We start from the raw sequence: 237,183 nt of genomic DNA on the forward strand, positions 1-237,183 counted from the left end.
ATGAGGCAATAAATAATGCTGGCTGAAATGCAGAATGTGCATGAAAATGTAATGACTCATAAATGGACCGCCCTAAATTTGAGGAGAATTTTTTGGAAGACCTGCCTCTGAGCTACCACCAGATGCAGGTGAACAACTGGAGCGGTGGATTTCAGAAATACGGGTTGTCCACAGGGTATGGCTTAATACAGGTGGATTAGTCCATGCAGAAAAAAACATTCAAAGTATTATCAACAGATGGTGGAAGGTGGCTGCTTCAGGAAGAGCAGTGGTGGAACGGGCTGTGTAAGCACCGGGATAGCTAAAACTTCAAATGTGCTTGATGACCACTAAAGAAACAAGTGAGTCCAAACTGATGGAAATGGTGCAGATTAAAATTGTATACTTAGGATATTGCCGGTTGCTTTTTTACTGGATATTTAATTATATTAACATTTTCTACTTGCTTGCATGTGACAGCTTGCTACAGGGGATGGTCAGAAGTTTAACTGTTTTCCAAGTGTGTTTTGGGGAACGAGTGTGCTGGGCTTACTGGCATTTGAACAGGATTAACAAATCTATTGCTTGTTTCATTACAGAAGGTATTCAAAGCAAGAGTACTGAGGTTTTTTTTCAAAGGTACCCGAGAAGTAAATTTAAAAAAAAATATCCAAGAGGAGGAAAGAGAGAATTAGAGTCGGGAAGTAATTCCAGGACTCAATGCAGGAGCACTGGCTGTGTTGATCTGTATCAAGGAAGAGGGAAGAAATGGGAACACCTGCTGTTTGCTGTGTAGATTGCTTTGTGTAGTAGTATAGTAGCAGTGGTAGATAAAGTGAGTAGTTATTCTAAAGCAAGTAGTAATCAACAAGAATGAGGCTCTAGGATAAAAATGACCTAAGTAATTGGTGAGCTAGGCCTGTTAGTGCTGATCCAGATCATGCAGTTCAAATCCGTTAAAAAAAAAATAATAAATTAAAAAGAAATAAAAAAATAGTCCCAATACAGGAAGTACGCCAGAGCTGCAGAAGTAGAGCAGCTCAGCGCATCAGCTCGTTAGTGCAGTGGAGCCGGGACGGGAGTTGCCGGGAAGGATCACCGGGAAGGGGAAGGAAGGGTTTGCTTCTTGCAGGAGCCTGCGTATCTGATGCCCGTCCCGGGTAATTCGGGCTCTGATGCCCCGTTCCCGAGCGTGCGGCAGCTGGAAAGGGAGGGCAGCCGCCGGGCTCGCTGGGGGGACCAGCCTGTCCGTCCCCGTTAGGCGGCAGTCTAAACCAGCAAAAAGTAAAAGCTGGCTGAGACTTCTGGAAACTTGGCTACAGCTCTTCAGCATAACCAGTGCTGGTTTTTTCAGTGGAGATTAGTGAAAGGATCTGTTTTAGCATTAACTGTTCTTCCTTCCCCATGTTGGGATAGTGGGATGTGCCACGTCCTCATGTGCATCATCTGCTTACACATGGAACAGCAAACCCACCTGCCTCAATTCTGTTAAAACTTCCATAGCCTCCCTTCTTGTCCAGTTTTAACACATCTGCTGAAGGAATCGCACCCTGACGACACTGAAAGAAAAAGGTATGTGCTTTCCCAGAGCAGAGGGCTCCTCTGTCTGAGCTGGAGTTATAGGGAGCAATTTCCATTCCACTGTATAAGTGATGTGTTAACCTAAATCTAGGTATTGGCTACAACTGACATTTAGGAAGTGGTAGTAATGTGCAAGTTGGGAAGAAGTTAAAAATCATAAAAGCGGTGCTTTGATGAAAAAAAGCACCACATCACTGGCTTAAAAGTAGTTCTGTACTTCTTTTCCATTTCATAATTAAGTATTCTCAAATGTTTGCATACAGAAGTCATCCATCCTGGCCCTATAGTGCTGGTCCTGTGACTTTCTGCTTGTGGTAACAGGCAAGCAGACTCCAATCTTGTCTTGCTGGAGGTTCATTATATCTATTTTTTTAAAAAAATGCATTTTCCTTCTCAAATCTAGTGTAAGTGCGAACGATAATGTTTACGTTACTCTTTTGTAGATGTGACAATTCAGTCCTGTGTTTTCAGTCCTGTCTAGCACTAACAGGCCTCCGCTGATCGCAGTACTGGACAATAAACACTAATGAAATATTTGGGTACCATTCAGCAAGAGGTGATGCTCAGCGTGTTAGGTGTTCGCTCTAAATCCCCATCTTACTGTGTTTCACCCCTGCTGTAAAAGCAGCTATGGGCTCCAGCTTGGTTGGCTGGTTTTATATGGCAGAGTTTTCAGTGCCATCACCAGCACTTTCTGGATTCGGTAGAATTCCGGTTTGATGAGAGCTGTGAGGCATTGACAACAATCCTCTTCCATCAACACGGTATCTCAGGTCTTCAGGGATTACAAACCAGTGGCACTGATAAAGATAAAATCCTTTTCACTGAAGCCTGTAGACCTCCTATCCTTTCATTTGTGGTGTTCTGTGCATTGCCGGTGTAAATCAGTCTGTAGCTGTCAGTAGTAGTTGCCTAGTTGATGTTTCTCAGTGTAGTTTCTGTTCTGGAAAGATCATTTCACGAAGCGGGAGCTGTGGTGAGGCAACCAGACCAGTTAATAGGGGCAAATGTCACCCATCTGCTGGTGCTCTGGCACAAACCTGCTGCTGACTTCTCTTGCTTCTGGGAGATGATATTCCAGGGATGTCTCAATAAGGTTTTAATTCTTGAGATACTTGGTTTTTAATAAGCTTTAATTTTCTACGTAACTTGTTTGTTGTAAAGATGCTTGCAAAAAAGCAAATCCATGTTAATGCAAAATTGTATTAAAGTATCAAAACTCCATAAATCCTTTTGGAAGTGCAAGACCCAAAACTAAAAAAAACCCCCAGATTTTACCTACAGCAGCTTGCAGTAAGGAAAGCAGTAGATTAAAAGCCTTTAGTTAACACAGAACAAAAATACAGAGCTTACAGATTCTTCGCAGGTCAGGTACCATTGTACAGAAAATCAATAACGTGCTAATCAATTTGATGTCCCTTCCAGAGTAACCTGTCACTCAGGTGTAGCTCAACTACTGTTCCTATGAGTACTTTCTACTTATGGGTACCTGCTCAGCAAATGATCACCATCTTCGAGATGCTTCCTTGAGACAAGTCACCTTCAGCATCAGAGATATGGTTGAGACGGCAGATAACAATAGGTACAAATAGCACAAAAGAAACTCCTAGTGACCCAAGTCTTAGATAATCCCATTTTCTTACTGCTTCCCCGAGGGATACAGACGAATCCTGCTTCAGCGAGTTGCTTATCTCCCCAGTTTGCAAGGCCAGCAGCCAAACTGCCTTCAGTTCCTGAAAAGCCCACCATATGTTAGAACTGTGCCGTGGTTTAACCCAGCCGGCAACTAAGCACCGCAGCCACTTGCTCGCTCCCACCCATTGGGATGGGGAGAGTCAGAAAAGTAAAGGTCAGAAAACTTGTGGGTTGAGGTAAAGACAGTTTAACAGGTCAAGTGAAAGCTGCACACGCAAGCAAAGCAAAACAAGGAATTCATTCACCGTTTCCCGTGGGCGATATTATGGCCATCTCCAGGACAGCCGGGTTGCATCACACGTAACCATTACTTGGGAAGCCAAACGCCATCACCCCCAAGTCCCCCCCTTCCCCCAGCTTTACATGCTGAGCATGATGCCATGTGGTACGGAATGTCCCTCCGGTCAGCTGGGGTCAGCTGTCCCGGCTGTGCCCCCTCCCAGCCCCCTGTGCCCCCCCAGCCCGCTCGCTGGTGGGGGGTGAGAGGCAGAAAAGCCCTTGGGGCTGCGCAAGCCCTGCTCGGCAGGAACGAGAACAGCCCCGCGTTATCAGCGCTGCTCTCAGCACGGATCCAAAGCACAGCCCCGTACCAGCTACTGTGGAGAAAATAACTCTATCCCAGCCAAAGCTCTCCAGAAGCTTCCCAGTGTGGCTTGAACAATCCACCTGTTCCCCTCAGGAATAACATGCGTAGTGTGCGTCGATTACTCATGATCAGCTTTGATCAAGCTTTAAGATAAAGCAATAGTTGCTTAGAACCGTAGACGGGAAAAAAAGGGACAGTTACAACCAAAGAAGGCAACGGCACGCATCATTAGAAGTCTCTTTACAGCTCCTTGGGAGTCATGAGCCAGCCCTGTGGAATCTGTCCCCGGTACGGCTTTGGCCTGAAACCTCCCTCAGCTGGCACGCCCTGGCTCTACTGCTAAGCCCGGCCGCTGGCGTCCCTCAGCAGCCACTCTGCACGGGCCAGGACTTCTCCCTTCCCACCTGCCTGCCCTTGCCAGGAGACATCACCAAGGAAAATTGGGGACACTGTGTTTTCCCTCCTGCCTATCGCTTTTCTGATCAATGCGTGTTATTTCTTAAAGAGATCATGGTCTTGACTTCAGCTTAGTTTGTAATTGTAGAGCTTGTAGGCAGCTCTATAGCTTGGCTAGCTGAAATAAATAAGGCAAGAAGAGGCAGAAGATCTTACAGGAAGGCTAAAATAATTCCTCTACAGGTGTGTCAGCGAGAGCTGTGAGCTCACAGTTGGCAACAAACCAACTGTTAGAAAGATTTCACTCTGCGCAGCCCAAGCACGTCACTGGGGGCTCCCGCCAGGCCACGGTAGCAGATACGTGTGTCAGGAGCAGCAGCAGCGGCACGTCTGACAGTGCAAAATGGCCAGCCTGGCCTGCGCTTGCAGTGATGGGACACAACGTGTGTTGTGGTGAAGATCTGCACTCATCTTCTGTGAGCTCATTCATGTGAGTGAAAGCTCTAATGCGCGTCTTTCACAGGTAGCTGGAAGGGCTCTGTGACAGTGGTTGGCACTGGTTCAGCTGTGCAGAGCACGGCAGCCACCATTCACCGGGAGCAGGCAGTGCTGCGCTCTGAAGGATTCAGAGAAGAGCTCCGAGAGTATCCAAGGCTGAAACACATCTGATGATGGCGAGAGCCATAGAACTCGGTCTGTTTCATTCAGCGGGCTATGGGGACCTGAGCACGATCTCCAGGAGCCTACAAGGGGAGCAGAGGCAGGACAATAAAGGCTCTTCAAGCTACCAGAAAAACATAATTTACCAGGTATGATTATTTATGCTTAGAATTACCAAAATTCTGGTGGGCTGTAGTTCCTGGTAGAACAGGATTAGATATTCTTCAAAAGGAACCATGGATTACATTAAGGAAGATGCAAGGGCAGTCCAGCAGCATGCACAGTGCAGCAGATCCTGGAGCCCAGCGACAGGACCAGAGGCAGTGGGCACAAAGTGAAAGACAGGAGGTTCCTTCTGAACATCAGGAAACATTTTCACTGTGAGGGTGACTGAGCATGGGCACCGGCTGCCCAGAGAGGTTGTGGAGTCTCCATCCTTGGGGATCTATGGGGTCCACGGCTCTAGGGGTTGGACCAGATGACCTCCAGAGGTTCCTTCCAACCTCAGCCATTCTGTGATCTTTCCTGGCTTCAGGATCTAGTAACATACTCAGAGCAGGTCATCATTCCCTACTCAGTTTCTTTAATTTCTTATTTTTATGAAATCAGCAGCAGTACTGATTCCCAGCATACTAACATGTGTAACAGAGCAGGATTTCATTCCAAATAGTTCCAGTCCAGCTGCTGGTTATCTTCCAAAAATCACTATTCCAGTCACGTGCTGCTACTGGTTAAGGCTTGAACACATTCTGAATAATTGTTGGTGAATCCAGGGCACTTTTTGGACAAGTTAGTATTATCTAATTACAATTATACCACATAGACCTGGTGCTGAGCGTTAGCAATCAAAACTATGGTTTCATTTTCTGTTAGATGTTCCTTATATAGCTAACATAGTATGAAATTATTTTGTGCCACAAAAAATTTATGTGTAAGCTATACTGGAAAAGCAAAAGGAAAGTATACCAGGATGTTACCTACATCGACATTATACATGGATTTTGCTTGTCACGTATGACCAAATTCTTTGAAAATTAATGTATACACCTGAAAAATAAGCTATGTCTTACACTGAGTAAAGATTAAAGTTAAAAAATAATTACTTTGAAAACAACACTATCAAAACTACCTTCTTTAACACATATTTACCTAGAAATCAGAGGTCTTAAGAGCTTTTAATGGGTTCCTGTTGCGTTTGTAGGGTTGGTCTTGGCTACAAACCCTCTCACAACAAACCTGCTTACAAGTTAAATACGGTTTGAAGATCGCGCAGAACATAAATACATTTGCTGATATCAATCCTAATGTTGTCTCATTTCAGAAAGCTGTTTACAGCTTAAGGATTCCCCATGTTTAAAATGCCATTTTGCTTAACACTGGGGGAGGAAGGTGCTCCTGGTCCAAGGTCAGCAGGAGCAGAGACGTGCAGAGGCAGAGGGACGGGAGCAGCTATTTATCAAAGGAACAAACCCACGTCCTTGGGGAAGGGAATTTACTGCATTTGAATTCACCAAGAACTGAAGCCAGGAGCAGCTTCCAGAAGCAAGAGCCGATCTGCGGAAGGCCCAGAGATTCCTGGCCTTGGCTTGGGAGTTCTTGCTGGTCATAGAGGCAAGATACAATTTCTAAGGAGGGACAAACCTTGCTAGATTACAGCTCCCTGTTAACTCCAGAGCTCACCCTTCAAATCAAATCAAATCAATCACATCAAATAACATGCTGGAATATCTCTTGTCTACAGAGACCGAGGACTCATGGTTACCTTTGAAAAGTGTGCACACAGACTGGCTTCCAGGGGTTCTGCTGAACGCGTCTCTCTTGCAGCCTATGTCCTTCCCTCTGAGCCATGGAGGTTGCTACTTCCAGTTATGTTGTTTCTAAACAAACAAAACATGGAACTGTCACCCTGTCTCCACTCTTTAATACTGTGAAGGATCTATGCAGAACAGACAGCTTGCATAAAACAAAGAACTGGACTGAAGTGAATGAGAGCTATGCATGGGAGCCAGGATCTTCTGAGCTTCAGTTCAAGGCACCACAAGATTTCCCTTTTTTATGGTGCTGGATTATTTCCTCACCTCTGCTGCATTTCCTCATTCAGTGAAATGAATGCAGTGGAACTGTTCACACGAGAAAAATTACTGATGTTAAAACCTGGAAACTAGTGTTGAATATTATAAAGTGCTCCAGGTTCCAAGCACTAAAGGTCTTACTGATTTCACCGTGTGGGTACGCTGTAATGAGTCAGTTTTGATTTGCAAGAGTGAATTACACTGTAAAACTAGTACAGCAGTAGATAGAAAATACTTTACCTGGAGCCAGCCTCGCAAGAGCACTAAACCCTTGGCTGGCCTTGGCAGCTGTCATCCCTCTGTCTCAGTGCATGATCACTACATAAGCAACGGAGAAATCCTGTCATTTTGAACTTCATGATGAAAGAAATCCTTATTTACAGTTACACCCAGTAACCATTGTGTACAGGAAGAGTGTGATTATAAAAATACAGTTAGGACAAGTCTTACAAGTCTTCCCTACCTGACTTGTAGCAGGATACACATTGCCCTCGTTGGATTAGATACACTGCAGCAATGCCCCTGCAGCAGTGCAGAGCAGACCGTACCTTCTCAACGTTTGTGCAGACTAGAGCTGTCACTTCTGGGAGCAGCGTCAGGGTCTTGGGAGCGAGCTCTGATGAGCCTCTCTAGATTATGGCAGGACCTGGACTCTCAGAGTATTCCCCTCTCACTCAGGGCACTTCCCACCAGAACACAAGCAACATCTGCTTTTACCACAGATAGTTTTGACAGACAGTATTTTATAGGATTATAAAAAAAAATGTTATCAGTGAGTAATAGTCATTCTTTGAGCCACAGAGCTTGGTTTTCTCAACTGAACAGCACATCTTGTCCCATGCATTCCCAAAATAATCCACACCAGGCTGACAGATGTGACACACAACCTATAGGAGACCTGCGCTGTCCTGAGTGGCAGCTGGAGGCCAGGCTGGCTGCCCCAAGACATTTCTCCTGACACTGTATTTACACATCTGAATCTCTTCCACAGTGCTTGTCTGAACCACCCTCCCCCCTCACTGAGTCTCCTGCAGGGCTGGCTGAGGCAGCGGATGGCTCAGGCATCACTCCGCCCTGGTACGGCTGTGAGGACAGGGTCTGAGTGTGCCTACAAGTGCAAGGTAAGGTACAAGAGGATGTGGCCTGAGAAGCTGTGGTAGCTGCATCAGAGATGGACGTTCTTTTACAGCCTGAGTATACATATGGGTGATACATCCCCCAGGCGACAGCTGCTGGTAAGTAACATTCCTTTGCTCCCCTGATCAGAGGACTCTCTGCGCTAACAAGCTCTTCCACTGAATTCAAAACCCTCCGTTTTGAAGCCTTGAGGCTACATTGCAGCAGACAGCTCTAAGTTCAGAGCTAAAAGCACTTAAATCTTTTATATAAAAACATAGATAGAGTCAGCAAAAGGACAGTTCTGGGTAAGACGAAAGTAGATCCAACTTGGGAGGCAGGACAGTAATTATCAAAACTAGAGCAGAATACATAATTTCACAGTTTTTCACTCAGTCTGAGCCACACATTAAAGGACATAGCTGCAGTGAAGCCCCCCACTTCTGGCCAACACTTCTGTAATGCATTCGGATTTTTCTAGTCCCTCCTCCAAAGGCATAATATACAGTTTTGCAATATTTTTAAGTAGCGTCAAGGACATAATGTTTCAGTTCCACATCCCTGATGTACCAATTAACTTGAGTGACTTGGAAAGCTTACCTTGAAGCTGTGCACATAATGTTGACATTAAAAAAGAAAATGCTGCCAACATTTGTTAAAAGTGCCAAAATGAAAGTGCTCTGTTCAGGCTCACCCCGACCACCTCATTGTTCCCATCCTATCTCACAGGATAATCAGAAAGCGTCTGAGCAATTCTCCACCCTTTCCTCATTTTCTCTGTAGGGAAGCATGAGATCAGCAGCTTTCTCCTTTTCTCATTTTTGTCCTTTGCATGACTGTTATTTGTTTTGACTTATTAGACTTTATTTTCATATATACAAAAATGTTTGTGGGGTATAATGCAGGGATACCTGCAACCTAGGGAAGCTGTGTCTTGAGACCCCCTATAGCCAGGCCTACTCTACAGAATCATTCAGAGCACTCTAATTTTAGGTTTCTGCTCTGAATTGCACTGTAGAAATTTCCTCCTGACTGTAGAGGCAGCACAGGGAGGTTAACCTGGCTGGGCTAAAGAATGCCATTGTGAACACTACTGTACTGATTAGCAGGTTTCTGCTATTTAGTAACTAACTGCTAATTCGGTATTCCAGTATTTAGTGGTGTCTCTGGAAGTAGGAGGTGCTAGTAGTATAAAAATGTTTACATATAGCTCGCAGCTAGCTAGTAAACATTCAAAGACTCAGGTCTATTAGTGCCAGGAAATAAATTTCCTGCTTATAATACATAAATATAAGAAACACAAATAGCAACCAAAAGTAAGAATTCTGTGGTTTGCAAGGTTTAAGAGATATTTTAACAAAAAAAGGAAGCACAGTCTAAATAAATATATCACTAGTTACTCGCTGTAACTAGTGGGACTGCTACAAAATTTAGAGAGTTTGGTCACTATTTCAAGTCAATTTCTTTTTAATCTGCAAAGATTTTGGTAATGTCGGATAACAAACCACATGTTTACATTTTCTCATGTAAAATCAGGAATTACAACTTTACCTATAAAACCCACAAGTACTAGCCATAAAAAAACCCTTGCTGGTGCAGAATTCCTTTTGGTAAAACTTTCTGTGCTTTACTCATGCTAATTCTGATGTCTCCGTTATCAATCCCTTGCTTTCCCAGCTGTACAGCAAATGGGCTAATGACATAAACTAAATGGGATAAGAGCTTCTGGCCACAATCTAATTCACACTGCTCAAGGCAAGACAGGACGACAAGAGAAGTGCCTGCAAGTGAGGCACAGGTAGCCACTGCTCTGGTAGCACGACGTGTACTTCTAACTACTGGCAGAATAACAAAATGAAAGAACTTGAGCTCAGATCAGTCCCCAGCCATAAATACCAGGCATTGACTTTAACAACACTTCCTTGGTACATCTAACAGCAGAATGACATAGAGGTTGATGCTTCCGTTGCAAATTATTTTTTCAGTGTTGGAGGTACCTGTCATCGCTTCCCTGTATAGCCTTGTTGCATAGATTCCCATCATTTTTTTATCTTATTTCCAACTATTTTCCGGAGAGTCGTTTTTATTATTTTCTCAAACCTGCTAAGGAATACAGCCTGCAGATGCAGAGTAAACTGAAGAGATTAGCAAAAATGACAAATTTTCAACCTTTAAATTATTCTGTGTTCATCTTTTCAACTGTACTTGGTTCTACTGTAAGAGCTGGCTTCCATTCTGCCCATTTTATACTCTGTCCTTCCCTCACTGGTAGACAGCTGCCCTCCACATAGGGGTTTAAGCAGAAAGGGAAGCAAGCCGAGCTTTCCACCCTCCGGTTGTAGCGAGGGTTCCTGTGATGAGCTGGAAGCGGTGCTCTCCACAGCAGTGCCTAAGACTCTCTCTCTGGGGGTTTAGCGGATTTCAGTTGCATGCTATGAGGGATTACCCTAATCTTCAGGTACATGTAGCAGAGGTAATTCACCTTTTAATCCATATTTAGCAAAAGCCTTGCAACGCACCTCTGTAGTGCAACTGGATACCTCTAGCAGTTTAATACCAAATACTGTAGTGGGTAAAGAACATAAGTACACCGGAGTCTAGAGCCCAGGCATTATGCGTGGTGCTAATTTCTGTTTGTATGTTGCTGCCCTGAATTGGGAATGGGCTACAAAAAGGAACTGTGAGCAAAATGGTCAAGCAATAGGGAATAAAATAGTGGCCTCTAAATAAGAGCTAATTTAGTCTACTATGATTGCACCAAAACAATGTCATAGAAAATAAATCTTACTAGACAAAGGAGTAATGGACGTACTTTACCTCTGTGAAAATTCTTCCCACCATACACCTGAAGGAGGCAAGGGAACACGATTAAAAGCATAGGAACAGTTGGTATTAAAAAAATAAATAAAATCAAAGCATCAGCATCTACTGCTATATGACTTCTGCTGAATTCATGGTGTGCTCAGCATGAGTTCCTGATACATCTTCAAGTTCCTTTAGACATTTACACTGTTCTGAAACTAGTAGATTAGAAGCTCTGTAACACTTCTGGTCAAAATTTCTTCCTTTGATTATTTTCCCATATAAATGTTCACTGAATAGAATGTGGCTATGAGATTTAGGGAACATCTCTCAGATGCATAGTACCCAATCAGATTTGATATGTATAAATTAGTAATTACGTCAAATTAGGGCCAGTTTTTCAAATTCTAGATCCAGTTTATATGTAGCTTTCCAGCAAAGTAAATTAGGTCTTTATTAAGTCTAAGCATATAATTTGTATGTGTAATTAAATATATAACTATTCATGGCCTCAAATGCATTTCCTTTCTCATTCTGATGATATATGGGAGACTGGGTTGCTCCTGCTTGAATATTTCACCCTTCATTTCCATCATTTAAACATATCTAGGGCAGTTGTAGCAGATGTGATACTGCAGCTTGACACTAACCTGTTGTATTTTAACCTTACCCAGCACTTCCAAATACATGATCCCCGTTCAGTTGTTGCAACTTCAACCATTCAGTGTGACGTTCCTCGTGGTAACTATCAGTCACCGGGCACAGTTTCTAAACATGCTATTACAGCTCAGCACGTTCACCTCAGTCAGGCCCAAATGAGCAGCTGTTGTGGTCCTCACCCCAGGCGGGAAAGCAAAGAAGACTGCTGTAGTTATTTGTGGCCTAAATCAGAAGATGTGCAGGGCACAAGGCAGCTGAGGGATGAGACGGGATGTTTTTGTGGTCAAGGCAATCAAACACCTCTCTGGAGAACTGGATCCTGTCATCACATGTGCCACATTCTTCCTTTTGCTGCAATTGAAGTAATTTAAAACAAACACTTTGGATGTGCGGACGAAGACTAACTTGAACTTGGGGAGTCCTTTCCAGCAGCCTCTATGGTCCGTAGAGAAGGACAGACTCCTCCAGAATTAGACTCTGCTCTGACCAGTGTTTCTCAGTGTGGACTGTGGAACATCTAAATGTGGTACACCAAATAAATTAAATTCATTTTTTAATTCACAGCTATTCCCAAATGCATGAGCACTTAAACAAATAACAGGGAGGGACACTCAGAGTTTGGCCCCAATTTTATTAGCTGGAAGAGACAGCCAGTGTCAATACTATATCACACGGATATTCCCGAAAAGCTAATGGGGTGGCCTCCAGTGTTTTTAAAAAGGTGAGAAATATTACCTATAGGAGCTCATCTCTTAGGATAAAATTAACTTGTTGGTCCTTGTAATGGTATATTCCTTACGGTTTGAGTGTCTGACTTAGGACTTCAGCATCTCATCTACAGAATTTAAAACAGTCACAACTAAATTAAGAGCAGCAGCCCTTCAAATGAAATCTAAAGATCATAAAAATAAATGCAAACAATATATTACACATAGGAATCAATATCTGATGTCAAGAACTCTGAGCAAATAGATTTTCAGATTGTGCCTTCCAAATAAGCAGATATTTCATTATCTCTTCACCATCTGTCCCCAGGTAATACTCATAGAATAGTACAGAATCATAGTGTGGGTTGGAAGGGACCTTTAAAGCTCATCTAGTCCAGCCCTTCTGCAATGAGCAGGGACAGCTTCAAGTAGATGAGGATGCTCAAAGCCCCGTCCAACCTGACCCTGAATGTTTCCAGGAATGGAGCATCTACCACCTCTCTGGGCAACTGGTTCCAGTGTTTCACCACCCTCACTGTAAAAAATTTCTTCCTTATATCTAGTCTGAATCTGTCCCCTTTTAATTTAAAATCTTTAACCCTTGCCCTATCACTACAGGCCCTGCTAAACCCTTCATCTCCTAGGGTTTGTAGTAGTGCAAATAAAATATTCCCTGTGGCTTCTCAAGCAACAAAGTGCAGCATACAACACTTGAATGTGACTTTTGCTGACTCCGTCTTGCAGAAGGACTGGATGAAGCATTGTGCTCTCTGCTTATTTAGAGCTGCAGATCAGCCCATTCTGGGCACAGACCCAGCTGTAACTGAAAACAGTGTTTCCCAAAAAGAAATGCAAAGAAAAGCAGAATGAGAAGCAACAAACAACAAAAAGTAAAACGGGAGCAGGAGCAAAGTCTGAAAGCAAAATGAACTTCAAGCCTGAGGGAGAGTCAGACAGGCATTCACCTCCACCAGCCTAGCTCCGGCAGCAGGGAAAGGGGGGGCAAAAAAAGGGTTAGCATCCGTATCCCAATCTTGCTGAGCACGGGGGATAAGCATTGATTGCTGGCACCACCATGGGAATATTGGCTCACGCAGGTGTGCAGGGTGGTGCTGAGGAGCTTCTCCCTGCTCTGGAGCAGCTCACAACCAACATGGCCCAAGGGATGGTGCTTCCTGCCACAGCTTTCCTGGCTTCTGCTGCACCTCCACAGCCAAATATGCAATGGCCTTTGCCTCTTCTGGTGCAGACAGGATTGCATTTCTGTACCTGAAAAACAACTGATGCGACAGGGCTCACTATGACTCTCTAGCAAAGGAACCGCATTATACAATAAATTGGGGTAGTTCAAAAAAATAGGCATGACTTAAACATTTCAGACCTACATACATATAAATAATATAAATATAATAATAGTAATATAAACATGTTTAAATTTGGACTATTCTTTGCTCCTGCATTCACAAGTTAATATCTTCCTATGCTCCTGCATTCACAAGTTAATATCTTCCTATAATCCTTAGTAATACGTGCTGCCCACTATGGGAAAAAAAGCTCTCCTAACCTACCTTACCCATTTAGCTGTCATAGTCTTCCAGTCCCCTGAAACTGCAAATGTTCTTAATCCTGAAATTGCTCCATCACTGGTTTTAATTGGGTCTCGTCTCTTACTGTCTTGTGCTTGAATCACAGTTGGATAATTGGTCTCAGTACCAAGCACGAAAAACAGAATCTGAGGGAAAGCAAATTAATGCATCCACTACTGCAGGTACAGTCTGCTAATGAAATTATGGACTGGAAGCTCATGTCCTTGTAGCTAACTTTAGTCAGCAAGATAAAGGTTCATTAAAGAACAGGGCATAAATTCAGCCTTTTGTTCAGCTGGGTATGTATCTGAACAAATTGCTTCCAAAACTAATTCCTTTGACTGCAAGTGAAAGGTAACTGAAAAAGCATTCAGAAAACAAGATACATTTTAATTGTCAAATTAGGAAGACAATATTTAGCATTTTAAGCTTAGTGGGGCAGATATTGCTCTTACAGAAATCTATAAAATTATGAAATTAATATGTGAAGTTGAATCCACTCAGAAACTAGACGTTTTCATACAAGTTCAAATATCCAATTAAAAAAAAAAAAGAAAAACGTTTACAATACTGATGATAATAAAATTTCTCAGCTATTTTAACAAGTATGCTTTGCTTGGATAAAGACTATCTTTGTTATATGCACCTGACAGTGCAACATGCAAAAGAAATACTGACCTGACTGCAGGGGTCACTTTCATTTAAGGGAAAACTGAGCAGGTCTCTTCAGTGGGTGACTATGAGGCACACAAAAAACCTCAGGTTCCCTTCTTTCCTTCTTTCAAGCCCTTACAACATGCACATGCTGCCTTAGGAAACAACACATTCACTGGGTCTCAGCAGATAACTGCCAACTGAGAAGGGAACAACTGTAGTACCACCAGAAAGGGAAGGATTAACTTAGGGGCATGGAAGGACCCACAGTGGGGTGGTTCAGCTGCAGCAGGTGTGGAGAAGTCAAAAACCTCTTGGAGGCAATCAGTCACAGGATCAAAAACCACTCCGGCTGCTGTCACCGAAGCTATCTTCCCGTACTGCTTGCAGCAATGTTATTTTTACTGGAACTTCAAATGTGAGTGCTAGTGCCTATCTATCTGAGAAGGAGCCTTTTGAAAACACTGGTTGTAAATTTTTTTTTTAATATTTTAAAGCAAACTGAATATATTATCTAAAATCTTAACGGTCTGGCCCTGACTGATGTAATAGAAGTGAACAAGCATTCTTAGGTAAAATTAATGCTGTGTAGGACATGAGCACATAGTCCAGGGGTCAGACAAAAACTTGGTGCCCAAGAAAGTGTTCGGTCTCCACAGAAGTCTGAGATTACACTGTATACACAAATTGACCAGGATCATGGTTTTTCACAGCAATAGAGCGAATTGGTGCACCAGGTTATCACTTTCTGCAGACACCAACAACCGCACTGACAAATCCTCAGGATAATCATGGTGCAGTTTCTGGAGAGTGTGTTAGAAATCACACTTCCTAAACTGTCCTTCTGTTTTATTAAGTTTCTGCGGTAAACTAATTTTTATCATCAAAGAAGTCAAATTGAAAAAAGAAACAATTTGTTTAATGTGTTTGTGTAATTAAGGCTACAGATAAAACGGGATCAAATTACCTAAACAAATGCACTACCATGTTCACCAGTATTTTCTAAGCATAAAGATGGCATCATCTTAGGAGTAATACAAGTTTTATAAATATGTATTTCATAGGGCTTGAAAGTTTGTGTTCTGTTTATAATTGCGTGTCTCCGTGTAATAAAGCTATCTCTTAAAGTATGCCTATATACAGATAACGTAAACCGGCCACATCAAAAATTAGGACAGAGATAATATAGCGTAACTAAATCTGAAGTTTGGTATCTCTTGTGAGTTCAAGGCTTGTTTTATTCTTTAGAGTATTTACTTTGTGGTCCATTGATGTCGTCAGTAGAGCAGGCATAACTTTCAGTTTCAAAAACTGCCCAGTTTAAAGCTTAAAACATTTGGATCATGGGAATAGCTATTGTTTTTAGCATAGGAGATTGCCACAGAGTTGGAACAAGTGGCATGGTTTAGTATTTTGTTGGCAATATGGTCAAAATGGAGAATTTCAGAAGAAAAAATTCCCAAGTTTTGTTTGATTTAACATTTTGTTTGTGCCTAGAGATAACCAGTACCATTTGTATCTTGGAAAGCAGAGCATAAACTAAGGCTCAGGAAGGGTATTAAAGTGCATCCATCAAGGAATCATATATTCCATTTTTCATTTCCATAAACAGCCTCCTTATTTGTAGAAGCTGGCAGCAGGGGACTAATGCACCAGCAAATGTTTCTGCAAGTTTGTGCGAGTAAACAGTAGCGTAGCCTTGATGGCCACAATAACCACTGCCCCACTGGGTCAAGCTGGCAAGCAAAAGAGCGCAGAGTCCTTTATGCAGAAGGCTTGTGTCACCATTTGTGGGGTCAGGAAGGAGGGGTAGGAGGAGAAGATTGCCCCAGGATGAGAAGATGGATGTGGGTAAACACTGAACAAAGCTTGAGAAAGAGAACTAACAGCCTCTATTGCAGTTTCCTTGGCACTGATGGTCTTCTTGCTGGAGCGCAGCCTTTGGCAAGCTGCTGGGATAAGCACTTTGTCAGACTGCTCGTCTTGGTGCTTTGGAGCAATGCCTGGCTGTGGCTGGAGACAGCAATTAGGTGCCATCAGGCAAAACCACTTTCGGACATTTTTATATCTAGTATAGCAAACTGTTTGTCCTTGTTTCTCTCCTGGTGTATGGTTCATAGATCTGTCCTCCCAAGCTGCTCACCAGTCATTGGCTCTTTTTTCCTGCTGTTCCTCTAGATTTGCCCACTGGTTCAGGTTGCCTACTGTACTTCTGCTTTACTTTGTTGTTTCTCTTGACATAGGCAAAATTGGTATAGTTAGGGTGTCTGATTTAAAGATTTCTGAAGGCTCAAAATCATTGCAACAGGATACAGAGGCTTGCCTTGAGGACATTTGTCTACTTGCAGCACAGGCCAGAGCTTAACAAAGACATCTTTTAGCTGTTTGGTAGCATAAAAGTGCACAGTTGGTCTCAAGCCAGGTTTTGACAGACATGGAGCATCATTATCATTAAAGCAATCACCACAACTGCAATTAATTTGGACTTCTGTAAGCAGACACATGAAGTTTGGTAAGTGATACAATCTCAGCCCTGAAAAATAACAAAACTGTGCTTCAATGTTCAGCATTGAAGATTAGGTTGTCAACAGAGCCAACACAGGATGTAGCAGCTCCCTTTCAATGGGAATCTGCATTTTCATTTCCCACCTCAGATTTAGTGGTACTAATGTGATCCTGCACCTTTGCATCAAGCAGATATAGGGAAATAAATTGTTTTACGCAAGTAAAGGCAGCAAAAAGATGGGTTAGATGGTACACTGAATCCAGCTATGTAATTATTTCCTTGTGGATAGCCTCAAAAAAACCCTCCCACAGAGTATGTCAAATGATGACAAACATGATTTCTCAGGAACATAACGCCTTCTTTCATTCCTTGTAAATCAGAATGACAAATGAATTACATGGCATTTGCCATGGAGAGAAGTTGTGGTCACAGCAGAGATTCACAGAAAGAGGCAAGCAACATTGCTACGCAGTAAGGAAAATAACGTGCCCCAAAACTCTAATACTGAAGTACCAGAAAACAAAATAATCTAATTGGGATTAGGACCCACTTTGCATATGACACTCTGTGCTGAATTTGTAACAAGAACAGGAGAAATCTTGCTAACACTTGGACACCTTACACTGCTACCAACGGTGATCCAAGTATAGACCATCCTGAAAGAACTTGTATGCCTGCGCCAAATGTTGCACAGTCATGTCTCAGCAGTGAGAATAATTTGGTTGGAGGTGCTGAATGTCTTCAGATCCTGCCTTTCTCAACAAGACTTCCACACTTAACCTGGAAGTTTCAGGGAGACATGCCATAATCCATCTTTCTATAATACATCCAGCTCTGCCAGATCAGCTGAACAACCAACCTTCAATTATGAGATTATTGCTATAAAAATGCCTTTTAAATTGTGTTTGCTACTGTATGGAAACCTGTCAAGGCTTTCTGCCTTATTAAGTACAAACTGTTTCAATATAAAATATGACACAATATACGGCGTCTTTCTCTACTGCTGCAGAGTTTTGTGGATACTGGGAAAACTTACCTTTCAGTTATGTTTGGTCTAATAGACATTATGAAGAAAGTATTTGACTCGGATTAGATGCAGAATATAACCCAGCTGGTAACTTTCCATCTTGTCAGGAACATTAAGCCCACTCCCTGAGATAAATTGCTTGTTCCATTCTATATGTCTGCTGGGGCTAAACACCCTGTTACAGTAAGATGGAAAAAGACAGAGTCATCAGCAACCAGAAACTGGGCCCAAAATAATTCGGCAGAGATTAGGCTTTGACTTGGCACAGTCAGTGCCTGGGAGTGAATTATATCCGTGCTACTAGACTTGGTAGCCTTTCTCATCTGGCCGTTATATGTATTCCTGCAGTGACTTGGTATCTAGCTCCATTTATTTATTTTTTTCCTCAAATATCTTCAAAATACCAATACCATAACTATTAGAAGATTTCTAGTGATGACGTGTTTGGCACCCAGAAGCCTCATCTCTTTAATTTAGCTTGGCTTTTATGCCTCTCCTTGCTAGTCATTTTGGATTAATTTTGCTGTTCTTTGTTCTTCCCACTCCATTCCCTGGTACAAATTTCTATCAATCCGCTGTGAACGTGGCTGTTTTCAGGCTTGAGAAGACTTCAGTTAAAGTACAGGAAAGGGAATTCTACTAAGAAAACTACAAAGATTATGAGAAAAATTATTCAGAAAGGAACTCTTGACTTTCTGCCAAAAGACCAACTTTACACTGGTCAGCAACGGAGCTCCACCATTTGATAGCAGCTCTCGCTGCATGGGAAGAAAAGGACTTGTCATTATTAGGATGTGTAGCAGGCCTTCATGGGTTATCATTCCCTGTGTAGGCACATGGGATATCAGGACACTTCAAACAGAGGAACTATTGCAGCACTGAGCTCTGTAACTTAGTATTTGTTCAGAAAGCATAGCTGTCTTACTAGTAATAGCCAGCCCTAAACTAGTCTGTTTTCAGCACTGATGAAGTATCTTGGGTACCTTTTTTTATTTTCTGCTTGAAGGCTTTTATTCAGGATATGGCAAATGAGATCACTGTGACCTCAGCTCAGCTCCATCCGCCGATAGAGACATTATTTTTGGCCATAATGTCACTATTGCTTTAAATAATTTAGACTGAAAACTTTCAGGATTAATTTCACAAAGAGATGCCTGCAATGGAAATCATAATGCTTCCTGTAGCACCCTGCTCTGGGACAGTGTCTAGAAGGAAGATGAAAACCCGAGCTCAGCATTCCCTCTCTGCTGCATGTAAGGGAAGGCCGTGTGTGGCTTCTTGAGAAACTCAGCTGCTGCCTGCAATGCAGTATGGGCTTCTGAGCTAACGCCAGCTTAGCTGGCTAGCACCCCACCAGAAATCAGGCTCCGGCGCGTGGCTCTCAGTGGGTAGGCTTGTCCGGCCACAGCGGCCGTTCTGCTGCTGTGATGTGAGATACAAAGCAGCTTCAAGTTACTGAGGGTATGTGTTCAGGGGAGCAAAAAGCAGAGAAAGGAGGCAGGACAGCATAGAGATGCAAAGCTTCTGGGAACCAGTCCATGGATCTTTACATCTGGATCTTCACATCTGCCTCTTGATTCAGTTAACTTGCAATTAATAACACCTTGCATTTAAAGAACCATATACTTCTACTGGTTCAGTCCTTAGGCTGAACTCAAACAGTCAAAGACATCATGACAGGCTGGAAACAAACAAAAAATCCCACAGATTGTGCCCTTTGGCTCTGAGTCAGTGAAGTGTACACTTGGCAGTTTTTCAAAGATCTGAGGCATGCTTCTTAGCAAGAAAATACCTGAAAGTGAAAATTCCCAGATAACTGCCTGACTCCAAGAATCATGGGCTGGAGAAAAAAAATCCCGGTGTTGCAAATCTTGCTGTAAACTGGGGACAGCCGGGAAAATTCAAACTGCAGGAGTCCAGGATCCTTGAGCCTGGATTGTTTTGCTTATTCATGCTATGGACAATGAGCGCTACAGCCAATGTCTAGCCCATCTCCATCCATTCAAAATACAACATGACTGCTGTTACAAGTCAGTAATGGTGGGCTTCTCTGTCAGTTCATAGATAGGTCTCTTGCAAGACGGCTGGTTTTGGCTTGTGGACAACAGCCAGAACTCACTGAAAGCACTGTACAAACAGTTTCTCATTGAAGTGTCTTGGGAGGTTGCCCATCCCGTTCTCAGTACACGTTGCCCTTACCACCAAATGCACGACCACATTGACAGCGTAACTAAGTTTCAACAGAAAAAGAGTGGAAGGCTATGGACACCAAACTCACATCCCACCCTTGGAAATTATTTCTGCCTAGTGAAGCTGGAAATAAGTTGTGCATTGATGAAGAGGGCTGCGCAGCTGCTCCCCATATTATAGATTTCAGTGGAAGAAACCTCAGTCTATAAAAGTCACTCATGCTCTAAGCAGCTTTTTCAATGAAGAATGTCACTGAAATTGATGGAGAGGAAAAACCAGCCTTGGTTAAGGCAAGGGATAGATGTTTATTGGAAGTAGTCTCAGATCCACTGAAATTACTTGCAAGTTTTCTTTGATTTCAGTAGGATGGGATCTTGGCCACTTTTGATGGAGAGGAGATGAACTCCATAGGATGGCAAGTCATTTAACTTTTTGTATAGTTTAGTGCAGGCACTTGAAGAAGGGCATCCTTCCTAACATGCATGTAGTCAATTGTAGTCACTGTTCTACTGTTCCCAGCCTCTTTATAGTCTACAGATTAGGCAGAAATCTCAGCTGCTATCTGATCTCATGTGTTGTCTTTGATGCCCAAGTTGTATTACATGACTGAAGAATTCAAACTCGTTAACAAATATAAATGAATACAGATACAACTAAACATAAAACAATTGGGGTAAATGTCAGTCTACAAACTTCTTAATGTTAAATTTCAAAAACCCCAAGTGGCTGTCCACAGTAACATGTCTGGAAAGCTCAGCTTTTGCTCTCACCAGTGACAGCTTACAGAGCTGGATCCTCACTTACAGAGTGACCAGGCCTGGTCACTATTCCTAAGCAGATTTCCTCACCTACCCCGTGCCTTTCTGAAGTCTGCAGGCCTCCATATGTATATCAGCAGCTATCGTCTTAGCCTCCACTGCAAAACCAAGCCCAAAGAAAGAAGAAAGAAGGAAGGAAAGAAAACACTTCATTTCTGATAGATCAAATAATCTAATCAAATACAGTGAGGAAAGTCCCTGCAGAAATATATTTATAACACACAGGATGTTAAAACAAACAAGTCAGTGATAAAGGGAGAATGACTCAAGCAAGTTAAGTGTCCAAACAATGCATCAGGCTTGGCGCTGGCAAGAACACTACAGAACCAGATGTAGACTGTGAATCAGCAGCTCTGGAATGCCAGCACAGAAAGAATGGCAATAATGATCCAAGGGGACACAGAGGCATGCAGAAACTGTTCCAAGCCCATTTTAGCAAAGCACATGTTTCTAGTATATATATATTCCTGTGATGGTAAAGTAATGTCTCAAACAGTTACTAGCTTAGTTTCTCAAAGCATTAATTGAGGTCAAAAAGAGTTCCTGAGATCTTGAACAAATTAAATCTTCTGCTGGCGAGTCACTAAGGCAAAATTTAAATTAAAAAAACATGCTTTAGAAAAACCTGTTTGCTGGAGGGTGAAGGCAAAATGCTGAATTACTGCTGCTTAATTTCCAAAATCCAAATTCCATAGGCTGAATTCTGCTCTGGCTGGCACTAAAATGGGCTGAGGAACAAGCAGAGGGGAGCGATTCCATGCTCCTGGCAATCTGGTGCCAAGCGCAGGATTCCTTTCAGCGGGTGGGGATAAGAGACATGCTGTGGGGAAGAGCAGCATTTGTCCCCAGCTAACTTTGGCCATTTGCTAAACAGTCTTAGGATAGATGCAGGTCCAGTGGGAGGGTTTGGCATGTATCCCTACCCTCACCCTGCTGACTGCACTCTCTCTTTGGCGATGGGGTAACAGGATTATTGCAGTACCCAGACTTCATTACTGAAGATATTTTGGACTCTGTGAAAAGACAGTTATACAGGTCAGTGAGAGTCCTTACATCCTCTTCTTTTTGGCAGTGTCACTCATTTCTTCACTCCTACGAGAGGTGAGGGATACAAAACCACGGTTTGGCTTCCTCAGTCCATCTCAACACATAGACCCTGTGCACTCCTAGAGAAAAATTAGACTGGGTTCACTAGGGAAAGCAAATTAATTTTGTGTTTCTGGGAAGAGAAAAAGCACATGATACTTCTAGAAGAATCATCTCTCTTTTCATGAATTAAGCCACACTTCAGGAAATTTTGTGTGGGTTAGAATATACCTACTTCAAATGTGACTTACTGATTCTATGATTAATTTTCCTTGCCATTTTTTATATTGAACAGGAAAAAAGTCATTTATCTATAAAATTCTAACAATAAACCTTCCTCCAACTTTCAGCCCATAAAAAACTTTAAAGTAATATCTCTTGGTTACGCCTATCAGCTGACTGACTGAAAGTATACCCTGCTCTGCTCAGCATACAAAGAGACCATTGTCAATATTCAGAAAACACCTCAACACTTTGAACAGAAATCACATGAGAGGACCTTCACAGTGGCCAGATTGGTCAGTTGGCAAGAGGAGGACTGATAGCAATGAGAAGCCTACTCTGTATGTGTTTATAATTACCGCACAGGCTGCTCAGGATGTTTTCACTTCTTTTTTCTTGTGTCTCTGCTGTCAGCAAAGTCAAACGTTTACGGCTTCAATAACCTACCCAAAGATGCATTTTTCTTGAAATCCATTTTAGCATTATGAGGGAGGAATAATTCTTTCACCAAGAGAGCAGTAATTGTTGATTTAGATTAGATTTTAGGAAGAAATTCTTCACTGTGAGGCTGGTGAGGCACTGGCACAGGTTGCCCAGGGAAGCTGTGGATGCCCCGTCCCTGGCAGTGTCCAAGGCCAGGCTGGATGGGGCTTTGAGCAACCTGGGCTGGTGGGAGGTGTCCCTGCCCATGGCCGGGGGGTTGGAACTCAATGATTTTTAAGGTCCCTTCCAACCCAAACTGTACTATGATTCTATTATTCTTTCAATAAAAAATCAGTTCCAGCTTTGACTAGTTCCCCAGATTACGCTGGTCTAGTTTAGAATAGCAGTGCTGAGAGCAGTATAGTAACTCTTTTTTGCCTATGATAATGAAATCTCTGGATGTAATTTGAATGAAGACAGGACAAGAAAAAAAATGAAATATGATAATTTCTAGTGTCCCATTCTGCTTCTCAGCCAAAAAATCCCATCCAAGATGGTAATGTACTTTGCCATGGGTTGTGGTCAGGAGGAGAACATTGTTTTCAGAGGACAGTTGCAAAGCACTGTTTCTCAGACTGGCGCTGTACTGTGCTCTGAGGCATATAGTTAAATTACATCCTTTTCAGTCCCACTATGACCAGACTGTGACTTAAGGGAAATTTAATAATAGTCTCTGTGGGCCTTCTGCACTCATTGCAATTATAGCTGCAATTGTGCAACTGCAGGGAGCAGCCGCAGCAGTTTTCTGTCACTGCTAATGTATCTGTGGTGGGTTGACCTTGCCTGGATGCCATGTGCCCGCCAAACTGCTCTATCACTCCCCTCCTCAACATGACAGGGGAGGAGAAAATAAGATGGAAAAAAAACCCCTTGTGGGTCAAGTTAAAGGCAGTTTAATGAAGCAATAGCAGAAGTCATGTGTGTGAAAGTGAAGGAAAACAAAAGCTGTTGTTCTCTACTTCCCATCAGCAGGTGATGTTTGGCCAGTTCCTGGGAAGCAGGGCTTTGGTACATGTAGCGGTTGCTCCGGAAGACAAATGCCATAAATAACAAATGCCCCCCCTTCCTCCTCCTTTCCTTTAGCTTTTCTATCTGAGCTGACATCATATGGTACAGAATATCCCTTTGGTCACTTTGGGTCAGCTGTCCTGGCTATGTCCCCTCCCAAGACCTTGCCCATGCCCAGCCTACTGGGGGGAAGGCTGAAGAGACAGCCTTGATGCTGCATGAGCACTGCTCATCAGTAGTCAAAACCGTGGGGTGTTATCACCACCTTTCTAGCTGCCAATACAATTACAGCGCTGAGGGCTGCTACGGGGCTCAGCCAGACTCAACACAGTATCTCAGTCCTAACTTGGAAAGACCATTGGTATGATAAGAAAGTTATGTCACTCTTCTTCCATCAGTTGCTGCTGTCCAGACTGCTTACATGATCACTTACATCAGAATAAAGAACTGCCATGTGTATTTCACATGCAGCTGACCTGCTATGCCCTCTAAATACAGACAGACAGTGTGTGATCTTTTGATTCATCACTTGTTTAGGTAACAGATATTTTGCTCTCCAAAGTAAAAGGCAGAAAAGGCAAAGTAAAACAAAATGTAAAAAAACCCCAACCAACCCAACCAACTCTATGCCTAACAGCTTGTATTAGCAGATCAAATGAAGCGGAACGGTTTGCAACTGTTTCTGAAAAACTTACGGGTTTGGATATCATCTCACTGAGCAAAAAATCACTGAGAAAGGGAAAAATTAAGAAAGACTTCATTTGTAAAAGTATGAGACTTCAATAAATGGATTAAAATAAGATGATCTGTGTCTGAATTGGGGTATGGCTCTGTGTTTGCTTCTTTGCCAGTTGTGCCATTGGGACTTTGTCTTTGCACTTGTAACCCAGGCAGAGAAATGGCATGCAAGGGAAAAAAGTGCTGGAAAGGCTCATTAATGTCTATGTAAATAGCAATTCTTGCCTTGTAAGAGCACTCGGAATGTTTTTTTTTATAAAGATTCAGTGAATACCCAAGCAGCCTGAACACTGAAGGACTCTATATTGCTTTACAGACTTTTTACAGACATACAAGGTAAGATTAAAATGCATCTGCAAAACAGATCACACTGATCTGCAGCTAGAATTAACTTATGAATTAACATTTCGATATTGAAAGGTTTTTGAGATGCATCCCAAGCCAACTGCTAGCTATAAAATGCCAATACTTGGAGTCTGTTGGTAGAAAATACAGTGGATGCAGAGCAAACATAACAATTAGGAGTCTGGTTGAGTCTACATATTCTTTCTGCAATTTTACCTGGTTACTTTACCAACCTGAATTGCAAGATCATAGGTGACCATGATAATTTCACATTGAGAAGCAAAAATGCATGCCCTAAGAAAAAAAAAAGTTCGTACTTTTCAAAATGAATGAAAAAGTTTTCTGCACAGACTCACAGTAGTTTATGCAGAATTGCTCATGGCAGATTGTCAGACAGGCAATCAGCATATTGTGAAAACAATATGATACAGTCAGTTGTACAGACCTAGTATTTGTGATTTATAATTATATAGCTTGCTAGGGCAAATGTTGCAGATTTTGTTAATTATATATTTGTTCCTCTGACAAAATAATTAAGCATTCTCTTGAAAAGGATATTTTATTTTGGCAACCTCAGAAATATCAAAATATTTATGATAGACATCCATTGCATTCATTTGTACAGTTGAAAGGCAAATCATCCGTCATCTGATTGATATCTCTGTGACAGCCCTGAAGCTCCATTAACAGTATTTGAAAATATAAGCAAGTGTAATGCAGTCAAAGAATTTGAATTTTGGCAGTGTGTCATCATATACAAGTAATGTCAAGAGATGATACTTATTCTTCAGTCATCAATTTGACTCACCAAAAAACACAATAAAATGGAAAGGAAACTCATTCAATCAAAGTAATCCTTTCGTATTTTGATTTCAGTACATAAAACTTCCATAGTCTTATTCACTAACTTTCTCCAGTTCTTTAGGAAATCATAAGCATTGCTGCTGGGTTAAAACTGGACAAAAAGACTCATAAAGATTGTTTGCATAAGGACTATTGCATATAGATGAATCAGTCCTTAAGCACTTGCTTCAGGAATCTGGTATTAGAATACTAAGCCATTTCCTATCTTCACATCCTACGTCTTGAATGATGTGGAATTCATTATTTTCACTTACAACTCAATTGCAAGAGTGAAAACATTCTCTTACATGGAAAACCGAACTTGAAAAGATAGCAGAAAATTTCAAAATATTGATACTGCTATTTAAATTTAATTTTGATTGCACTTGCTGGGAGTTTTATGATTTGATTCTAAATTACTGAAATACATTAAATGATAATAAGGGCCATTTAATAAGCTTTCATAAGCTGGAGTTTATGAAAACAAACTGTGTATTTAGAGACAAAAAGAAAATAGAAAAAAAGAAAAAAGTCCCCTAACATAACATACGGTAGCTTATTTTTCATGTGATTGTCTTTATTGTCACTTCCAAAAAAGATGATCACTCTGATACCCACATAAAACTACATAAGTGAAAAGGAAAATTGTATGCTGTGCTTTGCCAGTGGAATATCTGATTTCGATCACTGCAAAGTGTCAATTAGATACATATAATACACGAGTAGATCAAATGTTTTAACCCTGTGTGCGTAGATAACTTCACTACACAATTCTGTCCTTAGGGTTTGTTTTCATTCAATTTGACATTCACTCATTGATAATGATGTTTTGTTCCCACCCAGTGGGAAAAGCGCATAATAGTCCATTACTGGCAGGCTGTTTAGTCAATCTGTAAAGGACTCTATTTTGAAGCAGATTGTTTCTTACTTATCTTTCAAATATATCACAGGCCTTTGCCAATTTTGTCTTTTTGACATAAAACATTTAGAAAGCCAGTTTGTTTGTTTCTTTTTCTATAAAGAAAGTGCAATAATAGGGTGGAAAGAACAATTGAGAAGTCCTGGCACAGGGGGAGGCGGGAAGGGGACATACGTAAGTACGTGTGTGCCAGAAGTACAGTTATCGCAGAATTACAAAATAGCTGAGCCTGGAAGCAAGGTCTGGAGATCATCTAGTCCTATCCCCCTGCTAATGTCCTACAGCTTTCACTATGTACACAAACACCATTTGGTAGCTTCTACTTGCTCATAACTCATGTCAGAGTCTAATCAGCCCTTTCAGAAGGCTAATGACAGAGCTCTTATGGAGCACAAAGCTCTTTCAGCACAAAGTTTGAATCAATAACTTTTAATGGATTCTATTTGACCCTTGCAAAATACAGAGAACCAATCTGATTCTGCGTCATTTGAACATTTTCCTTCAAATGAGTCCCAAATACATCCTCTGCTTTGGAAAAACTGTTCTAAATATTGTACTAAATAGTGCAGCACATCTGAGACTATCATGTAATTAAAAAGGATGTTCTGAAACTGATGCATTCATGCTACAGGCAGTTTTCTGGAAATCTCCTTAAGGTGGATTCAAATTTACATTTAAGAGCTCCATGAGTAAATTTGAGCATCTGAATAAAATTCTCCTACTTAGGGGTCCACCTCTGTATTTATCCTACCTAAGCTTGAAGCATCTAGGATTTGGCTATCCAAAGCTAAGTTAGTTTACTTGGGCTTTTTCAGAGTCGACAGAAGATACCTGGGCCTCTCCAAAAGATGATTTATCTGACCTATCTTACCATGACGTAAATCACCTTCTAGGGTATTTAAATCTCTCTACAGACTGCAAGAAGAGACCAGGAAATCCACTAAACCGGATGCTAGACTAGGTTCTAGATGTTTATGATAGGTTAGGTGAAATCTGCTCTAGGTTTTCACTGTTCTGGTTGTTTAACATTCTAAGAAACCTCCTGCCTCAGGCAAGATCAAAAAAAGATTGTAACATCTCTCTGGCAGACCAAACTTCAGCTTTCCCCAGTCAAAATGCCAAAGAGACTCTCCTGGACATCTGCCAGACTACAGACCATGAATACCAAGGTTCCTATATATCATGGTATATGAAGTTTCCTTAGACAATCTGTTTTGTCTTGATATTTCTCAAAAAAAAAGTTATTAGCAGAAAAGCAGTGTTCCCACACACAAAAGATGACTATTATGGCTGCTTTTTATTTGTGGGAGGAAAGTAATCCGGAAAAATTAATGATCATTTAACCAGCTGACAGCCACTTTAAAGTCTTGTTATATGACATTGTTTATTTTAATGTTGAACCTTGAGGAGAGATCAAAGCCATAAATACCAGTAATCTCATGGGAAGCCTGTCTGAAGCAAACCAAACCTTTGCCCCTTTTTCAGTGTTCTCATTAAGTTACATAAATACCCTTGCTAGCAATGCAGTAAATTCTGCTGACGACCATATATGGAAAGCAACGGAATTAAGCTTATTACCTAATACCTAATTACCATGTCTAACAGGAATAAAAACCAAACCAAAATTAATTTTGCCACTTGTGTGTGCAGATAAAATCCTACAGACAAATACATGGATTTTCTTAGTAAAAATCTGTCATGTTCATATAATTTTTTCTCAGAACAGAAACGCTATTTAAAGTAAAAAATTTCTATGCATCAGAACACACTGGCCTGAAGACTCTGCTATACTTTCATTAACATGTATGAGATTTTCTGAAAGGGTTTCCTCTACAATCTTGTATATCTCATAAAGCCTTCAGTGACATTAATAAGAATTTATACAAAATTGGATTTTCTAGTTAGCTCTAAACTGATGCAACCAGCATACTAGCACTTGCCTTTTTTTAATCTGTCCATAGTCATGCTGTTGAGCTGTGCAGTACAAGAAAGACAGGGAATGCCTGCCTCCCAGGGAGAGAGCTGTGCCACTTCCCACACCTACATGCAAATAGCAGAAAACAAAAATGTACTTCGTACTCATAGCAAAAGCCAGCTCTTGTTACACATTCAACATCCACAAAATGCTCAGTTGGGATTTCTCAATAAATCTTTTATTTGGCCAAGGAAGAAGGGCCCTAAGCAGTTTCAAGCTTACAAGCACTGCTTCTCATTATCTGGATTCAGATCTTAGCAGTCTAAAACATAGCCACAGAGGATTGAAAAAGACTACTTGGGTTACTGAATGATGTCCCAGGCAATCCAAAAACCACTGCAACAGATATTCAGTCTTAAAAGAGCTATACAGCTACTCCATGAATAACCCCATACCTCAAAGTCACACCATTCCTGATTGCCTGTAGACCTGAGACACAGAGAAAAAGGACAGAAAGCTGTACCTCTGGCATACCCTAAGAAGAAAGCAGGAGCAATCATTTCCTGATAGCCTCACAGTAGTAGGAATTGGAAGTAAATTGACCAAAAGATCCTAAGATGTTTCAAGAACTTCTAACACCAGATGCAACAGCAGCGTATCTTGCCAAGCACTAAAGCCCACCACCCCCCTACCCAACTCGGATAGTTAAGCAACACAAGTCCTGTAATAGGAGGCTAAAACCTTGCAAACATGCAGAATGTCCTCTCTAACACGCATCTGGGTACCAGCCCTACTAATAAATTGGATAAAAAAGAACAGTTATCTCAAGCTTTAATTCTAACTTCAGAGTCACTCTTATCTTGTTTTGTGATCCCCCATCTATAAACTTAGGAACCCACATCTTAAAACACTTTGAGTTTCTTATAACAATGTACCATTGTTGTCTATCTTTTCCTAGGGAAATCTAGCCATGGGGATCACAACAGGAATCTAATGCATTTTTTCTATTAAAACAACATGAACTTGTGTGTTAACCCTTAAGTTTTTCTTCTGAATGTTACACATCTGGTCCTGTAGACCAGGCTGTACCTTCCAGAAATGAAAGTAGGACTGATGTATATGTAATCAGTGTAATCTATACTCCTTAGACAGAAAGGACAGCTGCTCCAGATAGTCAATTCATGCATAAAAGACTGATACAATTAACCTTGCAAATCTTCAATTAAATGCAACACACATATGCACAATTTTTTTCAAAGCATACTAGGTCTGGTACTCAACTATGCCACTGTGAACCATGAGATGCTAATGATGTTAGAGCAGGAATATTTCCAGAAATTGCGAAGGGATCAAAGGCGTATTCTTTCCACTCCATTTTTAAATTAATTTGGGGAATTATATCTGTTCTGGATACTCGATCACCAGTACTTAATTCTATTAACAGTGAGAAATACATGTATGATTTGAATATCACACATAAAATACTGATAGTATATTTACAAAGTAAATAAATGCAAATTATTTACTTTTGAATAATGACAAATGCACATAACTATAGAAATGGAAATTTTCTGCACTAAAATTACTTCAGCATATTGCTAATGCTATTAGCCATATGTCTGAAAACAGGGGGAATTAAGCTGTTGAAAACAAAACCCAGCAATATTATTGACTTGGAAGTAAAAAAAGATTATGTTGATAAGGCTTACAATTAAAAGATGAACAAAGATGGAATTTTATAACAGAAACATAGAAGGGTCTGTTCCAGGGAAAACACTTGGAAAAGGACCCTGATATCCATACAGGGATTTGTTACAAGGCTGTTAACTCTGACCAGCGTTAAGAACAATGTGAACTGGGCCTAAAGCATACAAGGACTGACATTAACTCAATTACTTTCAAATACATCTTCACTTTAGAAAATATTCTGAAGAGCTTTAAAGTCTATCTGTAAGCTATTTTACAAGTTATTTTAAAAGTATTTCACTAATTATGATAAGTGAAAGTATTTCCCATCAAAGTGGTATCTAAGTTTTTTCCAAACATTTTGAATTTGCCTGTATCAAGATACTTCTTCATCCCCTTGGGGGCTAATACCAACACAAGATATCAATACTGGAAGAAACAAACCATGATACACCTTATGCAAATGAAACTCTCACTGTAAGAATTTAATTTCTGAACAGGCTACAAAACCAGCGCTCATCTGTGCTACACTGCATATTTTGAGTATGCATATTATATATATAATATCTCAAGTAAGCAAACAGTAGCTAGCTTGGATACCTCTAGTGATCTCAGTGTGACAGCACGAGGTCCAAGCAGGCTATCCTGCCGAGCCATGACTGGGTAGAGGTCCACTGGATGAGATAAGAGGAACTTATCTCATCCACATCCACGCAAGGCTCCAAATCTACAGTGGCTTTAATAACCTTTTACAGGCTGATCTGCCAAGTTGCAACAGTCAATGAACCATGTGTTTCAGCTCCCAACCCTCTTCTATCCTAACCCTCACCTAGTCTTCAAGGTAAACCCTTAATCCCACATTACTGAACCATATTCAGAGGAATGGAGAGATCTATCACCCGAGAGTGCTGCCTGTTAAATGCTCTGACAGCACAAAGGGCATATAGAAAATTCTAATTTTGCTCATGTTATGGTATTTAAGTTCCAGCTCCCGCAAGGAGCACTGTTTCCCATTTTAAAGGACATAAACCTCATTGAAAACTTTATCAAGTTTCCTTCCCTTTTAGTTGGTGGCAAGTCCAATGCTTTTGGGGGATTCAAAAAATGGAAACTATACTAACTGAGGAATCCATTTCCTTACTTTTCCATCTAAGTACAAACCCTGTCTTCACAGCTGTAACCAAGGAAGGAAGCATTCCTTGTGCCAGGAATGATGATACTATTGTTTCTGGAAGAGGTACATATGGACAAATCAGAACACAATTATTTAAGAGGCGTAGGAATCACACAAAGGCAATTTCAGTTCCACTATTCCATTTTTTCTCTTTTTCTGGCAATGCTTTATAATGTTCTCCAAACAATTAGGAAAACAACAAGGCTGTCAATGTCTAGTGAAGAAGAAGAACTTAGAAGTGCCACAGTCAAAAAGTTTAATAGCTTTGAAGATGAATCCATGTCTTCTTAATATCAGAAATAAAAAGGGTTTCATAAATTGTTCTCACTGTTCTTTTTCCTTTGCCCGTATTATTCATCATTTTGGTAGGCATCATGACAGAAGTGATTCTTCCAGATTATTTGATAGCTGGAGTGATGCAGTAGAAAGCATTGTGGCAATGCTGGGAGAAAGAGAAAAGCTGTATCCTGTCATCACTACCAGACAAAAGAGGACAGGAGAGACATGAGCAGAGGCAAAGACAGACAAACAAACAGTGGCAAAGTCATACAAATCATGGAACACAAAAAGAATGATCTCTTATGCTGTGAAGGTACTTAAGGAAAAGAGAATTAAATATAATTAAAGCAAGGGGCAAGAAAGGTTATATTAGTAGCTACACTTTTTTTTGAAGCACTTGAGATGACTGTTGGACATTGGGAAAACAACAAATACATCAGGAAAATCCATTACAGGGCTGGATAGACGGGTAGGGCTATACAAAAGCTGAAAACTGACCACCTACGTGAATGAAATACGGATGTGATGGAAGTCTACTTGGGATGACAAATACTCTAGATGTTGCCAGAAAGTGATTAGTACCTGTTTCATCCCTTACTTGATTTTCTTTTCTTTACTCAGCCACTCCTTAGGTGCTAAATCAGCACTTTAGCACCAAAGCTTCTGAATAACCATCAAGAACTGCTGCTTTCCCACATAGTAACTCCATGTCGTAAGATCTGGCAAACATCCAGATTAAAAAAAAATTAGAAAACCTTTTATCAAACATCATGAAAAGCTGAAGAAACCTCTCTTACTATATCCTGTGGACAATCAAGCAATCCTGTAAAGGAGCTTGTTGAAAATAGGGCTCTGAGGAGACAGAAAAAACGGCACGAATTGCACTATGACAAATACATGTGCATGCATGCACACACCCCCCACACACACCCCCACACACCACTCCCTTCACTCAGGGCAGCTCTCCAGTAAATGAAGACTTTTAACTTTTCTGCATGCAAGGCACACCTCCGTTTATGGGAAGATTAGAAGTCAGGGTGGTGAGTCTATGTGAAGTCAGCAGGAACTTAATATAAAAGGTTGATTTTGAAGCACAGTTGTCCCGGCCTCTCACCTCCCATGCATGATTTGCTTACCATTGCCAGAGACGTTTCTTCATCATACAACCTGAAAAAATGCAAACTGAACTCTGAAAGCCATCTCTGTTCTGCATATCTCATGTGTTGTCACTGACAATAAATATCAGAATTGAGATAAAATAATTTATAAAAGAACTAGGAAAAGGTTTGGATTCCTCTCCTCTGGCATTACTTCTGCAGAGCTTGTAGAGATTCCTAAAACATACTTTTGCCAATAGATTTCAGACGTAATCTTGAGTATAAGCATGTTTCAAATCTGCTGAGTAAAAAGTTGTGTATGGTCATCTTTCTAAACAGAATGACACTTAAAAAATAAAGAGGGATTTTTTACAATCACTTTGTGTGTGAGTGCGTGTAGCAAGTGTGAAAAACACCATTTCCTTCAACCGTCACAGACCCCAATGTTTTTTGATGCATGAACTGGGCAAAAAGATCTAGCCTGGTATAATTTTTTTGAACAATATCAGTGGGAGGCAAACCCTATACATCTTAAACTGATTATGTCTTTGATTTCCATTGGCTGACAGAAGTGTGACAAGCTTAGCCAGTTAGCCACAAGAATTAATAAACAAGAAGTAAGGCAAGATGCTAGCTCTGCTCAAGCAAGATTTTTAGGTCCTTCCTTAAGAAATCAATGAGACCTTCTCAAATTCTAATATCATTTGAGCTTTAGATTTTGAAGAAACATATGAAAAGGTGGGGTTTGAACTGCTGCTTTCAGGGGTTTTATTATTCCTTTGATACCTGTAAATTCAAATTCAGAAAAACACATGAATTTAGACTTTTGGGTTTTTTGCAAGTGCCTGATGAACTACTCCTAATCACAGTGGAGGCAATAGTGTCAGAGAAGACTCCATAAGATCCATCAAAAGTTTTTTGAATCACTGAAAATAAGACCTTGAGACCTTGCTGAATCACCTGCACAATCTCAAGACAGAAGCTCTTGCTCTCGCTCTCTCAAAAAAAAAAAAAAAAAAAGACCAAGGAATTTGTTCTTCCATACTCAAGATGCGACAGTGCATACAATTTCTGACACCCTTATAATCAGCTGTACGAGACCACCACTGAAGACACTGTGATGTACACAAGCTATATGACAATGATGTATTTTAAAAGATAATACATATCATACAGATATATGATCATAATACATAACTTGATGTTTCCTTATCATTCAACGTACTTTCCACTCTCCCCTTTCTCTGAGTCTGGGGTCTCAAGGAAGACAAATTAGCTATGACCTAACCTCAACTATATTAGAGTGTGGGTTTTGGCACATAAAAGCACTTAGATTAATAAAGTATGGTGATCTATACATCATACCAATGAGGAGCTCTGAGTGACACTTTAAAAGATGCAAAATCTTTGGATCTAATGGTGATTGTAAAGTTCACAGTGTAACTTGTTGTCCCCTAAATTGTTTTTCCATTTACAAGTGAAGAAATAACTAGGGCTATATTTTCAAATGTAAATCTTTTATCCACACTTTTGCTACTTCCAGGCAAGGTTACTGGTATATGCTCTCTCAGAAAAGCAATCCTGCAGTGAAGAAGAGATAATATTGAAACCAAACACACACCCCCACACCCCCACACACAGACACCTAAAATGGGGACAAAGGAAAATGTTGCATTCTGAATACACTGGAGTTATGTAGTTAAGGCTGACTTCCATTTTGCACTTCAGGTAAGGATGTAGTCTCTGCTTCCTACAAAACACTAGTTTTACCACCAGCTATGTGGCAGAATGATTGTCTCAGTGGGATTTCTTGTCATTTCTGGATGCAACCTGAGATGCAAAGTAATTATGTTCATAGCCATCAGTGGTTGGAAGCCAGGCTATTGTGAGACCACCACTCCTATCAATACCCTATCTTTATGTTTGGATCAGCCAAGAACCATTTTGTGTCCTTTTTAAACATCTGGACACTAATTTTTGTGAAGTTGTCGAGTGCATAATTTGTCTTTTAAAAAGCCTGGAAATGTCTCTGTATTACACCATACTGGCACCAATTTTCTTCTGCAGCACCTAAGCCAACCCACTCTTTTCTGGAGTAACTCAGTTACCACACAGACGCTCTTATGACTGCACTGTAGGTCCATTTCCCCTGCCCCGTTCACTAACAAAGCATGTGGTAGGTAAAGGGTGGTGACCCTCTGTGTGTGCGAAGCTTCCCCTGCACTGCTGAAGGGTTCCACACCTGTTTGCTGACAGTAGAAAGTGAGGGATCTTAGATCCCATTCTTGATGCTAAAGGAGCTCCTGCAGCAATCAGGCTTTTCTGCCTGGTTCTTTTATGTCCCCAGACTTGGCTCTTTTGAGTTGTGTTTTATATCGCAACTACTTTTCTTCACTCCGTGAATAAAACATCTTTCTTCTTCTTGAATTCAAGAATGTCAGGCTCCTTGTCTTCAGCTCCAGCTCCGAGATCAGACAGAGTGCAAAAGGAAAGCTTGCTAAACCCCTGTTGCCTAGACATGGAGCAAGGTCATTTGTTCAGTGATCCATATATATACATTAGTCACAGGCAGTAGCTGTAATGGGATGGAGTTTTTACTGCTAGTAAAAGCTTCAGCAGCACTCTAAAGAATATGTTCATATGATGGTTTTTTTCCCCTCAAGGTCAGTCTCGAGTGGTTTTAGATAATCCAAAGTAGAGCCCTGACATGGGTTTCCCCACCAAATTTTGATCCTTAGGTTCTCAACTGTAACTCCTACATGAAACGTTTATCGGAGTTTTCCTTTAGCAACAATAGCAAACAATGCATGCCTAATCTCTCTCTTCAAAATAACTAAACTATTTTTGCCCTAACTATAAAAAAAATGTTTCAGGCAAGCACCCAGCAAGCTAAGATACAATCCAGTGGTGAGTTTAGTCAGAGTTATAGACAATGAAAAGTCACTGAGAATAGGGATTTATGATGGGATGTCTCAGACAACAGATGCCACATGTTTTTAATGGTTAAAAACATAAACAAGGTCCAAACGTGTGTTCCTTTTTCAAAGAGAATTCAGAGTCAATGTTTTAGGTAGTAAGCTGACAAAATGTTTGCAAGAATTTGCACAAACTAGCTGAAAAAACATCTAAAAGGCGGTATTATTCCCAAAGCTTGCTTTTGCTTTTAATTAGTCTCACAGAAATAATTAAATATGACCTTAGTGATTGGGAACAAATTAGAGGTTTTTCTGGGGTTTCTGCATTTCCAGTTAAAAAAGTAAAAATGAAACTGATTTTTAGAATTACTCATGTTTTTGTCAAGAAGTTAATGTATATCAGCAGATGCATCCTCAAGGTGTGTTTCATCCTTTCTTCTGCTTCACATAAAATCCTAAACTTGATTAGGCCAGGAGACACATTCCACATCATATTGTTTGCTGGAGTGAAAAGAAGCTTTAGAATTTTTTAACTGAATGACAGCTTCAGATAACCTAGTTGGACTCCAATAGTATCTTAGACCACTAAACTCCATCCACCAACCTGCTAATCTCAATGTTATTGAGCTTCTCAAGCTGAGTTGACCAGTTGTTGATTGGTCTTGATTGACAAGATTGACAGTCTTGTTGGTAAAGAAACTTTAAAATGTATTTGAATAAGCTGTCTGAACCATAACATTTTGTTGCTTTTAATTGTGCTTTTCCAGTGTCAGGTAACGATGCTAGACTTCATAAATCATTTTAATAGCCTTTATTTACAGAGTGTGTTACAAGCAACAAAGAATTTTGTTTGAGGTACACCATTTCTGGTAGATTAATCACTCTTTTGTCCCACAAATGGACTTGCAAATTAGGAATAAATTTGACGTGGAATACACCTGAAATCCTCAGAAGTTGTGTGCTGTATTTTCCCAGCGCACTGCAAATTAAAATGAGAAGAGCACTTGTGTTTGCATTAGGAATGCTGAATGTCAACAAGTATTATCAATGGGTGAATCTCAGAATTTAATTCTTTAAAGGGCAGAAGGAAGCGGCTTTAATTTGCTTCTCCACAAGCACCTGGTTTAAAGATTTATTCAAATACGTAATGTTCTTTTAAGAACAAATCAAGATCACTTTTACTCTGCTGGACAATTCTGATGGTTAATTACATCATTATCCAGATATAGCTTCACTGTAAGGCTCAGGTTTGCTAATTCCCTTTGCTTAACATGCTTTTATTGCTGGGAAAAACTGGAGATCTAAAGGAGCTGTAAATCATAAAAGATTTTCTAGAGGTTTATTGCACAGACCATAAATTGGAAGAAACATGGTTAGTGAACTAACAAAGACAAATTTGTTAGATAAATTACTTTTAATAAAACACATTGGCCTTTACTGAGAAACTTTACCAAACTGTCAGATAAAGAAAACATATTTGATTTATATGGTCATCCTAGTCTTAAACACCGAACAGGAAGATTAACTTTTTATGACAACTGATATATCATTTTTTCTCATTACAACAGTAATTTTTAAACAGTCTTTTATCCTAAAAATATGCTATGTACATTAAATAATAATATAGATGACAGTAAATATATTTCCAGTTGGAAAAGAAGGAGTATTCCATAACTGTGACAAAATGGGAAACTTACCAGCATGTTTGGTTTCTGCCCTGTTTCCAAGAAAGTGATACCACACCTTTAAACACAAGTCCTCAGGACTGCCATTTTGACATATGCTAGTGCCAACAGAGGTAACATACTGCCCTCTTTGAGCACGCTGCATCGTTGTGCCAGACTTTAAGTAGGTTATGTGAAAGAACAGTTGCTATTTTGAATAGCACATCAGAGAAACTTCGCGACAGAATCCCTGAGACAGATACGAGAGCACGCATGTTCAGTTCAGCAGAACTCATTTAGTAAGGGATCCCACAGCCAGTATGAGATACCATCAGTCAGTTCTCCTACGAGTTTGCACAGAACCAACAGCTTTGAAGCAGGCAGTTTCTTCTACATAGTTCACACATGCTGACATTTTTTTGTTTCAACACAGTTAAAATGAGTAATTACCTGTGCATGTGTCTATATTGCCTTTGTGAAGTGTCTGCTGCTTGAAACACTGAAAAGGTACACAAGCCCCAGCACCTATTTTCTTGAGAATCATGTCATTATGAGGTTTCTTCCTTTACTGAGATGTTCTTACATTAGGTACTACATGTCAGCAAACATAGCTAATAATACATCCCCTTTGCTTATGGCTAATGAGAACTAGAAGTTTCTTAAATAGATTTGAGTAAAGGATGTCTCAGCAGCTGAAACATACTTCTGGGAGTAATAACCATGAAGTTGTTCATTTTGCAGCTAACATTTCTTTTTCCTCATGTATGAAAACAAATTAATTTGAAAAGTAGTAAATATTTTACATACCTTTCATAAAAGTAGTAACTTCCTGTCACAGTGAATCTGTGAGGATCCAAACCCAGCAGCTATGTAAGAATACTCCTAGTCATTAGCTTGTGAATAATCCCAGAAATAGACTTGGATGTGTTAATATATCTTGCTGACTCCAATGCAAATTAATATTTTCTAAAACAGAAATCAAGAAAAATAAGTTTTCTGACACTTAAAGGCTAATAACAATTATGTTTAAAACACTTTATTGAAAACACAGACAAAAAGAACTGGAGACACATGTCTATGTATCTCATACGCTAGATCTTGTAGAGCAGCACTGCACCTTCTGAAGACCGAGTATGTATCTTGGCTTTACCAGACAACTATTTCCACACGTACCGGTAAGTGGGGAGGTGTAATTGTTGCTGCTCTGGATAAGACAGCACAATCCTGCAGAATTTTTAATCACAGCGGAAAAATAAGCTTGTTACAACATGAACACGACTTAGAAGACTTAGCTTACCTCATAAGGTAAACTAGGTGGAAAAATATTTTTTGTATTACTGTACGAAAAGAAGCTGTAAATGAAGCTAGATTATTAGGTAATTCTTCTGCCATGTGGAGTAGTTTTGAAGCAGTGTTCACCTTGCTTCACCTAAGTAAAGACCTAAGTGAAACCACAACACTGAAATCCCTAAACAGAAGGGTCTTGAAAACGGAGGATGCCTGATTTCAGATGGTCCCTGTTAAAATTCAGTCTTTTTCCCTTTGTAAATGATGGGAATTTAAGGGAAGGACATTGCTATTCTGAGCCATTCTGGCCTACTAAAATTTACTAATTTAAGAGAAAGGCTCCCCTTTTTTTTTTTTTTTTTTTTAGGAACTTCAAGGCTATTTGAAAAATTTCCAGTACAAATTGTGATTTCTGTCAGGAAGCAGAATTAATTTAGCCAAGTTGCAAGTCCATACCTCCTTGTTCCAATTTGAAAGTTCGTACCTGAACATTAAGAGGTACAGTTGTAAACTTGTGAGACTCTTGAGGATCTCTGATCAGAACGGTTTACCTCATTTTTTTTGTCTAGATACCGTCGCTAAATTTTGATTTACTAGAATTAGAGCCCCCTGTAATAAATAAACTTGCAATAAACTAAGCTACAAAAAAAAAAAAAATAAAAAAAAAATAGTGGGCACTTTTTAAATTGGGATGAAAAGGTGGTGAAAGACTCCGTCACTGGAGGTGACAGCAAACGCTGCAGCGCACCCTGATCCCCGCTCGCCCCAAGAATACCATCTGCTTCTCAGCTCAGTAAGAGACGGAGGCAACACGGTTCACGGGCACTTCAGAAAATACTGATAGTTCCCTGACATCTGCAAACACCTCACAGAAGTGGGGATTTTCCTCTTTTAGCTCTCTGAGCCAGGAAAAGCAAACCCAAACCCGAAACTAAAATCGGAGGTTTCTATCGCAACGGCCTGCTTTAAGCCAGTACTTCGTGCCCGGCCTCTCAGTTTTGAGACGCGCTCACAACACTCGGCTGTGGACCAGAACTGCCTAGCCCGGGCGCGGCCCCCTCAGCGCCGCCGCGGGGACCGGCGGCGGGACCGCTGCGCCGGCCTCAGGCGGTGGGCCCCCGCCCAGCAGGGGCAAAGCGCTGCTCGCCCGCTCCCCGCCGGGGCGGCTGGGCGAGGTCTCGTCCCTCCTCGCAGCACCGCGGCCGGGGCTCGCTCCGGCCGTGCGGCCGTAAAGCCGCTCCGCCCCATGCCAAGGGGGTGCGGGGGCCCGCACCAGGTGCGGCGGGCAGAAGGCGGGAGGCGGCGCCCCGCAGCTCCCCGCCGCACCTCCCTCCCGCCCCTGAGGGGAGCCCCGCCCCCCCGCGAGCCCCGCCCCGCCCCCTCGGCCCCACGGCTGCCCCAGGGGCCCGAGCCCGCCGGCGGCAGCGGCCCGTCCGCCCCAGCAACTGCCTCGCGCCTGCGCAGTGAGGCCCCGTGGAGCCGGGCACGGCCGCCCGCGCACCGGCGCGCCGGCGCAGCGCGCCCCAGCCGAGGGGGCGGGGCGGGGCTGGGCGCTGCAGATGGTGACGTCACTCTCCCTGCCCTCCCGTCGGCACCGCCTCTGCCCGGCGAGGGAGGCCCGGGACTCGCCGGCTGCAGGCGCCGCCATGGCTGCCATATTGGGGAGGAAGTGAGAGCGGGAGGCGGCGGCGGCGGCCAGGAAGGAGCCCTTCCCTTTTCCCTTCTGCTGGGGCGGACGCGGGCTTCCCGGCAACGGCGCCTTGCGAGACCCCCGGAGCGGGCCGGTGTAGAGGCAGCAGCGGGTGGCGGCGGAGCTGAGCGCCCCGGAGGCGGCGTTGGCCTAAGATGGCGGACCCGGCGGAGTGTAACATCAAAGTGATGTGTCGCTTCAGGCCCCTCAACGAGTCCGAAGTGACCCGTGGCGACAAGTACATCGCCAAGTTTCAGGGCGAAGACACCGTCGTCATCGCGGTGAGGGGCCGCCCCGGACGGGAGAGGCGGGGGATGCGCCGGGGGGGAGGGGGTGTCAGGGGTCGGCGGGGTCGGACGCCGCGGGGATGGGCGCGGTGTGAGGCGAGAGGGCAGGGCTGAGGCGCTTGGGAGCGCCTACCGGCGGGGACGCCTCGGGAAAGGGGGTGGCCTTTTCGGGCGGGGGGGAAGGGGAGGGGGGCAGGCCTGGTCTGGATGCGGGCAGGGTGGAGCGAAGGGAGCTGGCGGGGGCAGAGGTCCCCGAGCGGCGGGCGGAGGGGTTGTGGGGACGCGCCGGGGGGGGCAGGTCGGGAAGCCCTTGACAAAGGCTCTAGCGAAAGGCTGCGACTTGGGGCGTAGCGTGAGGTTTCATTGCCGAGCCCGAGCCACAGGGCACGCTTCCGTATGCCCACAGAAACGCGTGAATTACGAGGTGGAGAGTAGCACCGAGTCCTGCAGTGTGTCCCCCGGCTAGGCTGTCCCTGGCTGTGCGGACCGTGATGAGTTTGACCGCTAAATAAGTGCTCAAAATGCAGCCATTGGAGCTGCCATCGAAGTAATTGTCTACAGAGAGTTTTGGGGGAAGAGAACGCAGAACAGTGCAGGCTCCAGTTCATTGGTGCTTGTGATCTGTAAATCAGTCTTTGGCTAATAACTTTTTTTTTTTTTTTAGTCAGAATAAACATCATTTGGCTTGTTAAATGTTTGTAAATGTATATTAACTGAAGCCACCTTGCAAAGTATGAGACCTGTTAAAAACATTCTGGATGTTACAGGGAAAAAAGATAATCCTTTCCTTTTTGTTCATTATGTCATATTTAGCTACTAAGCGGAACTGGGCTATAAAATTAAAGTACGGTAGTTTATTGCCTGGTTTGGTTGGTATTGTACAAACACAGTTCATTCCCAATGTTTGTCTTTTTTTTGCTAACTTTTAATTTGTGTTTTCATGTAAATACTTCTCTCTAGGGACAGCGCTGGTTCTGTGTTGCTGAAAGTAACTTAGATGTCAGTTATTATCTGTCTTCAAATTTTGATTTTTATGTTCTATTTCTTGAGGCTACCAGTAATAGCTTATTTGCACAGCATCTGAAGTTGAAGGAGGAGAATAATAAAACCTTTTTTAGTATGACTTACTAAATGCTAGTGCTCTAGTCTGTTAATATTCAACTGAATCTGTCAATAAAATATGGAATTCCATGAGTGTGGAAGCTACAAGAATGATAGCATGCTTGTGAAATGAGGTAATTTGGGTTTGTTTCAGCTGGCAAGTTATTATCTTGGAGTACATCTCTTCTTCCTGATGTTGTACAGGTAAACTCCTCAGAGTAAGGAACCAAACCTGGAAAATTGAAAATTTGACTAGAACAAATGATCTCACTTACATCAGTGAATACCCATTCATTGTGACACTACATATTCTGTTTAAAATCCATAATTAAGTTTAGAAACTTTGATGTTTTCTGACTTCTTAGAAATAAATTTTCCATGTGTTCTTTCAGTAGTTCTAGTCTAAAAAAAACCCACTTATGTTGTTTAAATACTCCCTAAGTATGCTTTAAAAATATCTAATATATAAATTGGGCTAAGGTGGTACTGTGTCTGTGTAGAAGCCTGATGGCATGCTCCTGAGGGGGATCATGTGGGGCTTTCTGCTTGGGGTTGTGCCGTAATGTAGTGTTACAGCTGTACTTTAGTGTTTTCTGCATTGGTAAAAATGACAACAAAAAATCCTTTGGTGATTCTAGGTCCAGGACTTGCTGTGTCTGACTTTTGGGGAAAAATGCCCCCCAAAACTATTAGGTTGGGTAGCAGCGACAGTATTTGTGTTCTGTTTTACAAAAACTTAATGAAGGATTGATACTCTGTGATTTTGTTTTTATAATGGTGTATATACGACAAGATCAGTGTCCTCAAAGGTACAACTTAAAGTAATTGTCTCAACCGCTTAGAGATTTAACTTGGGTTTTTAAAATTTTTTTTAACAAGCTGAGTGAGTTTTTGAAAAGTTATGGTCCTTCCAACCTGAGGCTCTAGCCGGCCACCTCTTGTGTGTTGGTGTTGCAGAATTGTCGGAAGGAGGATAGTAACAGAAACAGTCCTTCTTGTGAAACAGTTTCTAAAAACATTCCTCAGTAAGGGTATGTTTGGTTACTTTCAGGCTGTTTGATTTCTGTCCTTATTGCTACATGTCATACTGGCTGGCTGTTGAACAGTAGCTGAGCCACTTTGGTTTTGGGGGTTTTTTTTATAGCAGCTTTCTCAGCTGTCTAAATGGCTTGCACCTTTTGTGTGTGTCTAGCTACACGCTGAAACAGTGAAGGCTTCTTTAATAATACATGGGAGTTTGCTGGTGATGCAGATAAGAGGTGAAAACTAGGAGGTGGTGGAAGCAGAGCTTACACTGGACTGCAGACTTCTCTGTGGAGAAGGGCGGGGAGGGAAACCCTCCTCCTTCCTTGAGGAGAGATGACTTCCCTGTCATCTCTGAGCTATCTATCCTCCCTTCTTTTCCTAGCTCCTATGTAATTACTGACATGGTTGTCTTTCTGGACAAGTGAGTCATTCTAATTTGGTTTAGATAAAATATTTGTAATTGCAGCTAGTGTCTAACAGCGATTTGAGAGGATATATGGTCTTGGACTATTTTAAAGAGCAGATTTTGAAAAACTACTGTCTTTCCACAGGACAAAGCTTTTTTAACTAGCAAAAAGCTTTTAAATTATTAATTAAAGGTGGCTTCTTTCCATTTTAATATGTTATTAAATACTTTTTTCTACTGGCTCTTCCTGTTAATTGAATATGAGGGGTTCCTTGAAACAGATAAGAGAGCGACTTGTTGTGAGTATATGGCTTTTATGTTAAACATCATAAATGTACCTGTGTATAAAAATTGACAGCAGTTTGCTCATGGATTTCAGGCTTCTGAGTAAGATGAAATGGAGGAATAGAAAGCTTATAAGAAAGGAGATTATTTCCTTTGTTTTTAAAAATGTAACTCTACTTGCAACTGAGTAGATAGTTCTGCATTTCTATACTGTCTATGCGTGCACCTCTTAAAACTGTCCAAAAGGTAAGATAAATTACTATATACAGTGACACTCAAGGATTTCGGACTGAAGCCTAAACTGAAAATAGTACTGTCAAATGACTCAAGTGGTGAGGTGTTATGGGCAGTCACACAAATGCGCAGTATCACACTGTTGTCCAAATGTTTCTAGTAACGATCATAGTATATTCCTTATCTCTATGGCTTTTAAGAAAGAATTGTGGCTACCTACTTTTGTATTTGTTTGGACTATTTTTTTTTGTATGTAATATGTAACCCATGTGATCCTGGAAAGAGCTTGAGACATTTAGCTTTCTTTTTTTTTTTTTTTTTTTTAACTTTTCAAACTAGTATTGGATAGTAGATGAGAACAAAGTTAGGTTTAAGTTACGTTAGAATCAAGATCAATTGCTATTACTGCAGCTTTTGGCAGCTGATCATTCAAAAAGAAATGTGCATTGCTAAAAGAAAGTCTGTGCTAGACTGTAAATGCAGGAAGCAAGGTGCATTCTTTAAATATTTTTTTTAATTATTTGCTAATGTGAAGGAAAGCACTGTTTAATTAGAAACACATGAATAAAAATGTTTCATGTCTACAGTGCAACTTTAAACACAAATTAGAAATTGTGATCTGTAGCTGAAACAATAGTATTCTTTCAGTGTTAGTCCCTACTTTTTTTTTTTCTTCATTCCATGAATTGGTGGATAATTGATGTCTTTTTCAGGTGATACTAGTATGATGATTTAACAGAAAGCAAATATTATAACTTACAACGATGTGTAAAGGGACATCTATACTCCCTGGCTGCTGTACCGCTTGCTTAGAAACACCTCACTTATCTCATAGTTTGTTCTGAAATTCAATGACCATTTTTATGCCAGCAGTGCTTGCTTTTCTCTTTAGAAAAAACTTTTTATTAAAGTAAAGCTTGGCTGAAACTCTTGTTCCAAAATTCCTCTCTGTTTTGGTACTGGAAATCAAGTTTCTAGTCACAGTTTTTTAAAAATACCTTAGTCCTCCTGTAACAGTAAATAACTGCTGTAGATGTTGATGCTTGAGTTGCAGTATTTGCACAGAAATAAGAAAGATAGGGCAGAAAGAGATGAGATCTACTAACAGTTCTGATTCAGTTGTAGTTTTGTATGTCTAAAGCTGGGACAAGAAGAAAATCCTTTCCCCTTATCCTAAAAATAAAATGCTGGTTTGGAACAGTGCCTCTTCACGCAATCACGGTGTTGGACTCCGTTAGGTGTGTCAAAGCAAGAATACCTTAGCTTAGTAATAGGATGAACTGAGTCAGGTATTTGACATCATACTTTCCAGAAATTATTCAGTGTGGGATTTTTCTTTTAACAATTTTGTGCTGATGGGAAGAATGTTCTTTAATGAAGATGCAGAACTTAAAGGCAAGGTAAGCCCATTACTTCAGCCTCTCACTGAGAATAAGCTAACCATGGGTGGGTATAACTGTTCATTCTAGCAAAAAACAAGAGTATCTGGGTAAGTTGTGATAGAAAAAAACACTACTGATTTTTCGAGTAAATTTTCTCTACTGACTTTGCTTCAGATAGTAATGCATAAAAATTAGGTTGAACTCTAGTAATCTTGAATTTCCTGTATCAGAAATAGTGTGGCCAGCAGGACAGGGGAAGTGATTGTGCCCCTGTACTGGGCACTGGTGAGGCTGCAGCTCAAATCCTGTGTTCAGTTTGGAGCTCCTCACTGCACAAAAGACATTGAGGTGCTGGATCGTGTCCAGAGAAGGGCAGCAAAGCTGGTGAAGAGTCTGGAGCACAGGTCTTCTGAGCAGCTACAGGAACTGGGGTGGTTTATTCTGGAGAAAAGGAGACTCAAGGGAGACCTTATTGCTCTCTACAGCTACTTGAAAGGAGTTTATAGGCAGGTGGGGATTGGTCTTTTCTTCCAGGTAACAAGTGATAGGGCAAGAGGAACCAGCTTCAAGTTGCACCAGGGGAGGTTTAGATTGGATAATATGACAAATGTCTTCACTGAAAGGGTGGCCAAGCATTGGAACAGGCTGCCCAGGGAGGTGGTGGAGTTGCCATCCCTGGAAATGTTTAAAAAACATGTTGATGTGGTGCTTAGGGATATGGTTTAGTGGTGGACTTGGCAGTCCTGGGTTAATGGTCTGTCTTGATGATCTTAAAGGTCTTTTCCTATGTAAATGGTTCTCGGATTCTGTGAACCCTATGAATAACTAATTGTGTAGTTTACAGAAAGTTACAATGATAAAAAGTTTAAAAAATTATTTCTGTGGAGATACCTGAAAAGTCCAAGAAATACTTAAGGTTAAGATTTTGGTCTGGTTACGACTGCAGGTTTTTGTGTAGTCCTCGTTGAAGGTACTGACAAAAACTAACTTTTCCAAAGAAACTCATGCATGCTCCAAATCTTGTATAATTTGGACTAGTTGAGCATCCTTTTATAAAAGGGTATAATGGGTAACTAGTCTTGAGGTTAACTGCAGAACTATGTACTTTAACATAAACCCTTTATTAAGCTTCAGTTTTAACTACTGCTAAATCATGTTGGCAGGTGTACTTTTCTGAGGGCTGTGAGGGTGCTTGCAAGGTTTTTGCTGTGGGACCACGTCCCTTCAGTACAAGCAACTATGGGAGCTGGAGTTGTCTTGTGGTTAATGACTGGCAGAACAAATGTTGAATTCTCCTTGTTCGGAGAGAGGAAGTCAGAAGCTCTGCTTGTTTGCTTGATATTTTGTGTTGCTTATAGGTTGTATGTGTTAAATTTTTATTAGGATTTGAGCAATGCTTCCTGAAACTTCTGGAGTATGTCAAAGCAGCATCATATCACAGTAGTGATGCTGCTGCTACTGCTATTGTGGACACCATGTGGTAATGTTGCTTGGACTTTTTGTGTTTTCATAATATATCTGAATGTTTACTACTTGGGGAAGAAAAGCATCTGGTATAGAAAAAATATCTGACACTTTAATCTTTCTTGATTAATCTCTTGAAGGTAATGAGGAGGCTTTCTGGGGCAGGGTAATCTGTAATACTGTTTTAGCTTTGTTTACAGCAGAAAGTAGACTTTAAAAAAGAAGTGGTAAGACAGCATTGCAGATGTCAAAGATGTGAAACCGTGCTGAGTGGGAGTAACTTGTATTCTTAAAACATAATTATCCTGGAACCTGCTTGGGTAAACCTACTTGGTTAGATGCCGATTCAGCGATGATGGAACAAGGACCTGCCTCTAATGTAGATTTCCATAGGTGTGCTAAATGTACTGTGACCTGGGAGGAGAGGGAAATTACGTAATTGGATTTTTGAGCACTTTGAAGTTGAATTGTGGCTTCACCTAGGAAGATATAATGCTGAGGGCATGTAAACAAATGCTCCACTTTGCACCTGCAGGGGATGGAGAAGTGACAAGTTGTATAAGCAGGACCCTTGAGAGAATTCTTTTGGCCAGACTTGGGAAATTTTGTGCGTATGTTGGTAGCAGTTGTTAACTTGAGGGAAATTGGAATTTGTCATGTGCCTAGCAGATTTCACTGTATTAATAAACAAGATCAGTTACAGGTATTACTGTCCAAGTGAAGTTCCTGCCGCTTGGTTTTCTATTCTTATTAGTCCATGGCATTTTTAATATGTACTATTCTTTATATTAACATTTTGTAGAGCAAAAGAGACTAATTATGAGATATTGTAATTTGGCTCTGTTCTCTTATGAAGACATTTAAATGGTAATTGGAGAGTAGATAGTCCTAAAGTATTCCATGTCTGTGGATTACTCAAATTAGTAAACATAATTTTCCTTTAACACAGATAAAGAATAGTTCAATTCAGTCAACCTTTGCTTAGCAGAATTAAAGAAACAACCCAAACAAACAAAAAAACCCTCAAACCACTCTAAACTCTGTTTAAAAACTTAGAGAAGGAAAGCTCTCTCAGAAACTGCTGCAGATACCTGTAGATTGTGGAGTGATTGCAGACTAGTGCAGGTTGGGCCTGTGGTTCTTTCTCAGCAAGGTATCTTCCTGTACTGGAAACTAGGCCTAATTTTTTTTTTTTTTTGTTAAAGTTGGATTTCTTTGAAGTAAAATAAAAAAATTACTGTTTGGCATCAGAAGTATTCTATAGTAATATGTAAATACACACTAATATATGTATATACATTCAAACACATACACTATGCAAAATAATGTTTGCATTTTAATGTACTTTTCTGTTTTCATAGCTGTCATGCTCCGTTAGGAACAGCAAAGATCAGATATGTTGGGATCTGTGAGAAATAGTGAGTGTTGTTTAACAGTTGCTGCTTAGACTGTCAGAAGATCATATCCAGGAATTTTCCCTAATTCTTCTAAAATCAATGTAATTAGAATACTTGTAATCTTTTTTTTTTTTTTTTCTAAGCAATAATTTGGAGGAGAGTTTAAACCTTAAAAATACAAACACACAGATTGCTGATGCTGTACAGGTTGTTTGCAGTGATGTTGAACACTCACTTTTCTCGCTATGTTTTTCCATTGTGTAATGTTAAATATGATCCTCCAAAATAGTGTTATTTCAGTGTATATAAATTTGCACTTGAGCATGAAACTTACCTGAAAAATGTTTTGTTATGTACATGGCTTGCAGTGTGTAGTGTAGCCGATTGATATTTTTGAAGTTGGAGGCTTTTTGAAACCACAGCTTCTAGCGAGAAAGAAAACGTATAGCTAGTGTTATCTTTTCTACAGTGACTTTTTAATGTAACATGTTCTCAGTCTCCTTTTTCTTACCTCAGGGTTACCTGAACTTGTTAGTTGTCTTCTGGTGTATGTAATGGCCTCAGTTCTAACCTGCAGAACATAGGAATTTGAGGTATATTTGAAGCTAAAATGAGTAATAGAGAAGGCTTGTGATTTCCCTGCTGTGAAACAAGCATTCTGACAAACTTCAGCACCTTAGGGATAGTTTCTGCCTTGTGGTTTCTTGAGTGTATTTACACAGTGAATGCTGTAATTATTTTTTCCAAGAGGGAGCTTATCCACCTGCATTCAAGCCTTCTCAGCAGATAGATATGTGTTGAATCTGAAAAGCTTTGTTTGGTGTTATGCTAGATGTTATTAAAAGACAAATGGAAGTCTGGGAAGGGGAATGGGGTGGGTGGATGAAAGGTGGAAGCTATACTGGTTTCTTTGCCAGGGAGGCATTTCCAGAATATCCTTGGGGGAGGCTGATAATTAAATTTAGGCAAAATGGAGCACTTAACAGTTGCAGTGAGTTTAGCAATGGTAACTGACCTGGGTCCCTTGTAAATTTTGCGTAGCTGTTTGGCTACATACAAAATCAAGCTCTGAAAATGCTACAAAAGTTTGAACTTCATAAGATGAGCAGAATAGTTAATGTCATAATAGATTGTCAGCTGCTAGAACTGCATTATGAAAGTGTCTTCTTTAAAACAAAGCAAAAGCCAGCATTCCTTTCAAAAAGCTATGTCAGAACTTCCTCTTACAGTGTCTTCCAAAATGAGTCTTTTGTGAAAGGTTCTCTTCCTCCAAACAGACCTTTTTCTTCTGCTTATGGTGCTTGATTTTAAGGCTGTCATGTATGGGGAAATGGTTCTTGTGCTGACTATAGGTGATCTGAATGTTTCTTTTTGGTTTGAGGTTTTCAACAAATACTACCAAGACAGGTATTCTGTGTGGTATGGTATAAGCTGTTTTTAACAATTTGGGTTTACCAGAGTAAACCTGCTACCAGAGTAGACGAGAATAAAGGGTTCTTGGTAAGCCAATGCCTAGTCTGTACATCCTTGTAAATCAAGTAAATTGAGGTCATGTGGCAGAGTAGTTTTGGAGAACTATTTAGATTGTACTTTGAAACCAAATATACTTAATTCAAGGCCTTACTTGTAGGCAAGCATGTGAAGATTTATGCAACACTATATAAGCCGATTTCCTTGCTACAATCTTCAAGTGCTTAAAATAAAACAAAAGATCGGGCTGAGACAGTATAGGCTACTTCTAAACCATAAGAACAAACACCTTCCAGTTCTGCTTCCAACATCTGGTTTATTTAATAGCTCTTCTGTGTCTTTTTTTTTCCCCCCAGTCCAAGCCATATATATTTGACCGTGTATTCCAGTCAAACACATCACAGGAACAAGTATACAATGATTGTGCTAAAAAGATTGTCAAAGGTAAGGTGGAACAGCAATTTTAACCACAAGGAAATGTCTTGTATTTGTGTGGATTTCAATGTTGAAAACTGATACTTCTGTTGCTCCTATTTATCTTCTGAATGTTTAGTAAGAGCCAATGTGGAACACATCTCCTTAAAAATCATCTCATAATTGAGCTGATAACTTAAGTCATTGCTTAATCTACTGTTTTAGTTGATTGCAACATTTGATAATATTTACCTGTAATGCTTGGGGGTTTTTGTAGTTCCCTGTAAAACATTGTTTAAAACAATTTGTCAGAAATTAATCAAAAAAGCTCTTCATATGTAGGTTTATTTGTTTGGGTTTTTTTCCACCCTCAAATTTATTGGTGAAAACATCCTACATAAGTTTGCTTGGAGGAATATAAGAGGAAGGGAAACTTGTGAAGTCATGTGTATGCTACAGATGTGTTCTAAGCTTGTTTATTTAATTACCCAATTTAAGGAGGATATTTTTTATTGTGATTTTTTTTTAGCATCATAATTAAAATTTTAAACATGAGTTATTGCTGTGCATGTCAGGGTGTACAGCTTCTCCAAACTTGAATTGTCAGAATTGACCTAGTAACTTCAGAAAATCAAGTCTTATGACAAAGAAGGTTATGTCACAGTAAGTTGTAGTAAGCACTTGGCTAGTTTGCTGAAAATAAAATTGATAAATTTCTTGAGGATATCAGCAGTAAGGTCTAATTGACCCAACTTTAACAAAGTCTTGTCAGAAACCCCTTAAATATCAACTACGAATGACCAGAGAAGATTGGGTAAATGTAGGGGGTTTTGATGGTTAGAAAAGTGAATTGCTGTGGAAATCAGTGTAGCACCTACAAAATACAAATACCTACCTAACACAAAAAAAAGTATTTAACCCTTTAATGAGTAAAACAGTAATCGGGTTTAGTTAGAAACTGGAGTTAACTAAGAATTGCAATGCTGCCCCTTTCCTCCATCTAAAAATCTGGTTTCTGTTTCCCTGTGTGGTGTTTCTAGGTTGTGCTATGTCAGATGGCAAATGAGCTCTAGTGGTGGTACAAGTGGATTACTAGTATAATGGAGTGCAAAGACTTCCCTATTTGGGGTATCTCATGCTTGGTTTTGGAAAAGTTTGCTTGCAGTGTGTGGTTCTGTAGTGACTGACTTATAAACAAACCAACCCACCAGCCCCTTACCCCTCAACCTAAAACTTTGGGTTGGTTCATTCTTAATTTGAAATATAAGCTTATGGCCAAAGGTGCTTGAAACTTCTAACATAGCCCGTTCTCTTCACAATTGGACAATTAAGCTTTCCTGAAGGTAGAAGGTATTATACAGTTCTAGTGTATGGTTTCTTCTTCTGAGTTATCAAATGTTATCTGGTCAGCTTGGCAGCTGGATCGATTTTGGTTTTGTTCCTGACTCTGAAGTCCTGATTTTTCTGTTTGAAGAAACAGGTGCTTCTAATACAGTAAACTTCTAAAACATAGTCAATGATGACTTAATGCATTAGAAGAGGTAGAGAACACTTTCCCTCCCCCCAGCTCTAGCACAGAGTTCACAAACACTGAATGATGTAATTTGCTGAACATTTTAAGAACTGCCTGCTTGCATTCCATTTCATTTGGCTTAACTTTAGAAGAAGGAAGTGAACCCTAATGAAAATGCTCTTTCCCTTTAGATGTACTTGAGGGATACAATGGTACAATATTTGCTTATGGGCAAACATCGTCTGGGAAGACACACACTATGGAAGTAAGAAATCTTAAAATAATTTTCCTCTTAATGTCACTGTCTTCTCTTTTCATCATAATACCCTTATCTTTCTAGAAATAAGATGTCTGTTTTCATCTTGCAATTTTAATTTTCTTTCCCTTTCCGTTGCAACATTTTGATACCCAGAATGCTTTTTTAGGATGGAAAATGGCAGTCACTGTATTTTTTCAGCCCTCAGTAGTGGGATGGGAAACACAAGAATAATGTTATTAGTACATTTTGAATTTTAGTGGTTTGGGAGATTATTGAGGCTGTTCTTTTCACTCCTGGCAAATGCTGGGGCTAAACGGGTGATCAAGACTTCCCTTTATAGATAAAGTAAGTGCTTTGTACCTGTCAGAATTTTAAAACTAATTTGTCTGTTAACTGTTTATTTTGCCTTTGGATACTGTTTGTGATGTTGGATTCAGTATGAATGTCTCATTTTATTTTTTCTTCTTTTAATAAGGGAAAGCTTCACGACCCAGATGGAATGGGTATTATTCCAAGAATAGTGCAAGATATTTTTAATTATATTTACTCTATGGATGAGAATCTTGAGTTTCATATTAAGGTAAATTTTTCTTAATTGTTATATATTTAATCTATATTAAAACTGCAAGTATTCTATGGTGAAATGGATGTTCTGTATCAGTTTCAAGTGCCTGTAACTTGGAAAAATCTAAACATGAGTTATTTTTGAAGTAACTGACTCTTCTTAAAGAATTACGTTAACACTTTAATCTTGTTTCATTAAACATTGATGGTAGCTATCCTGATAACTTCTGGCACTGCTGGTAGTGTTTGAAGCTTTTGATCAAAATAGTTTCTTCTTAAAGGTGTATTTTAGTTCAGCCTTAAGGACTTGAGCTAGTTGTGGTATTATGTGAGAGGTCATAATAATCATGCTGGATCCTTCTGATCAAAAAGACAATTATTTTTGCTTTCTGATGCTGTATCTTTATTCCTCTTCCCACTTCTAGGTGTCATATTTCGAAATATACTTGGATAAAATAAGGGACCTTTTGGATGGTAAGCCTTTTATTTATATTGAACATAGAAAATAATTTGCTCTGCAGAGTGATATTAAAAAACCCAAAAACCTTACCATGATACTGAGATGGGTATGCAATATGCTAATAACCTATACGTGATAAGAAACTGGAAAAGCATGGAGCTAATCTATATCATATTACTAAAGCTGCAGTAGTGGTTCTTTCGTGTATATTAAATGTCTTATAAAGTGTTGCTGAGAAATAACATCTATGGCTTGGACATGTTGTACACAGCTCATTCATTTTGAAAAAAAATCACACATACCTTAGCTTTAGATCTTTTTCTCTTCTAGTTTCAAAGACCAATCTTTCTGTTCATGAGGACAAAAATAGAGTTCCCTATGTAAAGGTGAGCATCAATCTGATACATTTTCATCTTTTGCTCCTCTAGTGTACATTTTTTACTTCTGGCTTGTTGGTGTGGTGTTTTGCCTTTCTTTTGTGTGTTTATTTTTTTTTTAAAGGGTTGCACAGAGCGTTTTGTATGTAGTCCGGAAGAAGTTATGGATACTATAGATGAAGGAAAATCAAACAGGCATGTAGCAGTTACAAGTAAGTATTATCTTTTTGTCTCCTTTTAGTGCTTTATCAGTTTGCTTGTGGTATGCCTCAAAAAGTAGGGAAGGCAAAAATAGTCAGCTAAATAATTCAGGTTTTAGAAAGGATCTAGCATAAGCTGTTTCAGCATATGTTTCAGAAACAAGTATTTAAATTCATTTCTTGTGAGATGTTGCTTAGACTTGGATTGAAAGGAGGAAGTAAGTGATCAGTGAGGAGCTCTGAATCATTGAGGAAAAAGGTGTAGTTCTGTGTTAGCAGTAGTGCAGAATCCCAGATTTGTGGAATTTGTTTCAATTAGCCTATGAATCTCTTAAGTGAGGCACTGTGGCTTGTCTACAGTTTGGCCATCTCTTGCATATTCTAAGAAAAGCTGTTCAGGATACATATTCAGACATGCTGCAGATTTAAGCAGCATTCCAATGTCCCAAGCTTTTTGCCCTGTGGCATGCAACTGAGTTGCAAGAAGCCATGTTGTAGGTCTCTGAATTCCAACACGAAGCAGGATTAGGAAATGACAGAGGGTTTAAAAAAACCAAAAAGGATGCTTCAGTTCTTAATGACTGAAGTGACTGTCAGAAATCTCCGAAAGCCAGTTTGAGTGTGAGTTTCACAGTCTTCCTGTGTCTAGTTCTTTATTCAGGAGAAGAAAGAATATACCGTCATTAAGAAAATAAAATGTTTTCTTCTCAATCCTTTGGTTAAGGATTGAAAATAAAAACATGGTGTTCCTTTTAAGGAATGACTCAGTCCTGCACTTTCACTTAATTGCTCCTAGGTAGTAAGGTTCTGAACTGGGGAACCAGACCAAGTAACAGAGAAAGAGCAGAAATTTGGGTAGGAGGATATTCTATGTTGAGCTGCTTCTCTGGCATCACTAAGCTGGTCCTTTTAGGCCTGTGAGGGATTTATGGTTAAAAGGAAGAAACGGGCAGGTGTTCACATTCAGATTGCAGTCAGCTTAAATTTTGTTAGTTACTGAATTTAAAGAATGATTTTAATTAAGTCTTGTTTACTCTGCGTATTTCACAGCAGAGCGGGCAGTAGGTATTTCAACGAGCAAGGGCTGAAAGGTTATGGCCACCTAGTTCAAATTTGCACAAAAGGATCAAATGTGTTACGTTGTAAATACAAAAAAGAATATGTTCTGGTATCAGAATGTAAATGTGCTTTCTGTGCTAATAAAGTAAACTAAATGTGTGAAATCCATAGTTGACAGGCTAGCAAATCTTATCAGTGAGCTTATGTGATATTAATAGATGCCTAAGGGAAACTGGGTCTGTGTAACTCAATTAGACAATACTATTGGTTTTACTGCTTGTAGTTTAATAGTCATTGAGAGCTTATACAGTTTCATTAGCTTTAAATCTGTCATGTCAGTGTGTGAAGATACTGGGGTTTTAAGTTGGTTTTGTTGTACAAATGTTTTTGACAGTTTATGTTTTGGATTATAGATATGAATGAACACAGCTCCAGAAGTCATAGTATTTTTCTTATTAACGTAAAACAAGAAAATACTCAAACAGAACAGAAACTAAGTGGAAAACTTTACCTTGTGGACTTGGCAGGTAGTGAAAAGGTAATTCTAAATTTTTCTGCTGTGGAAAACTCTGGTTGTTCTTTACAGTCAAATATTTTAATACTAGTTGTTCACTTGTCATCTCTGAAGCATTTTAAATTTGACTTTGAATGTGGTTTTGGAATCCTAGTCTGGGTTGGCTATTACATATTACCTCTTCAAGCTGACCTGCATTTCTACAGTGAGGGTTTGTAAATATGAAATAGGTGGGGAAATAGGCTAGACTTCAATCTCTGTATCTGTGAGAGCAAAAATGTGTACAGGTGTGTTGGCTGGCCATATACTGGAATAAAGAGGTACCACTACATAAGAAAACTCAGATATTATACGTCCATAAAACAAGTTTCTTAGTTTGAAATTCTGATTAATATTGTTGAAATGACAGCTAGCTTTCCTGTGTCAGTGTCTTAAAGCAGTGAAGGAAACGTATACCATCTTGCTTATTCTGTATCACTTCTTAGGGACTGTAATTAACCTTTTAAGAGCTGGATTTTTGCTGGGTATTATCTTTGCTTCTGGGTTTATACCCATCTTTGTCTCCAGCTTGCTGTTGTCTTTCCTCATGTCATTGTTTGATGGCCTTGTCTCTGATACTGTGTTTATTCAGAAATGTTTCTTAGTGATGGTGGGTTGTTTTGTTGGTTTTTTTTAAATGAGAATGAAACTGAAAGCGTTGCAGTGAGAACAAAGTTAAAGGACTGCGTTGCAAGTCTCCTTTCTCTGTAGTTTGTTCCTTTCACTGTTTTATTTCGAACTTTGCTTTCATGCGTTTCCCAGTCTTTTTTAATTACTTGAGGCTCTCTGATGCCTTGTCTTGGGTTGGTTTAAACACAGACAAATAGAATTGCTTAGTTGTAGTCATGATCACAGCTTGGTGAGAATAGTAAAGGAGGATTACAGAACTGTAAGTCAAATTCTGGCCTTGCGGCGGAAGAGCTAAGGTGAATAGAATGGTGTCAGGGCAGATTTTTTTCACATTTCTGCTGATATCTGCTTAAGTTCCTGGAGCACTCATGTAGGTCAGACTCAGCTTCTGAAATCTGTTCTCACAAATTCTTGCTAATAAAGACTCTCTGCTATGTTTTCCAGAGGGAGTGGTGGTGGTGTATGGTGTTTAAGGAATTAAAACTTTTTGACAAACTTCAAACAACTTTTGAAGTTGTTTATCTGATAGAAGTCATCTTCTATGAAAAGGTGTATTTCACAAGGAAAATACTCACTTGAGGTTTCAAAAATTAGAAACATTTTCCAACACCGGGTTTTTAATGAAAAATTGATGGTGAATCAGGGAAAAGGTCTGAGCAGGAGTCTGCTTATTTTAATCCAGCTTGCTTATGAGTACCTCATAAAGTCAGGGAGATTGACTTCAAAGCAGAAAAATTACCAAAGTCTTGTATTAAATGTGGAAGGTGTTTTTTGAAGATGCGTTTAGTAATTTACTGAAACACTGTATAGGTTAGTAAAACTGGAGCAGAAGGTGCTGTGCTGGATGAGGCCAAGAACATCAACAAGTCTTTGTCTGCTCTTGGAAATGTCATCTCGGCTTTGGCTGAAAGCAGTGTAAGTATTCTCTTTTTGTGTTTTTATACTTCAAGGTTAAAAGCTTGCATCTCTGAACATGATATTATGCAGAAATTCTGTACTGATCTCAGTGATACGATAGAGTCTTTGAAACTAATCCAGTTGCATCAATGCATTGCAAGTGGCCGTTATTCTTGTACTGTGTCAACACTGATTATTAATAAAGTTACATTCAATGTTGGGGGACCTAGACATCATACTGAAAGTTTTCTTGTGCTCTAACACGAAACATAGAAGCACAATTCTATGCCATCCCATGCATGTTTGGTCTTATGATTTATGAATTACAAGTAGAATTTAATGTCTTTCTAATGAAGCTTATACCTAGCAAAAGCATAACTCTTATTTCAACATATTAATGTGTCTGAAAAACCATGACTGATTCAATTAACCGTTTTCTTGGTAGACTTATGTTCCATATCGTGATAGCAAAATGACCAGAATCCTTCAAGATTCACTAGGGGGTAATTGCAGAACCACTATTGTTATTTGCTGTTCTCCTTCTTCATACAATGAATCGGAAACGAAATCTACTCTTCTGTTTGGCCAAAGGTGAGTAAAGGAGTTAATATTTTGCTCTTACTATGCTCAGAAATAAATGCAGACTGAGAAATAAGTACCCTGTTAAGATTCATGAACCAAATTACTTAAAATACTTACTTTTCTATAATTTTTCAGTGCATGTGTGGCTCAGTGTTGTGATCTACCTTACCTCATTATATAAAAATCCATAAACTGGGCATGATTCTAAAGACTGTATTTCCAGGAGGACAGTGTATCATTTGGTTTGAAATGTGGTTTAATGTATAGTCTTGGAGAGTAATTAATACTACTCTTTTTTTATTATTATTATTATTTATTTTATTTCTTCCCTAAAGTGGAAGGAGGGAGGAAAGAGTTCTCCCCTGTTAAGCCGAATTTTTCATTTGCCTGGAGAGCCTGTTCTCTGCCACCCTTTCTTTGATAGCGTGTTGAATTACACATTCTCATCTGTTTCTTGTACCTAGCATTCCAGTAACATTTGAGCTCGTACTTCTAAATTCCTGTGTCATTTGTAATGGAATTTATAAGTACACATTTCAAATTTGTTATTTTGTTATGTATCTCTTCTTTAATGCTATTAATGCTTCATTGTAATACTCTAGTTCCTGACAGCTAGATTTAATCACTTTGTCTACTGGAGCACATTACAAAAGCTGTCAGCATTTTACTTAGTTCATCTGGCCTTCTGTGTTAGCGTACCTCTTCCACAGTAATTCAAAAGGTAGTTTTCTACTGATCTTTTTAGATAAGTTTTTTATTATGAAAAGTAGACCAGATTTCTTAAAAGTCATGCAGAATATGGGTAGTTTGTGGATGTGGAGTAATGACCGCATTCTGCAATTGGTCTCCTTTTAGAGTCTAGGATGTCTTTTCCTTTCCTCTTAGTATGTCTTGAATGACCTATTGTATATTGGGAAGTGTTTTCCAGCTGTAGCTCTGTAGTTTCACTGCCTCATGTTCTTGACTTCTTCAGGAGTTAAGAGTACACTTCTGTCAGCCACCATAATTAGTCTGGTCTACTAATTCAGCCTTCTAGGGATGTTAAATTTATGCTGAAACCCTCAGCTGTAGTAACTGAAGGCTAGATAAATATCGCGTAACTTAGTAGAAAAACATGTGCCTTTTTATAGTAATCAGCTGCAATAAGATTTTGTAGAAAGGTGCTTATAGGACCCATAATGGGGTGGGAGGGGTGGATCTTTCTAATTACTATTATGTTTTTTTCCTGTTCTAATCTTTTGAGTGGGGTATTTGGTAGTAGAAGACTATACAGAAAAAATTACTGAGGTAAGTGAGGTATGGTACTAAAGTAAAACCTATATGCTAACTTCATTAGCATATATTATTCATGCCTGTAGTTTCTTCTCCAAAGCTAATGTCTTTGAGTTGGGTGAAGCTCACCCAGTGTAGACAATCACATCTGAACTTGTAACATCTTTTTGGTTAATGGAGATCTAGTAGCTGGATTTTTAGGTTGAAACAAGCTATTTCTTAAATAAGGTGGATGGTGTACAACCTAAAAATATTATGCTTTCCATTGGAGAAATGTTTGCTAGGTGTGGTGAATACTGTCCTTCATTCAAAGCTGTGCACTACTGTCCTGACTTGAATTTTTTCAGGTGAAAGTATGCGGCTGAATTTTTCCAAGTCACCCAGCTTGAGATTTTTTTTTAGCCTTGACAGAGTTTATTGTATTGCTCTGTCCATTAACAGTTGTATTAATCCAATTGAAAAAATAGTATAGTTGTCAGGGAGTAGAAATAAGCTTTTGGTAGAGGTTGGAATGTTTACCCTTTCACCAGTGAGATGCAGAAATTTTATTTAATAGCCTTTAATTCCTGTGTTTAAAAACTAAGTTTCAGAGCTCTTTGCTCTTTTCTATGCAGAGCAAAGACCATTAAGAATACAGTCTGTGTCAACGTGGAGCTTACTGCAGAACAGTGGAAGAAAAAGTATGAGAAGGAAAAAGAGAAAAACAAGACTCTGCGTAACACCATACAGTGGCTAGAAAATGAACTCAACAGATGGCGGAATGGTGAGAAGCAATTTTTTTTTTGTTCTGCAAACTTTAGGCAAGACAACAGAATTAGTCTTCAGGATACCAAAAATAAATAAGAGCACTGTGTAAGACAGTAATTAAGTCGACATTGGAACTTCTTGTTTTTCACTGTATTGCAGCTGGGATAGATTCTAATAATCACAATAATGGCAAAAACATCTGAAAGTGTGTTGGTGTTAGATTCTTTAACACTTGTTTTACTAGCAGAGCTAGAGTTACATACATTCTATTTTGGAGGAGAAAAGATGGTATTAATTGTAAATGCAGAAACTGAGTATTTCCTCTGGTTTGGTTCTCTAATTCTAATCAGTATCGCAAGATCTTGTCCTTGTTTAAAACTCAAACATGTTAATAGGCAAAAAAACCCACCCAAAGCCTGAAATTGCTGACAGTACAGAGTATGTGCCCATTCTTTATTCCTGAATAATTAACTTCTTATCCGTTGAAGTGTCTGGCAAAATGCAAGTTAAATATGGAGAATAAATTCGGGAAAGAAGGAATGTAGGACTGACTTACAGATGTATTCTGGAGTTTGGCAGCTATAGAAGGTGATTTTGAAATACTGTAGACATATGTACCACATCCTGATGTAGACCTGAGAAAAATAGCTGACTTAAATAAGTTTAGTAGGGTGGAGGTGGGGGGTGGGGTAATCTTTCGTAGAGATGATATGAGGCCGCACCTGAGATGTTAAGTATAGTTCTTCCAGAATATTGACACAAGATACTGGAGTGTTGAAAAGAGCCCATACCTTCCAAGGACTGCATAAAACGTTTTGTAATAAGACGTGAAGGAATTCAGTTTAGTTTACCAGAGAAGTGGCTTGATTAGTGTGTGGTATTTTTTGTATGTGAAGTTAGTAAAGTGTTCTCATCAGAAAAGGATTAATGAACATAAAAGGATAAAAGTGTAACTGAAAAAATATTTTAAATTGAAGCAAAGCAATTTAAAAGTGAACATGGCTACCTAGCAAAACAGACTGCCAAGGGAAAATAAAGGATTTCCTACCTTCAGGGTAAGTTAGGTGCCTTTCTAGAAGATATGGTTTGATGTGAGGTATGGAGCTCATAGCAGAGTAACTAGGTGAAATGCAATGTTCTGCAGTAAGCAAGAGATAGCTTGAATGATCTAGCAGTCGTTTTTTTGCCATGTAATCATGTGAACTCAATTGCTGATTAACCGTGGAGCAGTACTATTAGTGAGGAATATGTGATACTTCTCAGGGCTAACTGTGGAAAATACTTCATGGCTCACTGTACTAAAACTAAGTATTATCCTTTTCTTTAAGGGGAGACTGTACCAGTTGATGAACAGTTTGACAAGGAGAAGGCCAACTTAGAAGCTTTTGCAGTGGACAAGGATATTACTGTTGTTAATGATAAACCAGCTACCACAATTGGAGTAACTGGCAATTTCACTGATGCTGAGAGAAGAAAATGTGAGGAAGAAATTGCCAAACTGTACAAACAACTGGATGACAAGGTATGCTGTTCTTACTTAATGTAAGACCTCTTGGAAATTATATTGAACTATATTATGTAATACTTAATGTGCCAGTCTTCATTTGTTAGTACAGCTTGCTGAAGTATTTGCTAGGAGTGCCTATTCTAATACTGAAACTCTGATTAACATAAACCAAAACTGCTTTATCTGGTGCTAAGTGAGTATCCTTTCATAGTTGCTCTCCCTCCTTTGCTGAAACTACTAAAAAATGTCCTGAAAGCTAATGTATCTGTACATAGGGAAAAAAGATAAAAATGAAAGTTAGGAAGGAAAAGTTAATGAGAATCTTGAATGTTATTTCTGCTTTCTGGGAGTAGAACATTGCTAACCGATTGTTTGGAATAATGCTGTACCAGGAAAAAGTAAAATAAAAAGAAAGCAGGAAAATGAGTGAAGACAGCAGTTTTTTCCTTCTGTGTTATGCATATTTTATTTTAGCATTACTTTGAATTTAAGCAGTCGTACTAAGTTTGGAAAGGGGAAAAAATATTTTAATTAAATCCCTAGTTGTTTTTAGGAAGATAGAACAACTTGGAGAAGACTTGCAAAAGCACAGCTAGAAGAGTTTTGTCTTTGAAGCATGGTGTTTTACATATATGTGCCAGGTTAAGAGCCTAATGGATCAGCCAGTGAAATCAAAATGATTATTTAACTTTATTGCTTTCAGTTATGTAATCGTCTTAAGAATATGGAAAAGTTAGATGCCTAATATCTACTGTCTCTTAGATTATTTTTTCTTAGTGGTATTTGTCAGTTTATTGAACACAGTCTGTCTTCAACTGCAGGATGAAGAAATTAATCAGCAGAGCCAACTAGTAGAAAAACTGAAAACACAAATGTTGGATCAGGAAGAGGTGAGTTTTGCTCTTGCATCTTTATTGTATTTTTGTTTGTCTTTCCTTTAAAGAAATTGGAAATGGAATAGGTTACAGTTTGGGACCAAGGAGTAGAATGGTGGCTTAATACGGTACAATAGTTCTCTTTAATTCCTTATCTAAATGCTCTGCCTGTTCATTCCTCCCATTTTACACTGTACTAATGGCTAAACCTAAAGCATTGTTACTTGAACCTTAAGTATCCATGAAGATCAAAGGAGTCAAAGTATTTTATGCAAAGGTATCAGCAGTTGTTTTCCACATGCCAAGTTAGCAGTTTGTCAAAACTAAAGATACCTCAATTTACTGTAAGGAATCTCTTTTGAGGTTTACTTCTGGTCAGTTGCTCTACAGAGAGAGAAGGGGGAGGAGGAAAATATAAAGGCCCATAATGAAAAAGGCAGTATCTGTGTGTTAATTCATATGCTTGCTATAATATTGAAACAATTTGTATGCACATGTTGCCACTGATGTAATTCAATTAAAGGGGGAAGATACCTATTAATAATGACAGTATTAATTTAATTTAGCCAAGATAGTAGAAAAAATGATTCTATATAGCACAATGATTAAAAAAATAATAATCTTTGTGTACATGGGAAGAAGGAAATGGGTAGCTCAGGAAGTTGGAGCTACTGTTTAATCTTTCTTACTTAAATAAATCTGCCTCTTTAGCAACTGTGCACTTTGTCTAGTTATTCTTAAGCAGCCAACAGGGTTAAGATGCTGGAAGTCTAGTTCCTAGCCTGTTGACAATTTCAGACTTGTGAGTAGTGTCCAGTGGCTTTTTTGAGAACTTGCAGTATTCCATGTGTATTTCCAGTTGCTGTCCTTGTGTCTTGATTTGTAATCACTTCCATCTTGCAAATACTTTAAAAGCTAAAGAACTATACATATAGCTGATAAATTTATTGTGCATTATACTCTCACTGTATCTGTACTTGCCATCCTTGCTGTGTGATGTTAGACACTAAAAAAGTAGACATAAGCTAGTGTAGTAGCTAGAAGTATTAATAAGATTCAACTTCTACATGGATTTTCTTGATGATTATATGTTGCTGTGATTTTGAATAAATCTCTTATCAATGTTGCAGCTTCTAGCATCGACCAGGCGGGACCAAGACAACCTGCAGGCAGAGTTGAATCGCCTTCAGGCTGAAAATGACGCCTCTAAGGAGGAAGTGAAAGAGGTGTTACAAGCTCTTGAAGAATTAGCTGTCAATTATGATCAGAAGTCTCAGGAAGTAGAAGATAAGGCAAAGGAATATGAATTGCTTAGTGATGAACTCAATCAAAAATCGGTATGAAATTGGGATAAGAAATTACTGACGGTCTTCAATGTAACTTTTATTGCCTTACCTCCTCTTGCTTGAAGTCATTTAAAGGTTTTTCACAAGGGAAAATGGGAGTCTTAAGTCTGAAACTTCTCGAGTTTTAGCAAAGGATGATTTTCTAAAACCAGAGAGTTTCAGAAAAATGCACAGTGAATATTGACCTTTATAGCTCTCCTCTTTTTAGTACCTGTGGCATTTTACTACCTGAAGAGTATTCAGCAAAATCTTGGATGTCAGAAATTAACATTTTTATTGCCTGTTTGTGAGTTTTGTCTGTCATTCTGGTGCAGTTGGGGTAATCCTCACTTAATCAGCTCCTTCTAGTCTTGAAATTGCAGTGAGCATGCTACAGCTTTTCTTCACAGGAATGTGTATTTGCATGCTATATTTATGGCACATAAAATAACTTATCTTGATGCCTTCAAAAATAGGCAGTTTATTTTACTTTCTGAAAGCAGTAGTCCTGAAGACTGAGGACATACTCCAAAAAATTACCCTGGTTGAAATACAGATGCAACATCAGTCCCGAAGAATGAATGCCAGACACCCCCTTAACAGTTTCTGACTTGACTGACCATTTTGGTAGCCAATTATTTGGCAGACTTCAATCAGTTTTAAACAATTAATAGTCTACTCACTATCCTAAAATTCTAAGTACTGGAAAGGATCAGCATGCCTGCTGGCATTGCACACAGAATATGTGATGGGCACAAGTCACATTATTCTCTGTTCTTGAAGATGAAAATTCAGTGGGTCTGGGTCTTCTAGTGAACGTGGGTTTCAATTTTCAGTTAGTAAGATTTGGCTAGATAGAACACTGGCATTGAAGCTGATGTTCACAAGATCACGAAACTTCTCTTTAAACTTAAAAGTATTCTAAGCTGAGTAATCTTTACTGATAACTTACATCACTTGAAGGTCAGCTGGAAGTCAGATGATCTCTGGTCTTCCTATCATGGGCAGCGTTTAAAATTTTGTGAAACAGGCTAGCTCAATGTGTGTGATTGTGAAGGTTTGGGGTTTTTCTGTTTTGTTTGCATTGGTTTTCATTTTATAGATAGTTATAATATCTAGAATCACTTGACTAACATGCATTGAGTGTCATGAATAACTTGATCCATAAGAAGGCAACAACTGTTCTGAGGTGATGTAAAATGTAAGGTGTTTGGTCTGTCACAGCTAACCCGTGCAGCAACCATTCTGTGGCATCACTGGCTGAGACTTTTCTGCTGTAAAACTTCAGGCATTTTTTTAAAACTGGAGAACAAAAAGCAGACAACTTTGGAGTATGCAGGCTGCTGAGCTGCAGCCATTACCAACCACAGCAGCTCAGACTAGCTGAAAAACTGCTCTAGAATAAGTTTAGTGCTTATGAACTCTTGGAAATGGGTGCCATTTTTTTATTTGCAAGTAGGAAAGAGTTAAAAGCTCTGCAGGCAAAGCTGAAATTCCTTTCCTTTACCAAAATATGGTGACGGGTGTTGGACTTGCTGTCCGTGTACCCCTTTCCTATAAATGCAGTTCTCTGCAATATTTAACTGTATATAACTCTGAAGCTGTTTAACAATGTTGACCTGAATTTTGTGGCAGAGTTGTAAGATTATATTTTGTGAGCTGAAGGCCTCTATCCCCAGCATTTTACATATCTTTCAGAAGAAATGCTGTCACTCTAGGACTTCTAAATTTTTACTGATCTGGTTTTAGACATAAAAATGGGACATTTCAGTAGGTAACCAACCACATGTTGCTATATGTAAATAAATAGTATGAAATTAGTTCTAAAAATAAGTGTGTTGGTTTTGTGTGTGTTTTTTTTTTTAATTTAACTTCTTTTACTATAGGTCACTCTAGCCAGTATAGATGCAGAGCTTCAGAAACTTAAAGAAATGACCAACCATCAGAAGAAACGAGCAACAGAAATGATGGCCTCCTTACTAAAAGATCTTGCAGAGATAGGAATTGCAGTAGGAAATAATGATGTCAAGGTAAGGATTTTTAATGCCATGTATTGCATACATACATTGTGGCTAGGTGGAGTCAGTTTTCTTAGTATGGTAAAAATAACCACTAGAGGAAGCCTTATGTGTATTAAGCAATGGATAAGCTTATGCCCAAGTTGTTAAACTGTGACTCAATCAGGTCCCAAATAGAATTTGATTCCTCAAAGACAAGGAAAAGCAGGTATGATTTATTTTTTTTTTTTTTTTTTTCTCTCAGAAGCAGTGTTTTCATTCATACTGTTAAACTGCTATATGAAGTGGTCGTAATCAACAACATAGTCTTCAAAATTTAATGCTGACCTGTAGTGCCAATCAGGAAGATACTAACATTAAAAATGGAATGAGGAACTGAAAAGATAAATCTGGAAGATCACTGTAGGACAAGAATGTGAGCAGTATTAGAAATCTATACTGAACTGTATTTCCTTCTTCAAAGGACTCATTACCTTTGTGCAGACTTCTAAATAACCAATAGGAAAACTTAAAGTTGTTCCAGCTCGCCTTTAATTCTATTTCATTGTCTGAGCTTTCTAAATGTTCATTCCACGCTTTTCAGCAGCCTGAGGGAACTGGCATGATAGATGAAGAATTCACGGTTGCGAGACTGTACATTAGTAAAATGAAATCAGAAGTAAAAACAATGGTAAAACGTTGCAAACAGTTAGAAGGCACACAAGCTGAAAGCAATAAGAAAATGGAAGAAAATGAAAAGGAGTTGGCTGCCTGCCAGCTCCGTATCTCACAGGTAAATGTTTCTTTTGTATTCCTAAATGTTCTTTTGAATTCATTAACCTGCTGGGTGAAAGAAAAGTTGCAGTTTTTGACACCTAACAAAATACATTTGTGAGCGAACAGCCACAAGACTCAGCTGTATGCTCTGTATGCTCTCTTCAGTTTTGATGCTTCTGTGTAATTTTGTGACAGGGTGTTAGAATTTCTGCAATATATCTGTAGCCTGATAATGCTTTTTTAGCACTTGTATTAAATAGTGGGGTCCATATGTTCTCCATCACAGGAACATTTACAAGTACAAGTCTTACAGAAGCAGTGGCTAGTGAGCACTCTGCCTACTAATGCAGCAAGATGGAAGTTGGGAAAGGTAGCAATAGCACAATAAAATTACGGTAGGCTTGCATAGCACATTAAACTTACTTGTAATGCAAGAAAGGCCATTTTAATGAGATTGTTAGAAAAGGTCAGTAACATGACTTCTAACACTTCTGAAAATTGTGATCTACATATGCAATTTAATTTTTCTATATTTTGTTTTACGTACAGATGGTCACTTGTTTTTTTGAGATGCATAGTTCAGTGCAGCCTTCTAAATACAGTAGGCCTCTCTTGCCTCTGATAGTATTTAACATTCAAAACATCTCCCAGCCAAAAATGTATTTCGTTCCGATCCAGAATAAAGATGTTGTCTTACAGGCTACGTTACAGGTCTACCTGAGTAGTCATATTCTTCTTAGTTTAGTTGGCACCATTTTTGTTTTGACATCAGGTTACTTGTTTTAAAAATAAGTATAAACTGTTTATGCAGATGTAATTCTGTGATACCTAGTTCTCAAGTAAATGAATCTTTTCATTCTACAAGCATGAAGCCAAGATCAAGTCGTTGACTGAATATCTTCAGAACGTGGAACAGAAAAAGAGACAACTAGAAGAGTCTGTGGATTCCCTTAATGAAGAATTAGTTCAACTTCGAGCACAGGGTAGGAGCTGCCTCCCTACACCCCAGCCACCACCGTTTTAAGTATATAGTGCTAAACAGGGAATTGTTCTATTTAGATTGAAGGGCAGAGCTATAGAATGGCTTTTGGCTCTGAACATGTAGAATTAATCAACAGGAGAACATGTTTCAAACAGCAAACTAATATGGATAGCATTAAGTTAAAGATGATACTGATTTAATTGATGTTTGTGGTGGGAGGGGGCTCCTTCCAGATTTTTAGGTGTTGGGAAGGGAAGGTGGAATTAACTCCATCTTTCCTGTGATTGCCTGTTTACCTGGTTGAAATGTGTTTTCTCTCCTCTATATCTACTAGAAAAAGTCCATGAGATGGAGAAAGAGCACTTGAATAAGGTTCAAACTGCAAATGAAGTCAAGGTAAGTTAATTTCATTGGCTTTTTTGTTGGTTTTTTTTTAAACAAACAACAACAAAGTGAAGTATGGTAACTGCCTGAAATGTAATAGATACTGTTTTTTCTAATAGCAAGCTGTGGAACAGCAAATTCAGAGCCATCGTGAGACGCATCAGAAACAAATCAGTAGCCTAAGAGATGAAGTTGATGCAAAGGAGAAACTTATCACTGAACTTCAAGAGTACGTAATTGTCATTATTTTAGTAATGCCAAATGGCTCTGGACCATGTAAGTACAGAAACACAGCATGGTGGGAAAGAAGCGGCAAGGGTTTCCTCTAGCAGTGTCTTTCTAACTTGTGTTGCTTTACTGAATGTTGTGTTTGACAGGTTCAGTTCATATAATATTTGCTTTCTGTGTTCAGCCAAAACCAGAAGATGATGCTTGAACAGGAACGTCTTAGAGTTGAACATGAGAAGTTAAAAGCGACTGATCAGGAAAAAAGTAGAAAACTGCATGAGCTTACGTAAGTGATAATGGTGCATTAAACAAATGTGTGTGGGAACACTTGCATTTTAAAAACTAATGACCTAATATGATGAAGTGGCTCTCACTGTATGTGCCTGTTAGAGGTTCCAGAGCCTTCTTGAACTTGATGATTTTTTTAAACCTTTGCACTGCCTTAATATTTGAAATTGGAAGTAAAATAATGTGATGGCCACAACTTTTCCTTTGTTAATGTTATGGGTTGGAGTGATTAACTTCCCAATTTGCAGCTAAGTATTGCATGCTTTAAGACTGGAAGAGGCTTGTAACAGTTCCCTTACCCTAGGTTTTTTTGTTCTTGTGTGATTTAACGAGTTGCATGGTTCTAACGGGCTTATTCTTGAGATTAAAGAGCTGCATACTTCATTGAGTAACTAAGTACAGTCAGTGTACTAGTGAATTAGAGACTGAAAAGTTAATGCAAAAATTAGAACTGGATTCTGCTTGCAGGTACGTATCCAAGGGTCAAGCTGAAAAACGGTTCTCAACTTGTAGAAATCAGACCATAATCTCCTGGAAATGTTTCTAGAATATCAGTAGCGACCCCTTTCTGGTATATATGAATTCATCTTTACAGAAGTTAAAACAATACTTTATACTTAAAACTTAAAAAGTGCATGCTTTTTGGCCGTGTTTAAAAACACGCAGTGGCTTTCAAGTTTTTATCATAGAATTTGAAATAATTGGAGGGACCCGACTGGTCTATACTGATATCCAATAAGCAACACTTTTTTTTTTTCTTTTAGCCTTACTGTGAAATACGATGTTGCTTTAACTGGCTAAGATTTTAACAGTACTCTGGTTTTACTAATCCATCTTATTCTAATTTATTTATATGTCACAATGGTTATGAAAGTTACAATAGGTTTTCTTGTCTTGTAAGATTTAGTATACATACCACATTATTAATCCTTATTTCGGTTTACAAGCTAAACTATATAAAGTATTGATCTGTTAAAGGCACGTGCTATATTAGAAACTTTCCTTTTCAAAAGGCTTGCAAAGAAGCATTCAGAATTAGTTTGGTATTCTGTGTCCTCCCCCAGCCTTTTTGAATCCAGTTATTATATAATATATACAGTATATATTATATACTGTATGTCATAAATGTGCATGGCAAATGGCGGGCCAGAAAATGCAGGTTATTAACTTGTTTTTTATAGTTTATATATAACTTAGAGTTATATAAGATGCCTGGAACTACTTTTCCAGGTCCGGAAAATGGTTAGGATGCTGAGATATTCTTTAGAATATTTTATTACCTCAAATGTTTAATCGTTTAGTAGTGGAACTGGCCAAGTAAAGAGAGGTTTCAAGAGGAAAAGCAGCTTTTTGGCTACTTAGTAGAAACACTTCATTTTCATGCAGTCCCTGGCCTTCCTGTTCCAACTTTTGAGTCATAAAAAGAAAAGTCCACATTTCTTTCCTGTATCCTGTCATCTTAGTGATTGCACTGCCTTATAATTTTGAGAGAAAACATTAGCAGTGTAGTAAACACTTTCACATTAAATTGGAAGACAGAAGCCCTGTAGGGTGATAATCGTGAGGGTATATTCCTGTGAACTGAGATCGCTGTTTATGATGCTAGCTTTGGCAAATGTGTAGAGTGGTGAAATGGTAGAACAAAATAAAGATCCTTAATCTGCCATGTGATACCATCTCAGCTAGTAGAGCTAGAACATTTGTAGGGTAAGATCTCCTGAAGTATTCATCTTGGACTTGACTCTGATAGTCTTTCTTTACCTATTTTAGAAACTTATAATTTATGCATGTGAACATACTTGTTTGTATTTTTTCAATATTAAAAGTACTTCCCTCTCTTCCTCCTGCAACTCCCCCACTCCCACCCCATATGGATTTCTGAGTGTGCTGTCATCTGTTGGCTACATCCATAATTGAGGACTTCAGCTGGAAGACGTTTTTCATTTGTACCATGCAGCGTTTATCACTTTAGTCTCCTAAAACATTAAAATTTCCAATTTTGCTGGAATGTGTCAGGGTTAATTTATTCTCTTTTAGGGTTATGCAGGACAGACGGGAACAAGCAAGGCAAGACTTAAAGGGTTTGGAAGAGACTGTGGTAAGCTAAGAGTATATTCCAAAACAAATGTCAATACTTGCTGCTTTTTTTTTTTCCCCTTTCAGAGTTATTTTTGTTAATTTTTTGTTTAATTGCCCTTAACTGTAGGCAAAAGAACTTCAGACTCTTCACAATCTTCGGAAGCTGTTTGTTCAAGATCTGGCTACTAGAGTGAAAAAGGTAATGTGGTGCTGTAGCAAAACCTGGTGTTTCTGAGAATGCTACATAAATTTAAGTTTAGGACTAAATGAGGAACTGTCTTTATGCATTGTAATTTTTCTGGCTTGATCTTAATGCACGAGTTCAGATTTGTGCTCAGCCTTCCGTTCCCTCCCCATGCCTTTGTTACTGCAGAGTGCTGAGATTGACTCGGATGATACAGGAGGCAGCGCTGCACAAAAGCAGAAGATTTCCTTCCTTGAGAATAATCTTGAACAGCTTACAAAGGTTCACAAGCAGGTACAATGAAGCTCTATTTCAAGTTCTAATTAAAAACAGGCTACTTAAGGTGCATTATTATAGACGTGACTAAATGCATGTTGGTTGTAAAATCACTTTCATAATTAAATACTTCTACATCTTCAGTGTGTCTCGATATAAAACAATAGACTAAAGTTTTCCTGTAAAGTAAATTAGTAACTGTTTTAGGTATGTAGGGTGTGTAATGAAACAGCTGCATTTAAATTGAAGAAGGTCCAAGTTAGTGTTTAGGGTTAGAATTCAGTTTAGAGGATGCTTGCCTGGTTTTGACTGAAGAAGTATATAGACCAAGTGCTTATGTTGAGTAGCATGTTCTTCCACATGACTGACTTTCAAATTACAGTCTTACTGATGAACTATTAGATTTGCTAAAAGCTTAAGCAAAGAAAATATAGTAGCCCTACTGTTTTGCCTGTGTAGGGGCAGGAGGGTGTTTTGTTAGCTCTCCCTATGAAGAGAACTACCAAGAAAATAATTGTTTCTGGGTTTGTAGCTGGTACGTGATAATGCAGATCTTCGCTGTGAACTTCCTAAACTGGAGAAGCGACTTAGAGCTACAGCTGAAAGAGTCAAAGCTTTGGAGTCTGCACTGAAGGAAGCCAAAGAAAATGCTTCTCGTGATCGCAAACGGTATCAGCAGGAAGTAGATCGTATAAAGGAAGCAGTAAGATCCAAGAATATGGCCAGAAGAGGACATTCTGCACAAATTGGTTAGTAAAGAATCCCTTGCCCCCTAAAGCATTGTCTGTCTCCTGATATTTTTGATCTTTGTGCATGTGTGCATTTTTCAATCCTAGTTGGAACTGCATGCGTGAACTTGATGTATTTTCTACCATGAGTTATATTTTGGTTTATAGACTGTAATTGTGTGTGTGGTGGTGCGTGGTTGTTTGGGGTGTCTTTTATTTATTTTAAAAGGTTCTTTTCCTGGTAGCTGGATTTTTGTACACGCTGGAAAAGGCTTACCATCCTAGAATTCTAGCCTGAATGTGTATTCCATTTCCTAGAACAAAACAGTACAATGATTGCGAGTCTTAAGTCTGTAACGTCACTCCAGTTCCTAAGACTAAGTAGATATTCCAAAGCAAGGAGACAGATTTAAGCCATCACCTACAACAACAACAACAAAATCATCTTGCTGTCTCTTGATCTTGTGGGGAAGAGGGGCAAACAGAAACCCACAACTAACATACTAAGATCCCTAATTACCTCTTCAGTTCTTTGTTCCAAAACATACAGAACTCCATAGCCCTGCCTAGGGAAAAAGAATGGAAAAACTGGAAATTTGCAGTAGCTGGGATTGCTTCTTGCTGTGTGGTGGGAAGACAGTGTTATTCCCTTGGTCCTCCACCTGCCCTTATCCTTTCAAGTGCTGAGGGCCTAGAGGATGTGTGACCTGTGGAGGACTTAACTGTGCCTATTACATAGTTACTTCTTATTCAGTAATCAATACACTTCTGTTAAATGCTAATGCAACTAAAATAAGCATTGCAGTTGTATTTTGCTCATATTCTGTAGGTCTGCAAAGAGCTGTTGCAGAATAAAGTTACACATATTTTTTTCTTGGTCACTTCGAGTGGCAGCTTGAAGACAGGTGCTTTCCTGTCGTACCTTTTCTCTCACATGATCTCAAAGAAGACAAACAGAATATTCTAGTGAGCTTACCACAGGTATAAAACCTCTTGCACTTAAATGTCTAGATGAGCCTACTCATGTCTTACTGGAGATCGGCTTCCTGTGAGGCAGAAACTGAGACGCGTTTCTCTGATGCAGTTGCTATCTGTAGGTACTTTATATCCACTCTTACCTGCTGAAACTTTAAATGCTTGTTTACTGTTACAGAACTTTGTAAAGTCATACTGTTGGACATGTCCTGTTATGAGCTAGTGCAAAACTGATCGAAAGTATAGTTTATCAAAGTGCATGCAACCTGTGAATTACCTGTCAAAACTACTGTTTTTTGAATTCAGTAACAGAGCAAGTTTTATTTCTGTGTGGTGGTAAGAAACTGATAAAACAGTGTTATCTGTGGAGTAATAGGTATGCAGAACCACTTTGCAGAGCAGAGTAACTAGGGGCTTATCAATCAAGTAGATGTAGGAAATACAGCAGGGTATAATGATTCCTTACAGGAACACAACCCTTGTGGAACTTTGTCTAGCGATGTGTCTTATTGGAGTTCATGTAGCCAAGAAATGGGATGCTTAGAGGGAAGTACATTAGGTGGGACAGATAATCATTATCTTCACATGTATTATCAAAAGGTTTGCTAGCTTTAATTCTAATAGGGATGATAAAAGCATAACCTTGTCTATTTTTTTAGGGTGTTTTATAGTTGACGCTTACCTGTTGGATCTCGGAATACCATCTCCTAAACTTCTTTTCTTATTCAAAGTGCATTCAATCTTGATTATTACATTTGGGCTACTGTAACATAAAGCATTAGCAAATTTGAATAATCAAAGGTAAAATTGTGATGTATATATTTGTAAAGCATGTTTCTTTTCCTGCAGCTAAGCCTATCCGTCCTGGCCAGCACCCAGCAGCTTCTCCAACTCATCCAAATGCAATTCGTGGTGGTGGTGTGTTCACTCAAAACAGCCAGCCGGTTGCAGTACGTGGAGGTGGAGGACGGCAAGACAAAGTGTAAGTTTGTCTTGTAAGAGTTTTGTTGTTTTTTTTTTTTAAAGGTGTGATTAAACAGCTTTGTATTAGTTTGGTTACAGTTCATTCTGTGGCATAAAATCACTGGAATAAATCTGACCTTTTTTTTTCTTTTTAAACAGAATTTTATAGTTAGAGGAACAGTACTACCTGTACATCTGACTAAGGCTGCTTCTGGTTTTGTTGTAACAACTAGTGTTTGCTCTGAAATGGTAGTTCTGGAGTTGTGCTGGAGTAGAACAAAATGTGAAAACAATCGGTTGGAGGTAATTCCCAGTCACAGCCAATAGCTACTGTTTGGGAAAGGAGTGGACAGTTTAAATTCTTTTAAAATATGGTGTTCTTCAGAAAAGATTTGGTAATGAAACAAAAAATGAACCTGTTCTTATGTGTTGTTTACGTGCCGTTCTTATGTTTGCACACTGCTTCATGTATCAGTAATTTTAAAGTATTTAATGGAAAAATTAATGTCTTCATCAGGTAAAATTAAAATGTTAGCCTGCCTAAATACAGTTACAGTAATTGAAATAATATGTCCACTTACTTGAACATGTCTCTAATCTCCTAATTAGTTACAGATATATGGTACTTAAGTTGCTCACAGAATCGCATCTCTCTAATTAAAAAGTCTGTGTTGTAGCTGGTCTGTTCGTCACCTAATAATAATGCTTTGCTGCATTCTCTGTTGGAGTCTTCACTTTTGAGTGTTGGTATAAATGTCTTCTAGGCATTCCCTTAGCTAAGGTTATCAGCATCTTCAGTTTGAAAATACTCTTAAAATGATTGTGTGGTGCTTGAATCCTGGGCCCTTTTTCTCTGAAGGGCTCCAGAGCAGCTTACATCAATCTTGTTTCCATTTGTTTCTTTTTATTAGCTGACTGACTTCTCAAAACTTTCTCTCCAATTTAGAGAAAATCAGGCTGTAGTACTAATTAGGGTACCTGGTTCTGTTCAATAGTGTCTCTTAGTAAATAAGAGGTTGAAGTGAAGGTACTTTAACTTTGAATAACATTTGCCTTGAATGACTAAGAAGCTGGCAATTCATGGATTCTTGATTATGTTAGTATGGTGAAATTAATCTTCAGATAGCTACTTTGACCACAAAGGCGGCAGTCTAGCTCAGCTGTCCAATGTAGAGACGTTTCAAGGTATGATTGACTCAATTTATTTTAGATGCCTACTTTAGCATGACTTTGCACGTGCTATGATGCTGCCTAGAATTCTAACTGAAGAGAGACTATTTAATCTTATACTTCTTTAGGAGTATTTATAATAGTTGGTATAATCAGGAATAAATCACTAAATTTTGAGCTTGCACCTTGCTTTGGAGAAAAGCTTTCGCTGTTGGTCCTGGGGAGTTCAAATAAGAGACTTAGCACTTTGACTTTTGGACTATATGTAGATAAATCATGAAGGAGTGGAAAATTGCTAAGTGCTGGCTAGAACACTTTTTTAACAAACAAACCAAGAAACTCCCACATAATATGCTTACAGAGTCCCTTAAGCATTTGTAAAGCTTTTGTGCAGTTCTAATGTCAGCATGTTACCTGTTGCTGTAGAACCACGCAGAGTTTAACGCTTAAAGGCAGGAGAGTGATTGAAATTAATTTCAACTTTCCTATCTTATTTTTGGAAGAACATGTCCCTTATGGAAGTAAAGGAACAAAACTTTTTACAACTTTATTTTACTATTGAATATAAATCTGTGAATACTCAGGTAGCCGGTATCATTTAAACTTTTGTTACAATAGGAACCTGATGTAGTGTTTTACATTTGACGACCACCATTTAACAAATTATTCTGGAAACATTAAAGAAATACAGAGGTGGTAAATTGTTATTTCTTTCTGCAAATCAAACTTTTTTAGGATAATTAATGCCAAATGATCTCTTCATTCCCATTTCATCTTCCCAAAACAGCAAAGGCAAAATTTTGCAGCAGCTGATGGGGGGTATTGAGACAATTCTCAGTGGTCTGGAAAAGTAACAACAGTCATGGAAATGAAGTTGGGTTATAATTGCTTTGTCTTTGTAATGTTTACTTTGTTAAGGCAACCAAGATTGGATACCCAGTCAGTTTATCGTGCTGGAAAGTTGATGGTAACAGTTACCAGCTGTTGTGTTGTGTTTGTGTAGTTTCTTATTCTGGAGTAGATGTTTTATTAGCACTTGCCTCAGTAGTCTAAGAATTGGACTCTTAAAGGGTATGTAAATGGTGAATACAGTCCACTGTAAACATTAATGACTTGGTCTTTTTGGCTTATGAGGTACAAGCACTTAACTCTTGTTGTTCTTCTCATTTACAGTTGCTGAAAAGTAAATGCAGCGTGAGGAGGATTGGATATCGTGTAGAGGGAGTCATTCCATGACGAAATCTCTCCCTTTGGGGACTGTAGGATTATTTTTTGAAAATGTATAAATTATACCTGGCCTGTACAGCTCTTCCCCCTTCTACAAGTTCTGCTAACCGATTCCCAAAAAAACCAAAAGAGTGCAATTTTGGTGTCTTGAAAAATGACATGTTACTTAAAGTGTAGCTCTGCTCATTACACAGTTTGTCTTTCATGTCTTAAATTTAGTCCGCACTGTGCCAAGCTGAATGTACGTTGAGAAAATCTTAGTTCAAATTTTCTAGCTTAATTTGTGTACATCTTACTGTCTTAGGGAATGTGCAACAGTGTTTAAGTATACTTTCGTTTTTATCACTTCACACTACATGTCCCACTGAGTTAGAATGGCACTCTGCTCTACAGTTTTCTTTTGGAATGCTACATTAGAGCATTGGAACTAAATTTATTTGTACAGTGTAAGAATACTGAAGTGTGCTTATGACAGCTGCCATAAGGCACTGCAATTGCTACACCACAGAACTAAAGAGTTCAATATGAACAAGGCTGTTTAACTGTTATCTGATTAAATGCCCGTTTATCGGGTAATTTAGAATTAAATATTGTACAGTAATAAGAGTAAACTTAAGTTTACAAAAAATACTTTGGCAATGGATTATCCCATCTGTCCTGTTCCTGATTCTACACACAGTACAGTCTGGTGGAGTGAAAACATTCTGCTTCATTCTGATGAGCCTGTCTATCCATTTGTCTGTATCTGTGGTGGTTCACTCTCGCTATTTTATAATAGTGAAGTGAGCACGATCTAAAATTTAACTTTATATTCCACTACATATACAGTACTGGAATCTTTGTCTAAAATTTTAACTAATTAAAATTTTTTTCAGCAACTGGTCAATGAATTCGGATACAGTAATAAAAGATACAACTTTTTAAAACTGGTGTATCTGGAAATCCCAGAGACATGTGTTTAAAAATAAAAAATAAAGTGCTACCCTGAATTGTATTTGTAATCCATTTGTAAGTAGGTATATGAAATGTCCAAAGTAGTAGTTGTTGACTATTTTTCTTCTCTTTGCAATAAAGTCCTGTAAAGTGGCTAACAATGAAACATGGGGTTTCTTTGGTTTTGAGTTTCAGTACTACCACTGAGCTGAATCTGGGTTTTTAAATTTTATAGTATAATTTGCCTAACTTATTCATAGGGTTTAGCCACTATAATTTTTAGAACAGCCACCTTCTGGATAGAAATTAGTTACCAGGTCTTCAAGAGAGAAGGAACTTAATACTACTGAAAGAATTCAGTGAGCTTTCCATATGCAGTTGGTACCACTTTGTGTGCTGGCTTGATGATTTTTATTTTTTTTCTGGGTATTCATCAGTTATTGTGGAAACAGTAGAGACCCAATGACTGTTCAGACAGCAGATCACTTTCAACTTTTATAAATAGACAAAATATTTATATTATGATGGAGTGTAGTCAGATTTTAGACCTTGAACCACTTTTTTCTATATCTACAGTAGTCTGAATTTTTAATAGTTTGATTTTTAAAGGTTGAGTGTATCAGGCAAAAATCTCACTATTTTGGAGTTTTCAGCTTTTAAGACTCTTCTGTTCATTAAGGCTGCCAAACACTCCAAACTTGCAGTTGTTTTACAGCATGATTAAAGAGAGCATACTGAGGAAAGAAAAATTAAGGAACAGCAAACTTCGAATGGATTTTCTCATAATGGAAGCAGCACTGTCCGTTATCTTTCTCAACATTAACTACAGGTTTTCAGACCTTCATTTGTTAATATGCAATCATAAAAATAAAAAACCCCACTTTCATTAAAATGCATTCAAATGAAGCAGGATTTTTTTCTCATGCCTGTGAATGGGGGTTTTGTTCCTGTAGGTAATTATCATAGGTTTTGGTGCTGAAAATTGCTGTGTTTATAAAAAAAAAAAAAAAAAGGTAACTAGCCTATAGCTCAGTGTACATCACCTTTTTATATTTAAACTTTTTTTTTTATTTTAAACCTTTTATGAAGTTTACCAAGACCTGCCTCTTAAAATGTAAAAAAAGACAAAAAAAAAAAAAACCAATTTTTTTGCTTTCTGGTTTGGCTGTCTTGGGTCAGCCGGTCAGGACAATTATTGTTTTTTGTAAATTAAAATACTCAGTCTATACGGGGAATGTTCAACACTGCTGTTTCAACTTGCAGTCTTTGAATGGTTCTTTTATGTTCCTCTAGATCATATTTTTAAAAAGATGGTTTAGGATAGGAACACGGTGAAATAGTATTTATTTCTGGTGAACAACTAAATTATTTACATAACTTAAATGCTGACTCACTACTGTGTGTAACTAAATTTGACATGAGGACAAGTCTACCTGTGGAACACGATTTAACTTCAGTACACTTAAGATGCATTAAAACAATTGGTTTGGGGAAGACGCCATATAGTTTTAACTTACCTGCATGCTGTAAATGTATTTGTGTTTAAATAAAGAGAAGAAAAATCTTTGAACTTCATGCATTTATTCAGTCTCTACACCTGTTTGTTAAAGTGTCTTTGTATAGTACTTCTCATTTGATAGGTTTCATACCCAGCTATCTCTGTAAACAGTGATCTCCTGCTGTCTGTAACCTCTTATTCCAGTGTTTGTTAATACAAGTAAGCTTTCCCACACACAAATATAAATAAGTCTTAGTTTTCAAAAGACTGTTCACTATAGCAAAGACACACAAACAAAAAAACCCCAAACCAAACCAAAGAACAAAAAAACCCCAACAGCTGATGCCTGTGGAAATGTTCAAAAATTTATTGCAGTCATGGTATATTGGAATTTGAACCTCTTTAAATTAACTGGGGGATTACATACGCTCATGTAGTTCATAAAAATGCCAACATAATAGCCATTTTTAATGGCTTCTATTGGTTGTGTATGGGGTTTTTTCTAAACATCAACTTCCACCCTATCTAACTTGGATACAGTAAGAGACATACCCTTGGCATAAGGTATGGGCATAAGGTCACTCTTCTCTTAAAGGAGAGATTTCTTTTGCTCAAAGCAGCTGTTTTGCTTCCAGAACACTTATCTCTGTCTTAGCATTCAGCTGCTCTTCAACAGACAGACCTGTAGAACAAACCCCGAACCCCCACCAATACACCCAGCTCTCCTTAAGCCATGTTTACGTGTTATTCTTAGCTGTGATTGGGAGTTAGATACGTAAGATTATTAGTACATCCTTTTCATCGAGGGTCTTGGTGTTGGTTGGTGTGGGTTTTTTAAATGGTTGCATTTTAGAGTAAGCTGAAGTCAGGTTACAGACAGCTGTGCTTGCTTCTTTCCAGGAGCAGAAGGAAATTAAAGAACCAGAGGAGATTTGCCTTAATTCAGGCGTACTGGCAAACAAGGAAGTATAGATGCACCTAAATTCCATGCTTGTTCTTTGAAATGAAAAGCGTAGAAGCTGATCGGGGTTTGGGCACGTGATGTGTATTTGCATTTGGTTCCTGAGCAACTTAAAAGTCCAATTTCAAAGATTTTTCTGAGGTGACAATGCATTTACCTGTTTTGGGATGCACAAAAAATGGGTCAGAGATGCCAGATATATGAGTTGCCTAGAAAATCAGTCAAGTGTGATGATTCCTCTCAGTAGTCTTCTCTAGATGTGTCAGCTTGGGCTTTCCTGAGTATGGTGTTAGTTGTCCGTATGGTGATGCTCAAAGTTCTCCCTTTTATCCACATGCTTGGACAGTTGTCTTTGGAATCCATGTGAACTTGTCTTGGTTTCAGTTGAAAAGGAATTCCCATGGCTTATCGTGAGCCTTTTTTTTTTTTTTTTTTTTTTAACTTGGCTTCTGCTGATTTGATGGCTCCTCATTCTTGTTTGAGAGAGACTAATCCCTTTCCAACATTTCTGTGCCACCTGGACTTTTGTAGACTTTTTTTTTTTTTTTTTTTTTTTTTCAGGACTCATTTTCCTTTCCCAGTAATCTGTAACAGTTGTTTCTACTTTTCCCGAGTTCTATTGTACTGCTGTTTTTTAAGGAACAATCTAGTTGTTTGAGACTGCGATCATCTTCTGGATAATTTTCTCAGAAAAAAATTTAGCTAAATTTATAGAGCTTTGATATATAAATATATATTCAAAAGGCATAAAGGAGGTCTAGATTTAAGTCTGCCAGTAGTTATATGAAAGAAAAGATCTCAGGAAGGAGAAATGGCATCTGTAAAACTGCTCAATAATGAGCTAATCTGATATAAAATATTTCATAATGTATCCTATTAATGGAAGATGTCTCAGTCACACTAGTGAAATGCTCATTCTTTAATATATCTGTATCTCTGCTAGGGGGTGACTAACTCAAACCCTTTTAATTGCAGACAAGGACTAAGGGATGCTCAAAAAGGAAAGTAAATTTCATGCTGAAGTTTCTTACGAGCAATGGCATGACCTGAAATTACTTCTGAAATGAAGAAAAAATATTATTACATCTCTGAAAAGGAAAAACGGCAGTTACCTGAAGTAATGACCCACAAACTGCTAAGGAATTCATTGACAGAACAAGTTTGTTCTTGTCCTGGTTTTGGCTGGGATAGTTATTTTTTTCTGTTCAGTAGCTAGTACAGGGCTGTGTTTTGGATTTGGTGTGAGAGCAATGCTGATAGCGCACTGATGTTTTCAGTTGTTGCTGGGTAGTGTTTGTATTGTCAAGGACTTCTCAGTTCCTCGGGCCCTGCCAGCGAGAGGGCTGGAGGGGCACAAGAACTGGGAAGGGACACGGCCAGGACAGGTGACCCAAACTAGCCAAGGGGATATTCCATACCATAGGATGTCATGCTGCGTACATAAACTGGGGGGAGTTGGCAGGGCCAGCCGGCTGCTGCTCAGGGACTGGCTGGGCACCTGCCACTGTGTGGTGAGCAGTTGTGCAGTGCATCGCTTCGGGGTTTTTTCCCCTTCCCTTTGGATTTTATTCCTCCCTTCTTCTCTCTCATTTTTTTCTTTTTTAAGTTTTATATTATTTCAATTATTTTATTGTTCTTATCTCAACCCTCGAGTTTCACCTTTTTCCCCAATTCTCCTCCCCATCCTGCCGGGGGAGTGAGTGAGCTGCTGTGTGCTACTTAGCTGCTGGCTGGGGTTAAACCATGACAGTTCTGTTGGCTGGCTGGGGGTGGCTTCCCTCTCGAATGCACTGGGAATTCGCAACACCAATTTAGGAAGTGTCAAAATGCATCACTATAGTTAATGTGCTATGTGCAAAACGCCAATATGTAGCATAACCTCACTAAATGACACAGAAAACACGTCTGGAAGATGATTAATGAAGGCTGATGGGTATGTCAGGATTTCTGCCTGTGGAGTTCTGAGCTGATGAATCTTCCTGAACTGTTCATCTTTTTATCTTTAACCAATCCTTGCTGGGGGGAATGACAAGTGCAGTGAGACTGGGCAGGGAGAGTGATTTGATCTGCCAACTCCTTCTTGTGTTTCATTATGAAAGTTGAAGGTGCAGAAGATATCGGTCAGCTAGGCTATCCAGCGTAACTGGGAGAAGAGTTACCTGAAGAAGAAAAATATAATGCAAGAGAAAAGAAGAAAAATATATGCAAACGAGACTATTGTAATAGAGCATAATTAGCCTAATCACCTTTGAAAAGGAAAATAAGAGGCTAATAACTATAAAGAGGAAAGAAAGGGGTGTTGCATAGCATGGTGTGGCATATCTGCAGCCCACATGCCTTGCAGGTGCGTGTTTCAGCAGCGTACCCCCTGAAGGGTCTGTTGTAGGCATACTGGTATTGTGGAACAGAGCTAAATCATTGTCTTCACCTAAGGTGCCAAGGGAAGTGTTGATGCGTACCTCCAGCAAGTGAGGAGAGCAGCACAACCCACATTCTCTGCATTCCTAAATCCACAGAACTGGGTGTGGAAATGACTCGGAGGTGCCCCCAGGTGTGTATTTTGCAGAGCTATTTCCACAGCATCTGTTGTGAGTAACAAATACCTGGGAGGCCCTGTCCTGTAAATCAACTCAAATTGTCTCCTGCAGTTGGAGACAAATACACTTCACACCTGGTAACGCCATATTGGAGATCCCTGCAAAGCCACTTGCTGTTCCAGTGGATGCTTGATTTGGCTTTTGTCAGCAGCAGCATTAAAAAGTGTGTTAAAAAGTAAGTTAGCTCAGCAAAGTGTAAATGCCGGTGTTACCCTGCCCGCTTACTGCCTCCATCAACGCATCTAGTTCCAATCAGCCCCTGGGGTGTTGCGCTGTCATGACAGGGCACTTAACAGGCAGGTATTTACAGAGTATTCGCTGCTGGTCTTTGCCTGAAAGGGTGTAAATGATTCTTTAAGTGCTTTTACTGCAAGAAATACCCTTTGGCGGAAACCATGAGAGATCTTAGTCCTCTGTCCGGGAAAGCTCGTTTCAACCACAGCTTACTGCGAGCCCTTTCTGCTTTCAGTGCCAGCTGCGTGCAGCAGCCCAGTGCCCTCTGTGGCTTCTAGGGCCTGGCTTGCAGCAGGGACTGCAGCCGGGTGACTCCCCTTCCTGCTGCTGATGGAAAAGGGAAGCTTCTTGGGGAGAGGGTATCCTTTCGTATGCGCTTCCAGGGCTGTGCCTTGTCCCTTTGTTGGGTTTTCCACGTCCTGGCAGGTTGTTTTGCAGAGGCCCCTTTGCTTGCAAGCGGTCAGGCAGAAGCCCCAGCCACCTTTCCCGGGGGGCTGGAGGGCTCCCCCTGCCCACCTCGGGACCCCAGCGTGTGTGGCTGGTCCGTGTGCTGGGGGAAGGGAGCAGCTGCCTGCTTTTCCTGAAATAAATTTATTTTCCTGCTCCTACAGATCTGTTTTTCTCTCAAACCGTGAGGCCGCGTGCCACAGGGCCCCCGAACAGGAGAGGAACTGAAGCGCAGGGCCCGGCGGGGCAGACATACGGGCCGGGCTGTGGAGGAACAGAAGTTCCCGGTTTGGTGTGTGACACGTCCTAGGTCCGAAGTTCAGTTTACAACAGGGAATGGAGAGTTCTCCCTCTGCCATTGCTGAGGTCCTTCTGGCTGCCCAGGAAAGACCACCGAGGTCACGATGAGGTGTGAGCCGCGCTTGTCACTGCTTGGGGCAGCCAACCCAGAGCTCCCCGGCTGGGGCTGGGATGGCAGCTGTCACCAGCGGGTCACCAGCGGCCTGACCACGCTGCCCCAGCTCACCCCTCCTGTGCCTGTAACCCCGCGGGTGTGAGAGAAAGGGCAGGGCTGCCCCGGGAGCGGGGACCTTGTGCGCTGCGACCCGCAGCCCCAGGGATCCAGCTGCTGCAGCGGAGTGACCGTCAGTTCCCTGCGCTCCCCTGCCTCGGCCTTCGGCTACCGGCTGGAACCCCGGCGCGGCAGCCGGGTGGGCCCCTTCGGCAGCCGAAGCTGGCGGCCGGCGCCGCGAGGGGGCGCCAGGGGCCCGCGGGCCGCGCTGTGAGCGGGCGGGGGGTGCCGCTCCCCGCCGGCCGCAAATGGCCGCCCGCGGCCGGCAGGGTGCTCGGCGGCTGGCGGGGGGCCTGCGCGGCCCTGCTCCCCGCTGGCGTTCCCGTGCCCCTCTCCCCGCAGGGAGGTGGCGGTTCCTCACATTCACCGGCCAGCAGGCAGGCGGTAGCCGGGCCGCCATGCAGCCGTCTCGTCTGAGGGCTGAGGCTTCACTAGTTTTCTTCAAGTTCCCAGCTGTTTTTCTTCCTCTAAACGTCTTTGCGGTTTTTTTTGTACAGGTCATTCCCATTCCACAAACCTCGTCCCCATCCCCGATTTCAGAGGGGACACTTCATCAGGCAACAGAAAAGCTGGTTTTGGCCGCCTCGGCACGGAGTACGTAGGAGCACCAGCTGCCCGGGCCTGCGGCCCTTCCCTGCGGCAGCTCCTGCCCTCGCGGCGCCTCGCTGGCTCAGCCGAGCCCGGCGTCCCCCGCAGCCGCCACGTCCCTTGCCACCATGTCCCTTGCCGCCATGTCCCTTGCTGCGGGGCTGGAGCTGCCATGTCCCTTGCTGCAGGGCTGCTGCTCGGCACCCTGGTCCCCAGCCTGTCCACCTGCCTGTGGGGACAAACCCTATGGACTTTATTCAGGTGTGGTATCACGGTGGACTCCCCTGATGTGTGACCTTTATAAAGTCACCTAAAGAAAACCTGTGGGGTTCCTACCTATGCTAAAGACCCAACTAGCTCTACTGCCATCATGCAGAACAAGTGCTGCTTGCCATGGAGAAGTGCACCGGGATCAGATCCTCTGTGCGTCTTTCTGTATCGTGACATGTGAGCAGTGACTGTAAAACTCTTTCATCCCACAGAGCTGCATAGAATTAAATCTCAACATTGAAATATGGTGAAAAGCTGCAGATTACGTTTCTGAATAAGTACTAAAATATTCTCCTAGGCATTTTCCACTCTTTATTTAAACCATTTATTTCCCAGGAAAATATTTGGAAATGTCACAAAACTTGACTTCTTTATTTGAACTGGAAAATAGCAATGTAAGATGCAGAAAGTCAGACCTGGGCAGTGGGTGAATCACCATCAAATCCACTCATAGGTGAAGCTTTGAGACATTTTGTATTTTTCCCTCATTTCCAGCTGACTTGTCTCCATTGTCCCACAGACACTTGAGAAGCAAGAGAGAGGTGGGAAGAGTCATTCCTAATGAGAAATGGATTTTTTCCTCCCCATGGTCATTATTGTAGAGGACTGTCAGTTTCCCTTGGCAGCCCCTACAATGGGCTTGCTCTCTAATAAATGCTGATAGCATTAAATTAATGTTTCATTCCCATGGTGACAAACAGTGGCATCTAGTTCCAGTGCAGGATAATTCGATGACAATATGGCAGCAGACAAGTACCTCGCCTGTTATGGGCTAATCAGAGATACAGAATGTTTGAATTGGACTCAAAGTATCCACATAATTTGGAGTGAGTTTCATAACCTGGAGACACACTGGTGAAAATGAGCTGGGAATTGGGAAGTGAGAGAATATGCGTAAAAAAATAGCCACATAAAAATAAGCATAAAAGCATGAGTTAGTTTTAACAAATATTTTCCTTCTGCTCTTCATCCAGCTCTAACTGGAACCTGTGCAGGAGCTGTCAGGGGAGGAGAACTGTATCCACACCTGAGTGCAGGAGCATGAGTATGCGTGGAGATGAAGAAGAGGACCCTTGGTTCATGTGCTTTTTTGATGAAGCTGGTAGAGGTCAGGCTGCCAGCCTGGCAAAGGGTAGAGTTTGGCTCTGTTGTGTTCTTTGGTTTGCAATCTAGGATAAGGCAAGGCTGCAGAGAACCAGACCCAGAGGTGTTTGGAAACTGTTGCATGAAAGAGCTCCAACAGACAAGAGCAGACATCCACAGCAGAGAGAATCTTAGGGCTATTAAAAGCCTGAAGGATGACCAGAGCCTTTCAGCACCCTGCCGTGCTGCGGGGAAGGGAGCTGCTGGCCCTCAGGCAAGACCTGGCTCTGAGGCTCCTCTCTCTGCTTCTCCTCTGCTACTTTTGCGCCCTCCCACTGGGTGCATAGCTAGTGGGCCTTCATTAGGCCCAACAGCAAATGGGTCTTTCTTTTGAATTTATAATACATATGAGTGGATAATCTAGAGGAAACAAGATACTGAGCTCTTTGAGACAACTTGCAAAGGAGACATTTTGCAAGGACAGGGAATCCAGCCTTCATTATTATGACTTGCCCCAGAGTTTTGTTCTGCACATCAGCAGTTCTGCTGGAGGGGAAGCACTGGCAGCAACAGACCAGAGGCAGCCTCTTAGAACAGAGGGTTCCCCTTTCTCTTGCACTCAGCAGTACGTGCTGCATGTTTCTGAAAGGCTATTTTGCTGCATGTGTTCTCAGTGAGAGCAATGCTTCAGTTAGTGCTTGGGATAAAATCTAAGGGGTGCTAGTTGCATTTTTCTTCTCATCAGATTAGTTATTTAAAAGCATCTCATTTATGTCCCCTAGAATTATTCTAAAGATTCTCATCACTCTTGGGTTTTTTATTAATGAAAGCTCTTGGAGCCACATCTGGCATGTTTTATTGATCATAATCTTACGGCTGAAAGCTCATCTTGGTAGCTATAGCAACGGAACTTTTTTTTTTTTTTTCAAATGTCAACATAACTCCACAAAAAGGGGAGTAAAGGGGAGCAGATAATTTAAATTACTGAGCAGCTAATAACCTTTTATTCTGTAACCAATTCTGAATTTTCTAATTTTATACAGTAAATAATCAATAGGAACAAAATCTTTTGACAGATACATCTGCTGTGGAAGCTCATGAAAGAGAATAACGTGGAAGCACATGGTATCTCAAGAGTAATTTTTGCCGGTTGTGCATTGCTCCCATCCTCTGCCAGGCTGCAGGCATCATGGGCAGGCTGGGGGCAGAGACCCTGGAGAAGTGGCACCACAGTGCATGTATTTACATCCTTCCCTCTGCTACCCAGCCAGGCAGAGGTCTCAAACACTGCCCATGGCAGTAGGGCTTGCTTCAGCTCTGGGGGGCAAGAGGTGCTCCTGAAATGTGCCTAAGGATTAAGGTGAAATGACATAGACTGAAATTATAACTTTCTGTAAGCGCATCCTGATGCCCAAAGAACCCTGTGGGGTCAGCACCACCAAGTTGTTCTCAGAGATTTTCCCAGGTATGTCTACTCAGGCACAAGTCACCTCTGAACCAGGGGACCGGCGGGTAACCTGGCCTGTGTTGTGGGATGGCTCTTCCCTCTTCTTCCAGCTCCAGTGTTGGGCTCTGAAGGCATTTGGAGCAGTGTTTCTTCATCCTGTGGCATCCTGCTAGCACTTGAAAATGGTGGTGCTGTAACAGTCAAATGAAGCAGTGGGTGGATGCTGTTGCCTCCCTTGCCTTCCCTTAGGGCTTTCCACAAGACAAGCGGAGAACTTCCCTCAGCCTCCAGCCAGAGCGGAAAGTCAGATCTAGCTGCAGCTGCCTGCCTTTTTCAAGTCTGCAAGAAACTGCATATGGGTATAAAAAGTATTTCTAAAAAATGCCTTGAGATTCAAACCATGACATCACCTTCTCAGCAGCTGAAAAAAATAGCCCTTTGGAAGTGCTGGAGAGCACAGCCCTGAGAAAATCACAGAAAGCGAAGGGCAGGCTTGTTCCCTTGGGCTCCTCCACTGCTCCCCAGGCAAGGGCTGGAAACTGTTCCCATCAGCTTCCCAGTTGGAGATGAAGTGCAAAAGGCTTCGGCAGCCTTGACATGTTCCCCCAGTTGGCATTTGTGTTCTCCAAGTCCCACTCCTGGCGTGGGAGGTCTCCCTGTGGCACTCAGCCTCAGGCAGGGCTGAGGTTCTTGGCAGCACCCCACAAAGGGCCTACATTTATTATTATTATTGAAATCAAGCTTACAGCTGAAGGGCAAGTTACCCAGGGGCTTTGTTCCTGCAAGTATCACCTATCTGACCCCCTTCTGTGCAGTCCTCCTCCCTGCAGCTCCACCAACAACGCAGCACGAGGCTTTCCCTGCAGATGCCCTTTCCACCCAAGAAACCTCACAGATCAGCCTCTTCATTTTGCTCAAAAACCAGGGTGGGTCAGGGGTTTTTTGGAATGTCTTTCCTGGGTTATGTTAAATCTCCATGCACCCCAGCAGATGCTGTGGCCAGGCCTAAGTGGCTGGGGCAAATGCTTTTGCCTTTGCCCTGGCCACTTATGCCCAGCCCCAGCCCCAGCATTTTTTCCCTGTGCAGATGATGCAGCCGCTCATGCGTGTTAATCCCAGCGCCAGGTCACTGAGCGGGAACAAGGCAAGGATTGTTCCTCCAGAGCCCGGGGGAAAATGGGAATGCAAGGCACAGGGAGGGGAGAGAAAAGATGAGCTGCCCATCCCTGACAGCAGCAGAGAGTGAATTGTGCCTCCGTTTCACTGTGGGCATTACCAAGGGCTGGCTGCTGGAGGAGATGCTGGAAGAGATGCTAAGACCTTGTTGCCGCTGAATAAAGGGGTAAGTTGGCGTGGGTTGGCACTGACTTTGTGAAACACGATTTCCCTGTGCTGCACCCACGGAGCACCCCAGGAAAGGAGATAACCATCAGGAAAATATATAGCTATGGTGCTGCCAGGGATTTGACGCAGCAAAATACTTCTGCCGTTATCGGTTTCTGCTGGTTGAAGCGCACCTCCCTGCCGGGGCAGGTCCCTCTCTGCTTTAATGCTTAGAAATTTGGGGAGATGAGGTGGTGGGTAAAACGTCAGCAGAAAGGACCAGTCTGCCGTGTGGTTAAGGAGGGGCTCCATGATGCTTTGCTTTGAGTTCAGCCGGTCAAGTGCATCACCGTGAAGGGTTTGCAATTTTATGTGGTCAGAGCAGAAATGGAAAAGTAAGGTACATTCCTAAGAGCAGACTAAAACCTAGTGTGCCTGGAGAGAATTTCAAAGGCAAAATGCCTCATGTGGTCGGGGGAAAGTCAAGGGGGCTTCTTTTCAAAGGAGTGGGTGTTGTATTGGTCTGGGAAGGGATACAGGTGTATAGAGCTTTTCTTTCCTCCATTTCACTTCTTCTCCTGCCCCTACATTTTCCGGGAAAAACCTTTCACCTTAAGCAAATGTTTTATTGTGTTAGCATAGCTTAGAGCCTCTACAGAGCAGAGCTGGAGTAGTTTGCCTGGTGCTGCTAGTAGCAATAGGTAGCATCATGGCAGGATCATCAACAGAAAATTCAGTGTCCACCGGGAAGTTCTGAATGCATACTGACCTCGGATATTTTAGAAAAGATTGAGACCACCTTTTAGTTTAACTCCTGTTATATCTTTACAGCAGTGCAGATTATAGACCAGCACACACATCTAAGGGGAGCCTCAGACAATGTCATAACCCAACATGTCGGTGTACTCACAGCGCCCTGCCCTGCCCTTGTAAGGATCTAGTTCTGTTACATCCTGCTTTCCCACACCTGATGTCATCAAAGTCCCTACACATCTGCCACCTCCCAGGCCACTGCAGCCAGGGAGAGGGGAAGTGCTGACCCCTCTTATACCCAGATTAGGAAGTCTTGGTGTCAGGGAACATTTCACTATTTGGTATTCAGTAATTATTGTGAGTGAGGATGGGAAAGAGCTTTTCTACCTCTAGGCCAGAGATTCACTGTGACTTGACCCAAGAAATATTTACGGACTGTACAAAAAAGGGAGAACTACTGCAGGTGGAGCCGAGAGGATAGCGAGAGCCTGCCCCTGACCTTGGGTGGAGGAAGGGGTTGGACCAGGGTTTCCCACATCTTAGCTGACTGTTTTAACCACTAAGCCAGTGGGTGAAAGTAGCAGCAATGAAAACCAAACCCAGCACTTAAATGAACCAAAACAAAAAGTCATGATTCATGTATGGATCTACAGAGAGGATTTCCTACTCCCACTTCCTATATGCCTTCAAAGAGCTGAAAAACATCCCCTTTTTTTTAAAGATGGGATTAGAAGGAGTATTTGCAAAGAAGTGTTTAAGCCCTCGTGGGGAGCAGGGCTGGGCTTTACCCTCCCTGACAGTTATTCCAGCAGCTTGCCTGGGGCATGTTATGCTCCCTGCACTGTTTTTTCATCTTGTGGGTAGGTACCTACCTCTTCTGTGTCTCCTGTGTAATTGGGATGTTATGAATGCTAGTCAAAATGTTAAGTATCGCAGAGTGCTATTGCAGCCTAAACAATCCCTGTGACTCTAGTCTGTGTTTATAGCTAGTCGTGTGTGATGGTTGTAGCAGGATTGTTTCCTAGGCTTGGAGTCTGAAAATGCCAGGTAGAGGAGGAGAGCAGGGCAATGCATTTAGCTGGGAAGTTAGGTTTATCTTCTGTATATCTTACTGATACCATTTGTATTTGACTCAGTCAGCATTCATTTAATGCACATGCATTAACAAATACTCATTAAAGTCAGACAGAAGCTGACTGCTGTCTAATACACCAAATACCTCAGGCTGTATTCAGGTATATATATTTATACATAAATACATAAGTATGTATATATACATGTGTGTGAATGTATGCATGTGTGTGTATGTTTGGATTTCTTATTCCTTGAGACAGTTATGTTCTGCTGATCCTTTGATACAGAGACAGCCTTGTGGGTGCTCTCCAGATGAAATGACCTAATTCAGTTTACACCATGAATGTGGGGTTAGGCAGGGCCACTCTCCGCTGTGCTTGCAGCCCCAACCCACGCAGCCTGAGGTCAGCAGCAGCCCTAGCAGTGCTCAAGGAGGCTGTGGTTGGAGTTCCTCCCACTCCAGGGAGCAGAGCAGCTGTGGCTGAGCATCCCTCTGGCTGGTGGGAAGGGAGCAGCTACCCTGCCCCAGCAGGGCATTAGCTGCATAAACCAACTTGGCGCAGATTGGGCCTGGCGCTAAGTGTCAGCAAAGCTCACATTCCATTTAATACAGCTGCTTGCAAGGTAGAGCCTGACTTGGCAGCAGTCCAGCGTGTGGACTCCTCGCTGTGAACTTGCTGCACACTCCACTCAGCGCAGTGAACACTCGCTAAGAAGCACACAGTGCCCTGAAAATGCAGCGTGCCATCCTAATGCTGTGGCTGGTCATACTCCCATGGCTGGCAGCAGTAACATACCTGCTGCTTGTACCAGGGGACAGCTGGCAATGCAGGTGTCTTGCTGTCAGGTAGCATCGGTGCACCAGGGGAGATGGTGGTAGGAAGCTGCATGCTGCCACCTCTCTTTCTGCACAAGCATACCCAGAGCATCAACAAAGTGGAAGATCTTGTACTCTGATCTGCTTGGAAAAAGATATGTCACTGAATATTGATTCACTCTGCAATGAGACTAATACTTTCCGAACAGCTGCAAGTCTCTTATACCCTCTGAAATATTCTTGTGGGGGAGTGACGTGGAATATGTTCCCCTCTAAAATGTTATTTTCATTTGATGTGTGTGCTAATGCATGTGCAATACAGTCAGTGAGATTACCCCAGGCTGTCACATGTTGGAGACTTTGTACAGTTTGTTTTTATAATGGCACTTCTTACTGCTAAACATTTTAAACTATATTTTTAAAATGAAAAGCAGACAAACAAATATTGGGAAAGTCTTGCTTGAGACAGAGAAAATAGCTCCTGGGGGAAACACGTTTTTATTGCTCTTGGCTTATGAAACACATCACAGAGGTCAGACTTCTTTTCTGTGTAAAGATCACACATGGGGGTACAGAATGATTTTCTGAAAGTCTCATAGTATGTTAGCAACAGAAGTAGAACATCTGTTATTAATTAGGCAATAAATAATAACTAAGATGGTGATGGAGGGGATGGGGTAGTAGAGCTGTGTTCAGGCTAAAGCACCTTGCTTTTAGTCTGCCTCTTAAACTGCTCTCAGATTCACACAACATCCTGCCTCTGTATGATTCAGCTGCGCTAGCTGAGCTGTGTCCTGGCCCTCCCTTTCTCCCCTTGTGAAGGAGGGCAGGCCTTTGGCCACATGAAAGGGAACATTAAAAGAAATAAAAAGCAACCTCCAAACCTCAGGAAAGGGCATTGTGCTTTGAAGGGAGCCAGTGTGCTCACCCACTCCCCCGTGACTCATGACCTTGGTGGCTGTGAGCAGCAGCCATAGCAGGAACCTGAATCAGGATGTTGACAGATGCCACGGGCGGCCATGGGCATGTTTAGACTAAATGGGAGGTTCAGGTCTCCGGTAGCAAGGCTGTGGCACACATTGCCGTTCCTGTTCAAAACAGGCATGTACCAGCCTCGACATAGGTGCTTAGGGACACTGCATTTGCTTTGCAGGCATTGTTTGAGTGCTTCTGGCTGAGGCAGTGTCCAGAGCATTACCTGTGCAAGAGCCATCACCTTAATTGCATGATGGTTTGGTAACTCGGGAGGTGCAGGAGGCGGTGTTCAGCTGGCAGCAGCGGGGTGCTCCAAGGCGGAGTGACTCAGTGGAACGTGCTGCCGGCCCCCAGGCACCTGGCTGCCTCCGAGCTGCCCTGTGGCAGGCGTGGGCACGCACCCGCCACCACACTCCTTCCTGGAAGGAGTCTCTGCTTCCGTTTCTCTTAAAAAATTATGACATTAGCTTGTTTGGAGGACTATTATTCATAGTCATATTTCACTAGATAAACCTCCAAGTTGGGTGTGATGCCAGGAAAGGTGCAAGGTTAACAAGTCAGGGCATCAAAATCCACTCTTCCAACCTAACGAAAGCATGTATGAATTTCACTTTCACACTGTGACATGGGGATGCACTCCAGCTGGCCCACAGCTTTTGCTGCCATTACTGGCCTGAGATTCACCGTAATTTCATACTTCTTGAACGACTGGCTTAGACAGATCAAATCTTTGATGTATTCCTACCAACCCCGTGTGTGTGAACAGGCGGAAGTATAGAAGCACTCGTCAGGACAACAGTAATTAGTTGCAATTTCCAAACTGAAATGCACAATTAATGCTGTGTCACATACTGAGTATCAGTCATGCAATGACAGGGTTGTGATGGCAATTAGGAATTCCAGAGTTTTAGGGCAATTGCTGTGCTGAAAATCCTGCTCAGCTTGTACAAATAGTCCTGAGCTGTATTAATCCATTGTGCAGTATCACGCGGAGGGACTGTTTGCATCTCACAGTAACTGCTGCAACCCAGCCTCCCAAGAGATGGAAGTTCCTCTTTCTTGGAGCACATCTCTGGGGGATAAAGTAACCCTGAGCCCAGATGAAAGCCAGCTCTCTCCCTGAAAAAAAACACAATCAGTGAATACTGAAGGTCCTCCAGTTCATCTTTCTTTGCTTGAAGTCTCCTCCAATTCAAACTCCAAGAGCCCCCTCCTCCCATTGTGAGCTTCCCCCCTTCCACGGAGAGCAGAGAGTCGATATGCAACAGGCAGCCCAGGGCTTCAACCCGCCAACCCATCGAAAGCAGAGGCACAGTGACAGCAGTGCCTGAACAGCACTTCCCTCCACCACGGTCACCACCAGGTTATGAGAGTATTGCACACACAAGGCTGACGGTGAGGGTCTCTCCCTGATGGCACCTGGGAAGAGACCTCCTCACCTCCTCACCTGTCCTACAAACATGGAGCATGGAGAGCGCCACAGGTCTCACACTCTGCTGTGCCAGAGGGGCTCAGATCCTGAGAGCTTCACAAAATCATGGTTTGTTGCTCTCAGAGGCAAACACACCAGTTTTACAAATGCCAGCAGCCCTTACCTGCCACCTACCAGTTTGGGGAACAGATGTCAGACTTGCTCACACCACTGGAGATGTGTGAACAAAACTGCCCGCAGCTCAGCAATGCTGTCCACCAAAACCACTGGGTTATGCAGCTTGTCCATGGGTATCCTACCTTCATGGTTCCACATCTAACATACCTGTCCTGTGTCTGAGATACCTTTGCAATGACTAAACTTAGGAGTTGTCTACCAATAACATTTGCCATTGCAAAAGACATGCCGAAAGACAGCTCTGCCTGGCTGATGCCACCGCATTTGTCCTCTGGTCCCATCAAAGGCTTCCAGGATGACAGAGGCACTGCCAGATGTGTTTGGTATGGGGACCCAACCTGGGATTTCTCAGTGTTAGGTTTTTCTGAGTCATGGCGAATGTTGGGGCAATTTCATGATTACCTCCAACCCCCCAAATGCAGGGAAAGGCCAGACTATCTGCCTACTAACACTGAACCTGAAATTTAAAATCACTCTGCTTTTAATATGCTGAAGTACCTAATAAAAGAGGGAGCTCAGCACTGGTGCAGACAGCACAGCACCCCATCCCTGCCAGAGGGAGGAGAGGGTGGGGGACAGTGAGCTCCCCAGTTTCTTCATTAGCACCACTCCTGCTCTTTCTTTTTGATTTTCAAGAAAGCAAACTTGTTTTTTCACCAAACGCTTCCCACCTGTATACCCCAAAGCCTTCATGGCCTGTTACTGTTTTTCCTAAAGCATTTTGAACTAAACGCTGCTTTGAAACCTGTCCCCAAGCCCTTCTGGTACTGCTGGATCAGCATTTTTAACCTTCCGCTCCTTAACGGTCCTCTACAATATTTACTGCTCCCACTTTGAATAATGTGAGATTAATTTAATTCTGCATCTTTTTCACATAGTAGTTGTTATTAAATCTCTGAATCCTGATGCAGTATTATCAAGTGGCTTCTACAAGCTGCTACAGTGGTAGGGCCAGATCCACAGACCACTGATTTCTTTCATTTTGTGGAAGTTGTACAGGACTCAAGAAGAACCAAGTATTGTTTGCACTGCAGACTTTCCACAGGTCACTAAACCAATGCCTACACTGAACCAACTGCCATTATTATTCTGAACAGGGAGTCAGCCCCATCCCAACATTATGAACCTTTTTTTTTTTTATTTCAGTTCAGCAGCTGAACCAAAATATTAATAAAAGAAACAAAGAAACAAAGATCCAAATGAGCAGTATGTAAAATTTGCAGGTGTTTCTTTCAGGTTAAAAAAGCTTTGTCCACATAAAACATCCCATCTGACCCAAAGCAAAAAAAAAATTTTCCTTGCATTCACCAATAGTACCACACACAGCAGGTGGAAAGGATGGGGGGAAAAAAAAAAAAAAAAAAAAAAGAAAGAAATTTAAACCCACATCTACCATTTAGGGTCAGTGGAGACTTCCCCGGAGTGGGCTGGCCCAGAGGCATTGGAGACAGCCATATATTTGGGGGCCAAATGCTTTGGGAGAGACAGTTGTTCCTCTGGCTCTTCTCCTCCCACCCAGCAGGTTTCCAGGAAATCATGTGAATAAAAGCCTTTGTTAGGAGAAAGGAGAGAGGGGCACCGAGACAAGCTGGAGAGGACAATGCCAGCCAGCACCATGCTGACAAGTCCTCCCTCAGAAAGCAGCTGTGCCCCCGTTGCGCTGGGTGAATGACAAGGATGTCAGGATGTCAAAACGTTGCAATTGTGTCCAATTGAGCAATAAATCGTGTCTTGTTCAGGGATGCTCTCCTGAATAGCTGGGTAATCACTGCTCATTGGTTAAATGCTCCCTAATGGATGAGGTTTCCTTTGGAGCAGATATAAGTCTCCAATGCCTAGGGGTGAGTGATTTTCAGTGATGAGACTGGAAGAGCCTCTGAGTGAGCAAAGCCAAAAGCATCCTGCAGAATCCCCCCTTCACAGTGGGCAGAATTGTCACCAACAATTAATCATGTTTTTGTTTGGGTTTTTTTTTTTCCTAGATATAACTATTTGGGTCAAATTTATGAACAGTTTTAGGATGTCTGAACTACTTTTGGGGGAGAATTTGCTATTTCCTTCTAAGAAACTACTGAGATCTACCTACTAGCAGCAGGTGGAGACCTGTGGAAGAGACAGAAGTGAGACAAAACATTTTCCAAGCAAAGATATAATTAGGGATTAGAGACACTGATCCTACAGCGTAGTATAATTAGGGGATTACGGCGTGGCATTGGCCTGGATTAGACTTGACAGAAAAATCTCTACCCTGCTATATAAAACCTTCCGTGTTTTGAAATGGAAACCTGTAAACAAAAGGTCTTCGCTGTTTTAAACCCCATGTCCTACAGCAGCGTCATGCTGCTAAGGCTTGCATGTTGAGGAGTGAATGGAAACTTGTGTGGTGTCCTGGGTCAGAAGTAGAGAAACCCCTGACAGAAGCTGACCACCAGCTCCATCTGCTGCTTCCCCTTCCTCACAGGGAAACCGGTCCCAGCTGAGTCTCCTCTGGTGTCCCCAGTCCTCCCCGGCCAAGCCTTTCTCTCAGCCCCTCCTAGGTGTAGGCAGCATGGGGCAGTGGGCTTGAGGACCCCCGCTCTCGTTTATGGGCAGGTTCCAGCTGCGATTTCCCCTAGGGTTTGGAAAGAGGCTTGAAGGGCACCCACCATGCCCCCCAGCCCTAGGCATCGTGTGGGAGGACAGAATGACTCCTTTACGTGGTAAGGGGGACCAAGGAAGGCACCCTGTGGGCAGAGAGAGAGGGAGAAACCTGCCTGTGCACAGCCCTGATATCACAGTCCTGCATCAGCCAAGCCAGCCTTTAAATCAAACGAACACAAAATTGTGAGAATCATCTACACCAATTACATTCCTTTACCTCCTACCCGAAAGCATTTCTAAAAACAGCAACTAAAAAAAATATATTTAAATCATACCTCCAAATGGACCACCAGCAGGACAGGCTTGGTGTGCTATTGGTACATTAGTTGATTAATTCTTGCTAAAACTCAGTAAAATGCTCTAGTGAAGCATCCCCCAAATCAAGCAGCAAGAGCAATGCTGCCATTCAACTGCAGTATTTTTGTGGTGCCCAGAGCTGTAGATTCCCTGAGGGGAAGAGGGGAACGGGGAAGCTTGTGCCCTCCTGCAGCTCCGAGCACTGTGCCATGGGGGTTTTTGTCACATACGATGGTTGCAGCAGCAAGGCTGCCTAGTTGCCACGCCATCTTCTTCTCTCTGTATACCACTTCTTTTCTTTTCTCTAGTACTAATTCTTCAGCACAGAAGCCACTTTTTTACTCTGTTATATCTATTACTTGTTCATGGCAGTATGGATTGTAAATGTGAACGACTGAGTACTTCACTTCCCTTGTTACATACTTTCCAGCATGCAGGTGGATGATAAAATAATAATCTGCATCTTACGGTCAATTAACAGGAGTAAATCCATGAATGAAATGCATGTGACAAAAGCCCGGTGTGAGAAGGCCCTGCAGCCTCTGCAGATCCACTACTTGTTTCTCTTTCTGATGCTCAAAAATCAATATAAAGTTTCAACAGCCTTCACATGTAAGTGCTAGATAATACGATCTTGACCAAATCAAAGGCTTCTTTTACTTTGGGGAGCATTGATTTTAACAAGGTCATTTGTCTTCTTTCTGTGCAATCGCAGAATGAAAAATTGCAGAATTTACAGAAAATAGAGAGTCATCAGCATATCATTTTGTCAGACTACAATCTGTCTGCAGATAAATGACTGTCAGATTTCCTCAGCCTAGGAAGATAACCTGAACACTGTCTTTGGTGTAGCATTTTTACAAAAACTTCCCAGCACTCACACCAAGCCAAATATTCAGGATACTAAAATTAAGATAATGAAACATATGGTTTTAATTAAAAAATATTCCAAAGCAAGTGTTTGGATTCTCAGATCTGTCCTCTTTTAAGGTATTATTTGCAATTGTTTTGCAATTTTATCTATAATATGAACTAAATCTTTGTGATACATCATAGGCTTGTCTAGTAAATGTAATTGTCTCCCCTCTACGTTGTATTTTCCTTGGTCAGGATTATTACCCTCTTGAGCACCTTACTTGGCCTTTTGCTATCTGACAAGCCAATTAAAAAGTTATTTGAAGTTGTAAGTAAAGAAGTAAAAGAAGATTTGGAGCTATAAAAAGTAATCTGTATACTTCTAGAAAAGCACCTATCTGGAGGGTATTAAATGACTGCAATGTACAGTCAGGAATAAAAGGTAACACATCAAATCAGAGCTGTCATTTCATCTCCCATTAAGACATTAATTAATTTCCCTTTGACAGTGATAGCAGTTGAGCTTCAACATAATGACACATGATACAAAAGCGTAAGAGCTTCTTTTAAATGTGCATATTGATAGTCACCTGCCTGGGATCCTACATAGTACAGTAGATTTCTTTGCCCACATTTTGCTCAGCAGGACCATTAGGTGGTCAGTCAGAGGCTGCAGAAAGGCTCAGGAGCTCCTGGAATCAGAATGCATCCTTATTTCCAGAGTAGTTTTTTGGTTTTGTAAGATGTGGAAGATCTTACTGTTCCTAAAATACCTGCCTGCTTAGGGGAATTTTAAATGTGATTCTTCTCACTTGTGTTTAGGATTAATTAACCTTTGAGAGAAGAAAGTCTTGTATACCTAATGAAATGACCTGAAAAGATCTGTATTTAAAAGGAAGCCTACCAACTGTGTGACAACCTAGTTCTGCGTAATAATCCTGTGGCTGCTGCACGGCAGTTGCTTTAGGGTTCACCCAGAGCCTTGGGGGCAACCTGTTCCCCTAGTGCCCCCCGAGATGCCCCTTGTGCTGCAGCAAGCCCCAGCTCACAGCTCAGCCACCCAGTTTAAGGGGCCTGACTTCCAGGAATGGGGATGAGTTTCTCTGGCAGTCCACCCTGGTTTTCCAGCAGATGGCAATAACCCGTAGTGGGTGAGCGGGAGGAGTGGGGGCCTGGGCACGGGTGGGACTGGAGCCTCCCCAGCAGCCCTGCCAGATCCCGGCGGTGAGGAGAGAGGGGGAAAGGAGGGAAGAGAGAGCAAGCCAATGAATAATAGATTACTAAAATCTAGCCAGCTAGAAAGTGCATACACAGGAGAGGGGAAGAGTGCATAATTCATCTATAATTGCTCGGGGGGGAGATTTTAAATAAAGAAGAGAGACAGGTACACATTCCCTTTGTTTCTTAAGTTTTCCAGTGGTGGAAATGTGGTTTTATTCACTCATCTTGGCCTTAGGGCTCAAAGGTGACCCAGCTACTTGTCCTGCCACCTGTCAGGTGATGCAGCTGGTCACACATGGGATGCCAAGGCGTGACTGAGGCATGACCTAAAAATAACTGTTGCCTATAATATTGCAAAGAGTGGTGGGCGTATAGGATGCATCTTTAAAAAGACAGGGACAAAATCCTGGTACTATCTTGTAAACGGCTGTTTCATAGCTCCTGAAAATACTTTGGAGGAATTTCTATCTTGTGATTCACCGTTAATCAACCTGCACACTTTGCAAACCATCAAATTTGCGTGCAGTTGGCTTTTGTCACAGGAAATGGAAACCTGTTTAACTTTCTTGAGTTTCTCTGGAGTAAACAAAGGAACAGGAAAGAACAACACAGGTTGGGTAACCTGAAATCTATAAAGCATGTTTCCTTAGGAATCAAGCACATTTGTGTCTAGAAGTGATGATTTTACTTGGTAAACTTACACCCTACATCTGTCAAGATTAAACACCTCAAAATTCTTATAGGCTAAACATAAATATAGACCCATGCTCTCAGCTCAAGAGGTCTGTTTGCGCCAACATCTCATCTCTGAAAGTCGAAAAAATCAAGCTCTTCTGGAGGAATAGCAAATGAGACAACACGTCCTGGTTTCTTATTCACCAGGGGGAGACACAAAAGGCTGGTCTATGCTGCAAAACCTGAGCATTTACAACCGCAGCTGTTCCACAGCTACCTGCGCAAAGCTCCTTTTGTTTTCTCACCTCTCTACGGTCTTGGCCTCAGTGAAAGACTTTGGCAACAAGTTCCATGTTCCAGTTTGTGTGAAAACCTTTCTCAGTTTCTACTTTGTAACATTTCAGTATCACTGAACTTTTTTTTTTTTTTTTTTTTTTTTTTTTTTCCTAAAGAGAGAGCACACTTAGAAACTTCTGATCTGCTTTCTCCTTACCACGATGTTCTGTTTTTTTCTTATACAAGGGTTTCCTTGTACTGGTCTCTTCCAGAGATAAACCTTTACAAGTTCCTAAAAAAAGGCATAATAAAGTGGGAAGAATGGGTAATGCCCTCTCATAAAACATGCAGAAAAATACTGAAAGAAAAGGCAATTCTTCCATTTTTATGTCTCCCTTGCCACCTTCCAAGAAGCAAATTAAAAGGGTTGACGAACATAATTGTTTTGGGTGGGTATGTGATTGAGATCCCAATAATAATGTAATTGCAAGAGCAATAGTTGAAGACCTGTATCTATTAAAATTTAGTAATGTTTATTATCTACCCTCCACTATATCAGCAAATCTGTTTTAACTTCTGCTGGTATGGCAGCTTCTCAGCCTCCACAGCAGCAACCTGTTTCATGCTTATTTTCGAATTATTGTGTGTTCAGCACCTAATGAGACAATCATTTTGTGGCATGCACGGACTATGTGGTCCAGATTTCCAGCTCTGTGATTATTTTGCTGTTCTGTTACGACAAAGTTAATATAGGGAGGTGAGCTCTAGCATTTAACTCAGTGCCAGATGGACGGGCACAAAAACCTGCAGTTTGAGAGACCTGCTCAGAAGTAACCATCTTGCACTTCATTTTCTGACCAAGAGACAAGATGCCTATGGATACTGTGTTTCTCTTAATGATAACTTGGGGTTAATAACGCACTAAACAATTTCCATTAAACAAGAGTAGGAATGGATAATGTATTTCCCAGTGAATAGTAAAATCACAACAAATAAGGTTGTGATTTTTTATTTTTCATTTATTCGGAAACTTCATAGATTTGATCTGAATTAATCTGAACGATGCTGCCTAGGGAGAGCAAAGGAAAAGCAATGTCACTGTATTCCCATCACGGAGCTGGGGGAGGGGGCCGCCTCTCTTTGAACATTCATTCTCAGTGTGAAAGACGCAGGTTCAGTGTCTGCTTCAGGGGATTTAAGCCCCCTCCACCACCTCTTTTTCAGTCCTTCATCGCTATCTGCCACACCATTAAATATTCTGGGGTGCTTGCAATCCTGTTGCTGCTGTTCCACTTAGCATTAATAATTAAATCTTCACTGGCAGAGGGACTGAGCTTCAGATATCTTCCATCCTTGAGGAGTGCTCGAGGCTGAGAAGCATTCATGTCCTTTGTTGAAATGACTGCTCATATATTTTCCACACACCAGAACTGTGCCAACCAGAGGGACTGAAGGTGGCCCACTTTAGAGTGACTGTCTCACGGTTACGATGCTAATCTGGAAGAGATGGTAAACATGATTTTAAATCCAGTTTCTGCTTCATTTGAACTAAACTACAAGGTCTTTGTTTTGCTACAAAAACTCTCACATTTAAATTTGTTTTGACCCAAGTCAGGGCCTGTTTTTAATTTTGTTTTCCCCCCCTCCCCCCCTCCTTGCTTTTTTTATCTCGGCAGGGAGCCCGAGAACTCTCCCTCCCTTTTCATTAATTGCAAATATAATGATAACAAAACTCTGAGCCAATGAACACCTCGCATTTGGCTTTGGAGTTTATTCATCCCTAAGGTATAGTTATTATTTCATAATTGGAAGCACCTTCTAGGTATTCTTTTATCAGTGGTATAATAGGTACTTACAGCTCTGCTGCTACTTCCTTGTGAACCCACCTTGGCTTTAACAGCTTTTATCTTGGCTCAGCTGTTAGCGATGGACTAACTAGCTATGGGCTCCTCCCTTCCAGGGCATAGTTTCATCCTGACCGAAACCAGCATCCTACACAGCCTCACTCTGTTGTTAGGGCAGACAGGTGCTGCACCATATTTCTTCCCACTCTGCAGGAAGAGATCATGACCTCAGTTATGTAAAACAGCGGATGGAGCATACATATTACATACTACTAAAGTCATGACCTAGTATGCAGCTTCTAGACTATCTAATTAGGGAGTGAGCTAACTAGAACTGGCTAAAATGTCCATATACTGGACATATTTTTATTTTGCGGGCTTCAAAAGAGATATAAGCCTCTCCCCCTTCCAAAATTGTTTCTATTTGCCACCAACGTTTTCACTAAAAGGTTTACCATTTATTAAATTGAAAACTGAGTTTTCAAATGAAGTCTGTGGTTACACAAATCAATGGTTTTGATGAAAACAAGGAAGTTTGGGGACTGGCTTAATGACAGTGATACAGGTGAGAAGTTTCCACTGACGCTTTAGGGAGTGCCAGCATAGGGAATGGCTGAGACTGGGGGAAAAGGCACCACACAACAGCTATGGTGAAGAGGTGCAATGCAGTGTTGCAGCTAACATGGTTTTTCTTTTCCCCCTTTCTTTATCAAGGAGCAATTGTACAATCAAGCTGTGATCTACCCAAAATGTTCCAGAGGATCCTTCACATCAGCTTGGGGTGTAAACCTGTGCTGGTCCAGCCAAAATACTACAGATTTCCATTCTTTCTAATGACACATTGATTTTACTATTTAAAAAAAACACATACAAATAATGAAGACCCAGCTAATCCCCTTCTTATGAGTTTCTCCCATGGTTTGCTCTCTAGTGAAAAATGAATGACTCACTTCTGGCTAGAAGCAGCTGAGACAACAGGACTAATGGCAGCATTAACTGTGTCCTACAGCATTATTGCTATGCCAGCCTTAGAGCAATGAAATACTTTGTAAGGGTTTTTGTTCCTTTTCCAATGGAAAACAATTAGGGAGAAAGAACAGAAAGCACACAGAAAACCAGCAGAGAAACTTGCAGGAAAGCAAACAAGGCAAAATGTGGATTTGGATTCCTGAAGATAGCTCTATTTGAAGAAGGAGCAACGGAATCGGAAGGTTTGGTTCATGAACTCCAGTGACTCCTTGGGAATGGCTATGATATGCTGAAATTGCTAAGAACTCTGAGCCAGCGCATAGTTTCCCTCATACCAGCCCACTCGGACTTGAAATAACTTTTTTTTTCAGAAGCAAAACACAGAACTGAAAGAAAGAAACGCAGCATGTCATAGAAGTGTCATAACCTGACTCCTTCTGCAGCAGCTATTGGCACGGAAGGTTTGTTTTCTCTTTCATTAAGCAGAATTAGAGAAGAGTTGGCGCAGGGGCTATAATGGAATAGATGAACTGGAGATGGAAGAATTAAAAGTGGCACTTGTACTAGTAAATTAAACATGGTCACAGGCACTGGAACTTGATCATCTATACTGTGAAATTCTTAGAACAGTCCTTCCCATGGCTTTGGTCAGAGGCTAGCTTGCCATATCACACGCATGTTTTGTGATGAGACCTTTCCCAATAGGTAGTCTAGATGTGAACACCAGATTTTGAAGATTAAGAGCCCTATGGTTGTGGGCCCTTCTGGGCCAGTTGACCTCACTGTCTGAGAGATGCTCAGGCATGTTTAACTCACTGGTATAGGCACAGCCACAGAGAATTCAGGGACCTTCAAATCCTTCTTCCTTTGACATAAGCAACCAAGTCACATCTTTTCTCTAAATGGATCTAACAGCATCTTGAAATGAGTTAAGATTTTTTTCTCGATATTAGTGCTGCCTCTGAAGCCATTAAAAATCTCCATCCTCCTGATGACAAGGGGCTTTATAAAACAGGAAAAAGAAAAAAGTAAAAAGTAAAAAGAAAAAAGAAAAAAAAGAAAAAAGAAAAAAGAAAAAAGAAAAAAGAAAAAAGAAAAAAAGAAAAGAAAAAAGAAAGCCAATTTGCATCCATTTTTCTTAGAGAGAAAAGCTTCTGTTGGTGTTTCCCCTGAAATATTTACAGAAAGGAATTAAAATCCCTCTTAACCTTTGTGACGTTCAACTGAATACGAGAATATGGAAATGGTTAGAGACCTCACAGAAGATGGAGTGCACTGTTAACATGCTTCAAATGGTCTCTTCCATGATGAATGATTAAAAAAAAGTATTTTTTACCCTTGCTACTACTGGCTATTCTAGTTCTTATTTCTATTATGGGTAGAAAGCACCTCCTCATTTCCAGCTCACACCTATCACAGCTCAAATAGGAAAGTCACCCTGCACATACAGTATTTCATGCAGCAGCAGCTTGCCAAGTCATATAGGCAGCCCTGGACACTAAAGCTGTGCCTGTACTAGTAAATGAAACAGGCTAAGACTGCTCTCTGGCCCTGGTGAACTGGCAGCATCCATCAGCTACACTCTGTCACCCTCAAAACCAGAGTGGATGCATCCAAAGTCCCTAATGGGAACAGTCTCTGGTCTGTGCTAATTCTTAAACTGCTTGGACATGGAGAGATTCAGTTCGGCCAAAACCATGCACCGAAACCATACCAGGGAGCATGCTAACGATTTAACATGGTGGGTGGCCCCATTTGTTTATCAGCACAGCCAGAGCCTGAGACCGTGATTTGCAAAAACGTTTACTGAGTTAAATATCACGGTTACTAGATGAAGTATTTTTTTCTGAATCACCGGGATCCATAGAGTGAAACCTCTTCCATCAGGATTGCTCTCTCTGTTTTCTTCACAACCCACCCTATAGTGACCAAGCAACATCTTTAAGAGAAAATGTCATGCTTGTAGAACAAAATATTTCAGAGAAAAACTTCAGAGAAATATCACACACAACATGTCTGTTTTTCTGAGGATAGATAGGATTAAATTCACTTCAAGTCATCAATTTTTCCTCATTAGTTTGTCTAATACTTTTTGAACCTGAAAACTTTTGGCATTCAACAGTTCCAGCAGCAATGATTTCCACAGTGTAATTACTTCAATAGACTCTAGAGTGTAATCGTTCTGCTCACATATGGGTACCTGCTTTAAGATGAGATTAATTATTCTCTAGACTCTTTTGACTGTAACAAATACAACTCCACTGATTTTCCAGGGAGCTTAGGCATCTACCTTTGATGTAGATACATACTAATAGATACCCCGAAAAATTTGGCAGAATGAACCTCTCCCCTGACTTTTAGCTATCCCCGTTAAGCTGAGGTGACTCCCATCCAGTCTATCAATCTCTGCTATTCCCCAGAAATAGCATTCAGCATAAACTGGACAACCTCACAGAACTTCACTTTGACTGTCCACTGGGAATGTTACTGGACCTTGAGAAGCCTCTGAGGTTGCATGGGATTAGCAGAGCTAATTAGTTGCTCACTGAACCATGCTGAGCTCTTGCACTCGCGTGAATTCTGAACTTAAGTGATTTAGGGAACTAGAAACTCCTTCGTGTATCTTCTCTAAGCCTGAACTCTGCACAGTATAACAAAATGAACTTCAATACGAATAAAACATTTAACACACAAGGGTTTATTTAATTCTTTTTGCACAGCCATGTAATATCTTTATATTTCTTTTGATTTTGCTTATCACTGGTTCATAAACACAATTCTTTCCTTTTCATTAGACAAAAAATAAGGTACTTTTAGAAATTAAAGACACTGGTGCAGGACTCTTAATTCTCCAAGGTATAAATGGACATTTACATTGTGCTTTTTGAATATCCATTCCTTTCATTACAGGTTTATTCCATGAAAGAGATATTATTATTTGAAAGATTAATTGTGCCTTTTGTATGGCCTGTTAGTTCAAATGGTGGCTAGATCAAGACATGACTAGCTGTGCAGAGCTGATCAAGATTTAGCTTAGGCAAAGGTCTTAAGTCAAAGTAGCACAAAGAAATGTCCTCCACCCATTGTCTGCTTTAGCAATTCTGACAGAAAATTATTCAATACCTTCCTCCACTCTTAATTCTGTGCTGTGACTCAGAGGTGTATTTTTATGTTCCACATCAAAGTGATACAGTTTGGAATACTGTGCTCAAGAAGAGAAAAGTGATAAACAGTTTACCTTCACAGGTAAGTAGTGAGCATGGTCTTGGCAAGAGAAGAATTAAAGGAACAGTTTGGCCAAAACAAATCTCACTTTGTTCTTTAGTAACACTGACAATCAGATAGTTGTAAAAAATTGTTCTTTACATGCAATCTGAGACTGCTAATACAAGCAATAGGCGTATTTGGATTTCTGTGACAGCTACCACTGCATGATCTCAGAGAGAGAGATACAAATACTGGGCACCACAATGACCATCTGGCAAATGAACAGCACAAAGTGAAAGCATGCGCTGACCACAGCCCAGTCTAGCTAACACGATTTACAAAAATAATCTTCTGGCAAGGTAGAAAAATCCTACAAATTCCTCCCTGATTTTTCACAGTAAAACAAATAATCTCCGAACTGTGGATAAAAGTTCCTCCTTAAGGCAGAGAACATTCCTTTGTAGCATCATGGTGAAAGTTCTTCACTGAACTTCTGAGAAATATGGGTTCCTTCTTCTATATTCTTTCATTATCCCTTTTTCAGTTTATTTTCCTTATAATGCACAGTTATATAAATGAAAGTGTCTCATCTGTTACTGGAGTCAGGAGATGGGGAGTAAATTGACAAGTTCATGCAAAAAGCCCACAGTATCTGCACTTTGTTAAAAAGTGCTTTTGTAGCAGTGAGAAAGAAGAGAAAGGAGGAACTGATTGTGTGCATATGTGTAGGTGGTAAAGTATTTTTAGATAGAGGTGAGAGGCTAGAAGCTGTCAAAAAAGTGAGAGTAGGAGCAGAGCAGACAGGAGATGCCCCAGGTGATGTGCTTTCTATCAGGCAAGTTGCAACATTTTATAAAATACAGTTTATAAGTAGTATTCGAAGTAAAATGAAAACATTCTCTGTCAGAACTGTTTGCTTAGTTAAGTGCAAATTCAGAATAGTTTCTCTAGAGCATATCACTACTGAGGTTGTAAGACCAAACGCAGAGAAAAAGTCTGAAAAAAGGAATGAAAACCCAAGGAAACAGCAAAATGAGCAAGGTAGATATTTGCAGTGTCTGCCTGTTAGCTGTGAGAAAACTTGTATTTGCCTTCTCAGCCATTTCCAAAAGAAAGAATCAACATAGTTCATGAGATTAGTCTGTTTGGTAAGGGGTGGGGGGTGGCAGCCAATGAATAAACAACCGGGATTTAACACCGCTTGTGTTTTAAGCAGCACATTTCTGTTGGTTACCTAATATCAATCCTGGCGTTACGAGTAACAGGACAGCAACATCCAACCTCAGATACGCATTTCAAATGCATTAAGACATGACACGCATCTAGAATTACTGTGACTGACGCATAAAATAATGGACAGCTGAACTTGCAGAGATCTGAAATAGAGGACTCAGAAAAAAAAATGAGCAAAAAAGTAAAATGGGAATTTGCCCTTCAAATTTAATGAGCTCAGATTTTTATACACATGACCCTGGTGTTTCAGAACTTTGAATCTAAGGAGAGAAAGCATCCTTTCTATGTCCAATTCAAACATCACAAATGGATCTTTCCAAGACTGGATTTTCAGAACTATGAAACTTGTTTTCTCTGGATTTGTGTTCTATGATAGATTTTAAGTGTTGGGTCAACTTTTTCTCCACAATTGAGGCATTTAGCATGCCAATTCCTTATGTGGCTTCTCCTGCAGCACTATACGGCTACCTGCTTTCAAAAAAAAATAATTATGGGAGCTGAATTACCTTTGAGACAGCTCCCTTTTGGCAAACATAGTTAAATTTGGACAAAGGTTTTGAAGGTTTGGCGTAACAGGATGAACAGACACAGTTCAAATGCTGGCTTTTCATAAGGAAACAATTTAGAAAGACAAGAGACGGATGTCTTTGTGTGAGTTATGATATAAAACATTCAGAACGCAATAGATATATGAATGAAGGATCCTGTAGTTTCTACCATAGCTCATGTATACTACATAAAGCAATTGTAGTTGGCAGTTCTTCCAGTCTGAGATTTGTGAGGGATTGGATCCTGTGTACTGGATCTTTCCACCTAACACATACATACAGTACCTTCTGTCAGTATGACAGCCACCCTACATCTCCAGGAAAAACAAATCACAGTCAGTAAAGGTTGTGAACTTCAGCTCTTAGATACAGAAATCACAGGCAGAGTATGTCACAGATGCTAAAACTGGAGCTTGAGCTGGACCATTTATTTGTAATGTGGAATCTTTCATGACTGCACTTGGGCAGGGACTTTAAATTACGTATCTTCTGGCACCTTCTGCTCTGTTATGCATGTTGATATTATGTGGGACCATTGGTTCAACACTGACTCAGAGGGAAGAGTGCCTCAGTCTGAATCACTAATGCCATATCCTGCAGCATTCTAGTGAGGCCTCGGCAGCACCGAAGGATAATTACATCATGGTTACTATGATTTTTGAGATGCTTTTATGTATACCTCAGGCATGTCAGTAGGTAAAATATAGGCCAGATTGCTCCGAAATTCCCAAGTGTCTCAAGTATATTATTTTCCACCACAGAACGGCGCATACAGATAGAATCCCATTAGACAAAAACACCCAACTGAACACCATACCCCAAATAACTCTGTATCTTTTTCATATAATTTACAAAAAAGTAAGTATGAATACAAAACTACAGTCCTTTTAACATGTCTTTTTGCCTTTTAATGATAAATAACGGACATCTGCATACAAGATGTCGTTTCCCTTACAATCTAAGAAATACAAGTCTCTAGTCTGTTTTTCCAGACTGTGAATAACTGCTGAAAAGGGTAGGTGGGACAGTGGTATCAACCTTACAATATCAACAAGATTTTAATAATGACATCTTGTGGACAGGCAGCCCCAAGTCAGACGATCCTTGGTGACAAGGGGACGTTTCACAAGTATTCAGGCTAAGCCACACAGAAGCAAAGCTTTAAGGTATTTGCAGTGTTTACTGCTTGTCTTGCATGTTGTCACATACACCTGATGCGAGGCACGAAGGAAATATTGGTATTGGAAATAACATTCAATATGAAAATGTGCCCACGTGCTCAGCTGTACTATTGATGCAATTTCTACCTTTTTGGTCCCTTTCTCCTGCTTGCGCTCCTCAGGTCTCTTCTCATCGCCTTTCGCTTTGGTAAACTCATTCTTCCCCACCTTTTACTATCTCCTTCCTCCTTCTGTGTGTTACAATAATCAAAGAAAATTACGGCCAACATTAGCCTTGATTAGATTAATAGAAGGCAGACAGTTTACGCATCTTGGTGCCGTTGTTGCAGGATGTTTGCAGATTCGTTCAGATAGCACTGGATCCGCTACAGCCAGTTCACGCTCTCAAGGTTGTCTCTGCAACCACGAGGACGGGATATCATTATTTTTTGAAAGAGAAAGATAAGATTCCTTACAATTTGAAAATGCTGTGAAGGCCATGTTAAGCATTCCCAAACTGGATGTTTGACAACTTTTACCAGCATAATAAGATATGCCAAGCAAATTAACTGGGAATAACTGGATAGGGCCATTTCTTGTTATTTCTGTTTGGTCAGACTGTTTAAGAATGGCGGTTTCTTCCGTTACCGGTGAGCCCCGGTTGCAGCGAGGAAGGGCTGTAGCTCCTGTTCTCCGTCTGTCTGTTCTCTTTGCTACTGACGGAGAGGCCGAGGCACCGACTCTGCCACGGGGGTCGGGGCGGTTCTCGCCCGGGCAGCGGCCCCGGGTTGCTTTAGCAGAGGACGAGCCCGGCGGGCGGCGCCGGGGGTCACCCGTGCGCTCACCCATTCCTCACCGGGAGCTGCGTCCCGCCGGAGGCCAGGCCGCGCGCCGCCCGCCGGGCTGCGGCCCCCCCAGCTCTCTCGCCGGGGAGGGGGCTGCCGGGCCGGCCTCCCGCGGAGCCCAGCTCCAGCCGGGCCGGCGAGACCGGGCCCCCGAGCGGGCGGCGGGGGCGGTGCCGGGGCTCAGCGCCGGGCCCCCGGGCACGCTGTCGAGGGCGGCTCCGCGGGACCCCGCGGCGAACCCGCCTCCGGCCCCGGCGGCCGCACGGCGAAGCGCGAGGTGCCCGGGCGGGCGGGGCCCCGCGCACCCCGCTGACCGCACCGCGCCGGGGCGGGGCGAGACCCACGCGCCACCGCTGCCTGGCCGTCCGGGGCCGGCGGGAACCGGGGCACGCGGCGCCCGCCCCCCCGCCACACCCCCCGTACCTCCGCCTGGCCCCGCCCCGCGCCCCGCCCCCGGCACGTGACGGGGGAGCGGTGACGCCGCCGTGCCCCGGAGCTGACACTGGGCGCGGGGCGGGCGGGCGCCGGGGCAGCGGCTGGCGGGGAGGGCGAGCAGCGAGCGGGAGCGGCCGCGACTGAAGCGGGGCCTGGGCCCGGCCGCGCCGCCGAGGCAGGTAAGGGGCCGCGCCTCTCGGCCCGGCGCGGGGGAAGGAGGAAGGGGGAGGGCGGGGAGGAGCGCGGCGCCGCCGGGACAATCGGGCAGGGCAGGGTGGCCCTGCGGAGGGCACGGGCACGGGCACAGGCACGGGCACGGCCGCGCCGGGACTGGCTCGCCGCGGCGGCCCCGGCCCCTCGCCGCCGCCCTCCCTCTGCCGGGCCGCCGCCGGGGAGCGCCTCCTGTGCCAGGCGGCCGGCGGGGGTTCTGGGCGGCGCCGCCGCCCCGCGGTGCCCCCGGTGGCGGCGGCGGCTTCGTTCCCCAGGCGTCGCCGGCAGCGCCGAGTCGTCGTTGGCGGCGGCGGCGGGAGGCAGCTCCGCACCTGGGCGCTGCCGGTGGGCCCGCGGTGCCGGGGCGGCGCGGAGGCCGGGCAGGGCCGCCCGACCCGCCTTGTGCAAGCGGCGCTCACCTGCGGGGGCCGCGGCCGGCGGGAGACAAAGGGAGGCGGCGGGCAGCGGCGCCTGGGCGGCCTCTCCCGGGCGGCCTCCCCGGGCGCCCCGCGGAGCCGGGGCGTTGGGCGCCTCTGGGTTAACCTGAGCGCGGCAGCCCCGGGGGGCTTGGTGGGGGCGGCCGGGGCGTGTTTGCCGCGCTGTTTGCAGCCGGTCCTTGGAGTCGGCAACTTAACAAAAGCCCGCAACGAGGGGCGAGTGGGCTGGTGATGCGCTGGAAGCTCGTCAAGGTGTGGGGTGCTGCAGCGTGGCTTGAGAAGTTGTCCTGACAGTTGTTTAAAATGCATCGCTTATTCAGTGCTCTGAGTCATTGGCAATTATTAAATGGTTACTTATTATGCCTTTAATTTTCAAGGACGTGTGAGCGCTGGGAAGCTATTTTATTTGAAAATAGTGCTCGACTGCTGGGTTAGTAATCTCTGAGGAAACAGTTACGGATTAAGCTTGTTTTCATAAGCTTGTAAGCGGTCGTGTTTTGTCTATATCTGTTGTTTGCATTTGCATCTTTGCATCTATTTTTGCACAACTTTTGCATGCTGTGGATGTACACTTCGTAGAAGGCGGTTTTTACAGGCGCTGGTGAGGGCTGGTTGTCTGCATGCAAGTACTGGCAGAGGAGCAAGTTGTGCGGGAAAGGAGTGGAGCCCCTTGGGAAGAAAGGCATGAATAGGGTTGAATTCCGACGAGGTTATTGTGGGACCGGGCTGCCAAGCAGTGGTTGTGCAGTACGGCTTGAACTCCTAAAAAAACTGCCCGGGGAGAAGCAGCAATCTTAGAGTTTAGTGAGCTGTAGCCAGGGGATCTAATCTGGCCTGAACTGTTAAGAACTTATCCTAATTTAGCTTCAGTAATTGAGTTTATTTCTGTATCGGCACTGCGGAAGGGTTCATTTTAGTAGTGAGTGAAGTTTGATGCTGAAAATGGAAAAAGATTACACAAGTCAACTGCTGCTGCTTTGTAGGACACCGTGAACAAGGTCACAGGAAGAATTTTAAGGCAATCGGTTAACATCCTCAGTGGCATTTTAAATAATTTATTATCTGTTTGTATTTTAAATAAGTAACAATTCCGTAGCCATGACGACTAAGAAAAAAACCCCAAAAAGTATTTTTAATGTACCTGCAGTCTCAGTTACCTGGTTCTAGAAGATCAGAAGAAAATACTTGGTGCCTGATAATTTCAAGATGTGGAACACCTATTGCGTGCCTCCTGATTTTTGGTCGTGAGTTCTGGGGAAATGGTGAAGTTAGGGGTGGTCATATTAGCTATGATACATGATCAGATTGCATTTGTATCATATATGATCACACTTAGGATTCTGTGGCTGTGTTGGGACCGTGCTTCTTTCAAGACCATTTACGTGTGTTTCAAGACCAGCGAAGTGAGGGTCATTCTGCAGTGAAGGTGGGGTGCTGCGGGGGACACAAAACGAGGTCTTTTCCAAACAGACCCCCATGTGCCAGCTTGAGCCCCTCGGAGGGGCTGGGTCGCCCTAGGACAGGCTTGCCTCTGGGCGAGCCCGCAGCTCTCCCAACCCAGCCCCTCCGAGGGGCTCAAGCTGGCACATGGGGGTCTGTTTGGAAAAGGCCTCGTTTTGTGTGGATGTCCCTAAAATTTAGCTAGAGGCAAATGTTTTGTGTGCAAGACCCCCGCCTCGATGCGACGTTCCCCCCCGCCGCCCCCCCGGGGCGGGGGAGGGGAGGAGGAGGAGGAGCAGACCGCCACAAACACTGGAGGCTGCCAGCCTTACTCAGCCTTAGCTGCTGAGTAAGAGGTGGGAACGGTTCCCATCGGAAATCGGGTATCCAGGGGAAGATCCTCTTCCCGAGCGTGGCAGGTGCTGGGCTGCTGCGCCCAGCCGCGGGGGTCCCCTCCGGGCAGCAGGAGCGCTCCCTGCAGCCGTGCGATGTGCTGCCGCGGGGGCACGGAGCCCACCTCACATTAGTTACTCTGTAGTAATGGGGTTTTTCTTCACCGGGACAACAGTGTGGCCCGAGTCTGCGTTTTGGTGGAATAATAATAAATAAGTTTTCTTAGGTCTTTGTTAGTGGGGCCAGTTGTTGTTATTAATCTCGTATTTGGGTATTGCCACATTATTTAAGGTGTTAAAGCTTACAGATGTCTTCTGTGGAAGTAAACAATTTTTCATGCTTATCGTCCTCTGATTAGGGTTTTTCAACCTTCTTTACGAAAGTGGGTGCCATCCAGCATTACAGGTAATAGTAAAGAAAAAAAATAATGCAGTGAGGTTACAAGGTCTGCTCTACCGTATTGCTTCAGTTGTTGACTAGCAGCAGAGGTGAAGTTGGTGCTCCAAAAGTCAGTACTGTATTCACATCTGAATTATTCTAAGCCCGTTGCAGTAGAGGTTTGGCCAAGGCTTCCATGGCTCTTTAACTTGAGTTCCGTGAGACAGATAGGTGGACCCTTGAAAGGATATTGCAGTGGGCAGTCTACCTTCTGTGGCACAACAGCTGCATTAAAAAAAATAAATAATGTATTTGGGTCTGTGAAATCCAGGCAATGGTGGTAGTTTGCAGACCTACAGGGTTCATCTTGGTATTTGTTAAACTTACTGAGAAGGATTTCTCACCTGTACTGTAGGTAACTTGCTTTTCTCCATTGAGATGGAGAATCAGAGCCTTGCTTGCTTATAAAACTGTTCTAGTGTTCTGGCCAAACACGGAATATAGCCTGTCTCCTTTTGTTCATATGTTCAGCATTACCAGATGTTTGCTACTGACTTGATATTTGCAGCTTGGATGAAAGAACAAAAATTGTGCAACTTATTTTTGTTGGGTGATAGTGGTTTTTTTTGTTTTGGTTGGGTTTTTTTAAAGGGATGGGGCTGCAAAACTGACTTCAAAAGGGTATAGAGCTATTTTTGTAGCTACTGTATCTTACTTGACTTGTATTTCTTAAAATTCTGGAGTTTTTTATGCAACTTACTGAACCTATCTGTCTTGAAAAATAAGTGTGTGTTCCCAATAAGTAGTTATATGGTACTGACCAAAGAGAAATGAAACCCCCAAGGTTTTAAACACTTGGTAGCCCTATGGGCAACCACAGCCTTATGGGGTTTTTTGGTTTGTTTTGTTTTTGTTTTGTTTCCGTGTGGGAGAAGGAAAAACAGTGTGAATGGCTCCTCATCCTCCATTTCACCTTCCAAGGTAGCAGACTGTAGAGGCAGACTAACTCAGAAACACATTTTTCTGGTATATGACCTTGAAGCGTAAGGGGTTGTTAGCAGCTTTGAAGAAGTGTTCAGGGGAGTCAGGTTTAGTAACAGGGAAAAAAATGACGATTGTATGGCAGAGCTTCCCAAATTAGGAGGAGAGTGGGAATGGCTGCAATTTGTTTATCTTCTGCTACCCTTGCTAGCCAAATGCAGAGTTGCACTTAAAAGTACCTGTTTATGTAGAACAGCAAGTAAACAAGTTTTTGTATCAAGGCTCTAAATAGGCTGTAATACTGTGAATTTCAATGTACCATTTTATAGTAAACACCAGAATACTAGTATTCTTCTGTACTGCTTTGTGTTCCTTCCGTCAGCTTTGTTGAACGTGGTACCATCCTTCTGCCAAGTTTTTGATAAAATTTTAAGTCTGAATTTGTGATTCCATTTGAAGTCTTGCAAATGGTGGTAGCTTTCAAGTTACCTGTAGGAAATGGTTCCTGGAAGTAAGAGAAGACGGACTGTGGGAGAGAGAAGGACACAGTTTAAAGATGGGCACTTCTATATGGCTTCATGCTTGAGCTTTTTAGCTTCTTTTTTACAGTTATGTGGGAAATGTGTTGATTTCCCCGCCCCCACCCCCCACCCCCCAAGGCTCAGACCAAATAGCAGAAATGGTGAAAGAAAAATTGAAGAACTGTTGGGCATGTCTGCTTCAGTTCTCCCCAGAAGTCTTTTTTTGCTTTTTCTGTCCTTAGCAGAGTTCACTCTCCTTGTGTGTGCCTGCATGGAATTGCGTTTGTCCACTCTGTGGCAGGGTAGATGCTACAAATCTTATCACAAAGTCATAACTTGCAGAGCTGCAAGTTTCTGTGTATTTTTTCTCATTTGGGAAACAAGCATTTTTTTCCAAAAAGATTTGTTTGTTTAATCTTTGTAAGATTAAATGTGGCAGCATGTTACTTGAATTCTCCTACATTCTCTTTGAATACTGGAGATCTTCCCCTTTACTTACCTGCTTTGATTTTCAAGATTAAGAAATCTTGTATTTTATGCTAACTTACTATGTTATGTTCAGTCTAAGTTGGCAAGACTGATGGTTATCCACTCATGAATTGAGACTGACACTATATGTTGAGAGAGGACTTGTAGTTCATGGGTGTGGATACAATGGATTATAAAATGCTGAAAGTCCTTTTCAAAATTTTTGTGTATTATCCTTTCGTTTGTTATCCATTTTTGTTTTGTAGTCCTGTTTCATTATTGTTGGGTTTCTTGTCTGTGTTTTCTGTTTTAGCCTTTGAACTTTTGTTTAGATCAGACTTTCTGTAAGGTAAATACCACAAAAAGCTCCCTTAAGAGCAAAGGAAGTATGCAGAATTTAAACCACTGAAACCAAAGTATCTTGGAAACATTGAATCCTTTAATCTAATACTACCGTGGTCATAGATGAAATTCTATATTGCAATTATACTAGCAATTTAAAGAAATAAATAATAAAGTAATCATACCACTTGTCTTGTAGACGACGGCTAGATGCACAGGCAACATGATCTGCAGCTTTGGACAGTGTGGGTCACAGAGCTCCCCAGCCATCTCCTTCTCCAGTTAGGTGAAGGTTAGGCAGGTGGTTCAAGGATTGCCAGCCCATCCATGTTGAATCTGATGACTGGGGTGTAGTGTTGGAAATAAGATTTCAGGGATTTTGTAAGGAGTTTTGCGTGCTCTGAAGGGGCTCTTGAAGTGAAAGAGGAATCAAAATAAGCAAATAATATTCCCCTTTTGAATATTTTTATTAAAAACAGTGTATTAACACAGTTCTATGAAGAAATTAAGTCTGTGTGTAAGCAGGGGATTGACTCAGACTGGTTCCCTCAGCAAGCCCCCAATGATCAATCAACATTATTTAGTAATAGAAACAACAGGCTTAATGAGCCACTTGATAGCAGGAGGCATGTGTGAAGAGGAGAATTAAATCAGTGACTAAGTTGTTCTACTGACTTTCTGCTTTATCACTGTGAAAGATATCTGAAAGTCTTGCATGTTTCCATCAATTAATTAGTCTGAGGTTGACAAATTGTATAGGCAGGTGTATTTTTGAAATTATTTTCCTCTGAAGTGCTTCTAAACAATCACTTTATAACTTTTTTTTTTTTGCCTTACAGCTCTGATTATCAACAGGAAACTAACACTTCTGAAACAGAATGTGGCTTACCTTTTGCCTGAAAAGGTGAAATCTTTTCAAATAGAAATGGCTGATAAAGGTGGGAAGATCCTTCCAGGACAATTGTACATTGAAGTGGAGTACGACTATGAGTATGAGGCTAAGGACAAGAAAATTGTGATTAAACAAGGAGAGAAATACATCTTAGTGAAAAAGACTAATGATGACTGGTGGCAAGTCAAAAGAGATGAAAATTCCAAACCTTTTTATGTGCCAGCACAGTATGTGAAGGAAATACCACGAAAAGCGCTGATGCCACCTGTGAAGCAGGCAAGCATGCTGCCAAATAATGCTTTGAAGTTGACACATGGATTACAGAGATCGACAGAAAATGTGAATAAGTCACCAGAGCTTTCTAGTTTTGGAAAATCTTCTCCAGTTCAAGTGTCTTGCTTAGTTCGAGATGCCAACCAAAATCTGGGACCAAACAATAGCCCTGGTCAAACTCTTGGTTTGAGTCTGGACCTTACCCAAAACAATGGAAAACTTAACAATGAGTTGCAGTCTCCCAAGGTTTCCAATCAGTATAGAACCATCTCCATGGGTCACTTCCCATGTCCAGAGTTCTTGGAAATAGAGAAGACGAGCTTTTTACATGAACAATCTTGTGATTCAGCAGGAGAAGGCTCAGAAAAGGTTCACCACGATTCGGAGTCTGGAGATGAACTCAGTAGTAGCTCCACAGAACAAGTGCAGGTAAGCTGAAAAATGGCCCCTCTTAGGGGTCTGTGTGTGTCTTTTGTTGTTTTTTTCTTCTTTTTTTCTCTCATTTCCTTATTGCCATAATTGCTTGCTGCTGCTTTGAGATTTGTTCCTGATAAATTCAGATTAAGTAAAATGTCCTATTGGCATGAACTGGTTATTGAAGTCTAAACAGTTGATGTGTATAGCTTTATTCCTTGCAGAAGTACTTGGCTTTGGGGATTAATTCCATTTACGTTAGCCTGTGATTGAACATTACAAAAATGTTCTGTTTTGTTCGTTCTTCATTAAGATTGTTTTGAGATGACACTGAATTTGTGTTATATTTTCTTCCAGAGGAAGGAAGCCTACTGCAGTAACACTTCACCTCTTGGCTTATTGAAGTAATAGTGCTAGTTACTGTCAGCTTTTCCCAAGTATGTGGATAGATAGTGTGAGAGTTGAAAGTTGGTATACTAGTGGATTTAATAGTTTAAAATGGAACCCTCGAGATTTATATGGAGTTTAATTTCTGGCTTGATCATTTTATTTGTAGACGCTTGTAATGAGTCAGCCTTGCCAGTTCTGCTCCTTACAACTTTGCTCTGGATTAAAATTTAAAACATGTGAGTTTGTTAATTAGTATGGAAGAATCTCAGGAATGATGTACTCCCACTTCAGACTGAAACAGAGCATTGATTGCCTTTTTCCTTAGTAAAGTGGTTTCTCTCACTTTTTGATTTTTTTTTTTTTTTAACAGGACTCCCCCACCCCCAACAAAAGGTTATCACTCTGACTTAGATAATCAGGTCACTTCTGGTACGGGTAACCAAGTTGATTAGTCTACTGTAATCCAGGTTTGTTGTTGAACCAATGATGTACATGTACATACATATAATTATGTATGTATATAGATAACTCCCCCGCATCACACCCCCCCCCGGTCTTTCTGTAGGGAGATGTTAAATGATTTTAAAGTAATTCTAAGGTTAAAAGCTCCCTAGTCTTGAACTTTCTTACTCTGTAGTGTGAAACTGTTGTCGCTTGGGTACAAACTGATCATTATAGTATGTCCTGCTTGCCAGCATGTATTCAGAGTACAGAGCGTGATGTTCAAATGAAAGTTGATGCTAACTTTAAAAATAAAAATCTTACCATGGAAAGCTGTGAATTGGTACTTTGCTAATACGACACAATTAAGACAAAGCTGCTTAATGAGTGAGTGTGGGAAGATCTTAAAGATACAGGATTGATTGGGTGATTATGTAGTCTTGAACTGTATGAGCTTGTGTATGTGTATACACACACATTTATTGAAATACTCAATCAGTAGTTTTTCAATATCTTACTCTGTTTTTGGCCTTATTCTTGAAATGCAGAGTTTCTTTAGTTGTGGGACTTCATGCTTCTAATATTTGTATCTTTTATGGCAGTTTTATTGTAACACTTGCCCTGTCGTGCCCCGCCCCCCCCCCCCCCCCCCAAATAATAAGGAATAAATAGGATTACTGAATTTAATTTCTTTTTAGTAATTTCTTGCTTGTGCAGCATGAAGATTGTACAGTTTTCCTGCACTGTCTTTAAAGCAGTGTCCTAGCTAACTGTAGTTGATATGAGCCACTTAGAACTTGGAAAGATAAAATAATTATTAGATATTTTAGAAACATGTCTTGAAGGTATATCCTACTTTAAATAGTTTACCACACTAAAGTTTACATTGTATTTTAAGACACTTCCTTCTACTATATGTTGACTATAGTTTGATGTATCTCCTCTGAAGTACATTAAATTAATGTTACTTGGGTGTCTTTTGTCAATAAGAAAAATGTGGCCTGCTGCTCAGTTTCTACTGGACTTTGTGACTGTTGATGCAGTGAAACTTAGTCTTTTCCCCTTTTTTCACCTTCCCATCCTCCCAAATATACTTGACTCAGTGCTACAACCTATTTATAAGTTTGGATTTCAGTGGGGCAGCTGTGCACATACTTGTAGACTTCACTGGGTTATGGAAGGTCTGAAGAATGGGAGCTTTCACAACACTTAATAATTACAAATCCTAAACATGCTAAATTTTGGCTGTGGAAAAAGCATGGCAGTTTTTGATTGATACTACTGAAGAACTTGCCATTGTTGTGGTCTTGGGTGACAAGAGTGCAGATGCCCACTGTACCTTGCAGTTGTTGTCTTTTAAAACTGTGAAGTAACTTAACCTCATTGTGCACAATCACAAGCTCTTTAAATACACTGAAAATATTTGACATTTAGTAGCCATAGGGATTATAGCAATAGTAGCACTGATGTCACTGTTAGCTCAGTCTAGATATCCAGAATGCCAGCCTTCTCACTGGAACAGCCTCGCGTTTTTTTTAAAATTCTTTCAATAATGAGCATTGTTTAGTAGAAATCAGCTGTGCAGAAATTAATGGCTCAGAAAGCTGTTTTTATAGCTCTTACTCTGTAGTGAGAACATCAAGTTCCCAGCTTTCATGCACAAACAGGATTTCACTTCACAAGACTGACTGTGGTTCTCCCTCCCCTGCCTGCTGTGGAGTTCATTTTTGTGCAGTCTGCATTATAATAAAGTTGAAGCTACAGGTGTTTTCTCTTAAATTTGTAAGATTAGAAGCTAGAATGACCTTTGTAATAACACCTTTGCCTAGGTGATCTTTGGGGTGTGTTGAGGTGACACTAGTATTAAGCCCTAGCCCAAACTTCAGTGTGTTTTTGCTATCCTGAGTACAAATGTACGAGATGCAGAGGAATGTTTCTGTTAATAAGAGGTGGCTACATTATTCTCTGAAGGTTATCCTCCTTCTCCTTTCCAGTAATGAAGTGCAGGTTCTGCAGCTATACAGTCTTAGCTCATAGGCTTGCTGGCTGTGGAAATACTGGAAGATCCAGAGTCTCCAAAGTACTGCGTAAAGGAAGGATTTTTTTTTTTTTTTTTTTTAGCAGTTGAACTATTATGTGAAATGACGGATAGAGGGGCAACAGTATGAGCAGAAGAATTTGCTAATGAAGATGTAAGCAAATGATCTGGTCAAGAAGACCAGGACTGGGTAGTAAATATTCTTGACACTTTATGCAAAGAAATTCCAACTATTGGGTGCAATTCCGGTGCATAAGGCATTGTAAGGATCAGATGTTAGTTTATGGACTTGAACTGTAGGAAGGCTGGAGGTAATTAGAGGAAGTAAGGCTTGAGGGCAAACAAGCTCCAATTTAAACGGATTTAAATCTCTGGTGGAGACAGTAACTGCAGGTAGAATTGGAATTGAGTGAAATGGTTCAGGAGTGCATAGCTGGGTGTAAGAGTCACTGATGCGGTGGTGGCACTTGAAGCTGTGAGAATCAGTAAAAGTCAGTAAAATTTTAGGAAAAAGGTATCAGTTGTGATGTTGTGATCCCACGGGGAGGGCAGAAAATACTCCTCAGAGGCCAGAGATGGGGGGGGGGGAAAGGAAAATTTTGGAAGAGGAGAATTCTATAGCAGAAGAAAATGGACAATACTTGAAAGCAGCAGATGGGAGGTCCCAGTAGTGTGCAGTAGAACCCTGAGTAGTTTTGCTGAAGAAAAAAATTGTGTTTAGGCATGCCTGAACAAGAAAGAAGAGTTGAAGTTGTTAAAAGTGTTCTTGAAAAGGAGCTTTGGGCAGTGTTTGCAGGTAAAAATCTGCTAACAGACTTTAGAGAGGAAAGGGGTGGAGACAGGGGGAGAGTTGGGTAAGTTCAGATATCATTTCAAGAATGGTGTTATCTTTAACGATGATACTTTGGAATAAAGTTACAGGCAAAAATTAAAATCTGCTTTCAGTAATGCTAATGCATAACCTACATGAAGTAACTTTCTGATGAGTGTTACTTCCCCTTCTGTCATAGGAGACTGGAATATATTTACGAGTAAAATATGTGCACTGTCTTAATGTTAATTTCTATGCTTATTAAAAGTTACTTTTAGCAGCAGGCTGGTTTTAATCATTATAAATATAGACAGTGACCTATTTGCAAAGATAGTTCTGTCTTTCATCCTCTTTAGTAATTGACTATTGCATAAACTGTGAAGCACTAAAGGGGATTATCACTAGGATAGCTGTTTTGCTTTGATTATTCTGAGCAGTAAAGATCTTGCAAAGAGATCTTTTTGTCTTACCTCTGCAGTTTCTGTAGGATTGTTGTAACTTTTTTTTAAATTGAGAAAACAAAATTTTGTGTATTTCTTCTAGAAGATGTGAGACGTCTTCTGTAGATCTTAGCATTCTTGACTTTGTCACTTAGTTGAAAAACTGGTGGCATTAGTGTTAGACTTTGTTGGTCAAACATTAAACCTCTAAAATAAATCGCTGTTACTGGTTTTGTGGGGCTGAGAATTCATTTGCTTCTATTTTTTTATTGAATTCATTTTTCCAAGGAATAAATAATTTGACAGTAGGAGGGAAGCACATTATATGCAGGCGCATGTTTCTTAAAGAAATCAAGCATGTTTGCAGATTAATGGTGGCATGTATATTTTGAAATATGTTTTAAGTACCATCTTTTTAATCTCAACTCCTTAAAATAAATGTTTTTATTCTAATGATCGTAGATGTGGAAATGTGCCCATTATGAGATGAAGAATAACTTTGAATGGCAGGAAACTAAAAGCTTTATATTTATATATTTAAGGAATTTTGTAAAACATGAAAACAAATTCTTTTTTTTAATTTCAGTAACTGCTGCTAGAACTTTGTGAACAGCTTGAAGTGTTTTCTAAGTTACATCACTAGCTCAGTATTGTCTGTTTAGAACCTTTAAGAAGTACTTTTCCTGTTTTTGTTTTTTTTTTTTTTTTTTTTATTTTGTGATGTGGGTTGGTTTTTTTGTTGTTTGGTGGGGTTTTGTTGTTTGGTTTTTTTGGTGTTTTTTTTTTTTGTCTTTTTCCCCCCCTTTTCCCAGTGACAGCAAGTCTGGATAGTTTGACTTCACAGTGATGCTGTTTGTGATGAGCCCTGTCTCAGTATTTTTAATATGTAAGTCAGCTAGCAGATAGTTGTCCCTCTTGGTCCGAGTAATTCTGGATGTAAGTGCCCTAGAATGAGAGGGCACTGTGTCCCACTAACACTGCCTGCAGCCTATATGCTCCTCTGAACATCCCTGCTGCAAATCAGATTGACCTTTGGAAAAATAAAAAAGCCACAACAAACACAAGTGTAATTTATGTAAGGCAACTGTCAAAAAACCATAATGTGGGAGACAAGTTAGTTTTAGTTGACTGGCTTGTTCTAATACTGGTGTTTGAATGCTTAGCTGAGTACACTACAGGACTACTTACTTGGTACATGCAGTTTCATTTTGTGCTTTCAGAATTGAAACAAACATCTAGAACACTCTTAAAATTCTGCATTTGCCAATACCATCTTATGATTTTTCACCCCTACTTACCTTAATTTCATGCAGAAAATGATAAAGTGGAACTTCCAAGGCATCAACTTCATTAATAAACTTGTGCCTTTCATCCTGATAGAACTGCTTGCTAGCTCAAATGAATCTCAAGCTGCAGTGCTTAAGGAATAAATCATAACATGGAATTGATTTTTTTCTTTTTTTTCCTTTTTTTTTTTTCTTCATCTAGATAAGTGTAATTTCTAGTGTGCAATATGAGTTTTGGTGCCAGCTGTCTCACCTGCATTTTCTTTTGAAGTAGTTCAAAATACCACCCTCAGCAGGGATGACAACAGAACCTTATGGATGGTGGAGTAAATGCTTCAACAGAAAAGCAGCCCTAGGACAAGGAAGGGGTGTTTTGTCTGACTGCTGCCTTAACTGAAAGTAGCTGGAGATACCAGGGACTTGCGTGTTCTCACTTGGCAGTGCTTCTGTCAGTTTTAAGTTGGGAACCTCCAGACACAGAACAAACTTAAATTGCTTTGTTTGAGAGTATTTGATCATATCTTGTTCTTGCACTTAACTCTGAATATAAAAAACTGCTTTTGGAATGCCTCTACCTAGTTACTATCTAGGCAGTTGGCTAATATTGCAGTGCTTGCCTATGGAATAAATGTGCTGTTATTTCATAGAATTCTAAAGAAAGTATCGTTTGTTTCACAGCAGTGTGACAAAACGGTAGGGAACGTATGACTCGGTAGAATAAAATGCAGAACACTTTTTTTCTTTTTTTTTTTTTTCTTTTCTTTTTTTTTTTTAGGCAGCTCTCTCTGGAATAGTAATCATTTGTGCTTAAAAAAAGGAAAGTAAAATCTATGCGTATCTAGTACCCAAACAGCTGATATTTCTCTGACGTGCCTTGCCAGTTATGCTTGATTTAAAAGCGATAGAGAGAAACGAGTTTTGCCCTTATGTGGAGTTTGTTCTAATGCTAAAGGACAACGCTATTGGACAAAACAGTCTTTCAGGATAGTAAGAATTGAAGATTTTTCTTTGTGATGGTGAGTAATTGGGCAGCATAGGATTAGATTACACTTACAAATACAAATACAAATTAATTTATTCTATTTTAATATGGCTTCTGAGCTAGTTCTTGGGAAAGACACTAACTTTTTAGTATATTGTTTTATGAAAGTGCTAAGTTAATGCAAAGAAGCAATCAAACAAACATAGGGGATGTCAGTAGTAGGAAACGGAGAAAAAAAAAATGTAGAACTCTAACTTCATGGTATTTCTGTGTTTTAAATAGTGTGCAGTTGATGGTCTCTCCCATCTTTTAAAGGAGATAATAGTGCTGAAAATAGTGTAGAAGAGGTGAAAACTGTGAACGGAGACACAGAATAGTTCATGTGTGAAGGCTTTGCAAAAACCTTACATGCTAGTGGGTGCCTGTTTAGTGCTGCATACAGAGGACTCCTGATTTTTAAGTTGGTACGGTAATTATTGATACTGAAATGGCTGAGAGAATGTTGAGAAGTAAAGCAGCCTTAATTTTTGTATTTTTTCTCTTCTTTCAACAGTTTTTATCTGCTTGTCCTGTGTTTTCTTTTGTAAACTCTTTCGATAGAGACTTAGAGTTTGTGTACAATGGTGCTCTGAAGACTAGCAGAGGTGTTTGGAGGCTGTATTTCAATTAATTGTAGTTCTCTGTCTGATAAAACACTTCTGTAAATGAAAGCTGGAAGTTGAGGAGCTGTCTGAATGAATTGAGATTATTGCTTATGTTGGATTTTGATGTTACTTTATTTGGCTTCAACTCTGTTACTGATCGAACTCATGATTAGAACTTACTAGCTCCTATCTTAAATCTGAAATGATATATTACTTTATGAATTTAACTAACATAGTTCTAATTGTTCCCTTTTTTAATGGTTTGCCTGGGGTTTCTGGATGATCATTGGATCATCTGGTTCAGTTAAGTTGTTCCCCTGTGTTCTGTTTAAGTGCAGTGCTGGAGAGCAGAGCTTCACATATGTTTTCTGGTGGTATCTACTGTATTCAGTGGCCATCTTTCTCTTGCTTTCATTGATTATAGTTCAGTTGAATCACTTTTCTGCTCTACACACGGCTCTATAAATACTTACTGCCAGTACAGCACTGAGATGGAGTGGCGCTGTCTTGAGCGGTATGCCAGTAGCCCATACATACTCCTTTATTGCAGCTTGAATAGTCGTAAGTAGCCTAGGGCAAAGTCTGCAAATTTGGTGGATCGGAGGACACACTGCCTTTTTAGTGTCATCGATGTGATGAGACTGCTGCAACAAATGTGCTAATGTAAAGCAATGTTCTAGTAAAATACTATGTCTGATAAAAATAAAAATAATAATAATGTTAACTTTCTGGACTTTCATCTGGTTGTTCAACATATCTAATAGTGTATATGCATTTTTTCTAGACAGCTTGATAGATTGTCAGGATATTGTTTAGAAATGATTTATGCTACAACAAAAACTTTATACCGTGTTGCACATAACCATTATTTGTTCCTTAAGTATTTAGAAGAAGCTTTATCCTGTAGTAAAGTGTTCCAACACTAAATACAAGGTTCTTGAGCGACTTCGATTTGACTGCTTTCCCTGTTGAAACTGAGTAACGGTAATACCCTCCTGCCCCTGATGATCTGTCAACATGGTTGCGCTATCTGTATCAATTCCTGGTTATCTGCATCCAATGCAAAGAGCTAATAGATGGCTGTCACGTGCAACTGCCTTGTGCTTTAGGTGCATGCACATACATAGTCACCTGTATGTATATACACATATCCTATATATGTAAAGATATAAAAAATCAGGGGCCACTGTTCTGTTTCTTGATAGCACTTTGATCTTGATTTGCACCTTGTAGTACAGCTACCAACTCTAAACTTTCAAAAACTTCATGAGATGTACTCATCAATATTGTCCCGTACTGTGTCCCCCTCCTTTTTTTTCCAGTCCTCCAAATAAGTCCATTTGTCCTGGCTGTGCCTTTGTGTTTATCCTCCTCCCAGGTGCTGCACTCAACTTTTAGTGGCATCTTCATGCTGCCGTAAGGCTCTGTAATTTTCATACCGTAATTGTGTTATTCCTTAATGCTCATGCCCACAAGCTGTGCCAGAGGATCTCCTTGCATCCTCCCAGGCATGCTTTTCACAGCCAGGCTCTGTGGCTGCCTTGCTTTAGGCGGGGAGCTGGAGCCTGAGCTCTGAGGGAAGAGGCAGAGTGGCCCTGCCGGTGGCCCTGCAGGTGGCCCAGCTGTCATGCAGCGTTGTCCTTCTGACTCTTTAGTTGTTGCTCATTCACTGACTGAGCTCAGCTGCTCGCTCTGTGTCTGTGGCAGATCCTAATCTGTTATCCACTGCAGCCTTCGCAGAAACAAGCTACAGTCTTCAGTTTTGCTTATTTCCTCTTGCCTTTGCCAATCTGATGGGTGCTGTTCTTCATGTGAGTGCCTGAGAAGAGAGGACGTTTACGGTGAGGGAAGTAAAACTTCATATATATATTTTTTTCTTATTATTATTCCATGCTTTCTCACGAGGAGAGGTCTGTCTCAGTTCCTTCTCTTCCCAAGTATGAGAGCTGTTGTTCCTATAGCAAGCTGTGGGTTGTGATGCACCAAGGCTTAAATTTTTCTTTAAGTTTGTTTACTCTTTGGCTACCTGTATGTGTAAAAACTGTATTGCATCCCATTTTGCTTTTTTCTCCTTCATAAGTTGCTATTGTAACCATCAGTTGAGCAAAACTTGAGTATGTGCTTGTACTTGGATATTTTTTTTTTTTGTGTGAGTGTGTGTGTCTTTTATAGAAAAAGAAAAAAATCCCAAGTGCTTTGCTAAAATATCTCTCTAAACTCTTCTATTCTCATTTTCTTGTTTTGTAAAGATATAAAGCCTCAGCATATTTTGTCCGAACTTTACGGTGTGATGATACCCCATACAGAATTCGTGAAGGCTGTAAGCCAGAGTGCTTTCTAGCTGCAACTTGTCATTGGCATGCTGTTTATTAAAAAAACATAGAGCGCGCATTGTGGGGAAAGAAGATGTTACACTGACAATTTTTTTCTTTGCAGTTGATTTTCTGAGGAAAGTTTTTTACTGTGGCTTGAAGGGCTGTATTTAAATACCATGTCCTTAGCTGATCTGAGGAGTTCTATGCTTATCCTTCTTCCACTTCATCTTCTTGCAGTTCCTCTTTACTGTCTGTCCAGAAACTGCTGCTTTGCTTCACCATATATTGTGTTAAACTGTGATTTGAGCACTGAGGACCAGGCTTCTGTGTTGACATTGGTATGATTAGATCTGGGCTTGAGTGCAGTCTCAGAATTGTTGCAAAGTAAATAAAATTTCAGAAATAATAAATCTTTTTATATTTTCTTAACTGTCATCTGAAAAAAAAATCACTGGTTTAACGTCTAATTTTATCTAAGTGATAGTTGCGGACTTAATGTTGTGTTTCAACATTAAGACAGATGTTAAAGTGACAAAAGTATACTTACTTACTCGGACACTGAATTGCAGAAATAGCTGTTCTTAAAAATGAAAAAAATTCTTGCTAGTGTAAGGAAAATAAAGGGGAAGAAAGAGTGCAGAAATGCATGGCCGAGTGTTTCATGCTTTCTGCCCTGGAACTGGGTGCCAACAAACTGTCTGCAAGTAGATAAAAACAGACTAAGAAACACAGTCAAAGGACAAATATGTCTTATTTTTAGTTGTAGGGGGGGAAAAAAGATGCAACCTGGTTGAGATTTCCATGAGAATTTCATTGCTTTGCTTAGTTCTGGTGTAAGCAGTACATGTAGTCTATCACTGAGTATCTGTGGGATTTTGAGATGGTCTTTAACAGTACAATTGTGTACTTGCCTTTAGCATGAAAAAAAAACCGTCAGAAGTGATTTTAAATCTCATAGCTTCATGAAGTTAGGCACAGTGGGTTGGATGTATTTCTAAAAAATATCCGATGGTACACTCGTGCACAACAGAATCATGATGTTAAAATTAAAGTGATTGTAGCCTATTCTAGCTCAGTTGAAAGTTGAGAATTAAAAAAGTATCTTGGAAGCACTGTGGCATAATTACAGGGGTTTTTTTGTGTGGTCTTAAACAGCTACTAAAGAAACAACTCCTATTTTGTTCAAATGAAATAACTCTTACATAAATATGCCAACTACTAACACTTTCTTTTTTCATCCTATTATAACTTCTAAGGTATCATTTTAAACCAGTGTCTTGACTTAAACTGTTGTGTGTATGTCTTGTCTGCCTGAGACTCGACTTTCTACTTTATTCTTCATTGCCAGAAAAAAATACTATACATGATGTAATATTAGATACTTTTTGTTTTAAGTCATTAAAATACATGACTTTGAGGGGGTTCAAGCAGCCCTAACAAAACTTCAAAGTTCGGATAGTGTGCTCGAGCATGTATATTGTGGAGGCAGCATCTTCTGAACTTAGGAGGAGTTGTGGTATTTTGTCTTAATACTTCGTATCTCTCTCCCCTCCAATATAAATGATGGATGCTAATAAATGTGGGATTTCTTACGGTTTATTTGGAAACTTTAACATGGAAACCAAACAGCTGGGTAGGTATGTATACTGGAGGTGACAATACGTAAACAGGCAGCTTCTGGTCCTGTTAAAAGCCCAGCTTGTAATAGGAATTTAATTTTAAAATGCTTTTCCAGTGGAGCTCTGAACTTCATTTCCGTAAGTTCCAAAATCAGAAGTATTTTTCCTGGTCAGCAGGATTTTAAGCACAAAACACATCTAAAGTGTTGGAAAACCAAGAAATACTCATTTTAATGCCAAACAGTTTTTCCCCTCTTTTGCTTTTTGCCTTAAGGTTTGTTTGCTTCGTGCAGGCTGGTGAATGTCCTATTCCAACGTACTGGGAGACAGTAAGGATGTCAAAGGAATGCAGTCTCCTAAAATACCAGAGGCTCATTTGAAAATTAAATTGCAGTCTGTGCTCTAAGTTGTTGTACAGTGACTGTGTCTTGCACCTTGTGCAAAATCTTGCTGTCTGTCGTGGAACCCACTAATTATATTCAGTGTTACACAGTAAACATGTGAGAGGATACTGGATCTGAATGCAGATTTAGTAAAGGATAATCCAGTACAGGGACGGGTGGTTTTTAAAGACAGGGATGTCTAATCTGTTCAGTGTTGGTTGAAACCTGCCAGGTGAAAATGAAATGAAATGATGTTAAAATAAGGACATTCTAGATACTCTATTTTAATAATAAGCTAAATGGAAAAGTGGGAGCTTGACATCTACTTTTAACCATTTAAAAGGTTACTTATTAGTTGAAATTATGTTTATGTATGTGAAAAATGATGAATAGTGTGTGAAAATGACTTCTGTATCATTTGTAAATTTCAGTGATGCTTGAGGGAAGGTTTATGTGCAGAAAGAAGCCTATGGAAACAAGCTGTCAAAACCTTATAAACCATCTTCTTGTTCCAAATCCTTTTCAAGTTGGGGGATCTTTTTAATATTAACTTATTTTGCTAAGCATCTCAATAACGGCATGTTTTATGACAAGAGTGACTTTTTTTTTTTTAATTGATATTTTAACTTCTTGCTGCTACCAGATCCATTTTGTTGTGGTATGCCAGTATGTTTTGGCAGGGGTAGAATTAATTTTCCTCTTGGTAGCTGGTACAGTGCTGTGTTTTGGAGTTGGTCTGAGAATAACGTCCTTCATACTGCCTTGATGAAAGATGGCATAAAACTTCAGCTTCTGCTCAATCAATATACATGATTCTGTATGCTAAAATGTGAAGTATGCATGAGTGTTCTTAGCAGAGTTTAGCAGTTTAACATCTTCCCGTCACTTGAATGAGTTCCTCCTTGAGGCTCCCTGGTAGGTTTTGTTATGATTGCTGTACTGTCCACATGCGAGATTGTGTGCCCTCCTCTAATCCTCCATTTCAATGGCAATCTAAAAAGCACAGCTATTAATACTTCCAGTAAGTGTTTAGAAGATTGTTTAGAAGATATAGCTAATTGTTTAGAAGATATAGCTAATCAACCTGTTTACTCAATTGCTGCTCTTGTGAAGACAAAAGCACTGGGAGTAATGTTAGCCTAAAGCTTATTCAGGTATTTAAAATTTCCCAATAAGCTTTGTATTTTTAAAATAGCTGTTGTACTAGATGTGACTGAACAGCAGACTCTTAACAGTCATCAAGCAGAATAAGCTCTATTTATTGACAGTGGTGTTGCAGAAACCTCTCTGGGTAGCGGGTTGATCAGCTTTTAACACTGTTACTTTATAGACCTTTGTGGGACCTGGAACCTGGAGCTCCTACATAGCCTGAAGTTGCCATAATACACCTTTTTATACAAGCTCGGTGGAAAGAGTCTCCAGAAGACAGCATCAAAATCAATGGCAAAGTTGTTTTGTATACAGTAATTTTAAACACACTTATTTTTCTGCCTGCTTTATTCATGGCAAATTAAGTGTTTTTCCAGAAATAGTAATGCTTTAAATGCCGCTTGTTTGTGATGCTCTGCTTTAGCTAAAGCATCAAAGAAACAGAACAGACCTCTAAAGGTGCATCATTTACTGATTACTGTAGTAGAAAAATAACATGCCCTTTACCCTATTATGTTAGTTTTCTTGGAGGCTCCCAGAAAGTTCAGTTTCCATTCACCCAGTGTTTTCTGCAGCTGAACAGGCTGCTGTCTGTCAGCTTTCAAGAACAGCTTTACGTGCTGAGCTTTGCTATATACTTTAGCAGAGATTTTTAATGCATACATGTCCTTAAAAGCATTTTATTTTTTTTCAACAGCTTGGCAGATAGTGCTGCAATACTTTTATTATACTTGTAGTTTCAATGAGAATGTTCTCTAAAGGCTGGTGGCTCCAGCTGATCCGCTGAATGCTGAGCACGGAATTATAATTCAGCAGCGTGGGGGAGGGCCATGTTTGCCATGAGTGGCAGGGCACCACTTACTGCATGTTGCTTAATCAGCATGAAACTATTAGCAAATTCTTGCCGTCTCAGCTATAACGTACTTCTAATAGGCTTGCTTTATTGCATAGGATAGTCAAAAAAGCCTGGGATGTTTTACTAGTTTTTAAGTAGTGTACCATTGCTCTTAATGAAGTTTGACAGCATTTTCTAAACTCCCTCACACTGTATAACAAAAGTACCATAAATGCATTCCTGTGCACTAAGCGCTGGTAACCAATTTGTGTCCTTTCCTAATGAAAGTTTTCTTACATGACAGCTTTTCATATAATTTTAAATTCTGCTGTGTAACATAAAATAGATTCCTGACAACAAAAGCATTTTGTTGTATAATTAGTCCATCTTAATGTACTGTCTTAATTTTGTCAAAGTTCTATATTTGTCACAAGACTTTGTAAATCTTCAGTCAAAAAACCAGACAAAACCAAACAACCAACTCTTGTGAGATTTTTAAAATTTATTTTAAATGACCCTCCACTCCCAGTATTTTAGGACAGGCTTTGTAATCTGGGGTATGCAGTGCGCAGGGCATTAGTGTGGCCTCTCACTCGACCGTCAGCTGTAAGCTTCAGACAGGGCTAATGCCAGGTATCTGACTTTTTCTTCTCTGCCTTTTGCTTTAGAGGCAGTGTTCATTTTTATTTTTTTAATGGCAGTTTAACTTACTCATTTCACTGATAAATCAGCATGGTTCTCTGATATCTATGGTTTGGTTTGATTTCCATGTTTAGCTGTCAGCAGTGAAGAATGGTGTTGCATGGCAGAAAGCCAATTCAATTACAACAGTTTTACCACAATTAATAATTTGTGAATTTGCCTTATAATCATGGAAGAAGTGGGAAGGGTCACTGTGCTTCCCCACCTCCCACCTTGGTACTGGACAGACTGCACGGGCGGTTTGTGTGGTGAGCAGGGATGTGGTGAAGAACACGGCTTCCTCTTTTTATTGCAGGGTCTAGTTCCCTTACAGCTGTATTCCTTCATTTCTCTCTTATATCTGAGAGTCTTATCTCACTGCTGGAGCCAGACTTTGGGAGAGGCCTTTACAGTCTTAATCCAGCAGCGTAGCTCATAGTCAGAATGTCTCTAGTTTGAATGTACTACCATACGTGGGAACACCAGATGCCACCTTTATCATTAGTGCATCTTTAGCAGACCTGGTCTGGATTGATCTAACTGTGACAGCAGGCGTTTGGAGATGGAGCCAGTACTTGAAATACCAAAATACTTGAGCCCTCCTTTCTAGCAGGCTGTGCCTCTTGGTTTCAGCTCTTCATAAGAGGTCTTTCACCCTATGAAAACTTTGTCTGAGAAGGACCTGCAAACAAGCAGGGGGATTGCTGTTGACATTTGGTTAGGATTAGCTGTTGGTACTTATCTGAAGGAATGAAATCAGCACAGAAAGCTGGAATATAAAGTTTTGTGTGTGTGTGTCTTGTTACTTACTCATCTCCTTTTACAGCAAACAGCATTTTATGTTGAACAGGTAGTCGCAAGCCTTAAGTGAGAAATTTTGCTTTAGGATGTCAAATGTTAGGTGGCAGGCTATGTTGTTTTCTTTTTGAAGTTACTAAAGAACTCAGATACCACAGTCAGGCATAATTATAGTGACTTCATACTCTGATTTATACTGAAACTTGTAGAAAAAGTTAAACAGAGGAAATATTTCTGTTGACCATGTTAATTACCAGTCCAATCTGAAAATGCTGCACCTCTGTATACCTCCCTAAAATGAGTTCTTAAAAAAAAAAAAAAATAAAAAAAAAATGTCCTGAACTATGTTATGTTATAGGGAATTTAGCTGACGTGCTGTGCTGTTTAACCTTCCCTTGTTTCAGTTTTTGTACCAGTGCAAAGTACCAGTTGGAAGTGCTAAAGTGGAGATGCTTCCTATTAACTAGATCTGAGGAATCAGAAAAATGACATTTTTAAATTTGATTACTGAAAGGTTGATGAGATGCTGATTCTTTCTTATTTAAAATTGGGTAGCTTTTCTATCGAGTGGGCCCATAACCTCTTGATTCTTACAGTGCTCGACCACTAATCCAGATGGCTACCTATTCAACAGCAGTCATACTAGCCTGGCAGTGGAGGTACTTTCAGTGTTTCGTATATGTTTTTTTCCCCTTGTTGTAATTTTTCGTTGAATGTTAAGGTTTGATTTATTTTAATTTAATTTTAACTTATCTAATTTTAACTTGAATTGCTTGGTAGCTCATGTAGGATATAAGGAATCATAAGAACCTGTTCTGATGCCTCTTTTGTAACACATACCAGTGAACATCACACAGTAATTTTCTGTATGAAACTTTTAAGTTCTGTTTAAGGAAGATTGTTGGAAGATACTCAGATTTAGTTTTGGCTTTTGAAGGTAGATGGCTGTGCTGAGCTTTTGGGGATAGGCTTAGTCCGTTGTTGAGGAACCGATTCATTATTAATCTTTGAATATTCTGGCATACAGTTTTCTTCTTAAAAAAGTAAGTTTCTAGACCATGGGACACTGCCTTAGTCCCTTCACCAGTTCTTTTATTTAAGCTACGATGACGTACTATAGGCTGTATGCACTGATGCTATTTTGTGCATAGCTTTTGTGCTCAATTACTTTACCATACAATCCACAGATTTCTTTTTATCCTAATGGCCACATTGAAATTATATTTGAACTATTGAACTACAGCTATTACAACTAGCTGCTTTTCAACAGATAAATATTGAAGTTTAGATTGCGCTGCAGCTACTCAGAAGCTTAAAAATGCCAAGCAAAAGCCCGAAAGCCCAGTTCACTTAGTTTGCAAGACGTCTGTTTTATATTACAAAATGCAGCATGTTTCATCATTTGCTTATTTGCAACTTCTCAGGGAAGACAAGTGACCTGAAGTTCCTGTCAGCATTGCAGCTGTGAAAGCAAACCAGGGGGAAATGGCCACAGGTCTGGGTAAAACTGCCCTTCATTAAACATGTGATGTTTGCCATCTAACTGGTAATGTTTTAGGTGTTTGTTGGTTTTTTTTAGTTGGCTTTTTTCTGTTTGTTTTTGGGGTTTTTTTGCAAATTGTACCTGGGAGTTGATTTACCAGCCTCACTTCTGAGAGCTGTGAAGTGAAAATTCATAGTGAAGGAAAAATAATTGAAGCACAAGTGTTTTCCATTTGTCTGGCATGTTTCAGAATACTGCTTCGGGTGACTTAAATTCTGTGCTGGAAAGCTTTTTAATACAGAGATTATTTCACTCCTTTTATGATTGTCTTTGAACACAGAAGTGGATTTGTCTGTTGTTGAACTTACCTGCTCTGAAAAGTCTATGTATTAATCCCATGAAATATAGCATTGTATGTATTTTTCTGTCTGGTTTGTTTGGCATCTTACTAACTTTTTTGGGTTAACCAGCTCGGTGAACAGGACAGGAGCCACTCTGGCGTTGATGTAACAGCGTGAATGGGGGCATGTCCTTATTTTTCTGAAACTGGGAGAAGCTTGATTCTCCAAAACTCATCTCTTGGGTATGTGGGAATGTCTGAAATCAGAAGCTTGACTAGATCTGGTGGAAACTTCTTGCTTTATCCATTTCAGGTTTTTGGTACGTTGGGGTTTTTTTGGGTGGTGGGTTTTTTCCCTTCCCCCCCCCCTCCCCCCCTCTTTTTTTTTTTGAGGGGAGTGGGGGCGGTTGGTGAGTGTTTGGGTGGTTTTTTTGTTTGTTTGAATGGGAAAAATCTCGCTTTTCCTTACTGGTATGTTTCTGAATGTTTTATAACTCTTCTGGGTTGTAACTTACTGTAAGTATTATTATACCCTGGAGGTTTGCAAAGGAGGAGAATATAGCGTCTTGTTTCAATTGATTAAGATATTCCCACCATACCTGACCCAGGTTTTTCTACTAAAAATTACTATTAGTAATGTTTTCTAATTTTGCAGAAAGTGACTATAAGTGCAGTGAACAATGTACTGTTCCTATCTTTCTTAAAGAAGAGCAAAATAAAAATTGACAGATACAGTCTTAGCTATGCTGGACTACTATATATTAGTCCTTTGCCTCAGTACACTTTCCATTCCATCTCGTTTGATGACAGCTTTGGGAAAAGCATCCCTTTTTCTGATTCTGTAAGGTAATACATTAGATGCAGAGTGATAGGCGCTTTCTTGTGTTTTGTCCGTGCAGACAGGCCAAGACCTTCAGCACTGCCAGAACTGGTGAGTGCCTCACTGGTTAAGTGGGCAACTCACCCTAGTCTATGCAACAGCCAAGTTCCTTAATGTGGTTTTATTTTGCGTTTAACCTTGGTTTGCCTGTGTCCTGAAATAGTCATAATGAGTGAAGTTTATCATCAAGTTTTCTTGTAGGTGAATCAGCCATCAGTACGATACCCCTTCTTCCTGTGGCTGGAGGGGCTTGGATGGCTGCGAGGGAAATATTTGGTTTTACATAGTTTATATAAAAGTATTGCATGTGTTTTATGTTAAAGTAGTTTTTCTCAAAATACTAACAAACCACTTTCTTCAAAGGTCAATTTTTTTCAATCCAAGCTAGTAAGCAAAATTATATTTCTTTCTTCACTCTTACCATTCATTCTACTACTATGTTATGTACTCTGAGGTGACAGGATGAGCTGTCCTTATTCAGCTTAAAAATCTTCGTTGTTATTTGTCTAAGGAACTAGAGGTACGACTTTCTTTTAGTATGAGACCTCTTCTGCTTCAGGTATGTTCTTTAATGTTCCAGTCACTATGGTACTATATTGCTCATTCTTATAGGCTGCTGATTTTCCTTAGGTAAAAAAAAAGGGCTTAAGCCCAACATTTCAGTTGTGCGTACTGGTACAACAAAACAGCTTTTTACTGTACATTTTTAATAACTTGCTCCGTTTGTTTCTAACTTCAGATGTTAATGTGCTGCCTTTCAGGATGAGGGTTACAAATCTGTGAAGCTATACAAAACCTCGTGAGAGTAATAAAAATAGAGAACCCCAGCATGGTTCTTCCTCACTGCATAGGGACAGAAGGAAGAATACCCAAAGTGCTATTGAAAGTTGCTGACTAATCTGCACTTAAACCTCCAAGGAAATTTCTATTTTCCTAATCAGGCTGATGCAAGGTTTCATTCCTTACACCTTGCTTTTCTCCATACGTAAGTGACTTTTTCTTAAATTGAGCCAGGGTTTGGTTCTTGTCGTGTGTCCCCCAACCCCTGGCAGAAATGGACAACTATTCATTATTGTCTCTATAACTGATTCTAGTTTGGATGTTTTATGAGAATTCCTTCTCCTAGCCACCTTTGGGGTTTAATGGTGCAGCTAAATCTCCTTGAGAACTAACAGATTCTGAAAGAGAAGGTCCTGCTCTTCTGTCTCCTAAGTTAGTCAGACACTTCAAAAGCATGTCTGACTGACCGTGCAGTGACCTGCAAACACCTTAAGAGTCTAAATATGTTTTTATGTTTGTTTGTTCTCTGTTTTTTAAAGTCTGTATAGAGTTAATTTACTGTCATTCCAGTTTTCTTCCATCTGTTTGATGCATATCAGCATCACAGGGGCAGAGGGGAAGGGAGATGGGTGTGCACTTAGTGGTAGTGGGTGGCCAGTAGACCATCATAGGTATATCTTAAAACTGTATCAATAATATTTTATTTTCTGAAATAAATTAATTTGTGGTTTTTTCTTGTTTTCTAAACATTGAGTTGACTGAGTCCTTTGAACTGTGTGTGCTTTATTAATGCGGTGACATGAACTGGATTAGCAAAAGCATTTGCTGAACCTTTTGGTATAAGGAGAAGTGTCAGTGCGGCTTCTGCCTTTCTGCACAAAGATAATTCTGTGTTTGTGTGCGTGGGGATTTAGGGTAACTGACTTACTTAAAACAGCAAATTACTTTTCTCTTAGCTTCCCTTTCTGCCAAGATGAGCAAAGCATTTTTTTCCAAAAGTAAAAAGAGCGCAAAATTTTTTTTTTTTTTAAATAGTAGATATTCTTATGTCTTAAAAAGGATAGCTGTTGAAAACTTTGCATGAAATTAAGAAATTATCAGGACTTTGCATGTACAGGCTTAGGAATCTCAGGATCTAACTGTTATTATTTCCCTAACCTAGGTGGGTTTTATCTTAGAGTATGAATAAATTACTTGATGAACAGGTTTAGTTACAATTTTTCTAGACTTGGTTTTTAATTTGATTTTTGGCTTGTAGAGGTATAGAGCTATCACGATAGTGTGTAAAATGTGGTTCTTGAAATCGTATGTTTTGAAAATGTGTAGTCAGTCAAGATCCTTAGAACATACTTTCCAGATGTTGCTCTCAGTTTATAAATTGGGCAGTATTGAAACTTGTTTCTCAGGTTTTTAATACGATGTTTATGAAAGTTAATGTAAATAGCCATACTAGTGGTTTTCTGAAGGGATTGCCTGTTTATTCCCAAGTGGGACATTCTAATCAAGGAAACTGCCCACCGGAGATTTGAGGCACATGAGTAGCGCAGTACCTTGGGAATAGTAGTTGCACATAATAAACTTGGGGAAAGCTCTGAGAAGCAGATGTGGAGGATAGCAGCTGCCTGTGTGTTCACAAAAGGATAGAGCCTACTCGTTGCATGACAGAATATACTCTTGTTAATGTATTAGTAAGGCAAGAGAATGGGATTTCATACTATGCCATGGTTGCTTCCTAGGCCAGTTAGTATTTACTGGGGTTTGCTGCCTTAATTTAGTCACATAACATATTTGTAGTCTACCACTAAGCGTGCTGATAAATTAGCATTGTTCATACTGTTTGAATACTGGCGATGCTCTGCAGCTGCATGTTATTAAAAACTTTTAAGTGTTGTAGTTCATAAACTGAAGAAATTTTGAAATTACAGTAACACCTAACAGAGAAATACTAGCATAACAAATGCTTGCAGAATTTGCTGCCTCAAGCAACATTTAGCGAAGCAGAGTTTCACACAAGTGAAATCTGCTTTTACAGCAGAGTAAAAGGACAACAGCTGTAAATTGTGTGGGAGTTCTGCATTTTCTTGTCAAGTGTTTGGCATTAAATGCCCTTTCTGACAGATTTGATGACTGCTGTGGTTTAGAACTTTTTCTTGCAAATTGTTCTTTTCTCTCTCTTCTCTCTCTCTTTTTTTTTTTTTTTTTTTTTTTTTTAGAAAAACCTTAGTATATGGAAAGTGAGGCATTAATATATACATATCTAACTTTTAAATTGTTAATGGCTCTGGCTTTTTCCTTCCCTTTCAAATAGTAGGATGTTAAATTTTTTTTTTCTACTGAGTCATGGAGTTTTGGTAACTTGCATGGTGGCAGTTAGATTTCATTCTGTTTGATCAAATGGTACTCAGGCAATCTCTTAGGCTTTTGAGCTTGCCGCGTAATACAACTTCAGCAACTTTTGAGTAACTTGGAAATCTTATAAGAGGTGATGTTTACTTTTCCCATCTGTACTTTCCATGGGTACCCAGGTTTACAGTGTAAGCACTGGACCCTCAAAAGTACATTTAAATGCAATGGGATTGTTACTTTTGAAAATGTAAAGTGTAGAAGAAAATTGCTCTTCAGTTTGAAGCTTCAGTTTAAGCTGATGGAAACTTTTTCTTGACTTTCAAGCTATTATGAATTCAAATAAGACCATTCTACCCCACCAATTATATTTCATAGAATAAACATACATAGAATAAATAACATAGAAGTGCTCCATGAAGGTGTTAATAATCTGTCTTAAAGAATACCTTGACCTCTGAGACAAATGAAATGTACAGTTATACATTAAATCAGTTAAAACAGTAAATGGCATGTTAAGTGAGGGCTCTTCAGCACTCCTGAAACTCATAAGAAATTATTCTGCTGTAACACTTCTAAAAGACCTTGTGCTCTTGTGATATTGTCCCTTACAGGACAGTTTTCCACTGGAGAAAGCAAGCTAGGTTTTTCTGGTGTTTTCTTAGAGTACTGTCTAAGTTTTTATGGGAAATAATCCTTGAGACACATCACAAATGATACCAAACAGCTTTATTCTTCACAAATCTGCATTCAGATGTGTACTGTGTGTTCCCCAGCAGGCAAGAAATGACAGCAGTTAAACTGAAACACAGAATAGGTGTTTGTACTAGAATTATTGGAATTGATACAACTTCTGTAAAGGTGGAGGAAAAATAAATGTGCAAACCTACTACTGCGTGGCATGTCCAGGTTGTTCAAGATGCTGGCTAAATTTCTGAAATAAGTAGTAGATACTACATTATGTCTGTTGAAAGTGTCAGTGTTTTATATAGTGAGCAGGGTAAAAAAGGAGTGAAGGCAATTTACTGACTGACTTTTCAACATTGTTAAATTTGGCTGCTCCTTCCTAGTTGGAGTAAGCTCGCAGTGTAAGCATGTATGAAGTAAAGTGTTTCATATGGTATTTAAATTTTCGACTATAGGAAAAGCAGCTTTGTCTATATCTTTGGACAAAAGCTTTTTTATGAAAGGGAGAAGCTAGATTGTGCAAGTGGCAAAGTACAAGTACGGTAAACACTGTCATCTTTGTGCATGTGTTACAAAGGATCCCGTTGTAAGATCTTATTTCCATTTTTTAAAATATTTGACATCACTGTTTCAATCCTTTGATCGATTATATACTTTCTTTTATTAGTATAAACCTCCTAAGTTAGTATGTAATAATTTTGCTCACCAAGATGGTCATGAGCACTAAAAAATGTGAACGGGAAGTTTGTATAGTGTACAGGAAAAAACAGTTTTCTATCAATTTTATTTGATCTGTCGCTTATGATGAATGATCTAGGAGCGTTGTTGCTGGTACTTGGAGATACAGCCAGCTGCTCCCATTTGTAGCAGGCCACCGCACCCCAGAGAGCCCTCCTGGTGCAGGCGCTTTCCACTTCTGTTGGTGAGTGCTTGTGGATGTGACAGCAGCAGCCACCTGTAGGCTTTCTGTGCTGCAGGATTCTTGCAGTGCAATTTGATGAATCACTACCTTGATGAGTATGTAAATAACTTGTCACTTCTTTTGGGCTACTGAGAAAAGGGATTGCATTTTGTTTTAGAGGCTTCTTGCTATGTATCTAGATTTTTATTTTTTGAATTGATAAAGCATTACAATATCAACAGATAAAGATTTATATTTTTGGCAACTTTGAGTTTTGTTTCTTTTTTTTGGTGTGTTGTGGGTGAACTAAAGCAGAAGGGAATTTAAACGGCTGAAATAACACAAGCACATTCTGGCAGAACACAATATCCCATGTACTAAGACTGTTTCATAAAACAAAATATTAGTAGATGTATTTATATTAACATAAAATTCTTTTTAATATATCCAGGAAAAGGAGAAGGTAATAGCTCAGCCTGTAATTCAGTGTAAATAGAATGCATAATGCACCAAAAGATAAAATTAGCAAAAGTAAATCAGATGCTTTATTTTACTGCTTTCAGTCTAATGGGAAGTTATTGGTTAGCCATTTAAAAAAATTACTTTGAGCATACCTGCTTGATATTTAAATGAGACATTTCAAACATCTGTTGAATGACCTTTATTAGGCAAATACATTTGAATGATTTTTATAGGATGATGTTAATTCTTCATTACTTTGCAATGTCATACATCTTTCTTATCATTTAATAATGACAAGTCAACTGAACATGAGAACTTAAATGTAGTTAAGTATTTGTACAACTATAGCTTGTCTGAAATTTATAGTCAGCTATTAACTGGCTTATAATATTTATTGTCACCTTTTTATGTGTTCCTTAGCGTGAATTATCTAGTTAAGGTTGAAGGTGGTTAGTGCATAAAAATTGTTTAGGTTCCCATTTCAATTTGACTTGTTAAATTAGTTTGCTATCTTCATCTCTGAGGTAATAGAGTACTTGCTGAAAAATCTCCCTTGTGGATTTTTGGGTATTACAGTTTAAGTGTGCCTGAATATGTTAGAAAGAAAGTAGGGTCTGGAATGTGTTTGTGAAAACATAAACCATGAGCAGAAAGAGGAAGGAGGAGATGAGCTAATTATTCCAGTTGAAGCTGTCACTTCGTGAAAATGAAACTGTGGGGGTTTTGAGATTTCTTTTATATCATTTCTGTTGAATAAAGCTGGTATTGAAGTTCCAGGCCTTCCTAAAAGGACAGTGGCAATTCCTTGGCAAGAAGCTCGGTTGTTGAGGGAACTGGCATCCTTCGTTCCCTGTCTCGGGATGCTGTGGGATGTGCCTGTTCTTTCTTCATCTTGCTGCTGCAAAGAGCCAGTATTCCCTCGTTTTCCTTCAGTGTAATGCTGTTCTTTCACATGAGCGTGGACAACCTGTTGCTTGTAACTTCATAAAATGTGTTAAGATTTGCTTTTCCTTTCTTTAATATTTTCTTTTCTTTTTTTTTTTTTTTTTTCTTCATTTTTAGCAGCTCGTTTCAGGAATCTGCTGCTACTGAAACAAAAGCTTTTAATTTCAAGTTTATAACACTAAGAAAATCTGCAAACTGAGGCACAACAACTAAAATAATATATTTGTAAAGGAGGGAAAATCATATGTGGTAGGTCATGTTTTGCAGGCTCGCAGTGCAGTCATTCTTAAAGCAGTTGTTCTAGAGTTTTTTGTCTTGGATTTAAGCGCTGTAAAAGGAAGAAGGTAATTGTCAGTTTCAAGGAAACTTTGTCTTTTAATTGCTGGCATCCTGGATGAAGTGTGTTCTCGTTGCATGAAAATAAACAAAAAACATTTTTAGGTGGTGGGTAGGGAAGAGATCTGTAGTCCTTGTGTCTCCCGGAACTGCAGTCTTACCCTGTTGGAGTGCACTGAACCTTTTTTTTTTTTTTTTTTTTTCTCCTTCTTAAATAATACTTAAACAAATATTGCCATCTGAAAAAAGCCATTTGTATAAGGTAACATTAAAATTCAAGCTATCCTCTGAGAAGCTGGTACGCATTTTGGTAAAAAAAACAACCACCTTGTGAAATATAGCAAGTTTGCTTTTCATTGCACCGAGTTCAAGTGCTCAGAGGCCTGATAGCTATCTGCTGCTTTTGTTGAGAATGTTGACTGTTCGTTCATGAATGATTAACCGGTTGCTTTATTTAAAGGCACGTATCTACTTCCTACTGTATCTGTATAAAAACTATGTTCTGAAAAAGCTGCGTATACAGTCCCTATTTGAAGAATGTTGTGTGTTGATCCTGGAAACTTTGTCCTGCCTGCATGAAACTCTTTCTTATCAGTTTGCAAGGATTTAGTGCTAGCAGACTTCTCCGAGACTGCACTTAAATATGGCAAATTTCTAAACTATTAAAATGCAGAGCATTACTGAACTCAAGGAGAGGTCCTTGTATTCATAAAGTTGTCATGGTGCTTAACGGGCTGTACAATTTTCGTTTAAGCTGTAGCATCACAGAGGTATTTCTGCTTTCTTACTTTTCTGTATCACTTTTCTAGCAAGTGTCCTTCACTGTTCTTAACAGGAGAAAGCAACATGAAAAAGTCTGAAATCCATATCAAATAGCAAATGAATGTTGAAATGTTTTGAGTATAAGGCATTTTTGTGCGTGCATGGACATGTTGAAGGACATGTTCTTGTGATTCTGATAGCGAGAAGACAAGTTGTGTCTTTTGGTAGATTTGATTCCATGTTTATGAGTTTTTGGAGATTCAGTGCAAAAATGAAGCTCATCAGTGAAGTTCTATCTGGAAGTTCTCATGTACATACAGAGCTGTTTATAGTGTTTAGCATATGTTTGTTTCCCTTAACTGTATACATCTGGTTTTGGGAAGGCAGCCATGAAAGTGGTCAGAAATTATTTTGATCTAGGTAATGCTTTATCTATCTGGGTAATGGGTATGGGAAATTAAAGGAATACAGTTAAATTAATGTTTTTTTGGATTGAAACTGTGAAGGTTTTTGCAGAACAGTCTTGAACTTAGAAAAGTCGTCTGAAATGAAAGGGTGAGGGTGCAGGGCACGGGAGCTCTGCAGGGACATCTAGTGGGACCTGACTCGGCAGGACTCTGCTTCCTAAGCTGGAGTGTAGAGGATCGACCTTCCTGCCCACACGGGTGTAGAAAGTACACTAAAATTAATTTCAGGAAACTAGGCTTTCTAAAAGCTGTTTTTTTCAACACATGAGAGATTCTTCAAAATCAACCTTGATAAGTTGGGTGCTGTTGAACTGAGCATTATTGTAGACACACCACCACGCCTCACTGCATGGCTTGAGGTATGAGGAAGTATTATTGTATGCTACGTGGTTATTTAAAGTAGTTCCTGGTAAGAAGGTTGTATCCCTCAAAAACTTATGAGCTAAGCTGTGTGTTGTAGTTAGACTGATGGCTTTGCAATTTTACATTTAGCTGAAAGCAGTAACTTAGAGGGGCCTTCCAGAAATCTTGCAATTCTTCCTGAAAAATCTGTCGGGAGAGAAACAGGGAATGAAAGTAGCTGAGGGTTTGGTTGGCAGGGCAGTTAGTGGTCATCTCTGTTGTTCAGGACAAGAGTTCTGGCTTTCCCTTGAAAACCAGAAATCAGTATATTGAGTTTGGAAGTACTAAGCATTCAGAAGAAAACCACTCCGTACGCTTTCATATCACGTTACTGTTTTAAACTTAACTAGCATGCTGCCTGAGTTATGTGGCAGTACGTTGTCTCTGGAGTTGCTCTGGTTATGATGCTGAAACCATTGAAAACACCAGTGTGAAAACTCAGAGCCATATTCCTATGTGTTGCTCAAGAAGATCTTCTAAAAACTATATCAAGCATTCTGTGTCATGGGCTTTCTATATAATATAATAATAATATAAATTATTAAACATAAGTCTTCTTTTAATAACGGCACTTCATTGTCTTATTTAAAACAAAAAAAGCAACTGGCAAATGCAGGCCAGACGGCAAAGCTTTATTGTCTTGTGTGGAAGAGCAGTTTTAGGAGGACGGGAGTGTTGTGCAAGCTGCTGGCCTCCCGCCGTGGCAGCCCGGGTGCTCGATGGTGCTGCACTTGCCACTTCCTTGAAATAGAGGAAGAACCCGAAGGTTTGTGCATTCCCTGGTGCAGGTGTATGTTGTTGCTTCAAATGACAAACCTGGTGGCTTAATGGCAGGACGGTTTACGTGGGAAGTGCAGCTCTTCAGGCTGGTTGGGTAACAAATGCAGAAACTGTGCTTTTGAATGGGGAGACCTCAAGGTTACTCTCCCAGCAACCCAGGGAATCGAGGTTAATCCCTGAAGACGGTGGGGTGATGCTTTGTTCATGGTAGTGTTCTTCATGCTGTTAGTGCTCTCAAGAGCAACTCTACCGAAGGCAGTCATTCTACAAACAAAATACAAACAAACAAACCCCCAAAACCCCACCCAAACAAAACAAACAAAAAACCCAACAAAAAAAACCACAGGGGGAGGGGAAAACTTGGATAGTAGAAAAAGTCTTTTACTGTCAAGTTTTTTTAACCTATTGTTTTCCTTCTGAATTAGGTAGAGGAGGATACTAATTAGTTTTGGTGCTCTGATTTTGTCAGCACTGCAGGTTTTTTTTTTTCCCCTCCCTTTGTGGTTTGCCTTGAATATACTGTACTTGCTATATCTAGTAAGCTGTGTTTTCTCTTTTGAAGGTGCACAAAACAAGTCTGTACTTGTTTCAATCTCATTAAGTTCCTCTCTAGCTGTTTCCCCTTTTGATCATGGATATTGCCCATATTTGGTTTTAGCTATGGTGCAATCAGTTTGTATCTGATTGTGTGGTATGGTATGCTGTCTCGCCTGAGCAAACCGTGATAATTTATGATTAGATGTGGCCTAGATTAGCAGCTTACGATTTTAATGTTTAAAAGGATATTATAAAAGATCTTTTATGTAATGCAATATGTAATTTTTTTTTCTGTGAAAGATGCGACAAGAAGCACAAGGACTTGCCTGCAGCAAAGCTTCTGAATTAAAACCAAGCAAGGGGAAGGGATGATATAAATTATATAGTTCCTTCCTTTAGAGTGCCTAAATAATGTGCCCATAAGTACAGAGATGGCAGTGCATTACCAGGAAACTATTCAATTTGGTTTAATAACAAACTGCTTTCACAGTCACATAATCATAGCTTTCATGAAAACACGTCTTATATTCTTCATGGTGTGCTTTGTATACTTTTCTTGTACTTTAAGAATTGAATTTAGTTTAATAACAAACTGCTTTCACAATCTCATAATCACAACTCTTGTGAAAACACATGCTGTTATATTCTACATGGTGTGCTTTGCATACTTTTATTGTCCTTCAAAAATGGAACATCTCAAAGTGTGTTTCTCTCCTAAACACTTTAGTGGCATATTTGAAAGTACTCGTGGTTTCAGTGAGTGCCATAGACTTTTAACCATGCTTTCTGCTCACCTTCATTTAGCAAACTATTTATTAATGAGGAGTTTTCATTAGTGTTTTGTTTTCATTAGATATTTGTTTTTCTACTTGTGTGCGTGTATATGAACAAACTTAGGTGATATTAGCATCTGTTTGGAAAGGTGTACTGTCCAGGTGTTTTCCAGAGTTTCTTAGTCACAACACTGTACTCATCTTTCCCATTGAATTGTCTGTTTAGATCTTGCTGAGAAGATAAAGGCGCCACTTTATGTTCACAGTCATCTGTATAGCATGAGGGGGAAAGGTTGGGGAGCCATCTTTGCCTCATAAGTGCATCTCAGAAATGCTACGTTTGGTCTTGAACAAGATCACAGTACTTACGGTTCCTGACCGATACTTGAACTGTAAAGCTGTTTTTCAACAAGGCAAAAGCGTATAATTCTTTCGATGATGATTCTGGTGTATTTCAAATCCACTGTAAGGCATAATTATCAGCTGTCATCTGGAGAAATGCTGGAAAATTGTTTCAGTGTTAAATAACTGTAGCTTGTGATATCTACCTTATTGTTAATAATCTAGTATTTTCACGCCCCAGCATCTTGTGGCTGTCCTTTGTGCTTTTGTATTTAACAACAAAAAAGGGAGTCTGTTGGTTTGTTTTCTGCTGTAATATATTCTGATTTGTAAGGGAGCATTCTAAAATGCATTTGCTCTTTAACAATACATTTCTTCTCTCAATAGCCAACTACTCCACCAAGCCAAGGGAGGCCCGATTCACCCGTTTATGCTAATTTACAAGAACTGAAAATATCTCAGTCTGCACTTCCACCACTACCTACAAGTGCTCCGGTCCAAATAAATGGGGAATGGGAAACCCATAAAGATACGACAGGACGCTGTTATTACTACAACAGAGGATCACAGGAGCGGACCTGGAAACCTCCACGGTGGGCCCGAGATGCAAGCATTAATAAAGGGGATTCCCAGAGCCATGCAGATCATGAGGTAGTTCCTTCTGAGATCACAAGCAATGAGATTGTAATACATATGAATGCTGTTCTGCTGTGGAATTTGGTACCGCTGAGTTTGAAGTGTCAAGGAGTGTCTTTATTGGTCTTTTTGGTCGCGTATTGTGGTATGAAGTAGTAAACAATTTAGCTTTTCAGTCCCTTTTGTGTACAAGAACGTGTACGTGGACTGTATACAAGAGTAATATATTGTAAAAATGCCTTACAGTCCCTCAGCAGGTATTTCAGTTTTTCATTTGAAGGAAAACAAAGATACTTCGAAACGAATAAATGAGGATAGAATAAGACAACCATTGTAACTTCCCTTGCCACGAAGTGCATTTTCTTTCCCAGTGTATTTGGCATATTTCTGAGGGAGAAGGGGGGAGAGGAGAGGGAGTGTGACAGTGCTTTAGAAGCAGTGTTTGTGGTGATGTGTTGAAGAAGGCAAGGGGAATTAGTTATTTTTATCGGTATCAGTTAAATCCACAGTAAAACAAAGGCAGGGAATATACAGGTGTTTGCTACTGTTTGATTAATGCTACGGCAGTAAATTTAAGTATGAAATGTGTTTTTTACAGAGGAAAATATTTTCTTAGAGAGGAATTAAGATGGATTTAGAGGTTATGATGGATGTAGTGATCTCCAGAGTTCTGGAGTCCAAACCAGACTTAGCAGAGTTCCACAGCACTTTCTACCCACATAAAAAATATATAATGGAAGCTTCTACGAAATGAAAATATTTATTTTTAATTTCATACTTAGTTTTATGCATACTATTAATAATTCTATATGTCTATGGTGCTTTTAAAATGTAATTTTTTTAAAAGGGGCACATGTGACCAAACTCACATTATATTTAATTCTTAAAGAGGTGGAATAATCATAGTAAGTGTCAAAAGCAAGTTTAGCTGAATAACTTGTTGCAGCATTGTATTTAACCATTTGCTTAGGTGATTTGAATTTACACATTTGTCAATTATTTCTACTTTGGATAGCTGTAGAACAAACTAGGACAAAGGGCAGTTAAAGGAGCTATATTTTGTTGTCAGATTGTGTTAAATTTGAGAAAATCCTTTTCTTCATTCTGTGAATGATATTCTGGAGGACATTAGATAACATTAAAGTTACTGTGTTAGAAGCTCTGCCCAGCCAGGTGTCCAGGTGCAAGGGCAGCAAATGCTGATGGGGAGGAAATCCATCTCAGCTTTTGGCAGTTAGCTGTAGGAGCTAGATTATGTTCAGGCCATAAACATATTCTTTGCATAGATCAATGGACTTTTTATTATTATTTGAACCTTTTGCTTTTGTAAAACCTTTTGGCAAGGCTTTGTCACTGACCTTGCTTAAGAGAGCTGAAGCTTACTGTGGAGTTATTTTATTTATGTTAAAGGATGATTTGGGTTAATATTTGAAGTGCATATTTATTCTGTGCAGCCAGTCACTAGGGAGAGTCACAGCGGGGTGTGTGTATCTAAACAGCAGTAGTTCAGGAAAAGCAAGGGAATAGTTGGGAGATGGGTATTACTATTTATATATGCTTAAAAAAGAGCTCTTGTGTTCAAACAGTACTTAGGGTCATCAGTTTCCTGATTGAAAGAAAAAGCGAACATTTATCAAGAAATCTTCTACACTGCACTTTAGTGTACCCTTTTCAAATATGCATAGTTTAGGTGGATTTCCTTGTGAGCCTATTACAATGTTTAGTTTTAAAATTTAATTGTGGACTGCTCAAAACCTTTATATTGCTGGAACACCCTGTTGTAGAAGTCTACCTGTGGATTGGTAGAGCCAGAAACAGGAGGGAAAGGAAAAAGGGACCCTTTCATTGCCTTCGGCAATGGTCTTCATGACAGCTGTGACATCCAGAAGCATTTAAACAGCCAAATTTTCTTGCCACAGTTTAGTGGCAGCAACAGGCAAACTGGTGAAATGTTTGTGGCTGTCACTTTGGTATCTCTGACGATGGTCTATTAATTTGTCACTGGGTGTCCTTTTGCTGAATAACTCTGGTTTGAGTCTAGATAAGATGATTGGCGTTTTTTTAGTAGTAACTCTCCTTATAGTAAGTGTAACTAGTCTTCTGTTGTCGTCATTCTTCCTTCTTGTCATGGAAGAACTTCCAATAATTCTTTCTCCCTCCGCATCTGCAAATGATCCCCTCTGACTCTTACTCATACCTCTGTGCCACAACTTTACCACATGGTTGCATGTTCAGAAAGCTTGATTATTTTTTTTTTAATTTATTTTCCATAACTTAATTCAGGTCAGTTTTCTGTTTGTGATATTTGAGGTGTCCCAGGTTTGCCTTCAGTTAGTTACATGCCAAGTTTTCAGTCTTTGTAAGACCAATGGATGATGCATATATTGATTTTTAGCTACTCACAAGTTTTTATTTCTAGTAGCACAGGTTCCTTAAGTAATTTGTGTCCTCTCTGACTGGGTTATCAAAGTTTGAGTCTAGGGAGACACATGTTGCAAGGTCATATCAATGTATTTTCCAGCAATCGTGTTGATTTTGAAGCTGCTTTTTTTTATTCTCTTCCCCTCCCTCCCTCCCTCCCTCCCTCCCTTTCTTTTTTGTTCTGCATTTGGGAGTGTACTTTGCACTCTGCTGTTCATGTTTACCTTTTTGTTTATGACCTGAGTACTTAAACCAAAATATTTAAAGGCTGAGATCAGAGATGAAGTTACAGTAAAATACAGGACATCCCAGATTTTGTCTTGATTATGAAGACTTAAAGCAAATGTCTAAATAATCAGTAAAACCAGATTTATTATAATTAAGTTGCCTTTTACACACTAGTCTGAGCTTGCTCATTCCCTTCAGATTTACTGATAAAAGTGCATGTTCAGGAAGGTTAAATGCTGGTTATATCTTCACTGATATGTCTTTGGAGGAGCTTGTATTGTATTAGGTAGCAAAATGGCAGGGTGATGTAAAAATGAGACTTGTGAATGATCATGTATTACATGTGTAATATATTAGAACATGAAATAGATTATAGTTGATCTTGGAACTTTGTGATTAGGAAAATGTATTTTGTTGGATTGTTAGAACGGAGTACAACTGTACCTAATTGGTAAAGCAGTTGGTAGCAGGTATGGCACAAAGAAAGCAGTTATAGGTTATAGCAGTTATTTGGGTAGGGTGGGGGAAGCAATGAAGTCCTATCAACAGGGCCTCTAGGAAAGCGTGTAAGATTTTTTTAGAATTACAGATAAATTTTATCAGAAGTGTATGTGTTTGAGGAAGGAGTGCTTAACAGTATCTAGGAATTATCTGTCAGGTAGTGAAGTGATTTAATTGAGGTGGACTATAAAAGGAATGAGATGTCACCATATTGGAGAGAAGCAAATCTCTAATATCTAGCTAATAGACCATAATGTGAAGTAGAGACCAAAATATTAACCAGAAAGCTAGCAACAGGATTTCATTTAAATTGAAAACTACATTTAAAACATGTGGCCAAGATGCAGTTTTATTCCCTGTTTTTTGTTTTGATATAAACAAAAGGGCAATAAAGGGTTGTTAGCTTCTTTAGTCAGTAATCTTTCTTACGGTTTTGATTTTTAGAAGTAGTAGTAACTTTCAAAACTGGACTAGTTCAGTGATAAAGAGAGACTTTAACAATTCCTTTTCTTATTAAATGTGTGGTGATGAATTCATCTCTGTCTTCAAGAATTTTCCATGTAAATGGAAGAAAGCCAAGAAAGATAGTGGAGGCAATGATGCGGGGGACTTGCTGTAATTCCCTTTAGTGTCACGGCAGAGTTCTTACAAGGTGTAAGGTTGGGCAGCTGTCTGCTTAAAGTGGCTTTATTTAAATGTGGTATAGTATAATTAGGGATGGGACTCAGAAGAAGCATGGATGATACATAAAAAGCATATAGGCAGTTAATACTGAAAAAGTGTTGAAAGTTAAAAGTTACTGGAAGTGGTTTGGCTGGTGTTCTCTAACCCATGTTGATGCAACCTTAGCAGTTGTTCCTACTGGCTGAGGAACAAGGAATGCCTTGGCTTGGTAAACTTTGTAACAACTTGGGAATTTCATTTAAATTGAGGTCTGCAAAGGTATGTGAGATTAGTTAAGCCTCAAGGCTATTACTATATATACTTTACCTTATATGTGCTTTACAGATAGAATGTTAATAGTCATGCTTGCTGAACAACAGTGGTTTTTCTAGGATAATTTAATTTTTAACTCTTCTGATTAGTTTTACATGTGTACAGTTTCTTCAGTATCAGGAGTTGCTTGGAAGAGGCAGGTACACATGCATTATGATGTTCAGTCGTAATTCTTGTTAATAGTGATAATAGAGCTGTCCAAAGTCTACTAGTTTGAACATATGTCAATGCACTTTATATTTAACCATTGAAACATAATGTAAACTTAAATATGTGTACACAATATAGCTATTTTACGATAGTACTTTAAGTGGAGCTAATAGCGCTCTTATCAACTCTTCAGTCTTAATTCTTCAAGTGTAAAAATGGGACTGAAGACTACTTTTTCCCACCCCGCAACTAGTGTTTAGAAATTGGCACTTCAGAATTTCATATTACTCCACATGCAAGAGACGTAGCATTGTTTAATCCATAGTTTACATGCTCACATTCTGCAGGCTGTAGAGGACGCTTAGATTTTTTTTTTTGTGTTACTTTATTAATGACCTGAAAATTTCCCATGGGTTGTGCTGTGCTTGGGAAGCTGGCTCATGTCAGTGTAGGGAGTTTGCACATCAGTGGTAAGGTACTCAGAAAAGTAATGCCAAAACCCTATGTAATAATCACTTGGAAATGTTGCTAAAGATATAGTTTCTAAAACAAATGACTGTAAAAACTGGTAAGTTTCTGATACCTGGATGTTTTTTGGTAAGATTTAAGTTTTCAGGAGAGGTTTTTTCAAGTTCAAAACTGGAATTCTCCCTTTCTCCTGCTTTATGGTTTTCCTCAAAATGCTTGTATTTGTGTTACTGAACCTTAGTCAGTATTTAACTGCTGTAATTTCTGAATAGCAGGATGTGTTCCCTCTTAAGTGTTATGCCTCCTGCTAGCTGAGGTTCCAAGATAGCGTGAAAGAAAATCTGCACTGAATTCCTCAGGAGAATGTGCCATAGAGATATTGTTGTAGGAGATGAATACAGGAAGATTTTCTTTTTTGTGAAGCACAGAGAGGATGCTTTGAATAATACTGCAGTAATTTAGCAAGGAGGTGAACAAGGTGCATGAGGGAACAGAAACTGTGTGTGCAAAATCTTTTTTATACTTTACATGTCAAACTTCTTCCTTACATTATAAATCACTTCTACCTCTGGAAAAGAATTTTACACCTCAGCTACTTGGTGCTTGGTAGAAAGCCTTGCTTTTGCATTGCTCATTCACACAGATCAGAGCTGGAAGGAGGAGAGTGGAAATACCTAATGTTTTAGGATCTATTGCACAAGTACTGTAAAGTGCTGGGACCTACCAAGGTGCAACTGGAGTTTCAAGATGTCCTTAATGTTTGTTGTATTTCCAGATGTTATTTGGGGAGAAAAGGATTTGGGTATAACAGTTGGAGTGTTGCCAGAAAACCAAGGTAGCAGGTTTCCCAAGTTTTTTTGAGTCGATGCAGATTACCAAAGTTAATTCTCTTCATCGTTTAGTAATGTAAATTTGTGGGAAAGAAATTTAGGTTAGCAAAAAAATTGAAGTTTAAGTCTGAGTAGCTGAAATCTGGTGTAGTAGAATTAAAAAACAATTGCATCAGTATAAACAGTTATTCTGAAAATACTTTGAATTGCCTAGCAATTATCAAGCATTTCTGTACTGTAAAAATGCATCTCTCTCTTCTCTGAGGTAAGATATAAAAGTGTGAACTCCCTGACCTTATTACTATTCTCTTTCTAGTCAAATAATCTTTGATCTTTCAGATTTTAAAGCGCTTTCATTCTCAAAACTGCCTTGTATGTTTCTGACTACTTGTAGCATCTTTCGTCAGAAGAAAACGACCACAGTTCTTGTTACAGCCAGTCAGATAGTCAGTATGGTTCTCCTCCAAAGGGTTGGTCAGAAGAGTTGGATGAACATGGTCAAACCTTATATACCAATGACTATACTAATGAAAAGGTACTTTTTCCTTCTTCTCATCACATGTTCTGAATCTTTTTCACTAATTCACTGTCAGAAATGTAGATTTCATTTCTAAAAGTGAAACGCATACCTCAGCAGTATCTCCTTTTGGTTTTTTAAATATGCATGAAACTTCAGCAAGTGAACTGAATTCTTTTTTTATGTGTGTTCTTTACTATTTAGAAAAAGTTTTCTTATTTCCAGTTGTGTATCAGATTATATAAAATAAACATATAGTGTATAATGTTTTTTTAATTCCTGCTCTCCCCCATCCTCTTGGTTAGACTTCAGGAATGAACTTTGTACCAATATACTGGTTTTCTTACTATATCTCAAGAGCTGTTCTTGCCTACATAGGCCTTCCAGTTAGGATGGTTTTGAACTGAAAATAATGCGGCTTTACTGGTTTCATTCTTTCCTTCACTAGGGATTTACAGTACTGCTTTCAGATGTAGACAAACTTCTTAAACTACAGCTGTATCAGCAGATTTATGTTCTATTCTGATTATCTAATTACGACTGATGACTGTGATTCTGGGCATGTTATAAAAAATTCTCCAATGTAGGATAAATGACAATGTTTATATTTTAAAGCAGTCGATTTTTATGATTGTTCACTAAAGCTGCATTTTGGATTTTTTTAACTTCAAAAAGTATTAATTGAAAAAGTAGGTTTTTTGTCATATTATAGCACCACCTCTTCGATGTATGCAAGTATTTTTTTGAAAGAAATTTTTAAATAGTTGAGTTTTATGCCAGTCTTGGAATTTTATCATGCTTAACCTATTTCTGCTAAACATCTGTAGAGCACATACCTATGTTTTGGCAAATATGCAAACTTTTTTTAAATTGCACTGGGATTGATAGGAAACACTGTTTTCTATCACGAACAGTTTATTGGAAGGCAATCTTGTGAAACCTGCTTGACCAAAGAGCCTTGCTGTGAGTGTTTCTGTGCATTTTTTTGTGTGATCTTCTCGTAGACTTTTGCTCATTACAGTTCTTTCCTTTCTGCATAACTAGTCAGAGTTGTCATAACTTTACCTCTTTGATTGTGAAAGTTGCTTATAGAGGTTACAGAAATTATATTATCTTTATTAATGATTTATTTTATGAACTGCATTTCATGTTCCTGTTGATGTTAAAAGTGGGGTTGTTCAACAAGTTCAATTATCTCTTAAATTGTCAGCAGTTACTGATTGAACTTCTTGTAATTCTGTGTATAAAATCCTTATGCAGATCTGATGCAAAGATTTTGCCTCCTTAAACTGACACCATAGTGTTGGTGAGAGTGAGATGTGCCATCTTCAAAAATACCTGTTTATCACAATCTCTTGTGTGGTACTGCAGGACTATTTTCGAGGAGTTACAGAAGGAAAAAATACTAGTGCACCCAATTCAGGAACGTTGTTCTGTGGTGTTCTCGTCGCTAACTAACCTTGGTTGGTTAATGGAGCTTGTGCACTACTCACTGCTGAAGTGGATGGCACTTTATTAAAAATTAACTTTAAATCCCAAGTATCAGAGATTTACTATGTTACAGCTGTCACTCTGATTACATTTCCTATCATCACTTTTCTTTCTACAGTGGATAAAACATGCAGATGAACAAGGTAGACCATACTACTACAGTGCTGATGGTTCTCGATCAGAATGGGAGTTACCTAAGGTGAGTTACTTGAAAAAGAAATTTTGACAACTTGGGGCTTTCTCCTCCTCCTCAATAAATGGTCTGTGAGGCAGTTAATGGGACTTACAGCAAGAGGACTTACATATTGCACTTTTTCTTGCATTTTTGTGGAATTTCTGATTGTGAAGAGAAAAAAAAAAAAGTACTCAAGGTCATGAGAAATGGATGTATGTGACTATTCGGATGTCAAAGATGATCTTTACCTTTGCTGAACTGAGCTTTACATGCAAGGCTGCAGAACAGTATCTCTGATTTTGCTGTGATGAGGAAAACCTCTATAGGAAAAAAGCATTATTTTTTTTAACTGCAAAATGTTTCTGAGAAATTTTAGTCAAATTTTAGTACCCTCCAACATGCTTATACAGACACGTGTGTGTATATATATATAAACAAAAGTTTCAGCAGAGTTTTGTGATACCTTTGAGGATGACACAGTTTCACCAGAAGTGTGTTCTGGTATTTATTAATTTTGTAATGAAAATAGGAATTTCTAGGAAAGTGATGAGCTAGGGACAGTTGATAGTCTGAGGATGTACCTAATACTATCTTAATCCTCATTTTCACTTTGAAAAACTGCAGGACGTTTGTCATAGTGATGTAGTCGTATACATCTTTCCTGCTATTAGGATGTTTATTCAATCCTACATAGTGAGGTGACCATAAAAAAAAAAAATCCACGCAGAATTGTATGCATAAATATATGAAAGAGCATGTTTCTCAATTATTGTTTCATCAGTCGAAAAATCAGTATCCTAAGTTACTTCCACTTAGAAAGGAGCAACCCTAATAGATAGTGCTTTCATAATATTTATGAGAAAATGTTTACATTGAAATTTATGAATGAAGCTTTATACTGGACTGTTTTGTTATGTCAGTAAAATAGTTTGTATCTGAGTCACTGTAGAGTTACCTTTGTGAATTCTCCTATGTTGGTCTGATGTGTTAGATAACTTACTTTGTATTGTTAGGTTTATGTATGTTACAATCTGTAACTATTTGTTTAAAAATCTAATTAGCTATTAATTAGTAATTAGATTAATTAGAAGTCTGAAAATCTGCTAGACCAGGTTTTACCAGAAGCAGTTGTTAGCTCAGTATCTATAATTGAAGTTAGTTTTGGGGAATAATGTCTTGGGTATTTCACTCTGACCTCTGCAATGCAGAAAACTTTGAAAGTGAAGAAACTGCTTTCTACAAAAATAGATTAGGTTTGGGTTTGAACTAAACAGCAAATTAAGTTGGCTTTAATCCAACTACAGTAAGTCACAGAGATAATCCAGAATTGTTGTGTGAGGCATATTAGCATAAAGGGTTAGGGTTTAGTATTTGTATATTAGTGCACGATATTCTAGTGGTTCTAAACAGACATCTGAGCTCTGTTATATTAATAGCCACCTACAGAATAAAACATAGCCTGTTTCAGAGTTTGTGATCTAATATGCTTTTGTTCTTGTTTATATGAAAATCATCACAATTGCAGTTACAAATTTTCCTTAAAAAAATATTCTAATGAGCCATTTGGACAGAATGTACTCTTTATTTAATTCCTTCTTGAAACTAGTAAATCTTGAGTGGCAGCAAATACAAGGTTAACAGAAGTAAATGATCAATTGACACTCGGATTCACAATCCAAGAGTCTCTGTTTCCAGAAACCCTTCGCTTTTAACTTTAAGTGCTGAGGAACAGATTAAATATTTTAGGAAAAGATTTATCTAATTTATGTAACTATCTGAAGAACATACAGCAGAGATGTTACACTTGTAATTAAGTGTGATTGAAGTTTATTCTCTCAAATCTTATTGAAGCTGGTTCCAGAACTGCTGAGGAACAAATGAATTGGAAAGGCAATGTAGACCACAGAACTGCTTTGAAGAAAAATAACCTATGTTGAAAACTTTTGTGAGTGGTGGGAGAAAACAACAGAAAGACTTCAACATTGTAGCTCTTGCTTAAATGAAGTTAAATTACATTGCTAGGAAAAGGAAACTCCACTCTTGGTCAGTTTTCCCCAGTGTATTTAGTTCAAATACTGCCTTCCAAAATCTGTTGTGAAATGGAGTGATGGATAGCATGGTCATGTAGTGCTGTTAAACCAGAAAAAGAAGAGAATCCTTTTGTTAAATGGTTCTTAATAGTCTGGACTTCATTAGAACTAAAAATAATCCGGAGGTTTTTGGAAATAGAGTATCAACTGAGCTAATACTATAATATTAAAAATCTTCACTATTACAGCATTAACTGGAAGTGTTATTCCTGAGCATGTTCACATTTACAGTATTCTTGTACATGTGTTTAAAAATTTTGAGGGTATATGTTGGGGAAGAGGGGCATTACCAAACAAATTAATTCAGGCAGTCTCATAGAAAGCCCTCCAGTCATGTATATTTAAATAACATCTAGGAATAGCTGAATGCCTCTGGCTGGTGTCTCAGATGGAGTAGCTTTGACAACTGCTGAAAAGTCCATTAAGGCTGACGATGAGTGTGACCTAGCTTTTTGCAGTGGAAGGGAAGAAGATGCTGAATTATTCTTTAAAACGGATAATAATCTTTAACTATAGGTTGTACTACATCTTGCAAAAGACTTTGAGTTTCCTCCTATGCATATGCATGCTGCTGCGTTCAGTTGTTGGCTCTTGCCAATTAAAAAAAAATAAATACACCTACAAATAGAAGTTCATTCCTGTGTAGATTACTATGATAAAATGTTTATTTCCTGTGTAGTGAATGAAAGCCTACAACTCTATTCCAGAAAACTAGTTTTCTAATACGAGTTTTATAATTAAAGCAAGCAAATGAGAAATCTGCATTAAGGTGGGGAAAGTATTAAATCGATTTCAGGAACAAGAATGCTCTAACTTCTGAAGTTTAAAAAAGGTAATTATCAAAATGACAAAAGTGAGGAAAACTATGTAATAAACATTGAATAAATAGCTCAAAGGGGAGGTAGAGAGGACAACCTAATAAAAATCATAGAGTGGTCTCAAACACATTTTCAAAATGTGTTCCTAGCCTGGTGTCTGGCATAACAGTGTGATGCTCGGCCATCTGCTGACGAAGCTCTCTGATCCAAGAGTAGACTTTGAAAGAAAATGCATGTACTATAAGCCTCTGGGGTGAAGTAATAGTTTTGGTGTAAATATTTAGACTGTGATACTGTCATTACAGTTTTTCTGATCAGAAGTTCCTGCATCATTAGGTCCCCTCGCTGTATCCACAGAAGAAGCACTAGGTAGAGGAGCTTCAATTTTGGCAGTGTTGATAGACCAGCAGCCTGTTAACTCACTCCGTGCACTGCCGATGACAAGTATGAGCTCAGGGGCCTCATTTCTGATACTCAGGTGAATGATTTATCTTGCTGGACACCAGAATGCTGTCAGAGCATGCGATCTGAAAAACTAAAATGTGATGCAGCTACTATCAGGAAGATACCATGCAGTCAGATGATGGAAGAAAATAAAGATGAGGACACGCAAATAGGGCCTGGTTTGTCCTATGGTAAATTTGTCTTGTTCTGAGTTGTGCTACTTGGCTTGAGGTAACATACTGTGTGTGTTGGCATTCATATCTACTGTAAGTCAATATACTAAACAGTATCATTAGCAGTAGTGGATCATCACCACAGTCTTGTCATAAAACTTGGGATTGCTTGGCAGAAGTTGAGAGTCTCAGCTGATGTGAGGATCCAGATGGATTTTAAGGACAAAAGCGCAAGTGATATGACAAACCTGAGATAAGTATGACAAGGCAGGCAGATTTTGTTCTTCTGTCTCTTTAATGTGTATATTTGTACTCAAGAGGCCTGGTCTGGTCTTCCTCATTTGTCCTGGTGTTTGGTGGTTCCCACCCCCCTCCCCTGCTCCCAAATAAGATGAGGGGAGAAAGTGCCCCCAGTTTTTGCTTGGGCAAGCAGCAGGACCTGTGGTAATCGGTGCTGGCTTGGAGCTCTTCTTCAAAGTTCAGCAGTCATAGGGGTGGAAGGTGAAGCAGTGCATGTCCAACGCGGCAAAGCGGGCTATCCAGAGGTGTCTTTCAGTCACTTCTGCAATTCATAGAGCTGCTTGGCCTGGTGGTCTCCTGTTTTGTGTAGGTTCTGTTCCTTTACTGTGGCTGCTGCCTCCAACTGCTGCCATCCAGATGTCTTATGGCAGGGAATGAGGAATCTTCATTCCCTAGAGGAAGAAGGAATGAAATCCTTAAAGACAACAATTATTCTTTTTTTATGTATGTAGGCCTAAGAAAAATGTGTTACTGATTTAGTTGATGAGTAAAGCAAAAGCTGTAACATAGGTGATATGACTATCACAGCACCAAAAAAGTTTATTTAAAGCCAACGACAGCAGTAGCACTAAAGAGTGGTTTTGTTCTGAGACAACAGTAAAAATTTCTTTTAAAAAAATCTTCAATTTCAGATAGTCTATTGGGACAACTGCAAGTAACATGGTAGAGTAGTAAGCTGCTAAATGGTACTAGGATGTCAGAATATTTTTAAATGCTCTGTTTTGATCTGATTACAAGAGGGTAGAGTAGGATGATTAATGTCTGTTCTTTACTACTTTTCACTGCCTTTTGCTTCCCACTCTTTCCCATGCAGTTCATTTCATCTGGCAGAGGATGTTGTTAATGCTAACCAAGAAGAACCTTTGTTTCTGTTTCTTAAAGCTGACATACCTGTGTCATCCCCACAAGAATGGGGACAACTGCTACAAATAACTTGGAGGTGTTATGTTTATTTCAGTCACAATTAGGCTAGGACAGAACCTTGAGCCATACCATTTATCAGGTTAAAATTAAATACAAATCACTCAGCCAGTTGAGAGGATCAGAAAATTTTATACAGAGGCAAAGAAACCTTTTAAGTAGCTGGTGAAAGCACTGAACAAATTCAGCAATGAAAATGACCTTGTGACCTAAATTTACACTATTGGTATCCTTACCTTACGCCAAGAGCTGTTATAGTAAGTCTGCGTTACTTGGTGAGTGCAGTCAGAGTATGAGCAGCTTGCTCATGTCCTCCCCTCCTGATAGGAGATGGTCCCAATGAAATGGGGAACAAACTGAGGTGATGTGCTTGAGGGGTTAATGTAATGGGACAAGTCTGAGTTTGTAAGTATTTTCTAGGAGCAGCAGTGTGTATACTTGGAGTTGTGTGCTGCATTGTCAAAAGCTTTAGAATTAAGAAAATAACATCGCACCCTGGGGTACTGCTGTTCAGGCACGTGGTGTAGCAGAGATCATCCTACCAGGCAATGTGCAGCCTGGAATGGACCAGTTTTATTGCAATGTGTGGCCCTTGCCTAATCTCTGTCTTCAAGATTACACCGCGGTTTAGGCATTGAAAGGCTGCTTAGAGTTAGGTAAAAGATTTTGCATGAGAGAAGGAGAGCCCAACCTAGTTGCTTATTGTTGGTCATAAACAGTGGGAAGTATCATTGTAAATGCCTATGTGAGAGCCAACAGCTCCACAGGTAGGAGTCCTATAGAGTGTCAATAAGTGAATCTGACCTGAAACTGTTCTGCAAGGTTTTTTGAAGAAGGTTGGGTGAGGGCAGCCCAAAGAGTAGCAGGGGTGGTGGCATCTGACCTGGCTAGGCTAGTAGCTCTGGCTACTTCTCTGTAGCCAGGGGACTCTGGCTGGTCTAGAGGATGGCTAGTACAGTTGGATAATGCAGTCTGAAACCGTGTCTGTCTCTCACCGTGACTGTCTTTGGATATCACAGATCAATCAATTTGTTTTAAAAGTGGAGGCTTGTCTTGAGCCCAGAAATACATAAACTTTTTCTTTCTCCCTTAGTAGTGTGTTCTGCTATTTGTAATAAAAAACCCAGTAAAACAAAAAACCCACCCCAAACACCTGAAGGAGCAATGTTTACTTGACACCTCTATTGTAAGAAAATGGGGCAAAAATGTCAAATGTTCCCTTTAAAGAGTCAGTTTACCAACACTGTATCACCAATGCAAATTATTTAAGCTGCTGAGATGCCTGTAGCTCAGTGTTGCTGAATTGTTAGCAATGCTTTTTTAATGTGCTCCATATACTGTTGCTTTGCGTTCTTGTTAAATGTTTTTTGTAAAACTTCATATTACTTCATTATTACAGGCCTTGGCTCCTTCAAGGCAGAGTTGTCTGTTAAGATCAGTTAACTTGTGATGGTGTCAAAGGTGCATTTTGAATATAGATCACCTGTAATTAGGCTTATGCCCATATCCTAACTCTTAATGTAGACTTAAATTCAAAATAAGTTACTTTAAGTCTTTGACTGTTTGAACTTAAATTCCCCAAGTTACTCAAATGGAAGGTGCATGGAGGATTTCCATAAATAACATTCATCCGTGTCACTGAAGTGTAAATCCATTTCTTAAATAAATGGTTCTGTTTCATAGCAAGAATATATTTGAATTGCCCACTTAAATGTTAGAACTGCTGCAAGGAATGCTGTTTGTGGTGACTTTCTGTGACTTAGACATAGTATCACTGAAAATTGTTTAGGTTTTTACTTGTAATATGGGCAGGCAATTCTGCTGCATATTGCTTAGCTTGCTGGCACAGTTTGAGTTGTAGGAGCATCTGCAGAGTGGATATTTCCGTATCAAAAAAGTAAGCTAGTAGATTCCTTGCAGCATGAATGATGGTTCAGCTTTTGATTTAACAGGGGGACAGACTGAAGAATTGCTTAGACCCTCACCATTGCAAGGAAGCAGTTGTCGTTTGAGCGTAACTGTGCTGAACTCAATACAAAGTCAGTGCAATCTCAGAATTAAATTTCTGCAGTGGCAACCAATACGTTTCTGTCTGTACATGAACTACCAAATTTTATTCTCAGTACTGCAAGATCCATTCACCTGGGAATATGTTACTACTATTGTGCATATTCAAATAATTCAATGAAACGCCAAAGTTATTTACCTTTTAAGCATCTATTGACTTACTGGAGCATTAACTCCATTTATAGCAACATACAAAGGTAACACAAGCATAATGTCTGCCATGGCAGTATTAATGCTTGTTCTTTATTTGGGCAATAAATGTAACTGTGTAATGCAATTCAGCTTAAATTTAGCATTGATGTTATTTAGGTTAAACCTTGCCATACTTTTCTGGTGTGTGTAGGTAGGTATAGGTTATTCTGTCTTTGAACACCTGAGACTCCAAGCTTACAGTAGGAACCAGTAGCAAAACTGTAGAATGCAGTGTGCTTGCAAAGATTACTGCTTCAGCCCTTTTAAATAAAAGGGGCATTTGTCTTTCCTGGTTTACTTCTTACCCAGTGGATTCTAGTCCTTTACATGACTCTACAAATGCTGCCTTATGTTTCTTTCTATGTGTAGATTTTAGTCTTCTAATGCTGAACAGAAAGAATTGAGATTTTAAAAGACTTAAACCATACGTTGATGTTTTTTTCTTGTTTGTATTTTCAGTATTAAACTTCAAAATATTTTTGTAATTCTTCATAATGCTGCCTCAGTGTTGGTGGTGATGATTTAAAATGGCAGTGCTGCTAATGATAAGTATGCTGCCATTCTGAGATCTGATTAAATGCTGGGTCCTCATGACAATCACATTTTCTCAGCCTGTACATCTTTGGGATCCTCTTTGAGTTACTAAAAAAACTATGTTATGATAGATCCGTTCTCTCCTTGGCTGTTACAGCTCTGCTGAGTCCTAAAATTATTTTCTGCTAAATGTTTATTTTCTGTGCTTATGTACACTCCACACCAGCAAATCCTTTTATAAATAATTTGATGTCATTGTTCTGAAAAAGCAAGTTGTTGTCCTCATGTCTCTCTCTCCTAGGCATCCCAAACCTTTGGGTCAAAGAGAATCATATCCAGGCAATCATAACTCTTAATCTAAATACCTTACTGCAGGATGGTAGGGTTTTCCCTTTTTTCTTTTTTTCTTTTTTACACAAGAGCTGGACAGGTGATATGGTACTGTTGGCACAATATGAAGAGCGAGTGTTTAAATCTTGTGTTTATTCTAACTGCTTCGTAGTTCTCAGTATGCTGGTTGGTTGCAAAACCAACAGCAGGCTGTTGCACAAGAAAGCAAACATCTTACCAAGGGAGACTATTATCCCAACAGGCCAGTCTTAATTACTGCCTCAGAGAGAACTACAGCAGAAAGGACAGTTCTGAGGACCAAATGCAGAATAAAACCAAGGCTATTTTCACATATTCCTTGGGTGATATCAGGAATCTGAAAGTTTGCAATGTTAAGCTGTACGAATGGTATGTTCAGGTGTTGTTTCCATGAATTAGATTCTACTTACAATTTTTCTCTTCTTTAGTATAATGCTTCACCACAGCAGCAGAGAGATATAATAAAGAGTAGGAGTCTGGACAGGAGGCTACAAGAACCAATAGTTTTAACAAAATGGAGACACAGCACAATTGTGTTGGACACCAACGATAAGGTAGGAGCAAGTTAAACAGCATGCTGGAGTACCAACTGTTTCTGATGTGTTTCTGAAGTGTTTAATCTAATATAATCTAACAGAAAGGAGTATGCATGAATTTCTGAAATTTCATTTTTCTTACATTCTGTTGTCATTACGTATAACACCCAGTGATAACAAGGGCTGTTTGGTAACTTTGCTGCTGTTACTTTGTGAGTAGTAGCTTTTTTCCTTGTTATCATTGAAATGTTTTAACTAGTGTTGCTTCAGGGTTTGGCATGTACAGCCATTTTACTTATAACTGGGTATCTTCCAATTCAGTTTAGGCTGTGGAGTGTAGTTAGGGTTTGAATTCAAGAACTGTGGATGTAGGTGAGGTTCTAATGTAAGGTATAGTGATATTTCACACCTGAATGTTTTAATTGTTGGAAAAACCAAGTAGAAGTACACTAGAAAAATTGCAGACGAGTAACAGGAATATTCATAAAATTGGAATAAGTCACATTCGCTAAAGTAAAAATTATGCCTTTAAAGATGTAAGTATTTGTATTATGTAGTGGATTTATTTATCACTTTAATGACTGTTACATTGATCTCCACTAACATCTTAAGGAAAGAGGAAAAGCTGCATGTAGTTACAGCAGGCTTGTAATATTGTTACTGAAGGGCAGAGGATGGCACTGGAAGTACCAAAACACTTGGCTTTCATTGTGTCCAGTGCTGAGCTGGGTGTTTAGTCAGAAGAGAGCTGCGGGTCACTAACAACAAAAGCTGTTTTCTGCCCATTCTTAGGACATGTTTGTGACAGTCTGTTTTGGGCTGTACAGTAGCAGATGCTATTTAGGCCATCAAGGAGAAAGAGCCTCTCTTGCTCTCTCTCTGCCTGTCTCTCCGGTTTGATTTTTGTCTGCTTGTGCTGGGACGTTCTGCCTGTGGGTGAGGAGGGTTGATGTGAGCTGGGCAGGGAGGAACTGAAATGGGAAATGGGCATTGCAGGGTGGTGACTTGCTGGTTTCTGTAACGTCGTGGCAGTCTGTCTATATACCAAGATTCACGGGAACTGAAATACTTCATAATGCTGAAATCTTAGCACAGGCTACTCAGAATGAGGTGTCAGGAAATGGCATTGTAAGCTCTCTTTTTCTAAAGATACAGGGGGAAAATGAAATGAATGTAGATTTAGGAGTATGGAGAAAAGCCTGTAAGTGGGCCTGTGTAATCGCAGATGTCGAAGACAAACTTCAGTGGGCAAAACATAGTAGTTAGAATGAAAGTGGATCTGCTGCCCAGAATGTTACTTGCTTGACCTGTTGTTTCTGGTATATTTTAATGGCTTTCCTTGTTGAAATGGAGTGTAGGAGAGTGGCTTGTCATGAGTTGACTTAGTTCCTCAGGATAGCATTTATTGGATTTGATCTTAAGCTTTTGAGCTGTCAGTTTAGAATATATCATATGTGGTGCTGAGGAGGCAGCGGACCATGCTTGGCTGGAGACTTTGCACCTGTACACATCAGTTTAGCTTGAACGATTCTGAGGTCCCTCTACTGCTCCTTTCCCCTCCATTCTCATCCTTCTGTACTGAGTGTGTTGTGGCACTGCGTGAGAGACAGCCTAGATGGAGTCCTGATAAATAAAAGCTGAGTGGATGCTTCTAGCCTCATGTGCAGTTTACGCTTCACAGGTATGAACAATTACATTTGAAATAGCGTAAAAGTTTTGGCCTCGCTTTTAAAGGAAGACTTGCCTATTATTGTTTGGCATAAGATTTACTTCTGTTTTGGAGTGACCTTATGTTAGTGCTGCATTGAATGAAGAAGCTCTTGTAAAACACAGAGTAAGTGGAGCTGTTTACTTTCCTTTAAGACCCAATCTTCAAATACCAAGATGTTTAAACCTAGTGAAGCAAACATGAAAGTGTAAAAATGCTTAGTGAATTAACCAAAGGAAACTGTATATATATCTGTAAACATTTGTAAAGTCTAAATCAATAGCTGAAAGTTCCTTTAACAGCTTCAAAACATGCAGGCAGCATGTTTTTTTAATGGTAAGGAGACTACATAGTTGTATAAAGCACAGTGTTAGTGCTTTGAGAAAATTAAAAATGTGTAGTGGAGCAATAAACTAGAGTCTTGTGGAAAGACAGAATTTATTTAGTGCACCTGCTTTATTACCACTGGCAGGCCCACTGTTATATGTTCTCCTTTAAATTAGTGTGTGGAAAGGGAGTAGTTTGGAACAAGAAACCCAGTATTTGTGGTTACAGAGTTGCTCAGTCTATGAAAGCTATCTCAAATTCAGAATGAAACAAAAATTAAACCAACTAGTATTTGTCTGGATAGAACATCAACCCCAAGTTAGCTTTTCAGATAACTCCTAGGGAAGCTATTTTCTTTTTATTTTCCTTATTTCTTTTTCCAGGGAAAACAACACAATTCTATGAAAATAGGCCAGTCAAAAGAGTGTTTGAAATGTGTCAGAGTGAAAGTAAGAGTTGCCGTGGCTGATGAGATTTGAAGATATCAAACGTACTTGTTAACTGCTTGTTGGCTGTGGCACATATCGGTATATAGCCATTAGCTAAAATATTTGGTAAGCAGAGGAAAAAATACCTTCCTGGGAGGTACAATGTTGAATTCCTCAATTTGAACATGTCCCCCCACCCCAGACATCTGAAAATATGGAACACTTAAACTGTTCTTAGGATTGCTACTCTTCTCTGTTACTATGCTACTAAAAGAACTAGTGGGCCACTCCTGTAGGTAGATTCACAAGTGAATTTTAAAGTATGGGTGTGCAGAGTGTTATGTAATGCTGGAAAAGCAAAGTGAATTTGGGAGAGCTTTCAAGAGAATTGAAAAGAGTGAGGGGGAGAAATGTGTTAACAGTAGCAGAGAACAAGCGACATTTTTCTTCTATTTGAAACTCTTACCAGATTTCCAGGTGGTATATTTGTGCAAAGCAGTTATTACTTCAGAGGAAAAGCACGTGCCTTTTTTTGTTCCACATGGGCAATTTTCTAGCTTTCAGAGATTTAGTACTTTCTTTTGGTTCGTAGTTAATGTCTAGTTTAAAAAAAACCTCAATCTAGAAATTTTCAGTGCATGATTATAAGGAAATTAATGATCATGATTCAAAAAAATTGGTGTGTGCTTTTCTACATGTGGAACAACTTAGTGTACTAATCCTATATTTACTAACCGCACAGACATAATCTGTTCTTTAAAATCTTGGTATTTATTATATGGTGCCCTGTAATAAGTTAGTGTTATAAATGGGCTTTGTAATTTGATAGCAATGTCATACAAAAAAATCTGCCCCTTAATAAGGATGAATGCTTTGCTTTAAGCTGATACAGTATGTATTAACATTTTTTTGAATGGATATGTGCTAATTAACCCACTTTCAGTGTTGCCTGTAAATCTTATAAGACCACTGTTTAGTAGGAAGGTTTATGACTATCTGAGAAGATCATGAATGCTTTAAAAAAGTACTTTTTTTTTTTTTTTTTTTAATGTATGAGTGTATGTAAAGAGAGAGAAAATACCTTCATGGTTAAAAAAATTAAAGGATTTGTAAGTAAGATAGTAAAGTAACTCATGTTGCCTATTTGAATTTTATAGGAATCATCAACTGCTTCTAAGGCCAGTTTTCCTGAAAATGAGTCCTCTCCTTCTTCACCAAAGCATCAAGCCACAGTCAGTATGCAAAGTGTTTAAATAGATAAGTAGATGTTGTAGAAACTGGGTTATTTATGATGAGAGAATTGAGGGTAAGCCTGCTTGTTATTGAGAAAAATAATGGGATAAAACTATTTGGAGATTTTACATTTTAAAAGGAATGTATTGCATACAACTGTGCTTTCAGAAAAAATACAAATGTCTTTTGGTTTAAATACAGTTTAACAATAGGAGATTAAGTTAAAAATACCCAGTGGAATGAAATTATGTCAAATTATGTAGAACTCTGTTTACTTCCTCCAACTGTCATGTCTTCTCATCTAGCAACTTGGAATGTAAAAGCAGAAACAAACTCCCCCTCTCCACAGAATGTCTTGCTGTCAGTAGTCAGTAATAGTTCGTATATTTGATATCTCCAATTTTTTACTTGTGTTTCAGTTTCTCTGAAAAGGCATAGAGGAGCAGGCATAAATGCACTATGTCTTTTTTGATTTAGTAGAATAACTACTGAGAAGAAAAATTAACTTCTTTGTGAATGTTTAACATTTTTTGCTTCAGTTTTATATTTTAAATTTGATCATTGCTTTTTAAACTGTGGGGAAAATTTTTAACAAATGAAGTTTTAATCTTTTTATTTTATTTTGGAACTGTACTACAGTAGCACTGAAATTTGTGCCCTGATCAATTTCCGTAGGTAGCTCAGGGCATTAAAGGCACAACTTCTGCTTCATTCTTACTTTGCATGCAGAGGAATGGTTCTCTGGTTTATTCATGCTAATCCATTCTTACAACTCTTCAAACAGTTTTCCATAATCAAATAAACATTGTTTATTCAGCAAGCATAGTTGATAGCCTTACAAGCAATTATTGCTGCATATATTCTAACTTCTTCAAATATGGCTTAGACCTTGAATGATTAAAATTGTATTTTGTAGAAGAACTCACTGCTGCTTTAGATAATAGAAAAAAAAGCACCTGAATTTTCTTTAGTTGTGCCCTGGGATTTAAATATTACAAAGAAAGCTGGTGAATTTCTGTGTGTTTTGATCTTTGCTTTCTACTTCCTTTTCCCCAATTACATTAATTTTCACTTTAGTACCCCCTAGTGTTGCTGCTAAGTAGGGCATTGTGATACCTTTTATGAATAATTATTCTTTGGAGTATTCCCACTGGTTCCACCATGAGTAATTTATCAAAACCATAATTTATTTGTGAAAGTGGCCATGGGTTGCACAGTCCCTGTGAAAAATGGTGACAGGCTGTTCCACTTACTAAAGCCAAAGGTTTGTTAGAAGGGTGCAATGCATAGGACTGTTAGTGGTTGTCTGCACTGATCACAAACACAAGTGATCTGAAAAATGGGTTAGGTTTTGGTGGTGGGGAGTGACTGATTTCTTCTATTAAAAATACCAGGTTTGGAAGATAATTTATATAACACGGCTTGGGAAAGCATTCGAGCCCAATGGAGATACTAGACTGAGTAGGAGTAGCAGCTACCATTGAACTGCAGTAACATCTGAACCACCAGCTAAACAGTATTACCCTTGAAAACATGTCTTTTTTTTTTTTTTTTTTTTTGTATATTTTATGTACTGTGCTTGAAACATGTAGGTAAAATTGTTAAGGTTCATGAAAAACAGGAAAATGATACACATTATACCATGTGTAACAACGTGGTATAATACATTGTTACAGTATTCCAGCAAAAAAATTCTTTGATATTGTATTCTGCAGTTATGGTGCACTTTAAATTTGAGATAGAAGATGGAATATATCTTCTATTTTCATTGGATCTAGAATTGAGGACATTTTTGTTACAATAAAACTAATTTGGATCCTTTCCCTAGTTGATTGTTTCAACTAATAGCTTAGTTCTTAAATTAGGAACTGTTACAAGCTGTTACTGAAAAGGAATTGATTAAAAAAAATAATTTAACATTCCTTTAGCATCATTCACTGGTAGAGCAAAGTTGGGGTGACAGGAGAAAATGATAGACTTTGTCACGCCATCTTGAGAGTCAGTAAAGGTATAAATTGATGGTTTTCCTTCTTATCCTAGTGTATTTTTTCAAACATTCCTTTCTATTTTATTATTTTTGCAGAGAAACTATAAATATTCACTCCAAATATTTGAAACTTGCAAATACCCTTCTTCAGCAGTATTCTTTTTCCAGTGTTCACTGACTGATCTCCAAATTTGTACATACCAATATAAATGATTCTCATCAACAAGACGTAACTAAGTTTAAAATTCTAATATTTTGCTTGGGGATAGGAAAAAATAGGACATCAAAGAAATGTTTCACTCATCTGTTTTTAAAATGAGTATGTTAATATTTTTATGCATTTCAACCATGTTTTATTTAAAATACGCAATTACGTTAAAATAACTTGGAAGAATTTTGTGAGAGAACTTAGGCTGTTTGTTTGTCAGCCATCTGCTTCTTTAGTAAAGGACACAAACACAAATGTGCTATTACACAAATGGTTATAAATTTATGTTTAAAATTTCCACTGCCTAGTACCACAGATGACTTGGTTTGGCTTGTACGAAGAACCTCGGCCTTGAAGGAAAGCTTTTTACCCTTTGAATGGTGATGAGTACTTTCCCAGAGGAATTTTGATTTTTGCTGATCTCTGCATATTTAAGTATACTTAATGACAGTTTCTTGAATTTATAATATGGGCAAAGATGGCATATTGCCAGAAATTGATTATTTTGGGGATTGAATTCAATGCTGTGATGGCAATTAAAGCAGATTTTCTTTTATATTAGTTATGTCTTACTCTCTCTTACAGGGTCAAGAGAAGTATGGGTTATTGAATGTGACAAAAATTACAGAAAATGGGAAGAAAGTTCGGTAAGTCTTGGACTTCTAGAATTACATGTGCATAAGGGTTTGTGTAAGGTATCTGACTTTGATATTAGGACAGCATACAGGTTTTTGCAGTTTCTTTCTTTTTGTCTGGATTTGCCTTAGAGGTTATCCTGTAGGACGTGTTTCCTTAACACAAAGTATGTGTCCCAGTGAGCTAAAGGTAATGGATTTCAGAGAGCCAGGGCTCCACCCAGGGCAGTGATTTCATGAAGGTGTACTGATGAAACAGCTTTATAAAATGGGATTTATTTATTTATTTAATAGAAAAATCTGTATAGGTTATATATAGCCTGTCTTGTTTGTTGAACAGAATTGGCATGAGGTGCTTTCAGTCTTTCATTTTGTCTCCTTTTATTTCCAAGAGTACATGTCATGTGCTTCCTAATTCTTTCTTCACTCTCATGAAAGGTTTGAAGCACAATGTGTTGCCCAGCGTTGGTCTCCCTGTAGGTGATGAATGACCTAATTTCTAACTTCCTTTCTGTGCTTCACAGGCAGGCATTTACATTATAAATCATAATGTGTAATCACGTAAAACTGTCTAACATTTCTGGTGTTTTGCAAAGAGTCAGTGTTAAATAGCTGCGTAAGTGTGGCACATCCTCAGATTTAATTTAGGTTTACTTTTTTAAATTTAATCTTTTAGGTCTAATACTATGTTACATCTAGTACAGTGTTTCCTGGACTTTTGATACATGAAGCATACTTTTTCTGAGGATTAAAGTCAGCACCCAGCTGATATTCAAGCCACCCTGACCTAGAGTGCAGCTGGGCAGCACATCTGACCCGCAGTTTGGTTCCTCAGACCAAATGTTCCTAAAAGCTTGGTAGGAAAGGGCGGACAGTGGCTTATATAAGCTGCTGCTGGTACGGCAGACTCCCGTTTATGTTGTATCTATTGGAACCATCGATCTGAATTACTGCACTGCTGTACAGAAAGATGCAATGTGGCCATCGTATCACTTTGAGAGCTGTTGAGTAATAATTCATGTTTGGGCAGTGGGAATGGATTGTCAGGACTTGTCAAGACTTAGTATTTTTTAACCTCAGGAGGACAGGTACTTAGGCATAAAAGCAAGTAGTCATCTGGAACAACTCATTTGCTCTTTTTCTCCATTTTTTTAGATGTGTATCAACTATTTTTTGGTAATGTAAATAAGTTTTTTACATAAACGTGGGACACTTGCAACCCAGTTACATGCGATCAGTCAGTTTCAGAATTATGCAGTACTTTGGCATCATCTACTAAGTACGGAGTAGGCTGAGTGTTTCAGATTAGCTCCTTTGAAATTATAATTGTATGGTGTTTCTCCTGGTGAACTGCTTCCACTACTGATTAGCTTAGTTTGATTTAAACTTTGATGGTTAGTCTGGGACTGTTAATGTATATTTCTTTCTACAAATATGATAGCAATTAGGACTTACTGATGACACTAATGAATATATGTGGCTAAGTATATTAACATACAGGTCAGCTAGGCAGCAATGATCAACAGCTTAAATATTTATTTTCAAAATACATTTCTTATATTTGTTTACAAATATTTACAGAAAGAATTGGATGTCATCATGGGCGGTGTTACAAGGTTCGTCAGTGCTGTTCACTAAAACCCAAGGAAGTGGAACTGGCTGGGTAAGATCAGAAACAACCCTCATCCTCATTTAAATGTTAATCATGTAAAGTGCAATAAATTTAAGCCCTCTTATTTGTAGGGCTTTTAAATACCAATATGCATGCATAATTTAGAAAAAGTAACTGTGTAAGTTAGCAGGAAAATAGTTTCATGTAACAGTTATGGTGTAGAATGAGAAGAAAACCAGTTGTACTTGCTATATTTCGGAAAAGTTTTTATGCTTGATATGTAAGAAACTGATAAAGAGTTATTCAGTTGCCTGTAAGCTTGAAGTTTTTGCTCCACACCAAGTATTTTTGTGTTTCTAGCTAATGTGTTTGCCTAAGCAGTTTGTTTGACTGTTCTTGGATATTTTTTCATAAACACCAGGTAGCTTTGAATGTGATACATGTAATAAAATAGTCTGACACTTGGCTTGTTGTGTTGGACTATTTGAATAATGAATAGTATTGTTGCCTTATCTCTTAGTCTTTGCCTTGCTAGATACCATATTTTGTTTTAAATGTGCATAGTGCATGACAAGTATTCGTATCTATTTTGATGTCTGATGAAGACCTAAAGAGAAACATCAAATTGAAGATGATGATTATTCAATTTTTATATCACCTCTAGTTTACTAGCACTGTAATTAAATTTGCTATATTTGTCCAGCTGCATTCCTGCATTAATAGGTATAGAAATAGTTCTTTATCTGTGGTTTGCTTACCTACTTTTGGAGGTCTGACATTAAACTGTGTGGATCTCCTATAATAACTAAATAGAGGTCACGTTCAGTATTCCATTATTCCAGTGTATTATCATGTGAATTCCAGCAAACTGCATCTCAAAGATATGTGCTATCTTTCTGTGCTTTGCTGATCTTTCTGCTTGGCTCACTTTCTTCTGATGTGCTGCTTTTTGGGTAGCAAATTGGTATTGACAATTCTTTTCTAAAGCATTGAGTTTGTTTCAGAGCTGTAAATACATTTTTTTTGCCCTTCTGTTCCTGTAGAAGGGGTGGCTGGAAAAACAGGGGTGAGGATGAATAAATCACATTTAGGGTAGAAGGGAATGGAAACAGTAAAGTTGGGTAAGATGGTCGAGCAGAAGGAAAAGAGAAGGGAAGGAAAAAGAATAAAGAGTAATAACATGAGATAAGATAAACTATGCTGTCTGATAAGTGGACTCAGTGACTTCTGCAATTTACTTTTACAGCTAAGGATCCAAAAAGTATTTAGTTCTATAGGTATAAAGATGCATGTTTGGAAAGTAAAACATTTTTGCCTGAGTAAATAATGAAGTTCCAAAAACTCAATTACAGCTACTAATGCTCTTAATGTAAACGTAGCTGTAGATCAAAAAAATTATTTTCACTATAGTTGATATCATTAAGACACACAGTGCTAAACTAAGATATTAGTTAGGAATATATGATAATATTATGAATGAATGTGTGCCCAAATGAATTGCCCATAAAAGATAATCATGCAACTCTGCTTATTGCTTAGGGATACTAGAGTAAGTTGTGTTATACCTTCCACATACAGTCATTGGGGGGGGGGGGGGGAAAGGCATAAATCCTTATGATAATATAAGTGGAGCAAAAGTATCATAGTCACAATATTTCTGTGTGACACTGTCAGGTATGTGTACTGTCAAGTATTGGAAGTAGGGTCAGCAACATCAGTGTCAAACAGCATGAACAGAATAAAGTAGAGCTGGAAATATTAAGGGAGAATCTGTTTCAAGAACTTTGTGTTGTACACCTGCATACTCGCAGTTGGCTTTGTAAATATGTAATTAAATACTCACCACATGCTCCTTTTGCACTGTGTAGGAAATACTTTTAGGGTGTTAAAAATTCCTCCTCACCTCTCAAACTTTGATCTGTCACTATTTTAATAAGGTGAAGTCAAATCTAACAGTTTGACATACGATAATAACAATTCTTCCTCCTCTTATGAGAAGAATATTTGTTGAGCATTCGTCAAGTGATTGATGTAACCATATCTTCTTTTTTTGTGCATTATTTTATGACTTCATCACTTTTCTTTTTCTCAAGTCATTTTGCCAAGGGAGCTCAGTTCCTGAGCTTCTGCTCTCACTGCTTTCTTCTTGGAAAAATGCTCTCAGTCGTCGACCTGCTGTCACCTATGTAAACTCTGACCAAGTTTCAGCTGTCACTGTATGTGTTCTTGTTGCATGTTTCTTGTTACTGTAAGGCTATTAGCCACTAATCTTGAAAGTAAATTTGAATTTTTCCAAGGTTTATGTATTGTCACTTCATATAACACCTTGTGTATCCTGTTTGCTGTTTTCTGAGTCATTCAAGGTGCTAATTAACACACGTGTATTGTAATAATCCTGTAATTGTTCTAATGGAACAAAGTAGAAAAAGTATCTGGTTCATTAGTGCCAGAACGATAAACCCAGATTTGCTTACTACTTGAACCACTAGTATCTTGACTAATAAACAGCATGATATGGTCAGTTTTTTAACAGATATTTTATGTCTAATTCTTTAACACAACTAATGCGGGATGTTTGTAAGGTGCCTTTGATACAATGATGTACATGTTGGTTAATTCTAGCTATAATTGAAATACTCAAAAATGTAAATTTTATCTGTAAAAAGCTGAAAGGCAGAAAGCTCAAGGATGTTCTGGCTGTATGCCACATATATAAAGCTGATGAAGATTTGTAGTACTCTATAAAAATTTAAGCATTTGTAGTTAAGTCATGTTTAGAAGTGCTGCTTATCAGAAACTGATAAAACATTTGGTAGCTAACACGATAGCTTGTTGCTCAAGCTGGATGAGAAGGAATTTAGGTAACGATACTAATGTTAGAAGAAACAAACAGGCTTGAGTGGTTGTATAATTGGTTTTTAATATCACTTTCTCAACACTGTTATCAGAATCAAGCTAAAGCTTTCATGGAAAAAAATCTTATGCTGAAGACATTAAAAGCAATGCTGGAACATATCATAATACAAACTGCATGGCTTGTCCTGCAGAGGCTTCCAGGACTTGGAGAAAACTCCTGAAAAGACTGAAAAAGCTTTCTATTTATTGATGTCAGCACACACCTTCAAGGCAGTCTTGAAGCTATACAGTATCTACTGTCTAAAGCCAACCCCCCCCCCCCCCCATTCTTTCCAAAAAGTGTAAGTGTTCTCTGCCATATAACTAGTATAAGCACATCCCATGACTTTTTTTTTTTTCTTCACCCCCTCAAAAAAAAAAAAAAAAGCTGTCAGAAGTGTCTCTAGGGCAGCTGGCAGCACCACGTATAGACCTCTCCCCATTTCTGTCTCTCACTGTGGCCCTTTCCGAACTTCCCAGCTAGCTCAGAAGAGAAATGCAATAAGAATAAGGTGTCTCCTCAGTAAGAGCTGAATTTATCCTGGCTGGTGCTGACTTGGCAGTGCACTCTATTCTAGGAAAGCAGACTTTATATCTAGGTGGCAGTAGATGCTAAAGAGAAAGATTTTCTTTTTCATGCTCTCAACAGAACCTACTTGCTCCAGGATGGTTTGATTACCTTTAGCTAATCTTTGTATGCGGGGCATCTGTGCGGCCCTGTACAGGACTTGCTTCTGGAAGCTTTCAAGGAGAGGGAAGTGGCTGCTGGCGTCTCATTGTCATACACCAAGGAGCAGAAAAGAACCTTGACAGCAAGAGCCTGCACCCTAAACTTAAAGTTTCCTTGAATAAAGAAATCAAACTTGTGATGAGTATATAGTATATTTGTATGTTGGAGGAGCTTTGCAGAGAGGCTTGATTGTTTGCATGGATTTCCTCGTCCTTGGATCTCACACAGGAGTTTCTGGGCACTGCTTGTGTGAAGGAGCAGGGCAAGACTTTTTTTTTCCCCTCTGAGAAATCTAGCTTCTACATTTTGGCTTGTTCTGTGCTGAAGGGAGTCGGGCCAAAAAGATGGGTAGAGTGCAGAAGTGTTTGAGGTAGTACTGTGGTCTGTTAGGTGGGGAGTTCAGCAAGCTAATGTATTGAAGAACTTTGCTTTTGGTCCAAACAGCAGTGACTGTTACGGGGGTTTTTTGTTGTCATTTGTTGATTTCACCTGCAGCAGGTCATCTCCTGTGCTTCTCAGCATCATCTAGGTGGTGTTTTTAATGAATCCTGCAGAGGACTTTGGCAGTAGTCTCCTCCTCTGTCCAGTGCCAGACTCTGTAAATTGGTTGTTTTGTGTGGTTTCTTTCCACCTACACACAGCAGGATTGGTCTGGGCTGTCAGGAAGTGTGTGGCTGGGGCACTTTGGTTGTATGTGAAACAGTTAGGTGAATCTCTTAAACAGATAGTTGTCTCACAGCTGCCCACAGCTGCAGGAGCCCAGAGAGTGTTCCTGTGGACTCGACTGCTGAGGCAGAGGCTCTCTCAAAAGCTCTACTGTAATTAATAAGAAGTGTTCGTGGATGAGGTATCTGAGAATTAAGTTAGAAAATGGAAGGTGTTGGTGTTTTGTTTTTGTTGGTTTTTTTTTTTATAAATGCTAGTTGGCCTTGGGTAAATTAGAAATATTCCCCTATTCTAAGATTTCATGAGTAAAATAAGAAGTTAAGATGCTACTTTCCATTCAACAGTTAATTGCCGTTAGTACTCAAGGTGGGGAGGTTTTCCAGTGGTAAACAGCCTTTCTAATACACAATTAGCATTAATTAACATCCATGCTGGGAATTTAATCAGAAGCAGCAGATTAGTTCTGTTTTCTGAACAGTTTCTTCTCCCCTTGGATATATGGCTGTTCTTGTACAGGCTGGAAGCTTGTGTTCACAGCAAGGAGCTTGTCCTGGGGCTTATGTCCCCCAGAGCTGTCACACAGGCTGCGTTTGCACATCAAAGACATTTTAAAGAAATAGAAAAAACCTTTCTGATGGATCAGATGCTACAGGCTTCCCCTAGAACTACAACATTAGATTTCTGTGCTACAACCAAGTGACTTACAGCTTTCCCTCCTCTGTTTTTGCATATTTTACTCACAATTAGAGCTTTTTGTTTGTATGGCTCACTGAATTGGTTTTCTTGAGGAGTATTTCAAAGCTATGTGGTGTAAGTTGAAACCCTAGTAGAAGTACTTAGTTTTGAAATTTTGTGATACCTAGTATAATTGTAAAAGTAGTAGGTAAAAATAGCTCCCTGATGTTTTCCTCCAGATTGTTTGACGAGTTACTTGTGGGCTGAATGCTTGGGGTTTTTTTAATCACTTATTTGTTCTTTGTTTAGTAGCTAGACAGTGAAATTGAGTTCTGTTTACTTGCAAGGATATGCTTTCAGTATTGCAAAAGAAACACTATCGAAAAATACGCAAAAAGGTGAAAAGCATTGTCGGATGTGTGTGTATACATAGATACATTTTATATATTTATATATATATATATATAAATGCACACACATACATTATGAAAATGTAAAAACTGAAAGTGCTCTTTCAGTGCAGGAGAGATGTGATTCCTATCTAGGAAAGCCACTATTTCTGATCTGACTTTTGGTTTTATATACAACCATTGATTAACTGACAGAATGTGTTTTTTCTTGTTTTGTTTTATGGGTTTTTGTTCTTTTACTTATTAGTCTTTTTTTTTTTTTTAAAGCTTAGGACTATTAACTAGAATAAAGCTACAATCAAATGCTGTATGGACTTCTACCATTTGTGATAAGAAAAAAAGCTCTGCTGGGATCTGGTTGGCATTTAAAGTTAGGCCATTTTAAGGGCTTTAAGCTGAGCAGCTTTTAATAGGCACACTTAAAAGAGTGTTTTGTGTGTGGATTTTGTTCAGGTTTTATTTTCCTAGCTTCATGCCTGTTGATCTGTGGCAAAGTGCTGTATTTGGGTTAATTTTTATAGACCGTAAGTAATGTATTTAGAGGATTGCAAGACTGTGTACCTACTAGGAATTTGTTTTGAAGTTTGTCATCATTGTTCCTTTTTTTCCAGAAGTTTGGTGTCAATCAGTCTAAGCCAGAATTTACAGTGGATCTCAAAGGGGCATTGATTCACCGGGCCTCAAAGGACAAATCCAGCAAAAAGAATGTTATTGAGGTGAATTATTTTATTGAAATGCAGAATTATATCTAATTTGATTAATAACTTAATATTTTTTTTCTAAACTTAAAATCAAAAACTTTGAGTTTTCTACATTTTTTCCTGTTCAAATGTAGACATGTCTCACTACCTGCAAGAAATGTCCATTTGTAATGTCTGTATGGGGTATGTTTTTAAGTAGACTTATATACTGTTTACCCTGGTAATTGTTCTTGAGTGGTTATGTATTATCTAAATGTTATGCCCAGGAGAAGTTTAATTTTATATAGGTAATTTCACTTCAGAATTCTAGTGTGTTTATCAATTCTTATGCTATCTGGTTTTATTTCTTTAAAGCTAAAAACCCGCCAAGGAACTGAGCTCTTAATTCAGTCAGATAATGACAGCTTTATTAATGAATGGTATGAAGTTCTTAACTGTACCATCAACAATCAGGTATGTGTTTGAATTGTGAAGGCTCTATTTTCAAGGTAATGTTATTTAGTAAAATAATTCATGTAGCAACTCCTAGCGCTGCATGTACATCTTCACTTCCATATTTTCTTGTGTGGGCAGAAGGTTGAGGATATGGCAGTTCCTGGTGGTGACAAGTGAAATATAATTAATAGTGGCAAAGGAAGAAGGATTAAGAACCAGGACATGTGGGCTGACCTCCAGCTCAAAAATGAGCTTCCTTCTGTGGCCAAATACTTGTTCTGTCTCAGTGACCTGAAGGTTTCTGGTAGAGAGTGAGTAAAGGGGGGAGGGATGGCCAAGGGGGTACTTCGTGACATACATTAATCAGCATTTGATACTGCTGTTCACTTACCAAGGCTGGACTAAAATGCAAATGAAAAGCCCTGGCAACGTACTGTGTTACCTCTTCTTTATCAGACAGCGTTAACAGCAACTATTTAATCAACAGAAAAGTGATCAAGCATTTGGTCTTGATATTGCCAAACAAGATTTAGCATCTTTGAATTCAGAAGAGGTTGGAGGAGATATTGTGAGAAAATATTTATCTCATATTGAGTTGACCTCATGTGTATTCTTAGATTTTATAGTTACAAGCCTGGCTGCTGCCCATAAGCTGCATTTATGTTGCTGTCAGTGTCAGAGGCCTTCATTTCCCTTAGCTCTGATGGTGTTTTCCACCCAAACGCAGCAGACTAGTGTGAACGGCTTAGTTTTTGAGTGGTTAAGGCTTCTATCTTCTGCTGTCTCCTGGTATAAAATGTCATGACGTGACCCTTAATAACCAGGCAGGGCAGTCACTCAGTGATACCCTTCTCCTGTCTGCCCCATGTCATGCAACTGAGGCCACTTCTTTGTTTAAATAGAAACGAAGATGGAAAGGCTGAGATGAGAGCGAGGTGTTACATGTGAAGTTGAGAAAGTGAATGGTGGAATAGGGAGACTTTATCAGCACTCTGGAGGAAATAGTGATGTGTTACTGCTGGTAGCCAAGAGACCTAAGATTACAAAGGAAAAAGGTTCAAAGAGTATATTTTTAGACTACCTGATAATTCGGAGCACTCAAGCTTTGGAACAAAAATCCATCAGATCTGTAGCAAACTTTTAATTCTGGGAACTTCATGTGGTCATAGTAGCTGTGAATCTCTTCCCCAGGTCAGAGTTGCTAGTTCTAGTGTGATGAGACCTTCCTCAAAATAAGGTACAGATTAGGTGCTGGTCTTTCTGCTCCTTCAGGCATAGCTATCTGTGAAGTATGTAGCTGCTCTTTTTTCTTTACGTACAGAAATTTCCAAGTTATTAGATCAGGCTTGTTCCATAATACAACCTAGATTCTAGGTGACGGTGAAACAGCTGATGTTTGTCTAATGGATTTGAAGGAAAAAAAAAAATAATCTATTGGTTGATGTAATGAAGTGTCATCATGAAAGGCTGTTTGTTCAGTGTTCAGCGAACCTTACTGGGTCTTAGATCAAATGGTGTTTCTCAAACTTATTCAGTCTGCCAGTGAGAATGGTATCATTTCTGAATGTATTTTTAGTATGTAGAGTTCAGGAAAGAACCAACTGAATATTATTACAGGGGAAAAAAATGTATATTGTAGAATTGTCTACAGGAAATGTTTGTTAATACTACGTTCTATGATTTGGTAAACTGATCGCTGTGTATCTTCTTAACTCTAATAGGTAGTAGAGCCTGATGAAGCATTAGAAGAGGATGTACCAGATTCCCCTGGGGTGGAAAAACAAGACAAAGAAAAAGAGAAGGAGAATAAAGACTCTAAGAAACTTCGTTGTGAGTTGAAAATTTTCCATTAATTGATTTTAGCAATGCCAATTATCATTTTTTGCATCTTCAGTTTTATGTGTAAATAGAAAAGAATTCAAAAGGGTAGCTAGAAATGCAACTACTCCAAGTTTGGAAACGGGCTTTTATGTAGTTCGTTCTACATCTTGGTGCCAGTTAGTAGATTTACTTCCATGTTTTACTAATCTTACTGGGAAAAAAAAAAAGTACCAAATGTGTCTAGCTCCTGCTGACACATGAAAAATAGAAGAAAATAGGCAGTGGTGGATTGTTTGAAAGGTGGTGTCAAATGCACAGAAGTAATTACGTGTTTGTTTTCTCTGACTTTTAGAAATTGTTTTGAATAAGAATCCTTTTGTCCTTTTACACGTTCAAAACTGATTAGAATTGTTTTACTTGTTTTTTGTCTGTGGATACAGCATCTGTAAATTTTTGCACTATTAAACTGGAATTTCACTAAGTTGCTAATGATATATTGGCTTGTTCAGAGAAATTAAACAGTTTTAAGTGCAACTTCAGACTTTCGGAGCTGAATTTTTTAGCTGCAGAAATGTCTTCCTATGCACAGAAATATATTTATTGGACTATTGAATGTCCTTTACTTCCAGGCTTTATATGTAATTTGCAGGAAAGCACTTCTTTTTTTTTTTTTTTTTTTTAAATAGTTAACTTGATGAAAAGCAAGACCCATTTTGAAACACAGCTATATTTTTTTTTTTTTTAAATTCCACATTAATTCTGTATGTGAGCTAACACTTAGTTTCACGGACAACACAAGTTTTTTTGTGACAGAGTTGTCTCTTCGTGGCTTGAAAAATGAATGTTATGTATAAGGAGTTCCAGAAAGTTAAGGAAAAAAATGTGGATGCTTTACAGATTTGAATAGGCTTTTTATGTGGTTTTGAGCTTAACTTTTGGGTTTTGTTTTTTTTTTTAAACGTTGGTTCCTTGGCAGATAAATGCAGTTTGTTCTGTGGGTATTCATGCTAAATACATTTATCTTTCCAGCAGTGAAAGCACCTAGCAATATAGATTCCACAGATCAGAAAAAGACCAAAACGAAGCTCAAGAAGTTTCTTACACGGCGCCCTACGTTACAAGCTGTCCGTGAAAAAGGCTACATTAAGGGTAAATGAACCTTTTTAAAAAGGGAAATAGTTTGAAAAGCTGAAATTAGTAGCTCATGTAGAATGGGGTTAAAATGGTCTACTTTTAGAGTAAACCACATGTATATAGCTGGTTTTACAGAAATCTTGGATGTATAGTGGTTATAGTGGAACTGGTGATTGATTGTAATTCTGAGCACTACTACTGGCTACTAAACTTCATGGAGGATGTCCTGTCCTTCAGCTCGTTTACTGGCAAAACTGCAGTGAAAATTGAGGGCCCAGGGGCCTCTTTGGACTTGGATTACCTCTTAGCTAGAGAGTCCGTTCGGTTTGCTGTTTTGAGCTGGAAACTTCAGATAGCTGGTAATCATTTCTGCAACAAGGGAAAGGGAAGTCCTTGGGGTGCAAATCTGAATGTATATGCTCATCTGTTTCACAAGGGTGTTTAGCCTGACTGGAACTAGACAATCATCTGCTGTCTCGTAAGAAATTAAATACTTTACACAAACCAGGATGAGGCTAAAGGAATCTTAACAAACATCTTTTTTCTCTAACCTTTTCTGAATGTATACATTTTTTTAATGTGTCACAGACTGAGTCTTACAGATGTTCTTGAATCAAACTTATGAAAGAATTGATTTCCATTTGTCACACTTGTAGAAACTGAGAGCAGTATTTGCACAGGTTTAAGTTAATGTGTTTGTGTAAATTATTGACTTGGTACTCACTGTAAAACTATTTATTTGTATGCTTTAGCTGAACTTGTAGGTGGTGCTCTACTAGGGTCAAAATAGCGTATGGGTAGGCAAATGTCAGACCAAATCCTAATGTGATTTGCCTAACTACATACTTTAACAGGTGTGCTTCTGTTGCGTGTAGCATTTGATATACTTATGTATCTGCAAATATAATTTAACTGTAAATTATGGAATTTTTGTTTGGGATAAAGAAGCATTATTCCCAGACTTTGACGTTTGCTCTGCTTTACAGCGTAGTATTCGTGTCATGGCTCAGTAACGTAACTTCTGACATTAGCAACAGTGAATGCTAAGCCAAGTTTAATTTGTACGCATGCATGCTGATGATTGGATTCTTAATAAAGACGTTAAGGAATGAAGAGTTTGTTTTTATTTAAAAGCATGGTATAAATTTTTAAAGTTGGATCTGCACTGTACAGTGTTACATTTACTGTATGAATGAAAAATACACAAGTCTTTATTTAAAAGCCCAGTGTACTTTTGTGGCTGCTACAGAACAAGCTTAGTAAACAGAAAAACTTGGCAAACTCACTTTGAACAGAAAAAATAATGAAAACTTCCAGAAAAAACACACTTGAAACAGCATGCACTAAGTGGAGAAGTAACTGTGCTAAACTTTTGTTACGTGGAAAAAAATTACAAAAGTTTCTTCAAGATGAGAGTAAGAAATAAGATTCCTGTATATGTGAAAATTAAAGTCAGAGGCAATTCTGGCAAATCAGTTTGTTACGTGCTAGCATTTTCCTGTGCTACCTAATCTGCATTGCTTTACCTGCTACAGCTGCATGCTAGCCTGGCTTTCTACTGCGTGTGCTTTTTCAGTCCCTTGCTACTGATTCTGCTTATACAGCTGGCTGTGTGAGTAGCAGCAGCAGGACTGAGTTTTTTTGGGTCAATAGCCTTATACATGTATGGCTAATAATACCATTATATGCCAGTTTTCATACTGCATAATTGGTTTGGTGTGCTGTTTGGATTTCCCAAAGCGGTAGTCAGATGCAAGTGTTGTTAATGGATCTACATAAATTACTAAACATGAAAAATGGCCTACATGCCATGCATGATGCAAATGCAAGAGAAGTTTCTCTCTTGCATAAGCTCTGAAGTAAGATCATCTAGATGCTGCAAAGGCAGCCACTTACTTATTCAACAGATAAAAAAAAAACAACCACCCAACAAACAAACCCAAAACTTTCTTCCCTTTTAGAGTATGAGCTTTGCTTCTCTATCTCAAGACCGTGTTTCAGTCTCATGCATCTGAACAGGGGAAGCCACCCATTTTTTGGGCATCTTTGATGAAAACCATAGAAACGGGTCTGACAGATTTTGGCGATAACATAATCTGAACAAGAGTTACCATGTTGCTGAAATACACTGAGACATTGCAAGACTCTGTTCTCTGCCCAAGCTGATTTTAATTTTTGCTCCAGTTTATGATGGAAAACACTCCCCCCTGGATTGTGTAGTTTTTGGAAACAAGACTCAAGTTACCTTTGCCCATAAATATCTGTGTTTAGAATCCAGCCTTGCAGCCAAGTTTCCTATGCATAGTCATACTAGCATCCATTCAGAGCTCTGTGATAAAGTTCTGTCATTTACAAATTCGTGTTAGAAGTTAAAGACTCTACACTGAACTGATGCATAATGCTGGGTTAAACAGTAGGTGCAGTGAAAGATGAAATTTTGTAGGCTTTTCCCCTAAGCAATGCCAAAAACTTTCACTTTGGTTCAACTTCATTATCTCCGTTCAGATTTTTAACATAGATTACAATAAATGTATTTTGAATTCAGAACAGGAATGGAATACAACAGTATCTTTAAATCTGCAAGATTTCTCATTACAGTAATGTCTGTATCACTTTAACAGATGTCTCCTGGTGGATTAAAATTATTTCAGTAGCAAAAGTTATTTACTCACTCATGATTATGTGACTGCTGACACTCTTACTGGTGCTTTTTCTTGCTGGGAGCTGCTGAGAGCTCTTCTCAAAAACTCTTCTATTTTCACTCTAATACTGCGACAATTGTATCCAGTAGTCTTTGCCCTTTGTAGAGGTTTGTTTTAACCTGAACTAGTTCTGTCACTTGAGTCCTGTTCCACTGTAAATCAGTCTCTTTACTTGGTTCCAGATCAAGTGTTTGGTTCCAATCTCACCAGCTTGTGTCAAAGAGAAAACAGCACGGTGCCAAAGTTCGTGAAGCTGTGCATTGAGCATGTTGAGGAACATGGTATGGTTGAAGTTTTTTTGTTTCCAAATCTCTCTTGCTCACCACACGATCTAATTTTGAAAGTTTTAATCCTTAAAATGCTGTAGTTTTACTTGGGGAAAAAAAATCTGAAATTTGTATCTGGAGTTAGCAATGAGTTTTCAAGAGTGGGGGGAGGTCGGTGGGATCCAAAATGGGGAGAAGGGAGGAAATCTTATATCTGAGAATTTGATCTGCTTCAGTATATTTCAAGCTGAGGAGAAGGCAGGACAGCCATCTGGTAACAAGGCCTCTAAGAAAAGAGGGATGACAAGAAGTACTAGAAGAGCACAGCTCATCAAGTTGTTTTTCAGATGAAAAGAGGGAGATCATCAAAATGCAACCATGCATTTTTGGAATTAAGCATGCTAACAGTAATTTATATTAAAACTTCCTTGAAACAAACTTGAGGAAAAAGTTGTGTTCCTGCTCTGTATATGTGTTGACTGCCAGAAGACAAGTCTATCCGTTTGGTGCCCTTCAGCCAGTTACACTGGCTGCTCAGTGACGTTTTATGCAATTTTGGAGACTAATAGCAGCCACGTACTGACTCAGGTTTTGTTTCCTTTCATTGAGAATAAGTCTTTCCTACCTAATACCTTAGAAAATTACACATTTGAAAGTGACATGTGCCCTTCTGGTTTGCCTGATGTAAAAGACTTTACACGTTTTTGTTGAAAGTATATTGGTTGTGACTCTTGACTTGGCTGTAGTCTGTGCTGTTTTCTTGCTTGTTTCTTGCTGTTGTCATTGCCCTATCTCTTGGAAAAGATGACTGAGGGGGGATTATGGAATCTCCATAATCATCGTTCAAATATATACCAGTCTGTTAATCTGAGAACATTCTCTTGAGAATCAGGGTAAGTGTTACAGGGGAATACTACATGTGAATTGTGAGGCATCTTCCATGGGAGTCTCATTTAGGATTTTGTTGCAGCCTGTAGTCCTCTTTTTCAATGCTGCTATCTTATGGCCTGGGAAGGGAAAAGTAACTGCTTCCAAAATAACTGCCTTAACTGCCTTACTCTAGTTTGACAAACTGCCACCTTGCTTGTAACAGCAGGCTTTATTCCGTTTGTGATCTGCAATTTGTGAGAAAGGGGTTATTTTGCTTTGTTCTTTTTTTTTTTTTCTTTTTCTTTTCTTTCTTTCCTATTTTAAAGACAGGACTACAGTGAAGATAGTGGTGAAGTTTTCCTTTTTTAAGTACCTGAGGGGAAGCTGACAGAAATGAACAGCTTTTATTTTTTCTTTTCCCCACTTCTCCAACTCTTCTTCCTACTGCCAATACACTTGAAATCAGTTCTTTCTGTAAAGGAATGACTAGTGGATTATGGGGAAAAGGGATATGTCAGATGGTGCTGGTAACTGTGCTGTGTTGAATCAGACAACTCCTTGAGGAGCTACAGGGACTTGCAGGTATTCTGGCAACACTCACCCCCTCAATGGCACTGACTCACATGCTGCATTCAAGTGGCATTTCAATTAAATTCTTTATGTCCTAATCACTTCTGAGTAACTGCAGTAGCAATCACAAGAGACAGTTTTCTTCTTTTCTGGTTGTGTGTGCAATACGGTAAAGGCAAGGGCTACCCGTTTTAGTTTTGTAGGCTGTTGGGTAGTGATGAGTTTGCATGCACATCATTCCTTCTCCATGCAGACCTGGTCACTTGAGATGCTTGCTATGCATGACTTGATTTGATATTTCTTAACCATACATTAAAAAATTGAACATCCACAAAATACTTTGTTCTTGCATGATAGACTCCCATATACTCCCTGCCTACCCACCAAGAGCATCTTAAACGAGACACCGAGTCTCACTAGGGAAACTTGGAGCTGTTGCCTCATTACTATTCTGTGTAGGAAGTTGTAGAGATTACTTTGAGCTTGACACTACCAAACCTGTGTCAGCAAACTAAACCTCCTCTGATATGCCCTGCCCATAAAAAAAGGTAGTTTAACATTATCTTTTTTTTAAACCAAGTGTTCTTTTTTATAGGGTGGGTTTCTTTTGTTTGTGATTTTGGGCCTATAAAGAAGCAGCCTAATGATTTCAGAACTCATACATGTTTAAAGTATTAAAATCGATTTATCACTTTGTTTTAGGACTAGATGTTGATGGCTTATACAGAGTTAGTGGCAATCTTGCAGTGATACAGAAGCTAAGATTTGCAGTCAATCATGGTAAGCTTCCTTCAACTATATTACAATTGCATATATTTTCAGATTGTTGGAAGTTCATAGGAAGCTCAGGAAAAACTTTTCTTAATGCGTAACTGGAGTCTTTCATGAGAAATGATTGTCATCTTCAAAGTAAAATTACTTTAAAATGCAGAATCTAATGTGTAATATACATAATTTGAAAAATCTAGCATCCTGGAAATTTGGCCTTATTTGGAACATAGAGGCATTGCCAGAACATAATTCTATAGAAGGGTGGTAAAAGAATTTGGGATGGGGGGGGGAGATGATAATTTTAAACAAAGTAACATGTTAATCGTTCATTTTTCTCTCTCAGATGAGAAACTAGACTTGAACGACAGTAAATGGGAAGATATACATGTCATCACAGGAGCTCTAAAGATGTTTTTCAGAGAGTTGCCAGAGCCGCTGTTCACTTATAATCACTTCAATGACTTCGTCAATGCAATTAGTAAGTCCGGAAAACATGCATGTGATTTTTGTATAAGGTCTGCTCAATAGGTACAATTCGCTTAATTATTTTGGGCAGTAAAAAGAATGTTTTGGTTGTGAATATCCGTAAGGCTTACCTAAAATTGCCCACAGTAATGCACGGTCCGGCCAGGAGGTGGCAATATTTTATCTTGTATTAGCACTCCAAAACGTTTGCTTTTATGCCTAGTCTGTTAAACTTGAAGCTCAAGTTTTAAACAAAAATGGTGAATTTTTGTTTCTACGTCTCATCCTGTTGCAGAACAAGAACCAAGGCAGCGCGTCCATGCTGTTAAAGATTTAATCAAACAGTTGCCAAAACCAAATCAGGACACTATGCAGGTACTCTTTAGACACCTGAAGAGGTAAGTAGCAGGTAAAGGAAAGGCTTTGTATTGCTTATACTCTCTTAAAGCTAAATAATCCAAATAAAAGTACTAGGGGACTGTTCCCACTGTATTTTTTGCCTATATTGGACTTGATAAAAACAATGTATCAGTCTCTATTTATACAAGCTTGCAGAGCACCAAACAGACTTCAGATGGTAGTGTCATAGCTGTCATGTTTACTGCCAAGTCCTTATGTTTGAGGGATTGTGTGAGGATCAGGAATAGCTTTTCAAAACAAAACCTTCCCCTAGAGAGGGGAATCGCAGCAGCTGTATATCCTAATAACAAGACTACTTGTTAAATAAATACTGCGAATAGTCATTTGCTTTGGACTGTGCCTTTTACCCATCATCCTCTTACTCTAACACTTAAAAGTCTCTTTGTGTGGCTTTTTTTTTTCTCTTTCAGAGTTGTAGAAAATGGAGAAAAGAACCGAATGACCTATCAAAGTGTAGCAATAGTTTTTGGTCCAACTTTATTAAAACCAGAGAAAGAGACTGGTAACATAGCAGTCCACACAGTATACCAGAATCAGATTGTAGAATTAATTCTACTGGAATTGAATTCCATCTTTGGACGCTGACATTCTTCTTGGAGTAGAAACTGGAAGTGCTGGGTTGGCAACAATACTCCATCAGAAGGAAAATCTCTTGCTGTACGTGATGTATTATGTTTGTGGACCAAGCAGCAACTTGTTTTTTGCACTTTTGGAGGGGGGAGAAACAGAAATGTTTGACCACTTTAATGCAAATTAGAGACAACACTTTGGATTTCTTTGAGAAGTTCAATGTAAAAAGTGAATTGAAAAGTTTAGTTTGCCTTTTTAAAAGTAGCATTGGAAAAATGTAATATAGGTTCATACACTGGATTTCTTGGAGAGTGAAGCTATTAATCTCAAACTGGATAATCTGGAACTTGATCTTAAAATTATTCCGCTTCATAGGGAAAAGTCCTACCAACTGGTATGGAAAAATTCAGTGAAGTTACTTCTTAAGCTTGTGTATTACAGCATACTCAGATCTGTATGACACTTTTCCAAGGGGTTTCTGTGTGCAGTGACTGTCTTAAACTTCTGCTAACAGTTTGGTTTAGTTACTTAAATCTAATTCTTCACTTGAAATCTGCTATCCTTTTCCCTTTTCTTCACCCCCTTTTTTGCTTTTCTTCCATTCCTTTTTTTCCCCAGCAACCTTTCTGGAACACCTTAGTTGTTTTATAGAACAGCACACTATTTCAAACACTGAACTTGTAAGAATATCCAGCAATGGATATTTGTCTTGTAGCATAATAGAAGTCATATTTAATAAACATGTCCATTTTTTCAGGGTATTTCCTGAGCTAAGTTTTGTGTTATGCTGATTTAAAGCTAAAATCCTAAGTAAATACCAACTGTAACACTGTATGGAGTTCTTGATAAAATGCTGTGGTAGTGAAAGTTTCTTGATGTAAATACAGGCTATCCTTTTGATTCTTGTACATAATTCAGTTCCTGTATAGTTTAAGAACATTTTAGTCACACATTTCTAATCATGGGTAGATTAGCTATAGTAGCATAATGTTTCCAGTGGATGTCTGGGTTTCAGCAGGGAAACAGGTTATGGGGAGGGAGGGGGGACCTAACTGTGTGCACTTTTAGATGTTAATTACATTTGCAGGCAAATAACTGTAATGCAAATGGTACTGGATAAATACTGAGTGTGCTTGCTAAATTGTTAATGCACTACAAGAGGAGCCTTTTAGGTTATTTAATATGTACAGGATACATTAGAAAAATGTATTATGAATTCTAACATCTGCAAATAGTGAAACTCATGTTTTGATAGATAGATGTTTGATGGAATCCATGATGCTAAATTTAAGATTTTCTTTTTACATTAATGTAGAATAATTTGTAAAATTGGTTTTGAAAGATTTTGTTACAGGGAGCATGGTCTGCTGAAGATTTTTTTAAATGTATTTTTCTAGACTAACTGCTGTATCTGACATTTGTTATGTCTAACCTGAATAAAGAAAACTGTTAGTTCTTTTAGAGTTTGCCATTCCCGCTTCAGACAACATGAACCCCCTTTAAACAATAAGACTGATGTATCTTACCACTTAGCCTGGATGCTACTTGTGGCAGAGTTGTTGTGCTGGATTAAAAGACAAATACTTACCTTATAACCTGACAATTTTAGGGACTTCCCGGTCCCTTTCTATAACAACTTAAATTCTAACATAATAGGTTCAGAGAGGGTAGAAGGAATTTGTGGATAGAAATTTGTGATCTTTGACACATCCCAACATACTTGGAACCTACTGTACAGAAATTGGGGAAATAATTGTATTTTGCCCTTGATCTGTTGTGTACCTTTCACAACACAGTTCTGGCTTACAGCAAAGGGGATGTCTGTTGGAGTACTGAGGTGTAATCAGATGAATGGTATGAGAATTTCATGAGCATAGGGCTTGCATGAAAAGTCTTCAGAGATAAAAGAGAAGATGAGTTACCTTGTGGCTTTCTCACTGTCTTCTTGTGGTAATGGTGAAGTCTTGTGGTTTTTTGCGAAGCAACCTGGGTGAGAATTGTGAAAGCTCCGTCTCTGTGTTGTGTTGTCAGCCTTCTGGTAGGCTGTCAAACCAGAGCAGTGCCGAGTGGCAGGTGTGCCCAAAGCTACTAGAAAATGTCAACAAAGTTGAAGTCTGTTGCTGCAGATTATTCGAATCCCAACTTCGGCAGTAAAAATAAAAAAGGATTCCTACTGCTAAATGAGAGGGCTTATCCACAGGTCACCTTTCCTGTAAGTGTTACGTTTTTCAAAGAAAGAATGCCTTTTCAAAACAATTTGATAATGAGGATGTCACACTTTTCCTTGTATTCCCCCAAAATAAAGCGTTTTGTTATTACAGTATGTAGTATGGTCTTGTGGAGTGAAGTTATATCTTTTGATGTCCTCATTTGTAGTTTGGGGAGGGGAGAGTATTGTTTTTTAATTGAAAGAGGTGTAGCTAAACACTCCAAATATTCAGGAAGAGGAGGCCGTCCAAGCTGACGGTATGCTTGTTGTGACCAACTTGAAGCTGTGTATGTCAGCACATTGGGTTTCTTCAGTACTTGAAATACCTTGTCTCTTGCTCCTGCAGTTCACTTTCTTTTAAAAAATCAAAACCAGATTTTTTGGTGCAAACACAGCAGGAGAAATACATTTGTATTGGATGATACATAATTAAATGTATATATTCCTCAATTTGGGCTTTAAATCAGATTTGGTTCTGGTTTAAAACCAATTTAAAGACAGAATATAAGCTTTTGCAGCCATAAGCAGTCAAAGATACTGGAGGTCCAATATTCTGTATGAGTGCCAGTTGAAATTTTGTTCCAGCAGTGCTCTGCTTGGCTCTAGTTTGGCTACACAGTGTTAGTACCAAGCCACTCAGATGTGCTTCATTTATACCAGTTACAGTTTTCTTCACTTTGAAGCTGGAGAGAGAAGTGGACACAAAAGAGGCAAGGCAAATATACACAGTCATTTCTTGTAAACTTTTTTTTTTTAATGAGTGTCATGTAAATAAAGCTTCCTGCATGCAAGTGGGTAGGTCATGCTTACTGCCCAGCCCCAGACTTTCCCAAAGCCATGATACATTCCCTTTGTACCGAACCCATTGTATCCTGGCCAGTGCATCCCCTGCTCGCAGCCTCAGGGAGAAGGGACTTTGTAGGTAATGCACTATCAGTTTAGGGCTATGTGGAGCCCTGACTTTTTTTTTTTTTTTTCCCCCCTTAAAGGGAACAGCTTTATTTAGCCCCGAAGTAATGATATTTTCAGAATCAATTGGTTAATTCATAAGCCATAATGTAAACCAAGCACAGTGGGGCATTCTGCTGGGCAAAGGGGGAGGTACAGCATGTCTAATGAGGCCGCCTGCAACTGCTGGGGAGAGGAGAGCTCCTCTGAAGAATCTTAATTAGCTTCCACAATTGCAAAGTTTTGTGGGCAAGCAGCTGGTAGGACTGGATCAGACCTTTACAAAAGTAGCCCTATGTGATTGTGGGACTTAAATGAACATTCTCCCCCACCCCTCCCCCCCCAGCATTCTTGTAAACAGAGCACTTGTAAAACAAGATCACACTGTGTAACAAACCAACATGAAAGAAATTCTGAGGCAACTTGGTCCTTTTTACTGCCTTGAGAATTAAATGACAGTTTTAATATTAGAGTTTCCTACAACTTCCCAAATGGATTGGAGTTTGTTGTGCTTAGCTACTACTTTCTTTCAAAAGTATTCGGCAAACCCAGAACTGCAAGGTGGAGCGAGCAGGGATAGCATCAGCTTTGTTTCTCATAGAACCTCATCTTGCAGCTTGCTGCATGAAAATGTAGTTGGCTGGGGAGAGGCAGATCCTTAGTGTGGGAATAAGTAAATGCAAAACACTGAAGGCGGCCAGACAAAGCAGGTGTAACGGACAGGCAAGGTAGTGGAGAAACACAGAAATTCTATCTGTAGGGATCCAGGCCAGAGACCTGGGAGAAAGCCAGGCTGCCAAGAGTGGTTTGGGTTTATTTTCTTTTTCTGCTTCATACGATGCAGATCAAGGCCTGGGTATGTTTTGACAGGCTAAGTTGCTCTGTAAACAGGTAGAGTTCAAGTGACGTTGTGAAATGGCAGTGCCCACCTTTCTCTGGACATCTCCAGAGCAGCTTCTGTGTGTCAGCTCCTCGGTGATGCACTTGTGTCCAGGTTCATTTGACACACACACACACCCCTGAGGGCCAATGGGAGTCAAGAACCGCGTTCCTTCAATGTAATTGTGAATGCACAGCCAGCATCTGTGCGATACAAAAATCAACTTGTTCTTAGTTTGGCAGCATTATTCTGGTGCCACTAAGTGCCCCATCCAAGACCTGAACCTTGTGGCTCCAGAGACTGAAGAGCACGGGTAACCCTGTCTTACAATCTCAGCCCACCAGAAGAAAGGTGTGAAGCTGACAAGTGGGAATACGCAGAAAAAAAGAAACCCCCAAGCCAAACCATCTTCACAAACAATTTAGGTTTGCATGTATGGTACAAATCTGCTCAGGACAGTTTGTCAATTCATGGTGTGAAAGAAACAGCTGTCCTCTAGAAGAATAAATACCATAATCAAAAGCTTTAATTTTTTACGTGAGGCATTGGAAGATAAATGTTCAACATTGGTCAGCTTATCTAGTTCACCATGTGCTGCCGCCAAATGGCTGGAATCAAGCTGCTGGTAGTGTGTTACCTGGTCACCGATGGGCCGGTGGTCTCTGCCTCTTCTTTACCAAGAAGGTGACGCTGAGCTGGTGGTGGCTTGTTGCCTTTCTGCCTATGAGCGTCCTGCCTAGCTGCTCCTTCCAGTAAAAGGAGGTAACTAACCTAGAAACAAACTGAAAGCCACCTTTTTCCTAGAAAACCTTTCCTATCAGCCTGGGCTGGGCAGTGCTTTGTCCACAGGCATTTCTGCACCGTGCTGCCACCAAGGTGCTCTGCCCCGGGGCCGAGCAAGTGCATCTTCTGTGGGTGCTGGCAAGGCCCCTGCCAACACACACGCGTGACCCACTCACCTTCACAGCTTGCTTCTGTGAAGAAAAACAGACACAGTTGTGCAAAAGGGAGAGCCTCTACAACAAAGGATGCCACCGTATTTCCTGCTATGAAATAGCTGGTTTATAGCTGAAGTGCTGTTCTTACTGATACACTAGCACTGCTCTAAGTTTTCTCTTTAAAGTTTTAAAGGTAAGACTTCTTTTCCTATTAATCTCTTCTTTTTCCTGCATCCACCCACCTGCTGTTCTTGCTGCACTGAAAGTCAATCCAGCTTGGACCGTTTGCTTCCTTATTTGTACAACAGCCTGGAGCAGGGCGGCTGGAATGTGCCGTGCTCTGCCCAGAGCGCTGCTTTGCCTGCGGAGGCTGAGGCATCGGCCACTCGGCCATAGGCACTTCATTAAAAAGCAGTCATCACTGTTAATGCTAAATGGTGATGTAAACCAAAGAAACCCCCACAACACACTAGAAGAATAAAAAAATGGTCCTTTCCAGGTAATAGTTAAAGCAGGCTGCATGCCACTCCTGTTTCCCAGAACGCCCATTCTTCTCCTGTATTGCAGAAGTGTACATAAGCTAAGCAATTGGGTATTGTATTTGGCATGAGACTGAGGGAGAGCGATGTAATTCCATGGAACCAGTGAATCACCATCCGTATCACTTCTGTAGGCTGAGCTGTGAGCCAGCTGTCGAGTGGGCTGCACGATCTTCAAGTTTGCACTAAAACACTGTGGCTATAGGCCAGGACCATACCTGGCCCCTCCTTTTGCCTGAGCTCCCCAGCCTGCCCCATTCAAATGCATGAAAATACCCAACTTTCTGTCCACCTTTCCTATTCATGGAGCACAGCAGCTCTGTGCAGCAAGCCAAATGCTCAGGGTGTCTGTGGGTACAGCTTCTACCTCTGTGCGTACACAATTTAGTTAAGAGGGGGAGAAGACAGTTTATTATAAACACTGAACAGTGGGTGACATCATTAGCTCTTAAAAATCATAACTAACTCCTCAGGTGGTTGTCCTAGTGCATTCTGGGCTTTCTTTGCATCACTGAGATAAAAAGAAAGCCTGGGCACACGAGGGCTGGATGCAGGCAACGAAACGTTGAGTGGTGCTGTTGCTGGCAAGGTAAATTCCATTTTGCCAGCACCAGTCTCGGATGGCAGAAGCAATGCCTGTGCTATACGAGCCCGAGGTGGGGACTTTCCTTCCTTCCTGCTTGCCTTTCTAATTTGTAAGGTCGTGAGCTAAGGCTTGCGGCATGTTGGAGGCCAGATGCACAAATATAATGATCGTCTCTGGTTTTAAAGATCTATGAATGAAGTTGGTATGCAGCATTCCATTTAGCCATTGGCTTCCTTGTTCCTACTTGGCCATTCATGGCCTATATCAAATGACAGCACTTCTCCTGGCCAAGGCCTGATTCCATTTCTCTCCCAAAGTAACGTTGCTCGGTTAAGCAAACCTGTCCTGCCACCCATGGCAGGACTTGCAGCCCAGCTGTGCTGGAGCGTTCCTGGGGACTGCGATGGCTGCGGTAGTACCAGGTACTGTCACTGTCCCCACTAGTGACCACAGAGTCCTATTAAAGTGACTCTTTCTTTACCACAGCCTGAAATACAAGAGTTGGGTGCTTGCAGCCACAAAGGCTTCCCTCTTTAAAATGCTTCACACCAGATACAAAGAAATCCTCAAAGCCATGAGCAGCTGCCAGGTGGTGTAAACGCTTGGTCACAGCCACATTGCCACTGTGCAGCAGAGCCGGGCACGAATGGGCCCCGGCAGCCCCCTCTGGCACAGTCCTGCCACGGGACGTGGCACCCAGCACCACAGCCTCTCCCTCAGCCCAGCAAAGGAAACCTCTCCGGGAAAAAACAGGCAAAATAAGGTAGCAGGGAGCCTGCCACAGCACCCAGCGCTCCTGCCCATCCCTGCCCGGGCACAGCCAGCACGCAGCGCTCCTTGGCCGTAGGCAGGGGCACCGATGGCAACTGCAGAGACAGAAGCCAGGGCTGGGAGATACAGAGCTGTGTTTCTCCCAGGCCCAGCAGCACTTTGGGCTGCTCTTAAAGACCTCCACCGATGGAGAGGGTAGAGTCTCCCAGACAGGCTTATATAGCCCATAATTCTCATCCCACTCTGGAAGTTTTTCTTTTTGCACATCTAAGTAGCCCTTGCTGCAGTTTAATCTTTTTCCTTACTCCGTCCTGATCCATTGCTTTTATCCCATTCTGCAATGTTTTCCCGTGTCTCTATGCACGCAATAGCAGTCCAGGAAACTATAAAAGGTTACTGCGTCTCACTTCTCCCTTCCCTAGACTAAGCAAATTCAGTCCTCTTAATCTTTCCTTGGATGTCGCACAGCTGGCTGGCTTAAGCATGGGACAGGGAAGTGTGACTTCACATCCCCCTCAAGGAGATGCCTTCAGCACTCACCTATTAAATAAAAATAACTTCCGGAATATTCTTCACTTCCCCATCATCCTTTGACAGCCACCCTCCAGGCCAGCCCCAACCTTTGCTTTGTAGGCTTGTCCAGCCCCACTGGTGTGTGCTGGAAGCTCCCACTGTCAGCTGACACAAGCGCTGGTATGGGTGTCCCTGAATCCATCCACATCTGGATCCTCAATTTCCAGCCACTCCTGGGACTAGACAGTTTACAACCCCTGAGGCTATGCAGCAATCAAGGCGTATTTTGCTTCCTGAAGCAATTAGCCCGAACTTCGGCACCTTAGGTACAGCAGAGTGGCTTAAGGACAAGTGCTGCGGGCTGGAAGTCGCTGCCTGCCCTGGTAGGGTTTTGAGGGAGCAAGTTGTGCAAATCAGTCTGCTTGACATCTCTAAGGACATGTCCTTGGGAGAAGCAAAAGCTCAGATTAAGGAATGACATATCAAAGTGCTTCAAAATTTACACAGAAGTGTTGGCAAGGCAAAATGGCATTAAGTAGCAGGGAGGAAAGTGAAAACCATCATGAGCAGCTGAGGTGTTTACTCCTATTCCTTTCCAGAATGACAGGTTTGGGCAATATTAACATCCAGGTAACTGCCACTCTTGCTGTCCATGTGAACAACAGCTTTGCTGAAGCATCAGGGACCAGAGCGTTGGTAGAAAGTGCTGCTCCGAGGGCTGGGCTGTGGGCAAGGGTGATGTAGCCTGAAGCAGCGCTAGCAAGCTGCCCCTCTGGCTGTCACCAGGGCTCTGCAAAGGGACCGCGCCGACCCCCAGATACAGGCTTTGGAGAAGGAAGAGGAAGAGCTGCTTTCAGAAGCGGGCACCAAAAGCAGCAGCGCCAGCCCAACCTGCTGCTGTCTTCCTAGAGCGCATTGCAAAGCCTGGCGAACATCCTGGCTAGGGCCAGTGCCACAAACTGGGGCAGGCCCTGGGGTTCCTCTCCCCTGCTTTCTGCCAGAACACATCCCACTGCGGCTCCCGCAGTGACCCCCGGGCAGCTGTGCGTCGTCCTGCCCCAACCTGCAGCTTCTGTGAGACAGCCAGGCTGCCCCACCAGCTGCACACCAGGGAGACAAGGAAAAGCTGAAATTACGTTTCTGCTCACGGCATGAAAGCCAACACTTGAAGGACAGTGCTGTTAGTTACGCTGTGGCAGCTGGAAGAGGTTTTTGGAGACAGAAACACCAAACACATTTAGCTTGATTATCATTTTCAAGACAAAGCTTGTTGTGACAATGAATTATTTAACTTGGAAAGGTTCTCAGCATCTTATAATTAAGTACAAAAAAATGAAGGCTCTGAGCATTAAGAACCAAGATTAAAGGAAAAATAAGGTAGTAGCAGATTTGGCTTAGTCTAGCAGATTTGTCTGACAAATTAAAGCATGTACCTCTGTATTACTGTTTCACCTGAGCTGGTGAACAGTGCTGCACCTGCATCACTGGGAAGAACATGGCAAAGCCTAAATTTTCTTTTGTTCCAGGCACCCATGAAAAGGCTGTGAAACACTACTGAAAGGCTGTGATTTAAACCCTGAAAAGAAAATATTGTAAAGCCATGCAGTGGTAGTTTGGGGGCTAGTACTGATTCCCCCGCAGTGTACCGCTGTGTGGAAGATATGCCCAAGTCCCCTTCCCGGCAGATAGCTCCAGGTCTGCAAAGCTGAGCCACTGATTCCCTTTTTATTCACATGAAGTGTTCCCCAATCAAGCCACAAAACTCTGGGTGAAGTTGGAAGAGCTGGAAATTATAACCCAGGGCAGAGCAGATGGTGGAGTCACAGTGATTGAGTTACTGCTCCTTTGATACTACCATCTGGGCTTCCTCCCACCTGCTCTGCAAGCAAACCCTGGCAAAGCTTTTGCCCTCCCCCAAAGCCCTATTCCCCACCAAACAGGCCGGCAGCACCTCACACTTCTGCACAGAGTCACTTTTTATAGTTCAAGTGCTGAAAAGACAGGGAAGACATAATTAGGAGGACTCTAGTCCTCTTTTGGCAACCTGAACCCCACTCCTGTTCAACCTGGCAGAACGGTGCAGTCTCCTTCTCCTGGGACAAAGAACGCAGGTCTGTCAGACTCTTTCCTAGGGAGGTGAAATATCTAACAAATTCTGGCCCCTGTTACCCATTAAGCACAAATCGCTTCAGAATTGCCTTGACTTGATCATACTGGTTGTCCTTGGTCCTGGTCATTGTCCTCGTTACTTCTCCTCTGCACAGCACACTCATGAATGCTACCAAGCTGCAAAAATCCACCCTTCTTACCCTGCTCCTTGAGTGGTACCCTGGATGCAGCTCCCCATGGGCATGAGGGCCCCAGCTTCTCGCCAAGCCAGCCACGACGACCTGCGGCGAGGCTCCTGGCGCGGCCACAGCTCACCATAGCGTGGCCCTGCTGCTCTGGGCACAAGCAGGGGGCAACAGCCAGGGCCAGTGGTGGGCTGGATCCTTTGACTGAAGACTGCCTTGGGGAAGACAGGGGATGCTCACCAGCCCAGGAACAGGTGGGTTTTCCAGGGAAATTTTGGCCAAGACCGCTCCTTGCCTGAGACCTCACATTCCTTTTCTATTTGTTCGACTGTCTTGCAGGGCTTGGCTACCAGCAAAATTAAGGTTATAGCCTGGTCTGTTAAAAATACCCATCCAATTATCTGTTGAGCCATGTTTATCCTTTATTTTCCTGGCTGCAAGTAGTCCTGGAAGGAACAGGATCGCTCACCTCAGTGGAGCCAGCCGGTCTGGGCATATGGTCTTTTTATTCTTGCTTGCTTTCTCCCAAAAAATGCTGTGCGAGGGCTCTGATCTCCCTTTTAAAGGGATCTCATAGTCTTCCCTCTGAGAGTGCTGCGAGGTCTCTGCCACGCAGCAATCTGTTCACAGCATAATTATTCTCTGTTAAGGCCTCAGAGACCACGAGGCTCCTGACATTTTTCATTGCCTGGAGAGGGGTAATTTTTCATTGCTTTCCCGAGGACTCTTGCACTTCACAACAGTAATGGAGCATCCAGCTACATCGAGCTGCAGCCTGCAGTTTATTTTTATCTCTTGATGGACATACGCTGAAGGACTTCCAACTAAGACCGGGAAAACAGGGAGGTGTAAGCAAAGATATTAAGGAAATTCTTGCAGAGACTCACAGCAAACCACACAGTCTTTCATGGTGGGTGTAACACGATTTTGAAATTGTACAGTAACAAGATACGCTTTGCCAAATACTACGCTATAAGTAAAAAGTAGCAGGAGAGAAGGGATCTCAAATTACATTAAAATAAATAAACTCTGAAATACCATCAGCAGTATCCTACACGTCTCTAACTATCTTTCTCTGGCTACAGATCCAGAGGCCAGATCCCTGCTGCAGCTGGTATGCGACTGTGTCAGCTGAGCTGCTGGTGAAGGAAAGACATCACTTCATCTCTGGGATACACACTAACGAAAACAGGGCCTAGAAACGGTACTTTGGCAGGATCTGCACATCTCCAGCTACTTATTGCATTTTTGCACATAGTCTGTTTAAAAGAAAGTAATCGTAACAGAAACCATTCCTGCAAGCCGCTGGTAAACCAAACAGAGCAGAAAAGGGCTGAAATTTCAGTTTGGATTTGAAGCACTGCTGCATGCAAGAAGTGCTTTCAAATACTTCTGAAATCTAACATCTAATTTCACTTACCAAAACAGATGAGCAACAACCTATAAGCCTGAAAAATAAAACCATCTGAGTTTTGCCAAACCTTTCCAGTGATTTGCCAAAAGACAAGTATTTTAGTTTCAAGCTCTTAAAGGGAATTAGCTGTAAGGCAAAAAAATAATTTCTCTTTCCATTTATCTTTCTGGTAGTGTTCCCAGGGGGTGCTGAAGAAAGGCAAGTGGGCTGGGCTGCCTTCTCCCCCTTACAAAGAGTACAGGGGGGCTGTGGGATGCAAATAGGGCTAGGGGAGACTGCCCTGGGCAGAGCAAATCCCTGCTCCCCAGTCGACTAGACGTCTCTCTGTCCTGCAATTACTTCTCCCTTGTATTAGACAAGCTGTGCTTAGGTCCCGGAGTAAAATTCAGTCGATTTTCTTTGGCATGGTCTAGGGCAAAAATGGGTATGGCGTTGCTTTGCTCTTGACAGGGGGCTTTTTTTTTTTTTTCTTTTTAAACCCAACCCTAAAATTCAAATTAGCCTCCAGCTCAAAGCCTTTACCACCAGGGCATGAATGCTAAATAGCCTGCTCCCAGTCCAATCTGTTCACTGCCTGGCTAATGATTATTCTCCATAGAAACCTTACCAGAGTCAGTTATTATTCTCTCCTCATGCACTTGTATCTCTCTTGTATTTATATAAGATTAAGTAGCCCTGTTAAGTTTTTACCTCTCTGATTGGAGCTTATTTTAACCTCAATTAAGCCATCAGCCCGGCTTTCTGAAGGCAGAGCAATAGCATAGCCATTATCATTCTCTCCACCTTTTGTATGAAAATGATGCTGAGGATTGGTTGCTTTGGGGATTGCTCTGTGGCAGGTAACCAACGCCGAGAGTCAGGGAGGATAAATGGTGCCAGACTCCCAGAGGTGCCGTGGCACTGTGTAATTATTGTTCCAGACAGCTGAAAGCAGCAGGGTTTCTGGTTCCCCTGCTTAGTTTCAGTCTGCCATGATTGCTGGCACAGAAAGACGCTGATTATAAGTAAACATTAATTATGCCCTGCTACCCCACTGCTAGCATTGCTGGGCTTGCAAGCAACAGAAGCACAGTGCTGCGCTTGGCTCCCACTGCTGAAAAATCATCTATACTGATTTCAACGTCCAGATTTTCGTCTTGCGTGGTCAGAGGAATATTGCTCCTAAACTTCACCCTCATGCATAGCTAGAGTTATGCACTTTTTGTACCATGGCTTATGCGCTGTACTTCAATGCTGTTGCTAAAATAACGACTTAAATACTCATTCTTTGAAGAAGGTGAGCTCAGGTGATGCAGCAAGCAATTCTGTTATCTGCTCTGGAGCAGAGGAATCATTTTAGTGTCTTTAAAGGAAAAAAACCTCAAGGCAAATAAAACTTATCAATCATCCTATATGTCAAGGTAATTTTTTTCAGATGATGTGCTTTTTTTAAATGGCAACCTATTCCTTCCTCTTTTTTATGTGGCTTTGGGATTTTTTTTTTTCTTTGCTAAAAGAGGCTTAAAAATGCAAAGCCCACAGTGTCACAGATGGTAAAACACTGCTCCTCAAGTCGCGCGGACAGTTACAAAGCGATTTCCGTGGCACTCGAAATGCAGTCTCTGATGCTGATGGAATTTCACTGCGCCGCAATTGCACCGCACTGCAGTGAAATAGGTTCAATTTGATTATCTGGCTATTCCATTTCGCCTATATTTACAACCTGCCTGACCTCTGGGGGAAGGGGAGGACAGGCAGCCAATCATGCCGGAGACATTTCAAAAGGTCAAAGCAATACAGCGTTTACCACTATAATTCACAGGCTCTCTACAATTCAGAGACCACACTCTCCTGACAAAAATTGGCAGAACACAGTTAACATGAAATATTTGTCCATTCCCAGAGCAAACATGGAAAATAGAGAATGTTTTAAAAATTTGCCCCTTTCTCCTTTCGGCACATGATGACGTGCAAGTACATAAAAGCAGCGCACGGACAATACTGCATATTTTAAAAGTTGCCCTTGGCTGGTGCTGAGAGGTTGGTGTTGGGCTGGTTACCTGGGAGCTGCCACCCCTCGTGCGCAGCCTCAGCTCTGACGCTAACACACTTACAGCCCCACAGGGATGTTCTTCAGTGTGCTGCTGCTGCTGCCACCCCGGCTCCCAGATGGTGTTACCTTCTGCACCTCGTCTCTGCCGTTCCTGGTCAGCAGCGAGGCCGTGCTGTCACTCCTATGTCACGCCACTGTCTCGGGGGGCTCGGGGGCAGAAGGCACTTTGCAAATTTTAACTAAGTTTCACATGCAGTCCTCCCATCCTAAAGTACGGATTCATTAAGGTCATAAACAACCACCACCCATTCCAACTGGTTAGCTAATAAAATAGCATGATAACTCCAAAAGCATTATTTTAAGAATCCTGTATACTTGAAAGTCCCTAAAAGTCAGGAAGGAAAAATAGCAGCTTCAGGCTCATACAAGTCAATGCAGCTACCCAGTTCTGATTTTTCAATCCCTCCTAAGCCTGAGTCCTGGGTCTGGGTGGCCACACAATCTGGATCCACATTTTGCACCTCTCATCTGTTTGTATTTAAACACTGTTCAGTCTTAAATCTCCACAGAAGTTAGGCTTGTTAGAGCTCCTGGGGCCAGAGGTGCTGTGAGTTGTAACAGTTTCATTTTGAAAACTGGAATGTTTTTTGTTTGTTTTAAAATGAACACTTTGTATGGCATCCCCTGAGAACCCCTGTCTGTCATCCCACATGTTATTGGATTAATACAGGAGAGAGCGGAGTCTGCAAGGCAGCCGTAAGACCTACTTCTTAGCATCTTTTATCTTTGTAGGGAAGACACGTTTGAAAGGCAGACTAACAGAGCAGACTACTTGAAATAAAGTACTGCATCAGCTCCTCGAGTCAGCACAGATCAGAAATACGAAGTGGTTCTTAGAGGAGGCATTTCATTTAAATGCTGCATTAAGTTTGTAAAGGATCACTTGAGGTTCCTGATCCTCTTTGTCCCTAACAGAGGTCTCTGGTGACACCCTGGTACTGTGCAGAGCCAAGCAGATGAGGTTTCTGTCTGGGACGGGGATGAGCACTGGCTTGACTAGTGCTGCTTGGACTGTCTCAGCAGAAAATACTTCGGCCATGAAGCTCCCTCCACTCCAGTCAGCAACACAATGCACTGCCTGCCACCTTCTGCTCGGTCTTAACAGGGGTATTTGATGAGACTCCAAAATAATAGCAGCTTGCTTGGAGGCGAAGAGGAGGAAATAAGACCCGTGTGCTGTTGGACGTGATAAGCCAAAAGAGCAAGGAAGAAAAAAGGAGTGTACCAGAAACACAGACCATGCTCGTGAAACATGTTCAAGTCTCATACACAGAGCATCTTCCCTGCATCCCAGCTGAAAGCAGCTTCTGCTCACACACAAGGCTTAAAATGAGCTCTGCACCAGAGGAGGTAAATACTGCTTTAATGTCGCAGCGCCTGGCGTGAGCTGGGTGTGCTACAGGACCAGGGAGTGGGACATGGTTAGGTGAGGTGTTTGGGGGTGTTTCATCCAAGCTCAACCACTGGCAAAGGTTTGAGGGTTTTTTCATACATAGAAAAGGCTATGATTTGCCTTCACCTTTAATAATTCTCGTTTTTCTCAAACTCCTTCCATTTCTTTTTCCTCACTCTCCATTTGGTGTTTCCCATCAGCAAGAGGATTCAGCAAGAATCGCTCACCTCCCCACACCTCTTTCCCAAAACATCTCAGTATTTATAATAATAAACAGTTCAGGCTGTCCAAAATTCTTTAATACAAGACCATTTTCCAGTGGCCTATAAAACCATAAAAATCAGAAAAGTTTGGCAAGGTTTGCTATGTGGGATTTCTGGTTTGGTTCATAATCTTTGAGAGGAGCCATCACAAAACCTGCCCCGAGAAGCCTCAGAAGGAGCTCAGGGGAAGACCCTGAGGTCACAGATCCTTTGTTAGGGAGCACTGGCAGAAATGTAGAAACCTGCTGAGAGATCACCCTCATGTTCCTCTGTTACCTCCACGCAGGCTAACAAATTTGGACAATTTTTGAGCTTCTGAAAACTCTCAGACTGCACACAGAGAATAAATACTGGCTGGAGTTTGCCAGCTAAAATATCTTTGCATTGAACATGTTCCAGCTGAGGGGCAGTGAGATCCTAACTGAGCTCTCCACAACCTCCTCTCATGGGGCACAAGCACTGGGGGACAAAGGACAAAACGAAAGTTATTTTAGTAACCTTAGTTTTAGAGTCCCCTTTATTTCAGTGCTTGGATCAACAGCCCTACCCAAAGCTGTGCAGACAGACAAGATAAACATTCCAGCTGCAATTGAGCCACTGGAGAAGTCAATATTCACTGTATTTAAAGTATGCAAAAATTAAGGCTTCTGCGAGCAACATGTTCATGTCACCAAAACTGTCAGAGGTGTGTCTTTATAGTTCATCGAAATAATTGTTTAATTATTTATAACTCCGCACCACAGTGAGATTTACACACTTGTTCAAGTAACAGAGTAGCTTAAAAGAGTAAGACGGTATCTTTATAGAAAAAGCTTGTGTAATTGGCATAAATTCATCTTGACTGGACTCTATCATAGATTGTCTGTAATATTAAATTACTGGGATACAGAGTAAAAAGGAGATGAGCCCAGCAGGCTAAAGCTGGGGGTAGGGAATGGCAAGAAGGGTGAGAGACAGCATCAGCAGAAGCGGGTTTCTCCCTGTGAGCAGTCTGGAAACCAAGCTCAGCAAAAACCTTTGTAAAACTGAAGCAAAGGATAAAAATAACAAGGCAAAAGAAAAAGAAAAGAAAACAAAAATAACCACACCATGAAACAAATGTATCTCCAAGACAAGATGAGGGAGTAACTCAGGAAATGTTTCTGCAAATAAGACAGCTCTGTAAAAAAAACCAACCCAATCCCTCCACCCAGCAACTCATGGGTTGATGATGGGAGGATTGCATTTACCCTGACGTCAGCCACAGCTCACCGATGTGCAGGAAGAGTGCTGTGTTGCTTTTATAGCTTACAGAGACCACAGCTGCTGCAGAAATTGGCTTGCAAAAAAGGGTCAAAATCCACAAAACTCTGCCAAAGCTGTCATCTGAAACGTCAAGCACATGCAACAACATCCAACAGTGAGCAGAAGGAAAATCTCTAAGAAGAAAGAGGACAAACCTCTAACCCAGTGCAGATTCCTCTAGGCCGTTTACAGCCCTCCAAACAACTACAGCTACACAGCCTTGACATTCCCGATCTTTTACAACAAACTGGGCATTGAAACAAGATTGCTTTCTTCACGTTACAAAAATTAGAAAGGAACAAAAAATTACAGGCTGCACCGAAACACACAGACGCAGAGGGACATTCCTGAGTGTCTGCCCTGTGTCTAACCCCAGGCTGGCACATTTAATTTGAGCTGCTCTGGAAATGCCAGCCACATCAGTGGCCATGGCAAAGCTTTCCTGCCACAGCTGTAACTCCAGCAGCGGGTCGGTGAAGAGCCACAGAAGTGTCACAGGAGCCCTGTGGTCCAAAAAGGCAATCAGTGCCACCATTCCTCAGAGGCACTGGCATCTGTGGCTTTAGGGTCTCTGGAGCTTTGTGCTACTGGAAACAAGAGTCAGAATCACAGAATCACCAAAGGGTTGACTCTGGAGGTCATCTGGTCCACCCCCCATGCTCAAGCAGGGACACCTAGAGCAGGCTGCCCAGGACCGTGTTAAGATGGTATTTGAGTATCTTCAAGGATGGAGACTCCACCACCTCCTGAGCAACCTGTGCCAGTACTCTGTAACCCTCAGAGTGAAAAAGTGTTTTGTGATGTTCTTGTGTTTCAGTCTGTGCCCATTGCCTCTGGTCCTGTTGTGGGGCACCACCGAAAAAAGCCTGGCTCCATCCTCTTTGCACCTTCCCTTCAGATATTTGTATACACTGATAAGATCCACACCCCCCACACGCCCCAATCCTTCTCTTCATCAAGCTGAACAGTGCCAGCTCTCTCAGCCTTTCCTCATGGTAGAGATGCTCCTGTCCCTTAATCATCTCTGTGGCCCTTCATTGGACTCTCTCCAGCATGTCCATATCTGTCTGGTACTGAGGAGCCCAGAACTGGACACAGCACTCCAGGTGTGGCCTCACTGGTGCTGAGCAGAGGGGAAGGATCACCTCCCTTGACCTGCTGAATGCAGCCCAGCACACCACTGGCCTTCTTTGCCACAAGGGCATGTTGGCGGCTCACATTTGACTTGGTGGCTGCCAGGACCCCCAGGTCCTTTTCTGTCAGGCTGCTTTCCAGCTGGGTAGCTCTCAGCATATACTGGTGCCTGGAGTTGTTCCTCCTCAGGTGCAGGATTTTGCACTTCTCCTTGTGGAACTTCACGACACCCCAGGCTGGCCCAAACTGAATGTGTAGCCTTGCATCATCTGACCTGAAGACCCAGATCTGGCATTCCCTCTTTTTACCTGCTACTCCTCAGAAATGCAATCTAGGAGGCTCGCTCTGTGCTCAGTTCAGACCCTACAGAAAACACATCAGTGTTGAAAAGTCCCCTTTCCCACCAAATAAACACTTCATGGCGTACCGGTACTGCTGGTACCTCCCTCTCTCTTCCACCAGCTTTGCCATCAGAGCACTCACGCAGCACGGATGACCCCAGTGTTCAGCTCCTTGCCTGGCTCAGAGGCACCAGAGGCCCCTACACTCTGCACGCTCTCCGCCCACTGACCATGGCATGGCCACAGCCGCAGGGACAGTGGTCGTCCTTTATGACAACCCACACAGCCTAGCACCTCCGCTTGCTCCTCGTCCCTCCTCTAGATAACCATGGTGCTCTTCCTCTAGGATTGGGACACCTTGACAGGACAGCACAGCTGCACTGCTGGCCTGGGGTGGACCAGAACTCAGGGGAGCAATAGTGGCCGCTCAGGATGGGGGATATTATCATTCAAACTCCACTTCAACTGGTTCTGCTCCTACAAGCTTCACAGCGCTGAGCTGTTCTGTCTTCATTTGGCCAGGTCTGGAAAGAAAAGCCTTTTCTCTCCCAGCCCATCCTCTGTGACTACCTCGGGAAAAAGTCTGGGCAATGAATCCCCCAAATGGCAGGACCCATGGCCCTGGGCAATACACCTCCTAAGTGCCAAGCCATGCAACCCCCCTTGGATTATCCTTTCCTATGGGTACCACATGCCCCTCATAGGGAAAGCAGAGCTGAACGAGGGCTTTACATTACAGATGGCTGAAGACCAGGTGCTACAAGGAGTGGCATTGCGGCACCCAAAATGTTTTGAGCACTTAGGCTTTAGGTTCTTGCAAAGAAGGAGCAGCAGAGGGGAATAAACCCCAACCTGCTAGGGCTTCCTCAGTGGCTGGCAGGCAGTGAGCCTCCAGCCTCCTCCCTTCTCATCACAACTTCATTGACTACTGGAATCGTGGCTGTACCCACTGCCAAAACAAAATGAACATTTGTGCCCAAATTGTTAACAGATGTTGGGAACATCTCAGAAAATACATAAAGCCTAAATTGGTCTTTCACCGAGAGATTAATATTGTAATGTCATCCCTGCACAGTGCCGCTCACAGCAATCTGCCAAGCCAAAGAAAGTAATTAACAAAGTTAAGACTGTGCTGTAAGTCCAAATAAGGGAAGAGGAAAATGGAAGTTTATCTTAAGCTATCCTTAGCTCACCTTACTGTGTCTAGACGTGGCAGGTTGTCAGAGAACTGTCTAAGCGCTTTGGGAGCGGGTATGCAGCAGACCAAGTTCTTCAGCTCCCAGCTGAGCAAGGCGTGACAGCCGCTTGCAGACTGGAGCTCAATGGCAACCCTAGGAAAGCATAGCTGCATTTTAAGCCTGCATGTTTCAGTCTCCTGATGTATCGAGACACAGGGTGAATTTGAAAACAAACTTAACATTACAAGTCTTATGCAGAAAAGTGTGAGACTTTTGCGACTCTCTCTCTGCCTCTTCTGAGCATTTTGGAAGGGTTTGAAGAATGGCTTACTAGAGAGACCTCCACAGAGCATCCTACCACCTGTTATCTGATTTATAAAAGGAAGACGGTTAAGTGTCAGCATAAGGGCAATACAAAAGCCATGAAATTTTGCATTGACTATGATCTAACACCACGAACCCCTTACACATACACAAAACCCACCCTCGGGAATGAAGATCACGTTTGGCAAGAGGTAGTAGAGCTGTGGATTCAACAATTTCAAAAGCAAATGATCATACCCAAATAAAAGCACTACTAAAACTAAACTATTCAAAGAAGAGTTTAGTCTTCTCCTATGTGCTGGTGTTTTTTGAAACTGCGTTGGTGCAAAAGAATTCACTTGAGACATGGGGTTTTAAAAAAAGGCTTTGACGTGTTTTGCCTTAGAAACTGGTACCTAAGATACAGCAACAGAAGATCACAGTGGGCAAAAGTTGGTTACAAAGAAGGAAAAAGGCAAAAGTCAAATGGAGCTGGGGAGGATCAATAAGCATGAGCAGAGTGTGAAGCAGACTATAGCAATTACACCGTCATTTTGCTCTTGTGCCTGTACTGTATTTTGAAAACACAGTGTTTTTCTGTTCCCTGTGGCATAACCCACAAAGTCGCAGGCTTGCTGTGCCAAAAGCCTTCAAGTTAACATGCTGTATATTTATATCATTAAAGAAATAAGAGGCCACTTCATTCATCGTATTTTAGCCTATATATTCCAAGATCTAAACAGGTTGTGAGTGACAAGGCTTAGTAAAGTTATATCATAATTACCTACTGTGAAATTCCTCTAAAACTTCTGACGGACTGACTGCTGCTACAGATGCACACTGGCATAGCCAGACCACTCAGTACAGTAAAATCACCCTCCTGCAGCTCTCCATATTTGCACACATCCTTATACACGCACACACACCACACACACCCCCACCACACGCACACCCCCCACCCCCATCCCTATCTGAGATCAAAGATGCCACAGTCTCCTGGCTTACAGCACAGCAGGAGCTGAAACTGGAAGTGACATGTTTAAAGAGTGGTCATTTAGCACCAGCGCAGACAGGCTTCATGAGTTTCTACTTGCCTTGATACTAAACAGGTGTTAAACAGTAGGCAATTTTATAAAGATTCTTCTAAGTGGAAACTGTCTTGAAAGCAACAAAAACCTCACAGAGTAGGTTTTGTGAAATGTCAGAGGGAAACATCTGTTATTCGAAAACCTAATAGGAGGAAAGCACTCCAGTTAGAAATTTCTCTTTTGCACATTTTTCCATGCTGGGAAGTGCTCCTCTGGGACTCTCACTCTCGCCTGCCTGCAGCTTTGCTGCTTGAGGGCTGGCTTGCAGGAGTGCTAGGATCTGGGGCTGCTAGAGGTTCAGTCAGGACCTGAGCCACCAGAGAGCAGCTGGGGTGAGGCACTCAGCATCACACAACCCTTTCCAGGCACACAAGGCCATGCAACAGCTTAGCACCCTTTTGCCTCTTTAATTTGCTGCACTTCCAGCAAAACCTGACTTTTAAGCACTGCTGGTGTTCATCAAATTGTGTTGCTTCACTGAAAAAAAAGATGATTTCTTTTTCTTTTTTTTCTTCACTGAAAAAAAAAAGATGAGCCTGTCCTTAAACTGAAGTTTACTGAGGACATCAAGGAGGACTCCAAATACAGGGAATAACAGGAATGAATGACAAGTGCTTACAGGCTCTCGTCATATTCCTCCTTTCAGCATTTACTATTGGCCAGTAGTCACAGGCAACTGGGCAACTCAGACATGGATTATCCTAAGGGATAAATATGACACGGCTCCTGAAAAGCTGTTGTTTCAGTTGCAAGCACAGGCCTGGCCGCTCTGCTGGGACTTAAGGAAGGAAAATAACCCTTTTCAGAGCACTAGGCCACTGGTGTTTCAGCCTCCCCTGACACCCTCTGCTGCTCCAACCTCAGGCACAAGGATGCTGAGGGTCCCCAGTTTCTCACAACCTCAGAATCTCTTGACATGAGCAGTTCAAGTGGTGATGCAGTGGGTCCTAGGACAGAGAAAAAAGGAGTTGCTTTTCTATCTAGACCTGGGGCTTGGGGTATGACCTGAGTCCGATGTACACCTCAATATTATTCATATACAAAACCAGGAGATGTGAAGGAGACTGGCAAGACAAGACATATCCAGATTCTTGTTTCTACAGTCATTTCTTTATTCTTCAACTCAGCTTGAGAGCAGTAGGGGCTGGTATACTCCCACATCTAAGGAGAGGGATCACAAAGTTTTTCCCCCTGTCCCATGAACAGGTGATGGCCAATGCAGGAAACAAACCCAGTCCTGGGGGACTTCTGTTAGCTGCATTTGGCTTAGGGAAAACTCTCAAAGCCAAAGACACTGATTGTTTACTGTTGTGCTGTCAGCTTTAAACTGCTCAGTGTGACTGTTTTGGGTAGAATAAATAGTGTTTGTTTCACTCCTCTGCTGTCTTTGGTTCCTGAATGTACCGGTTTATTGGATTAAAACACACAGATTAAGGGGATAAGCTAATCAACAAACAGGCATTGAACTCGGCAAGGCTGGAGCAGATGGTGGTGCCATGCATACTGCCAGCTCAGCCTCCACACCTGGGAGCGTCGGTCCTCCCAGTACACCCCACTGTCAGTGTAGAGAAGAATTTGCTCTAGCCATCACTGGGGCATCACTCTCACGGGCAAGCACCACCACACACACATAGATGAGATGTCACCTCCATGTCCTGTTCACCTGGACTCACCTACTTCTAGGTTTGTGTGGCCCAGTTTAGTCTGTCTGCACCTGTGTTGAGATTTCCTGGCAGAATTTTAAACCCCAACCAAGTACTTGCAATGTCTGTCCTGGCAAAAGCCTCAGACAAACTCAGCCCAGAGCCTGTGACATGAAAACCTATAAATAGGACATGCAGGCATTTGTTAGTCACATATTTTCATGGGGCCCTATTTAGCCAACAACAATTGGCACAGGATGGAGTCTGAGGCAAACCCTTACCAGGCATCCCTGCACTGATTTACATGGGCACAAAGACCATGTGCTAGCGTGCAGGCTGCAGGCAGGATCCAGGGAGCCAGCTGACACTCATTTTTACAACACTCCAACCTTTAAACAAAAAAGAAAAAAACCCCACCCAAACCCTTTTTTTTTTTTTTTTTTTAAGGGAAAGAGTGACACACGTACACACTTAGGCACTTTCTTACACAGGTGTGGGCTCAGCTAGATAAGCACTTTTTCCTCTGAGTAGTCTCCAGAGACACCATGCTTGAATTGTCCTGACTCTTTGCACGGACAATTTGTTTATTGCTGTGTTACATCCCTATGGTTTATTGCTATAAACTATGCTCCTAAAAAGCGTAGTGTGAAGTCCCTTAGTAGAAAGTTATTTGACATTCATCTGCAGCTCAGTTCCAGGGAAGGTTACCTTGGATAGGCTGCAAATTTATGATGTAAATACATGTAGCTTTACATTACAGAGTTAACTCAGCCCTGCCTGGAGACCCACCACCAAGGCTGCAGGGGGGACCCAGGAAATGCCTCTGCAACCCTCCTGCAAAGTGCTCGGCCTGCCCCAGCAGAAGCACGATTGCTATTTTGGCAGACTGTCAAACCCCATGCCCCACGCTCCACAGCTGGTGCAGTGCCACAGCCACCTCCTTGCTGCAAGTTACACCATCACAGCCATTCTGACTACCTTTCCATGTGGCCATCACAGTCACCCTCTCCTCCCCTCCACCTGCTCCCTTGCAGTCCTGTTTCCCCATGTTCTCCCCTGAACCACTGTGGTTAGCGGTACCATTGTGTGTCCATCCCTAATGTGTCCACATGCTGGTTGTGAAAGGACTCCTGATGCACAGCCATCCGTTCCCAAGGCAGGCAGTAGCCTTGAGCACAGTGGATTAACTTTGTGAGTTACAAAATAATAATAACCATCCCATTTTCATTATTATTCTAAAAATTCAGAGTGGAGCAGGAAACCTGAACTCCATAGCTGCCTTCTCCTCCAAAACAGAAACACATAAAATAAAAAGGAGCCAGCTTCTCACCCAAAGGCACACTTTTTAACCTCCCACAAACGAGATGTTAAATGCCCATATTTTATCTGCAAGTGTTGTATTGGGCTGAGACATCACAGACTGACCCAGCTGGGCATGGGTCCTAAAAGCAAATAACATGTCCTGAAACACTATTTCAGCATGAGTTCCTATTAGAAATATGACCAAAAGAGAAATCCTAGGTGCACCAATGGACAACTGCTTCACCTCTGAGGGAAGTCAAGCCTGCACTTCACAGAGCCACAGTCACTGCTGGCACAAACTTAAAAGCCCCAACCCATTCCCACCTGTGCTGTGCAAGCCACTTTCTCCAGCCTCTGCCCCATTTGTCTCCTTTCAATTGTCTTGATTTTGTGGACTGAAACATAAGACACACACTGCAGGAGCCTTTCCATTGCAAAACCCCCAAGCCTTGGGTGAAGTTACAAGCTTTCTGTGAATGTCTTAACCTTCACTAATTGGGAGGCCTCTTTTTAAGGATATATTTTTTAGGCTATACTGACATCTGCAGGTGCACCATAATGGATTTTGGAATTTAGACATTCTATGGTTGAAAAATCAGACTCCAGGTTTGCAAAGAAATTGCCAATGGCACTACTCTGCCTGAAGGGAGCAGAGGAGCAGTGCAAGTTTCCATGAGAGGGTGCGATGCAGTTCAGTGTCCAAGCTCTGCTACCAAACCTGTGCTGATGCACTAAGAGCAGACCTAATTACTCCTTGCTCATGAAATTGTTCTCAGGCCAGTAAAAAACCATCAGGCCAACACAGTAAAGCACTTGCAAGCTGCAGGTCCTCAGGATTAGCAGAGAGTTGCATTCAGGTGTGTTTTTGCTGGTATTCAAACCTGTGTTGACCAATGTTGGCCTTGATTTATTGCTAAACTATAGCCATAAAAATCTACATTTGGAAAATGTGAGAGACTGTAGCTGAGAATGAGGGCCAAATTAACTTAGGTCATAATTACTTGGATTTAGAAACGTCCATCAAAATTGTTTTCAGCCAGAATATAATGTGCCTTACAAATGTTCTGATTTTTTACAGTTCTGCTCTTATAGTGAAGAAGTATTACACTTCTGCTTGCTTGCAAAACTGCAGCAAGATGTCACACGTCCTTCCAAATCAAGAGGGATTCACAGTATCTTGCCTTTAATGAAGCTGTACACAAAAAAACCCATGAGACGTGCAACTTGAAGCTGTTGAAGGACAGAGCAAAGCCTAGGTGCCAGGGCAGGTGGACACTTCTATGGCCTGGAAGTTACAGGGCTGAAAGAAATTGGTTGAAGCTTAACTACCCATTATAGTAGTACAGCATAACAGTTTCGCAAAGATAAGTTGTTCTTAGATAATTTCTTCATAAAGTAAACACACACAGAGAATTATCCTCATCTTCTTCCCAAAGATTTTTCTGGCTTCTAAAAATACTCTATTACCAATACAAGACACTCTGTTTTATCTCGTCCTCAGAGTATTTCAAGGCATGGGGACTTGGACAGCTATTGCATTACTTCTAGGTATTCTTGAAGTATTAAAAAGGAATAAATCTGTGAAAACAACACACAGCCCTCCTATTTAAACAGAGAAAATTCCAGCGTCCAAGCTGTGATATGTTTGTCTCATACCAGATTAAAATTCAGGCTCATTGCCCACTGCCTAAGGGACCTCAACAGACACCCAGGCCCATGTGAGCACAGGGAGCCCCGAAGCAGGGGGCTGCAGGGAGACAGTGCGCACCTTCTCCCCTGCAAACCACTCCTGTGTGGTCAGTCCGTGCTCAGGACCTGTGTCTTCTGAGCCCACTAGACACCTTGCAACTCCTGCCAGAGGCAGTGGGGACTGATCCTGGAAGCTGCTACTTTTTAAAATGAGGTTGCCATGGTTTAGTACCAAGTTATAAGAGGATTTACATGTCATGCAAATGAACCTCGTCAGCTGACATACAGCAGCAGGAGAAAGCCCAGGATTAAGACACCCCTCTCCCTTATGTCAAAGGCCACACTGCTCACTTTGTCCTTTCAGACATTCCCACTGAAGTCAAAGCAACAACTGCAGCAGCTAAACAGAAAAGTTGGACCACAGGTGTGCTAATGTTGGAAGATCTTTCCCCCTCCCCAACCAAGATACTACATTTGAGTGTTGTCTCAGTGACTGTGCAGGTGCAGAGCTGCCTTTGACTGCATCATTTCTGAAATTGGACTGATCTGGTGGGTGCATGGAGAAGCAGATGAGCTGCCATCTCCCCTGTCAGCACAACAGGGAAAGGATGCTGGCAGCCTCCTCTTGTGCCGAGGACTAAGGGCCTCAATCACAGCATACAAGAGGAGGCAAGTCAGGTAACACAGCTGTCCTCTGCACAGTGCCTGGAAGGAGTGCCCCAGAGTCGGACTGGTGCCTTGGAACTGCTCTCAAAACACGGTAGCAGTGCTTAAAAACAACCCCAGCCTGCATTAGTGCAGAGCAGTAGCCAGCTATGGATCAGCAGCGTGCAATCATGAGAAATGAACTTCTATCAACATCATCCACCTGCTATGTATCTCTTGGGGCTATACTCACAAAAAGGGTTTTTAAGACCTTACTTGTCAACTAGAACCCATCACCCATAGTTACGTCCCTAAGCTCTCTGCACACTGTTTGAGTGCAGGGAGTCAACCACCTGTGAGTAAGGAGCGATGAAACAAGCTGCAGGGTAAGGAGTAACCCTACACGGCAATTAGGAGATGCTCAGATGGGTCTGTGTGGTGCACCTCCCTATGAACCCAGAAAACATATAGAAGGCCTGCAGGGATAGCAGTAGCTTACCTCCATCTGAGGTTCACACCCTTGGAGGTACAGAGCCTATATCCCTCCAGGCACAGCTGTCCGCACCCTTTTATCAGTCCTGTAATGGCACATTGTCTGGTGAGCCTGGAGGCAGAGGTACAGCTCTCCCTGGCCCTGGTGGCTTTAGGCATGCCCCTCCCTGCCCCAGGTGCTCTCCCAGTGAGGATCTCAGGTGGTGGCAATGGGGCTTTTTAGTCCCTGCGGCAGAATTCACTTCTTTTGCAGCACAAGAACAGGACAAGGCTGGACAGCTGGAGCCGAAGTGGATCAAAGAGACAGAAAACTCACTCAGCAAGTCAGGTATGGCAGCTCTGCGGCAGGTTGCACTGTGAACTAAGGTTCTCTTCTCCGCTCATTTAACCATCGCAATGAACTGCCTCACCTGGGGAAAACCTGGTCCTTCTGACTTGGCTGCACTGGGGAGAAAGGCTTTCTAGTATCGTGTAGAGAGTATAGAGGGTAAAACCCCCTTGGATATCAACAGATCTTCATTGCCTTCTCTCAGTTTATATTGGACATCTGGACAGACAGAGATCTTGCCCTGCATGTGAGCTGTGGAGCAGCTGAGCAGCCCACAGGACATGTCCCAGAAGTCCTTGGCAGCACAGCACCTCCCAGGAGTTCTTCACTTGGTCACAGCTTTACTGTGTGGATGTTCACATCCCTGTGCTCAATATCAACAATACAACAAGCACATCCCCAACAAAGCACTGGCTGTGAACCCATCATTTTCATCATAGCTTTATACACCTCAAGAGAAAACAAATCTCCCAATGTCTTTATTTCCACAAGAGAAGCCCTGGGGCAGGTAAGCCCTGTAGCACACCTGTCCCACGTTGTGTGCAGCACAGCCAACAGCTGTGAACATGAGGCAGCCATGAAACATATGAGCAGGAGAAAATGGATCCAGTTCTTATACTGCCATCTCAGCAATGGTAAAGACCTTGGAAAGCAACCCGCAGAAGGACACAGGGGCCAGCTGCTTACTTCTCTGTGCCAAGAGGGTTGTAGTACAAATCACCTAACAGACAGAAGCAGGGTCATAAAAGCCATGGTGAGCCTTCCTCTTCTTCTGTTACAAAGACTGGACATTTAATAAAACAGAGAAAACTGACTGCATGCAGGACCCGCTGAAGTCCCTATGCTGAGGACCTTGCTCACTTGCTGACATGTCACAGCTTTAGTTCAGCTAAAAGAAACATAAGAAAAGGTAAAATCTTCAGCCAGACCCTACTTGCTAAGAGTCATGGGGAGAGGAGAAAAGAAAACAAATGTGAGTCAGAAGCCAGAATGTTTTGGTTTGTGTTTTGTGATGGTCTAAACCTGAAGTCTGATCTGAGAGCTTCTGAAATGCAAGGAATTCAAATTCAGGTCTAGAGTTCATATCTGGATGCATTCCAAATAAAACTAAAAAGGACTAAGTCTTCAGCTGTCTGAAAATGAAACAGTTATCTGCCAAACTGTCTCCCACCAAGCATGAGTTTAGCACAATTAAAAAAAAAAAAAAAAAAAAAGAGTGAGAGAGAGGAAAAAAAGAGCGGGCAATGGAATGCATTTGTTTTACTTTTTAAGCAGTGATTAAATAGTTTACATCTGAAAATGCCACCTATGAGGAAATAAGACACTAGCCCAGCTCTGAAATGGGGAGCTTTCCAAACTATTAAAAAACCACGTAACACATTGTCAAAACAAGCTCCAGATAAACAAGCATACAACAGGTGAAAAATGTGACTGCAAGGGGTGTGATGACAGTTTTGTTTGCACAATACATTAATTTGGAGGTACTTGAGCATCTGGTATATATTTAGTTCCTTTCTGTTAAAGACAATAAAGCAGGTGAGCATCACTTACACTTAAGAGACCATATGTTTGTGAGACGCTGAGAGGAGCACTCAGCAGACAGAGAAATACATTCACTTCAGGGGAGCGCAAAGCAGACTGAATTTTTTCTTTGCACAAACTGCTTTATTATCATAAAAGTTATTAGCGCAAGTGATTAAAAATCATGTACACAGAATGCAGCACCTGGGCTAAATGCCTCCTGTTCCTTGTTTCCAAGACATTAAACAACAGTCTTGCTTTGGCTTTTGTGGAGAAATAGAAAGGAAAGTTAGAAGTGGCTGCTTTCCTCCACCCTTTGTACTCCTCTCCTAAATTGTCAGGAGGGAAAATCTGCCATGAAAAGGTGGCTCCCAAGAGGGTTTTTACTACTAAACAGAAGCTCCCAGGTGCTTAGCTTAAAGCCTCAGCTGAAGATAGGAAAAGCAGAAGTAAATTTGTTTTAAAAATTCCTGTTTATGATGTCCCCGTTTCCAGAAACACAGCAATGGATGCTTTTGCTCCCACTATTTGATGTATGTTTTCATGTTTTGAGCAAGCAACAGACTGAGGAAAGTGGTGATTCCCCTTTATTCAGTATGAGCGAGGCCACACTGGGAGTACTGTCCAGTTTTGGACTCTAGTACAAGACAGGCGTTGATATACTGAATTATGCCTACTGGAGGCCCCCAAGATGGTTGGAGGCTGGTGCACATGATGCTCCAGGACAGGCTGAGAGGTCTGGGCTTGCCCAGCCTGCTGAGAGGTGGCTGTCAGGGTCCTACTGCTGTCTACAGCTACCTACGGGGGGTGGGGTGGTGGTGGTGGTGAACAAGGAAGAGGGAGCCAGTGTCTTTTCAGTGGTGCACAGCAAGAGGCAATGGATGCAAGCTGGAACATGGGAAATTTCAGTTAGCTAGTAAGTTGAGAGTCATCTGCTGTGAGACCCCCTACTAAACTGCAGCAGCTGGGCAGGACAGAAATGTGCCCTTGGGGAGCCAGCTGGCACAGGAGGAGAGATGGGAACCACCATCCTGCCCCATCCCATGAAAGGTGTTAAACATATCTGCCTCAAACCCCCGTGAGAACAGCAAGGGAAGCACCCATCTGAGTTTTTCTGTGTCTCTCACTACACTTACTGGGGGGTGCCACTGACAGAAAGGGCAGAGGAGCAACCTCTGGGAGCTAAGCAAACCTGCCAGTGTTTTAGGGATGGCAATTTAGGGATGCATCTTTAGCACTCCCAGCCCCTTGAGGACAAGAGACAGGAAGGTCTAGGAGCCAATTTGCTGGGTCAAGGGGCTGGCCTTTGCCCATGGCTCCTTGCTTTTCCCTGTACCAGTGCTCCCAGAAAAGCACTGGTGGCAGAGGGGGAGCAGCCCTGGGGGGCCACACAGCTGCTGGGCTGCTCTCCTCAGGCAGGACCCTGGGGATGCTGGAATAACATGTTTCATCAGCCTGGGACATTTGGTGGGGAGCAACTGACCTGTATAAACTCCCTAGTGGAAAGCCAACACTGACCTCCAGCATGGCCTTCCACTCACCTGCCACCTCCTCCTCAGGGCCTCCAGCAGCCCAGAGCCCTCCAGAGCCCTCTACCTGCTACCAATTTATTTTTGTGTAAAAATGAGCCCGGAGCATTTCATCTTTCAGCCCTTCCTGTGCCCTTGAGGGAGGAGGTAATGGAAGACCTGGCAGGAGCCACACATGCTCATCAACCCAGTGATGTCCCACACTGCCTTTGGAGACCCTCCATAAACATTTATCAGCACTGCCAGCGTTAACCCATAGGCTTTTTAAAATAAAGACCATGAACCTAAATAAAGCCAGGGTAAGCATATATATATATAAAAATAGCAGGAAACACTGGAGACTTGGAGTAGCATCTTTCCTATACCGGGGAGTTTCCTTCTGCATAAACACAACAATAAATAACAAGTGCTTCAACTAACAGCTATAAATAGCATCTCATGCGCACACTCAGATGATTTACATGCTTGCCCTGGAGTGATTGGGCTGGAATGAGTTGCAGCCTGTTCCTCTTCCTACATGGCAGGAGTTCTCCCATTACCTAAGCTTCATTGTTTTTACACTTTTTATTCCAGGGCTTCATGCATGGCTTGTTTGCTGCTCAGTTCCTTCCCGTGTCCAGCTTCCCTCCTTGCCAGCACTTCCAGCGACGGAGATGACACCTGATGGTGAGCTGATCAATGGCTGGTTTCCTTCCTCTGAACTCACCATGTCCCACACACACCACAGCCCATCAGCTTCCCAGATGTTCCCACTTGTTTTGTTTTCATAGGATATTTGAAAACATTTCAAATCCACCAGCAGCTGGATGAAAATAATTCAGGCCTCAAGGAACTGTGCTGATTTTAATCATATGTGTCCTGTTGAAGAGGGGACACCCACCCACCCCTACTGTACACACTCTTTTCACACATGTGCATGTAAACATGTTTTCTCACGCAAATAACATGTTTATCCTATTGGTTACTCTTGGTATAAAACAGTATCTTTTGAAACAGAAAATAGCACATAGCACTGGCAAGAAATTTGCATTATTTGGATTGTTATGGCAAAGGCACTAATGAATAGAAATTTCCCTTGGGAAAATACATAGCACCTGAGATTTCTCCTTACATTCACGAACATACACAAATGAGTCTTGATTGCATGAATTGCTAATTGAGAAAGTATAGTGTAGCTGCCCTTGCTATCCCATCTTCAGAGCTGTAGAATTGCATTTTCCTTCTTTAAAGCTCTCCTGCCACCTCAACTAAACAGAGGCCAGAAAAAGGGAACGGCCTTAGTAAAACACACCACTGTCCCAGAACAGGGGTTCACAGACCTTTTAACTTGATGTGCCAACTCTCAGCCTTTTGGACTACAGATCCACAGATGAGTGCCGTGTCCTCTGCAACCCACACGTTGCTGGAGGTGGTTCAAAGACATATGGGGACTGAGAGCCTGTTACAAGGAGAAGACGGCACCGCTTCTGCTGAAGACAGGAAACAAGCCAAATGAAAGCTTGTGACAGATGAAGTCAAGACTGTGCTTGCTTAACCCACTGCTCTGTCAGCCTTGGCAACTCCCACAAGCAACCGCAGAGTCACAACCATCGACTGAGAACTGTTGGCCTAGGAGAAGTCATCTGCTGCTTTGATACTTCTTGTAGGGACCTACGGAGGCAGACCTCCCAGTTTATCCTGGCCCTGCGAAGATTCACGTTTCTCAAGCAGCAGCAACAATTGCAAAGAGGACGTGCCTGTGCTGAGGCTCCACAGCTGCAGGGTGCTGCAGAAGGTCTGGAGGCACTCCCGCTCACCACGATTGTTCGCCTGCAGCTGTATTAGGCACATGATTGCTTCCAGGGTCCACAAAAGGTTGAAGAATGCAGAGAAAACAGCTCAGACAATTGTTTATTTGTGTTAAAAACGGAAATGAAAGACTCTCTCAGTGGAGAGCATCAATTCATGGCCAAGCACCTGTCTTTGGGACTAGAATAAGCAGTGCCTCCACCAAAGGAGATGAAAGCTGGTATCTCCTGCCAGGCTGGGCCATGACACCACCTCGTGTTTCTGCCTCACCACAAGTGACCGGACAGCCTCTCCCTGACTTGAGTTCAGCAGAATCAGGGTCTCAACCTCTTTGTGCATCTGTCAGCAGAGGGCAATGTAGTTGCAAATAACTGACCCGCTCCAGGTCCCCACCCATCAGAAGGCACAGACCTTACCTAGTATTTTATATTGCCATGTGTGACCTAACAGTGTATCCTGCTGTTATGTGCCGTGTTTAACATACCAGTAACACTATGTCATGCAGCTGATGCTAGAATTAAGGTCTAGAGTATTTGTTTATGAAGGCAGGTTCCCTTGCGATCACTGCTATTTGTGGCAGGGGGAAAGGAGGGGACACAGCACTGGAATGGATTTCCAGTGGGCGTTTGTTTACTGTACTTTCAATGCACTGGTTTATCAGCCCAGGGAATAAGTTATAGCTTCCCAGCCTGCCTGTCTGGTTACAAATTCCAGTCTGTTCCTCCAAGCTGAATATAGAGAGCAGCTGGCTGAAGCTAAATGAATAACACTGCCTCACAAAACAATAGTGCTGGGCTCAACATGTTGTACAGACATCTATTTTGAGTTTGGATATTTAAAGACTAAGGAGGCATGACAGGCACATTTATGGGGCAGCAATTACCAGCAGCCTGCAGACTGTGCCTTGGATGTGAACAGATTAACACCTTCCTTCCTGCATGTGTCAAATACTCTAGTAAAGGGTTCACCTCTACAAAGAAAGTGTCTCTGAAGAGTTGAAAAGTCCTTCCACTTCTTGTACATCCAGCATTTGCATGTTGGATACCCTAAAGAAGAAAGTTTCTGTGCTACAATCCATCCTATCTAGAATAAAGCCATGCAATGTAATGCTGCTGGTTTACTCCATCCTGTACCTTTATTAGTGGAAAAAAGCAGAAAGATCTAACAGGCCTTTATGTTTTACACTTCTCTAATTTCAGGGCAAACTCTTTTGTCTAGAAAAATGAAAGCACTGCTAAGAACATCCTTAGCGCATAAGGTGCCTCAATACTTAAGAGCAATTATTGCTCTTTGAAAGCTAATGGGCAAGGGAAGTTATTTTCTGTTTTTCAAGACAGTCAGAGCCAGGATATAAACAGATCTATAGGCTGCTTCTGGAGACACTTCACGTCTTTGTTTTGTCATCTGACTACAGCTATGAATGCCTGCATATACTTATATTCCAGAAGGAGATTGGATTCCTATTTTGGGCAGAACCTGCTAGCCTCTATCTAATGCAGATGAAGCTCAACATGTGCAGATGAGTGATTTGTATAACTTTGTGGCCTGAACCTGCAAGTCTGTACTGGAAAGCATGGCGCTCTGGACACTGTCAGGACAGACTGAACTACTTTCATGCAGGCCAGTGCTAGGACAGGGCCTTGAAATGGATTTATTTTACAACGCAGTCCCATAAAACTGGATACAAGCAGTCATAGGAACTTGCCAGAGGTTTTATAAGCTCATGGTAGCTTCAGGTACTTGGAAGCTCCAAGCATTGACCATTCTCTTCAGCAGGAAGGAGAAATACTCTCATTTAAATGGTGCTTAAGGGAAAAATCCAATCTTTCTTAACAAGCTCATTGGCCAGTGACCCTGGGGTTAGAAAAAGCTCCTGATCGTAGTGGGAAGTGACACTATAATCCAGGTTTAGGGGCTGAGATATAAATGAACATAAGATAAGAAAGCTCCTGGTCCAGCCTTCAGCTAATTACCAATGTGGAATGGCCTGCAAATAGCTTGTACATTGTTGCATTAATAGTTTCATGACAAGTAACTCAAAACAAGTAAAAGATGTTGAGATAGGTTAAAAAGAGAATGCTAGCAAATCCAAAACTATCCATGCCAGCATTTGCTGCCTTTTTCTGCAGTTTTGAAACCAGCACAATTCTCACATCTCATCATGTATCTCTGCATGCAGCAAACAACTGGGACACTGAAAACAAGCAACAGACAGAAAATCCCAGTGAAAAATACAGTATGTCACACTTCTGACTTTTGTCTGAAGATGGCACATGACACAAATACTTTGATCTCACCAATCATGTCCATATTAATTAAACTGAGCATGGGATTAAATGCTTTGCAGTACTACCAGTATTTAGCTGAGGTTTTTGAAAAGCTGAAAAAAGAAGTATATAATAATTTTGTATGAAACAAAAAGATTCATGTTCAGGTTGTGATTTCTAGAAAAAAGTAGAACTGTCATTGCAACAGAATTAAACATTCACAGCTGTATTTGTGTCATAAGGGTTACAGCAGATAACTGAGGATCATATTCCCACAATCCAGTACTGCACACTTATTTACCTGGCTAATCTCTCTGAGGTATTGGTAAAGAGCAAGAAGCTTCTTTAGTGGGAAAATCAAATAACCTAACCTGGAACTGTGCTCTGGGGCATAGGCTTGAGGAGATCAGGTGGCCAGTGTGGCCTGGACAGTGCTTTAGAGTCACAGACTAACTTCGGTTGGAAGGGACCTCTGGAGATCAACTTGCCAACCTCCTGCTTGGAAGGGTGTCAACTACAGCAAGTTGCTCAAGGTTTTGACCAGCTAGGTTTTGAAAATCTACAAGGATGGAGACTCTACAAGCTCCCTGGGAAACCAGTTGCAGTGTCAGGACCTTTCCATGTCCCCCTGATGACAAAGGTTTTCTCAATAGCTAATTGGAATTTCTCATGTTGCAGCTGGTGTCTGTTGCCTAAAGCTGTGCACTGCTGAAGAGTCTGACTCCATCTGCCCTTTTGGGGAACCCCCTTCCTGAAGCCTTCCTTTCTCCATTCTGAACCAACCCAGCTCTCAGCCTCTCCTCATACATTGTCTGGTCCAACCCCATCACCATCTCTGCGGCCTCCTCTGGACTCATTCCATTTTGTTGATGTACTGTAGAGTCCAAAATTGGACACAGTGCTCCAGACGCACTCTCATATCCCTCAGCCTACTGCCTCCGCTTCTGCTTGTACAGCTCAGCATGGAGCTGGCTGCCTTTGCGGCAAGGGCACACTGCTGTCTCATGTCCCACGCTTGGTCTAACAGGACTTCCAGCTCCTTTTCTGCCAAACTGCTGTCTATCCACTTGCCCCCTACCTATCCTGCTGCGTGGGGTCGTTCCATCCCAGGTACAGGACTTTGTGTTTGTTGAGTTTCATGAGGTTTTCCTGAGTTCACTTCTCCTCCAGCTTAAGTTACCCCCAAAACAGTGGCAGCTCCACCCTCCAGCATATCAGCTATCCCCCCCATTTTGGTACCATCTGCAAACTGCAGGGTATGTAGATACAGGAAATAATTAGCAGGACAACATGTATCCAAACCCTCTGAACAAGCCATGCTTGAGGTCTTCTCTGCACAGCACACCGCAGCAGCCGCGCGGCCCTGCTAGCAGTCAGCTGGGGGGTCGGGCAGCACATGGTGGTGCCGCTGGTGCAAACTCTCCTGCCTCTTGCAGATGGTCATTCTAGGTGCCTGTCATTGTTCAGATGGTCAGAAGTGTAGGACTGCAGTGATTGGATGTCTAGGGTACGAGTCTGGCTCTGTCTGGAAGATTTATTGTTGCAATAATGTAATATTAGGGTAGTAAGCAGGAGAAAAGATACCAGTATATTTGTTATAAATCCTTTTGCCTTTAGCCTCCACTGCCAAATTTTTAACAACCAAGGGCATGGGAAATAACTAGAAATTCCTAACTGAGCTGACAGTTTCCCCTGATTTCAGCAGTTCCCTATCCCACTTGTCATCCTGATTTTAGCGTGCTTTGGCTGGGACCAGCTCCGTTCTCCACTGACGTGGTTGCAGCCGGTCCAAATCCGATGGGTTAAATGCTCTCTTCCTATCTCCGAGACGATGTTTTTTACGGTTCTGGAAACTTTGCCAGGGCCATGTCTCCAATTTGAATTTGATCTAATAAAAGTCACAGCGTCTAGACAGTGAAGCAAACCGTGCGCAGAGCGCGCGCAGCCCGCGGCCCGCTCCCCGCCGGCGCCGCCCGGCCCCGACCCCCGCCCGCGGGGGGGACACCGCCCTCCGCGCCCGGCGGAAGGTACCAAACCCGCCTCTGTACCGGGGGGGGGGGGGGGGCTAAAGCAAGAGCAGACCGCTACTTCCTACTTCATGCAAGTGTTATTCACCACAAAAGGTTATGCCGTTTCCCCGGGATGCGATTACAAAGCTGAGGAGATACACTTGAGCTGCCTGTTAATAAAGATTCGCTTAGACAGCTGACACCCCCCCCGCCGTGCTGACTGTTGGCAGTGCTGGCCGCGCGGCGTTCCCGCCTTCACCCTGCCGCGCGCGCCGCGCTCCCCGCCGCAGCGCAGGGCCGGCTCCCACCTGAGGGAGCGCCTCGGGAGCCGCTTGGCGTTGCCGGCTTATAAATAGCATACACCTCATCCAACTGCTAAATAAAATCGAGTTTAAAATATTCACACAGCCTACACCTGGTTTCCTCCTAATGGCAGCTGACAGCGACATTAGTGAGCGCTCTTTTCCTCTGCCGAAGCTCCCTCTGGCAGAGCCCGGCTGGGATGAGGGATGGGCTCAGCCTCTGCCCCGCGCTGGTGCCAGGGCTGCTGCCCAAGGGGGCCATCCTCGAAGTCTGCTGCTGTTTTTTTCCTTCCAGAGAGTTCCCAAGTTTGCTGGTTTTGCGTCATGCACAAAGTACCCGCTCCTTTTAATTTTAAATACTAAAAAAAGAAAAAAATACAAGTCTTGCATTTTCAGAGATGCTGAGAGAGTGTGTACTGGGCAATTCTGAAAACACAAACCAGTATTTATTCAAGGTGTCTAACAGGTTTTTGCTAAAACCTTTCATTTTTCTCAGTGACACACAATACAGAGATTGAGGATGTAGCCTTACGGTTTAAGGATTGCTGAGTAATAGTTTCCACATAATAATATGAGAAAAGGTGCAGTATTTTTAAGCACCTAACTTTGGCCTAAAAGGCAACTTGCCCTGCTAGACTTTTCAGGAACTGCTGTGGCGAGCAGCTCAGGGTGCAGGGCCATGTCAGGGCAGGCCGTGCCCACCCTGGTGGCTCTCACCAGGCTGCATCCTCCGGAAATCTGCAGGGCAATCAAACCTGTTAGCAGGCATGAACAGTGAACCACCTGGGCCAAACCCTGGCAAAAACCATCTCCTTCAAACAGGAAGAAAACTTTGAAACAAATTAATTTTTGTATTTAGAAAAAGTAAACATTTTCCTTTTTATTTTAACCTTGACTTATGCTTATCAAAATGGTAAGGATAGGTAATTGAGAAAAAAAAAAAAGCAAGCCTTTATCTCTGGCCTGAGGAAAATATTTCAGGGTTCACTCTTTTTTACCAGTTTTGGCTGCCAGATAAAAAAAATTAATCTGTTATTCATACAGCTCTTTTCAGGATCTCTCAGCCTACATGTCCCATATGGCAGGGTTTAGGCTTTGAGAAATAGCAAATATCAAATATTTGATGCAATTTTGGGGTGGGGGAGGAAAGAAAGACTAAGAAAATATTTATAATTCAGGTTTTGTTTAACTCACGTTAAAAAAAAAAAAAGGCTTTGGAAGTCACCGTGGTGGCAGTGTTTAATGTGTTTAACACAGAACTGTATCTCCTGGCAAGCTGGTACTGAATGGGAGGCATTAAAAACAGCCTTCACAAGCTCTATCAAGCCTGTGTACAGTTCCTTTCTACTGGTAGTTATGAGCCCTGTTCTTAGTGGTGTGGAAGCTGGGCCAAAACCTGTATCCCTGTAAACAGGACTTCTGACTTGATCACTTTGGGAATTATAAAATAGCAGTAACATGTAGGGCACGTGAGGAAGTAACAGGCAGAGTTACGAATAACAGGTATAAAATATTAATGATTTGCAAATTGCCTATTATTTTCTGAGTATTGTATAAAAATAGAAATGCTGCCTGTTCTGACAAAGCATATGGACCTTGTTTTTTTAACCAGTAGCGTGCAGCCAGACTGCTGTGGCTGAGGGGCAAACCACTGCTTTCATGTGCACTTTTCACTAGCAGACCTACACATGAGAAGCTGCTGCCTAAACAGCAGAGCCACCCAGCAGGAAGGATGAAAAGGAAACCAGGATACTGAAAACGGTCTTTCTATTCCCTGCTTTACCTCAGATACTGTAGGCAAGCCAAAGGCTCATGTTCCCCATCTTTAAAAGACGGGGGACAGCACCTTGCTACTCTGCAAGGATGGTGAAGATAGGTACGTTTAAAACTGTGTGACTCTCTGACACTAAAAAGAGAGAAGCATCTTAGGCAGGTACAGAGTAGACGGGCTGCCCTGGAAAGCCCTGAGTGAGGAATGTGGCTCAGTATTTGCACATTACAGTTGACACTTTTTTTAGGACTTAGTGTTTTCTGGCAATGATAACACTCTCAAAGGAACAGACCCACAGCCTCTTGCAAATCATGCACTACAGCAGATGTCATTTCTGATGCTTTGGTCCATTACATATATTTTTGGAACTCTAAAAACTCCTAAATCCTCCAAATCTAGGTTGAACACCCTATCTATGTTGTAACATAAATATGCATAGCTGAAACCCTGGTTATGACTGTCAATACTAACTAGAGAACCCTAATGTGCTTAAATTTAAGCCCACTTAATTTGCAGAAAGCTATTCAGGTGCTGTCAATCAAGCTGGGAATTTGAAGAATATTTAAGTGGTTGATTAATGCAAAATTGTGTGTCCTACTTTTCTTGTGGTTATATGGTGACCTGTATAAATATTGGAGTTTTGTCTCATTCCTTCCACTGTGATCAGGTCCATGTCACCCCAAATAAGCCAGGGCTAGAGGAGGTGCAAATGTGCATCCCTTTATCAGGCTGCCCTGATAGCAACTCCCTTGTGCTGCTCATTCGCTCTCACCAATGGGATGCAGATGTTCACTAGTTGTACATGTGAGACCCAAATAAGGCAGGAGGAAAAAGTAAGAAGTCCACGGAACTGTTCCTCTTTCCAGACCTGTAGAGAGATTTTGCATGGGAAGGGAGGACAGTGCCAGCGAAGGCACAGATAGAAAGAGGCTCACTCTTCCAAGAGCCTGGGTTTTATTAGAGCTCCAAAGTGCTATGAGTCAAGATGCAACTGGCAACGCTAGATCCCTCTTTGCCCAAGACAGCTTCCATCTGAGAAAATCCTGACCCTTGTCATCATTTTGCACATGAAAGCAGGAAGGTGAAAGTCTCTCCCCTCTTGAGGCTGGGGATTTGTGTGCAGGACAGCAGGTCAACATCACAGAGCAGAACAGAGCATTTGTACCGCCAGCACCAGAGCTTTCATGGTGAAGCTTTGATTTCTTTTTTCTTGAAGTCATAGACTCTTCAATAAAGGTTTACAGGATGTTTTCAGCATAAAACAAACTAAAACACACACACAAAAACTCCCCACCAACTTTCTGACCCTTCTTAAAGAGAAATGCCAGAAAAGGTGGCAAAATGCAATGTAAAACACTTAAAATTCAGAAGGTCTCCCATCCTTGTTGTGGGCTATTGTAAAATCTTGTGATTTGAGGTAGATGGGCACACTGAACATTGAGGCTGCTGGCATTGCTTTGTTGAGCACTGCATAGGCTAGGGCAATTCTGTTCTTCTGGACTTCCCTCCAGCCACTGAATTAGCAGTGCTGTGCTACAAAGCTCCTATGCAGGTGTGTTTCTTTCTGGTGAACCTCATGTAGGGAAGAGGATGCTGAAGACCTCGGATGTCCTCTGTCCTCGCAGGTCTTACTTGACGTGTTTGAGGCCAGGAACAGTTCACATTTACCTTCTCTTGATATTGTTTCAGAAGCTGAAAAAAGCCAGCATCGGAGTTGAAACTCATTAACTGGTTGTGGCAGAGATCACCCAGCGACAATGTCCTCTACCTCCACATATGGTCGCAGAACCTGCCTCATCTCCTTCAGCTAGTGATATGCCATCCCCATATCTGTGTGACACCAGGGAAGAGCATCATTGATTTCTTGCTTGTTTTAATGGAGTTTATAGCATCTAGAAGGGAGGTAGAATGAATGCTGCATCATCAGCCAGTTCCCACAGATAAGCACCAAGTGGTCCTCAAACCATAACTGGGAAATCAGCTTATAAAGATGACATGTACTGACATATACACAGACTCAGTGTGATCGAGGAGTTCCTGACGCTATTCAAGGATTAGGATTTTTAGGGTTAGCTACACAAACCTATGTTTTACTGAGTCAGCTTCTCTGCAGTTAAGTACATCAGATGACCACCTGCCTATTTGACTACTGGACTGTAAGGCTGCAGTGGGCCATTAAAATAATATATTCTTACAACATGATGCACACATTTATAAATGGTCTAAAAGTCTAGGTCTTGTAACAAAGACACATGAAGTATATGCCTTTGGGTTGGTTTAGTCCCAAATGTACATGTGAACCAAACCAGCATGTTGTTTAGTTCAGCATTAAAGAAAAATGCTTGTGACTTATTTCTAAGTGTTTATTCTAGTGTGTGTTCACTTCCCTGGGAGTTGGTTTTTTTAACTGTATTCCCAGGGTAGTCAGGATGTTAGTAAATATTCATTGGCAAAAACATCCCCACATGACTGGAATTCACTCCCAGCAGGCATTAAATTGGAACAGAGGAACAAAGGATATGCCAGACTTGATCAGACCACTGGTCTGTCAAGCCTGGTACCCTGCCTCTGGCAGTGGCCCATTCTTTATGCTTCAGACAAAAGCAAAAAAAAAAAAAAAAAAAAAGCACCTGTCTGGAAATGCATCCCAGATACTTAACTCAGACTTACTACTGCATCTTAAAGTAGCTGGGACTGGAGTTATAAAAAGAACACCACCCACCAACTTCATACAGTATTGCAGGAAATGATTGTCTTCACTTAATTTTTGCTGCACTTTATTGACCATCTAATTAGGAGAGACCTTACTTCGATATTTACGCAGCTTCTGAGTTTCCCTGAAACAGTGGCCTGAAGTCAGCACCTTGGGTGGCCTCTGTAGAAACTGTTTGTTTCCAACAACTAGATTATGCTTTTATTATCATAGGTTATCCTATATTAAGGCTTCTCCAGGCCACCATGCCCAGGACACATTGTAGTGGCCCATCTCAAATCTGACACCCCCTGCCCTCGAAGACTTTATAGTCCAGAAGAGAAAATGTTGCCGGTGAATGAAACAGGTAATCTAGCAGGGAAGATGGAGGGCAGACCAGTATATTCATCAGGATCAAATTAACAGGTTTCTCCCACAGTGGTACAATGAGATCTGATCTGCTCATTGAGTATGCAGTTTTATTGGCAGTGTCAGCAGAAAAGCTGAGGTTTCTGTGACATGGAAACTGAGTGATGCTCTCAGCCCAGGTGTATTGCCCTCTGGAGCAGGTCAGGGGAAGCTGGTGAAGAAGGTGCTCAGCAGCGAGGCTTGGGTGTCAAACCAAGGCTCTTAGAGAACCTTAGATGCCTCCAGTGCCGTGTTCTTCATGGGCAACACGGGAATAATAGAAGTATGCCATATCTTTGCATGCACATGTGCAGGTCCGGTATCTTCAGGTCTGTGAGCAGGCAGAGCACCCCTGTTTCCATGTGAGGAATAAAGGTCTTTAGATAGACTTTCTTCAGGTTTTGAATCCCCCTGCTTCAGGCTAGTCTCAAGCACTTCCAGCTGAGAAACCTTTGATCCTCGCTGCACTATATTACACAACGGGTATGTGTCATGAAATCCTTGCTTTTGACCTCAATAAATTGTAACCATGTATGTTATGTGCCAGTTCTGTGTGAAACTAGTGCGTGTGAAAAGTGATGCTCACAGAAGACAGGTGCAGTGAACCCACTGGCAGTAAATGGCTGACTGCTGAGTAGGGCAGGCATGGTAAAAGGGACCAGTGCTTTGACCTTAAAAGCTGTTCTGAGCACGTCCAGTCTGTATGGAAAACTCAGTCAAGAACGGACATCTGTGTTTTCGGTCTGTTAACTTGTATTTGACAGCTTGAGTTTTGGCAGCCTGAAAAGATTAAAAAAAAAAAAAAAAAAAAAGCAGCCCAGCCAGGGCTAGCCGTGCACTAAAGCAGATATCTGCAAGGCGATTAGAGATGGAAGGGAGACTGAGACACCAGGCGCAGCCGTAGTGGTGGATTCAAAGCTCTGAGAACAGCCGCAGTGATCACTTTTACTCAGCTGGTAGCCATTTCTTTGGGGATTTGAGCTGCCTGGCTGCTGGGTGAGGGCTTGCAAAGTACCTGTGTGGAAAACATATCTATCTGCGTTTCCGCATGCAGCTGCTGGAGGAGAGGAGCATGGCTGGGAGACCAGCAACGTTCTGCATGCCCCATTTCCCTCAGGCATGCCCTAGGCTGAGCTGCTTCACTGCTGGTTTCAAGCTCTTGCCAGCGCTTTCAGAGCTGGTAGAGGTCTTCCCCTGCCTCTAGGGAGCGTTCCCTTGCTGAAGATAATGAAAAAGAGGAGATCATGTATCTGACCAGCACGGAATACAAAACTGGAGAGGAAGAAGAAATACTGAGCTTCCAATGGGTAACATAAATGTCTGAGCCTGTACCCGTGGTCTTATTTGCTGGTGAAGTTTTTTTGTTTCATTGCCTTAAGAAAGGAATCAAGAGTTTTGCGTGATTGAGCCCGTAACAGGACAGCAGATTTAAGAAATGCACTTGTCAACTTTTTGCTGCTAGGAGGCTAAACGCCAAGAGAGATAAATGCATGCAATACTCACACTAAGACATTTATTAACCCTTGCCACTGTTAGGATTGTGTCAGACCAAAATACTCCTCATCACACTGAAGCATTTAATGGTGATATGCTGATGTTAATGATATGCTAATGACAAAAGATTCTGCAGGCATTCTCCTTCCCCCAGCAGCAAGAACTGAGAAGCTGAGACCACTGTGTTGACTGTGGAATTGCATGTGTCCTAGTAAAGAGGTACTTCTGTGCTCTGACATAGGAGCCCAGAGTACTTCTGAAAGTTGTTCTGAAATGTGGTGATTTGGTGGAGGGGGCAACTGCTGTAACACACAGCAGTGCTGTCTTCTGGCAGGAGCCAGCTGGAAGGCAAGGGTCTGCAGGCTGTGCTGTTCCAGAAACTCACCCTGTAGCTGGGCGGCAGCACTAGCTCAACCTTCCAGACCTCTGACAGCCTGTGACCATTCCAGCTCAGGATCATTTAGCAATAATGCCTGACGGAGAGGACGTTTCTTACAAGCTAACATCTGACTGCAGATGTTTTGAGGCTGAAAAATAATCCAGTCAGTAAAAAGCAATAGGAAATGCCAACCTGGTTGGTCATTGCAAGTAAACCATTTGTTTAAAGTTGTGACTGGTAAGAGGGCAGGATTACATTCCCAACATCTGTAATGCTTATAATGAAGTAAGGAATAGAAAAGCACCATAAAAGCCCAGTTCTAGTCTCCGGCAAGGACAGAAACACTGAACATTTGGAATTATTTTTGATTACTCCTCTAGAACAGCATGCACAGCCCTTATGGAGTGTCCAAGCTGCCATGTGGCTTGTTCGGGGGAGTCGCAAGTGTCTGAGCAGACATATGGTGAGGTGAAGAACCAGCCGGTGCAGGTTGATGCAGACACTGCCAACTCACTTTCTGCTGCTGCTGGGCAATTAGGCACATCAGGAACTCAGTGATTTTTTTTTTTTTTTCTCTCTCTCTCCATGTTTGTAAAGTGAAAAGACATAAAATGTCTGCAGGGCTCACGCACACTTTCCACGCCATTGTCTTCATCTCCATCTCCTCGCAGCAGTCACCAAAAATTAAGACAAAAATAACACTGTTTGAGCTGAATGTATATCTGTGCAGAGGGATCATGTAATGCCCTCTGCAGCATTCAAGCCTTGCGTTGGGACTGCATATGGCTCATGGGGTGAAGCAGCCGCACAAAGAGGGCTGTTGTACTGAACAAGTTCCTTCGGCACAATAAAAGTCTCTGCCGTAAGAATAAAGCTCCTTTGTGCAGGGACCGGAGCATTTCCAGTGTGTGGCAGTAGAAGGAACACCCCCAGAGACTGACTGGGCAGCATCAGGCATTCGCCATGGTCCTTCCCCAGCACAGAGCGTCTTTCCCTGATGCTGCCTTCTCACAGCGAAACACACCGCAGCATCGATCTCAAAGAAACAGGCTACCGAAAGGGTCTTCTCCGGCACCCGCTTCTCCCCTCAGGCTGTGGGCAAGCTGAGCAAAGCCTCTGGTAGTCACGCTGCTGCTGCTGCTGCTGCTACTGCTGCTGCTGCTGCTGCTGCTGCTGCTGTGGGAGGGAGCTCGGAGGGTGCAGTGCTGAGACCTGGCTGAGGCACGAGTGTTTCTGGAAGAGAAAGACTGAGGGTGGTGGGAACTGCTGCTGTGGTGCATCCACGCCATCCTAGGACCTTCTGGCAAGGATGCCAGGCATGGGAGGGACACCAGGAGCTTGTAACCCCTTCTACTGAGCCCTGCGGGGCCAGGGTTGCAATTCACATGCTGGCTGGAGAGTCAGAAAGCCCCAAACACAAATGCTTACACCCTATGCAGAGATGCCTGCATCTAAATGCTCTTCTGACCCGGCTCCAGACCCAGCTTGTGAGCTGAGGGAGCCCCTGTTGCCACTCCTTCCCCAGTGAAAAGCACGCTGTAAAGGCAGGAGCGCTTGTGAGGCCTGTGCTTGAAACCACATCTAAAAACAGACTGTGTCAACAGAATATCAAACCAGACATTGGCTACCACTGAAACCACATGCAAGGCCTGACTTTAGGCTGAATCTGCCAAATGTGCATGGCAAGATGGCTGGTGTGACCACATTTCCTGTTGTCCCCAGGCCCGGGCGCTGCAGTGCCATGAAGCGAGGTATTCATCCCCGCCAGCGCGGGCCGGGGGATGGAGCGGCCTCAGGTGCCTCGGCACAAATGCTCCTGTCACTGCCAGGGCATGGTACGGGTTGTCCATGTGCTCAAACGCAGAGCTGGGAAGTGCAGCCAGACCCGATGCCATCTGCTGTCGCCAGCGCAGGGCACTTTGGTGGCTCGTGAGGTGGGCAGGAGGGGTCCCAAATGAGTGTGGTCTGCACAGAAGCAGGAGATGTGGGGTGGCTAACGGTAGCAGGCTCTGCGGGCACCTTGGCATCTTGTTGAGCAGCACAGGAAACGTTTTTGTCTGGGTCTAGTTGCAGCAGGACCTGTGGTGGTTAGGGGAACCTTTCACAGGGGCTCAGGCCATGCAGACGGAGGCTGCAGGTGGAAGGAAACTGTTCTGGGTTTCAGGCTTCTTCGTTCGGGGAAGGGATGCTGATGGTGGGAAAGCCAGGCTGAGGAGAGGTCTTGATCTGCTGCGATCTCACCTGTTGACACAGCGTGAGACGTGGCCCAGTCTTGTCTCCTGGGATGAGGAAAAGGCTGCTGGCTCACCGGTACCTCCGATGGCAACTGCCAGGGCTTTGTCTGGGAGCAGTGGCTGCTCTGCACCACTGGAATGCCTGGGGAATTTCTGCCTTAAAACCCACTCTGGCTCCAGAGCAATCAAGTGCCGGGACAAGAGGGACCAATTAGAGGGACCCGTGGAGAACGGGAGAGACTGCACCACTATTCATTTGCTGTCACTTCAAAAAGGTTTTCTTTTCTGTGTGTTTAATATGCAAATATTTAATGGGGTGTATTAGAGCATAACAGCCATAACTTGAGACCTTTCAGTCAAGAGTAAACAGGTGCCGAGCCTTTCTTTTCAAGGCCCGGCACAGCTGCGAGCCTGCCCTCCCTGGTAGGTGATTATGGGATGCTGCTGGAGCCTTTTCCACATCCCTCCCCCACGATGCCTCGCCTGCTCATGCAAAGACCCTTTTTTTGTCTTTCTGCAAGAGACTGTCCTCGTCATTCAAAAGGAGCAGGAAAAAAGAATCGTGATTTATTAGCTCTGGCGTAGAGGGCAAGGTTTTGACCTCAGGTGTGAATCTGAGAAAAATACTATTTTCCTGTCAGCCAGCCCTCTCGAAGTGAATTAAAACTGCTATTGTGAGGAAATGGATTAAAGCCATTTCAGCTTTTATGACAATATCAAGGTGGTTACTTTATAGAGCGTCTAGGATGTAGACTTGCCCTAAGGTGCTTTATAATCATTGGTTTAAAGGGAGAGAATTTGCCTGCAGAGATGAATCAATGGGTGTATTTTATGAAACATTAATGACTGCTTTTGTAGCTGTAAATTTAGGGGTATGTGCCTGCATCTTCCCGTGCTGTCCTGCAGCTGCAACTTAAGCTCTTTTGCTGTTAGTGAGGATCATAATCCAGCAGCACAGTTTTGCTGGAGGAGCTTTACATCATCTTCTAATGTAAACAATATTGTAAGAGAGCCCGACAGCCCCACAGGATTTTCATTGAGCGATGATTGATGTGGAAAGGGATGGAACTGCAGTGATTCTGCATCAGTCACAGCTCTCGCTTGGCTCTAAAACTGACCCTGTTAGCACAGTCTGACTTGGATCATTTGTCTCAGAAGTACCAAGGGATTTTAAAACAGCTGTGGATTCAACCATTTCAAATGGGAACATATTTTTGGTTTGTGGTAAGAACAACATAAACCGTATGTGTTTCAGAACTCGGGCCTCAGCATTCCTGGCTTGTTTTGTCAGCGCATCTTTGCTCTCCACGGCAGCATTTGCACATGCAGCTCCAAGGCAGCTTTTTTTTGTTGTTGTTGTTTTGCTTTTCCACTTCAGGTCTTCCTCCCTTCTTTTTCCTCCTATCCCCAAAGAAGGACAGAAAGGAAGAAAATGCATCACCTTTGCTTTTTACAGCTAGGCAAGGTTTAAGCTGTGCTTAAGCTGCTTTTGCTTAAGCAAAGGATGCATTTATTTTTCAGCCTTTGATGTATCCCCCATCTGATGTGTTTTCTCCTAAATGCTGTTGGATTGTACAAATGCCCACTGGTAAAAGCAAGTACCAGACACCATGGTAGAGCCCTGTGGAGTAACTGTGCACTGCCAGCCCTCTCTCTGTGTCCAGATGGGTATCCCATTTCACTAATGCAAAATTACTCTGATTTTCTGCTCCTCTCCCCAGCCCTCTCCATCACTCCTCCCCTTCTCCTTCAGCAGGTTCCTTCCCCGCTGACATCTGTTCCAAGGAATGATGAACTGAGCTTTGGAGCAATTACCACAGTTTGCATTTCCCGAACCAGCTTGCAGCATGTGTATTAAAAACACCAGCACTAAAAGTCAACAGGGTGTAAAAGGTAACAGAGTCTCCCACCTCAAAGCTAATGATGTTTTGCTGTGTGAACAAGAGTTGTGGATCTTAATTTGCTGGCTCCTTTCTCATTTGTACAATTTTCAGCCGTTGCTTAATGAAGCCCGCCTGGTTCCCATGATGTGATATTATATTATCACGGTGCTCATGTTAAAGGCTTTATACTTCACCCCAAGCACCTGTGGCTGCTCAGCAAGGAGGAAAGCGCTAATGTGCCAACTTGGATTCAGATTTTGCAGCCGGAAACCCCTTATTTTGGAAATGCTCCTCTACCTTCCTTGCGGCTGAGCGCAGCAGGGGTTGGGGAGCCGGCAGGCTGCTCGGGGTGCCTGCTGTCCGAGACAGGCTCTGTGCTACAGCCAGCAGCTGGGGATTAATATCACAGAGAGAGTGAGAGCTGAGTTATTTCCGCAATCAGTTCACATAATGGATGTGAGTGTCAAGATGCCGCCATCTGAAGTATGAGCACCTTGGAACAAAACAAAAAATTGCTGGCGGTGTCAGCTTTCAGGAATGCTTTTCAGAGGTGGTGGAAAGCTGCACACACAGCACCAACTTTCTTCAGCATCTTCTTTTCTGAATAAAGGGTGACCTCAGGCCCTCTCCTCTTCCTCCACAGGCAGTCACGCAGAGATCTCATATAAACTAAACCCTGTGCACACTTACTACAACGTGAGCAGCTTTTCGGAAGGCAGTTTCTTGGGCAGGCACCCTGCTTGGGGTGGATTTGTGGCTCTAGTGTGTGTGGACTCTGCCAGAAGGCTGCAAATAGACCAGAGCATCTAGAAAACCCTATCTGAGGTTTCAGCCCCCTCTTTGCTGCAGACTGTCTGGAGCTCGTGTCAGACATGAGACATGGGCTGATTTGTCAGTGTCCCATGTACAAATACCACCTCTGGATCTGGAGCTCCAGGACCAAACTGAAGCTGGAACAGTTTAGTGCTAACCAGGAGATGGCTGTAATCACCCTGGTAGTAAGCCAAACCTCTCTGTGCTCATGAGCTTCTTGGCTGGATGTTTAAGTACTGTCCATATCATCACCATCACCACAGTTGGTCAGAATAACTTACTCTGACTGTGAGCTCTGATTACACTGGAGAGCTGTCTACTCTCCAGCTGTTAAAATACTTCTCTCTTGATCTGGGCACACAGGTAGAGAAAGCTGCATTGCTCACATCTCAACCTTGGATGCCCAGCAAGCCTCAGTCCCCAGAGCTGTAGCACTGCTATATGGCATTAGTAGGAAATTTTGACTCACATTTCCCCTAGAAAAATGCTACTGACTGCAGTGGGTCAGCATATGGAAAGCACTGCTCCCCATTTGGAAGGATCCTGGCCCAAACCCTGTAAGAGCTTTATAATAGGGCTGTGGAGGATGGAAAGGGAATTCTCCCAGGAGTTCCTACATTTAGTGCCTAAACTGCACAGTGACTGATGTCTTGGAAATGAAATAGCCTGGCTGTTACATCAAAAGAGCTGTGAAAATAATTGTTTTCTCCCAAACAGGCAGTCCTGCCCAAAAGTGCTGCCTCAAAATTTTGTCAGTAGAGAATCCTCAAAGTCTGGATATCGCTCCTTCCCTGCCCCAAGAGAGCTGCAAAGGAGACCACCAATACTGAAAATATTAGATGCAAAATAAGTATTAGATCCTTGGATCAGACCCTGTCCATGGCCTGTCAGGATACTTCAAGCGCTAAACAGTATTTCCAGCCTTCCGCCCCATGTCACCAACTTACCCATCATGTAATGAAGTTTCATTTCTAGGCGAATGGGAGTGCCCTGGCATTCAGTCCTGATGGCCTGATTTGAATTTAGATTATTCCATCAAGGTAATAACAAGATCTGGGATCACAATCTGCTGGAATAATTTAATAAGCCATACGAGGTCAGTATTGCTTCTTACAAATATGGCTTAGACATAATTTACCTGGCAGTAACTTGACCTGGAAGAGAGAGGTTTATCTTCTTGGCTTATGCTGTGTCTTGGCATGCTGTGTCTGGGTAGCTCGACAATCTCTACATAAATTTGAGATCTTTCATGCTGCAGCTGGATGTTATTACTTATAATCTCTTAATGCAGAAGTATTCTTTCCAGAGGCCCCTCTCCTTGCCTTTCTTACCTTTACTTTTTTTTTTTTTTTAAAAAAAAGATTTATTGTATGTTGTTTTGTCTTAGAATTTCAGGCCCACGCCCTTGCAGCCATTATAATTTGGTCATTGCATCAAAAGCCTTTGTTATGTTTTAGGTATCTCTTTATTTCTAAATGTTACACTATATTACAATATACGATTTTCAGGAAACATTGATTAAAGGGCCCATGTTGAAAACCTTTCTTTGTGGACTTATCCCATAGCATTGCTTAGAACCCCTTTTGTGGGGAAATTACAAGCAGAAGAGGGGAATTACAGGATTACAGTAGAAATGGGGAAAAAATGCTGCAGGGTTTCCAGGGAGGCCTGATCCTGGCCTCTGTCGGGGTAGTTACAGTGCAGATCTTACACACCCAGCTTCCATCCTGCTCTGGGTGTTTGAGACCGGCAGTGGGTCACTGTCTGTCCACACGGTGCAAGTGCATTGCCCTCCTCCATGCCTTGAGACACCCTCCCTATCTCTTGTCCCCTTCCTTGATGCCAGCAGGGACCATGCGGCTCCTCATCACTGCCTCAGCCACCTGCCAGCTGCTTCCTTCTGCTGTCTGTGGTGCTGCCCCTTCTCCCACACCTACTGCTGCTGTTAGCCAAAGTACTGGGGGATTTCTGCTGCCCTTTGAACCTCTCTGGCTGCTGGAGCATGAAACACGCCCTCAGCATTTCCATGTTCTAGAAAGGGTGGTTTCACTTCCCTTTTGGGTTTTTTAAGCCCAGGAGGGCAGCCCACTGCAGGCTCCTCTTCCTGCTCCTTTACCAGAAAGAGCCACAGCTAAAGAGCTGCCCTGTTCTCATGATCAAGTGCCACGGGAAGCCCTGAGCTGTTTCCACCCATCGTAAGGGAAGCGAGGGAGAGACAAAGCTCAGCTGGAAGTGAGTTGTGCCTCTGGTGTCTGCCCGTCTCTGGTCCACACCATTGTGTGAACTGGCTGATGTGTCCTGTCTTGGTCACTGATGGTCCCACAAGCTCGTGGTGGCCACCCCCATCTGTGCACCAGGGCTTCCCTGGGGGAATCCTGGAGGCATGGCATATGCAGAGTGAGTCCTGAGGGACCAGGATGCTGGGGAGTACTGTAGGGTCAGCCTGCCCTGCCGCACAGATGCAGCCCCTGAGAGCTGGGAGGCAGCAGACCTTTGGTGTTCGGCCTCAGCTTTACGGCCAGAATAGAGGGTCAGTGTCCCCACGTCTGACAACAGCACTGGGCCTAGAAGATGGTCACCAAAATGCAGTAACCCTAGAAGGCAAGATGAATCTTTCTGGAAATGGTACTCTTCATCTGGCAGAATGTATTTGCCTTCAGTAAAATACATTGTAATGCAAACGTCTAGTCTGATATAACCGTTATAGTTGTTGCCTGGGTCCATGCCGTTTTTCACAACAAACTTTTATCTTTTCCACCGTGATTATCTGGACCCCAATATTACTGGTGTCTCCTTCCCATTATCATTGTACCTCATTTTAGCAACATGACAAACAACGGCAGCCTCAGAAATGCCAGTTTTAAAGTGATTAAACTCTCACCCACACCTTTAAATTGGGACAGCTGCGAAAGAGTTTTTATGTAAGATGATGCAGAGCATTACAGCCATCCCCATCAGGTTTTTTTTTTTTTTTTTTTCCCCTTTCTTCTGCCTTGCCTCAAGACATTGCAATTTTAGCTTGTATTTGCTTTTTTTCCAGCTCATGACTCCCCTTCTGACTGGAAGGCACAGTCTCTGAGCAGGCTTGGAGTGCAAGGCTGTCAAGGAGCAGAAGGCACGTGATCAGGAGAGGCTAAACAAGGATGCTGTGTTTCAGATAACTAGCTTCCCTATTTCTGGCTCCACTTTGAGGTCCAGATTCTGCTGCTTCTCATCTCAGAGGCAGGGGTGCAGGGCCACCACAGACCACCACCTCTGTGGTGCCCAGCACTGCACAGAAGAAGCACATGCATGAAGCAGGGCATTGGCTATGGAAGAGGAACCAGCCAGGAGACTGGGCTAGAAATACCCCAAGGAACAAACATTTTTGCTAGTCCTGTTGCAGAAGCTGAAGGATTTCCTGCTTCTCCAGTGATAAGGAGCATACAGCCCCATGTGAGGGAGCTGCTTCATCCCCTCTGGCTCCTCTCCCACCGCTTTTGCTTTTGCTGTGCGTTTCTCAGCAACTCTCCCAACAGACTGTCATCCCTAGCTCTTCCTCCCACTGCTTAGTCAAGTGCCTGTGATGGATGGGAGGTGGAGGGGGTGCTCCTGGGGAATTTATCTAACAATCGCCGAACTATGCAGAACTGTACAACTTCAGCAAAATTTCAGTCTGCCCCTGGAAATTGTAGGTTATTTTTTATTGAAAGAGAGATTTAATTGAAAATTCAGGGCTATATCTCCTGTTGGGCTTATGATGAGTGTAAACACTTAAAGTGAATTTTACTTTTAAATTACAGGGTAGTTCATAGGAAAGGAGCATAATTTCATTCCCGTAAGAGTTGCTCACAGACATCTGAGCGTGATGCTTTTCCTATGCAGCCTGCCAGAGGCCAGCATCTGAAGTGCCAAACCTATAAGAGGCAGAAAGCAGAAACGAAACTGCTGCTTACCAATCTGCACTGCACAAAGTGCTAAGAAAAAAAGGTTGCTCTACCCAAAACACCTATTTAAGTCTCATCTTCCATTGCAAATATTACCAAAACACCTATTTAAGGTCGTTCTGCCATTGCAGATATTATGGCTGATGACAAAAAGGAGTGGGATTAAAGCATCTCTCATTTGATATTTCGTAGGTGGCTCTGGAAAAAGCAGCTGCTGCTCCATCCCCACAGGTACCTCATAAAAGCTTTAATAGGGCAACAAACAGTGACAGCCCTGTGCCGTGATGTCGGCTGCAGGCAGCCTCTCCCTGCCTCAGCCAGTGAGCCTGTGGTGCAGGCAGACAGTTGGGGCACACCACCTGCCTGAACTTCACACCTTCTTTGGCCCAAACCCTCAGCCTAAAACCCTTCCTCAAAGGCCTGCCCAGCCCTGTCTCTCTTCCCAGTCCCCTCTCCCCACTGGCCTCAGCCTGCTCCTGGCACAGGCTGTTCCCCCCCCCCACCCCACACCCCGCCACTTCCCTTCACATTGTCTGTATTTTCTTTTCTGTCTCCTGTGCATCTCTCTTGCTGCCTGTGCCCTGCCAGAGGTGGCTCCACACCATTTCTCCCCTCTTGCTCCATCCCCTCCCCAAATTTCTCTGCCCCAGGGAAATAGGACTTGCTGCATCTGGGCTGCTTTGCTTCCTCCCCGTCAGCTCTGCCCAGCTTCAACTTTTCTGCATTTCTCCCCATGACCTCCTGCACTGAGGTCCAGTTCCACCACTGCCTCTCTGTTATCTGCATTTGCCTCAGGGAAACCTCCTGTTTCCTGAAGTATTAGACTGAGGAGGACCCAAGGAGAAGTGGGGATTTGGGTATTCCTCCTCTATCAGCAGATGTAAAGAAGCTCCTTAGCTTGACCTGTGGTGACCCCTCTAGTGCCTTCACCATGGACAATTGCCCTAGCAGAAATGGCTTTTTCTCCTCACTGCTTCTCCCTCCAGCTCTCTTCAGCTGTGCTCTTTGTCTCTGGTTTCTCATACTGTTCCCCACCACCCCCGCACCCAACAGCCGTTCCCCACCAACAACCTCCGTGGAACACTGTATGGTTTGATGGTAACAGCATCGATTGCACCACTGCCTCCCAGTAATAGTCATGCTGGCTCTGTACTCTGACTATCCTCTGCACCTGCCTGGCATCACCCTGTATCTGATACACACACATTTGCCTCCCACTGTTGCTCTTTGACTCAGACCACCCACCCATCAAGAGGGTGGGAGACTGCCAGAAAAACAGGGGGAAGGAGCTTACCCTCGGTCCCCAGCTGGCCTTCTCTTTGCCAGGCTTTCCTTTCCTTTTTCCCCACCTTCCCTCACTCCACAGTGTTAAAGTGCCTCATTTTGATTTTTCAGTACACACTGAGAGGTAGAAGTTCAGTTCTCTTCTTGATCCAGACTGATTTTATTTTCTCATGTATTTTTGTCACCTTTTTAGAAACCTTTTCAGCTCTGCAGCTAGTACTTTTCTGTCTGCCCCTGCACCTGCCTCTCAAAAGATGCCCTCCTATTCCCCCCCCCCCCCCCCCCCCCCCCCCCCCCTTGCATCTTATATTCAAAGGCATATTTAAATTAGAAGACTTGGGGTTGGGGAAGCTTGTGCCTTTTAAGTTCCAGCAATGTTCTGGTTTTGGCAGATTTCAGTGATGTTGTAACAGATTAATCTATT

The 237,183-nt window shown here is 41.2% G+C and overlaps 2 protein-coding genes and 1 long non-coding RNA gene across 12 annotated transcripts; all 3 read left to right on the forward strand.

Annotated features, from left to right (window-relative positions):
* Nucleotides 1-40,282: 40,282 nt before the first annotated feature.
* Nucleotides 40,283-77,438, forward strand: KIF5B (kinesin family member 5B). 2 transcript variants are annotated; one of them, XM_037383922.1, is made up of 26 exons: nucleotides 40,283-40,667; nucleotides 49,795-49,882; nucleotides 51,557-51,630; nucleotides 52,100-52,204; nucleotides 52,614-52,662; nucleotides 52,979-53,034; nucleotides 53,150-53,237; nucleotides 54,698-54,822; nucleotides 56,278-56,382; nucleotides 56,810-56,955; nucleotides 58,833-58,981; nucleotides 60,294-60,487; nucleotides 61,294-61,362; nucleotides 62,478-62,684; nucleotides 64,559-64,702; nucleotides 65,277-65,462; nucleotides 66,312-66,429; nucleotides 66,763-66,824; nucleotides 66,932-67,041; nucleotides 67,225-67,326; nucleotides 69,366-69,426; nucleotides 69,535-69,606; nucleotides 69,781-69,885; nucleotides 70,400-70,616; nucleotides 72,420-72,552; nucleotides 74,877-77,438. In XM_037383922.1, the coding sequence occupies exons 1-26, from the start codon at nucleotides 40,542-40,544 to the stop codon at nucleotides 74,881-74,883; spliced, it is 2,898 nt and encodes a 965-aa protein (XP_037239819.1). In that variant the 5' UTR covers nucleotides 40,283-40,541; the 3' UTR covers nucleotides 74,884-77,438. The 2 variants fall into 2 exon arrangements, with proteins under 2 accessions (XP_037239819.1, XP_037239818.1); XM_037383921.1 differs by having other exon boundaries at nucleotides 40,284-40,667; nucleotides 65,274-65,462.
* A 9,314-nt stretch (nucleotides 77,439-86,752) lies between these two features.
* On the forward strand, nucleotides 86,753-103,581 carry LOC119147908. The gene is made up of 2 exons (XR_005104222.1): nucleotides 86,753-86,901; nucleotides 100,633-103,581. It is a non-coding gene; the product is annotated as an uncharacterized LOC119147908 (long non-coding RNA).
* Nucleotides 103,582-108,365: 4,784 nt separating this feature from the next.
* Nucleotides 108,366-186,515, forward strand: ARHGAP12 (Rho GTPase activating protein 12). 9 transcript variants are annotated; one of them, XM_037384658.1, is made up of 18 exons: nucleotides 108,366-108,494; nucleotides 114,325-115,079; nucleotides 143,484-143,747; nucleotides 149,721-149,861; nucleotides 151,453-151,533; nucleotides 159,846-159,971; nucleotides 163,574-163,648; nucleotides 166,430-166,491; nucleotides 168,061-168,142; nucleotides 174,079-174,183; nucleotides 174,523-174,621; nucleotides 176,325-176,433; nucleotides 177,454-177,573; nucleotides 180,443-180,541; nucleotides 182,669-182,746; nucleotides 183,081-183,215; nucleotides 183,498-183,600; nucleotides 184,033-186,515. In XM_037384658.1, exons 2-18 carry the CDS (start codon nucleotides 114,411-114,413, stop codon nucleotides 184,205-184,207), a joined length of 2,523 nt encoding a protein of 840 aa, XP_037240555.1. In that variant the 5' UTR covers nucleotides 108,366-108,494; nucleotides 114,325-114,410; the 3' UTR covers nucleotides 184,208-186,515. The 9 variants fall into 9 exon arrangements, with proteins under 9 accessions (XP_037240555.1, XP_037240550.1, XP_037240551.1 ...); XM_037384653.1 differs by lacking the exon at nucleotides 108,366-108,494 and adding an exon at nucleotides 110,074-110,206 and having other exon boundaries at nucleotides 177,457-177,573; XM_037384654.1 differs by lacking the exon at nucleotides 108,366-108,494 and adding an exon at nucleotides 110,074-110,206 and having other exon boundaries at nucleotides 174,082-174,183.
* The last annotated feature ends 50,668 nt before the right edge of the window (nucleotides 186,516-237,183 follow it).

This window comes from Falco rusticolus, chromosome 4, assembly GCF_015220075.1.
Source record: "Falco rusticolus isolate bFalRus1 chromosome 4, bFalRus1.pri, whole genome shotgun sequence".
NCBI classification, from domain to species: domain Eukaryota; kingdom Metazoa; phylum Chordata; class Aves; order Falconiformes; family Falconidae; genus Falco; species Falco rusticolus.

What these genes read in the sequence shown, in the direction of transcription:
- KIF5B (XM_037383921.1), top strand. Translation starts at nt 40,542, where the DNA reads ATGGCGGACCCGGCGGAGTGTAACATCAAAGTGATGTGTCGCTTCAGG. An exon ending in GGAAGACACACACTATGGAA is followed by an intron (nt 51,631 to 52,099) that starts GTAAGAAATCTT and finishes TCTTTTAATAAG; the next exon opens with GGAAAGCTTCACGACCCAGA. An exon ending in ACTCTTCTGTTTGGCCAAAG is followed by an intron (nt 56,956 to 58,832) that starts GTGAGTAAAGGA and finishes TTTTCTATGCAG; the next exon opens with AGCAAAGACCATTAAGAATA.
- ARHGAP12 (XM_037384652.1), top strand. Translation starts at nt 110,098, where the DNA reads ATGTACCTGCAGTCTCAGTTACCTGGTTCTAGAAGATCAGAAGAAAAT. An exon ending in AAGGAAGTGGAACTGGCTGG is followed by an intron (nt 168,143 to 174,078) that starts GTAAGATCAGAA and finishes CTTTTTTTCCAG; the next exon opens with AAGTTTGGTGTCAATCAGTC. An exon ending in AAGATTTGCAGTCAATCATG is followed by an intron (nt 182,747 to 183,080) that starts GTAAGCTTCCTT and finishes TTTCTCTCTCAG; the next exon opens with ATGAGAAACTAGACTTGAAC.